Source organism: Cervus elaphus, chromosome X, assembly GCF_910594005.1.
Source record: "Cervus elaphus chromosome X, mCerEla1.1, whole genome shotgun sequence".
Classification (NCBI taxonomy): domain Eukaryota; kingdom Metazoa; phylum Chordata; class Mammalia; order Artiodactyla; family Cervidae; genus Cervus; species Cervus elaphus.
In genome coordinates, this window is record NC_057848.1 from 40,886,397 (window position 1) to 41,174,754 (window position 288,358).

The 288,358-nt window shown below is 39.0% G+C and overlaps 2 protein-coding genes and 4 pseudogenes across 9 annotated transcripts; 4 read left to right on the forward strand and 2 right to left on the reverse strand.

Moving 5' to 3' along the window:
• The first annotated feature begins 3,216 nt into the window (after window positions 1-3,216).
• LOC122689179 lies at window positions 3,217-3,718 on the forward strand (annotated as a pseudogene).
• Window positions 3,719-9,615: 5,897 nt separating this feature from the next.
• Window positions 9,616-10,715, reverse strand: LOC122689177 (annotated as a pseudogene).
• Window positions 10,716-29,171: 18,456 nt separating this feature from the next.
• Window positions 29,172-225,056, reverse strand: KLHL13 (kelch like family member 13). 8 transcript variants are annotated; one of them, XM_043895375.1, is made up of 9 exons: window positions 224,765-225,056; window positions 143,870-143,943; window positions 97,706-97,771; window positions 65,225-65,366; window positions 52,130-52,262; window positions 51,239-51,435; window positions 43,093-43,888; window positions 33,821-33,934; window positions 29,172-30,762 (listed from the first exon to the last, which is right to left on the reverse strand). In XM_043895375.1, exons 2-9 carry the CDS (start codon window positions 143,917-143,919, stop codon window positions 30,275-30,277), a joined length of 1,986 nt encoding a protein of 661 aa, XP_043751310.1. In that variant the 5' UTR covers window positions 143,920-143,943; window positions 224,765-225,056; the 3' UTR covers window positions 29,172-30,274. The 8 variants fall into 8 exon arrangements, with proteins under 8 accessions (XP_043751310.1, XP_043751314.1, XP_043751311.1 ...); XM_043895379.1 differs by lacking the exon at window positions 97,706-97,771 and having other exon boundaries at window positions 224,765-225,055; XM_043895376.1 differs by lacking the exons at window positions 143,870-143,943; window positions 224,765-225,056 and adding an exon at window positions 99,451-99,540.
• LOC122689180 lies at window positions 123,296-124,925 on the forward strand (annotated as a pseudogene).
• Window positions 163,712-164,578, forward strand: LOC122689178 (annotated as a pseudogene).
• Window positions 225,057-232,804: 7,748 nt separating the features above from the next.
• On the forward strand, window positions 232,805-233,325 carry LOC122690025 (40S ribosomal protein S20). The gene has a single exon (XM_043896954.1). The coding sequence runs from the start codon at window positions 232,927-232,929 to the stop codon at window positions 233,284-233,286; it is 360 nt and encodes a 119-aa protein (XP_043752889.1). The 5' UTR covers window positions 232,805-232,926; the 3' UTR covers window positions 233,287-233,325.
• Window positions 233,326-288,358: the final 55,033 nt, after the last annotated feature.

Here is a 288,358-nt window from a genome sequence, read left to right on the forward strand (position 1 = left end):
CTTATAAACAATCACTCTGAGGGTGTTCACTTCATGTTCACGCTGTTCAGTCATCATGTTGCATGGAAGAGGGCTCTTGTTTAACACTCGGAAATGAGTTGTCCGGGAGACACACGTGCTGACAAAGCAAGAGACTTTATTGGGAAGGGTGCCTGGGGCAGAGAGCAGGAGGGTAAAGGAACCGAGGAGGACTGCTCTGCCACGTGGCTCACAGTCTCAGGTTTTATGGTGATGGGATTAGTTTCCAGGTTGTCTCTGGCCAATCATTCTACTCATTCTAACTCTGGGTCCTTCCTAGTGGTGCATGCATTGCTCAGCCAAGATGGATGCCAGAGAGAAGGATTCTGGGAGGACATATGGACTGGTGTCTTATGTCTCCTTCTGACTTTTTCCAAATTCTTCTGGTTGGTGGTGGCTTGTTATTTCTGTTTCTTATCAGGATCTCCTGGTAAACTCACACAAAATGGTTACTACGGTGCCCGGCTGTGGTGGGCAGTTTCAGTCAGTGTTTTTCCTAACAGTCAGAGTCCCTGCATGTCCAGCTGTTGGGTGTGCTTGAATTTAAAGAGAATCCTGTGCCTCTTATAACATTTTGGAGCCAGAATGATCTCTGTCACTCTCTTGAGTACAGAGATGGTGGAAGGTCTGATGTGAGAGTACACTGTGTCGCTGTAGCCCCTAAGTGGGCTTCCTTCAGGGGCGTGTGTGAGGATGTCCTTCCTTCAGGGCTTTGAAGGAGCACCCAGATCACTTGATCTGTGGAAGAAGTCCAAGCAGGAGTGGTTGTGTGGGGTGATCTGAGGAAAATACCAGGGGCTCAGAATATGACTGAAGGAGAACTGAGTAGAACTCCTCTCTCTAGAAATTTCTGCAAGAGCAGGGGCAGAACATTCTGGAAGAAGCAAAATGGAGTAGGTAGAGAGAAGACAGGGTCAGAATATGACTGGTTAAAGGAGAACTCAGCTAAGCATTACCTCCCCTAGGTGCTTCTCTGAAGGCAGAAGAATGAGGACAGAACTTTTTGGAAAAGAGCCATTTCACAGAAGGCAGAGCCTAGCAGAGGCTGTCGCTGGAAGGAAAGAGACTGATTATCATGTATGATCATGAGCCTCAAGGTTCTAAATATATGGTGGACCAACTGCTTTTATATGTTAATTTTCTTTCTCTCTTCTTTCAAAGCTGAGGCACTTTCAGCTCATTCTAATTTTTAAGCCACATTTTGAGACCAACTCCACTGTGTTATCTTATTCCCTTTCTGCCTCTCCTTTCTCCCTTTCCATATTTTTAAAAGTATGAACTCCGTATGTCCAGCCCACAGAGAATAGTTTTCAAGGCTCAGACATTCCCTAAACCAGATAGTTATGTGATTTATGGACACCAAATAAAAAAGAACCTAGTCTTGTGGGAAGGGGGATGGGAAAATGGAGGCATAAAGGGGAAGAAGGGACAGAGACTAGAAAAAGGGCAAGGCTGAAGGTTGGGATTCAGCAAAGAAACTGACAGGAGAGAGCTCAGGGGAAATCAAAGGCTCTCAGTCACCATCAAAATGAATTCCAATGATACTTAATCCTTGAAGAAGTATTGATGGGGTCTGATCAATATAAATAAATGCTGATCTCAAGGCAGAAGGGAAATTCATTCCCTAATTATATCCAGTAATGGTTATTTCTCAAATAATTATTGTATTGTCTAATCTATATAAGTAAATGCTTATCCGAAACAGAAAGAGAAAACTACAAAAAAAGAAAACTGCTACCATCAAAACTAATGCCAGTAAAGAGTTTGACAGTATCTCAAAAAGGTAAACATAGAGGTACCATATTACAGTCATTCCACCCCTAGGGGTATGCTCAAGAGAAATGAAAACAAACATCCACACAAAAACCCATGCATGAATGTTCATAGCAGCATTATTCATAGTAGTCAAGAGGTAGAAATAACCCAAATGTTCATCAATTAATGAATGGATAAACAAAATCTGGTTTATGCCCACAAAATGAAATATTCTTCTGTAATGAAAAGGAATGAAATACCAATACGTGGTACAACATGGATAATCTACAAAAACATTATCGAAGTGATAGAAGGCAGACACAAAGGGCCACATGTTTTTTTATTTCATTTATATGAAAGATCTAAAATAGGCAAATGGATAGAAACAGAAAACATATTACTGGTTGTCAGGGGCTGGAGTGGAGGGGAAGGGGAGGTTTAGCAGCTCCAATGGCAAGAGTCAAAGTCAAGTTAACCATAAGCTCAGATTTTAAAATTTATGGTTTCAAAATATGCAACCATCAGTGAGGAAATTGAAAAGTCTTTAATTCATGACAAGTGTGGGCTTTAGCTAAACACACAACATTATTCTTAGTTAAAGACAGAATTCCCCCTATCTCCCCACCATAGAAGGAAGAAACAGAAAAAGTGGGTTACCACATTGAGATTTTCCTTTCATGTATACCTTCATGTGACTGACATTTTATTTAGTCCTCTGAGACAATGAGGGCCTTCCCAGGTGATGCTAGTGGTAAAGAATGCACCTGCAAATGCAGGAGATGTCAGAATCATGGGTTCGATCCCTGGGTTGGGAAGATCCCCTGGAGGACGGCACAGCAACCCACTCCAGCATTCTTGACTGGAGAATCCCATGGACAGAGGCACTAAGGGCTATGGTCCATAGCATCACAAAGAGTCGGACATGACTTAAGTGACTTAGCACGCATGCACTGAGACAATGATTTTTTTCCCCCTTGAAGCAGAGTACTTGTAATTACAAAGCCCAAAGTGGGAATTGGACCCACCAGGAGACACTCACAGGGCAGATGGGATTTTGTGAATTCCTTCTCTCTGTAAAGTAGCATTTGTGGACCACCCACACTTCACCTGGGAAGCCCGGCAAACACAATCTGACTCCAGTAGGTAGGATACGGCATATAGATCGTGTTGCCATTGGGAAACCGAACAGTGAGACTGAGTTCGTTCGGATCCAGCACCAGGGCTGATAATTCTAGCAAGAGAGACAGGCCTTTAAAAGGAGAACTATAGTAACTTCCCTGGTGGCCCAGTGGCTAAGACTACCCGCTCCCAATGCAGGGACCCTGAGTTCAATTTCTGGTCAGGGAACTAAATCCCACATGCTGCAACTAAGACCTGGTACAGCCAAATAAAATAAAATTTAAAAGTAAAAGTTTTACCTTTTGCTACCACACCGCCGCCATCATGGGTCGCATGCACGCTCCCGGAAAGGGCCTATCTCCCAGTCGGCTCTGCCCTACCGCCGCAGCGTCCCCACCTGGCTGAAGCTCACTTCTGACGACGTGAAGGAGCAGATCTACAAACTGGCCGAGAAGGGCCTGACTCCCTCACAGATCGATGTGACCCTGAGAGACTCTCATGGTGTTGCGCAAGTACGTTTTGTGACAGGCAACAAAATCTTGAGAATTCTTAAGTTCAAAGGACTTGCTCCTGACCTCCCCAAGGATCTCTATCATTTAATTAAGAAAGTTGTTGCTGTTTGAAAGCATCTTGAGAGGAACAGAAAGGATAAAGATGCTAAATTCCGTCTGATTCTGATTGAGAGCCGTATTCACCAATTGGCTCAATATTACAAGACCGAACAAGTCCTGCCCCCCAATTGGAAATAGGAGTCATCCACAGCTTCTGCCCTGGTTGCATAAATTTGTCTATTGTACTAAAGCAATAAAATCATTGTTTAACAGAACAAAAAAAAAAAAAGTAAAAGTTTTAAAAATAAATAAATAAAAGGAGAAATATAGGACATAGGCCTGATAAGACAGCCCATCCTCGATGTATTTGTGGCTTTTCTTCACGTCCAACATCACTGCCCCCTCCACAGACATGGAGCACGCAGGGCCCCCTAGCCTGGTGTGTGATTATTTGTCCCATCTCAGATGTGTTTTACCCCTGAGGACCGTCCTTTTCTAGAGCTCTTGCAGATCAGTTCCTTTCCTATTCCTCCAGCAGACTCTGCCAAGTCCCGGGACAGGCGGGCCTCCTTGGTCGAAGAGGTAGGGCTCGTAGGTGCTTAAGGGACACCTCCAGCGCTGCACCTGGGTGCCCTTGGCTGCCCATTCTGTGGAAATCAGTCCTATTAACAAATGCATGCTTGTACCAGACTTTGCTGCGCTCTTGGGATCGTGTGAACTAGTAGTTAGGGGTCACTCACCTTCTATGTTGCTCTCCAAACAAGATGGGTTTGCTTTTTTTAAAAAAAAAAAAAAAAGAAGATGGTATGGAAGTCTTGCTGCCTCCTGAATGACAACTTCTTCCCGCCTAGGCATACATCTCAGATCTGATTCTAGGAAGAGTCTGATCTGCTCGTCCTCAGTGAGTTACTACAGATTTGGGCAATGGGAGGAGGAACAGGCAGGCAATGGGAAAGGTTCAGAGAGGCTCCAGTTCTGTCTCAGTTCACAAAGGCACCTGAAGCTTTGCTCTTGACCATTAGGGTATGGGTGGCACCTGGAGACAGGCCTTGGTGTGGGTCTTCCAAATCAAATGGTGCCCAAAAGTCTCCCTTGAGCCCCTGGAATTTTCTGCAGGCCTTGCTTTATTTATTTATTTTTAATTTTTATTTATTTGACTGCACTGGTCTTAGTTGCAACACGTGGTATCTAGTTCCCTGACCAGGGATCGAACCCAGCCCCCTGCATTGAGAGTGCAAAGTCTTAACCACTGGACAACCAGAGAAATCCCTGCAAGTCCTGCTTTAAAAGCTGAGGAAGTGGGAATTCCCTAGTGACTCAATGGTTAAGATTGTGCTTCCACTGTAGGGAGCGCAGGTTCTATCCCCAGTTGGGGAACTAAGATTCTGCATGCTGTGTGGTTCAGCCAAAAACTAAAAATAAAATAATTAATTAAAAAATGTTTTAAAGTAAAAGCTGAGGAAGTTATCCAGATGGTATCAGCTGGGTCCCAGGGCTGGGGGGGCATGGTCATGAAAAGATTGCACCAGAGGGAGACACTGGTCTGAGAGTCTCCACCCCAGGTGACCACATGACTCCAGGTGGAGCTAGCGAAAGGGAAGATTTGCCAAGAAAAATAAATCAAGTAAATTAGTTTGTAAATGTTCTGAAGCAGGGCACAGGCAGCCTCCAGTCATTTATAATCGTGATAGGCTTCGTTTCCTGGGCCTTTATGGTTGTTATTTGGTCCTAAAGGCAGATTCACAGAAGGAGGTCAGTGCAGGTCTGGGGCACCCATCAGTGGACAGAGAAATGAGGCACACATTTAAGTAGAAGGATTGGTTGGACAGGGTTTGAGAAAAGGAGCCAGTCAAGATGCTGATTTCCAATAAAGGGAAAGCTGACAAGCAGGAGGCCTCTTGGAAGGCAGCTCCCTGCCCAGAGGGCGGTGGGCTAGACACAAGGTCAAGGGAGCAGGCCCTTATTACAAAAGCTAAGGCTACTGAACGGGCAGCCGTCAGTGAGGAAAGATCTAAAATTGTGTAATGCAAGTCAGGTGTTAACGACAAAGAATTATGCAGCATTATAAATTTCAAATTATTTTCTCTCACCAAAAAATACATCATGTGGGGGCAGGGGGCAGGCTACCACATAAGCCTTTATACTCTCATGCCAAAGAATTTGTATTTACTTTGCAGAGGAATCGTTTCTATCATGCGGTCAGATCCACATAACTAGGTAGCCCACGAGTATGAAGCCTGCCCAGAGGCAGGTCGGTTGGCCCGACCTAGGGGCCAGTCGTGGCCAGTTATTTAAAGATTGCCAAATAACTAGATATTGCTGAGGGAATTGTTCTGCTCAAGGGACACACGGGGCATCATCGGAACTGTGGTTGAAATTGAAGATGTAGATAAAACATCCTCTTCAAAACCACATACAAAAGGGGGAGATTATTTTAAAAATTCCTTTGAAGGGATGATAACATAGGATGGCATATGTTCCTATATGTGGATCCAGGACATATAATGCAAGACCTCACATTTTAAGGGGCTCACAATCTGCCTCGAGGAGGGTGAGTGGGCCAGACCCAGAAGGTGACAGAAGAAATCTCTGACCTTTCAGGACCCATGGGGGATGACCTTGGCGGATCTGATGAACTGTGCTATTGTCCCAACTGAAGAAACAAACCAATAAAATACAAATAATAATAACAATGATAAAAATAAATAAGGAGGGTGGGAGAAAATTTGCAGAGTTTGACAGATATGTTTATGGCAAAGGTTGTGGTGATGGTTTCATGGGTACATACTTATCTCCAAACTCATCAGGTTTTATCCATTAAATATGTACAGCTTTTGTACACTGGTCAGACCTCAACAAAGTAGATTTTAAAAATAACTGTAAAAACTAGGAAACAGGGACCTCCCAGGTGGTCCAGTGGTTAAGAATCCACTTTTGAATGCAGGGGATTCAGGTTCAATCCCTGGTGGGGGAACTAAGAGCCTACATGCCATGGGAAAACTAAGTCTGTGCACCACAGCTATTGAGCCTGTGCTCTAGAGCCCAAGAGCCACAACTACTGAGCCTGCATGCCACAACTAGAGACGCCTGTACAGTGCAAGAAAGATCCCACATGCCACAACTAGGTTGGATGCAGCCAAACAAACAAATGTTTTTGTTTTAAAAAAAAAGAGTAACTTTTAAAAAAGAAAGAAAAACTAGGGAACAACAGAAGATATGGCTTAAAAGTGGGTTGGCCAGTGTGGCAGCTGTGGGCGACACATGGCTATTGAGCATCTGACGTTTGCCGTAAGTGTAGAAGGTATGTGCTCAGTCGCTCAGTAATGTCTGACTCTTTGCGACCCCAGGGACTGTAGCCCGCCAGGCTCCTCTGTCCATGGGATTCCTCAGGCAAGAATATTGGAGTGGGTTGTCATTTCCTTCCTCCAGGAGTCTTCCCAACCCAGGGATCGAACCCGCATTTCTTGAGTTTCCTGCATTGACAGGGTTCTTTACCACTAGTGTCACCTGGGAAGATGTAGAATGCATCACAGATCTCAAATAATGTATAACTATCTCATTAGTAATGTGAAATGTTGATCATGTGTGGAAATGATATTATTTTGGACATGGTTTAAACAAGTATATTTTTAAAAATAATTTCACCTTTTATTTTCTTTTTTTTAAATAATTTCACCTTTTAAATGTGATTGCTGGAAAATTAAAAATGACACATATGACTTGGCTGGCATTTGTGGCTCACACTGTGTTTCTACCGGACAGCGGTGCATTTGAACGCCACCTCTACCAGGATCCGTGCAGCCCAGGCTGCAGGCACTGCTCCCCTCTGCTTCTCCACTGGGGTCTGGGGCCCTGGCTCCTTAGGATTTCTCCCACAGCTCACTTGACCTGCATGGATGTTGACTGTGATGGCTTTGAATCTAGAATTCAATTTGGAGAGAACGGCTATCTTGACAATTCTGAGCCTTCAATCTGTGAACATGGCATGTCTTTCCAATTATTTCCGTCTCATCTAATTTAATTTCTCTCAGCAATGTTTTATAGTTTTCATCAGAGTGGTGTTGATAGTTTTTTGTTAAACTGATTACTAGTTATTTTATGTTTCTTGGTATTGCCATAAATGGGATTTGTAAAAATTTCATTTTCCAATTGTTTCCTGCTAGTATATAATACATGAGATTTTTCTATATTAACCTTGGATCCTATGACATTGCTAAGATCATTTATTAGTTCTAGTATTGCACTGTAGAGTCCCTGGAATTTTCAACATAAACAATCAGATGATCTACAGACAGGGACAGTTTTCCTTGTAAAGAAAAACTTGAACAGAAATATTTTAAAAACAGAAAGAAAACCATTTGAAAATGTACTTATCAGGGGGAGGTGGGAGGGGGGGATCGGGATGGGGAATACATGTAACTCCATGGCTGATTCATGTCAATGTATGACAAAACCCACTGCAATGTTGTGAAGTAATTAGCCTCCAACTAATAAAAATAATTGAAAAAAAAAAAAAAGAAAGAAAATGTACTTATCAAAGTTCTGTAAAAGCACTAGAAACCCACAGGAAACACTTAGATTCTCATGACATTATCTGAGGTCTGCTATTGTATTCTTTTGGAGGGGTGATGCCACAAGAAACCCACCATTCCGTTTTGTGGCATCAAAATACTGAACAGATTTTTCTGACTTAAGTGATGAGGAAGTGATGGTGGTGAAGAAGAAGGGGTCAGTGGAGATGGCTGATGTCTTAGTAAAAAATACCACTGGCTGGGTGGCTTATAAACAACAGAACTTTGGGGGGAGGGATACATCAGAAGTTTAGGATTAGCATATACAAGCTACTATATATAATGGGCTTCTCTGATGGCTCAGATGGTAAAGAATCTGCCTGCAATGTGGGAGATCTGGTTCCATCCCCAGGTCAGAAAGATTCCCTGGAGAAGCGAATGGCAACCCACTATAGTATTCTTGCCTGGAGAACTCCATGGAGGCTATAGTCCATGAGGTCACAGTCAGACACGATTGAGTGACTAACACTTTCCCTGTATATAAAATAAACAAAAATAAATAAACAATAAGGACCTACTGTATAGCACAGGAAACTATTCAGTATCTTGCAATAAACTATAATGGAAAAGAATCTTAAAAAGAATAAATACATATAAAACTAAATCACTTCACTGTACACCAGAAATTACCACAACACTGTAAATCAACTATACTTCAATAAAAATAAAATAAACCAAACAAACAACAGAAATTAATTACTCACAGTTCTGGGGCCTGGGAGGTCCAAGTCCAGGGTGCTGGCAGATTTGGGGAGAGCTTGCTTCCTGGTTCCTGTCTTCCTTCTTTGCTGTCTTTTCTCTGTGTCTTCACATAACAGAAGGAACAAGCTAGGTCTCTGGGACTTCTTTTTACAAGGATACTAATCCCATTCGTGAGGGCTCTTTCTTTTTTTTTTTTTTGTACTTTATTGTTAATTATGTTTTCTCCATCAGAATGAAAGCTCCTTGAAGGCAGTAACTTTTTTTTTTTTTTTTGAAGGCAGTAACTTTTGTCTGTATTCCCTAATACCTAGAATTGTGCCAGTACACAGCAGGTGTTCCATACAGACTTCTGCTGGAGACTGGATGTAATGAGTTAATCAGAACTCAGGTGGGAGGCGGGGTGGCTTCTGCAGAGTCTGGGACAGGAAAGGGGGAGCTGGAGGGACCCTGCCCCTTGCAACCTCCCCATTTTAACCTTAAGTGTTAAGAAGTGTGGTGGAGCCGGATTCAGTCTGCTGGGTGACAGGGTCAGTGGGGTGCAGAGGGACCCAAAGCAGCCTTTGGGAAGGTGGGGGTGGGGGGAGCTTGACACCTAACTCCAGCCTCCTGGCCTGGGTTGGATCCAGGACCCTGAGACAGAGCAGACACATTCTGGGGAGTCACCCCTCCAGTCATCAGTTCCCTGAGGAACCAGAAATTACTCTTCTTGGTTTGAAGGCACTTGGACGGGAGGGGGCATGGCAGGGGGCAGGAGGAGGCTGACCCTCTTCCCGCCTCCAGTCTCTGCGAGGTTCCAGGCTCCCCCTGCTCCACGGAGACTTGCCCACCAACCCTTGAAGGCTCAGAGCCCCGACTCCGGTGGTGCCGCTGTCTGGGAGCCGTGGAGCCCGAGTGCCGGGTCAGCAGAGGAGTGTGGCCAGTGACCCAAGAGCTGCTGTGCAGACACGGTGGTTGGCCACAGAAGGCCTCGGCCGTCCTGAGCTCAGACTTTGGCTGCCGGCCGCTGAGGCGGTGGCTTCTGTAGCTGGGTCAGCGTGTCTGGCTTCTCGATGGACCGCAGCTGCTGCTTCTTCGCCCGCTTGAGCTTGGCAGGGTTTCAGATCACTTGGACGATCTCTGCCTCCCGCTCCTCCTCCAGGCGGTGTTTCAAGTTCTCCCTGCAGCGACGCTCCTTCTCCTCCTCCAGGTGCCGGGAGAAGTCCTTGGCCAGCTTCCTCTCCTGCCGATCTTTCATCTTCTGCTGCCCGGAATGTGCGCAGGGGCTTGTCTTGAACCGTCTGGGAGAACCTCTTCTTTGAGCGGTCCTTCCACCCGCCCAGACTTGCGCTTCCCCTTTGGGATTATAGGAATCTCCTCCTCCTTCGGCTTCTTGGACGCAGGGGCCTGGGCCCGACAACTTTTTCACTTCTTTGGCGCGAGGCCTTCTCTCGCCGGCTGCCTGGCTGGAGCTAGCTTACTCTACTCATGCTGATCCCGTGGGGAGCCGGGCGACTGGGGTGTCAGCTCCTGTAGTGGCTTCGAGGGCTTGGGACCCAGAGATGCTGACCAGGGTAAGGCTCTAGTGATCCTGAGCCCGGCTGCAACTGATATTAGGGGACCTCGGGGTCGGCTCCTCCTTACTCTTGCACAATTCTGAGTCCGCTTTGCCTTGGCCCTGGGAGAACTTGGGTGACTCCTCACTTGGCTTTGACTGAAGTCGGTGGAATTCAGGACTCGACTTCTGCTGGCTTTGGGGTGATTCCAGGCCTGGATCTCGCTGACCCTGGGGGGAACCTGAGTCCGGTTCCAGCTGCTTTCGAGGGGACCCCAAGCCTGGCCCCTCCTGTAGACTGGGTGATCCCGGTCTTGTCTCTGACTGAGGACTGGGCTCACTCATTTCTTCTGGGTTCGACTGGAACTCCACAAGGGCCCATCTGGCCTGCAGAACTGAGGTGGGGTTCTCGGGAGATTCAGTCTTTACGTCTTCCAGCCATAGGCTGCGCCTCAGCAGCGTAGCCATTATTTTCAAATCCGAGCCCACCTGCGTGTGAGGCCTCTTATGGCCAGATCATCTCCCAAAGGTTCTACCACCAAATACCATCATCACCTTGGAGATTAGGATCTCAACATATGAATTTGTGGGGACACATCTATTCAGAACCATAGCAACTGGCTTCCAGTGAATCAAAGAGTTGATGTCGTCCCCAGACCACCCCAGTTTAGAAGGAGAGCCTTCGTGTACAACTTTAACATTAAATGAGGTGGAAAACCTGGGCGAGAATCCTGAAGGACACAGGCATTCTGAGACCTTGGCCAGGAGACTCGAAATTCCCTCATTCTTGTACCAAGGCGTGGCCCCAGCCTCCCTGAGGTCTGTTTCTCAGGTCAAGAAGCAGCAGCTGCTGAAGGTGGACTGGACATGAATTTCTATGTATGTCTATGTGTTCCCTGCATTCCAGAAGGACTAGGACCAGGATCCTTCTCAGCGCTTTCAGGCATCCTTACTAAGCCTTTCTGCAAGTTCCTGGCCTCCCGCCAGTCCAGCTCCAAGCTGCCTATCTCCCTCTGGGTACATCTTCCACTTCAGCTCTGCCATGGCCTACATCCACCACATCCTTGATCTTTCTTAAACACTGAGGGTCAGACAGCTCCCCCTGTTATGTGTTGGCACCTTGACAGGTTTCAGGCAACTCACTCAACTCTTTTGCCTTTGATCAGAGACTACACACCTTTCATCTTAGATTCACAGAAAGCAACAGTAGACTCAGATGAATTTGACTGTTTTCCTGCCTCTGTACAGATTGATGGGACCATGTGTATTTTACCTTGGACAAGCCTGAAAACAGTAATAACAGAAATACATTTTTCACTGTCTCTTTGCCTCTCTTTGAAAGTAGAGGACAGATCAACAACAAGGTCCTACTGTGTAGCACAGGGAACTATATTCAATATCCTGTGATAAACCATCATGGAAAAGAATATGAAAAAAAGAATGTGTATATATACATATAACTGAATCACTTTACTGCACAGCAGAGATTAACACAACATTGTAAATCAACTATATCTTCCCAGGTGGCTCTTGAGGTAAAGAGCCTGCCTGCCAATGCATGAGACATGAGAGATGCAGGTTTGATCCCTGGTTTGGGAAGATTTCCCTGGAGAAGGGAATGGCAATCCACCAATCCACTACAGTATTCTTGCACGGAGAATCCCATGGACAGAGGAGCCAGGCAGGCTACAGTCCATAGAGTCATAAAAAGTGACTTAGTATGTACGAAAATAAACTATGCTTCAATTAAAAATATCAGTTAAAATGAAATAAAGATTAAAATTGAGGACATCAAGCAAAATAGACTAAGATAAAAATATCACACATATAAATAATATTGGAAATAAGAACAAGTGATTTGTTAAATGAAAGTGATGAGACATCTATGACCACCTTTTTTGCCAATAAATTAAAAAATAAAAGAAATTGAAAAAAAGTGGAGGGGAGCCCAGTTTTCACTGAGTCGTCATTCCCAACAAAGACTCTATCCTCTGTGCTATGTCAGCAATTGAGAGACTTTCTACCTGTGAGAAGATTCTTGAGAGTCCCTTGGACGGCAAGGAGATCAAACCAGTCAATCCTAAAGGAAATAAACCCTGAATAGTCATTGAAAGGACTGATGCTGAAGCTGAAGCTCCAATACTTTGGCCATCTGATGCAAAGAGCTGACTTGTTAGAGAAGACCCTGATTCTGGGGAAGATTGAAGGCAGGAGGAGAAGGGGATGACAGAGGATAAGATGGTTGGATGGCATCACTGACTCCATGGACTTGAGTTTGAGCAAGCTCCAGGAGATGGTGAAGGACAGGGAAGCCTGGCGTGCTGCCGTCCATGGGGTGGCAAAGAGTTGAACACAACTGAGCGACTGAACAACAGCACCAACTGCCTGTGACAATAGTGTCGCCTCTCTTCCCTCCAGTGGCTGGCCTTTCCTCAGGCTCTTATTACTGAGCTAGATCCCTCCAAGGCCCAAGCACTTTCACATGGGCCTCCCTAGTTCTAGTCATGGTCACTATCACCCAGAGGGCAAGTGTTAGGTAAAAAATTCCTCAAGGGATGGTTTCCCCCCTTACGTTGTTGCTGCTTCCCCAAGAACTCTGACTCAGGCTCTTCTCAACCGTTGTGAATGACTGTGGGTCCGTGGCCAAAACCTCTGCCAATATGGGGCTGACTTTCCTTTCCCCTTCTGCTCTCAAGAACCAGGAATAAGGACTTCCTTGGTGGTACAGTGGATACGAATCTGCCTGCCAGTGTAGCGGACACGGATTGATCCCTGGTCTGGGAAGATCCCACATGCCTCAGAGCAACTCAGCCAGTGAGCCACAACTACTGAGTCCACCCTCGAGAGCCCAGAAACCTCGACTACTGAGCCCATGTGCCACAACCACTGAAGTCCAGGCACCCTAGAGCCCCGCTCTGCAACAAGAGAAGCCACTGCAGTGAGAAGCCCGTGCACCGAAACTAAAGAGTAGCCCCTGCTTGCTGCAACTAGAGAAATCCTGCGCACAGCAACAAAGACCCAGTGCAACCAAAAATAAATAAAAAAAAGTTGAGTAAAGACTCTGTAATCTTTAAAAAAAAAAAAAAACCTGGAATAAACTTGGGTCCACTCTTAACCAAAGAGCCATTTTTCAGAGACATTCGGATAGTGGAAGGGCTCATTGTTCTACAACCCACTGTGGTCTTCTGTCTGTGGGGGCAGTCCACCCTGACCCCACAACACCCCCCCAGCCCCCCAGGCCAAGCAACTGTTGGTTTCCTACATATACTTAGAGTCTGAGCACATTAGGTAAGTGGCTCTCTGGGCTCTTGGGTCTCTGTGAGCCTGGATGCTTGCTACATAAAGGAAAAGAGCAGATCGAAAACTTCATGCCAGGTGAGTGAATGAAATGCTTAGTGTGTAGCTTCACTGGAAGACACCCATTGCCCCCTCCTTTAGAGTCTGTTGGGACATTTTAATTTTCTATGGTGCCTTCCTGGACTTTTGATGACCACAAGAGAACCCCTGGCCATCCACACAGTGGTGTGAGTGGTGTGGCTAGGATATCCATGACAGATGGGTGCCCAGATCTTATCATGGCCACCCTCGAAAATATCCAAGAACATGGGATATGCAGGACCTGGTCTGTGAGCTGCTCTCTGCTTCACCCCACAAAGAGGTAACTGGCTGATGTGGGGGCACCCTGCCCAACGTGTTCACCATGCAGTTCTCTCTCCTCCCTCACAGCCTTCAGAGTCCTAAGCCCAACCCCCACAATGGGCTCAGCTCTCCCATATGCACATAGAAACCCTACCATCTCATTTCCCTGGTGGTCCAGCGGTTAAGACTTCACCTTCCAATGCAGGGGGTGAGGGTTCGATCCCTGGTCAGGGAGCTAAGATCCCACATACCTCTTGGCCAGAAAACTAAAACATGAAACAGAAGCAACACAGAAATAACAAATTCAATGAAGACTAAAAATGGTCCACTTCAAAAAATCTTTAAAAATAAAAAACAAAAAAACTCTGACTCCTTAACCAGTGACCATACAAGTGTTTCCCTAGGATACAAAGTTGGGAACGCCTCTCGGATGGATGATTGGATGTTCGTTCACCTTCCAAAGAACCCCACCCTTTCCGTGGACCCCCTCTCAGATCTCTCTCACTCAGATATGCTCCTGGAAAAGAACCAGATCTGCCCACTTCTATGAAGTCACATAGAGAGAGGGTCAAGTAGGAAATGTATCAAAGGGGAGAAAGAGCAGCCACCAGATGTGACAATGGGCAGTGCTATGGATGCCAGCCATGTCCCAGGTGCCCCCAACACAATATTCCTTGTGTGGTCTCTCAGGATGGAGCTCCATTCATGAGATTTCTTCTCAGATGATAGTAATGGGCATCCTTTGAGTCACTGGCCTCAATGGTCTCAGAATCTCCTTCAGCCTCCAGGCTCAGGACTCAAAATGGTTGGATTCCTACTATAGAATTTAAAGACTCTTTCATTCAATAATAAATAAATAAATATCTGTCGAGCCCTGTGAAACTTACATACGTGACCTGACCAGACCACAATGGCCATCTCTGCCCCTTGCCATCTGTACACTGAAGGGCCACGTGTCTAATTCCCTAGACTTCTTGATAAAGAATCTGCTTGCCAATGTAGGAGATACCAGAGATGCAGGTTTAATCCCCGGGTTGGGAAGATCTGCTGGAGGAGGAAATGGCAACCCACTCCAATATTCTTGCCTAGAGAATCCTATGGACAGAGGAGCCTGGCAGGCTACAGTCCATGGGATCACGAGAGTCAGTCACAATTGAGCACACACATACCGCACCAGGGACCTTGCCTTCCCAGGCACTCCCAGCTCCTGCCCCACAGAACCATCAGTATCATCAGCCAAGTTTCCCCAGTTCATTAAGATTTATCAGCCCAGTGCTAAGTGGAAATGAATGTGAGCTTAAACACGAGGAACCTTAGAAAGCAGAGGGACAGAAAGCAGTCAGAAAATACGATCCTATGACAGAATCCTAAGAGTCTCACAGAAGTAGCTCACTGGGCCTAGCTCTTGAGCCTGTTCCTGTGTTCCCCTAGCCCATGGTGGAGACTGGGGTTTCCTCTTTGGGAGCCTCCTATTGGAAACCCTGGTCCACAGGGTCTGGGCCCTGTTTCAATCATTTTTAAGCAATTTCTCGCTACTAACCCTTGTGCATAACTTTGGGTTCAAAGTTGTTCTCTCACACATAAAAAGAAGCAAATCATGCTTCAGAGCTCATGACTCAGTTTCCCCCTGTATTTTGACAAGAGGAAATTATTATCTACTTGACAAGAGAGTTTCACACTGAATGGACAGAGGTTCTGACTCTGGCACTGGGCTTTAGGAACTCCCCCAGGACTGAGCAGTAGGAGTAAAATTCATGAGTTTCTCCTGCACCTGCTACCCTGATCTTGCAGTCTGAGGTTGTAGCAGATGGGGCTCCCTCATTGATACCTGAAAAAGCAATCTATTCTCGTCCCTTCCCTGACTTCACAGTCTCAAGCCCCGTGAGATCTTTATGACTGACAGACCCTGCATGAGATCCTGCCAGTTCCCTGGCAACAAGCTGCCTCTTAAATCAAGGAGATGGGACTCTTGCGCTGTGGCAGCATCTGCTAGTGCTTCACCACAGTTGTCTCTTTCTTCTGAATCCAACCTTAGATTTTGTTTCCTAACCTCTTTGAAAGTCGTATGGGAATTTCTATACCACAACCAGATCTGGCCCCAAAACCCTCTCACTTGGTCCTCAGTTATTCCCTCCCCCCGCCCCGATTCACCCTCACCGAGCTGTAGATGATCGTGGCTAATTGCGAAGTCATAGATGGGAGAGCTGGCTCCTGAGTGATCGCATAGAGCAGAGCCACCCTTGGGCCAGAACACGACTTGCCTGGTATGTGGGTACAAAGTAAACATCTTGACTCTGAGCCATTCTCATCTGGCGGTCTGTTTGTTACAGCAGTTTAGCTTACCTTAAGAAATTTTTTTAAAAAGCTCTCTTTTTCTCAGTTTTGTACCCAGAGGTGGCCCAGGCCCACTTCTCAGGCTTCTGGCCTCTCTCCTGAGAGCTCTGAAAAAAATGTCAGCCTTCTGAACCTCTGATGAAAAATCCTATTGTTGGAGATATATTCACTGATGATGATCATTAGCCCTTTTGGGCCATTAGTCTATGGCAACTGCTCCCTTTGCTAGAGATCTAGAATATTCAGGGACTGGGCTGGTGGCCCCCTTCCTTCCTGTCTCACTGGCATGTGTTCTAGAATTGTTCTCTTCTATCCAGTCTTCAACAAAGGAGTAAGAGATAGTTGGGGAACAAGGGGACATTTAAATATTTAGTGGACATTTTCATGGATACTGGAGTAAGAAATTATGAATTTTGTTAGCCAGGATAATAGGATTGGTGCTAAGAAGGAAAAAAAATCTCTTAGGTTTAAATATATGTAATGAAGTATTTGGGGCTTCCCAGATGGCTCAGTGGTAAAGAATCCACCTGCCAATGCAGGAGACAGATGTGGGTTCAATCTCTGTGTTGGGAAGATTCCCCTGGAAAAGCGAATGGCACCCCATTCCAGTAGAATACTGGAGAATTCCATGGACAGAGGAGCCTGGCAGGCTACAGTTCATGGGGTCACTAAGAGTCAGACACAACTGAGCACTCACAGCACCACACCAAGGTACTTAGGGAAGAAACATCCTAATGTCCAGAATTTCCTTTAAAATACTTTAACAGAAAATCAGATGCAACAAATGTGACAGAATGTAACTGTTATACGTAAGGAATGGATCTGCAGGTGTTCATCATACAATTTTCCCTACATGTCAGTATGTTTGAAAATTTTACTAATAAAAATGAAACGTGAAATCAAAAGTTTTCATTTCTGGGAAACAGTCCTCAAATTGAAGACTTCCTGGCACAACTGAGGACACAGCAAACTAGTGTGTCTCTCTCACACCTCCCCCTGATGACCTTGCCCTTCCCAAGCTCATTCAGGCACAGGGAACTATAGTCAATATTTTTTAATAACTTATAATGAAAAATAATTTCAAAAATAATGTACGTGTATATGTATAACTGAATCACCTTGCTGTGCACCTGAAACATTGCAAGTCAACTATACTTGAATAAAAAAATATATATATTAGGAAAAAAAGTTCACACAAGGAAAAAGGCAGCACGTGGGCCCCCCCTCAAAACCTATGCACCTGACTCAGCTCTTCCTGCCAACTCCCTGACTTCAAATACCTGACTTTGGAAGCACACACTCCTGGCAGTGATCACCCCTGCCCTCGGCACTGGATCAGTTGGACAGGCCACCCACCCCCATGCCACCTGACATTGCCATGACTTTGGAAACCTCTCACTCCTGAATCAGCTGTCCCACACATTTTATTCTGGACCCCGAGTTGGTGGAGAAATGCAGAGTGTTAGTGGCTCAGTCGTGTCCGACTCTTTGTGACTCCATGGACTAGGGCCCGCTAGGCTCCTCTGTCCATTCAATTTCCCAGGTAAGAATACTGGAGTGGGTAGCCATTCTCTTCTCCAGGGGATATTCCTGACCCAGGGATTGAGCTCAGATCTCTTGCAATGCAAGCAGATATCTTTACCATCTGAGCCATCAGGGAAGCCTGAATTGGTGGAGTTGTATGGCCTAAGCACACACTTCCTAGAAGCCTCCCAAATGCATGCACACCATCCCTGTAAGCTTCACAATTCCTCTAGCAGGATAGAGTCTTATCATCCCTTTTACCAAGGGTATCAAAGACTGAATGGGGAAAATGTGGGAGAGCTTCTAGCAGAGACAGAAAGGGGACACCAGATATGAGGTCAAGGATATCCAAACCTTTACCAGCTCTTGTGGTCACTACGGAGCCTACTCTTCCCGAGCGTGCTGACCACCAGTCACTATAATTGGTCCCAAGGACACAACTCTAGGCCTCCTGACTTTTGCATGCTGTGCCTCAGCTTCTTCTTTCTTGCCTGAGAGCAGGATCTGTCCCTGGCTCAGACGTGCTGACCGCTTTTGGGTGCCCTGCTGCTACGTTCCCAGTCTTAGTTCCAAAAGTCTGCTACAGCAACTTCATCACACATTGTTGGTGTTTAACAGCTTGGAGGTTGCCTTTTTTTTTAAAAAAAAAAAAAAAAAATAGAGTCCAAAACACTCACTTGGAGATCCTTGCTCAGATCCTGCCAGGTTTTGTCATTGTGCATTTGTGTCTCTACCTGCACCAAGATGCTGTACAGTGAAGGTGATGGGCAATGAGAGGCAGCAGCCTGAGTTCTGCCTCCCTGACCACCTCCTGTGAGATCTTTCTGAAGCAGGCAGGGCTGCTGAAGCCTCAGTGAGGTGGAAGATAGCAGATGGAGAGGTACTTCCTGAGACCTCAGGAGGGCTCAGTCCTTCTGACAAACTCTGTTAGCTTTTGAGAAATATTTGACCTCTTGACTGGCAAACACACACACTCATTTTTCTCTGGACCTGAATGGGGTTACTCTGTGTAGCTTGAACTTTATTATTATTTTTTAAATATTTATATATTTACCTGCACTGGGTCTTAGTTGCAGCATGTGAGATCTAGTTCCCTGATCAAGGATTGAACCTGCGTCTCCTGCACTGGGAGCACAGAGTTTTAATTATTGAACCACTAGGGAAGTCCCTGAACTTGTTTTTGTTGACATCAATTTGGGGGACATCTCAACTCAGATTAATTTCCCCATTTACTGGGAGTGTTCCCCTTTCTAGGGATTGAGTCCCTGCCCTCAAATTGGTGTCCTGAGGCCCTCGTGTATTCATCCAAAGGTAAGTGATCTAAACCTGTCCTGTCTCTGTGCTTCCCAAGGAGTTTTCAACTGATGATGGCAAGAGGGAAGGATTTTCTCCATTGTGGGGGAAAGGCAGGTGTTCTCAGGTCACTGCCATGTCAGAGAGGCTGCTCCATGGGAGGAAGCAATGAACCCAGCCCTCAGAGAAAAGCAGAGTCAGAGTGCTGACAGCCTTCGAGTCCTTCTGGTTTTCTCTGTGTTCCAGTGGCAGCTAGGGTCTTCCTATGGTTGTATAGGATGCCCCAATAACTGGTCTAATATTTTTATTTGAGAATGAGCTGGTTGGAGTTTGGTTTCTATGGCTTGCAGTGAGGACCTTTTTGCTTTCCCTATTTATTAATGTCTATTATAGAAAGGCATTCAGGAAATGATTTATGTGACAAATCAAAATCATGGGTTGCTGCCATGATTGTGTACCACTTATGATATAGGGTTGGCCACAAACTTCCTTCTGGTTTTTATATGGAAAAACCCAGAAGAACTTTTTGGCCAACCCAATCCATTCAGAGTATGTGCTCTATTCTAATGTGATTTTGCTGCGAATTCCAAAGAAAGTGAAAGAGGAGAGTGAAAAAGTTGGCTTAAAGCTCAACATTCAGAAAACTAACATCATGGTATCCGGTCCCATCACTTCATGGCAAATAGCCGGGGAAACAGTGGCTGACTTTATTTTTCTGGCTCCAAAATCACTGCAGATGATGATTGCAGCCATGAAATTAAAAGATGCTTATTCCTTGGAAGGAAAGTTATAACCAACCTAGATAGCATATTAAAAAGAAGAGACATTACTTTGTCAACAAAGGTCTGTCTAGTCAAGGCTATGGTTTTTCCAGTGGTCATGTATGGATGTGAGAGTTGGACTGTGAAGAACGCTGGGCGCCAAAGATTGATGCTCTTGAACTGTGGTGTTGGAGAAGACTCTTGAGAGTCCCCTGGACTGCAAGGAGATGCAACCAGTCCATCCTAAAGGAGATCAGTCCTGGGTGTTCATTGGTAGGACTGATGTTGAAGCTGAAACTCCAATACTTTGGCCCCCTGATGCGAAGAGCTGACTCATTTGAAAAGACCCTGATGCTGGGAAAGATTGAGGGCAGGAGTAGAAAGGGACAACAGAAGTTGAGATGGCTGGATGGCATCACCCATTCAATGGACATGGGTTTGGGTGGACTCCGGGAGTTTGTGATGGGCAGGGAGGCTTGGTGTGCTGCGGTTTATGGGGTCCCAAAGAGTCGGACACGACTGAGCAACTGAACTGAACCTACAAGGCTAGGAGAGAACTTATACATTGTTGTGGCTGCCTGGGTTTAATCACTGAGGGAGTAGGTAGGTTTTCAGATAAGACCTTAAGTGATGTATCTTTTGGAACTTCGCTTTTTGGTGTCAAGACATCAAATAATGCAGGAGTCCACATTAGAACATTCTGTTTATATTGTAACCACACACACACATACAAGTAGTGTTTGGTGAATTTTTTCTTTTGATTAAATACATGTATAGTTCAGTTCAGTTCAGTTCAGCTGAGTCACTCAGTCGTGTCTGACTCTTTGTGACCTCATGAATCGCAGCACGCCAGGCCTCCCTGTCCATCACAAACTCCTGGAGTTTACTCAAACTTATGTCCATTGAGTCGGTGATGCCATCCAGCCATCTCATCCTCTGTCTTCCCCTTCTCCTCCTTCCCCCAATCTCTCCCAGCATCAGGGTCTTTTCCAATGAGTCAACTCTTCGCATCAGGTGGCCAAAGTATTGGAGTGTCAGCTTCAGCATCAGTCCTTCCAATGAACACCCAGGACTGATCTCCTTTAGGATGGACTGGTTGGATCTCCTTGCAGTCCAAGGGACTCTCAAGAGTCTTCTCCAATACCACAGGTTAAAAGCATCAATTCTTCGGCGCTCAGCTTTCTTCACAGTCCAACTCTCACATCCATACGTGACCACTGGAAAAACCATAGCCTTGACTAGATGGACCTTTGTTGGCAAAGTAATGTCTCTGCTTTTTAATATGCTATCTAGGTTGGTCATACCTTTCCTTCCAAGGAGCAAGTGTCTTTTAATTTCATGGCTGCAGTCACCATCTGCAGTGATTTTGGAGCCCCCAAAAATAAAGTCTGCCACTGTTTCCACTGTTTCCCCATCTATTTGCCATAAAGTGATGGGACCAGATGCCATGATCTTAGTTTTCTGAATGTTGAGCTTTAAGCCAACTTTTTCACTCTCTTCTTTCACTTTCATCAAGAGGCTTTTTAGTTCCTCTTCACTTTCTGCCATAAGGGTGGTGTCATCTGCATATCTGAGGTTATTGATATTTCTCCCGGCAATCTTGATTCCAGCTTGTGCTTCTTCCAGCCCAGCGTTTCTCATGATGTACTCTGCATATAAGTTAAATAAGCAGGGTGACAATATACAGCCTTGACGTACTCCTTTTCCTATTTGGAACCAGTCTGTTGTTCCATGTCCAGTTCTAAGTGTTGCTTCCTGACCTGCATACAGGTTTCTCAAGAGGCAGGTCAGGTGGTCTGGTATTCCCATCTCCTTCAGAATTTTCCACGGTTTATTGTGATCCACACAGTCAAAGGCTTTGGCGTAGTCACTAAAGCAGAAATAAATTTTTTTTGGAACTCTCTTGCTTTTTCGATGATCCAGCCGATACTGGCAATTTGATCTCTGGTTCCTCTGCCTTTTCTAAAACCAGCTTCAACATCTGGAAGTTCTCGGTTCATGTATTGCTAAAGCCTGGCTTGGAGAATTTTGAGCATTACTTTACTAGTGTGTAGTGCAATTGTGCGGTAGTTTGAGCATTCTTTGGGATTGCCTTTCTTAGGGATTGGAATGAAAACGGACCTTTTCCAGTCCTGTGGCCACTTCTGAGTTTTCAAATTTGCTGGCATATTGAGTGCAGCACTTTCACAGCATCATCTTTCAGGAGTTGAAATAGCTCAACTGGAATTCCATCACATCCACTAGCTTTGTTCGTAGTGATGCTTTCTAAGGCCCACTTGACTTCACATTCCAGGATGTCTGGCTCTAGGTGAGTGATCATACCATTGTGATTATCTGGGTAGTGAAGATCTTTTTTGTACAGTTCTTCTGTGTATTCTTGCCACCTGTTCTTAATATCTTCTGCTTCTGTTAGGTCCATACCATTTCTGTCCTTTATGGAGCCCATCTTTGCATGAAATGTTCCCTTGCTATCTCTAATTTTCTTGAAGAGATCTCTAGTCTTTCCCATTCTGTTGTTTTCCTCTATTTCTACTGGAGATCAGTGGAGAAATAACTCCAGAAAGAATGAAGGGATGGAGCCAAAGCAAAAATACCCAGTTGTGGATGGGACTGGTGATAGAAGCAAGGTCTAGTGCTTTAAAGAGCAATATTGCATAGGAACCTGGAATGTTAGGTCCATGAATCAAGGCAAATTGGAAGTGGTCAAACAGGAGATGGCAAGAGTGAATGTCGACATTCTAGGAATCAGTGAACTAAAATGGACAGGAATGGGTGAATTTGACTCAGATAACCATTATATCTACTACTGTGGGCAGGAATCCATTAGAAGAAATGGAGTAGCCATCATGGTCAACAAAAGTTCCAAAATGCAGTACTTTGATGCAATCTCAAAAACGACAGAATGATCTCTGTTCGTTTCCAAGGCAAACCATTCAATATCATGGTAATCCAAGCCTATGCCCCAACCAGTAATGCTGAAGAAGCCGAAGTTGAATGGTTCTATGAAGATCTACAAGACCTTTTAGAACCAACACCCAAAAAAGATGTCCTTTTCATTATAGGGGCCTGGAATGCAAAAGTAGGAAGTCAAGAAACACCTGGAGTAACAGGCAAATTTGGCCTTGGAGTATGGAATGAAGCAGGACAAAGGCTAATAGCATTTTGCTAAGAGAACGCACTGGTCATAGCAAACACCCTCTCCCAACAACACAAGAGAAGACTCTACAGGTGGACATCACCGGATGGTCAACACCGAAATCAGACTGATTATATTCTTTGCAGCCAAAGATGGAGAAGCTCTATACAGTGAGCAAAAATAAGACCTGGAGCTGACTGTGGCTCAGATCATGAACTCCTTATTGCCAAATTCAGACTTAAACTGAAGAGAGTAGGGATAACCACTAGACCATTCAGGTATGACCTAAATCAAATCCCTTATGACTATACAGTGGAAGTGAGAAATAGATTTAAGGGACTAGATCTGATAGACAGAGAGCCTGATGAACTATGAACGGAGGTTCGTGACATTGTACAGGAGACAGGGATCAAGACCATCCCCATGGAAAAGAAATGCAAAAAAGGCAAAATGGCTGTCTGAGGAGGCCTTACAAATAGCTGTGAAAAGAAGAGAAGCAAAAAGCAAAGGAGAGAAGAAAAGATATTCCCATTTGAATGCAGAGTTCCAAAGAATAGCCAGGAGAGAGAAGAAAGCCTTCCTCAGCGATCAATGCAAAGAAATACATGTATATGTGTATATTTAAATATACATATATACATAGTCAAAAGAAAAATTCACAAAACAATACTTAAATGTGTGATCTAGGGTGTACTCTATTTTTTATTCCATTTCTGTACAAAATGTTTCTAAAATTGATCTTAGACCTCAGCAGTTCTCAAACTTTTGGGTCTCAGAACTTCTTTATATTTTTAAATTTTGAGGACACCAGAGATTGTGTTTATGTGCATTACAGCTATTAATGTTTATTGTATTAGAAACGAAGGATGAGAGGTTTTTAAATACAAGAATATACAAGTTCATATCCAATTACCTGACAGAGCAATGGCATCACTGTTTGGCCTTCAATCTCTGGAAAAGGTCACCATATACTTGCAAATGAGATCTTAGTATTATGATGAGAATGGTTTTGACTTCTAGAATTCCATGAAGAAGTCTCAGGAACACCAGGTTGCCTGGACCACACTTTGAAAATTTCTGTACTCAGACTTGAAAAATATGAATCTAGAAAAAGCCCAGGCTGATTATGAACAAATGGAACCAAAAAAATCAAATTAGCTACATTTCCTTCTCCATGTTTCCCTCTTGTTCTTCTCAAGTGAGGAAAGTATTATTTATGGTTAATTCCTCAACAATGATTTTGCATCAGATAGTTAATCTAAGCCGATCCATGCACACAGCACTACCCTAGCAACAGGTCCACGGGCAATCGTATGTCCTAAGTTGGCTCCAATAGACTAAAGAGAATTTAAATTCCATGACTGAGAGAGAGGTTTTCTCTCTCTCTGGATGTGAACAAGGAATGCTGCTGGCAAAATACAGTGCTTACAAATGTTACTGCAAATAGAGTGGGGATATGAGAGAGAAAAAAAAAACAACCTGGGAGTTTGACAACACTGAGCTAATTACATTGTGCCTGGGGCCTCCTTTACCTCCAGTGGGCTTTGCAGCTCTGAGAAAACACATTTCCTTATTGTTAGAGTTGGGGATTTCAGTTACTTGCAGCAGAAAAGATATTGACACACTGAGATTTTCCGGACATGTTGTTAAATATCCCGTCCTGCACTTTGCTGGTTACAGAGTATTTTAAAGGGCATGTTGTGTGTGACTCTACCTAGCACAGAACCAGCAAATTGGTAGTTTGGATAATTAGATCCAGTTGACCAGGGGACAGGAGCTAGGGTTTCAAGGACTGACTGCCCCTTCCTTATGCATATTCTTTTATTTATAGCTTTGTAGCAAGAAAAGTTGCATTTTATTAATGCAGACACTTTTCTTTGTTGATTTCCAGGCATTCATTTTATAAACATCTATTTATGTGATTTGCTCAGATGTGGCTTCTTCACACACCCATCCTAGCCTCCGGCACACCACATTGTAAGCATGATCTACCCAACTAGACTGAGCTCCTTGAGGGTAGGGATTCAGTTTTACTCATCTTTATAGACCCTAGGACTCTTCATTGACTAATATGAAATAGGTTCACAATGAATGTCTGTTGAAAGAATAAATGAATGATAATGAAACATGCTCTTCTAAAACAGAGGTCAGCAAACACCTGACCATGGACCAAGTCTGGAATGTGGCCTATTATTCTATGGTCCAATAGTTCAGGATATTCTTTATTTTTTTAAATGGCTAAAAATTCAAAAAGAGAGGAATATTTTGTAATTATTACATGATATTCAAATTTCAGTGTCCTAAACTAAAGTTTTATTGGAACACATTGACAGTCATTCATTGACACATTCTTTACATTTTCCAACTATAACAGCAGAGATGAGTCGTCATGACAAAGACCAATGGTCCAACAGAGATTAAAATATTACTGATTTTTATAGAAAAAGTTTGCCAACCTGTAATATTGTAATAATTCCTGCTTTCTTTTTTTTGACAGAGCTGTGGCCTCTATTCTCATTTCTTAAAGTTCAATCTTCATTTATCATAGTCCCATTACCAAATAACATGCAAGGTGAAGAAGCATTGGGCTGATTAGTAAAGACAGCAAGGAATACTAAATTTAAATAGAGAATGAATACATCCCTAAAACTACCATTTAATAGAAAAACCTGTAATCACTTTAAAAATACTAATAAAAAATAGAGAATGAAATATCTACTCTGAGATTTGAATTATACAAATTACTTAGATTCACTGATGAAATAAATATTTTCATTATCTAGTATCACCGTTGTTAGGGGAAGCACACTTACTGAAACTGCCCACCCTGGCCCAGCACCACAGTAACTATTTGCATGAGTTGTTTTATGACAGGAGGTCCTGGTTAGGAAAACGGAACTAATAAGCCACCACCAACCAGAAGAGTTCAGGAAAGGTCAAAAGGAGACACCACATGTCCGACCACCTCCCAGAATCCTTCTCACTGGCATCCATCTTGGCTGAACAAGGCATGCACCACCAAGAAGTACTCTGAGTCAGAATGTTTGGCTAAAGATGACCTGGAAACTAATCTGATCACTGTAAAACCCAAGCCATGGCAGAGTAGTCCTCCTGGGTTCCCTTACCCTCCTGCTCTCCGCCCGGGTGCCCCTTTCCCAATAAAATCTCTTGCTTTGTCAGCACATGTGTCTCCTTGGACAATTCATTTCTGAGTGTTAGACAAGAGCCCAGTTTCGGGCCCTGGGAGGGGTCCCCCTTCCTGCAACATTTTTACTTAATTCAATGGACATCTGATTTGACCACATTAATATTTTAATATTTTTACACTTATATAAGCCCAATATATTGCTGAGTAGTTAAGGCTCACTTAATACAGGGGTTAGAAGTCTTACTCTAAATACTGTATTGACATATTTTGTATCAGTAATTAAAATACACAGATGTTCTAGAATGTATTTCATATCAGGAAATGATATATTAATATATCAAAAAATATATTGTGTTATGCAAAATTATTTATACTGATTTGAAATAATAATAGTGTAAAAGCAAAATACATTTAGCTATAGTTACTGATATGGGGGAGATGAATGACTTTTTTCTTCCCTGTATTTACCAATTTCCTCTATTTTGCCTATTTATAATTACCAAGAGTTTTAAAATACTGCATGATTTGACCCATTTAAAATAAAATTCCTGGAATCCTTGTGAACTTATTTCACATTTACTTTGCTGCCCACATATTCCAAGAGCTCTCTGATATGGAAAGGACTAAACCTGAGGTCTGATGCCTTGAAAATAAAACACACAATAGCCAAGAATAAAATTAGAGGCAGAGCCAACTTTTCCATAGTAAGGTAAAGGAAGTCTGCTTACCATTCTTGGGCAGGGGGATACACAAAGGCGCTTGAAATGGAAAAAAATGTCATAGGCTAATTAAATAAAACACCACTTAATTGCCTTGTGGGGCACTCAGCTCAGGGGCTCATGAAAGGGAGTTATTTTAGCAACTTCCGAAGAGACAATACATACTTACATATTGTTAAGTCCCTAAAGTAACATGAGAGAGGAAACAGGTTAGGGTCATCATCTTTCTTTTCAGGACAAAACTTGATTATGAGATGAATTTTTTAAAATTCTTGAAATAGGCAAAGTAGCTTTTTTCTTTCATCTTCCACACTTTACCAGCCTTGACCAGGAAGGGAAATGACGACCCTTTTGAGATTTAACACATTAAACATTTAATACATTATATTAACATAACATTAAACATTTAATACATTATAACTCAATAACTCCTTTTTCAAGTAAAACAAGAACCTAAGAAAGGCAAATGTGAGAAATGTTTGTAAAGTCAACCGAGACTGGAAGATATTTTTTATAAAGAAAAATAGTTAATTTGCTATGACGGAAAATGTGTAGTAATTTACCAGCTGTTGGAATTGTTTAATAACAGCACTTGTGTGACATGCATTGCTGTTCTAAGTAACATATGGCATGGATGCAGAAAAGGTAAGCTGTCAAACAGAATCTGTGTGCTTTGTTATTACCTGTGGCAAACTGGGAACAAATCACTGACCCTATTTCCTCTTCTTTCTGGGTATATGGCTGTCTGATATTTTCCAGTCCCCTTTGGGCTTCTGTGTGGACACAGGACTGATTTCTGACCAGCAGAATGCGGGTAGACGTGATGTAAGCCTCCTTCAACCCAACACCCCTCATGCCTTCAATGCTCCATTCTTCTTCTGCTGACTGGATGGAGAGGATTCTGAGGACCCTTAGAGGAGAGTTGCCTGACCAGGAAAACTCACACTGGACTCTGGTGGGACCTCAGTCTGTCTTGTAAATGCTCCCACATTTGGGCAGTTGTTAACTCTGTGCTAATGGTTGAATCCATTCTGCCTATAAACAGAGAACTGAAAATATGTGACCAGTTACTGCGACTTAATAGAGACATAGACGTAGAGAACAAATGTATGAATACAAAGGGGGAAAGGGGTAGGGTTGGAGGAATTGGGAGATTGAGATTAACACATACACTATTGATACTATGTATAAAATAGATAACTGATGAGAACCTATTGTATAGCACAGGGAACTCTACTTAATGCACTGTGGTGACCTGAATGCAAAGGCAGTCCAAAAAACAGGAGATATATGTATACATATAGCTGATTCACTTTGCTATACAGTAGAAACTAACACATTATGAAGCAACTATACCCTAATGAAAACTAATTAGAAAAAAGAATAATCCTGCCAAAGAGGGTCTTCACATTCAAACCAGGCCTCTCCTAACATTCAAAAGTACCACTGATGGGAAAACGGTTTTCTTTGTTATGATTAACTCAAGACAAAGGTAGTGACAGGGTACTGCCAATTACCCACTGGTTAAGAACTTTGGTGATACTCGTTGGTCTGAAATAGCTCGAAATTTTTGGCTCAGATTTAACCTGGTCATTTGAAGATGAAGTAGGAAAGATCATACACATGGCCCTACCATAATGATCAAACAATAACCTACAAAAAGTTTTTCTTTATACTCCTTGGTTGAGAACAAATATCTTAGGTTATTTCACATGATCTCTTCTTGTTAAACAAGATGGATCTTCTCGAAGAGCAGGGAAATTGACCTCAGAAATTCCATTGCTTTTGTGATTTAGACATATTACTCTGTGGGGATGGAGAGAGGCCAATGAGCATCTTCTACAAACTATTTCAAGTGAAAGTTGCTCAGTCATGTCTGACTCTTTGTGACCCCTTACACAGTCCATGGAACTCTTCAGGCCAGAATACTGGAGTGGGTAGCTTTTCCCTTCTCCAGGGGATCTTCTCAACCCAAGAACTGAACCCAGGTCTGGAGTGGGTAGCTTTTCCCTTCTCCAGGGGATCTTCTCAACCCAAGAACTGAACCCAGGTCTCCTGCATTACAGACTATTTTGGGTTGGCCAAAAACTTCATTTGGGCTTTTCTGTAAGATGGTATGAAAAAACTGAATGAACTTTTTGGCTAACCCAATAACTCCTCAAAAACAACCAACAAGGAGTTTTCACCAATGAAGCTGGACCTGGTCAAATTCTTTCTTCCTTGAATGAAAGATATTAGTATTCAGTAATCCAAGCTGTTCAGTACTCTTAAGTTCTGATCATTTAGATCTTGGCACACTAAAAAGAAAAAAAAAGATATTTAATATAAGGAAGTCAAATCAGACAATAATAGAATATCTCACACCAAAACGACATCAAATGTTTTTTATTGAACAAAAAGATAGAACATGGAAGTTGAATTCACTGAGCAAAAGCAGCTCATCAGGTGAAGCTGCTATATTGTGTGCTAAATAATCTTATGAACTGAGTATACAGAATACATATAATATGTAAGTTATCTCAACAGCAAAGGAGAAGGTGTAGATTACAGTTTTGGGGGGAAAAATCTGGTCAAATGACAAATTTAGTTGCTCAAAATTTCTAGCCCTTGTCCACCTAAATTCAGTATGATTCTACATATGTGCATTCAGTATGTGTATACTGAATTCCCATTTTAACCGAAGCTGCTTTTTGGATGAAATTTAAAAGTATTTATTTTTTTCACATTAATTTGACATTCTAGCCAATTTTTAAAAATTTCCTTTTTGACATATATGTGTGTATGTATTTATACACACTTAAAAACCCCCAAACCCTTGTTTACAAGTTGAGGGGTCATGCTGTTTTTTTTAAATTAAGATTGGTGAATTTCAACGATTATTTCTCCTGTGCGTCTAAGAAATTTGATGTGTTTTCAATGCACCCCCACAGACAGGAGGGCTGACAGATATGTCAAAAATACTTTATGGAAAGAGGCAGGTAGCTCATGCGAGTTGGCAACCTTTTGTCTGGTGTCTCCTGTTGGAACTGGCTGCCTCCCTTTAACATCTCACAGTCAAAGATGAAAGGAAAACTTTTTACTTTGAAGCCTAGTTAGCACAGTTGCACATTTACTATAATCCACCTTTTAACTTGGTTTATTGGGCTTTTCTAATGTAAGATGACAAATACCTTACACCCAGTACACAGCATCAAGAAGTACTGAAGAAACATCTTATAGACAATACTTTTTTTTTTCTTGTATGTTAAATATCAGCTTCTATGGGATACATTTCCAGAATGGTTTATTACCACTTTATAAACACTCGAAGCCAAACAAACAGCACAAAGAACATCAATGTCTTTTTTCCAATATTTGTATCAATTACTGGAGGATAATCCTAACATACACTACTTAAGGGGAGGGGGCAAAAGAAGAGAATTCATGGCACACTGCAAAGATAGGACTACAGCATCTTAGTTGCAGGGACGATCTTACGGTGCAGAAAGAGGGGACTCTCTAGAAGGTGATGGTGTGGTTTCTTCAGGTGGAAAAACCGTGAGTGTGCAAGCTCGGATGCCACCCAGGGACTCTGGGAGATCAAACACCTTATGCCATTCATCTTTATCTGGATCATATTTCTGCACGATCTCTACCATACAACGATTATTCCATGAATACCCACCAACCACGTAGATTTTATTTTCAAAGACAGCAACCCCAACATCACTCTGCCCTCTTAACATAGCAGCAATTGGGGTCCACTGGTCAAGGATCGGTGAGTAGTATTCACAGCTTAGGACGTCATCATAATCACTGGTTCCTCTGAAGTGATTGCCGCCGATGACGTAGAGCCTTTCTCCCACGGTGCACATGCAATGCAGACCTCTGACAGTGGTCATTGGCGCCTTCTGGATCCATTTGTCAGTATCAGGGTCAAAGCACATGAGCTCCTTTTGGAAAGTGTCATGAGTAATTCCTCCTAAAGAATGGAAATTACAGGTAGGAGGAAAACAGAGTAATATAAAAATGCAAAAGTTAATAGAAGGCTCTCTGTCACAGATAATTAACTTCTAGCCACAGATTATGACATTTTAGAGTTTATCAAGTGTGTTCTTATACATGTCTGCCCGCTATAACTACTTTCTCTGGATTAAAAATAAAGAAAATAATATTTTCATCTCCTTAAAGAACAAAAGTGTAGCTTATATTATTGTAATGACTTTCTCAAACAGAGACCCAAAGGATTTTAGAGGCTTTACAGAACGAAAATATATTTTGGCCACTTTTTGAGTTGGTTTACAGTAAATCCCAACTACAAAGCATCATTCATTCCTGTTGCTCTTTAAATGCTAGGTGTTCCCTTCCTCATTTGTCAAATAAGAATGGCCACTCTAGTTCTCGCATTAGGATTTTGATTATGAATTGAAATAAATCACAATGCTTTGGAAAAGTCAAAAGTGTTATGCAACTATACAGGCTTATACGAATATTCAGAACTGTTTTTGTAGACTTTAGGGTGAGGATGGGTAATGTCCTCTCTTAAAAAGTTTAAGAATTAGTTTTCTGGCCTCGGCTCTCGGCGGGGATGTTCCTTTGCTGGAGCTTCGCGTGACTCAGGTAGTCCCGCAGCCAGGCCTCTGAGGGCCGGGGCGCTGGGCAGGACCATGCGGCTTCCCTGAGTCTGGGGAGGCTGCTGCTGAGACCGGACCGGGTAAGATGCTCCCGGGACCTGAACGCGTAGAGGGCAGCGGCCTGCTTTGGCCTCCGCCACGTTGTTGAGACCTCAGGAGGCTCCAAGCGGCCCCGAGTCTGCTTTTCCATGCTAGGAGACGGGGCGATGGGGGTGGGGGCTTTTGAGTTTATCGACTGTGTGTCAGGGAATTTCTAATGCGGGGATTTTGTGCGTGTGAAAGGGAAAGGCTTCACCGTGTACAGCACGCATGCCGACCATGTCGTGGTGTGAAATCAGGTCAACGCGAGAGGTGCCATTTCAGGTGCAGATCTTGATAACTATGTCATGGTGCAGAATTTGGCGGAAATGAGTATCACCATCCTTGCAGCTGAAAGATGGACGCTGGAAGCACAGACTGCTGCCAACCGAATACTTAACTATCTGGAAGTGCAAAGATGACCTAAGGCTGTCCTTGCTGAGGAATTTGACAACTTGATCTTCAGGAGCTGCTTAGAGTATTTAAAATTTCCAGGATTGCTTTTAAAAAATAGTGCTTTTGGATAGCCCATAAATGTACATATAAAGCAGTGGGACTGTAAATAAAATAATGAGCTTCTTGGGGAAAAAAAAAAGTTTTAGAATGCTGAATATACCTGGAATTTTGTATGTACAGTGATTTGTTGCTGATCTATTGAGTCCATATCATCTACAAAACATTTTTAGATCATATTTCAATCAGTCTGTACAATGAAAATATCAAACTATGTGTTCTGCAGATTAGGGAGAAAACTAAACTAAGCTACAGCCACATCATTCAAAGCTCTACTATCTGGGGGCCAGATGGCCATCACTAGGTTGTTGGTTTGTTTTTTTTTTCTGCTTTTCTGTACTTAACTGAGTTCCCAGCAAGCAAAACAGTGCTCTTTGGTTTGAAAATCAGCTGTGGTTTCCAGCCTACTCTTGACTCGGAAGGTCATTTGTGCAATGTATACTAGTTATGCCAAAGCACCACTAGAACAATTTGAATGTCATTTTTTCCCACCAGAGGACTTGCAGCTCTCATTATAATAGCATAGCAGCCACACACATAAAATAGGTAGATGGTGTAAATCATTGATTAGCGGAACATATGATTTCCTGGAAAGCTCTTTCAATATAAGATGTCCCATAGTTTGCTCATAAATTTCACACCAGAAACCTGCCAATCACACACTAAAGGCCTTTCACTGATCCTTCTTGATTACAGATTTCATTAAGGCAGCGTTCAGAGACTCAGACCACAAACATCACCTTAATGCCTTTGTTCTCTAATTATGTAGCTGCTGGCTTGGCACTGGCTGACCTTCAAAAGAGGGAAAATTGTCAGAGGTAAACTCTGTCAGGGCCAAATGGTAAGAACCTAACAGAGCCAAATTTAAATACTGGAAGTGAACATTACATTAAAATAGGACGCGTTTCTACATTCTACATAAGGATGATTTGAACACTAACAGTTTGTGTTACTGTGTCACAGTAACTGAGTCACAGTGTCACTGTAACAGTAACACAGTGTCACTGAGCCAACTGTAGTCTTTTCAGAATTTTTTATTAGAAAAATATATGTGAATGTGGCCAAAATACAGGTAATCAGCACAGAATTATTTATGCAATGACACCACAGTAGAACCCAATATAATACTTGGACAAGAGGAACATGTTATAGGTTGCACTAAATTAGGTCTTCCCTCATGGCTCAGTCAGTAAAGAGTGTGCCCGCAATGCGGGAGACCTGGGTTCAGTTCCTGGGTCAGGAAGATCCCCTGGAGAAGGAAATGGCAACCCACTCCAGTATTCTTGCCTGGAGAATACCATGGACAGAGGAGCCTAGTGGGCTACAGCCTATAGGGTCACAGAGTCAGACACGACTGAGCGACTAACACAAATGAGAAAATGAACATTATTATGCATTATATGTATACTGAAAGCAAGTTTTATGCACAGTAGAGCTTATATGTTATATAATGATGTGTTTCCTCATGGAGTTTAGCTGAATTCTAAATAGAAATGAATAAATGGTTGTTATAGAGACTATGAATGGTGGTTATTAGAGTATTAAGACTATGGACTAACGGGGCTGAAAGGCAAGTTGGAGAAGCTGAAAGCTTTCCAATTTCTTCTAAGTATTACAGTAGAATTGGTTGGCTGCTAGTCTTATAAACTTATAAAATACCAAAGGCATTTACATACAAATGTACATAAAAATACATTCTAAAACCTACAAATTATATTTTGATTATCCATTTCCTGGATTATTAACACTATATGGAAAGATGGCAACATAGCTAAAAATCTATGTATTATATGAATTGCATTTGCAATTATTTACCTGATATATACATTACACCTCCATACACAGTTCCAGCATGGCCATAGTGGGGCTCACTCATTTTGGCAACGTAGGTCCATTCATTTGTTCTTGGATTGTAACATTCTACTGTAGCTGTTGTTTAAAAAATAACAAGGAAGAATGAATGGATTTTAAAATATGATTTATAATTTCAAATTTAGCAATAAATTATTTTTCCCTTAGGTGGAACAATAATAATATCCCCATAACTGAAATATTTCTATTTAGGTATGAGATACTCTTGGGGGTCAAATATTAATTATTGAGATTTTGCAATTAATATGAATCGTTAATATATTGAGACGTGTTACATCAGACTAGCTGTTTAATGTAATAATATAACACACTTCTGTCACTGCAGAAATCACTAGACTTTCTTTTCTTCTAGGATCTTGTTACATCTTTATAATTTGACACTTCTCCCATTTCTTTGCTCTAAATATGTGGGAAGAAAAGATGAAAAAAATTACAAGGATGAAAAACACTTTGATTCTATATGACACACCATATAGGAAACAAAGATTAACAGATATGAAGCAAAAGTTTAAGTTGATAATGAAATTATGCACATTGCCTGGTATATATTTTGATGCCTATTGCTTTATTTCATATCAAGACTACAAAATGGACACTGACAATAATTTTTCAGTAGTTATACATTAAAGCCAATAGTTTACCACTGCGGCCAGTACTGCTCTTAACTTGAAGATGACTGGCAGCATAATACAATTTTTATTAGGGGTACTTCCTCTCAGCAATAAATTTTCATCCTTAACACAGAGTATTTGAGAAGTGACCTCAACTTTTTAACTATCAATCTGTTATAACATCAAGACTAGAACCAATGACAGTCCAGACAGATAGAAAATGTAATCTTTTTTAAAAGGTAGAATAGGGATGTTAGGAGGTCTCTGGTCAACAGCACAAAATTAGGATTGACTTGAAAAGTTTATACTATTTATTGCAGATGCTGCCACTTGTTAACCCAACTGCTTGTCTCCACTAACCCTGCTTTTTTCTTACTAACAGAACCACAACACTGCTCAGGAAAGCTTTGTGCCAAACTCAAAATAAAATTCAAATCTGCAGGTTCCTGCAGGTCCTGTGAAGCTAGAATCGATGGCATGACATATTTGTAGGCAATGGAATGCAAGCAGGAGGATACAGAGTGGGGCTATTTGATCAAGTCACTGGACTAAAACTTGGCTACTTGCAGCCAAATGCAATCCTAATTGATAAGGCATCCTTTGAACAAGTTTTCCTATTTAAAAAATAATAGTACTGTGAGAACAGGCAAAACTATAGACAGATTGAAGAGATTAATTTTCTCTTTTCAATAATTTCATCAAATTCACTACACAAACTATTTACTTCTCCTCTAACAAAACCTATATTATACCACTTCTTATATCCCATTACTGATTTCCTTTTCTACTTTAGTCTTGAATTTTCAGTCTTATTTCAAAGGTTTTTACTATTCTTCTTCTTTTTTTTTAATCTCTTGTTAGTTTTGTTCATTGCTTTGGGCTTGGACCCTTACCAACTCTATTTTTTTTTTTTTCTTTCCATCAGGTAGCAACATCCTACAAAATCTTTCCCCAAAATGAGGACTATTGCCACAATGAATGACAAGCTAAAACTGCTCTAATACTGTTTGTGATTATTTTCAATCACTGGATGTCTTCTTGAATGTTCAGTTCCATTTGCCTTCAGCATGGCTTTTACCTAACTGACAAACAAAATCCTACTGAATATATATCATCAGCACCCTCTTTACACTTATAGTGGATCTACTATATTGACTGGCATCAGCAAAGTAGTTAATAGTAGCGTTTTATTTGATAAAGGAATACAGTCTAATCATACATCCTATCAGTAAAAGGGTTTTAGTGACTTCTGGACATCATCTTTTCCATCTATTTGATGTCAAAGGATGGGTTTTATTATAGTTTCATGCTTTTCTTAATGAAGAATTCTGTGTTGAACTTTGAAATTTCTAGACTGTTACAGTCTTTCCTTATGTCTAATTCAATCTATTTTGAAGTAGTTTCCATTAGTTTCCTCTTATTTTTAAAGGGGAGCTAGAAGTTGAATAGCTATTCACTCTTCGTGGTTATTAAAATCTTCCTATGTAGAAAGATAATGCTATTCTTCTACCAGTGAGTTAATTGCATTTTTTTTTTTTTTTTTGGTAATCGGGGTTATAAGAATCCATCCATACTTTCTCATACAGGAGCCCTTTAAGGGTAAGATGGTTATTAAGCACCAATAACACAACAAGTATATAATAGTTCATCATCCCTAAATTGTCTCAGTCTCTGTGGGGTCTCTGGGTCCTGGTGTGCACAAGGTATGTTTGAGCCCTCTGAGCATCTCTGGCGGGTGTGGGGTTTGATTCTAAACACGATTGTGCCCCTCCTACTGTCTTGCTAGGGCTTCTCCTTTATTCAGACTTAAATTGAAGAAAGTAGGGAAAACCACTAGACCATTCAGGTATGACCTAAATCAAATCCCTTATGATTATACAGTGGAAGTGACAAATAGATTCAAGGGATTAGATCTGATAGACAGAATGCCTGAAGAATGACGGGCGGAGGTTCGTGACATTGTACAGGAAGCAGTGATCAAGACCATTCCCAAGAAAAAGAAATGCAAAAAGGCAAAATGGTTGTCTGAGGAGGCCTTATAAATAGCTATGAAAAGAAGAGAAGCAAAAGATAAAGGAGAAAAGGAAAGATATACCCATCTGAATGCAGAGTTTCAAACAATAGAAAGGAGAGATAAGAAAGCCTGCCTCAGCGATCAGTGCAAAGAAACAGAGGGAAACAATAGAATGGGAAAGACTAGAGATCTCTTCAAGAAAATCAGAGATAGCAAGGGAACATTTCATGCAAACATGGGCTTGATAAAGGACAGAAATGGTATGGACCTAACAGAAGCAGAAGATATTAAGAAGAGGTGGCAAGAATACACAGAAGAACTGTACAAAAAAGATCTTCACGACCCAGATAATCATGATGGTGTGATCACTCACCTAGAACCATACATCCTGGAATGTGAAGTCAAGTGGGCCTTAGGAAGCATCACTACGAACAAAGCTAGTGGAGGTGATGGAATTCCAGTTAAGCTATTTCAAATCCTGAAAGATGATGCTGTGAAAGTGCTGCACTCAATATGCCAGCAAATTTGGAGAACTCAGCAGTGGCCACAGGACTGGAAAAGCTCAGTTTTCATTCCAACCACAAAGAAAGGCAATGCCAAAAAATGCTCAAACTACGGCACAATTGCACTCATCTCACACGCTAGTAAAATAATGCTCAAAATTCTCCAAGCCAGCCTTCAGCAATACGTGAACCTTGAACTTCCAGATGTTCAAGCTGGTTTTAGAAAAGGCAGAGGAACCAGAGATCAAATTGACAACATCCGTTGGATCAAAAAAGCAAAAGAGTTCCAGAAAAACATCCATTTCTGCTTTATTGACTATTCCAAAGCCTTTGACTGTGTGGATTACAACAAACTGGAAAATTCTTCAAGAGATGGGAATACCAGACCACCTGACCTGCTTCCTGAGAAATCTGTATGCAGGTCAAGAAGCACCAGTTAGAACTGGACATGGAACAACAGACTGGTTCCAAATCAGGAAAGGAGTACGTCAAGGCTGTATATTGTCACCCTGCTTATTTAACTTATATGAAGAGTACATCATGAGAAATGCTGGGCTGGAGGAAGCACAAGCTGGAATCAAGATTGCCAGGAGAAATATCAGTAACCTCGGATATGCAGATGACACCACCCTTATGGCAGAAAGCGAAGAAGAACTAAAGAGCCTCTTGGTGAAAGTGAAAGAAGAGAGTGAAAAAGTTGGCTTAAAGCTCAGCATTCAGAAAACTAAGATCACGGCATCTGGTCCCATCACTTTATGGCAAATAGATGGGGAAACAGTGGAAACAGTGGCAGACTTTTTGGGGGGGGCTCCAAAATCACTGCAGATGGTGACTGCAGCCATGAAATTAAAAGATGCTTGCTCTTTGGAAGAAAACTTATGACCAACCTAGACAGCATATTAAAAGGCAGAGACATTACTTTGCCAACAAAGGTCCGTCTAGTCAAAGCTACGGTTTTTCCAGTAGTCATGTATAGATGTGAGAGTTGGACTATAAAGAAAGCTGAGCCCTGAAGAATTGATGCTTTTGAACTGAGGTGTTGGAGAAGACTCTTGAGAGTCCCTTGGACAGCAAGGAGATCCAACCAGTCCATCCTAAAGGAAATCAGTCCTGAATATTCATTGGAAGGACTGATGCTGAAGCTGACACTCCAATACTTTGGCCACCTGATGTGAAGAACTGACTCGTTTGGAAAGACCCTGATGCTGGGAAAGACTGAAGGCGGGAGGAGAAGAGGACGACAAAGGATGAAATAGTCGGATGGCATCACCAACTCAATGGACATGAGTTTGAGTAAACTCCAGGAGTTGGTGATGGACAGGGAGGCCTGGCGTGCTGCAGTCCATGCGGTCGCAAAGAGTCGGACATGACTGAGCGACTGAACTGAACTGATCCCTAAGTTTGTCTTCTTCCAGCTAGATAACCCATCTCCTTTAGCTTTTCCTATCTTTTAATCCTTATTGTCAACCTTTGGCTTTCTCCAGGTAGGACTGTTATTGTCATTAGTAAAATCAATATATTGTTTTAAAATAAAATACATCTAATTAACAAGTGTATATGCATATCCTTATTTCTATTTTCCATATTTACAAAGCAACAATATGTTAGTGCCAACCACATTGATGGGGGAGGGGACAAGGGATGAGAAAGCAAGGAGCTGGAGCCACAAAGCAGCGAGTCCATCACAGTCTATAACACGTGGGAACGGTAATAAGGTAATTGGGAAAATGTAGAACAGGGAAGGTCAGGCAAACTACAGCCTGTAAGCCAAATCCAATATGTCATCTGCTTTTGTATGGCCCACAAGATAAAAATATGAATTGCTTTCACAATTTTAAATAGCTGGAAAAAAATCAAAGAAAAATATTTTGTGAAATATGAAAATTATATGGGATTCAAATTTGTGTTCATATATAAAGCTTTATTGGAACACAACTTCACTCATTTGTTTATAAACAAACTGTCTATAGTTGCTTTCACAATACAATGGCAGAGCTGATTAGTTGTGACAGAGATCCTATAGCCTGGAAAGTCAAAAAGATTTCCTTCTTGGCACTGTATTGTCTATTCTAGAGAATCATCTTCAGTAGTCTGGTGGCCTGTTATGTAAATTAGAGATCCTCTCTAATATAAGAAATTCAGTTAGGTTGGTTGTTTCATGTATCTCATTAAGGATTCTGATTTTCTCAGGTGATTCCACTGGAGTTCAGAATTTACTTGTTCTTTGAGATTAGGAAAGAGATTAGTCCTGAAGAAAATTATTTGCATAAATGAGGTCTCTCAGAAAGCGGGGATGGTCTCTAGAATCCTAGAGTGCCAGTTAGTAATATATCATTTAATAAAGAAACTGCAAATCTATTAAGGGATATGGAGGTATCTGATAAATTTCAGTAATTTTATTGTATATTTATTTGGAAAAATTTAACACAGGGTTACTTCATTATTTGGAACTGTGACTTATTAATATTTAACTGCAGTGAAAGATACCTGAGCTGTCAGATTTCTCCTCAATACAGAAAACTTCAATGGAAGATTGATTTCTTATATGACACAATTTTGAAAGATACCAGAAATAACTGACTGCTTTTTCTCTTAAGTGACAGGTTCTCTAAGCTTTCCCCAGTTTCCCATTGTACCTGATGTCAAAAGAAAGTAGCATTTCCAAGGAATTATATTTTAGCAATAAATCAGGCTCATACACACACACACTAATATTATTGTTTGATGTACTATGGGCTTGGGTCCATACACTCCATGGCAAGATTTTAAAAGGCCAAATCCACTTAAATGATCTAAAATGTCTTGTAGATGCTGCCACTGTCTTCTTTTCATCATTATATAGAGGCAGTGGTTATTGTGTGTATAAAGAATAAATGATGTACTGATACTAATGAACCGGTTAAACTGTGAAATGATTTTCCTATCAATCTGTTTTTCCTGACACCCATTCCTATCCCCTTCTCTATTTACACTGACATATGAATATGTCAACATAATCAGTTAAGGTGGGAATATTAAGTTATTACAACAGATGTTAGAGTGGAGTGGAGGGAGGGGGTTTCCATTAAAAACCGCTTACAGAGCAGGATTGAAAGCAAAAGGAGAAGGGGGTGGCAGAGGATGAGATGGTTGGATGGCATCACTGACTCAATGGACATGAGTTTGAGGAAGCTCCGGGAGATGGTGAAGGACAGGGAAGCCTGGTGTGCTGCAGTCCATGGGGTTGCAGAGTTGGACATGACTGAGCAACTGAACAACAGAGCAGGAAAACACATTGATAATGTTTCTCTGGATGGGTTACACTGGGTTTGCTCACCTCAACAATACAGAATGTGACGAGATGCGTCTGTCTACTTCTTACTTCCACGTAGGTATAAAATAGGGGGAACTCAAAGGTGTGGGGTGAGTCAGTAAAAAAAACATGAAGCTTCTTGCTACTTGGTTTTATGGCTCTTGGTAATGGCTCTTTTGGGCCTGAAGATTCTCCTGGAATCAAGACTCTCAACTGAAGTGTACTTAATAAGTCAATCACATGATTTTTTTAAAAAAAAACTTCCCATATATTTTAACTTAAAATATGTTCCATAGGGACTTCCCTGGTGATCCAGAGGTTAAGCCTCTGTGTTCCCAATGCAGGAGTCATGGATTTGATTCCTGGTCAGGGAACTAAGATTTTATATGCTGTGTGGCGCAGCCAAAAACAATTAAAACAATATATAACACAGAATGGATTTGCTGGGTATGCTAATTTTAAGGGAAGCAATCCTTTTCTACAAAAGTTTAGTCACTTCTAGATTCTAGGAGACAATTTCTTCAAAGGAAAAGAAATAACAAGTAGTTGGCTTCAATGGAATTATAGCTGTCTTTTGATAATGAGGGTTTGTATCCATAGTACAATCATATGTCCCTTTATGAAAATGCAGTTGATGAATTAAGATAAAAGTGGACCTATATTTATCATCTAGAGTGGAGAGTATTCTTTTTAGAACATGTAAATCATTATCCTTAGGTTTAAGCTCTGGGTGATTGTGTTTTAAGTCTAACTATAATCCAAGAGTTATAAATTTAGGACTCGCACATGAAAAGCATGATTCTCTTGTATCCTGTAACTGTCAAACTGAAACACAGAATACTGTTTTTAATAAGAGATGATGGAGGTGATTTCTGAAAGGCAAGGAAGCCAGTCACTTGCCCAACAAGGTAGTCTATCTGTTGTTACCAATTGAGTATAATGTGGGAAGAACTCAAATAGGGTGAGGCTTAAGTCAGAAGAAGGAAGCCTCTAGCACCTTAGTCTTATGTAATGACTCTCCTTGGCCTGAAGATGATAAATTCTCAGAAGAATAAGGCCTCTAATTAATATTAGGAAAAATATATTGAAGACTTAATAGCTGCATATTAACAGGGGTGTGAAAACATCACCAAGCAAGCAGTGACTGAAAACTAGAGCTATTTCCTTAGAGAAAAGAAGTTTCAAAATGGCCACTGATTGAGGGGTTTGATGACCTATAAATTGGAAACTTGTAAAGATTATTTTATATAAGTGGTTTCTCTAAAAAAGTGCCAAGTCACCACTTGCCTCTTCTGCTTATTTTAAGATACCATAAATTTAAAAGAGTATAATAACATGTAAATAACATGTGTGGGTTAACTGAGGAAAGGACAGTTCTACACAAAGGGTATTCATGTGTCAAGTGCTTTTAGAAGTCTGATTATTGAAATACACTGGAAAACCTGTCTGCTTCATGATTCTGAAAGCTAGTCCAACAATCTGGGAAGTCTGGCCTTAGAAGAAATATCATTATGACAACAAAGGGAAAAAAAACATGGGTAGAAAACATCAGTAACATTAAGACCATGTCACTAACAAGAAAGAACTTGATAAGCTGAAAAGGATAAGAGCTGAGAGCAGATCTTTTTATCTCCAACAAATAGCTTATTTTCAGATCCACTAGACCACAGAGGATGAGATGGTTGGATGGCATCACCGACTCAACAGACATGAGTTTGGGTAAACTCTGGGAGTTGGTGATGGATAGGGAGGCCTGGCGTGCTTGCAGTTCATGGGGTTGCAAAGAGTCGGACATGACTGAGTGACTGAACTGAACTGAGACCACCTTTTACTTTTTAGAATACTGAAGAAAAAGATTCTGATAATTACTCTGAATTTACCCAGAGCCAATGCCAATATCTTAAACTTTCACAGGCTTATGGAGCCTGGAATACTGGTCAACTCCAAGGACTCTACTTAGAACAGAAAATAAAGGAAGATGGGTGAAAAAAGGACCAAACAATGATGGTAATGACACATATGTAAAACCTGATATAAAATGAGATCTTCCTGACTTCTTTTTGGACAGCTACCTTATTCCAATTTTATCTAAAATAACAAAATTAGTGTTAATTTACATAGCCAAAGTATTGGTCTCTGTTATTGATCTAAGATCAGTGACTGACTTTAGATTAGGAAGACCAAGAAGGGACTGTCAAATAATCAAGTTTACCAGCTCAGTTTACAGTGAAAAAAACTGTTTGGTATTTCACCAAGACAGAATGAGTTTTGAGACTAATAGCTATATATAATACTCATGGTAAAGTCTGGATAATATTGAACTTTGAACATTTAGTAGATAAATAAAATCATCTTACTGTGTGGCCTAGGATAGGTAACAGATTACATAAAAGGACCAACTATAGAAGTCAGTGCTCTGTAAGGAAGGATTTTAACCTGTTCACTGAAATATTCCGTGGGCTTTTAAAAATGGAAAATGAGGAAACATGTCAAAGTTCTGTCCAAGATTCCATTAGAATTTAAATTAGCAGAACATGCTTTTCAGTTAAACCTTTACGATGAAAACCATAGATATTGCACCAGTAAAATATTCTGCCACATATTGAAATATTTGTAGCGTGGCCAACAATATAGGCTCAGATAGTCTCTGACATTTTCTAAGAAAAACAGTTTAAAATAAAATTCTGGCTACATTTGTTGGTCTTTGATGTTATAAAACTGCTTATTTTATGATCTGACTAAATCTTGGGGTAAAGAAATTAGTCTTTGTGCTTAATAGACATACACCCACTTACGCAGTTCACCAGCTGCATTTCGTCCACCAACTGCATACAGGTATCCTTTGAGGGCACTGAGGTGGAAGAAGGTGCGCTTTTCATTTAGAGATGCAACTTGCATCCACTTATTGTATCGTGGATCAAATCTGAAGACTGTATCAACTGCCGTTTTTCCTTTTGTGTCATAATTGCTCTGCCCTCCAACGACGTAGAGGAAATTTCCAATGACGGCAATGCCATGCTGGTACCTCGGGGCATCCATGGGGGCTAAGGACTTCCACTCATGGGCCTTTTCATCATACATGCGCAATTCCTTGCTGACAACCAGCTGCTGCCTCAGCACTCCTCCTAGTGTAACCAAATGAGTGGTGTCAGACCGAATGGCAGTCCTGTCTGACTGCATCACTGGCTGCATATATGGCATCATTTGGTAATTGCTGGCTTCCAAAAGGAGATTCACACACGTATTGTCAGTTCTCATGAAATCCACGGTTTGCACATAATTAATGAGCTCCTGCGGTGTCATCAGTGGAAATCGTATGTTCTTCATTAACTTTGCAGCAAAGTCCATCCGAGGCTCTTCCAGGCGTAGCCAGCGACAGGTAGCCTTAAAGAGCTCAAGTTCAGTGCAATGCTTAAGGCTATTACTGGAAAGCACAAAGGCAAGACGTTCAAAAGGGAGTTTCAAGAACTCCCCGGTGCTCAGCAACGCAGGAAAATTCTTCAAGACGAAACTGTTAACATATTTATCCACTTCTGTCAGATTGTAGGTGTTGGCAATCCGCCCAACTTCGACACAATTGTCTAAAGTGACCTATTAAGCCGATCCAAAAAAAAAAAAAATTAAAACCCAAATACTTTCATGGCACTCATACCTGGATATATAAATACTTGCTCTAGAATAAGAGTAAATATGCTTTTTACTGTCCATATAGATGAAAATTAAGATTCTTTTTTTCCATATATTAACTATCTAGAGAGAATTCACAAACCACCCTTACCTAATCCAATAGAAAGGAGACTAAAAAGAAAATGCTTGTTCAGAGTCAGTAGATGGAAAGTTACTCTGAGAAACAATGGTATAACTTGACTGTGGCCAATATAATTATTTTCTTTCCTCAAAAATGTGTCCTCACCACTACCCTGCAAATACTAAGAAAGTTCTGGCCAGATGGAAGTTCTGCAAAAATAGAAAGCTATTCTATAATGAATCATCTCAATTCACTTTTCAGTCATGATTCTTAAAAGCAACTCAGCTAGCAGATCCACAAACAGAAAAGCTCTAGTACCTGATCCCTAAATTTCTCTTTCATGTCAACAGGCATCATTCATCACTATCATTCATTTTGATTCCTTCAAAAGTTATTGCTTATAGTGAAGATGATTTAATAGGGCCATTATTCCTAGGGTGAATTTATTTTCCATATTATTTATGTAGAAATAGAAACAAGGGAATCACTTTCTTGAGGAATGGAATGGGTGTTTTTGCCTCAAATTATTCATGTAGTTTAGTTTCCAGTAAGTATGCTGATGGCTGGCACCACAGTTTTCCTTAGCTACTTGCTTACTCTCAGCATACTCCAGCACTGCCTGGAGTCCACATTAGCTCCCCAAATCTCCCCAGCACAGAGTAAAATACACCAAAAGCAGAAGTCATGAAAAGGAGAGAAGCTACAGAGAGGCCCATCTTTGGCAGGAAGTCTTTTCAATGTTCTAAGGGCTAATTAGTCAAAAGTGAAAATTAGGAAAGTCATATCAGCAAATATGTAAAGCATAAATCACAAAAACAAGCCTGCCATACAAATCTCTTTGTGATTGTATGTGTGTGTGTGTATGTACAAACATAGAGACAAGTCACAGGCAAAGGACTCATAGGTTTTTTTTGCTTAATTTTGTCAGGGTGTGTGTTCACAAATGTCACATAAAGCTCACTGATGCCACTGTATTGTTAACCGACTGGCAGATGGTTAAGAGAAAATTGGCTAATCCTTCTATCATCTTGTTATTGAAAAGCTGAAATGAGATGAAAATCATGACTCCTCTGCATAAAGTCACAGCCCAGTTATGACATAATACCACTGAAAGTTTGAAGGCCAACACATACACACACATGTTGCTATTTTCATAAATTATTTACTCAAGAAGAATTTGAACTCTTTTAGGCACTGATTTGCTGCACAAAAATCATCAACAATTTAAAGTAGTTGCTATACTTAATACCTATGTATTTAAAAATACTTAAAATAAATTGTAACACAGGAGGACTAGGAAAAATAAATAAACAACTTATGGGCCTTTTCAAACACACAGTTTAATACTATTTGATAACTTCATTAATAAAAAGTACACTTTAATCCACTTTTAGGAGTGGCAGGTTGGTGTCTGACACAATTTTAAAGTTGCGTAAATAAAGTTACAATTAATACCTCATTGCCCAAATCACCCCAGGTGGAAGGGATTCCTGTTTGGGGTAATAGACCTACTTTATAGGGTAAGACATAGTCCTTCCCCAAAGCAAGAGTAACTTTCATCTTTGAAGATGTTTGCTAATAGGGATAAGCAAACACTGATGAAAGCACAAATATATTTCCTGAGTATGCAGATTCTTATCATCACTGATATGATTGATTACAAATAAAAAAATTAAAACATCAAAGACTATATTTTAAATGGGCAAAATAATAGCATTGGCTGTTAGTCACCAAAATTAATTATAAATTTATAGTATATTAATATAAACCGAGATTAAAGATTAGAAACCAATCTGTGTAATTCAGAACTGGGATCAAGATATTCAGTTCCTTCCTCTTTTCCTTCTTCAGTATTATTCAATAAGGAAACAGTTTTTAAAACAACAGGATAAAAAAAAAAACTACCTTGTATTTAAGGGCATTTGGAAAATCCCTTCTATATATCAGATATACAGATTCTCAGGACTGGGAAAACCTTGACAGATTGCCTATCTAATATAGCTAGCTGCCTACTCTTTCCTTTAAAAAAAGATCACCAGAGAATGGTATTTCATAACCTTCTGAATAGTCATCTTCTTGATAGAAGGACTAAGTATTTTCTACAGCTCATGTACCATAGCTACCACACTGTGGGTATATAACAAAGGTTAAATGCTATGATTATCAGCAATTTAAAAATTAAAGATGTGATGATAGATACAAGTAAAAATAGAATATCTGCTGAATTAACACAGCAGATTACTAGAGTCTTATTAATTTTAAAATGAGACTCAGATAAGAAAATATGTAACAGGAAATTAATTTTTATGAAGTGCATGCAATCAAAGCTAAAAAATTAATTGTAGACTATAGGGACTGTAGAAGCACAGTGTAGAATAACAGTTAATATAAGCAGATCAAAAATGATGGAATAACGGTAAACAAGTTTTGGAAAAATACAGGATTATTCAATTATAGCTCATTGTAATCCATTCTCAGTCATGATTTTTAAAAGTGCTTTAGCTAGCATAGTCCCAAACATTTAACCTTAGACATTACAAAATAATGAATATGTGCAGTAACATAATATATAATGCAATTCAGGTACAGAATACATTTGAAAAATGTAAAATATGAATTTAAAGCTTATTAAAGAAAACCTCATAAGCAGAAAGAACTCTAATTTCATCTGAATATATACCCTGGCCAATATTCCAAAGAAGAGTCGTTACAGAAGTTAAGCCAGGTAATTATATTAAAGGATAGAGAAGCAAAAAAGGACAAAATTTCTCAACTTCTTATGAGAACCAACAGTGTTATTTTAAAAAACAATCAAGTACACATTTAAGTTTCCTTTATATAATTTATAAATTATTCTATTGTAATCGAACAACCTTCATGGTCATCCTAAAGGCAATTCTAAACATCATGATTTTCAATTGTCATTAACATACTGGTACTCATTGCTGCAATATTAAGTTGTTCAAATCACATCTGATGTACCTAATGCTGTGATTAACATAATTTGATATTTTAATGACAGGTTTCATCAGTAATCTGTGATGTTACATTGTTGAAGTTGAGTGTCTTATACAAATAAATTTCCATTTAGGAAAAAAAAAGTAAATGACTATCTGCTTTTGTCCTCTCAAGGGGAGAGCAAACACTAAGAAATTCACTGGTAAATCGGGGGTGGGGGGGCACTCTTCAGACATTCAATGTACCAAATTCTCTTTGGTGCTATCTAGCTTATTAAAATGACACCCTGACCTCAAGTACAACCAACGCAAAGAGAGAAAGCAGGTTCACAGAAAAAGACTGGGAAGTAGTCAAACAAGCTACTTTGAGGGATACAGGACATAACAGGTATCTTCTCCCAAGCTTCCTTCCACAGGTGAGAATACCACAGGACACAAGGAAGGGGCCTTTTGGTAAGAAGAACAAAGAGATGATAAGAAAACTAAAACCTTTCTCTCCCGGTCTTGTTTCTCTTCAGATGACTGACACCATTTGAGGTGAACTGTGAGGGCGTGTCCAGCTTGGGGAATCCCATTTTCTTATGCCTTTGCACTTTGAATGCACTTGCCCTGGTGGATGCAATATTAGTTATCATAATGGTCTTTGGGGGGATGAGTTGGTTTAGGCCCAGGCTGAGACTCTTCTTTCCCTACAGAATCCCAGATGGGCAAGAATGGGCTGATGAGTTATATGCAGGGATGATATTCAGAATATTTGAGTACCAACTAATCAGAACAGATGCTCAACCATAAACAACTGGTATCTGGGTACTACTTGCTGAGTGTCAGCCTTGACAAGAAGAAAAACAAGACTGGTTTAATGGGGAGAGAAACAGTTTTGATTCATTTTAAAATTACCCACAAAATTTTTTCTCTAATTTGCATTGAGCCTCCCCCAAAGCAAAAACATTACCTGGAAAGACATGTTAATTAAGCTTAATGGGTAAATCCAGTCTTTATGAAAGAAAGAATGTCAAATGCATGGACTATACAGAAAATCCTTACATCAAAAAGAACATTCTTTCCCAAAAAGAACATTCCTTAGAAAAGCATCCTTGCTGCTGCTATGGTCACATAATAGCAGAAGAAGCTGTCTTTTCCAATAACTTCCTCTGATTCCCTTCATTGTTCCCTTAGAGAATTCCTCTGGTCTCCAACAAATGTGCCTCTCTTGTTTTCCACTGTCTCCCGCTCTTCATGACCCCAGTCACCTCAATAAATTTCTGAAATAAATTTCATCGTGAGCTCCCCAACCCAATCAGTGACAATAAATGTACAGGTGGAACCAGTGATAGACCTGTATCAAGAAAAAAAAAAAAAAAAACTTAAAAAATAATGAGTTTAAAGAAAGTACACTGAGTCTAAAGCACAGAGCAGTTTCATTCTCTGATCAGATATGCTTTTATGTAAAAAGAAAATGATTTCTTGCTCACCTTCCTCCTGCTCTGTTTACTCTGTATAACTGTAAACTTAAATTTCAATTTTTTCCAGTTCAATTACAAATTGTTCTATTTCAGTAACCAGACATTAAATTGGGTTTTACAGGCTAGCCTGTAATCCTCCATAATAGTAATACTGTGGGGAAAATGCTAGATGGTACAATTTCCAAACAGCAAACACATGATAAAAAATTTGACTGCAACTTGTTTGTAAATCAGGGGATGGCCACATGGAATTTAGCATGCTGTAGTTATGCAATGTCATAAGGACAAAAGCTAATGTAATTTTTGTAGATATGTAATGAAGAAACAAGGGTAATTTTCTATTATGTCCATGATAAATGATAATATTTTTAGTTTTACAGGAAATTTTACAACTCTGCGTTATATCCTTCACTGTCATCCTTCTGTTTTCTTTTCACAGTCCTCTTATAACTACCAAGAAAATAGCATAGCAAGAACAAAATTAAGGTCTATAGGTCTTATAGGCCCTACTACTAGTTACAACCCTAAGAGAAAAGTATTGCTGCAAAAGAAGGCAAAGGTCAGAGCGGAGGGTTCTTGTTCTACTGGGTATGATGCTCCCTTACAGAGAAGGGATGTCTAACCCACCAAAGGCAAATGGGGCTTTATCACTGTATTTGGGGTCTGGGGGGCATTTTTAGCAATACAGAGTGGTTCATTTTATTTTTTTAATTTTATCAGAGTATAGTTGATTTATAATGTTGTGTTACTTTCTGCTGTACAGCCAATGTATAACAGTGAATCAGTTATACATATACATATACCCACTGTTTTAGATTCTATTTCCATATCAGTTATTACAAAGTATTGAGTAGAATTCCCTGTGCCAGACAGTAGGTTCTTATTATTTATTTATTTTATGTGTAGTAGTGTGTATATGCCAATTATTATCATATTTAACATTATCATTCAAAATTAACATATTAAGGTTTTGTGGATGATATGCTGACTCATCTTCTATATACCACTGCTCCTCTTCATCCACACAAGTGGTTAAGAACGGATAGAAAAGAATTGTGTTCAAAGCTAATTTTTCTTTCCAGAAATTCAGACCCAAGAAGTGTTTTGGTTATACGAACTATAATTATACTATATCATTAAGAACACAAATCTATTTCCTCAATACAGTTGGGTTAAGTACACGATTGCGAGACTGTTATATTTTTAAATTATAATTAAACTATAATAACTGAGTCTGTGGGGAAATGGAAAACATATTTACCTTTGAAAAATACTTATATTATCTTGAAACTTTCAGTTCTTATAAATAGGAAAGGTACCCACGGCTACTGTTTTTCCTGATTTACTTGATTGCTGAGAAGATAATAGAGTAAAGCCTAAATATTTAACTAAGATATGGAACGCATGAAAGAAGGATAGAGGAAAAGTTAGATTTTATATAATCCGTAAACTAATAATCCACCAACTTTTCTCAAAAATTACCATGGATTCTGAGAGGGAAGATTTCCAATGTAAAATCACATAGACATATCCTAAGCAAACAAGATGAAAGATAAGAAATAGCATGGTACTAAGAAAAAACTCATAGGCAAGAATGTTTTAAAATGGGTGTAAACTATACTACAAGTAAGCTTTGTCAGGGACATGTCTCTTCTCCTTTAGAAATGGGCTTTAGGATCTCTGCAGAGATACTCAAAATGAAGATTATAATCTTTAAGACAATATTAAGTGTTTATAAAAATAAAGATATTTTCAAAAGGGTAAAAACATACAGTTATAATAAATGCTTCAAGGAAGTTAAGGAACCAACATTCTAATTACAGGAAATTTGTCAAGTATTGCAAATTTGCTATGATATCATCTTGAAATAAATGTGCTTTAAATAGACTCATCCAGAACAAACTTATTTTCTAATTCTGTTATTTTGAGAAATGCAGATTTTTATAACTTCATAAATCATGCTTTACCCAGTTTGGTTCTTTTCATTTAGACTAAGGAACTGATCACAAGTATCTCAAGTGATAAGTACTGAACTTGAATATTAGACAATTGGTACTAGGTCAACAGTGTCTGTAGTTACTGATTAGTTTCAAGGAAATCATGACACTGTACCTAATTTGCCTCAGGACAACCACATGTTGCTAAGATCAGTGTAAATAAATGTTAAGAGTTTATAAATGTAAGTATTAAGTGCTATTAATTTAAGGGTCTCAACTAAAATGAGGCACTGTCCAAAGGAAGTGGGTGACTATAAGTAGCTCAGTGACTGGTTGTTGTATGTGTCCTCTGTTATCTATTAAAATATGCTGTAAACGACTCAGTAGGGGATGTGTTGCCATGGAATCAAGAAAATTTACACATAGGTGTTAGTTCTTCTCAAGATCTAGGTCCAATATTTAAAGGAAGAAAAATAAAATGACTTGAGTGTATCTTAAAAGACTTCTAGAACCTCAGATGACTTTCCCACAGAACTCCATTTAAAAAACCTGCTTGTATAAAATCATTAAGCGGAATAAAACTGGATTAAAATATATAATATTATCAAACATGTTAAGGATTTTATTGCTATCAAACCCTTTTACTGTCTAATGTCATTGGATGACACAGAAGGCTTTTCTTAAATGGTTCTATTTTATAAAAATGCACCTGCACTGTTTTCTCCTGAACCTGCTTCCAAACCATACACTAACTAGATGACACCTCTCTCTAAAGGCCAGTTTCAGGCCACAATACTATCCATTGCAGGAAAAGATTTGATTTGAAAATGTCTTACCCCAGATATGAGAAATACTTTGCAGAAGTCCAAAACCGGCAGAATCTGTAGAAAACTGGCAGCTTCCAGTGTGTCTTGAAGGTTGTCCATATTAAGAGAAAGCTTTGCAGTGTAAATGAAGTCAATAATTTTCCTTAAACCGACTTTGCTCACACCATGAAGCTTAATGCACATTAAATCTTGTTCTTTCATTCCACCTTAAATAAAAAGACAGTCAATTAAATGAAGGTGGATAATTTAATTAAGGTCAAACTCACTTCTGCTGCTAATTAGATGCAATAAAATCAGGGAAAATTTTATTCTGTGTAAGCATTTGTGTCAGAGTCAAGCTTCTGCATATTTTACAGTTAAAAGAGAGTACTTAAAAAGGAATATCTCTATACTAATGGAGGTGGTATACGATGCAAGTGCCTCCAAAATGTTCTCCTGGCACTTCAGATCTTTTGATGGATTAGAGATTGTACTAGTGACATTGTATTAGTCTCTGATGGCCCATTCAGATATGTGTCTGGAAAAGCAAAGCTATGAAATAAAGGTAGACAGAGGTATAAAAAAGGTATATCCATTTTCCAAGTTAAAAAAGCACCACCCACAAACACACATCAGTTCACTTCAGTTCAGTTCAGTCGCTCAGTCGTGTCCGACTCTTTGCGACCCCATGAACCGCAGCACACCAGGCCTCCCTGTCCATCACCAACTCCCGGAGTCTACTCAAACTCATGTCCATCGAGTCAGTGATGCCATACACGTATATTGGTGTCTATTCCTTTTAAACTCTTCTTGTAAAGACACAGAACAAAAGTGCTGAATCTTCCTCTAGCAATGAAAAGATTTAAACACGTATTTTTCTTATTGTTTTAATATGGAGGCAGAGTTTAGAAGGCAAGCTACCTGTGAACATAGCCTTGAAGTAATCACTAGCAGAGGCCATCATGACTCTGTGCACAGGGAAGGCATCATCTGTGTCCCCTGGCATCAGGGTCACGTCACAGAGCAATCCTTCAAGTCGGAGCTGGTCAAATCCCTACAAGAAGAACATGAGATGAGCCACTCATCAAGGTAAAATGGGAACACAAGTTTCTGTGTGCTAAAATTCTCTTGACATATTAATGTCTGCGGAATATATCTGGAACATAAAGCCAGTAGAATAATGACTCAGAAGAAAAAAAAACTCAACAGCTTACTTGATGTGTGACAATAAAGAACAAATAAGGAAAAGAGCATATATGTTCACTTATTTATACAACCATTGGCTTTTATTATTCTGAAAAAAACTACCATGAAATGTAGTTTTTGAAACTACACTTTCATTTTCCCATGTGCAGAATTAGGGTGTTACACTACCATTCCTTTCCATAATAATATGTTCTATAATATATAGTTCTTTTATTCTTGGTTTTCACTTGCTTATGTTTGTTTGAGAAAGAAAGGTCCAGAGCATCTGTGCTAACTGCAAAATAGGAGTTGCTTTCTGTCAACTAGATTGTTCCACCTCTTACAAAACAAGGAACTGTGTTAGACATCCTTATATTCAGTATTTGATATTAGTATTTGATATACTTGCTCCTGCCTGATCAATTATCTTTCAAGTTTTAAATTTAATTATTTCTGGAAAAAAGTGCCCAGGGAGCTCCAACATGAGACATAATTGTCCCCAAATGCTTAAAGTTTAGTGGAGAATTAATAGGCTGACACCCACAGTTCAGATGAGGGACAGGACTCTGCTGATAAGAATGCCTGTTGATTAGCTCCACCACCCACTCCCTTGAAGAGCCCAACCAATGATAAGCAGGCAGCTGTTCCCTTGGTCTACTCTGGGAAGAATGAAACACTGTAAGATTATAATAGGCTGGTGAAATGCATAAAAAGAAGATAATATACAATTTAACAATGAAGCTCAAAATGAATATTTTTCAAGATATAGTTTGTAGTTTCAAAAATGGAAATGTACTCTTATAAAAAATCATGAAGATACTCATACAAATTACTTTCAAATAATATAATATAATATAACAAAAACTAACAGCAGGATTAGTCTATCCCCTTCATATTTTAATGACCATACATAAAACTTGTATTTAAAGTTGTGTTTCACGGATTTAAGAAGTAGAAGTCACGACATACTGAAGAATGCAGTTTCAAAAATATTGATCCTGCACATATGTATAATATAAATCTTAGTCTAAACATCTTCTCATCATAATTTTTAAATGGCTTTCTAAAGAAAATGCTTGAATCTACAGAACCAGAACTTCAAAGAGATAATATGATCCAGCCACTTTCTCTCTGGAGAAAGATATAAATATTTTAATTCTAAAAATATTTATACATTATACATATACTTTAGAACAGGATTATGTATCATATTTTTCGCTCTCCAACAGTGATTGACATATGTTTTTGCTCACAAATATCAACTCTTTCACAAATACCCCTTTTCCATTGTAAATGCAAACATTCTCCCCCAATGCTTCCTCAATATTTTTCACTGCTAAGTCATCTCCCATCCCTGTTATTTAGAAAAATAGAGGTTAAAAAGAGATGTCCATTTTAGGGAAATATTTACATGCAGAAGGTAAAAAGTGGCTCTTTGAAAATTCACATATAGTGTGTAAATTGCAATTAAGTTTAAGTGGAATCGCCTTTTAAACATAAGTGAGCATATGAGCACTGGGAAGTCCTGAACGCAACCACTGGGGCTGCAACTGAAGAGGAGAGAACCATCAGGTAGAAGATTAGGATGGCTGAATTCCCCAGTGCTTGGCACACCGTTGGCACTTCACAAATGTTCAGTGAATGCTTGAACAAACAAGCCAGACTTTACCCAGATGCCATCACTTGGTATTAAAAAAAAAAAATCAACATGTAGAACCTGAATTTTGTAACAAGCTAACTAGAAACCAAGAACTTTATTTGTGAACCTACTCTCAATAATAAAATGAATTGTACCTATAGTACTCACTTGTGGTAAACTGTAAATGTTAAGATGAGAGAAGAGGAACTAAATCAGGGTTTAGGCTGAAAAGTTTGGCTTCCAAGGGCTTGGCTTTTTTCTCCTTCAGATAAATTTCAGATTTCAAAAATTTAAATATATGCTTGTGATAAAAATACAGAAGGACATAAACTGAAAACTAAGAGTCCACCTCTTCTACTTACTAAGAGTAACTACTGATAACAGTTTAATATATATACTTCCAGGTCTCTTTCTACAGGTATACATAATCTACCTTTTGCTTGTATACACACAGGATTTTTAAGAGTGGGATACTCTATGTACTGTTATGCATTTTAAAAATTCACCTGAGCACATGACATGGACAGCTCTGTGTCTCAGTACACACAAATCTACTTTATTCTTTTCAGTGGATGCACAGAATTTCATGGCGTGTGGGGCCAACCACAATTACTCATCCATTCCTTACTTGAGAGACTCAAATGTCTCTCAACTTTTGCTATTACAAGCAATACTGCAATAAACTTCCTTGTACCTATACTTACTTATGAGTAGATCTGTGGGAGATATTTTTAGAAATGGAATTGCTGGTTTGAAGAATATATACTTTTAAACTTTTAATAACTACTGGCAAGTTAAAGCATATGGTTTTATCTTGGGAGATTTACCATACCTTGGGCAATGTCAAAAAAGAGAGATGTCAAGATATCCATTAGATGAGACTACATACAGTATGTCACCTTTATTTTTATTCAGGAAATAACTTTTGAATTTTCTTCTCTAAGATGTATGTAGATAATATCTTTGAAAGGCAAAAGCTTATTCAGTCAAAAGCAATGATTGTATCTAATCAGTTATTTTCTTCCCCACCTCAAAATCCAAAAACCTTCTTGGCTCATTTGCTGGCCCTCCTGCCTTTAAAATATTCCTACAAATATTTTATACTGGGAACTGAGTAACGTCAGTAGGTTTTTTTCCTACTATTGTAAAAAATATATTTTTTTATTTGACTGTGCCAGGTACTTCATTGCAGCATACAGGATCTTCAGTCTTGGGGCATGGGAACTCTTCATTGCGCCATGTGGGATCTTAGTTCCCCAACCTAGGATTGAACCCAGGTCCCCTGCATTGGGAGCTCGGAGTCTTTGCCACTGGATCACCAGGAAAGTCCCTTTCCTGCTATTTATTGTTCTTTTCTTTTTTCCCCTTTGAAAAAAGGCATGGCTAATGTTTCCTTTACCATTACCTGCGTCGTTTCTCATTTGGTCCAAATTCCATTAAAACTGCTTGCTGAGATTTGCACTCAATCCTCAAAATCTGGACAGTTTAGCTAAGACCCCAGGAGCTTTTACCCTCTTCACAAATGTGATCATTTTGCTTCCCTTTGCACTCTTAAAAAAGATCCTCTAACTATTCTTAGTACAATCTGGCAGCCCCAAAGAAAGGAAGCTGAGGCTCCTAGACTACTTTTATCAGATTCCGAGTATTTTCTATTCTGTTTAACTTATCTACCTTTGGGAAATTGCTTTTGAGAGGTTTTTGCATTTGTTTTCACTGCATGTAGTTTCCCATTCTACATATTCCATAACCTTTATTTTCAGACACACAAATAGTCCCCCCATCCAATTCCATATTTGCTAACTTTATTCCGGATTATTGCTATCCTCATCCAGATAAGATCTGTCCATTCAGATTGTTTTCATACAGATCTAAACATCTTGTTTGCAAGTTGTTATCTGTATTATCCCAGCTTCATCTAAAGGGAAAAAGACTAAAGTTCCTCTACAACATACTTTGTTGTATAGAAGTACACAGTCATTTCTCTAAACAACCTTTATACTCTAATCTTGTGAAGAATGTACACTTAAAAGAAGGGGGGGTCATTCTCTTTCACAATTCTCATCTGCCTTCTATATATCTACTTTTACTTTCACTCATGTAGATTCATGAAGATACCCTTCATGAAGATACTTAAAATCTGTCCTTTTATTATAAAACCATTTTCTCCCACAAAATCTGTACTTATTCCTCTAGCCAGAATTCTATCAACATTTTTGCCTATTTTCACATGCTAGTAGTCCATGATACACAGATACAGGTCTGTTTTATACAAAATTGCTCAAAATTTCCAATTTGTCTTTCAGTGTCTTTAAACTATTTCTACTGCTTTAAACTATTTCTACTGCTTTAAACTCAACTTCTTTCTAGCTTAATCCTTTAGTTCTATATTTTCCTATTTTTTCTGGGCCTTGGGTTCTATTTATGAGGGCATTGTGGCCTGTTCTCTATTTATTCCCCTTTCCCTCTTCTATAAACGTCCTCATATCTTCTTTTTAAAAATCTCTTCTTCACATTCTTTTGGGGAAAAAATAGGCATTAAAAAAAGGTCCTTTTTAAAAAAAGGTTTCTTTCTGGACTTTTGGACATGGTGTGGGTGGAGAGGAAAGGGTGGGATGAACTGAGATAGTCGCACCGACATATATGCGCTACCGTGTGTAAAGCAGATAGCTAGTGGGAAGCTACTATATAGCACAGGGAGCTCAACTTCGGGCTCTGTGATGACTCAGAGAGGTGGGATGATGGGAGGGAGGCTCAAGGTGGGAGGATATCTGTTTACATATAACTGATTCACTTCGCTGTACAGTAGAAACTAACATAACATTGTAAAGCAATTATAGTCCAAGTAAAAAAGAAATTTAAACAATCAGAATGTAAATATATAAACACAATGAATATACATTAAAAAGGGTTCTTTTTTTCTCTGCAGTAAATTTACCTAACGTATCAAAACTTCAAATACTATTAAACAGAGGGAGGTACATACCCTAAAGGACTGAAATTTTTAAATGAGTTTGATAAATTTTTATTTTTTATTTTTTTTCCATTTATTTTTATTAGTTGGAGGCTAATTACTTTACAATATTGTAGTGGTTTTTGCCATACATTGACATGAATCAGTCATGGATTTACATGTGTTCCCCATCCCGATCCCCCTCCCGCCTCCCTCCCCATCCCATCCCTCTGGGTTTTTCCAGTGCACCAGCCCTGAGCACTTGTCTCATGCCTCCAACCTGGGCTGGTGATCCATTTCACCCTTGATAGTATACTTGTTTCAATGCTGTTCTCTCTGAACATCCCACCCTCGCCTTCTCCCACAGAGTCTAAAAGTCTGTTCTGTACATCTGTGTCTTTTTTTCTGTTTTGCATATAGGGTTATCGTTACCATCTTTCTAAATTCCATATATATGCATTAGTATACTGCATTGGTCTTTATCTTTCTGGCTTACTTCACTCTGTATAATGGGCTCCAGTTTCATCCATCTCATTAGAACTGATTCAAATGAATTCTTTTTAATGGCTGGGTAATATTCCATAGTGTATATGTACCACAGCTTCTTTATCCATTTGTCTGCTGATGGGCATCTAGGTTGCTTCCATGTCCTGGCTATTATAAATGGTGCTGCGATGAACACTGGGGTGTTTTTAAATGGTCACATTAAAACAGAGGAGGATATGTGTTGACATTATACAGCTATACTATAGAAACCTGATGAGTTACAAATAATGTATACCAAAAGTTGCTTGAATGTCAACAGCTTTCAAATTAAATATAATGCTACTATGGGAAAAAAGCTAGATTGATACTCTCAGGTATTAAAAAAAATAATCTGATAACCAAATCTCTACAGTAAATTCTGCATTGGAAATAACTTACCAGCATAGTCTATCTAGCTTTGATCAGTATAATTTGGAAAAGGAAGGGGAATAAAAAGGAAATGCATCCTGAGAAGAGCAATAAAAATTATTAACATTAAATATGTTTTATGAACAAAGATTAAGGAACTAAAAGAAGAGAAGGTTGAGGAATACGTTTACTCCACTCTTTAAGTAAATGCAATATATTTGATCAAAGCAACACCATAGTCATGTTTTTATGAGATGTTACTCATTTCATTCAGAGGACAGAAAAGGAACAGATTATTTAAACTTTGTTCTCATTATATAACACTGCTTGGAGTTTAAAAATTGCTAATGGCTTTCTATCACTGCACTATATCATTATATAAGACTTTAAAGATTAATCTGGCCCCAACTCAACTGTTCAGCCTTATTTTTCATTATTTCTCTAAGTACTCAGATAAACTGAGTAGCCATATATATATATATGTACATATATATAATTTTCACTGGTAAATTATACTTTACACTTAAGGAAGAAGTTAACACCAATTTTACAAAAACAGATCCAGAAAATTAAGAAGGAACATGTCCTGATTCATTCTACAAGGCCAGCATTACCCTACCAAAACCAAAGACAACCAAAGAAAACCACGACAAAAATTTCTCATGACCACAGATGCAAAAATTCCCAAAATTCTGGCAAATCAAATTTAATAATATATATAAAAGGATAATACATTATGACCACTGGGGTTTATTCCTATAAGGCATGGTTGCTTTAGCATGCAAAAATCAATTAATTTAATTCATATTATTAGTAGACTAAAAAAGAAAAATGATAAGACCATCTCAGTAGGTGCAAAAAAGCATTTGACAAAATCCAATATCAATTTATGATTTGAAAAAAAAAACAAAACTCTCAACAGACTAAGAACAGAAAGAAACTTCCTCAAACCTATACCTAACAACACTTAATGGTGAAAGAATGCATGCCTCCCTACTATTAGGACAAAGCAAGAACATACACTCTAACCACTTCTATTCAACATTTTTCTGGAGTTTCTACCCAATACAATAAGGCAAGTAAAAGAAATAAGAGGCATTAGACTGAAAAGGAAGAAAAAAACTATATTTACAGGCAAAATGGTTATCTATGTAGAAAATTCTACAGAATCCACAAAAAAAGCTTCTAGAACTATTAAGTCAGTTTTTCAAGGTCTCAAGATAGAAGATGAATAATCAGTAACAAACAGTATTTTTATATACCAGCAACAAACAATCAGAAATTGAAATTATGTACTTGAGCATATTTAATTCTCAGTTGGTATGTGCTAGTCCTCTCTATCACTTAAAACATGCTAAATAACAAACAACAAAGAAACTCATTTGAAAACTCAAGGTAATAATATACTAAACTGGTCTGAAAAGAAAGGTGGTAGACTCTCATCCAACTTAGGTACTAAAGATACACACTTAATTGGAAGTATCAAGATAACCTATTGTACCCTAACCTGAGTACCTGAAAAACTATCCCTAAGAAAAATATATACTCATTTTTCTATATTCTAGGTGACATTCAGGAAACTTAAATAAAAAAATAAAAAGCATAATTTTAATAAAAACTTCAACAATCTGAATTATTTAAGTGCTCCTTTTATAAAATATAACTTATTCTAAAATCATTATGTCTCTCTATCTTATGTTAATAATATATTTTAAAGATTATCTTATGATCATAAAACTTTTAAATAAGGTACAGTTCATTAACATGACATGACCAGCAACCCAAGCTTTTATTTAGGGTAAGTATTTCATGAAGTTAGCCCACTGGAAAACAGCACAAGTTAATTTAAGTTCTTGAGAAAACCCATTTCTTCAGCATTCTATCACACAGATAATAACTTGAGATGATACAATCAAATCTTTCAGTGACTTTACAACTAAAGTTGGATGAGAAAATAAATAGATAAAATGGAGGAGAGCAATCTGATAGGCACCAATCTTATTATGAGAAAATATTAATTAGCAGCCTAGACATCTGGAGGACAGAGGCATTTTCAAGCTTTTGATAGGCTTGAGTAAGCATAGTCAACAATCAAGAAATGATTTGTTTCCACCTAGATAACTATTCTACAATTAGTATACACTGCCACTCCACTAGCTGAAACATGGTACTTTAGTTATGGCCTCCTTGTCCTAACAGGGGTGTTTCCAAAATGATACTGACTTTTTTCTCTCCGGTCCCACCCCCCATCCCTAGTTTGACAGAGACGAAGAAGGGCAGGTAGGCATGAAGATACTCTGTGTAATTCTGTGATTTCTACTAAGAGCAAAATCTTTACAGTATCATTCATGCCAAATTATCTTCTAACCTCTAATACATGTTTTTATACTTATATTCAATGAAAACAATATTTAAAGACATTATATTTAAAAACAGAACAGAGCTTAGAGTAAGATTAGAAAAAACACAAGTTTACGTTTAGAAAACCCATGTTCAAGTCCTAGTTTTTGTCTCTTAGTGGGTAAGTGAATTTGGGCAAGCTTCCTAACCTCCCTGAGCTTCAGTTTCCCAATCTATAAAATAGGGATAATAATTCTTGCCTTTTCTACCTGACAAAACTGCTTCAAGTATTAATGAGGCAAGTATATATGAAAGTGATTTATAAGTGTTATCCAAATTCATTTATTCCATAGCAATATCAATAAGAGCAATAAAAAGCATTGCGTACTTCCTCTGTGTCAGGTACTGGGCTAGGGCCTTTATATGTATTCTCTTCCAGTGATGATAATAATATTAATAATAAACAACAATACTTATAATTTATTGACATTTATTAAGCATTTACCCTGTGCCCTGTACTAGATCATAGGCAGACAGAAAAAACAAACTAGATTCTAGATCTTGTGGATCTCACTGGTAGGTGATACTGATGGGCTAAGAGGGTAAAAGAAGGAGCTACTAACTCTGCCTAGGTTACACAAATTCCAGCTTTAAACAGCACTGAAATTAGCTGTCAAAAGGACAGATCCATGGGGAGAAACTTTTCAGATGGTTCACTCTGCAGGATTACCCACTGCATAACTGTAGTGGGCAGAATGTGAGTTCAGCCCAAAACTGGAATTCCAGTTTTACAATTTACCATTTAAGATGGATTATTATGAATAAATAAGGGTTTACCAGACCAAAAAATGTTAAGTACTTAAGGCATTCCAGGGAGAAGGGATGAGTGCAAAGACACTTAAGTGTGAAAGAATAACATATGTTTAGAGAATAATGAAAAATCAGAAGTCTTCCAGCAATTTGCCTTGTCTATCTGTCCCATTAACTCTACTAAGGTAAAGCAGTAGCAAAGATTACATAGTCGAATGGATAAAGAACTGAAGATTGGCAGAGTAGTTAATGGAAGACCAACAAGGAACCACAAAACTGAAGGTGCTGGGAGAAAATACTTGCAAATCATATATCTGCTAGGAGATTTGTATCTAGAATATATAAAGAACTCCTACCACTGAATAATGAAAAGATAAATAACTCAACTAGCAAATGGAGAACTGATCTGAAGAGACAGTTCTCCATAGGTGATATACAAATGGCCAGTGCAAAAGTGAAAAGATGCTCAATATCATTAGCACTCAGGAAAATACAAATCAAAACCATAAGATACCACTTCACACCTTCTAGTACGGCTATAATCAAAAAGACAGCTAACACATGTTGGCAAAAACATGAGAAAATTGGGATCCTCATACTATGCCAAAAGGAATTTAAAACACAGCCACTTGAGAAAATACTCTGGCAGTTGTTCAAAAGATTAATCATAGAATGATGTATCACCCAGCAATTCCACTCTTAGGTATAAACAAAAGATAAATGAAAACATGTTCATGCAGACACTTGTACATGAATGTTCATAGCATAATTATTCACAATAGCCCCAAAGTGGAGACAACCCTAATGTCCATAAATGGATGAGTGAATTTTTATAAAGGTGGTATATTCATGGAATGGAATATTATTTAGTTGTAAAAAGGAAAGAAGTACTGGTACATGCTACAGTGTGGGGGAACCTTGAAAACACCATGCTGAGTAAAAGAAACCAGTCACAAAAGACTACATAGTGTATAATTCCATTTACGTGAAATATTCTGAACAGGCAAAACTATAGAGGTAGATAGTAGACTAATGATTGTCACAGGTTAAGAAAGAGATTATGAGTAGATGGGGAATGACAGCTAATGGATACAAGGTGATAATACAGATAATAATGTTCTACAAGGGACTGTGGTAAATATTTGCAAAACCTTGCGAATATGCTAAAACCCAGTCGAATCGTACACTTAAAAGGGATGAATTTTATGATAGGTGAATGATATCTCCTTAAAGCTGTTATTTTTAAAAGTGAAGGTGTTAGGAAGGGTATGATTTGATGAATCACCATAGGATGGGGTTTAAAAGATGTTAACAACCTAAGATAATAGCATGAAGCCAAAGGATGCAAGTTTTCCATGAGAAATCACCACAGTTGTAGCAGTAGTAAAGGAGTGAGGGAAGTGAAATAATCCTTGAGTTCATCAATTATTACTTAAGCAAACCCTGGTTCCTACTTGAGTACAAGTATTTTGCACTGTTAACACAAATGAGAATCATGAATTCTCCTGGGATTTATTCAAGATTCTAGGAATCCAAGTGTATTAGGTATCAAAATTATTTCCAGGCACTTTCTTCAACAGCCTTGTTTCCTGGAGCCTATATACTGGAGACAAATAATCTGCTAGAGCAGATCAAGCCAACCAGATGGGCACCTTATTTGGCACACTCATTACTTCTGATTAATGACATTTCCTCTGACATCTTCCCTGTTTGGTTCAAATGGAAGGAAAATAAATGGATATTTATTATGCACCTTACTGTTCCATAAATTGTTGCATTTAATCTTCACATCTACTATCCACATTACAGATAAGGAAACTGGCCCAGAAAGGACAAAGACTTTCCCAAAGTCACACAACTAGCTGTAAGTGGTAAAACTTAGATTCTACTTTTAGCCTAAACTCATGTCCTTGCCACTACAGTTGTGCACTGGGGTATCCTTCAGAGTGAGACTTCTTTAAATAGTTTCTCCCCATGGACCTATTCCCCCGACAGCTACTTTCAATGCCTTTTGAAGCTGGAGCTTGTGTGATTACTAATTTTAAAACAATGATAACATTTACCCATTAAACACTTCTCTAGCTTGTTCCCTTGACAACCACACACCTAAGATTAGATACAAAAAAAAAAAAAAAAGTCCCTGCTAGTACTTGGACTTAAAAATCTCAGTTAGTGAGAACACAATTTTTAATAGACTTTTAAAGAGAGCGTACAAAAAATTAACAAAAAAAAAAAAAAAAGGGAGCGTACAGTGTTTTTCAATAGCAATACAGAATAGTACCACTACACTACCACAGAAAATATAACATGAAAAAATCAGCTGAAGAAAGAACAAACTCTCGGGTTACTCTCACATTTCCATTCCCACCACCAGCCTAGACCAACAAAGGCCGAGCTAAAACGTGACACAGCCAAGTGTCAGCATTCTTATGATTCTAATGTTTCAGCATTCTCTTCTTTCAGCTTACTTAAAACATCACCTAGGAACTTGTTAGAAATGCGCATTTCTGGGTCCCACCTCGAGAGTTTAACTCTGGGGTGGGGCACAATACTCAGTTTAACAAGCCCTCCTCCTTGTGATTCTGATATGGAATAAGATCTGAGGATTACTGTTCTAAATCTTTTTGACTATACTAGAGTGGCTTTCATTATTTGATTTAAAGTAAATTTTAAAAATTAGCAGGACCACAAAAATGGGCTTTAATCCATGACTATGGTCATGGATAGGGCAGGAGTATAGTGGAGGGGGTGAGTCTCTTTTTCTTTAGAGAAAGTACTTTAATGTAACAAAAAACCTCTTCCTTTCATGTTTTTCCTGTTTGACCCCTCATTTTCCTCCCCCCATACTCTTGTAAAACCAACAGTTAAACCATTTAGGTAGAACTTAAGATTCTGGGAGATGGGAAGCTTTTTTCCTTCCTGGCCCTCTCATTTCTGTTGATGAATGAGGAACCATAAAATCCAGCTCCCATTAGAAACTGAAACACAGGGAAAATGAGATTTCAATGAATCACAGATGGGAACTTGAAGAAAATTTAGAAATCTGCTTCCCAAGAGTCATATTTTAGAGATAAGAGAAATGAATCCCAGAGAAGTTAATTGGCCACATAGCAAGTACAAGCCTCTTTCTCTCATTAAGCTATATACTATACTATATACTGCTCGACCATAATGGTTCTTGACCAACGATATGCATGAAATTGATCTGGGGAGATTTCTTTTACCAATATATTTAGAAGGATTTATTTTCCTTACCTTAGTAAGCTGAGAAGATTGATATAACTATATCTAAAAGAAATTTATGGACTTCGAGCATTATACTATATTCCCTAAGTCAGCAACACCCACAGAGGTCAAGGAGTGTCCACAGTACTCAGAAGTATTTGGACTGCTTATCCCTATGTTAAACAGCTCCATATCACACTTTTTGGTGTTCTTTTGGCCTTCTATTGTTTCTATGTTCTTTCCTTTGATGTCAGTTATTACTTCTTGCATGTATCAGTGTGTTTGCCTCCAGAAGCCCTCAACCCTTCTCCCATATCCACAATTGTCAATGTGAGCTGAGACACCAAATAAATACAATCTCAAGAACTATGATAAAGGTGATGGGAAAATAGGTTGCGAGTGAGGAACTAGAAAATTTAATGTGGGGACTTTGTGATATTTACCCTTCCTAAGACAAAATGAAAAGCCAACGTTGCCAGATACAACATTCTGTAAGAAAGTAGCACAAGAGCAAAATCTCCCTTACACAAACGAAATAAACAATGGATTCAGAATATCTTTTAACATCAGGAAGGCATGCAATTTCCCCCCTCAAGGTTTCTCCTCTGTTTGTTTACTTTTTTTTAATTAGTAAACTTTATTTTTTAAGAGCAGTTTTAGACTTCCCTGGTGGTCCAGCGGTCAAAATTCCACGCTTCCAATGTGGGAGTGGTGCAGGTTTGATCTCTGGTCAGGGAACTAAGATCCCACATGCCAATAAATATATCCCAGCACAGCCAATAAATAAAATAAAATAATTTTTACAAATTAAAAAATTTTAAGTTTTAAGGTCACAGCAAAGGTATACAGGGTTCCCATAAACCCCTTGTCCACACACAGGCACAACGTCTCCCACTAGTGACATCCCACACCATAAAAACCCTGGGTGGTTTCTGAAGCTATGTAAATAATGTAAAAGGGACAGTGAACTTACCTGTAACACCACAGAACTGTGGGTATTGCTGGTAAAGATGCGTGTGGTTCCTGCCTTGGAAGACTGCAAATGGGAGGAGAGGCCCATTTCGCTGCTTCCAAGGGACAATTTCATGTGCTGGTCTTCCTCTTCCACTAGAGATCTGAAAAGGTTTTTAAATCAGAAGGAAAACCAAATGAAAACATGCCATATAATTCACAATAATGAGATGATTTACAGAAACACTTATCTGATTATGTGCCAATCATCTGACTATGGAACACACGTGAAGGCTGTTGCATTGTATTTTAGGCTTATATCATTCTATATCACAGAAGAAATAGATATATATTCGTAAAAAGCATTCTGAGATCAGAAGAGATAAATGAGAACTGAGAAATCAACCTAACAGCTGACTCAAAACTATAATTACAAAGGGTTTGCTTTTTCAGTGCCAGAGTAATTGCTCTGGGATTGTTTTGTTTAGGTAGCAATACCATCAAATTGTATTATTTGCAGTTAAAATTAATTTGGAATATCTACTTTTAGAAATAAAAATAATATCTGTCATTTATTGAACAGTCACTGTATATCAGATACTTGTCAAGAAATTTACACACATGATCTCATATAATCCTCAAAGCAATCCACTGCAATAATATTACTATCATCTCCTTTTCATTAAGGAGAGGGAAAATGAGCTACAGAAGGGTTAAAAATTACTTACCTAAGGTCAGTCACAAAATTAGTAAAGTGACTGGGCCAGGATCTGAATCTAAACATAGTTTCCAAATTTCAAAGATCCCATAAATAAAAAACAAAGACTAACTGTGATATACTATACATTACTTCCTCTCGTGTTACTGTGGTTCTAATCAACCCCAACTGAACAGTTTTACACATGAGGGAATTCCCTGGTGGCCCAGTGGTTAAGACTCTGTGCTTTCACTACTGAGAGACCAGGTTCGATCCCTGATTGGGAACTAAGATCCCACAAGCTGCAGGGTACTGCCAAATTTTTACACATGAAATAATTTCTTTTTCTTAGAGTATCTCTCACCAAATAATCACTTGGGATTATTTAGCTAAATACCTTCAGCGTGGGCTTCCCTAATAGCTCAGTTGGTAAAGAATACACCTGCAGTGCAAGAGACCTGGGTTTGATCCCTGGGTTTGGAAGATCCCCTGGAGAAGGGAAAGGCTACCCGCTCCAATATTCTGGCCTGGAGAATTCCATAGACTGTATAGTCCATGGGGTCGCAAAGATGGACCTGACTGAGCAACTTTCACTTTCCTTCAGCTTTGTGGTTTTCCATCTTTCCAAACAAACAAATAATGAAAATAATAAGTGTATACATCACATTGGCAATTTTTCAGGGGCCATAAAAAGCATTAGAGATCCTGTAGTCAACAGGTCATTTAGTTTCACAGAGAAAATGGCAAAACAATAGTTATAAGGCCTCAGGTTACACTAAAAATTGACCATCATGTACCACCTTTCATTATTCCTTAGACTAGGCAACTTCTGTTTACTTAGGTATGTATTGCTTTAATTGTTTCTGAACCACCTGCCTAAGAGTGGGGAGCCTGTGACTCTGAACGGGTTTGTGCATTCATGATACAGACTACTAAATGGACATTAGGAAGGGAAGAAGGAAGAATGGACTTTCAAGTGCCAGAATTCTGTCTTTTTCCTATTTCTTTCTAACTTTCTGAAGGTTGAAGCATTGGTTTCTCTAACTCAGGTCTATCCAATACCATAAAGATTTCACCTTTCCCCCTACCATACCTATAGTCTACGTTGATCAGTTTTAACAGGAAAAAAAGTTTTAAGACTATGCTTTTAATAAAGTTTGTGCTTTCTGAATTCCAACACCAACCAAATGGCTTTAAATCCTGCAATAATTAGCAAAAATCCTGGCCTTCAGGGTGAGGTCATTTCTTCTTAACTATATTAGAGCCATAGTATAACCAAAAAATGAATTAATAACATATAACCATGTTTTATTCAACTCTCATGGATATTTAATAAAGAAGAGGAAAATCTGAACAATATTTTAATAAGCATAAAAAATGAATATAGCTTTCCACTAGTTTCGGAAATAGCTTTTTAAAAGAATTAAATTATATACATGATATATAGCCTACACATACTCACAGATACTTTTAACCAGTTTTTGCAGACAGACATTTATAATTACAGAATCAAATGGAAAAGTGGCAAATAGATTGATGGTAACCAATATCCCTAACCAGAAAAAATCCATTCATCCAGGATTATTTTAATGGGATATTCAAGCAGAATGTTTCATTAGTTTCTGTATTCTCGACACAGAACCTGGCACATGAGAGGTTTAATATATCATCATTTCTGTGGGTCAGTCCAGAGACACTTATTTATCATGCAATGCTTTAAAGGACCATCAATTATCATTTTATAGAACCACAGATATAAACAGGACAGTAGTAAAGCTGAAACCACATTGCCCCTATGACATATCCTGGAAATTGCTTTTTTTGAATAAACTGCAGACAACCACTTGCTTCACGTCAGTGGTCTCTTGCTCCTAAAATTGAAAGGCAGAATATGAAAATACAGCCCTTTCTTGGCAAGATAATTTGTCTGGCTTTCTAACTAATTACTTCAAAAGCTAAAGAAGGCTTTACTAAAATCATCTTCTTCACGACTTTTTATCAACATCTTTTGACTTTTTAACATTCACAACACTCCCTATTATTTCTGCATCAGTAACACCACATGTCATGTCAACCTCAGCAGATTCAATACTCTCTTCTATCTCCTTTTCATTAAGTTTATTGACTGGATGTGAAGCGCATTGTTCTTCAACATTGCAAGGAGGTGAAACCTCTGCAAACCCCAAGCCACAATTACATCAAACTATCCTTAAAGGAATGATTATCTGAGTAATTCCAAGGACAAATAACATTTTTTAATCTTATTTTTTTTCAAGTTATATTGGTTAGAAGCAAAACAAGGACTAGTGGCCCTCAGTGGAGGGAGGGGAATCAAGGGGATTTTTGCCTCCCACCACCCCACGCCCATGCTTGGCCATGTCTGGGCACATTTTACATGGTCGCTAGGTGGAGGCGGGGGTTGCTCCTCTCATCTAGTGGGACACATGAAACATCCTACATCACACAAGAAAGGTCTCCACATCAAAGTTGTACTCAGGCAAAAATTTCAAGAATGCCAAGGTTGAGAAACCCTGATAGAGAGACATAACCTCCTCAGGACAATTTTTCTAAAGAAATTTCATGTTCTAAATAACTTCTCAGTCTGAGAGTTAACTCCATGAGGTAATGCTAGCAGTCAGAAACACAGTAGAATTATTAATTACCACTATCTCTTCTAAGACTACCTCATAACAGAATATCTCTGCTCTCCTCCAGTCTATCAATCTGAAAAATCAACTGTTTATGGGAGATAAGTAGATAACAGTTTTAAAGTTAATAAGACAATTATGCTTCCTAGGTGGCACTAGTGGTAAAGAACCTTCCTGCCAATGCAGGAGACATAAGAGACATAAGGAGACATAAGAGACGCTGGCTTGATCCCTGGGTCCAGAAGATCCCCTGGAGGACGGTGTAGCAACCCATCCTGTATTCTTGCCTCTTCCCATGGATAGAGGAGCCTAGAGGGCTATAGTCCATAGGGTCACAAAGAGTCGGACACAACTGGAGCGACTTAGCATGCACACAGGATTTTGTTCTTTGCAAACTCATATAAGAATCATTCCTAACTCTGCTTAAAACAAATGTTATTTGGGGGAGAAAGAAAACAATTGGTATTTGGATTCACTTTTACATGCCAATTTAGAATTAAGCTAACTCAGTCCAAATAGTCCCATTTCATCAAAATTGTTCAATTATTCATGGGTAAGATTGTGTTCATCAATTTTCTTTTGAAAAGTTCAATCTTTTTCTTATAACATCTATACATTACTACCACACCTTTCCCATCCACCCCACCACCACTGGACACATCTTATTTCCTAAACAATGACCAACCACAGAGCACAAAAGCAATCTTCCACAAAGTGTGCTTAAATCAGTCAACTGTACTTGCTCAAAGGGAACAATTACTTTTTTGAAGAGCTTTAGGTAGAGAAAGAAGCACTGTTTGATCATCTTATTAAAAGTATTACAAAGGTGGTCAAACCAAACATACACAGACTATGGCACTTTTTATACTGCTTTTTTGAAGACAAAGGAAATAGACAATCTAAGCAATTGTCACACGTTGGCAGGGTGACACTAACATTGCAATGCTGTCTCAAAGCCGTCCATATTTTAAAAAATGACCCCAAGGGAAACAGGTGTAAATGATATAAGGACACAATTCATAAATATATAAGTACAAATAATTAACAGATAGAAAATGCTCAACTCCAACCTCATTAGTATTCCAGAATATGCAAATTAAAGCAAACCCCTACACTTAAAGAGTAGAGAAGATATATTCTCAAAACTGCTAGTGCAAACATGTATTAAGCCCTTGCCATCTGCGTGGCACTATTTATTCAATGGATTTTTTAATGAAAATTTAAAAATCATCAAATGTACAAATTCTTTTTCTTTTTACACTGAACACCATGTCAGTGAAGGACTGTGTATTACTAGTAGGTGGGCTAGAGAAAGAGTGGTCTGTCAATCTGGTTCAAATATGTTTCAACAATGAATAGCTCTGTAGAGCTAATAGTCTGGTAGATGTTCTGTGAAGAACCGTGTACTTAGAATTCTAAGCAGTCAGGTTTGTTGGTATGCCATATGGGGATGGGAAGAGTATCTCATAATTGCATCATTTGACTCCAAAGCCTCAAATAGTCTTAGAACACTCATCAATTTCAATAAAACATGCTGATAGGATATATGTAAGACCATCAGAACAGGTGTCAAGTTGTTCCTTTACTTGTTTTTATTTCTGAGGGAAAAAAATACGTGAACCAGAAAAAAAACTAGAAAAGTAGAAGCATATCAGTGCTTTTCTCTCTTTAGTTCCCAATCAGTTTAAAAAATAAGTGAATCAGAAAAAAAACTAGAAAAGTAGAAGTATATCAATGCTTTTCTCTCTTTAGTTCCCAATCGGTTTCACAGCACTTCTTATTGCTTGTGACTATTACATTACAAAGCGATTAAGCCTAACAATGTATGTAATTCTAATAATGTAATAGCACTATAACAAAAGAACAGGGGTTTCTGAGTTGGTGTCAAAAGTATTATTCAAATACTGGAATTTCCCAGAGTAATAATATCATTATAATTGACAGTCAGTGCCATTGGGTTGGTGTGCAAGTCCAGCAACAATAACAAAACAAAAATAAAAGTCATGAATGGTATAACAACACAACAAGTCAGGTTGGTTAGTCAAGGCACTGACTCATGCTTTCCACCACCCGTCCCCCAGAAAAATAAAATACATATTTCTCACACTCACAATTTAAAAAGAAAATCAAGAAAAAGGCTTTCTTCAAAGAAGAACTCCCCCGCCATTTGTTTTTCTGCTCTGAAACAGAGAAGTGTCTGCTAGCAGCAGCATTTGCTAAATGAAACATTTCTTGTGATAAAGTTGCATTGGCAGGTGGGGGAAAAATTCAGCCACCTGTTCTCACACTCATTTGAATTTGAGTGCTAAATCCGTCAAGGTATTTCCTTCCCCCATGAGAAATAAATTAAAAACTTAAGATGGTATTAGTCATTTCCCATTGATTTTTCTATATATTCAAAATATGCATTCTGCATTGAATTCTAAAGATATTAATAAGCTTCCTACCTCAAAAATTTAGAACTCTCCTTCACCACCCCATCAAAACCTGAATCATATGCATGCACACACACACACGCACTCAACTTAATGACATTAAGAAAAAAAAGTACTTTTAAAAATCAGAAAGAAATTTTCCAATTCATGAAGTAAGTTAATATATATATAATAAACCTGGTATTTTCTCTAAAAGAAAAATCCTTTAAAACCTAAAATATTTAAATATATGTCCCAACTAAAATGATCATTTACGGTTCCACTGCACAAGGAAGTTATAAACATCATAGCAATTCCTCTCAAGAAAGTTTAAATTACTCACTATTTCAGAAACTATGGAGAATGTATCTTCTTAAGAAGGTGCCTGCCTCAAAGAAGCCAAGAAAGATGAAGCTTTTGTTATTTGTATCTTTTAATGACATAAGTACATTATTGTCAGATTGCAATAAATCTGCTAACGGAAATCCTTAGCATAGATGATATAAAATAGCTGCTAAACTTTCCAAGGCTTTCTTTTCTGCTGTAGCAATACCAGAGCCCACAAAAGAAGAGAAAAAGTTCAAGTTGATAGTGTCAGACTCTAAAGTGATTTTCCAAAGTAAAGAAGCTTCTTTATATGCAAATGTATGTCACATTTAAAATAAAATCACATTAATAAATAACTGATGTCAGTTTTAACATAGGAATAAGATCATCTACTCAGCACCTGCTGTGTACTAGGCAGAGTGCCAGACATGTTCTCTGTGCTGCTTAATCCTCGTAACAATCCCATTTTAAAGACAGGAAACTGAAGCTCAGTGAGTTTAAGGCCTCATGATGAATCTGGTAACTATGATTTGAACTTGAATCTGATTCCACAGCCCACATTGTTCCCACCACACCAAGCCTAAAAAACAAAGAGCAGAGAGTATAGGCCATGAAGCCTCAAGATGGACATTCCAATGTTTAATTTATAGACATGAGGATCGTTCTGTTACAGGGAACCAATTTGTTGGCTGAATTAGTTCAGGCTAAAATTACCCACTTTTACCACTACTTCCATAACAACCATACCAATGTTAAAAACCTCTCCATGCCATTCTCCCAACACATCTGGGGTTGGGAGGGAGCATATCCTAGGATATAACTCAGATCAAATTTAGGGAGAACTCGACATTACTGATACAAACATCTAAAAGAACAGATTCTGAATTCCAAAGCCATCCAATAGCCATCACAGAAATAGCACTATGACACAGATGAGGGAATTGCGCTAAACACATGGGATGACAAATGATATTCCACTCTAACTGGATGAAAGTTAATTATCCAAACCATAAAGCATTTGCATTGAATATCTCAATCCTGTCCTTGAAACACTTTCAATTTAATGTTTGCTCCCTCTATCTATATTTCAAAACTTTAGTCTTCCTTCATCTTTTAAAATCCATATATTAATTAAACTACATCAAGTCTTGTGCACCTAGGCTAGAAAATTCTACTGTTTGGAAGCTTGGTTTATATAAATTTCTCATCATATTTGGATGAAAGATATAGATAGAAAGTGAAAGTCGCTAAGTCGTGTCCGACTCTTTGCAACCCCATGGACTATACAATCCATGGAACTCTCCAGGCCAGAATACTGGAGTGGGTAGCCGTTCCCTCCTCCAGGGGATCTTCCCAACCCAGGGATCGAACCCAGGTCTCCCACATTGCAGGCAGATTCTTTACCAGTTGAGCCATCAGGGAAGCCCCAATGGGTAGTTAAATAGATAGATGGTAGATAGATGGATAGATAGACAGATACCTGAAGTAGAAACAAAAAGAATAAGCAAAAGAATGAGTTCTACTTGAAACTAATATAACATTGTAAATCAACCACACTACTTTTTAATAAATGAATTCTAAATGCTGATTCTGTATTTACTACCTAAAAAAGTTAAGTCTCAGTCAAAACTCCCTTGCCTTAAGAAGCCCTATAAGGTGAGAGAGTACACAAGTGGTGCTGGTGGGAGGCAGACAGCAACATGGGCAGACAGTTTGGGTGAAGAGCACAGACTCCCATCACAGTCAATAGTTTCCTTCCCAGAACCCAGAAGAAAGAGTTATAACCCTCTGAAAGGATGCTCCCTACCCCACTACAGCCAGCACCAGCCCAGCTATGAAGAAAAGTTGAGCTATACCTGAGGCCAGGAGCATGCCTTCTCCTTCTTCAATCCCCAAGTGAAGAAACTGGAATGGGAACTCTGACATCCCGGCTACCTCTCTATAAAGGAGCTTTTTGCTCCCAGAGGATTTATTAACCAAGGTGTCATTTTACTCCTATTATCTGTAGCTCACTAACATTGAACTTTGACGATGGTGCTATGGTGCGTTTCAAGGGAAAACTGTATTATTAAAGACTTATGCTTTCACCTGCCTAAATTTTCAGTTTATGAAATATTCAAACATCCAAGTTATCCAATTTTAGAGTTTATTATAAAGGCAGATTCCACAAGCTCAAAACCAATTAGAAATCACTGAGACAAATCTCTCTGGGATCAGGAGGAATCATTAATCAAGTGGTAAAAATCCAATCTGTTTCTGTCTTTTCTGAATTTCCTAGTTATATTCAACTTTGTGAAGTCAATAATTCATGACCATGTCTTAAGGGAGTGTTTATTTCTCTTTTAAAAGGAAACATGATAATAAAAACAAGGAGTAAGACTTTCCAACTTAAAAGTAATAGCCAATTGCACTTCATGTTTTAAGAATTACAATTGGCAGCTCTATGAGTCCCACTGATTCTATCTTCATAGACTATAATAAACGTAACAAATCTTATTCTTGATTTTGCAGTGACCTAGAGGCATCCCTAATTATTTCAATGAATATATCAAATCAATCATTTAAATATGTTTAATATGATTTCATCAAATCGATGTTTTATTATGACAGCCAATGTTTTTAAGAGAAAAGAAGGTAATACAACAAGAGAAATCAGAAGATAAAGTCATAACCCCAAGAGTCTGGGAATCACACTAAGGATAGTTCTCCCAAGCCTGTCTCAGATATGAAGCTTGGAGAAGCAAAGAGTCTAATTTTAGTACAATTTTTCATATTGGAATTATTTTCCATTTTGTACATATTTGCCTCACCATTAAAGTTTTTCTTTTGTTTTGTTCTTGTTTCTTTTTATGATATTTATTTATTTGGCTGCCCCAGGTCTTAGTTGTGGCATGTGGGAGGGATCTAGTTCTCTGACCAGGCATCAGACCCGGGTCCTCTGCATTGGGAGTGCAGTCCTAGCCACTGGACACCAGGGGAGTCCCCTGTTTTGTTTGTTTTTTGGTCGAGCCCTGAAGCATGTGGGAATCATATTTCCTCAAACAGGGATGGAATCCATCCCCTTTGTATTGGAAGCAAAATCTTAACTACTGGACTACCAGGGAAGTCTCATCATTAAGGCTTTTTAAAAGAAACTTTGCTATAAGACTTTGTTATCCATCTTGTACAATGCTTACCATAAAGAAACACAACTGATTACTCGACCTTAAGTTCTTAGGTTGTTAGAAGATGAAAAAAACCTTGACTGTCACAGTCCACTCACCTATCTATACATTCAAGTGTATTCTAAGAGGAGAAATGCAGAAATGGCTTCTGATTTTTCTCCTGAAATGCCATCCAGAACCTCCACTTGACTACAGTCCTAGAAAACTATTTTAACTAAGATCACTGTATTGGTCAGTTGCATTTAACATCACAATACAATTTCATGATCTAGCTACAGATAGCTCTATTATTGTTAGTAACAAAAATTGCTCTATAAAAATACTTTCATAAGATTTTGTCCACTGTGCAGGAAGGAGTCTTTTGAATAAAGTATTTAAGTACCTTTGTTTACCCCAAATATTAAGTATTCTTGATAAAACTGGTAATGACTTCCTGGAAGGCAGACTGGTTATTTTTTTTAAGAGAGTAGATGCAAATTATAATTCATTGAGGAGTTTGCCACTTTGGGGGTAAGGTGCTTCTTTTTAGGAACATAATGGTCTCTGGCTTAAAAAGTTTGTATTCTTGGGTAGAACTCAAAAAGGGTCAAAGCAGACCATATCATTTAAACAGAATGACCATAGGCATCCAATACTCACATTTCCCAGTCAACTAAGTGGGAATTCTGAATAGAAGCTAACTGGAGCATTTTCAGACTGTGTGTGCATGTGTCTTGCTGAAGCAATCTATGAATTGTGAAGCTGTAATGAAGTACTGCCTCAAACTGTTTGTGACATATATAACTGAAGGATATTAAGCAAGAGAGAAGCATTCCCTTCCTTTCCTTCCTTCCATACTGTCCTTTAAACTAGCGTTTCATACCCCAATTTATAATTTCTGACTCTCATGTTGCAGGTGAGAAAGAGGCAAAGAAGCGTCACCAAGTAGATGAGGAGAACAGGGTCAAGGTGTCAAGTTTGCTCAGTTAGTTGGAAAATGCTAGCCTAAATGCTATTTCCCCTCAAATCACCCCATCTATAACAAGCTATTTCTTGAAGCAATAAGTCATTTTTAAATGTCCAAAATCCAATAATTTTATAGATCATGCTTTAAGGAGAAAATTGGCTTATTTAAAGATACTCTCAATGGAAAAATCTGACTACATAGTTCTTAATGATCATTCCTGGAAGCTTAGTCAGTCAGAAGAAAGTTTAGGAATCTCAAATGTATCTAGATGTCATGCATTCAAGAGAGACATAGATAGGATATTCTGGATTCTAAAAGAAAAGTGTTATCATCAAAATATTTCAGTCATCTTTGACTCCTGGTTCTCTCCCATCTCTGATGTCCAGGCAACTGACAAAGTACTACTAAGTGTCTCTCTAGTACGCATCTATCTTTCACCACCTCTCCACCCTCACTGTCCCTGTCACACTTTGGGTATCTATTACTTCTTCCTTGGATTTGGTTATTAACATAAATCACATATTTGTTACAGTACAGCTTCTTCACATACTGCGGCTGTATTTATAGCTCTGAAAGTCACTTCCTTGCTCAAAAGTATTCAGTGACTCCTCTCTGCTTGCTGAACAAAAGTCAAATCTTACACTCTGGGATTCCAGGCTTTTTAGACTAGCCCTCTTTAACTAGTTGTACATTCTGGCAAATAATTCAAAGCAAAAATATATTTAATGATTGAGAATAAAAATCTAAATTTATTCACAAACTATCAGTTGTTTTGCTTAGAATATGTTGTTTTCATATGTTAGTAACTGCTATGCTTTTTTTTCTACTGTTAACCAAGAAATGTATAAAAGCATTTATTTAAAATATTTCTGATAAAAATAAAATAAAATAAAATAAAATATTTCTGATAGAAGGGAAAGCTAGTTAATTTAAATTTAATATCTGCTGGGAGTTCCCAGATTGCCCAGTGGTTAGGACTCAGTGCCATGGCCCCGGGTTGAATCTCCAGCAGAGGAACTAAGACCCTGCAAGCCGAGGAACACAGCCAAAAAAAAAAAAAAAAAATTTATCATCTGTTAAACCTTTGCATTTGGTCTAGCCTCTTTAAGTATAAAACAATTCAGAACATAAGTAAATGTGCATGAATTTTTGAGTATTGATCTTAAATTTACTTCTCCTAAAACCTAGTCAGATTTCTTTTTATCTTAGTCAGCCCTTTCTGTTTTCAAACTATACACAGAAAACACATTATCATTTAGGTGCAACCATACTAGTTTTAAAACATAAATTTGTCTAAAATACTTTTCCCCATCATGGTAACGGACATGTGAAAATAAGCCAAATAACTCTTAACTTTAAGAGTAGTTGCTGCCTTGGAAGAGATTATAATCTTACTTTCTTTATCAGATTACAATTTGATGAACCATGACTAAAATATTCTGGTCACTGGTAAATTGCTTCTGCTAAAATTACTTTCAGTCTGAGCCAGCATCATGGTATTTATCAGTAAGCAAGGAACAGAATCAGGATTTTGGATTAGCTCTTTTCATAGGAAAGATAGCTGTAACTTACTCTCTAATAAGACTGTAATATATTAGATTCCTCTATATATGAAATGAAGATATGCAACACACTTTTAAGTGAAATAATTTGCACAAGGCTACAGATCTAAAAATTACTCTCTCTGAATTCGTTGACCAACTCAACATTTGAACACCTGCTATGTGCCAGGCCCTGCACTAGGAGATAGGTATACAACAGCAGGTGAGATACTTGCTTGCAAAGAGATTACAGTAAAAGAGATAATCACTTTGCAAAGGACTAAATTTTTTTTTTAGGACTAAATGTTATAAAAATAATAATAAATTATCAACATTATCTACTAACAAATTCCACATTTCATAATTTATATAAGCTACAGTAACAAAACTAATTACATAGTTGTTCCCTGGTACAGAAGCGTATCAGTTCATATTTAGCATATAAGTGCCAAATTAAAAAAAAGTAAAGAACATTGAATTTCCTTACTGTTATTTAATTTGAAAGGATTATCCATCCCAGATCAGGCTGTCTGCAAGGCTAGATCAGCAACCAAATAATATCCACTATGCAAAAATATAATCTGTAATTATAATTACAGGAAAGAAAGCCAAACGTATGATTGATGGTACATCACATCATTTGAAATAAAGTCTCTAATTGTATCTATATACTTCAGCAATATGCCTATGAAAGATATGCTAATGAGCCAGGTCACTGGTCTACTTAAGATGAAAATTTTGGTTCCAGTTCCATGAACCTTTGTTTAGCTGGGAATCATTCAGAAATGATCACACATGCACATCCTTTGAGGGAAAAATAATGAATAAAATGACTTCAATTTGGTGATGCTAAGGAATTGTCTATTGGATAATCTATTTACAACCCAGAATATCCATATACTTTTCAAAACTGTATTTCAAATTTTTTAAAGAATGTTATTATTTTTTTAAATATTTATTTACATGCCTGTGTGAGGACTTAGTTGCAGCATTCAGGATCTTTGATCTTCGTTGGGATCTCTAATCTTTGTTGCAGCACGCGGGATCTTTAATTGCAGCATGTGGGATCTAGTTCCCTGAACAGGGATCAAACCTGCTCCCCTGCATTGGGAGCATCGAGTTTTAGCCACTGGACCACCAGGGGAGTCCCTCAAATATTCTGTAGGTCCACCCAAACTAAAGCTAGGTCAAACTGAGTTAAGCAGGAAAATGGTTCAATGCAATACAAGAGAAAAATCTCTAGTATAATTACACCTATAAAGAGAAATCTAGTTGAGGTTTTTGTAGTAAACTGCTTTTTAACATTAATTTGTAATACAATTGATGAAACAGGATGAAATAATAAAAAGGAAATATAAACTAAGACTGGGTTAAATCATCAAATACAAATGTATACAAATGGCAGAAAACTGACCAGACTTAAATATCACATCCTCTTTCTAGGTACAATGGTATGACAAAGAATGATTTCTAAGGTTCCTCCCAGCTCTTGGATTCAAAGAATCCTGAATAAGATACTTAGGCTCTTTCTAAGATGCCATGTTCTGATCTCACGGATCAGTGACAAGCACTATATTTTTAAAACCAAACAAACAAAAAAAAACCCAAAGAGTGAAAATAGATGTTACAGGGCAAGTTGTAAATGAACAAAGGTAATTTAGAATTTGTAGAAATATCCTCAGTGAGAGACTTTCAAGTGGGGAAGAAGGAGGGGGAGGGAGAAAGGAAGGACAGAGTGATGGCCAAGGCACTAGTTTAGCCCAGTCGCCACCAACAGATGAGCTCGCCACTTTTAATACATCATTCGTGTAATGTTTCATTTTCAAAATTTTATTGTTCTAAAATACCATATTCATGGGACTTGGTAGTCTGGTGGTTAAGACTCCATTCTTCTAGGGCAGGGGGCATGGGTTTGATTCCCTGGTTGGGGAACTAAGAGCTCACCTGCCGAGCTAGCTGCCTGGTCAAAACAAACAAAAAAATCCCCTGCAGTATTTAAAGTTTTTAAATAAAAATCTCAATCAAGTCCCTGCATCTTCCAATCTAATCACACGTGCCCTTAAAAGTGGAAGAGGAAAAAAAAAAAAAAAAGAGGAAAAAAAAAAAGTGGAAGAGAAAGGCAGAGGAGGAGGGGTCAGAGAGAGAGAGATGTGAAAAAGATTCTTGCCATTGCTGGCAGTGAAGACGGAGGAAGGGAGCCAGAAGCCAAGGAATGCTGACGGCCCCTAGAAGCTGAGATCAACTATTGGATTACAGCCAGCAAGAAGATGGGGACCTTGGTGGTCCTACAGCTGCAAAGAACTGAATTCTGTCGGTGATCCAAATGAGCAGGAAATGCGTGCTCCCCTAGAGCCTCAGAAGCAAACACAGCGCTGCCATCACCTTGATTTTAGCCCAGTGTGCAATAGCTACAGCGCTGTCAATGGCAGCTAATTACCAGGGGGAAAAAGGTGCGTGGCCAATGAAAGTAGAATAATACTTCAAAAGAAATAGGAAATAGAGGTTAATCCCGGTATCATATCAGTTAAGTAAAAATTATTGCCCCAGTATTTTCCTGTAATTTCACCCCTTGACTGTACCACAAAGGAGAGCTATCTTGTTCCTATACCACCATCCAATTCAAAAAAGTCTATCTCATCTGTCATACCTCTTTGTTCTTCGAATCATAGTGAGATATTTCTTAATTAGGAGGTGGCATGAAAGTAGCAAAACTCTACGAAAACAAAAAGGCATTAGAGAAGCCAAGATCATTGAAATCAAGACCTGTATTTGAATTCTCACTTCACCTCTTACTTGAAGTGTGACATTGAGCAAGTTAATTAACTTCTTGGAACCACCGTGCCGGTAGTGTAAAACAGGGAGAAGCCTTACCTTTCTGGAGTGTTTGGGAGGCAGCTGACAAAGTGCTTGGCTTTTTTTGTTGTTGTTGTTTTTTTCTGGAAAAGGAAGGACTTACTACTTGCAACAAGTAAGGAGAACACCTGGAACCTTGCCCAAAGGAGTGTCTTCCCGGACAGCAAACTTCGGGAAGTTTTAACAAAATGCTTGTACTCTAATATTAGAACTCAATAAACTGTATTACATTTATCTATGCTAAACCAGCACATTTTAAAAATTGGAAATAAATACATTTCGTATGAACTTTATAACATCTGTTATAGAGGTAGATCAAGAGTTCTGAAAGTTGTTTTTATTTACACTGTTCTCATGGAAAGATATTTCATTTCTCCACTGAACCATATAAAAAGTATTGTACAACAAGTTGGCCATGCTCCTGTCTTACCATACCATAAATGTGATAAAATTGGGTAAAAACAACACATACCCTAAGCATAGTAAGTCATGCCAGTGAAAATATTTTACTATAGTAGGAAACATAATATAATTTTATGTTTCACTAAGATTATATCACATAGTCTGGGATCAAATTGCTGATGCTTTGTAAGGTAAAGATAGATACACTTGTGTGCACCTAAGCCCTGTCCAACTTAAAGGATGGTACTTCGTTCTTGTTTAAAAAGGTGACTCTCAAGTTTAAACATAAATTACATCATTTTCCACCTTATGGAATATGCACTTCCTTTTTTGTTTAAAAACTGGGGTATATGGGAATTCCCTGGTGGTGCAGTGGCTAAGACTCTGCGCTCCTGATACAGGGGGGCTGGGTTCAATCCATGGTCAGGGAACTAGATCCCACATGCCACAACTAAGACTCTATGCAGCCAAATAAATAAAAAAATAAATGTTTAAAAAATAAAAATAAAAAAAAATAAAAACTGGGGTATAACTGACATACATTATATTAGTTCCAGGTATACTACATAATGATTCAATACTTGTATATATTGTGAAATGATCACAATAGGAATATGCACTTTAAAATCTGTTATCTATATCCAATTCATATCTTCTCTGTTAGCCCAGACACATTTCTCCTCTGTAGTATTTTTACCGTCATTAAATTATTATCATTACTGAAAGTATAGTAAACAAAAATGTTATTTAAACTTGTTTTGGTTTAGAATTTTCACAGCAGTAAAATAAACTAAGCAATTTAACTGTTTATAAATATAGGATGGAAGATAAAGAACAGTCATTTTGAATAACTGCAAGGACTATATCCATAATATCCAGCAGAGTTATGCCTGACACATACCAGGCAGTGAATAATTTCTGAATATCATAAACTCAATATACAGGTGATTGAAAAAGAACTGAGCTCTTTCAAAAGTAGATTGCTCAGTAACTTCTTTATGTAGTTATGCCCAAGAATCTCACATTTATACCACCTCATTCTCAGCCTTGAGGAAATAAAAGCAATACACTGTGGTTGCTTTTTCAATTTAAAATATCAGCATGTACAGTGCTTGTAATTCTTGACTTTTCACCAGAAGTAATAAAGCCATTAATACAAATAAAATACTTGCCTATCAGTTCTTTTTTTTTCCTTCCCCCTAACTTGGCCCTATTTAGGTCTCATCTAAATATTCTAAATTTCAAGCAGAATGTCTAGAATTCTTAGTAACTTCAGACTTCCCATGATTATAAAAGATCTGCATTTCCACCTCTCTTCCCTCTGGGGAAATGTTTTGAGCAGTACTTGGAGGTAACGCTCATTTATTTAGACATAAAATACAAGGAATCTAGATAAATTATTGACAAGTAAAATTCTTGGAAATTTCTGAAAGCATCAGAAATACTAGCTTTCTGTCTTGCAAGTTTCTTGTGTCTAATAGTCTTCAGTTACATTAAATAACTTTTAAGAGATCCTTTTAAAGACACATACATGCTCAGCACTCAGTCATGTCAGACTCTTTAGGACCCCATGGAGTGTAGCCCACTAGGCTCTTCTGTCCATGGGAGTTTTCAGGCAAGATTACTGGAATGGGCTGCCATTCCCTCCTCCATGGGATCTTCCTGACCCAGGGATCAAACCTGAGTCTCTCACAGCTCCTGCATTTGAGGCAGATTTTTTTACCAATGAGCAACAGGGGAAGCCCCCAAAAGACACATACAATGGGCTTAAAAACAAAATTTAAAAAAATTTTTTAAAGATACAAACAGTGGGCTTTAGAACTAAATTTTAATTTCATTTGCGCATGCCAGACTTTCTCGAAGTAGCCAAGAGAATAATTGCTGACCCATTGTAAACTCTGAAAAGAAGTTTGCAAACTCTGATTAATAACTATGGTTCAGGGTGAATGCTATGATTAAAAAATAATATAATCCCAGGCTCTTTAAGATAAGCATCAAGCCAGTATGAAAGGCGACAGGTGTCTTCCTTTAGTCAGACCACACGGGGAGCATCTCATTCGGATGGAGTAATCAATATCTTGTATAAAGACTAACATAAAAAAACTATTGGGTGAGGGACAACCAGCAGAGCGAAGAGTCTGGAAAACCTGTCACATGAGTAATGGTTAAAGAAAGAACATTTCCAGGCTTATATGTTATGGAAAAAATAATATTTTTCTCCATAGCTCTAAAAGGCCACACTAGGAAGAGGAGATAAAAGAGGAGGAATTGATTTTGCTCAATGCAAGGAAGAGCTGTTCACGAATGAAAGGTGCTACCTGGATGAGGTAGTGGGCTCTCTGTCACTGACAGCGATCAAGGAGAATGTGTATCAGCATCTCTCAGAGGTGTCACAGGAAGGATTCTTGCTTTAAAGGGGGTTTAGATTCTCTAAATGACATCTGAGGTCACTTTTATCTCAATGATTTGCCATTGGCAAGTGTTAAGCTACCCCTTCTGCTAGCTCAGACAATGGAAATTCTCAAGAAACATGCTACTAATACAAAAGTTACACATGAGCATTACATTCCTCTGAGGTGTTGTTTGTTATTTCTCCACATAATTTTATTAGATGGAGCATATGCAGTAAAAAACAAACTAAGCAGACACAAACAAAAGTTTATGTATATGGTAATTGTGAAAATACTTATTTTCTTTTCTAATTTGAGAATAGCAATTTGGGAAGTATGTGGCTAGATAAAAAAGATTTCTATGGTTTGTTTTATTTTATTTTTGAGGTTGTATTTTATTCACTAGAATGAAAAAAAGAGACAATCTTAGGGGATAAAAAACATGTCAAATTTAGAAAATGCATATTTTAATTTTCCCTGTCCTGTGAGTCATCCACAAACAAAGAATATTCATATAGTATGAAAGAATCTAGACAAATTATTGTCAAGTAAAGTACCATCTTTTCTAGGGAAATCTGGATACTGAATTTTAAAGATAAAATGATAGAAAATGATTGCTATGAAAGTCAGTGTTACTGATATTTTACTCTAAAATATATTTTATATAGTAAACAAAATAATCGTAAACAGAACACTAACTGAATACAAGTGCATTGGCTAAGAGAGGAAAAGTCTCATTCACTAACACTCATTCTACACCCATTGTTTGGCTTGCTAGGATTCACTGTTACATTGTGCTGGTTAATTCTTACCCATTGTCTTCCTCCTTACTGCCACACCATTATTAGCAAGACTTAGTGCTGCTAAAGAAAAGATAAAAAGATAGCTAATGCTAATTTTGTTCTATTTCTGTGTGTCCTTGGAATCTAATAATACATTAACCCTATAACATCAGCCTGAAGGAACCATTTGCTATTTGAAAACAGTGAATACCAAATACCAGAAAACCACTTAGAACTGACTGCCCTTTCAGCTTTATTAATTTAGGCAAAATGACAGGTTAATTTATATGGTTCACACCTGTCAGGAGCAGAGTCTTTACTAATTCAGTTTACACTGACCAGGAGATCCTCCTTCAGGCTAAGGTTGAACTTCAACCTTCTGTTAAACAGAGTGGAACACAAACACATCACTCAGATTTCGAGCAAGACAGTCCCTTCAGAATTCCACCTGGATAGCACACCGCCCTTGCAAGTGTTCAAAACGGAAGCTGAAAGAAGACTATCTATCCAATAAAGACTAAGTAAAATCAAGCTATCTGGAGGCCAAAGGATTATTTTCCGGATAATTTCCCCAAATCTTTCATCTTTAAGGTACTCCACTTTACCGGAGTCATATTGTAACACAATTTGAAAAGCACTTTGTACTATATAAAAAACTATTTCCTTCATATTATCATAAACATTGTCTTTATCGTCAATAAGTCTTGAAAATATGGAAAGGTTTTAATTCTCATTCAGGTTCTAAACAAGCAGCAAGCAAGCCAACTTGGACTTTAAATCCACAAGGGGAAGAAGGGAGCTTTTCTATTCAACGTTTGCAGTAAGTAAAACATTCTCTATTGTAGCTTTTACTAGTGGCTAACAGCATTGGCCTATCAATAACACCAATGCAAGAGTTCAAGTCAGCAGCACCTACGCTGAGTTGAGAAAGAGACCATGAGGAGTCTTTATATTTTCTCCATATTTGCTCCATTACTACAACACACTTTTACTACAAGCAAAAATATTTTATATTGAAATTTCAGTCTTTGAAAAAGTACCCAAGTCATCAATGAAAATCATGTAATATGTATTTGACAAATCACAGTAAATAATGATAAAGGTTTAAAAACCAATACTGATGCTACACAAGCAAATACACCAAAAGATGCTTATACTAACTGTGAAGAATTCTATATTCAAGATAGTAGTTTTAATGTTTATACATAATTTTACAGGTAAATTCTGAACATCACTGTCTATTAAAGAGTCAGAATTTAGCTACTTCAAATCAATGCAAAGACTTTAGACCTAAAAGACACAACTAACCATCTAATCTATAATCTGTGTTTGCCAGCCCAACCAATTCTGGAAGCAAGCACAATGTTACTTGACCTAGTATTCTAAATTAGTCTTTATAATTTCTGAGTGAAAACTATGCTCAATTTAAATATCATTTATGTGTAGAAGTGTTATGGAATATAAGGAAACCCCGATGAGAACAACATGTTAAACATGGTATCTTTATTTCTGATCCAACAAGGAAATGAACAATTTATTTAAAACACTGATTTAAACTCCCCAAGCTAGTCTTCTTTTCCTATATTTAACATATTTTCTCTGTATATTTATATAATATTGTAACCTATTAATTTATTTATAAAAATAAGTTAAGGCCAATTTAATAATACAGACTGTCACAATACCAAAACAGTCCAGGCTAGCACTAGCTCCTCAAATACCCTTTTCCATTCTACATATGTATACTACCAACAATCAGAGCCAACATGCAAGATCTATATTTTCTGGCTTCTATCATCTAAATCAACTCACTCATATCATCAGGTCAAAGAGGTGAGGACTTAAAAGGAAGAAAGTGATTCATTAAAGATGCTGTATTAAGCTGTATCTGAGCTTGTGGCTAGTATGGATTGATAAAATATAAGTATATTTTAACCATCTCTAAAAACTCACAATTCAGCTGCAATAGGGGCTGCATATTGGATCTTTTGGACAGTAAAATGCAGTAAGAATACTTAGAATCATTAGTGACCATTATTAATTATAACCTACTGACTTTACTTTCCTTGGGTGTGTATGTTTTGTTGTGTTTTATTTTGATGATAAAGTTGCTTTTGGTAAATCTTTGGTCATTTCTCACCAGCTAAGATACATAAAGTCAATAGGCACATCTCATTTTCTCAAATTATTTGAAGGAGCACCATTAACCTGTCACCTCCATTAATTTGCACTTTTAACCAATACAGCTTTTGAGAGACAAATAGAGCTGATTTTTTCCTTTTTTCTTTTAGAAACATAATTTAAAATTTTAACTTTATAGGAAACAGAATTTAACACCCAGATAGAATAACCTGAAGCATCTCTAAGAAGGAATATACAAAATCATCTGAAAAATGAGAACAGGATTTAACTGAAATGTCATTTTCCCTCACGTTCCTGGGAATTGCTTCTTTCGGACTGAGCACAAGCACACCTCTTCAGCAGTTGCAAGCCTTTCAAAGAAGCAGACAGATACCCCTGTGCATCCGCTCCTCATGTAAAGCAAAAACTAAGTAGTAAAATGGCAACTCACCAGATTTCTAACACACAATAAACGTCAAAGTGGGAGGAATTTTCCACATCTGTCCTACTGAAAAATATTTTAAAGGGAACACTTACAGTTACAACAGGCTTTCATTCAAAAGCTTTTCTCATACAATTAATTTTTTTTTAAAAAGTCCAGCTTTCCCTCACTCCTTCTCCATAAAAAAAAGACCACAGGCAATATTCTAATTTACTATATCTCCTAGAATTTGTTTTTAAAGCAACCCTGTGCGAGTTTAAAAAGATTTTCAAAAATTCTAGAAAGATTTCCCCCAAATATTTCAGTGTATATTTACTTAAATTTCTAAAATAGACATTTGTATAATATAATTTTCAACTCCATGTATATAAATAGCTACTCACAGAACTATAATTTTGCACAAATTCAAAACTTACACTTCAGAACTCAAATTATAAAACTGAAGAAGACAAAATATCAAACTTGTTAATATTCATACACAACTCAAGTATAAAAGTCCTGATTAAAAGTCTCATTTTTCTGATCAATGTGTTAATTCTGAAAGTTACCAATTCATCAAAAAATTATAGAAAGCATTTCCATATTTAATAAACACAATCAATCATCAGTAGTTTTTGTGCCATTACAAAAAAGAAGTCATCTTGAGTATGACAGATAAACCAAAATTCAAAAAATCCAACCAATGCAAAAGTTTATCCTTATGCATTTTCTTAGCTATACCTTTAGACTCTCATCTTAGTAATTACATTACCATGAAGCACTTTAAATGAAAATAAACATAAACTCCCAGAAAAACAAAACAATGGTAAAATGTGGACATGCCAATATAGTTAAATGTCAGCAAGGTCGAGACTTCTCATCTTGTGGGGTTTTGGATGTTGCTGTTTGGGATGTTTACCCCCTTTTGCCACAAGGCTGATTCATGAATGAAATCCCACTTTAATATCCTATTTTCTCTCACTTACATGTATGCTGGAGAAAGTGGAGTTGACCTGGATGTTTTAAGCACAGGAACTGGGAATTTCCAGATAGCAGGAGAGCTCGTTTTCCATTTCAATGGCATGTTGTCACCACGGTACTACAATAACAGTAAACAGCGTTTCCATAACAGACTACCAACTAGGACTTCCATTCCACACTGTACTGACACAGCAGTGGCTGCCTCGGAGAACAAGCCAACGATCCTGCCAGTGCCCTGAAACCGATGCTTCCAATCTGTAAAATAGGGCTGCAAGGCACCTCCTTTAAATCCTCCTGTCCCCTAAAGCCATATGATGATTCTACCGTTCAAACTCCACAATAGTGCCACCTCGTTAGGAAAGCGTTGACTGCAGTATATATATATATATATATATATATATATATATTTTTTTGTGAAAAGACTGCACTGTGCATACCACACAATGCAGCTTTATTTAATAAAAGCGGCTAGGGTTTGGCTTTTTTCTTTTTTTGGTTTTATTTTCAGCTTGCATGACCATTGTTCCACCTTAACAGGGATACTGCAGCACGGCACTATATTCTGCACCTATTAACCTAATTTCTGACCAATAGTAGCAGGAAAAAGAAAATAGACGGGTTTCATACGAAAATGAAACAACATACCTACTCAGAATACACTTGTCATCCTCTGAACATTCTTCTTTTGAGCTGCAACAATACAAATGGGATATAAACCTCAGCATAGCCTTAGGCCACAGCTAACAGAGATCAGTGACTAAATTCGGTAGCCTGCTTTCCTCCTCTGCAAGCTCTAGCCACACAATACAAGAATGCCATTATGGGAAGAGCCCGTTTAAAAAATGCCAGTCTCTCAGTTTTCCAGTTAGAAGAAGGAAAAAATGTAAGAACAAATATCAACTGCTGCAAAACTCTGCACGCTCTTCCAGTAGCTTCTCATGCAAGTTGCTCTCTTTTCCCTATTCTGAATTCCACGCCGGGATGAGCAAAAATCTCATACATTTACAACATGCTGTGTGCTAACACGAATACCACTCTGTCTTCTGCAGCAGAGAAGTACAGAATAGCGTGCTCTTAATAGCAGTCCTCTGGAGGGACGCTATCAACAATCTAATTCAGTGCTGCCCTCCCCTTCTTCTCTCCCCCTTTCCCTCCCCTTCACCCCCCTTCACGACTCCCCCGCCCCCAAACAGCTCACAAATTGCCTAGAGGAGAGACACCAAGCAGGTGTCCAGCAGGGACTATTCCAAAGCTCAGCGGCGGGGTCCGGTAACCTCGAGGGGTTAGTGATTGACAAGGAGGTTAAAAAATTAAAGCTGCTGTCAAAGGCAGCTTGACGTATTTCACGAAAGTAACAGCAGAGGCTTCATCTATATTGTTTTAAAATACTGCCAGAAAATAGCATTGTAAATGCCCAGAGAGCGACTGGGTGTTTCAAGTTTCTGTTTAAAGCACCAAACTCACATTCTCTACAGAGTTCAAAGAAGTGAAAATAGGATAAAGAGGTATTATGCCGAACTCTTTATTTTCAGGATGAAGATTTTTACTTCTGATGTAGGCAAGTCGCCATCACTAAATATCTAACCTCAGAGCACCCTCCCATTTCTACCTAAAAACCAAATTATCCATCTTCATCAATGCAACCTTAATAAAGGCACACTGCCATTGACATGAAAGCCATTACCTTTTTAAAAAACTCACTGCAGTGACAAAAAGCTCACATCTACTTTCAAGTTAACATTCAAACAATAAGCTTGTACTTCCAATTTAAGTAGCTGGCTTTTATACGGTCTTTCCAAATTATTCCTAGTTTTGGAAAGATTGAGATTCAGTCCCCTAAGAATCTTTCTCATTTGTATTCAAAAAGCACAGATTTATACAAGAAAGACACTACTTTCAAGAATTTCAAAATATGTAATTTAATATACCAGAAATAGAGCATGAAATCACCTAAGGTAATCACAAGTACCTTTAAGATACACATTAATATTCAAAAGTGTATTTTCTGATGAAATCCAACATATATGTATATGCAGTATATACATTCACAGATATACAGCTTTGGAGAGGAAGCTTATTTTGAAACATTGACCAGTATTGCATACACTTTATTAAATACTAAATAGGTCTCAGCTATCACTAGCTCACAAATAATTTTTATTCAATCTACCAAACACAAACATTGAGCAAAAACTCAGTCAAGCAACTTAAAGGGTTAAATGATATTTCCAGTTCTTTAGTACCCCCACACAAAACTGTCTCACAGAAATCTTCAAAAAAAATCAGAGAAAGGAGTATTTATCAATATCTTAGTGACCAAAATATATTTTAAAAGTTTTCAAAAAGTGCCACTACTACTAAAAACTATAGTCAATATATTAGGATTTGTGTAATAATTCTTAACAGTTAAGAAGCAAAAAGGTTCCAGGTACAACTGGCAGTGGTAATTTGTTGGAAACACCAAGAAGAAAATCACACAACACATGTGCACGCGTGCACGCACACACACACACACACGTACTCATCAAGCAAGTTTGGAATGTCTCATTCCAAAATCCTGGAGCATTTTCAAACATTAAAAAATATAAAACATAAAACAATTACAAATTAGCTGTATGGAGACGATTTAGATTTTAGAGAGGAAATGCAATCACTTTCCAGCTTATTAAAATATTACAAAGTTGTAATTGCAAATGTAACTTCTCCTTCTGAGAACAAAGACCCCCAAATGTCTGTAAAACCAGGATAGGTTTTGAGTCTTTATCTGTAAAGACTACTTAAATATTTATAAGGGGGAAATAGGGTGAATATAGAGTTTTCCAAATTTCCAAGAGGGTAACCTCCCCACACAGGTGAAGATCACTTTATTGCAAAGGTTCTCAAGTTACTATTGTGCTATGAACAATCAGCTGATTCAAAAACCAATATATTGGTCTAATCTCATTCAGCTTCAAAGAAATCAACCAATACCACCAAATCATCTATGTCAATTTTCAGTCTAGATTTCTCTTATACTTAATGTTTAAAACCTGTTTTTACAGCACTCCAACACTTGTAATATTTGTTCAAGGTGAAAACAAAGTAAGACTGCTTTCCTCCACCTACCCTCAGCACTCTTAAAGATCCCAAACCCTAAAAGCATTGTATCTGATGATGAGAATTTATTTATACTCAGTTTTTTTTTGCTTTAATAAATTGCTGGAAGTCATTTATAATTATCTCTCATGAACAAACAACTAATATGCCAAAGGCTTAAAAATAATTCCTTTAAGTAGAAATATAGTCCCTGAAATATACTTCACCCTATTAAAATGCTTAATAACACCATTTCTCATACGTCATTTAGAAATAAACTTCAGCCAGGTAAAATCACCTCAATTACAAATTAGCAGAGTCCAAATTAATCAGATTTTACTACCCTGACAACGAGTCTAGTAGCAGCTATGGAGTGTAATTACCTTTACATTCCAGAACTAAAAATGTTTTCACCTACAGAATGAAAGGAAGAAAATGATTAAACATATATTTGAAATATAATTTTATGCAGGCTCAGTGGTACCACTACTTTAATATTTACACTGGGAAATGTCAAAAGCCCTAGTTCACATCACAGGAAACACTGATTTCATTTATAGAACACTTGGTTTCTATTATGGACAACTGCATAAACGGGATAGAAAGACAGCATGCATAAAGGCTCTTCAAAGCATTGTATGAACATTAATCATTTAAAAATACCTGTGAAATGCATATTTCAGAGATGTAACAAACAAAGGACAATGCTGGGACTTGGCCAAGGCCACAAAACGAGTCATTCTTGGCCAGATCTCACAACATGGAATTCCCTGGTTCCCAAAGTAGAAAGAGATTTGTAGAATTTTTACAAATCATCTTGCTCAGGACCCTCATTGTATAGACGAAAAAAACTGAAACTCAGAGAAGTTAACTAGTCACACTACCGGCTAATAGCAGAACTGGAACCAGAAACCAAATTCCAACTCCTAGTCTAGGACTCCTGCTCTAGAATCCCGACTGTCTTTCCTTCTCAGTGAGGCTGTTCCAGAAGATGTTTGCTTCCATATGAAGTGAATCACATTCTACAAATGTCTCAATGTATTCAAAAGAAATAAGAACTACAAAATAATCATTCATTCCTCCAATTATATGTATACTCAAAAGACAGGCATGGGAAAGGAACACCCAAAATACAGAAGTGTGCAGAAAGATCACTTCCAAAATCTTAATTCCAGACATCATTTAAGAATGATGAGAGAGGCATTTCCCTGGTAGTCCAGTGGTTAAGACTCTGCACTTTCAAAGCAAGGGGACGGACGTAGGTTTGATTTCTGGTCAGGGAACTAAGATCCCACATGCCATGTGGTCAAAAAAAGAAAAAGAATGATCAAGAAGAAAAAGGTAAGTAAAAATTAAGCCAGTCGTAGTGTGAGAGAAAAGTGAAATATACAGCCAAGAGTCTAATTTTTTCTCACTGTCAATGTTTCTAAATAACTTCATATGAAAGTTTAATTTGCTTATTGACTGCAACAGTTTGTCTCTAGTACCACCACTTTGCGAAATGAATTGACTAATATGTCACGTATCTGACCTCTTTCTCCATATTCTCCCAATATTCCCTAAGAATTAACCTACCTTTTTCTTGCAAGTTTTAGTTAGTCCTGTGATAGTTACAACTAAAGAATAATAGCACTAACCATCATTTGTGTGAGCAGGCACTGTGTAATCTTGACAATGTCCCTTCAGACTAATCTGGGACATCCATGTTACCCCTGTTGCACAGACAAGACTGTAGATCATGCCCAATTGTGTGCTTTGCTTATGTTCTATCAATCAGTAAAGGTACTTGGATGGCAACCAAGCAAGACTGTTAAACCCTTTAAATACACAAAAAGTTTTGTGTTGTTCTGGACAACAGAACAAAATTCTTAATACATTCAGGGCTTCTCATAGGAAATAGAGCTGTTCACATGAATAGCTATACATACTTATGTGTATGTTTCCTCTTTGTTTCAGGAAATTGAATATCAAATATGTTAAACATTTCTTATGAGATACTCACATATGTAACCTTGCTAAGATCAAAATGGAAAATCCCAGACATTTCTCAAAGATAGTTACTTTTGAAAGTCATTGTTTCATCTTTTATAAGCACGTTCTCACAGATTAATTTCCTTAACAGAACTGTGTGGACCCTTAATTCCCACAAAGAATTTACATGGATTATTGTAACTATGACTATGCCTTGGATTACTATAATACCTATCTCCTTCACAATACGAACAAGTAGAAAAACACTTGGTGTGCAGGCACACACTCACACACAGGTGTGTATATATGCACAGAGAATTCCTCAGGCCATGATGGCATAAATAATGTGAAGGGAAGTACTCTTCCAATCTTGAACATTTTCAAAGGAAAACAAGGGTACTAAATGCTTGTTTGTTCCTTTGTTTGTTTTGGGTGAGTCAGCAACAAGAGGATATGGTAAGCTGATAAGACAGGAAACAATAGATAAGGAAACAAAGGAGAAAAAAGTAGAGCAAGGAAGGTAGTGGACTGGCTGGAAGGAGAATGGAAAGCCAGAATGGTAGTGGTTCCTCATGTTTATGTAGTACCTTTTATAACCGGGGAGTCAGATGAAAGAGGTTGTGAGGCTAAGATGGGAGCTGGAGTAGAAGGGACTGAGCAGGCATCAAGAAAGATCCAGTTGTTGGGGACCCAATAACCCACAGATTCTGACTACCCTTAATCTCACTATAGCTGAGAAAAGGATTAACACTGAATGGGAAATTCATAAGTTCTTGCCCTTCCTTTTTCCTTTTGTTTTCTGCAGTATCTCTATTTTTATGGCTTTTTTTTTGGGGGGGGCTACCCCTGAATTCTTCATTCATATGATTCCCAAATTCATATGCTTAAGTAAGTCTTTATCTATCTTTGACATGCATGTGTGTTTATGTTAGTCACTCTGTCGGGTCTGACTCTCTGCAACCCCACGGACTGCAGCCCACCAGGTTTCTGTCCATGGAATTCTCCAGGCAAGAATACTGGAGTGGATTGACATGCACACACTAAAGTGATTCTTAAGTATTCCCATCTATTTAAAAAAATGCCTTAAAACCCAAATCAAAGTGTTTGGGGGTATTATGAGGGGTAATGGTGGAAATCAACGATTTTTACATACATACTATTTATATACCTGATTTTGCATTACCATTTTTAAATTGTTTGAAAACTGTCATTTAGAAAGATGGTTTATAATCATCAAATAGGGATAATCTATCCAGTGCTCCAGTAAGAGGCCACACTGTTACCATACCTGTACTCCAGCCTTGCCACTTTGCCTGCCTGAGATGCCCTCCCCAAATTCCTGCTCCCCCTTCAAGAAGGAATCCCAATTGATCACTATTCCTGGCACGTGGGAAAGCACTCAATAAGTATTTGTTAACTAAATTGAAAGAGCAGTTTTCATAAGCAGAGGAGTGATTAAATAAGAATTGTGTACCAAAGCCAGGATATATCCTGAAAGGTTTTTAAAATGGTGTTATTGATTCTACTATTACTAAAAGCAGAGTTCAAGTAACAGGAATATTCATCTGCTAATTTGATAATTTTAGGCTATAAAGTCCTTAAAATGAAAAAAACTAAATATACACATTAACTTGTTTAAAATAAGCATACACTGAAGAAAGTCACCCAGAACACATACTTTCTTAAATAAAATAAAGGTGTCACTTATAGTGATGATGGACTGCTCTAAGGAAAAATCTCTGCTCCCACCTCAAGTAATAATTAAGTGTTTAGTTGTCTCTTAACAACTTCCTAAGTATCTACTTAAATTACATTTGGTAAATAAAATAGCCAAACTATTGTTTCTGATGTGTTTGTACATTAAGCCTCAAACTTATCAAAATAAAAAGCCATTTAAAATGTAGTGTTACTGAAAGAAAAGTTAAGAACATGGCTTTACTGACTGAAAGTTCTATGCACAGAAAGCTTTTCAAATAGTTTCATTGCTTTGTGACATCAATGATAGAAGCAAAACTATAAGGTTTCCATGAAAACAATATAATAAACAATATTAAAATCTTAATGTTTATAAATCCTGAACTATGTTGATAAGAGTAAATAATTTCTAATAATGTTTATTTACAATGGTTGAAAAACTTTTTAAAATAAGCACATCACATACCCAGTCTCAAAAGGCATGCCAGTTAAAGAAAGTCAACATTTGCTGTTATGCATGCTTTTAATAAAACCTATATTTTTACAAAAATTTAAGTTGCTGAAAGACCATTAGAATAAAACAGTAAAACATTTTCTTCAATATCCCAATTAGAATTAATGAAATAATACTTTTATCTTGAAAAAATTATATTTCTATATTTTTATCCAAAGAATTACAATATTCACATGTGCAGAGATCTAGATGATTACTTACTTGTTCCATCTCTTCTCTCTGAGTATTTGTAAATCTTGGTTACAAATACTTGAGTAATCACAATAATATTTTGCTAGCCACAAGCAAACACTTTCATGAAAAGCTAATCCTAATGACTCATTAAGATTATACAACACTGCTTAAATGTTCCATGATAAAGGGCCCTTTAAACGCAAATGACTTAATTTTGTTTTTACCACTTCCCAGGCCTAATCATTAAAACTTTAAATTTCCTATACATATATCTATATAAACTATTATTATTTAAAAATAAAAGGTATTAGCTATATAATGAATGAGAATATCTTAAACTCCAAAAAAGGCTCAACTTTCAACTTGAACCTTGTGACCCACTGCCATCACATGGGGCCCAACAGTTTTCTTAAAGGTATAAAGTAGAGCTATAGTATTTGCCTACTATGGTGGTATCAAAGAGACTTAGCAATCAGTTCAATACCTCTATTTTCACGACAATTTTGAGATCCTTCTCATTTTCTAATTTAGAATTCTTCACATGGATAATCTTGAATTCTAAAGAATTTTTGGCCATGTCACATGGCATGTGGGATCTCAGTTTCCTGTTCAGGGATTGAATCAGGGCCCAGCAGTGAAAGCACAGAGTCCTAACCACTAGTCATCAGGGAACTCCCTAAAGAAATTTTCCAAAAAAAAAAAAGGAAAGGAGGGGAGGCATAGAAACATTTATACTGCAAGATTTCAAATACATGGTAGTAAGTCTAAATTACAGAAGCTAGTCTGCAACTAAAATTTGCTATGCCTCAAAAACATATTTAGCAATTCAATGAAAATCCTATGATGGAATACATCATTAACTCATGTTATATAAAGTATTCCTGTGTTACGAACTAATGACAGCATTATTTTAGAATTACGTCTAGCTTCATTACTTGGATACAATGGTTGTCCACTGGGGGAAAATCTTTTCTTTTATCTCACATTCTATGACTAACTAAAGTAAATGCAATTCTGATATGAGGGAATGAAAAACAGAATTCCTCTCCTAGGCTGACCCTAGGTTTTGACTAGAGGCAATTTAAATTGGGGGTTCATGACTGCCTTTCCAAGTCCATCTACTTCATCTAGTAGTTGAGAACAACTTCATGTCTTCAAAATCAAATATGTGTTTTAAATAATCAGTTACTTTTCATGGAATTCTGAAGCTACATAACACTTAAGTAAAATACATCTTCCCTTTAGCTAGCATATATTTATTCATTCATTCCTTATTCAGCTTGATCTAAGTCGGAGACACTGTGGAGCATTTTTATGAATCTTTCCCTACAGGATCTGGTCATTTTGTTTAAATTCATATGATACTGTCTAGCCAGTAAACAAAAATATTTATCTTTAGAGATTTCCAGAATTGCCAGTTCTTTGAGACTCAGACTTTTACAGCATAGAACATAACTGTATTCCAAAAAGGGTGAAGAGGCAGCAAGATCGGGCTTAAACTGATCCTCTAAACAGGGAACAAGAATTAAACCAATCGATTAATTAGGATCATGTTTTTGCATTTATCAACTAAAATGCATTTGTTTGGACGGAGGCCCCTATAGTATATTAGTCATTCTTGCCAGTGTCAGATAGACCCTTTGAACTTCACAAACACGAAAATCAATCAACTCACTATGCCAAGCCCAAAATCTGTACAGAAGAGGTACATGCTGAATTCGCTCAATCATCAGTGAGTACTGAGAAGTTATGACTTTGCTAGGTGTTACAAGTATGCAAAAGAACACATGTTCCCCGGCCACAAACCCCACAAAATCTAATTGGACTGACTGCATATTCACATATGAAACGTGAGTTAGCATAAATATATTGCATCCACTAAGCCTTAACTATCCAGAATCCTAGACAGCCTAGTGTTCTAGCCAGTTTTAAAAAATTAAGTTTACAACAACTGGGATAGGTTCTCTTAAAAATATCAAAAGTCACTGATTTTTCACCTTTTGAGGGCAATGTTTCTGCCTTACTTTCTTTTTTTCTGCTTTACCTTCTTTGAGTCTAAAATGAACAGAAGCTTACTTAAAATGCCTCAGTCAACATGATGCACAATAGCTACTGTAATATGCTTCTAATAACGATACAGCAAGGTGTGCAAGCAACCGCTGTCATGCTTCACCCCTGCCTGACTCCCACCCCCTTGGGCCTTGACACAGAATTTGGATGCTTCCAAGAAAAAAGGGGCTCTTTTCTTTACCTTCCAATACACATACCAAGAGAAAAACCCTATATCTTTGCAGGCTGAATATTGAAAATGTATAAGTCTAGGGACTTTCCTGGTGGTCCAGTGGTTAAGACTTCACTTCCCAATGCAAGGTGTACAGGTTCGATCCCTGGGTGGGGAACTAAGATCCCACATGCCTTATGGCCAAAAAAAAATCAAAACATAAAACAGAAGCAATATTGTAACAAATTCAATAAAGACTTCAAAAAAAAAAAAAAAAAGAAAGAAAATGTACAAGTCTAGAAGTGAAAAGCAGTACTCTTGCATTTTAAACAAGTACTCTAGCTGATTTTCAGAGTCTAAAGGGCTAACCATTACACCACAGAACCCCACTCCGGCTGATTTTCAGGCCTCATCTATTAAACTTGGAAAAATCCTGCTTTTAAGATCAAAGTAGCCCACCCCCAGGCAAGATGATCCCAGTCAGAGTGGGATTCTCTTTTTTGTCTCAGTGCGGGCCATCCTCAGCATATCAGCTTTGGCTGCTCACCACTAGTTGTCCATCCTTACTGTCCATGGCCATTATCTTGCCCTCCCACACTCCAGATACTTCCAGGTCTGGGAGAGTCTGAAAAGCAAGGTCTCCAGCTGGCTGACAGATATGGAGGCAGACAAACAGACACATGCAAAGTGGGAGACTGTACAGGAATTAGGAAACAGGGTGGTATAATTGATACTGATTGTACAATACAGAGTAGGAGTTAAGGACTTGTGTTAAAACTTTTTCGATGAGGAAGGGTGCAGAAGAGGACAGAGCTGGGCACCTGTGATCTGGTTGTTGCCACAAACTTGGAATTGCTCGTGTTATTTTCCTCATCTGTAAAATAGGGAAGATGCCAACTTTCCTTGCCAGACTCACAGCAGTGTTAGGAAAACCAACTGTACTTGTGTTTATGAAAGCACACTGGACAATATAAAGCACAATACAATGATGCGTGGTATTTCTTTAACAAAATAATTTATTTTTTGTCTTAATAAACACAGTACCCTAGATGTTACTGAAAGTTTCCTGGATGACTGAATGGCTTCTAGTACCTCAGGGTCTTTTTTATGAGGATAAGTTCTCATTGACAAAAAACATAGAAGAAAATGCAGACCCTTACACATACCCTGAAGTTGACTTTTTGAATATATCCTTGAAATCGGCTTGTTTTAAAGATAATTGCCTCCGTCTCCTGAAAGTGGAGTGCAAAAAAAAAATTTGGTTAATTGTGGCTTTATTGGATGTATTTTAAATTTTTCAAAGCATACTCTGCAAATATTTTAGCTGTAAATTAATAAATCATATATAAATTCTGAACAGTTAAGACCACACAGAGCAACTTTAAAATATGTACATTATCTTCAAAAAAAAAAAAAAAACCTTAACTAGGAAACCATAGGATTCTATTTGTTTTTAGAAGCTCTCTTAATGTTTCAGAAAGTCTGGAATAGAGATTGACATTAAATACAACATTTATTGGCAGCTGATCTAAAAGACTAAACTAGACAAACTTGGACACAAGGAAACACTTTTCCAATAAATATATACTCAGCCTTGGAATGCTTTGTCATTTTCTAGCTTTTTAAGCCTAAAGTTCAATTCTTTGCTGATATACTGTTTTGCCATTAAAACCCAAAAGCAAATGACAAACATTACAAGCTTTCAGAGAACAGATGGCTAATGTGCTTCTAGGTTCATTTACTACATTTTCTTATTTTCATACTGCTTGTAATTAATAAAATCATATAAATAGATGTATTGCCTCCTAACCGGGTGATTCTGTTTTGGTGAAGTTCTGTCATATACCTAGCTCCTTTGGGTTAATACAAAGGCAACGATGAGCAGACATACTTCTGGTGCTGCCTCAGGAATGCAGTTTTAAAAATAGAGACTACTACAGAAGCACTGCAGTATATGCTGTCAACAGTCAACTCGCTTAAAAAATTAAAGTATGCTCGCAGGTGTTTAAGGAGCTCTAACACAAAATTCAATTTATTTACCTTTAACTCATTTATATGGCTATTACCTTATAGAAAGTAAACATGCTAAGCATCACCTTTGTTTTAACTTTTTAATCAAAATGAACAGATTTGGTATTTTTCTGGGTCATCTCACAAGCACTATTGCATTATTAAAGTCACAACTAAATCAAAGTCACAGTCTCATAGTACCTTTAAAAAGAGCTTGGCAGAAATCTTCTCCAGAATGCTATTCTACATCTAATCATTTGTTATGCAAAAGGTAGGTAGCAACTATTTTATTTTTTTAAATGATAAATTCAAGACAGTATTTCAAAGTCTACTTTTACTATACACATAAAAATTATTTTGAATCATAAAAAGCTACAATGGGTTAAATTCATATTTGTCATATTTCAGCAATAAACCTCACTAAGCAAATAACAATTATATAACTTTTTTGCTTAAAAAATACATTAAAGGATCTTTAAATACAGCTTATTTTATATTCCTATTAATATTATTCCTTTCCTTTGTGTATTTAAGAAGAATCTGGTGTGCCACCTTCTGGTAACTGAGTGAAATTATGTATCTTCACACAAGTCACTATTCTTTATTTTAACTTTTAAAAAATATAGATATTTCTTAACCTGTATTACATTTAAGCTATACAAATAAATCTACACCACAGTCTGCAATAAAGTAAAATTTCCCTAGTGGTTTTTTTCCCCAAAATCAAGGTTTATACATGCTTCCTATGATTTTTCCATGGTTACCAATATGTCTCCTGAATTCTACAATACATATAAAATTGATTTCTGTACACCGTTTCCCAGCCACATATGAAAACAACAGGCTTGCTATTTTAATGAATAAGGAACAGCAGTAAATAAAGAAAAAGAAGGTCTCTTACCAATAAGCCCATTTTTCTCTTAAGGTTTGAACTCTCATCATTTGTCATGTTCTGTGGATCCCTCTCTCATCAAATTCTCTGGAGTTTTAAAGTTGAGAGCTGTGATGCACAGCTAGGCTCGGCTACATTGTAGCGCACCCCAGTGCATCTGCCTGGTATAACACTTCACAGTTGTAGCTCCCAAAAGCAGAAACAAGCTTTCTATATTCAAAACCTATGCACCGCACACCTTCCCTTGATAGGAAACTGTAGTCAGGGTGGCTGAACTGTTTTTATTTCTTAACTCCTGATCAGATATGAAGATCAGAACCACATGCATCTCGAGCCTAGTTATAGTTAACTGAATAGGAACAGTGTGTTCTTCTTCAGAGCAGAGGTGGGCTGAGGCAAATACTAACACCAGGAGATCTGATTGAGGGAAAAAAAAATGTTTATCTTATTTTTCCAAGGGTCACTGTCCTGATATTTGTTGTATTACCTCAAATATTTATTATCTTTAACTCTTCCCTCTCCCAGCCCCTAGTAGCCACTCATTAACTCCTATCCTTTATTCTTTATAAATTTTCCAGGAATCTACCCCCCACTGTTTTTTTTCTTTTTGAACAAATGAGCTATTTCAAAAAATGCGTATAACTGGTCTCTCTGCATTTACCATATTTAATCTAGGAATCACACTGCTTCTAGACGATTCTCTTAAAAAACAACTGCATATGGTATAAATTAAATGTTCAGCAAATATTTTCTTCAACAAATTTTTGTCAAGAACTTGCTGCATGTTAGGTAGAGACTCAGATAGGTGATATGGGTGACATGGTGAGTAAGACACAAATCCATGCTTTCAGGAAGCTTCTAGTTGAGTGAAGAAAGCAAACATGTACTCTGATAGCATAAAATATGGTGTTTCTATACCTGCTTTAGCAGGATTAGCCCAGGATTCTATAGCAGCAGAGGAACCATGAAATTAATGCTGCAAATGAGGCTGAAGAATGAGGCATTCACCAGGTGGACTCTACAAGAAATAGCCTGTGCAGACACACAGAGGTTTGAGGATTACAACATGCTGGGAGAATCGGAAAAGTCTTCAGTACAAATGGAAGGAGCTTCAGGTACATGGTGTTGAGGGAGTGGATTTTAAGATATACAGAACCACATCGCAGAAGACCTTATATGCCAGCAAAGAGGTCTGGATTTTATCCCATGAGCTATGACAAGCCATTTCTTGAATGAATGGATCACTCAAGGAATTAATCAAACCACTATGCCCAGCACACAGAACTCAAGCTGGTCACTCTATTCTTCCAGTTCACTGTCTAGTATCTCCTGACACCAACTTCTCATTCTGTGCCTCACAAGCTTGCTTTGTTCTTTTTCTCCTTTCCTCCAGAGGTCCCCCTGCAAGAAATCCTTTCCCCACTCTGCTTTTCTAAACTCAATTCATCCTTCTAGACTAAACTCAAACTGCATTCTTTTCTGTGATGCTTTCCATGGTAATCTGAGTCTACAGTTTATAAATGTTCCTCCATCACATGGACCATGCCATGCATTCTTCCTAAGGCACACAATGCAGACAATGTTCAAGAGATTTTTTTTGACCCTTTACCTCTAAAGTGAAGCAAGATGGCAGGAGATGACAGTAAGGCAAAAGTCAAAGCATGAGGGTAAGTGGCCTAAGAAAGTAAACCTCCCCCGACTTCACAGTACACACTAATCTCAGTAACTTTCTTCACCACTCTCAAGCCTAAAAGAAAAGAACATGGATTTAAGAGAGCTAGATCTGGACTGGGCAGCAAATCTGCAGTACTGTGCAACATTTTTGGCTGTATGCATCATAGCTCTGGTTCAAAATATCCAGAGACTTGATAAGAAATAGATACCAACAGAAGAGCTGAATGATGGATCTGTGATCTCTGGAAAAAAGAATGGGTGGGGGGGGGGGCTGTGACTGTGTTTTACTATTGATACTTGGAGTAGAAAAAGAAAATTCACCTGAGGGTCCATACCATAAACAGAAAGAATTCATGAAGACCACAGAGATAGATGGGAGAGTGAGGACAAGGGAACTGGATCCAGAAGATTTAGAATCTCATGAAGTATTAGGGAGAAAATCCAAGTATAAAAAGGGAGTGTGTTAAAAAAAAAAAGGGCTATTGGTGTGTAGCTGGGAAAGTCATCTAGGACAAGAAGCTTCGCCAGAGAAACGTGTCCTGGGATGTAAATATTTAGTGTTTTCTCCGTGTGGAACCAAACCCCATTATGCTAAGTGTCAAATACAGAACCTCTCATTGAAGTTGGCATTTAGCATTCAGCTTTGTCTTGTCCTTCTTACATATGCATAATCTCTTAGATTTATGCAATAATGCAAAAACCATGGTGCTTTCTTTTATGTAGCCAATAAAAAATCTTTTCATCTTCAACCATTTTATGTTAAAGTGGGTTAAGAGAATTCTGCCAATAATTTCAAAAAGCAGCTAATACTTGAAAATATTCTCTCAATGACTTAAAAATGCCCTAGATAAAAGCTGTCTACACCTTCTTTCTTATTTATTGAGTGTGAAAACAGACCACTTTTCCTTTCCACTAACTTGTAAGGAAAAAATTTAAATATGGGAAAAAAGAATGTGATTTTGGATATATGCCACACTTTTCTCAAGAAATCTTCAAAAAAGGACAGTATTTAGGGGACATAAAAATGATTTAATCTACTGGGTCTTTGGAAGAATGTTTTAAAACCATGTATCAATGGTACCATGGATTTTAAAACAGAGAGAAAATGGGCCAGACCATTTCGTCATTTAATTTTGTGGAAAACAGAACTATTGCTGAAGTATTTTCCTTAGGCCTGGCAGAAAAAAGTAATAATCATTTTATATTATGCTTTGAACTAGAATAGGTGTTTTATCCAAATTCACATGAACTAGTTCATCTAGAATTTGTAAAGGAAAAAAAAAGAGGGTAATAACTACCTCCTGGTAGTGTACAGTAGGTCTCTTATATTATTTTTGATGATAGAGTCTACATTAATCAAATATAAATAATTCACTTAACTTTCAAGTTAAAATAGCATCATCGTGTCATCTCTTCCATTAGGAGTACTCTTCTCCTTTCTTCTGGCTTATGTAAAGTGGCTCAGAGCAGGATGAGTCGGGTGGTTTATAGAGTTTTCTGTCATGTGGAAATATTCTTAGATGCTATATTTTGAGAAACACTGAAGGGATGGTCAGGGATATTTATTGGGTAGGCCAAAATGTTTGTTTGGGTTTTCAATACAATGGTACACTAAACCCAAATGAACTTTTTGGCCAACCCAATGTATTGAGTGCAATTGCTTGTATTTGTAGAGCCCAGAAGTGCTTATTTCAGGTGAATTATCAGATTCCAGTAGTATCACCACTCAATCTAATGGGAAAGGCAGAGTCTCAAAAGGAAAAAAATGAATGGAAGTGTCTTTTCCTGTTACTAATAACTCTGCCTGTACTGTCATTGGCTTAGGAAAAACAGCAAAGGAAGTAGAAGGTCACAGTTTCATAACCTCCCATTCCTAGCTGAATGAGTCATAACCCTCTTACATATCCCTTAAACGTAACAAAACTCAGGTCACACCACTATACAGTAGCATGAATGACTGAGGCTAAGTCATGAGTAATTCAAACTACCTAAGAGATGTCAGTTATTCAAGGCTAACTATTAAATAGAACAAATCATATCTCACCAACCTAAGTCTTAAATTCATTACTATGTAATAGCTATAGTGGAAATTGTCAAGAAGCTAAGTTACATATGACAGACCATTGAGAAGAAAGACCATGTTAAGTTCAGAAACATAGACATACCATACTGTCTTGATGACTGTGGCTTTGTAGTAGAGTCTGAAGTCAGGCAGGTTGATTCCTCCAGTTCCATTCTTCTTTCTCAAGATTATTTTGGCTATTCGAGGTTTTTTGTATTTCCATACAAATTGTGAAATTCTTTGGTCTAGTTCTGTGAAAAATACCGTTGGTAGCTTGATAGGGATTGCATTGAATCTATAGACTGCTTTGGGTAGAATAGCCATTTTGACAATATTGATTCTTCCAATCCATGAACACGGTATGTTTCTCCATCTGTTTGTGTCCTCTTTGATTTCTTTCATCAGTGTTTTATAGTTTTCTATGTATAGGTCCTTTGTTTCTTTAGGTAGATATACTCCTAAGTATTTTATTCTTTTTGTTGCAATGGTGAATGGTATTGTTTCCTTAATTTCTCTTTCTGTTTTTTCATTGTTAGTATATAGGAATGCAAGGGATTTCTGTGTGTTAATTTTATATCCTGCAACTTTACTATATTCATTGATTAGCTCTAGTAATTTTCTGGTAGAGTCTTTAGGGTTTTCTATATAGAGGATCATGTCATCTGCAAACAGTGAGAGTTTTACTTCTTCTTTTCCTATCTGGATTCCTTTTACTTCTTTTTCTGCTCTGATTGCTGTGGCCAGAACTTCCAACACTATGTTGAATAGTAGTGGTGAGAGTGGGCACCCTTGTCTTGTTCCTGATTTCAGGGGAAATGCCTTCAATTTTTCACCATTGAGGGTGATGCTTGCTGTGGGTTTGTCATATATAGCTTTTATTATGTTGAGGTATGTTCCTTCTATTCCTGCTTTTTGGAGAGTTTTAATCATAAATGAGTGTTGAATTTTGTCAAAGGCTTTCTCTGCATCTATTGAGATAATCATCAAGACAGTATGGTACTGGCACAAAGACAGAAATATAGATCAATGGAACAGAATAGAAAGCCCAGAGATAAATCCACGAACCTATGGACACCTTATCTTTGACAAAGGAGGCAAGGATATACAATGGAAAAAAGACAACCTCTTTAACAAGTGGTGCTGGGAAAACTGGTCAACCACTTGTAAAAGAATGAAACTAGAACACTTTCTAACACCATACACAAAAATAAACTCAAAATGGATTAAAGATCTAAATGTAAGACCAGAAACTATAAAACTCCTAGAGGAGAACATAGGCAAAACACTCTCCGACATAAATCACAGCAAGATCCTCTATGACCCACCTCCCAGAATATTGGAAATAAAAGCAAAAATAAACAAATGGGACCTAATGAAACTTAAAAGCTTTTGCACTACAAAGGAAACTATAAGCAAGGTGAAAAGACAGCCCTCAGACTGGGAGAAAATAATAGCAAATGAAGAAACAGACAAAGGATTAATCTCAAAAATATACAAGCAACTCCTGAAGCTCAATTCCAGAAAAATAAATGACCCAATCAAAAAATGGGCCAAAGAACTAAACAGACATTTCTCCAAAGAAGACATACAGATGGCTAACAAACACATGAAAAGATGCTCAACATCACTCATTATTAGAGAAATGCAAATCAAAACCACAATGAGGTACCATTACACGCCAGTCAGGATGGCTGCTATCCAAAAGTCTACAAGCAATAAATGCTGGAGAGGGTGTGGAGAAAAGGGAACCCTCTTACACTGTTGGTGGGAATGCAAACTACTACAGCCACTGTGGAGAACAGTGTGGAGATTTCTTAAAAAACTGGAAATAGACCTGCCATATGACCCAGCAATCCCACTTCTGGGCATACACACTGAGGAAACCAGATCTGAAAGAGACACGTGTACCCCAATGTTCATCGCAGCACTGTTTATAATAGCCAGGACATGGAAGCAACCTAGATGCCCATCAGCAGATGAATGGATAAGGAAGCTGTGGTACATATACACCATGGAATATTACTCAGCCATTAAAAAGAATTCATTTGAACCAGTCCTAATGAGATGGATGAAGCTGGAGCCCATTATACAGAGTGAAGTAAGCCAGAAAGATAAAGAACATTACAGCATACTAACACATATATATGGAATTTAGAAAGGTGATAACGATAACCCTATATGCAAAACAGAAAAAGAGACACAGAAGTACAGAACAGACTTTTGAACTTTGTGGGAGAATGTGAGGGTGGGATATTTCAAAAGAACAGCATGTATACTATCTATGGTGAAACAGATCACCAGCCCAGGTGGGATGCATGAGACAAGTGCTCCGGCCTGGTGCACTGGGAAGACCCAGAGGAATCGGGTGGAGAGGGAGGTGGGAGGGGGTATCGGGATTGGGAATACATGTAAATCCATGGCTGATTCATATCAATGTATGACAAAACCCACTGGAAAAAAAATAATAATAATAAAAAAAAAAGAAACATAGACATAAGGTAAATGACATTCCATAGTCAGAAGGGCAGACATATGGAGTTAATAAGAAAGTAAGAATATTTCCACCTGTCAATTACTTTTCAAGTTAACTTTCCCATCTAGATAACCCACGAAGTATTTTACTTGTCTTAAACGTTCAGTTATAGCTTCATCCAACAGCATTCCAAGTAAAAAAAGTTTATTATACCTCTTAAGTTTAAACTTTATATTTATTTTTATTTTTTTGGAGATGCTGCACAGCATACAGGAATCCATTTCACCTGCTGTGAAAGTCCTAACCAGTGGACCACCAAAGAATTCCCAATACCTCTTAATTTTTAAGAGTCTCATTTTCATTTCACCCTGACCTTGAAGCAGGCAATGTAAACATTAACATCTCCATTTTGCTAGTGAGAGGCAGTTATTAAATGACTTGGCTCAAGTCACATAGCTGCTAAGAGAACTGGAAAACACGAATTGAGGTCCCCTGACATCTACTCCAATGTTCATTAGTCACCTCTGTATGATATTAATACTTATTGTAGAGGGAAAAGAGACAAACATGACTCTTAAACATCACCACAAAGGGGAAAGAGCAGTCTTTTCACCCTGATCATGGGGAAATAAATGGCTAGAAGACAGAATATGTCATGAAGATAGAGGATGCTATATGATTAAGGTGGCAGAATGGTCCATATACACCTATGCCAGAAATCCCTTCCCAAGGCTAATTTGCAGAGCACCCTTGTGTACCTCAATTAGCAGTTTCACGACCCAGACTTCAAGCGTGTCATACTCTCTCATGCTCCAGTGGTCTTGTGTATGATATTCTCTTCACTTGGAACTCCCTACCCTCCTTGTCTACCAAAGCCAATCTTTATTCATACTTAAGTGTCCAAGCACACCTCCTTCCATGAAACCTTCCCTCACATCCCTTAGCAGACTTTGATGTTAGGTTTTCTAAACTCCCATAGCACTTTGAATATGATAGCTCCTGTCACCTTGGATTATAACTTTCTACTAACAACGCACTAGACTACAAACCCCTGACAGTGGTGGTTGGGTCTCTCTTATGTTTTTATTACACCTAACTCAATGCCTGTCACATAGTAACCCAATTAGAGGAGGCAATTTTAATGAAATCAAGTCAGCAGAGATAAGTTCTTCTCTCCTCTAAAACTATGCATTGTTTTCAGATGATTAAGCAAGACATTATGAAAGAGGCTTTATCCTTCTAAAGGGGTTCAGAACAAGCCTCCCCAAAATGTACCACTTTTGTGTAGGATTATTTTGAGCAAAAGGCAATCAAGATTCTGTGGGCTCAAAAGAAACTTCTACCACTCCCTTATGTATCTAGAGGAATTAAAATTGGAGGTCTTTTCCAAAATAAGTGACTACCAGAGAGAAATGTTACCTGAGTGGCCTACTGTATGTCAGGGTAAACACCTAATTACTCAAAATCTGGGCTTCCCAGGTGGCGTTAGTGGTAAACAACCCACCTGCCAATGTAGGAGACACACGAGATGCAGGTTTGATCCCTGGGTTGGGAAGATCCCTGGAGGAGGGCATGGCAACCCACTCCAGTATTCTTGCCTGAAGAATCCCACGGACAGAGGAGCCTGGTGGACTATAGACTGCACACATACCTAAATGAGGTCTTTCGGTATCTGCGTGACAGACGTCATATGTGCCTACCATGGTGCCTAGAATGGTAGGTACTCTCTCTGATGGAAGGGAGGACAAAAAATGTTGCCTGCCATTTCAGTAAGCACAGAATGCTGCCCTCCATCAAGCCATCAACTGCTGCGCTGCCCTGACAGTACACCCTGAGGGGAATTCAGGATGGAGAAAAACAGGATACCTATCTAAGGAATAAGTCAATGAGCCCAGACTCCTACATCTTCTTTTGCACAGAAAAGCACTAAAATAATTAACTTGAGATGTCTGGGTTTTTTTTTTTTTTTTTTTTTTTAGTAGTAGTAATCTTTTGACCTTCGGTTATATGCTCATTTTTTTCAGCAAAAACTATATATCCTGACTCGTCCCTTACCTCAAGGGAACAGTTCCTCAGAGCTCTCTGAGAGACTGTCCCCTGGGCTATAGTCCTCAGTAAGGTCCCCCAATAAAACATAAATCACAACTTTTCTTCAGTCAACAGATGCTTGGAGGAGTGAGTGACTGAATAACTCAACTGAGCAAAGGAAATAGCTACTACAAATAAGGGAAATGCCAATTATCATCTGTCTAAGTCAGGATAGTATGGGTAAAGCTAGAAACTGAGGAAATGCATTTTATTGGTTAATCACCAGTGAACACTGGTGATAGTTTAGACCAGTGAACACTGAAAAATGAAAGAGTGTCTCCTAAAACCAGTCATTTCTACAGACTAACTGAAAAGGATAAAAGTATAGTCTTTGGACAGTTACATCCTATTAAATTATTATAACCAGTGATGATGAAATAGTAAATCACAAAATCCAATGTTGACAATAACTGCTCCACTAAATCAAACAACAATAAAAAATAAAACAGTGTATTCAACCAAGCAAGCCATGGCACATCACCAATACCTAGTAACTCAAAAGTTATGCTGAGAAGTCACGAGTAAAATACACAAGTGAAGCACAAGAGGGCCCAATGCTAACAAGCCCCTCCAACTTTAGAAATAGAGAAAAGTACACATATTTGATTAAAGACCTATGAAGCTTCTGTTTCAATATGAAAATGATAATTTAGGCCTAAGAAAATGTTTCAAATCCCTGTCTCACCCCATTGCCTGGCCTTTCCCCTATGCAATGGGCAGGGTAGGAATGGCAAAGATATTAACATAATGAACAAAATAAAGAATAAAAGACAAAGCAGTTCCCCATAGGAAAGAGCTGATTCACAATACAGTTTAACACATGCATAGGGTTAGGGAGAGGGGGTGATGGCTTCTGCAGTTGTGAGGGCTCACTGATGGAGGATTAACCACTATCTTCCGTGTGTTCTGGGCCATTGTTAGAAAGGCTGGAGGTTTCTTTTTAAACAAAAGTAATGTGGTCTTATAAAAGGGAGTTAGTGTTTTGCTAACACTGGAGTTGAATTTTGCCACTGGGACATAGAAATACAATGTATAACTCCCTATGGACTAGTTGGAAATACAAGAGTCATAAAAGCTTCTAGGATCCTGAATCCTAAAGGAAAGACTGGCTCAGAAGCCACAGAGAACAGTCAGCAGCCAAGGAAACAGACAATAACAATTAAAGGAATAAGTCCCAGAACAATGAAAAATTGGTAGCAAAAAACAGAATTGTGTATTAAGTAATCACACAACAGCCAAGAGTAAATCTGACCTGCCATCTTTTCTAATCTGAAATTTAGACTTATGTCTTCTCTATTGCTTTCATCATCTCAACCTTCCATGACTCCTTGTGTCGATATAGACTCCACTTTCAAGGTCCCTTCAACCCCAGCCCTTTTATCAGTAAATTTAAGGTTCTGGCTTTGTTGCAAAAGAATTTGGAGATGAGGTGATAGGTAAGAATTGGATTTCTTCAGAGAGAAACACACTCCACAAGCAGAGTGTAGGCCACCTCAGAAGGTGAGAGAGAGCCTCAAAATATGGCATGGCTAGTTTTTCTGGGCTGGCTAATTTCACAGGTTAATGAGTGGGAGGAGTATTCCAATTATTTGGGAGAAAGGGCAGGGATTTCCAGGAATTGGGCCATGACCCACTTTTTGACATTTTATGGTTGGCCTCAGAAGTGTCATGGCATTGGTGGGTGTATCATTTAGCATGCTGATATATTACAATGAGCACATAATGAGGCTCAAGGTCTACTGGAAATCGAATCTTCCGCCATCTTGGACCCAGCTGGTTCTAACCAGTCTCTGTCATGTCTTATGGCCATATCATTCTTTTAAATGCTGTGCCCTGCTCCCTTCCCTCCTGTTTCAGCCCCACCTTATTTATTCAACCTTATTTCCCACTATAAGCCATCCCAGAGTTTCACACAACCAGGAAACACAGAACCCTTTACTCAGAACTGCCATGGGAGTTATAAATTTTTTTTAAAAATTACAACTTAAAATTTCTGTGGATTCAAGAGAAGTCACACAGACATGTTACACAGAAACAATTCAGGGAACGGAGGTCCAGGGGAAAGGGAAATGAGCAGAGGTTTTCCTTGTCCCCAGATATCGTCTCCTACAGGGCCAACTCTTCCTCCAATAAACTTTCTTCCAACTCTTCTGCCTACCTCACCTCTCCTCACTGTTTGCTCTGTACCACTGCCAGCAATTCCAGCAATTACAGGTTCATTTTAGCTAAATAGAAGTTTGTTGAAATTGTACCAAGTACAACTGCTGGGATGAGGTAGCAATCAGTTTTTCACACCTTGGTGTGAATGCATTTAGTTAAATTTCTTCAAATAGCATAGAGCTGCTGACCTCAGGGAATGGGGAAGGCTGGTAGTGAGAGGGAGCCTTCTGGAATCATGGCAACCTTGGGCGGGGTGCTATTTGAGGGAAGTTGGCAAGGGGCCTTGCTGGATAGAGAAATTTGACTAGAGATAGAGAAAGAAAAACTGAGATAGAGAAAATTGCAAAAAGTGTCACAGGAGAACAACACAGCTCAACTTCCAGCACCACGGTGTCTTCAAGTCCAGAATCTACCACGCCTTTCCGGACCCCCTGCTGCCAGACCCTGGAGCCCGAACTAGCACTGCCTATGGACTAGTACTCAAGCAGGTTAAATACAGTGTCTGTGGCAGGGCCAGAAACCTCACCACCATGTATATGATGTATCCTGTCCAGACAAATGATCTGTAAATAAACCTTTAGAATTCATGTCATTGATAGGTTGGGAAATACACGTACTTTTTTTTTTTGCTGCACTGCAAGCATGTGGGACCTAAGTTCCCTGGCCAGGGATCAAACCCGCTGCCCCTGCAGTGCAAGTAGTCTTAACTACTGAACCACCAGGGAAGTACCCATACTTCTCAACATTTATCTCCTCTCCTCCAATACACACACCCTTGGCAGGTAGTCTCTTCTATTTTAGAGATGCTGTTTTTTCCTGTCACCATCCATTCAAGAAACTTGACTGAACTCAAGTGAACACTGCCCTTGCCTGGGTTGTGGCTGTTCCTCTGCTCTTAAGTTCCAAATCAAGCTCTACCTAATTTTGATTCTCCAACACTCACCCAATGCCCTTTTTTTAAACTCTTGCAGCACTCACTTCAGCCTCTGAAATAAAGACTGAAAGCTAACTTTCTACAGGCAGAGGCTATTCATTCATCCTCCCAAACAATTAATAAGCATCTACTTCTGTTGTGTTTAGGCTGGAAGTTCAAACCAGAGTAAGTCCAGCTTCCTACAACCCTAAAGGTGGCAGAGCGCAGGGAACATCAAGTAGAGTCACAATACAACGTGAGATACACTACAGTGGAGGTGACATGAACGCACATGAAGAGTCCTAACTGAGCAGGGAATCAGGCAAGTTTCATGGAGGTGACACCTGAGCTGAGTTTTTAAGAATAAGCAGGGATAGGTCAGGCAGTCAAGAGACAAAGAGGGACTGGTGAGGAGAGAGGCAAATTCGTTAAGGCTAAACTGCAATTATGACAGCATAAAGTCTTAAACTAAACTAGTAGTGGGGGACATTCAAAAAAATGTTAGGAGATAAATAGACAGGACTTACTGATTGGAGATGATGACAGTGGCTAAAGCGTGGATCAATTACCATGTGCTAAACAGTGTTATAAATGCCTTACTAAACAATGTAACTTGTCTTTACTATGATCTTATAATGTAGGTACTGTTTATATCCCCATTTTACAGAAAAGTAAGGAATAGAAAAATCAAGTGACATGAGGCAGACAATGAGTAAACACTGGAACTGAAATTTGACTTCAAGCAGTGTAGCTCCAAAGACCACCACTTAAGCCGTACGCTATCTTTCAATGTGAGGTTGTGAAGGAGAGGGGAGCCCAGGACAGAGAGAGAAAATGGTCAAATCAGAAAAGGCCACAATCTATGGAACTTGAATACATTATCTGTTGCATTTATTATTTTTGTTCCTTTTTCTTAATGTCAAAAGCAAATTTCTCTGTTCGTTTTCTTTCTATATGTTCTGGTATTTTCTTCGATAGACTGGTAATCCAAAGGTACCTAGTCTTGACCTCTGCCTGTTCTCTCTCTCTTTTTTTTTTTTTTTTTGCACTTGGCATATTCAGCCTCTTCCTAAAATGATTTACCTTTCTGGCTTATCTCCATTATGAGGCTGACAGTATCCAAAAACACATCTTACTCATCTTTGATGAACAGCATCCAGTACCTAATATGTATTCAGTAAATATTAATTGGCTTGAACATAGAATAGCAATGATTCTTGAAGTTCCCTATTCCTCAGTCATCTGTAAATGGACTTTGTCATCTCATTCCTACCTTTATTAGTTTTTTTTCTTTAAATCAACTCTTTAAAAATTTATGTTTATCTTAAAGGGAAAATGCTATACTTATTACTGCAAATGGAAAACTGCTATAATGTACCACAATGAAAAGGCAACTGTAAAAACAGACACAACTCCTAAAACAAGAAATGCTTGCTTGTACACAAATCAACACCATACTATTCCCCACGTAATGCCTCACACATGCTATGGAGTAGAGTGAGGTTTTTTCCTATTGAAGTGAAATTCACATACCATAATTAACAATTTTATATTGAACAACTCAATGGCAACTAGCACATTCTGAATGGGGGGCAACTACGACTTCTATCTTGTCCTCAAATGTTTTCATCACCCCCAAATAAAAACCCATATCCATTAAGCAGCTGCTCCTTATCCTCCCATGCCTGAAGCCACTGGCAACTACCAATATGCATTCTGTCTCAATGGATTTATCTATTTTGATATTTCACATAAATGAGAGTCATAAATTATGTGATCCTTTGTGCCAAGCTTCTTTCACTGAGCATAATGTTTTGGAGGTTCATCCACAATGTACAGAGTATCAGTACTTCATTTCTGTTTATGGTGAAATATTGCATTGTACATATATACCACAATTCATTTAGCCATTCATTCATCAATGGACATTTGAGCTGTTTCCATCTTTGGCTCTTGTGACTAGCTATGAACATGCATGTACATGCATTTGTTTGCCTACCTGTTTTCCTTTCTTCTCGGTGTATAGCTAGGAGTGGAATTTCTGGGTCATATGTTTAATGTTAAGAGGAAACTTTGGGGTAGATTTGGTATAGCATACTCTTTTTGTGTTTCAAAATAACACGTGGAATTAGAAGATTTCACACCAGGATGTGTGTGTCCAAACAAATGACATGTAAGGAAACAGGCACATTCTTATCAAACTTATGAAAATACAAATTTTAGATACTTTTCATCATATTTATACGCTAGTTGTTTTCTTGGCAGTTAGTCCCTTTACATCAGTAGCAGATGGTTCAGGCAATTACTAAATTAGGTCTTCCTATCTGAAAATATATGACTGATTTCATCAAAATCATGCCCTAGTATGAGCATTTCCTTCACAGTCTAGCACCTTGACATTTTAGAAATTCCATTTTATCCCCTGATCGGTGCTAGTTCAACAACAAAATAGGTGTGGGGGGGGGGGGCGGGGAGGAAAGCAACCAAATGTAGAGCACAGGCTTAATTACAATTCACAATGACACTTCTGACAAATACTCTGTAGATTTAAAGATCACCATTTCCTGGATATAAAGTTTTGCTCTCTCCTTGAAGTAACTGCAGCCACGCACTGTCAGGCATGCCTGAGCACCGCACTGGTGATGCAGGTGGTGTGGAAGAGATGTTGTTACCTGCTCTGATCTTGACTTCAGCAATAATATCCATGAAATCACAAGTGTAATACCCCAGGCTTTTCTTTACCCTAATAAACATTAAAATGAACAACAAAACTATTGAAATTGAAAGTGTAAGCCTGCGTACTGCCTGGAGTCTTTATACTGCCAGTAGCACACACACCATACTTCAGAAAACACTGTTCTGACAGGAGCTATTGTTTAAAACTGCACGTGCTATACTCACACATTTTGTTTGCCAACAAACAGGAAGTTACTCTCTTGTCTGCAAACTGACAAAGAACAAATGTCCAACTCAACACAAAGAGTTATCAACAAACACAGCTCAACAAAGGAGTTCTTAAGAAATCTGAAGACTTAGACCTCTTGAGTTCCTAAGAGAAAGGTGAAGGATGTTAGGTGAGCATCTCCTAGAATCCAAGCTGTGAGGAGACATGCTTCCAGGACTCACGGTCACTTGCACTTTGCAACATCTTCCACTGGGAGATGCACTCATCCTGTGATTTGAAAGAATCCTTTGTATTCAAAGAGCACCCACCTCTAATTTAAATAGCATGCTACCTTGCTTCCTGTAGTCAACTGCGTCACCCAAGTCCCATATGTGCTGTCATGTCCTACTCTTTGTGACTCTATGGACTGTAGTCCTCTGTCCATGGGATTCTTCAGGCAAGAGTACTGGAGTGGGTTGCCATGCCCTCCTTGGGGGAATCTTCCTGACCCAGGGATCGAACCCACATTTCCTGCACCTTCTGCACTGCAGACAGATTCTTCACCACTGAGCCACTGTGGAAGCCCCACTGACACACCATCTACTGTCCAGAAACAGAGAAGAATTTTTAAACAAATCATTTCCTTTTTTCAATATAAAGATTATCATAGAGAATCTTTATTCTTATTCTAAAGTGAAAGCATTTAACCAACTTTTCAAAAGAAGGTATCCATGGCTATATACAAAAACAGAATATACCTTAAAAGCTGCATAAAAAGTAGAATTTTCCAGTTTGAAGACTTTCACTGCTGAAAGTCTACTCACATATAACTGGGTAGAGGGTTAACGAAAAACAAAACCAACAAACAAAAATCTATCTGTAGGTCAAATATTTTGAAAATTGGTCTAAGATTTAATAGAATAACTTAAGAATATAAGAATAAATATAAAGATTAAATAGGATAATATATGTAAAGTGCCTAGTACATGGCTCCTTTGTGTCACAGCAATTTAACAATTGGCAGTTTAGATCATCCAAGATCAGGTAGCTCTCCCTGCTCCTTGGAACTAAACCACAAATCCTCTGGCCACAATTAAATTACAACTGTCAGGGCTCCCATAATTCTATTTGTTCCCCTATTTTAGCACCCACCATATTCTACCTCATCTAATAATTATATGTATTTATATATCTATTTTATTAGGCAGTAAGCACCTCTGAAGTCTCCTTAAATCTTAAAAGAAAATGCAACTAAAACCACTTAATAAATGTGACTAATATTACTTTACTTTTGTATGATGCCCTACTAATTACAAAGTACTTTCATGTCCTTGATTTCATTAATTAATGATCTTTTACTATCTCTGCTTCACCAAGAAGGAAACTGAAACCTAGGGAGGTCAAGTGATAGCTTATTAAAAGCAAAGCTTGGCTTAGAAATAGAGTTTACAAAAGCAAATAGGGAGAGAAAGGGAAAAGAGTGACTAAGACATTTCCCAAAAGGATATGTGGAATGTGTGGTCTTGATTTTTTCAACTATAGACACAATAGATAATCTCTTAAGAATCACCTTGCAATTGATACATGGTGGTTCAAGGGACCTTAAACTGGTTGCATCTGCCTAGGCCTAATCAGGAAAGAAACCAAACAATAATTTGAACTGAGAGTTTCACAAAAAGAATTATTAGCTGTGACAGGGGATTTGAATAACAGGGAACTGGAGTGATGAGCAATTGACTAGTGTTAGGTAAAGCCAATTCTAAAAAATACAGGAATGTCAGATGTCAGGAACAACTATTACCCCTAAGGCTGAGATAAAGCATGCAAGTAAGAGATCCCTCCCTCAAGGCTAAGTGTCCAAGGAAGTACCCAACCCAGGGCCAAGATCCAGACCTTATGTGGAGAGGACACAGCTCGCGGAAGGGCAGAGAAGTTGCTATGGTACTCATTTTTGGAATTTCTGGAAAAATGAGGCAGCTTTGGACATTTTCAGAAATTTCAAAGATGAGCCTATTATTTGGAACATACCCAAGATGCACCCTCTAGAAAGTGTCTGACCAGAAGCCCTCTGAAACAACACTAAGGGGGCACCGGGAAAAACTACTGCCGATTGAGTGAAGAAACTAAGCACTAGAGAAGACACCCAATTTGCCTGAACAGTACTGAGCAAGCCCACAGGAACCAGGAAGCAAAACCCTCTCCTCCTGCTATGTCTTTCCAGCACCCTAAACTAACAAAACTTCAATGTCAAGCGGTAAAGAAAGCAAACAGATAAAAGCCTCAGATCTATGTCCACAGAGCAGGCAAAAAGGGTGAATCTTAACCTGAGGGTCAATTAATCAATAACTAGCACACTGGTTAACTGAGAAATACTGTTTGTAAGTAAGAGTCAAATTACAGCACAGCTAGCTACAATAATTGCTTTACAAAGTCTGCATTCTGAACAAATTTGCTAGAATGAGAATTATGTAGCTGTGTTGTTTTGATTCTATTACTTCATGCTATATAAAAGACAAGCTGATGTATACCAACTCATATCCACTTATGAGGTTATAATTAGGTAAAAATGCCTTCACAAAATTTTGAAGGCAGAGTATTAGACTTTGACCTATGTAATCTAACCAGCCAGGATACTGAAGAAGAGAACCTTAAAAGACTATGTAGAATAAAAAGGTAAAAATCACCTCTCCATCCAGAAACCAGAATGGATAATGATACACAATGAATGTATGGTATGAGAGACAATATACTGTAACTATGGAATTATTCCTAAAATAATGATTTTACCTGTTTAGAGTGGTCTTTACTGTCAAAGTGCTTTCACAGCCGCTAACTCATTTTAAACTTGTAAGATGGAAAACTGTGAGCACATTTGATGGACAGGAACATAAACCACAAATACTAAAAATTAATCAGTTAACCTAAGCTTACATAGTAATTTGCCATTGCCCTTCCACAAGAGATCCACTTACAGGGTCTAAAGTCCACTTAGCTTTTTGACCAAACAGATGTATCCAAGAGGTTCTTTAAGGCTAAAACCAATCCCTATTAGAGAATCTCAACCTATCACTGGTAATTACAGGGGGTTTTCTATTGCAACTTTCTCTCTTCTTCTCATCTCCTAAAAATGCTATAGAATAAACTTAATTTCAATTTACTTTGATCAAAAGTATATTTGAGGGGGACTTCCCTGGTAGTCCAGTGGTTAAGGCTTCACATTCCAATGCAGGGGGTGCGGGTTTGAGCCCTGGTCAGAGAACTAAGATCCCACATGCTTTGCGGGTAGCCAAAAGACCGAAACATAAAACAGAAGCAATATTGTAACAAAGTCAATAGACTTTATTAAAAAAAAAGTATATTTGACGAATCTTGCAACCTGCAGAAATTACATTATCATTGACTAGAGATGAGTATAAAAGTAAAGTTATGTTCACTTCAATGGTGTTCAGGGGAGTGTTTTCCCATGCTTTTTGAGTTTTGTGGACCAGCGAAACATCAAAAACATTTTGGGGTCCTACAAAGGGTAGCCAACTTAATTTTGCAAAGCAGGAATACTTTCAAAGGCAACTATTAATCCATGACCACTTATCCACAGTTTCAAAATCCAAACAATTGGAAATCAAATGGTTCTTTTTTTGTTCTTGCCTATAACTCAACTCATTTGACAGCAAAATCTGAGCCAACCTGAACTCATCTGGCAGTAAAACCTGACGTGAACAAACCAGAGGCTATCCACAGGTTTTTCTATCTCACTTAGTATAAATATTCTTGCATTTCACTGCAGAAATATTACTCTGATTATGGGTGTCAACTCAGCTCTTACCAGGGCTGTTATGTAATATAGGAGACTTGTACTCTATTACCTGTCTGAAAAAAGAACCTAAATTCTGAAACACACCTTGCCTTAAGGTTTTCAGGTAATAAGGATACACAAACTCTCATCACCATCATTTCATCATTTCATCTTATCACCATCATTGCATCAAAGAAAAGGCAGATATTTTAACAACCCAAAAGAAAAAAGATAATCTCAGAATAAAGGATGGTTCTTTACAAACAATAAATTCAGCTTTCTGGGAGAAAAAAAAAAAAACCATGAAATGGTTGTCTTTTTATTTTACTTCAGACCTGTGACAATACCCATAACAACCAGCTTTCATGTGCTAACAAGCATCTGGGACCTACCACCAGAAGACTTTCTGCTCAGGTGGCTCCATGCTCACTGCAAGTAGAGAAAAAAGCCCACACAGCTGTGAAGACCCAGCATCGACAAAAATAAACAAAATTATTAAAAAGAGATGGTCTTTGGAATCTTTTTGTAGTCTGGGACAGGACAGTCATTTCAGGATGGGACCACGTTAAGCCATTCTATGACAGCTGTTGGCCACAGCAAAAGATCCAGTGGTCGTGCGGAACTTTAAATGTTTTTAAAATTTAAAATTTAAATTTAGTGGAATTTTAAAATGTTTTTCCCCCTTAAACTGCCTTTAGGGAACAGATCAGAAGGTTCTGGCATCTCTGGACCAAATCGAACTGAAAAGGTTCTTTGATTTTTAAAGAATTAATGTAACTGAATGAATATGTTCATACAAAAATAAATCTAAAAAAATCTAAACATACATCCTGATTGTGAGAACACTGCACAAGCTGGGAGGAAAACCCACCAGTAAATCATCTTGTTGCTTAAGAATCTTACAGCTTTTGTAGATTGCTTCTTTCTGAGTACCACCTCTTCCTGGAACAGTTTGATGTATTAAAAAAAACTAGAGTACTCAGACATGTCAAATTCAATCCCAGTAGATGCTACTGAATCAAGTGTCCTACAGTTTAAGAGAGATCATTTACTCTCTCCTACAAGGGCCACCATCTGCATCTATAAACAAGGCAATAAATTGTTCAGTTCAACAACATTTAATGAGCCTCTACTTTGCATAAGTCACTGGTTTAGATGCAGGCAATGGAAGGCTAGATAGGAGCATGTCCTTTTCATCATGGACTCCACAGTCTAGTCCAGACAGACTATTAAAAAAGTAATTATTATGCCATGTGCTAAGTGATCTGATTGATGCACAATCAAACACAGTGCAATCGAATATCATGTAGTTCAGCTGGAGGTAGGGAGCAGAGTTCACAGATCCAGCAAATACAAAGGCACAGAGGGTCTGAATAAACGGAGGGAGGCCTTAATCACAGAAGACTATGGCCTTTCCTCTTGTGTACCATATTGCCTCTTTACATTCATCCTTATATGTATTTCAAAATATAAATAACTCCATAAGTCAGAGGGAAGGAAATCAAAGATAAAGATGAGAATAAATTCTTTATGAGAATAAATCTGACGCTCATGAAATATTAGTAATCTTTTTGCCCCCCCATCACTTGGTACCTGTGCCTACCTGATGCTCTGAGCACATGCTTTATTACCTATTAGGTAATCAACATCATCACTGCAATATGAAAGAATGTGGCACATTTTGCAAAGGAAAAATAGACGGTACAGCAATAGCATAGGTTATAAGAATGAGAAGTAGCAGAAAACGGGGTTAGAAAGACAGCTTGGGAGCTGTCTTTGAAGGGCTTTCTATGCCATGCTGAGGAAATCCAAATTTTTGAACTCATGTCTTTAACCTTCAATAACCAGGAAGAGGTTACTATGTAATATGTTTTAAAAAATTACCCCCATTCAAAAACAGTTATTATGATGAAGAAGTCATGATTCTATATGTTATCTGAAAAGTCATCTTATTCCCAACTGCGTCATTCTCTGACACTGTATTTCTACAGTATCATCAAATAATAATCCAATCAGAAATGATCACTAACTAGTAAGCTAATGAATATTAATCTGAAGAAAACAACTCAAGTTGACAAGCAAAAATACCATAAAATATAATGAAGAAAATGTGGCTGTTGATTGCATAAAAACACTATTTATAATAACAACAACAGGGGCTTCCCTGGCAGCTCAGTGGTAAAGAATCCACTGGCCCATTGCAAGAGACATGGGTTCGATCCCCGATCCAGGAAGATCCCACATGCTGTGGAGCAACTAAACCTGTGTGCCACAACTACTGAAGCCTGAGCGCTCTAGAGCCCATTCTCCACAAAGAGAGAAGCCACTACAAGGAGAAGCCCACACATTCCAACTAGAGAGTAGCCCCTGCTCACCACAACTAGAGAATAGCCCGTGCAGCAACGAAGACTCAACACAGCCAAAAATAAAAAGTTTTTAAAAAGCATTTAAAATTTGCGCAAAACAACAACAACAACAAAAGGTGTGTGAGATAACTAAACATCCAATAGAAAGGGAGTAATAATTGACAATTTAGTTTGTGAGAAAAAAAAAGTGACAACTGAACAGTCAAAATAAAGTTCATGTCCTTCCGCCTCCTGAACAGTCTGGTCAGAAAGCTCGAAGCAGGGCCAAGCAAAGTAGGTGTCTGTCCTCTGGTGAGGGCAGGGGGGCAGGGTATGAAGAAGGCCCTTTATGGGGCCTCAGAGGATAAAGAAGGTGTTACTGCAAGGAAGCAATATCAAGGGGTGGCCTGACATGGCAAGTTGAATTCCAAACAAAATGAGGACAGTATTCATGCAGGCGGAGAGCAGCCCCAGTCAGACCTTAAGGCTGGAGGCCGACTTCTGGGGAGGGGAGAGGGCAGGGTGCATCGACAGGACACGGGCTGCATATGGCACTGGCCAAAGAACAGAAGACACATTTCTTTTTGGCCTTGCCACACCGCTTGTAGGATCTCAGTTCCCCAACAAAGGATCAAACTCAGGTCCTCAGCAGTGAAATCACCAAGTCTTAACAGCTGGTCTGAATTCCCCGAGGAGACACAGTTCCTACTATTAGAGATTCAGGGGTGAACACATGGGAAGGGAGGAAGCTAGAATGAACTCTGGTGGTGTATCAGAATTTGAGGTATTGAAAGGAACTCATGGTTTTCCACATAATGAAATAAAGATGTAAAGTTTTACACGTGTGTTATACACACACACATATATTTTCTAGCTCTGCTCACTGACAGGGCCCAGGAACAGCAATACTCTGATAGCAATGAACACACACAGCACACAGATTTTGGCTCTAGAAACAATTGTCCACTAAAAGGAACCAGGATGACTGGCAGAGAAAGTATAATATTTTGGTTCTAGAAATAATTCTAGATGATTTCAAAATGTAAGGAAGAATGACGGAGACATGTCAAAACACTTAGAAACCAACATGGATGGGCTCCTACTGCCAAAATCTGGGAACATTTGGCATCAAAATATATAACAGATTATAACCCTTTGGACAACACTAGAACCTATGACTCCATACCAACACAAATAAATAAAATATTTAAAAATGTGATGAGTCCTAATTAGAAATGCAAATGAAAATCACAAAAAGGCATCATTTCACACTGGTCAGAATGGCTAGCCTAAAAAAAAAATCTACAAATAATAAATGCTGGAGAGGGTATGGAGAGAAGGGAACACTCCTACACTGTTGGTGGGAATATAAATTGGTACAGTGACTTTGGAGAACAATATGGAGGTTCCTTAAAAAACTAAAAATAGAGCAATGATATGAATATTCACTGGAAGGACTGATGCTGAAGCTGAAGCTCCAATACTTAAACCACCTGATGCAAAGAGCAGACTCTTTAGAAAAGACCCTGATACTGGGAAACATTGAAGGCAGGAGAAGAGGACGACAGAGGATGAGATGTTTGGATGGCATCACTGACTTGATGGACATGAGTTTGAGCAAACTCTGGGAGATAGTGAAGGACAGGGAAGCCTGGCGTGCTGCAGTCCACAAGGCCACAAAGAGTCAGACATGACTTAGCGAATGAACAAAAATGATCCAGCAATCCCACTCCAGGGCATATAACCAGAAAAAATGAAAACTGTAATTTGAAAAGATACATGCAACCCACTGTCCTTAGCAGCACTATCTACAATAGCCAAGACATGGGAACAATCCAAGTGCCCACCAACAGACGATTGGCTTAAAGAAGATGTGGCATATATATACAATGGAATCTTACTTTGCCATAAAAAATACAATAGTGCCATTTGCAGCAACATGGATGGACCTAGAGATGGTCATACTAAGCGAAGGGAGTCAAACAGAGAAAGACAGATATTATATCACTTATATGTGGAATCTAAAAATAATACAGAATTAGACTAACAGACACAGAAAGCAAACTTATGATTACCAAAGAGGAAATAAAGGGGAGGAGGGATAAATTAGGAATATGGGATTAACAGATACAAACCACATAAGATAGACAAGCAACAAAGATTTACTTCACAGTACAGGAAACTACTTTCAATATCTTAAAATAACATATAATGGAAAATAATTTGAAAAAATATATTTATAACTGAATCACCTTACTGCACACCTGAAACTAACACAATACTGCAAATTAAAATTGTACTATACTTCAAGTTAAAAAAAAAAAGGTTGATGAGGAACAAGATATTTTTAGAGTCTCAAAGTACTCCTACTACCTGCCCAGAAATACCATTAATTAGAAAGGAGAGAAAAAGCAATTTTACCATGGAGAAGCCTGACAGACAGCAGCTTAATCAAGTTAACATCACCAATATGGGACAAATTAAAATCACGTTTTACCTAACAGGATACAATGAGAATACAGTATCATTTCTGTGCAATTCTTGCTGATGAAGGAAGATCCGAATATAATCATGACAAACCATTAGGACTAACTCAAACTGAAGGACATTCTACAAAATAATTGGTCTTCAGTCTTCAAAAGTGCCAAGGCCATGAAAGTCAAGGAAAGACTGAGGAAGTGTTGCATATGAAGGAAACTGAAGTGACATTACATTTAAATGCAATACATGATGGTGAACTGAAACTTTTTGCTATCAAGAATGTTTTGGGGATAATTGGAAATATCTGAATGGGTTTTGATTAGAATATGGTAATGTATTAATGTCAATTTCCTCATTTTGATGGTTGAATTAAGTTACATGGGAGAATGGTCCCATTTATAGGAATTATACACTCGAGAATTTGGGGTTAATGGGCATCGTGTTATCAAGTTACTCTAAAATGAGTCAAGAAAAAGAAAAGTTCTGTGTACTTGTTTTATCGTTTTTCTATAATTTTGAGATTGTTTCAAAATAAAAAGTATTAGAAATTGGAAAATGCTAATATAAATTTTGGTACATGTATACAATAAAATAGTATTAGGTTGGTGTAAAAGTAGTTGCGGTTTTGCATTGTTGAAATTTGTTGTTTGATATTGGAAAGCGTTAGTCGCTCAGTTGTGTCCAACTCTTTGAGACCTCATAGACTGTAGCCCACCAGGCTCCTCTGTCCGTGGAATTCTCCAGGACAAGAATACTGGAGTGGGTTGCCATTTCCTTCTCCCGGGGTTCTTCCCAACTCCCAACCCAGGGATCGAACCTGGGCCTCCTGCATTGCAGGCAGATTCTTTACAGTCTGAGCCAGAGTACATTCTTAAATAAATGTGGTAGTGTTATACATCATTTTAATGTGCATTTTCCACTTTATTTTTTTTGCTAATGACTTTTTACTTGCTACTTATTTTATATGCATTTTAGACAATAGAAATGATGTTAGACAAAAAGCAAAGTCAAGCAATTTTTTTTTTAATTCAAGTTCAAAATGGGTCATAAAGCAGGGGAGACAACTTTCAACATCAACAATGCATACGGCCCAGGAACTGCTAACAAACGCATAGTGCAGTGGCAGTTCAAGAAATTTTGCAAATGAGATGAGAGCCTTGAAGATGAGGAGCATAGTGACCAGCCTTTGGAAGTTGACAATGATGAGTTGAGAGGATCATCAAAGCTGATCCTCTTACAACTACATGAGAAGCTGACCAAGAACTCAACATTGACCATTCTATGGTCACTCGGCATTTGAAGCAAATTGGAAAAGTGAAAAAGCTCAATAAGTGAGAGCCTCATGAGCTGACTGCAAATAAAAAAAAAAATCATTATTTTAAAGTGTCATCTTTTCTTATACTATACAATGACAACAAGCCATTTCTTGATCTGATTGGTTTTTTTTTTCTTGATCTGATTGTGAGGTGTGATGAAAAGTGGATTTTATACAAAAACTGGCAATGACCAGTTCAGTGGTTGGACCGAGAAGAAGCTCCAAAGTACTTCTCAAAGCCAGTTCAATTCAGTTCAGTTGCTCAGTCATGTCTGACTCTTTGTGACCCCATGGACTGCAGCACACCAGGCTTTCCTGTCCATCACCAACTCCCAGAGCTTGCTCAAACTCATGTCCATTGAGTCAGTGATGCCATCCTACCATCTCATCCTCTGTTGTCCCCTTCTCCTCCTGCCTTCAATCTTTCCCAGCATCAGGGTCTTCTCCAACGAGTCAGTTCTTGGCATCAGGTTGCCAAAGTATTGGAGCTTCAGCTTCAGCATCAGTCCTTCCAAAGAACATTCAGGACTGATTTCCTTTAGGATTGACTGGTTGGATCTCCTTGCAGTCCAAGGGACTCTCAAGAATCTTCTCTAGCACCACAGTTCAGAAGCATCAATTTTTCAGTGCTCAGCCTTCTTTATGGTCCAACTCTCACATCCATACATGACTACTGAAAAACCATAGCTTTGACTATATGGACCTTTGTCCCAAAGCCAACTTGCACCAAAGAAAGGTCATGATTACTGTTTGGTGGTCTGCTGCCATTCTGATCCACTACAGTTTTCTGAATCCCTATGAAACCAATACATCTGAGAAGCCGGCTCAGAGAATTTCGATGAGATGCACCAAAAATTGCAATGCCTGCAGCCAGCACAGGTCAACAGAAAGGGCCCAATTCTTCTCCACAACAATGACTGACTGCCCATCATACAACCAACACTTCAAAAGTTGAATGAATTGGGCTATGAAGTTTTGCCTCATCCGCCATGTTCACCTGACCTCTCGCCAACTGACTACCACTTCTTCAAGCATCTCAACAGCTTTTTGCAGGGAAAATGCTTTCACAACAGCAGGAGGCAGAAAATGCTTTCCAAGACCTCATCGAATCCTGAAGTATGGACTTTTATGCTACAGGAATAAACAAACTTATTTCTCATTGACAAAAATGTGTTGATTGTAATGGTTCCTATTTTGATTAATAAAGATGTGACTGAGCCTCTAGTTATAATGATTTACAATTCACTGTCCAAAACTGCAATTACTTTTTTACCACTAACACTTTTCATCAACCTAATACTTACAACGAGGCTGATAAGAACAATTATAAGAGGGAATATTTGAGTGTTTATTATGTTCCAGATAGCATTTTATAAGCATATGACATTGAGAAATGCTGAAGAGCTATAGGGACATAGAAAGATACACTGATATATTATATGAAAAATGCAAATACAAAATAATATCTATTATATTTTATAAAAACAATCATACATACATTTTATATAAATATAGACCAAAATATTAACCAAGTAGTAAAACAACTGAATGATATAAATTTTCTTTTCATGAAAGTACTAAGTTCTAAAAATAATGAGATATATTAATTTTGCAATATGACTTATTTCAAAATGAACCATTTAAAATATTTAATAGTAATGTTAAAATGAAAGTGTTAGTTGCTCAGTCGTGTCTCTTTGTGATCCCATGAACTGTAGCCCACCAAGCTCCTCTGCCCATGGAATTCTCCTGGCAAGAATACTGGAGTGGGTTGTCATTTCCTTCTCCAGGGGATCTTTCCAACCCAGGGATCAAACCTGGGTCTCCTACATTGCAGGCAGATTCTTTACCATCTGAGCCACAGGGAAGCCCATATGGGGAAACATTAACACTGCATTATTAGAGAAACACATGACATAAAAATATGTGTAAGGTAGGAGTCTAATTTTGCTTTAAGAAAGAAAGGGAAAAAAATGAGTGAAATATATCTAAATGTTAAAAGAGTAGTTGAATTTAAATAATGAAATTATTTTTTGTTTATACTTTTCTGCATTTTCTCAATTTTATACTATACATAGATCAATTTTATTTTAAAAAAGTTATTTTTTTCATTAGGTGATTATTAAGTAGATGGTTAACGATATGGAAAGTGTTAATGGCATCACTTTGTATAACTGAAAACTGTACACACATGATGATCATGTAAAATATATGCATGGAAAAACAGTTGAAAGGATATATGCCAACACAATAACTGGTTTACCTTAGATAAGGTGGGGTAATGTGAGATTTATTTTCTTTTCTACATTTTTCAAAATTTCTGTAATTTTCATATACATAAATATACATGTATTTCATCTATTATGTGTAAAAATCATCTTAACAAGGTAAGGAAAGTACATGAAGGGCACTGGAATAAGAATTAGGGATAAATGTTTTAGAAAATAATTATTAAAACTGAAAAAGATCCATTATCTTAACACTCTCAAACACACAGCATGGTATTGACAGAGTAGACATGGATACTGAGAGTGGTGAACAAGACAATGGCCTAATCCTTAGGACACTGCCTAATCCCCAGTTTGTGAATATGTTACTTGACATGGTAAAATGGACTACAGATGTGATTAAATTGAGGGCTAGGAAACGCGGAGGGAGGTGTTACACTGGATTATTCAAGTAGGCTCAATGTAACCATAAGCATTCTTAAAACGGAAGAAGGAAGCAGAAGAGGTCCAAGTGATGAGATCTGAGACCAACTCAACCCACTGTTGCTGGCTTTGAAGATGGAGGAAGAGAGCAAAGTAGTGTAGGCAGCCTCTGGAAGATTAGAAAGGCAAGGAAACAGAATTTCCCTTAAAGACTCCAAAAGGAACGCAGTCCTGTCTATACCTTGACTTTAGCCCCATGACCTCCAGAACTGCAAGATAATAAGTCTGTGTTGTTTTAAGCACTGAGATTGTGGTTATTCATTACAGCAAGAGGAAACTAATATATAGGGCTATATTGTTGTTTAGTCACTAAGTCGTGTCTGACTCTTTGTGATCCCATGGACTGTAGCCCACACCAGGCTCCTCTGTCCATGGGATTTCCCAGGCAAGATACTGAAGTGGGTTGCCATTTTCTTCCCCAGGGGATCTTCCCAACCCAGGGGTCGAACCCATGTCTCCTGCACTACAGGCAGATTCTTTACCACTGAGCCGCCAGGAAAGCCCATGTGGGGCTATAGACAGCTGTAAAGAAATTGATGATTTTAGCAATCTGTTTTAGAGAAAACAAAATGACTGAGGCAGGGGAATGAGCTGAAATTGAACTAACAATGTTTTTAACAGCAAGAGTTGTGCCTGGATGTGGATATGTCATTAAGTATATGCTTATGTCCAACTAATATGCTAGAATAGCACTCAGTAATGTTCAGGACACAGACGGGGTTAAGATTCCATCTAGTAATATTTTTATCTACCTCCCTGCTTGCCTCTGATTATTAGATGAAGACTTATTCCCTTATTATAATTGATGTAAGTGTTAATTCCCTTATTAATACTTATCCGTCCCACAGAAAAGAAACTACTTGAACTATTTAGCCAAAAGTATTTTATACATGTAATTATAGACTACATACCAAATTAACTATAAATATAAAATTTATGTACCAAACAATACTGAAAATCTGACAAAAAACATTTTATTATAGAAACTACTTTTTTTTTGCTTTAAATATGCAAAATATAAGTATCTGAAATAAAAATGATACTTTACATCAGAAAACCTGGGTATTGATGTTCTGGATCTTTCCCTTGCTATGTGAACTTGGAAAAGGTCTCTCATCTTTGCAAATCACATTCCTTGCCTTTTTACATTTAAGAGGGTTGAACAACATCTCTATAATCTTTTTCTATCTTTAAAGAAATGCAGTCTCTTTTTTTGTGGAGCCACAACTATTCTTAGAAAAACAAGTAGTCTTAACTCTGTTCTCAAGTCCTTTCAAAAATCAACTTGAATTGCTGTAGGGTCGGCCTTCCAGGGAGAAGAAAGTAATTCAAGCATATCATCTCATTAATTTTCAAGACAGGAGAAAGAAAGTATTTCTGTTTGGGAAAAAAAAAAAAAAAGAGAAAGAAAAAGAAATGGGTAGCATGCTAAATAAATAGCCACTGTTGGCAGAGGCAGGACTAGAAAACAGGGTTTTTCAAACTCAGGATTGCATTCTGCCTTTTCAGCAGAAGGGTCTCTCAGGTAAATGAACTGTCCTTAAAGGGAATGGATAGGAGTATGGGATTAAGAGCTAATAGTTATGTACTTTGCCCTACATGTCACATGGTCAAAGAATAAATGTAACATGAAGAGGCAGACTCTAGGGTCCAGAGATCAAATAGCTCTTCTCTCCCTAGAGGCCTTACTGGTTTTAGCCCTGCCTCAGGGAACCTAGAGAGAAGAGTATGTTCTAAGTGGCCTCCCACTGACCCAAACAGCCACCCAAACTTGAGAAGACAAAATTGGGAGCTAAGCCAAGCCTGAGGGACCTGCCAACTCTGGACAATGGCTGATCTCAGACAAGTTCAGACGAAGTTACATAATACTATTTTCAATAATGTGCCAGGAAAAATAAATGACACTGTCTATATCTATGCACAGCTCCTGTCGAAAACAACAAGTTTAATTCAAATTAACTCTGCTGTCTCTGTTATTTTGTTTCCCGGAAAACAGATTGCTAAAATCACCAGAGAATTTTTTTTCTAGCTATTGGGAGCTCGTATCTGTGTCAGCTATGTCATGCTGTGCTGATAAAGGAAAATGTCTCCACCTTCAGAAGAATTTACTTCATAATATACCCAGGGAGGGAGAAGGACATATTCCTTTTCCCTCAATGGCAGATTAAGGCCTTGGATTCTAAGAGGAGACCCAAAATAGGGCTGCCTGAGGGTTACAAAGCTTGAAACTGCCATAGCTAAAACCCAAAGGCAGGCACAGAAACTATAATCCAAAGTAAGAGTAGAGCTTCCTTCCAGGAAAAAGAAAAGGTATGACTCTTTTTCTGTTCATTTTAATTTAAAATAAAGCAATGGTTGGGCAGGGGGATCTTCCCTGGTGGCTCAGTGGTAAAGACTCCATCTGCCAATGCAGGAGATATGGTTTGATCCTTTATCTGGGAAGATCCCACATGCCGAGGAGCAACTAAGCCCATGCTCCACAAGCACCGAGCCTGTGCTCTAGAGCCTGGGAGCCACAACTATTGGGCCCATGCACGCTAGAGCTCCTGCAACTTCTCTGCAACTAGAGAAACCACTGCAATGAGAAGCCTGTGCACTGATTGCAACTAGAGAGTAGTCCCCACTCACCACAACTAGAGAAAAGCCAATGCAGCAATGAAGACCCAGCGCAGCCAAAATAAAGAAATAAATAAAATTGTTTGTAAAACTAAAACACAGCAATGATAGAAAAGTGTTAGGAGATAGGAAGTCAACATGTCACACGACAGTGATGACCAGAAGATAAAAGAAAGCTTTGTTGCCTGACTGTATATTTTCAAAAAGCATCCACATCATGTAAGGCTCTGAACTATTTCATGGGTCCCACATAACCCATGACCCAATTGTGATTCAGGAGGCTTTGGAAATTTTATATAATCTTTCAACACTCTCCACGCAACTGCATTTGTTGGGAAGATGAAAAGGGGGAAAAACTGAAAGACAGGAAATGGAGAGAAGTGAAAACTTTTTAAAGAAAAGCTTACTTTTGTCAACTTCCAGGTTCCCAATTCATTTATAGCACTTAACCTATTAATTAATATACACGCACTTTCAAAATACAGCAGAAATGCCTTGACCTTGGGATTTCCCTGGTGGTCCAGGGGCTAAGACTCCACACTCCCAATGCAGGGGGCCCAGGTTCAATTCCCAATCAGGGAACTAGATCTCACACGCCGCAATTAAAGATCCCACCCTATCACCACCATTGAAATGAGTTGTTACTACTATGGGAGTCATAAGAAAAGAAGACCTCATTCTGTTTGGAAGAGGAATGGAGTTGATGTTACTGAAGATATTACGGAGGAGTTAAGACCTTTGCTGGGTCTTGAAGGATAAACGGGAGTTGGTTAGGCCAACAACCAGGGAGAAGGCATACCAGAAAGAAGGATGGAAATACGAGGTAACATGTCACCTCCCAATGTCGAGGGAAGCTGCAATATGTGCTGTGGGCAGGAGATGAGGCTGGGAAGGCAGAGAGGAGCTGCACGACAGGCCTTGCCACACTGTAAGGCAGTGAAGAAATCTAAACAAGGAGATGATATGAACACACATATTCACATTCTAGAAGGATCATTACAGCTGCCCCTGTACCTCTCTTGTGCCCATGCCAAGTCAGAAATTACAACTATTGGAATATACTGGGAAGCCTGTGTGCCAGACTCTGGATACATTCATTTCTTATTACTGCTGTGACAAATGACTACAATCTTAACAGCTTTAAACAACACAAATTGACTCTTGTAGTTTTGGAGGTCAGAAGTCTAAAATCAAGGTATTGGCGAGGCTAGGGAGGAGAATGTGTCCGTCTTTTCCAGCTTCTAGAGGGCACCTGCATTCTATGGCTCACGATACCTTCCTCCATCTTCAAAAAACATGGCTCCAAACTCTACTTCCTTGATTACATCTCCTTTTCCTGACTCTGAATCCACTTGCATCCCTTTTATGAGGACCCTTGTGATTGCAGTGGGCTCTCCTAGATAATCCAGGATAACTTCCCCATCTCGAGATCCTCAGCTGAGCCATATATGCAAAGTCCATTTTTGCCACATACAATCAGTCCCAGGTTCTGCAGATTAACATGTAGACATCTTTGGAGGGCCACTATTAAGTCTACCACAGGGAGTATTTGCCAGATTTCTTCGCCATAAAGGTACTATGTTTTCCTTTCCACTCTCTTTCCTTTGGAGAGTAAATCATTAAGTCCACACTCAAGAAGGGAGACAGATGAAATTTTATCTGCTGGCTGCTGCTGCTAAGTCGCTTCAGTCGTGCCTGACTCTGTGCGACCCCATAGATGGCAGCGCACCAGGCTCCCCTGTCCCTGGGATTCTCCAGGCAAGAACACTGGAGTGGGTTGCCATTTCCTTCTCCAATGCATGAAAGTGAAAATTGAAAATGAAGTTGCTCAGTCGTGTCTGACTCGTAGCGACCCCATGGACTGCAGCCTACCAGGCTCCTCCATCCATGGGATTCTCCAGGCAAGAGTACTGGAGTGGGGTGCCATTGCCTTCTCCCTATCTGCTGGAGGGGGAAATATATATTGAGTTGGCCAAAAAGTCTGTTTGGGTTTTTCTGTAACATCTTATGGACCCAAACGGACTTTTTGGCCAACTCAATACATACAAACACATACACTCATAACATATATATAATTTGGAATTGTCCTTCAAGGAAGAACTGTCTTTCCTCCCTCATTTATTTATTTCATTTATTTCTATCTGGGTAAAACTCTGAGGAAGGGGTTGGATTAGTACCCAAGAGCACATAGAGGGGCAATGGTTAATTCATTATTATTAATATCTACTGTACAACTAAAATGTACAAGACATGGTGGTAGGTGATAAAATTAATCAACAAGACAGATAATATCCCTGCCCTCCTACAGCTTCTATTTTAGCAAAAGCGAATAGATAATAAACAAAGAAGGAAAATATCTAATAGTGATAGTGATGAGTCATGAAGAGAATGGAACTAGGTGAGTGTGACACTAAACAAGTGGCCTCTTCAGAGTGGGTGGTCAAAGAAGAGCTTTAAGTGGATATTTCAGTGGAGACCTGAAAAGAAGAAGAACCAGCCACACAAAGACCATGAGGAAGAACGTTCCAGACAAAGGGAACAGCCATTACAAACGCCATTCAAAGAATCTTTCTTCCTCTGAGAATAAACAAATAGAAAAACAATTAGCATGAGGGTAATGAAAATGTACTGAAAAGCAAGGAAAAGGAGATTTGTCATCATAAAGGCACAGAGAAAGAGCAGAACTCTGCAAATGTTTTCATACAGGAGTCAGAAAACAATGCTGAAAGCTTTTGGCACTTTCAAGAGAACAAGAAAACATTCAGGAGAACAAGAATCAATAAAGCAGGAAGAGGAAGCCAAATAAGATAACATGATCAGATGAGGAAAGCAATAAATTATACTGGCCAACTACCAGGAAACTAAACCAGAGTAACAACAAAAATGTATATCAGAGAAAGTAAAGAGAGAGTCTGATACAGTTTAAAATAAATTCATTAAGTAACGGAAAAAAGATAACAAATATTAAAGTGAGGAGAGAAAATATGATAGATATGGCAGACACTAAAACAAGTAATACCCCCAAAGTGGATCCAACCTAAATATTTAGTGTTAAGAAATCATTTGTACCATGAAAGAGTTTATACTTTGCAGCTATTATAGCTACTACAAATTTTTATTGACATGTGAAAATGTTCATGATACAACTAAGGAAAACAGATGTGATATAAAGTATAATAAAACAGTAAGTTCTTCCATTTATTGAGAATTTACCATGTACCAGAAATGTGACTGACTTACTAAATTTTATTTTATTCTTAGAACAATCCAAAACAATGACACTCTTTTATTTTATAGATGAGGAAACACATTCAGAGAAGTTAAGAAACTTTCCAAAGTTCACACAGCTTGTAAGTAGTAGAGTTTGATTTGAACCTGTATTTGGAAGATTTCAAAGCTTCTCCTCTAAGCACATATACCATATCACGTTCAATAATCACAACTTCAGTTACATTTTAAAATACATCAAAAAACTAGAGTGAAAATGTATGAAGGGGGTTTAAGAGAGTTACTTATGGTGATTATTTTCTCTGCATACATGTATATAATTTGCTATTTTAAGTGTTCCATAATAAATATGAATTATTTGTAAAGTCAAAACAAATGAACAACTAGTAGAGAGAGGAATACAGAACTTTTTAGTTGAGGACTCATGAAAAAGATTTAAATGTTAAACAGAAATGTTAAGGTCTTCACATACAGTTTGGAATTGAAATAATGGCTGTAGATGAGATGGCCCAGAAAGAATGTGTAGACTATGCATAGAATCATGAACAGGAATAGTCAAGACATAGAGAGAGGAATCAGGGTAGTAATTCCTCTCCCCAGAAACAGAGACACTTCCTATGGCCTAGAAAATTCTCTAGAAAGATCAAACAGGCAAACATTACTAACAATTCCATGCCCTTTGTATAAAGATATGTAACTCTTCGGTGAAAGGAACAAATATGCTGATAAACACGCATATACTGTAATATATTACAACAATAAGAATAGGTAACCCAAGATCTATAGAATTTCTGAGCCAAAATAAAAGTCCATACTATAAAATGTAACTGGCCTCAGAAATTTGTGCATTACCCTCATATTATAATGCTTATAGACAACTTCCAGCCAAAGAGTTAACCTTATTATAATCATTGACTCAATTTAGCAAAGGTAAAGCTAGATTCTCATAAATTTTTAATCTTTAGAAAGCACAGAAAATCATATCTTCATAGAAGTTTAAAAAGTTGAATTGTGAAAAGAGTAATAAAAGGATATCTTCAATGAATGACCATTTTCAAGGTTAATCAAAGACGTGTTGTTTATCAACTACTATGTGCTTAGGTTTAAAGATATAATTCCAGACTTTTAAAACTAAAAGGAAGGTCAGGATCTTCCAATCCTTAAATGTTACAGATGAGACCAGTGCTTGATAAATAGTAAAGGCTCAATATTTTAAACTATCAAACGACCAGATTTAAAGCCCTGTATTCCCTTTACATCATATAGTAAGAAATGATTATAGCTGTTTCTATAGTTTTAAAAACAATTAAGGCTCTATAGAATGCACATACTTTTATATGCTAGCTTTGAGAAGAAAACATAAAATTAACTTTTCTTCAGTGTGTATGCCCAGAAGTGGGATTGCTGGGTCATATGGCAGTTCTATTTCCAGTTTTTTAAGGAATCTCCACACTGTTTTCCATAGTGGCTGTACTAGTTTGCATTCCCACCAACAGTGTAAGAGGGTTCCCTTTTCTCCACAGCCTCTCCAGCATTTACTGCTTGTAGACTTTTGGATAGCAGCCATCCTGACTGGTGTGTAATGGTACCTCATTGTGGTTTTGATTTGCATTTCTCTAATAATGAGTGATGTTGAGCATCGTTTCATGTGTTTGTTAGCCATCTGTATGTCTTCTTTGGAGAAATGTCTGTTTAGTTCTCTGGCCCATTTTTTGATTGGGTCATTTATTTTTCTGGAATTGAGCTGCAGGAGTTGCTTGTATATTTTTGAGATTAATCCTTTGTCTGTTTCTTCATTTGCTATTATTTTCTCCCAATCTGACGGCTGTCTTTTCACCTTACTTATAGTTTCTTTTGTAGTGCAAAAGCTTTTAAGTTTCATTAGATCCCATTTGTTTAGTTTTGCTTTTATTTCCAATATTCTGGGAGGTGGGTCATCTGAAAGAGACACATGCACCCCAATGTTCATCGCAGCACTGTTTATAATAGCCAGGACATGGAAGCAACCTAGATGCCCATCAGCAGATGAATGGATAAGGAAGCTGTGGTACATATACACCATGGAATTTTACTCAGCCGTCAAAAAGAATTCATTTGAACCAGTCCTAATGAGATGGATGAAACTGGAGCCCCTTATACAGAGTGAAGTAAGCCAGAAAGATAAAGAACATTACAGCATACTAACACATATATATGGAATTTAGAAAGATGGTAACGATAACCCTATATGCAAAACAGAAAAAGAGACACAGAAATACAGAACAGACTTTTGAACTCTGTGGGAGAAGGTGAGGGTGGGATGTTTCAAAAGAACAGCATGTATACTATCTATGGTGAAACAGATCACCAGCCCAGGTGGGATGCATGAGACAAGTGCTCCGGCCTGGTGCACTGGGAAGACCCAGAGGAATCGGGTGGAGAGGGAGATGGGAGGGGGGATCGGGATGGGGAATAAGTGTAAATCTATGGCTGATTCATATCAATGTATGACAAAACCCACTGAAATGTTGTGAAGTAATTAGCCTCCAACTAATAAAAAAATTAAAAAAAAAAAAAAAGAAAGAAAGAAACTAAATAAAAAAAAAATTAACTTTTCTTAATTATGAGTCATATTTTGTTGCAGTAAATTTTCAACATAAAAAAGAAATGATTATACATTAAGCCAGTTTAAAAAGTATGAGCTTATTCCTAGAAATCTGTAATAAATTTCATTAGCCTATTTTACAATTTAATGATTAGTTTAATATCCAATTATTTAACTCTTAGTAAGAGTTGACTGTGGAAAACAAAACTATCCTAAACAAATTAAGCAAATAAAATCATAAGCAACAAATAATTGTTGATACATGTTATAATGTCTGTAAATATTTGATGAATGCCTATTATGCACAAAACTCTGCATTATATACAATGTGATGTAAATAGGTATTAGATGCAGGCAGTCACACTCTGAAAGAGCTCTCTTAATGATGCTGTAAGCAAAGACAGGCTCAAATTACTTCAGTGCAGAACCAAATATGAGAAAATTCATTACAGGGAATAAATGGTTCACAGACAAAAGAGAGAGACCCTCCTGATCATCTGCCTGGAAAATCCCATGGACAGAGGAGACTGGCGGGCTACAATCCATAGGAGCACAAAGAGTTGGACACGACTAAGGACTACACTTTCTTTCTTTCTTTTGATCATCTGCTTGGATTGATAGGGAAGGCTGATAGACAGGGCATACAATTTGATGAGGGTCTTGGAGAACAGGTAGGATTTCAATCGCTGGAGACAGGAAAGGGCAGTCAGGACCACATTATCAGATAAGCAATTTCTTTTTTTTTTTTTTAATTTTTTTATTAGTTGGAGGCTAATTACTTCACAACATTTCAGTGGGTTTTGTCATACATTGATATGGATCAGCCATAGATTTACACTTATTCCCCATCCCGATCCCCCCTCCCACCTCCCTCTCCACCCGAAATCAAAGAGGACACAAATAGATGGAGAAACATACCGTGTTCATGGATCAGATAAGCAATTTCAAAAGATCATATTGATTGGAATGTGAAGAATCTAGTTGAATACCAAGTATTGTTAAAGTTACCCCAAATAGTTCACAACTTCCTGCCCACTCTTCATCATTTCCTCTGCCACCACCTTTGTACAGACTCTCCTCATTTCTTATTTTCCCTACTAGTAGTCACCTAACTGACAGGGAACCATGTATCATCATTCACTGCCATATCCCTAACACCTTGCACAGTAAGTGGTGCATAATATTTGTTAAAGGGATGAAAGTCCGATTATACAGTGTCTGGCACTCTTTTTTCCTGTGTTGCAAATACCAGACAATATTATATGCTCTGTTTTATTTACCAAAGAATACTTTTTAGAAAATTGGAACACTGTCAGAGCTTTCTACATCATTGCAGAAATCCTTACTATAGCTAGGAACCCCAACAGAACACACCACCATACAACACCAACTGGGTGACTCTTACCAAGTGTGCCCTCCCTGACAGTGCCGTAATGTGTACGGTCAATGTGAGGACAAGGCTCACACTGAGATGATGTTTGCAGTAAAGCAAGTCATATATGGCTGACCTCTCTCTATACCAGTAAATCACTGGAATAAAGCTTTTAACATGGTAAAACATATGATGAATGGTAGACTGCAAGACTAAAAACATCTAAGACTAATAAAAGATTAATGCTATTCTGCACTGCAAACCTCCACCCTTAATTCTTTATCTACCTTGTTTATTCATGTTCTGCATTAACTTTCTCAAATATATATTTGGCTTTTGTCTGACCCCACCCCAATCTCCATCAAAATATAAGTTCAATAAGAACAAAGATTCATCATTTTTACTATAGTCATCATCGAGGCTCCCCTGGTGGCCCAGTGGTTGAGAGTCTGCCTTGCAATGCAGAGTACATGGGTTCAATCCCTGGTCCAGGAAGATCCCACATGCTATGGAGCAACTAAGCCTGTGTGTTGCAACTACTGAGCCCACATGCCCTACAGCTTTTGCTCTACAACAAGAGAAATTACTGCAATGGGAAGCCCAAGCATCATAACTAGAGAGTAGCCACTGCTCGTTTTAACTAGAGAAAGTCCGCACACAGCAACGAAGAGCCAGCACAGCCAAAAATAACTAATGAAAACGTTTAGCGCTTAGTAATTACACAATAAATGTTTGCTGAATTATAAGCAGAAAAAATCATTAGAATTTTTTGACCAGTAATTACTACTACACATGCCAGACATTATATTAAACAAGGGGAATACATTTCTTCCATACATTTATTATCTTATTGAAAAGTCACTTTGACATTTTATATTTCCTATTAAGTTTGTATTAAATCTATAAAACAATTTGGGAAGAGCTTGTCTCTTCCCAAAATTTAGTCTTTTAATCAAGGACCATACAGTGTCTCTCCATTAAAAAAAAAAAAAAAAAACTTCTTATCTCTCAGTTGAATTTTTAAAGTTTCTTCATACAGGTCTTAGAAGCTTTTATTGGGTTTATTACTAAAGGGCTTTCCTAGTGGCTCAGTCAGTAAAGAGTCTGCCTGCAATGCGGGAAAGCTGGGTTTGATCCATGGGTCAGGAAGATCCCCTGAAGAAGGAAATGGCAACCCATTCCAGTAGTCTTACCTGGAGAATTCCATAGACAGAGGAGCCTGGTGGGCTATAGTCCATGGGGTCACAAAGAGTCGGACACGACTGAGTGACTAACGCTGAACAATTTAATTTTATGGCTTTTGTAAATGGAATGTTTTCCCTTATATATTCGATTTATTTATCTATCTATTTTTGGCTGTGCTGGGTCTTCATTGCTTTGCCCAGGCTTGCTCTAGTTGCAGTGAGTGGAGGCTACTCTTCCTTGCAGCGTGCGGGCTTCTCATTGCGGTGGCAGCTCTACTGCGGAGCGCGTGCTCTAGCACACAGGCTTCAGAAGTCGCAGCACTTAAGCTCAGTACTTGCACCTTCGTGGGCTTTAGCGTGCAGGCTCAGGAGCTGTGGCGCACAGGCTCAATTGCTCCATGGCATGTGGGATCTTCCCGGATAAGGGACTGAATCCGTGTCCCCTGCATGGGCAGTAAGATTCTTATCCACTGCACTACCAGTAAAGTCCCCATTATATATTCTAAATTGCTATGTCTGATACAGATAAAAGGTATTGTTTTGCAATTTTTACCTTATATCCAACTACATTTTAGAACTTATATTAAAATTCTGTGAACAAAGAAGTTGTTTTTAAGTCTTCGCTTTCGTAGGTACATGACCCTATCTTCTAAAACTTGATCATTTTTGTTTCCTCCTTCCAGTGAACTATGCCTCTTTATTGACACTGGCCATAGTTTACAGACACATATTTTAAAATGGTGATAGAGGGCATCTTTGTTATGTTGCTGCTTATCTTACATCTATCATTAAGTGCGATGCTTGTTTGCTGGTTTCAGACAGATAATTATTTTTCTTGTTAAGAGTACAACTTTCTATCACTCACTAACTCTAAATCTTAAAACAGGCAATGAATTTTCTCAAACACCTTCAGCATTTACTCTATCTTTTATTTCTTATGAAATCTACTGACAGACGGCATCATATGAGTAGCTTTCATGGTATTAAAGAATTCACACTCTGGAATAAAACATTCCTAGTCACAAAGGAACTCTCTTGCTTTTTCTATGATCCAGCAGATGTTGGCAATTTGATCTCTGGTTCCTCTGCCTCTCCTAAAACCAGCTTCAACATCTGGAAGTTCACGGTTCATGTACTTCTGAAGCCTGGCTTGGAGAAGTTTGAGCATTACTTTACTAGCGTGTGAGATGAGTGAAACTGTGCGGTAGTTTGAGCATTCTTTGGCATTGCCTCTCTTAGGGATTGGAATGAAAATGGACCTTTTCCAGTCCTGTGGCCACTGCTGAGTTTTCCAAATTTGCTGGCATATTGAGTGCAGCACTTTCACAGCATCATCTTTCAGGATTTGAAATAGCTCAACTGGAATTCCATCACCTCCACTACCTTTGTTCGTAGTGATGCTTTCTAAGGCCCACTTGACTTCACATTCCAGGATGTCAGGCTCTAGGTGAGTGATCACACCATCGTGATCAACTGGGTCGTGAAGATCTTTTTTGTACAGTTCTTCTGTGTATTCTTGTCACCTCTTCTTAATATCTTCTGCTTCTGTTAGGTCCATACCATTTCTGTCCTTTATCAAGCCCATCTTTGCATAAAATGTTCCCTTGCTATCTCTAATTTTCTTGAAGAGATCTCTAGTCTTTCCCATTCTGTTGTTTTCCTCTATTTCTTTGCATTGATCACTGAGGAAGGCTTTTTTATCTCTCCTTGCTATTCTTTGGAACTCTGCATTCAGATGGGAATATCTTTCCTTTTCTCCTTTTCTTTTTGCTTCTCTTCTTTTCACAGCTATTTGTAAGGCCTCCTCAGACAGCCATTTTGCTTTTTTGCATTTCTTTTTCTTGGGGATGGTCTTGATCCCTGTCTCCTGTACAATGTCACGAACCTCCATCCATAGTTCATCAGGCACTCTATCAGATCTACTCCCTTAAATCTATTTCTCACTTCCACTGTATAATCATAAGGGATTTGATTTAGGTCATACCTGAATGGTCTAGTGGTTTTCCCTACTTTCTTCAATTTAAGTCTGAATTTGGCAATAAGGAGTTCATGATCTGAGCCATAGTCAGCTCCCAGTCTTGTTTTTCTGCTGGATCACAGAAAAAGCAAGAGAGTTCCAGGAAAACATCTATTTCTGCTTTATTGACTATGCCAAAGCCTTTGACTGTATGGATCACAACAAACTGTGGAAAATTCTGAAAGAGATGGAAATACCAGACCATCTGACCTGCCTGTTGAGAAACCTGTATGCAGGTCAGGAAGCAACAGTTAGAACTGGACATGGAACAACAGACTGGTTCCAAATAGGAAAAGGAGTACATCAAGGCTGTATATTGTCACCCTGCTTATTTAACTTATATGCAGAGTACATCATGAGAAACGCGGGGCTGGGAGAAGCACAAGCTGGAATCAAGATTGCCGGGAGAAATATCAGTAACCTCAGATATGCAGATGACACCACCCTCATGGCAGAAAGTTAAGAGGAACTAAAAAGCCTCTTGATGAAAGTGAAGGAGGAGAGTAAAAAAGTTGGCTTAAAGCTCAACATTCAGAAAACTAAGATCATGGCATCTGGTCCCATCACTTCATGGCAAATAGATGGGGAAACAGTGGAAACAGTTGCAGACTTTCTGGGCTCCAAAATCACTGCAGATGGTGATTGCAGCCATGAAATTAAAAGACGTTTACTTCTTGGAAGCAAAGTTATGACCAATCTGGATAGCATATTAAAAAGCAGAGACATTACTTTGCCAACAAAGGTCCATCTAGTCAAGGCTACGGTTTTTCCAGTAGTCATGTATAGATGTGAGAGTTGGACAGTGAAGAAAGCTGAGCGCCGAAGAATTGATGCTTTTGAACTGTGGTGTTGGAGAAGACTCTTGAGAGTCCCTTGGACTGCAAGAAGATCCAACCAGTCCATCCTAAAGGAGATCAGTCCTGGGTGTTCATTGGGAGGACTGATGTTGAAGCTGAAACTCCAATACTTTGACCACTTCATGTGAAAAGTTGACTCATTGGAAAAGACCCTGATTCTGGGAGGGATTGGGGGCAGGAGGAGAAGGGGACGACAGAGGATGAGATGGCTGGATGGCATCACCAACTCGATGGACATGGGTTTGGGTAGACTCCAGGAGCTGGTGATGGACAGGGAGGCCTGGTGTGCTGCGATTCATGAGGTCACAAAGAGTCGGACACGACTGAGTGACTGAACTGAACTGAGTCACAAAGGGTTAATACTTCTCATACATTCCTAAATGTGTCTGGTTTCTTTTTTATTTAGAATATGAAACTGGTCTACAATTTGTGTACACAAACATGTCATAAGTTCATTTATTTAAGTTTCTGGTCAAGAATGCACTTACAATGCAGGGGCTAAAACATCAGGGAGAAAGCCTGAAATTTGGGAGGGTAAAAATTTTTAGAAAGATGCAAAAATTGGAGAAGGCAATGGCAGCCCACTCCAGTACTCTTGCCTGGAAAAATCCCCTTGACGGAGAAGCCTGGTAGGCTTCAGTCCATAGGGTCAGAAAGAATTGGACATGACTGAGCGACTTCACTCTCTTTAAAAAAAAAAAAAAAAAAGAAAGATGCAAAAATTACTGAGCATAAAGAAAAAGTGACAAATTGAACTTCATAAAAATGAAACAAAAATAAAACTGCTCAGCAAAAGACACAAACAAGAAATGGGATGGAAGCTACAGATTGGAAGAAAATATTCATAATACATCTATCTAAATATCAAGAAAAAACTTAAAAACTCTTAAAACTCAAAGAGAAAAAAATCAATTTTTAAATGGGCAAAAGATTTGGATACTTCTAAAAGATAGACAAATAGCTAACAAACATACAAAAACAAACTCACATCATTCCACATGAGGAAAATGCAAAGTGAACACCACAGTGGGAAACAACTATACACCCAAGAGAATAACTAAAACTAAACACCAAGAGTTTGTAAAGATTCTCACTTTTTATTGGTCTGAGAAGAAACTGGTATAACTTCTTTAAAGGTGTTTGGCAGTTTCTAATAATGTCAAATAAATTAAATAAATATATATACACATATGACCCACCAATTCTATTTCTAGGTATATAGCCAAAGGAAATGAGTATATACGGCCACAAAAAGATTTGCTAAAAATGTTAACAACAGCTTAATTCATAATAGCCAAATAATGAGTATAACTTAAATGACTCTCAACAAGAAATGGATAAATTGTGGTATATTTAAACAAGGGACTACTACAGAGCAATAAAAAGAAGGAATCATTGATACCTGCAATAATGATGGATTTCAAAAACATTATTTTGAACAACAGAAGCCATACACAAAATAATACACAGTGTTAGACTACATTTTCATGAAGTTCAAGAACAAGTAACATGAACCCAAGATACACAAGTCTGTAGGAGGGGAGGAGACACGAACTGGAGAGGGGAACAAGGGAGTTCTCTGAAACGATGGAACTGTTTTATATCTTGACCTCGGTTGTGGTTACCTGGATGCTTACATGTATAAAAATAAATACAGATGTATATTTAAATGTATACAATATATTTAATATATTTAAATGTTTATATATAATATATTTAAATGTATTTAATATATTTATATGTTTGTGCAATGTATTTATGTGTTTGTGTATTTTACGATATGTAGTTATATCTCGATAATAATAATGGAAACAAATTCAATTGTGCTATAACTACCTCAGTTATCCACTTGAGCTTAGGAAATACTGCCCTCCTACTAGTTCCTCTTCCAAATGTGTGATACAGACCCCCGGCTTAAGCAGCACATGAACTCTGCAGTCTCAATTCCCCACTAGAAATCTACCCCTGCAATCTACTCTTCTCTTCTATGTGGCCATGCAATATTCCTGCAATGACTTCCTTGTGTCCAGTATCTCTGAATAAGTCTACCTTACAGCCCCTTGCCCACATTCCAACAAGCATGTACTCTTCATATGATTTTCCTCTGGTGGGAATACTATGCAAAATTCCTAACATGGTATCTTTCAAATAACAATGACTTTATATATGTCTCCTTCATACGTCAACCTTTCCCCTCCTTCCATAGTCTTTTAATGAGTGAGTGAGTGAGTGAAGTCGCTCAGTCGTGTCCGTGACCCCATGGACTGTAGACTACCAGGCTTCTCTGTCCATGGGATTCTCCAGGCAAGAATACTGGAGTGGGTTGCCATTTCCTTCTCCAGGAGAACTTCCCAACCCAGGGATCAAACCCAGGTCTCCTGCATTGCAGGCAGACGCTTTACCCTCTGAGCCACCAGGGAAGCTATTTTTAAAGTACCTCGGAACTGAGTAACAAAAATATTGTATTTTTGAAATAGTTAAAATCCTACATTTGTATTTCAATACAAGCACTGTTATACTTCGAATTATTTGCCAAGCTCCTGCTCTCCACACACACACACGCGCGCACACACACACGCACACAGTAGACATTTATTTAATCCTCAAAATTACTTTGAGATATAGGTATTATTATTACACTCAATTCATAGATGAGGAAGTTAAGGTACAGAGCAACTAAAAAACTTAACCAAGGCTACACGAGTAACTGTCAGAACCATGATATAGACAACTTCAGCATATTACTTCAAATATTTCACCAGAGCTGTACAATTAAAATACTGAGAATAAGAGATACTCTTTCACACCGACAAAGTAAAGGCCATATTTCTTTCTTTCTTTCTTTTTTTGCCATATTTCTTTAAACCACAAGTTTAAAATCCTAAATTGACAGAAGCAGCTCTGAATTTCTCATAAATCCCTGAAAAAGTTTTAACTGGAATTTCAAATAACAGCAATGTACACACAATCACAGGCAATACTATTTTTAAAAAATACTTTGCTGAGACATCTATTTGTAAGCAATGGATACCAGTGTTTTATTCACTTATATACTTTAAAACAAAAAATTCATATCAACAGCTCCACTGACTGAATTCCATTCTCCAGGCCATAATACTGGAGTGGGTTGCCACGCCCTCCTCCAGGGGATCTTCCCAACCCAGGGATCGAACCCAGGTCTCCCACATTGCAGGAGGATTCTTTACCATCTGAGTCACCAGGGAAGGCCAGGAATACTGGAGTGGGTAGCCTATCCCTTCCCCAGTGAACCTTCCCAACTCGGGAATAGAACCAGGGTCTCCTGCATTGCAGGAGAATTCTTTACCAGCTGAGCTACCAGGGAAGCCCTATTTATTCATCGATATGCTTTAAAACCAAAAATTCACATCAATAGCTCCACTGACTGAATTCCAGGTGTTCACAATGTCCACCAATTTTGATTTCTAGTTATATTTTCTATTTTTTCATTAGCTCAGAATACAGTCATTAACATTCTCTTCATTCCGTTTCTTTGTCACTCAGGCATTCTTCTATTTACTCATATAGCAAATATTTTAATTTTATAACAGGTATTCAACAAATATTTACTGAGTACCGACTTATGTTAGGTAAATAAATAAATGGAAGAGACATTATATAACTTATAAGGTAAACTGCTTCCATAAATATACCGGTTACGGAGTATTGCAGCAATTGATTCCCCTCTATGCAGATGATCCATCACCTCTAAAAGTTGGATAATGACCTGTGCAGGAGGAAAAGAAGTCAATATTTACTATGAAAATCAATACTCGAATTTTCACATTATGCTACCTTTGTAATATTTTACATACTTTGTGATAGGCAAAATGTATATCTATGTACCTAGTGTCCATATTACAGCTTATGAAAATTAAGAAACTGAATCTGCAATAGTCAAAATACCTACAAAATTCAGTACGGAATCATTAAAAGAGTACTGGGTAATTTCATTTGAAATCATTAGCCAACAATTAACTATAGAAAAACCGCCATGTAAATAGGAAGTTGGATTAAATGAGAGTCAGAAGACCTGGGGGAGTCTGTGTGACGCTGGGTGAGACACAGAATCTAGAAGCAAAGAGCTGAGGCAAACATTTGACAAGCAGATTCAGAGACGGCGTTGAATCCCAAGTTACCAGGGGGCCTTGAGGCCTGTGGGGACCACGTGGAGGGCCCATAATTTTCCAAGTGATTGCTTAAATAAGGATAGAGAGATGCTTTTAAAGACTTTTAAATCTTAAAGATATAAAATAGGTAATGGAGGTAGGAATGTTGCTTTTATGGGAAAGAGCAGGTGGGGCGGTAGTAACTATATGTTTTTAGTAGTGTGGATGCTTTGCATTGGCGATAAAGAATGCATTTAATGCATTCGATTAATTTCAAATATATTCGGAAGCAAAAGTGTATATTTTACATAAATGTTTCTTGTTAATAAAATCAATTTATTGCATTGGGAAGATAAAAATGTACAGTACCCAATTTAGTTTGTTCATATAATTATGCTTGTTACAAAACTACGTGAAAACCTAAAATAATGAAGCTAGAGGGGAAAATTGTTCCCTGCCTTCTTCCTGTCCCTTAATTTAGGGACAAAAGCAAAAACAGCGGAAGAGAAAAAAGTATAGTTGACCCCTGAACAACACAGGTTTGAAATATGCAGGTCCACTTACATGTGGACTTTTTTTTTTTTTTTTAATTTTTTTATTAGTTGGAGGCTAATTGCTTCACAACATTTCAGTGGGTTTTGTCATACATTGATATGAATCAGCCATAGATTTACTCTTATTCAATAAATATAGTACACACATTTTTATTGTATAGATCTTTAAATAAACTAAGTGTGGGGAAATGTTTGTGTTTGATTACAGATCACAACATGGAATCAAAAGAACTAGGGTTTGAGTCCTGATTCTACCCAAACTGTTTCAACTTCCCATCATGGGTGCACAATTTATCAATTCTTTTGTCTTTTTGAGACAGAGATAGCAATACGAGAATTTTCAACTGCTTGGGGGCTGGTGCTCCTAACTGCTGTGTTGTATAAGGGTCAACTATACTCTGTTTCTTGGGTCTTCAAAACTAAAAAAGAAACAAATCAAATGAAAACACAGCATTTACACTTATTTGCACAATCACATGTTTTCTGCTTATAATCCTGTTATTACAAGTAAAGAAACTGAGTAGCCTAAACAAAATAAAATATTTTAAGCATCTCAAAATCAACTGACTTTTGACTTACCTTTTCTGAAAATGTTTAACCAGTTAGTTTTGAGACATTGAGAAATTTTTCATTTTGCTTATTAGGCTACTTGATTCTTTACAGGATGTGCCAAGAGAAAACCTATTATATCTAGATCACCATTAGGAATCTGGGAATGTGAAAATAACTCATGAAACATCTTACCAATTACATCTAGAGTAGAACACAGAGGTCCCCAAATGAGGTATGCGAACTTTCATGTAATCCCATTGTTTTTTTTTTTTTAGCTTTCTGCTTGAGATTTATTTTTTTATTTTTTATTTATTTTTATTTTATTTTATTTTTTTCCATTTATTTTTATTAGTTGGAGGCTAATTACTTTACAATATTGTAGTGGTTTTTGCCATACATTGACATGAATCAGCCATGGATTTACATGTATTCCCCATCCCGATCCCCCCTCCCACCTCCTTCTCCATCCTATCCCTCTGGGTCTTCCTAGTGCACCAGCCCCGAGCCCTTGTCTTATGCATCCAACCTGGGCTGGTGATCTGTTTCACCCTTGATAATATACATGTTTCGATGCTGTTCTCTCAAAACATCCCACCCTCGCCTTCTCCCACAGAGTCCAAAAGTTTGTTTTAAGCAATCCACTTGCTGCACCTGGATCTCTGAGATTGGGGCTCTCCCGTCAAATTCTCCAGATAATAACCCTCTGGTCTCCAGAGGAGCAGAAAGGGGGTACAGGGGACTTTAGCCACTTATTTTAAAGACTTTCAAGGAACAGCCTGTGTTTTCAATCTCATGACTCATTCCTGCCTTCTGCAGACCAGGCGCCTCCAAGTCTTGAAATACTAGGAATTCTATGGGAAGAATGAGTTGGTTTCTCTCAAAAGTTCATGTAGGGGAAGATATTGGAGTTGTAACTTTCTTTGCTAAAAGTAAAAAAAAAATAAAATAAAATAGTTCCAACTTCACATCTGTCAATGTTTCCAATCCTGTTCTCTTTGTCCTTTTGAATTTTTCCATCTCTTTACTCTCATTTTAATGGAGTTAGGAAGAAAGAGTAAGTAAGTGCATGTGAACAACTTATGCAGGATATAAACGAAACCAAGTGTTTTTAACCATGGTCAAATATATGTAGTAGAAAATTAACACTGCCTGTAATGTGGGGCTGGATCAGAGACAGAGGGACCAGAAATATGGAGACTGATAAGAAACTACTTCCAAAATCAAGGCATGAAATGAAAGCACAGACAAGGACTATGAGAATAGGCAGGAAGAACTAGGACCTGTGACAGATTACTGACAGATTTTAAAGGGATAAAGAGACATATCAAAGACAAAATCTAAGTAACAGGAAGAAATGGTGAAGACATCAAGTGAGGTAGGGTATAGAAAGAAAGAAAAACATAAAAAACAAGGTCAACAATGGTTTGTATAGACATACTGAAATAACCCAGAGCACATCATATAGTATCTAACAGAGAATTGGAAATATAGTTCTAGATTTAGGTTGGAAGTAGAAATGAAAACACAGGAATATTTAGCTAGTTAAGTAACAGCTCAAGGGATGAGACAGGGAAATATCACTCAAGCTAAGAGAAAAGTGCAAATCCAACGAACACTTTTATGCAAGAAACAGAGGAAGACAAGCTAGCAAAGAAATGAGACAATAGGTAGGAGGGAAACTAAGAGAAATGTGAAAAGAAGGATAGTTTAGAAGAAGAGTGGTCGGAGAGTATTCAACTGTTTTACTTTCTGCCCAAAGTAATATACAGCTAAATGATTTGACAGCTATAAAGTCCATGATGATCTCTTTTCAAGAGTAGTTCCATATGAGTGTCACACTGCAGTGGTTTGAAAAATAAAACAGAAATAAATCCATTTTTAATAACTTGGGAGTAATTAAAATACACCAGGGAATTACTCTACAGTGAAGGTGGTCTTCAAACAAGTAAGAGAAATAGAGATGATTAAATGATTGGGGGACAATCAGGAAGTCAGTTAGAAAAATGAATAGGATGTACACCTCTTCATTTCATACACTGAATAAATTCCAGAAGGATCAAAGATTTAACAGTAAAAAAAGGAAGCTTTGAAGCAGGACCAAAGAAAACTCAAGTGAAATTATTTATGATTCAGTGGAGAAGGTAAGCAGCACCTAGAGGCCAGGAACCATAAAGGAAAAAAACTATTAAAGCTGATTATAGCAAAAAATTAGAACTCTGTACTTCAAAAATGCCGCAAAGTCAAATGGCATCTGATAAAGTAGGAAAAAAATTCACAATACATAACAGTTAATGATTTTAACTTATACACTTAATCAGTAAAACCAGTAAAACACTATAGAAAAAGTGAGCAAATAATATGAACAGAAGGTGCACAGAAAATATGAATCATTAATAAGCAAACAACTGTAATTTAAAATGAGGCACTGTTCCCACCATAGAATTTACACAAACATGCACACACAAATGAAGTCTGTTTATATTTTTTATTAGTGAGAAGGGATATGGGTTTTGAAGGTGGCAGGGAGAGATGGTCACTTTTCATCCTAAACTTTTGTATTCAATTTATTTCCAAACAAAGCTAGCAAGAATGCAGCAAAAGGCATGAGAGGGAGTAGCCATGAGGGAGGAGGAAAACCAAAGAGGTGTAGTAATTTAGAAGGTAAACAAAAGTGTTATATGAAATAATTTAGAAGGTAACCAAATGTGTCCAATGTTGCTGATAGGTTAAGTGATAAATGGAGAATAACAACTTGGTGTGGTAACTGGGAGGTCACTGGTCACCTGGATAAGAACTGTTTACATGGAATGGTGGCAAAAAGGCTCATTATTGTGAGTTTGAGAGAGCATGAAGACAGGAAATAAGCACACACAACACTTAGCAAGAGATATAAATAGGTAGTAGCCTGGAAAATCCCATGGACAGAGGAGCCTGGCAGGCTACAGTTCACAGGATCGCAAAGATTCAGACGCAACTGAGCGACCAAGCACAACAACAACAGATGGAATGAGATATAGGATGGAAGTAGATAATGTTTTGTTTTACTTTGTTTTAGTAACAGAGATACTAGAGCAGGTATATCTGAAAAGCATTACATTAAAAAAAAACTCCCACAAGAAAACATAGGCAGAACACTCTTTGACATAAACCGATGTTTTTGGATCTGTCTCTTAGAGTAATGGAAATAAAAACAAAAATAAACAAATGGTACCTAATTAAACTCAAAAGCTTTTATACAGTAAAGGAAACCATAAACAAAACAAAAAGACAATCTACAGAATGGAAGAAAATATTTGCAAATGATGTGACTAACAAGGGATTAATCTCCGAAATATACAAATAGCTTGTACAGCTCGATATTAAAAAAAAAATGAACAATTCAATTACAAAAATGGGCAAAAGATGAAAAGCCATTTTCACACCATGTAAGGAAAGCCCTGCTTATGAACTAAGCCAATGTTATATAAAAGAAATTTTAAGAGTTTCTATAATCATAGGTCTTCAACTAAAATTTTGATTAAGTACAGTGAGACAAGAAAGCTGACAGAAGATGTAAACAGACATTTCTCTAAAGAAGATATACAGATGGCCAAAGGCACACAAAAAGATGCTCAACACCACTACTTAGAGGAATGCAAATCAAAACTACAATGAAGTATCACCTCACACTGGTCAGAATGGCCATCATCAAAGTCTATAAATAATAAACGCTGGAGAGGGTATGGAGAAAAGGGAACCCTTGTAAACTGTTGGTGGGACTATAAACTGGTGTAGCCTCTATGGAGAGCAATGGGGAGGTTCCTCTAAAAACTAAAAATAGAGCCACCATATGATCCTGGAATCCCACTCCATATATCTGCAAAAAGCTGTACTTTGAAAAGATACACATTGCACCCCAATGTTTACTGCAGCACTGTTTACAACAGCCAAGACATGGAAGCAATTTAAACATTCACTGACAGATGAATAGATAAAGAAGATGTGGTACATATACACAATGGAATACTACTCAGTCATAAAAAAGAATGAAATAATGCCATTTGGAGCAACATGAATGGACCTAGAGATAGCATACTAAGTGAAGTAAGCCAGGGAAAGAAAAACAAACATTATGATATTGCTTACGTGTAGAACCTAAAAAAAATTATACAAATGAACTTATTAACAAAACAGAAATAGGCCCACTGATACAGAAAACAAACTATGATTACCAAAGGGGAAAGGGGGGAGGAGGGATACATTAGGAATTCTAGATTAACATATAGACACTACTATAAATAAAATATAAGGTCCTACTGTATAACACAGGAAACTATACTTGGTATTTTATAATAAGGGGTAAGAATCTGAAAAAGAATATGTGTGTGTTTGTGTGTGTATAACTGAATCATTGTGCTGTACACTTGAAACTAACACAACATTGTGAATCAACTATACTTCAATTAAAAATTAAGTAAAAATGCAAACTAAAAGAAGTACAATACTATGAAATAAGTTTCAAAAGCACATAAGATAATACCAGATGACATATAGACACACACATATACATACATAGAAAAAGCATAAAAATATTCATAGGAATGATAAGAAAATTTGGCACAGTCATTACCTCAAGAGAAGAAGGGTAAGGAATGCAATTGGGGAGGGATACACTGGGAGTTCTGCCTGTATCTAACATCTTGCTAAGCATCTGAAACAAAAATGGCAAAACATTAAGATACTGCACAGTTGCTTCCCTTGTGGCTCACCTGGTAAAGAATCTGCCTGCAATGCAGGAGACCAGGGTTCGATCTCTGGGATGGGAAGGTCCCCTGGAGAAGAGAAAGGCTACCCACTCCAGTATTCTGGCCTGGAGAACTCCATGGACTGTATAATCCATGGGGTTGCAAAGAGTAAGACCGACTGAGCAACTTTCACTATGTGAGCATTTGTTATACTGGCCTCTGTACTTTTCCCTGCAGGGCTTCCTTGGTGGCTAGTTGTAAAGAATCCACCTGCTAATGCAGGAGATGTGGGTGCAATCCCTGGGTTAGGAAGATCCTTTGGAGAAGGAAATGGCAACTCACTCCATTCTTGTCTGGGAAATCCCATGGACAAGAGGAGCCTAGTGGACTACAGTCCGGTTGCAGAGTCAGAAACGACTTAGCAACTAAATAACAACTTTTCCCTATGCTTGAAAAGTTTTAATAAAAAGAAACAAAAAAAGTATCATATATTATCTCTGCCCTAAAGTAGGGACTGTGTAGACAAGCAGACAAGACATGACATATAAAGGCCAACATTTAAGGGGGGAAAAAAAAAGGACAGGACAAATATATACCCAGACACATACTGTAATTAAAAAGACACAATTCTCCATGGCCATAAATACTCTGATAAATAAAAGGGAGACTAGTTGTTACTCAGAGCACACACCTGACAAAAACCTAATTGTGGTTTTGTCTTTAAAATATTCTACTTGGATCACAAGAAATAAAACTGACAAGACTGTTTCTGATAGTTGGGATATCTTGCATAAGCTCAACTAATTTTACTCTCAAGCATTTATTTTAAGTAATTCACAAATCTAATAATTCTTAATCACCTGTCATATACTTAGATAATATTTCAAATAGAGACTCTAGTTTATGACTTAGTATTTAATTAAACCCCACAGTCTCACTTTCCTACCCTAAGAACCAACAGCTTTAAAAATAATGAGATTTGAGATATGCCTAGCCAATTTCACACCATGTAAGGAAAGCCCTGCTTATGAACTAAGCTGATGTTATATAAAAGAAATTTTAAGAGTTTCTATAATCATATGTCTTCAACTAAAATTTTGATAAGTACAGTGAGAAAAGAAAGCTGACAGAAAAGATCAGTGAAAAGTGCTAAACATTACAAAATCAAAACATGGCAACCTGTAGAAAAGTTGTACATAATTGCTCTTCTCTCTAAATCAAGTTATATGTAGCAGTGTCATGAAAAATTCAAAATCATTTTGAAATCCCAAACTTTGGAATTTAAGGAACAGAAATAGTTTGTTACTTAAAGGTTAATTTTTAACATGTCACAGACTATTGAATCCTCCAGCTTTCACACATGACAGACACCACACTCCCCTCCCACCCATGGCACTAAGAGGTCCTACCCTAAAACAAAAGAGCAAGAGATTTGAGCTGGGTGATGATTTTTCCCTAGAGAAATTCTGAAACCAACTAGAACCATGTAGAATGTTCCCACATAAGCACCCCTAACAAAATGTGCAAAGGATATCAACAAAGGATAACAGTTGCACTGTACGAACGTCTGCAGTGACAGCTGATTTCAGAATATACCTTTTATGTAAGAGATCAGCCTGCCTGGCTTTCTCCAACCAAATACACTGGATCCCCACGTTCCATAACCCATAGGTTTCTTCCTTCCCCTGGCTCTACGCCAAGGTGACTGACACACTCAATAATTTCACTTTTCTTGCTGCAGTCATGGGGGCAACCTGCCCCACGTGGTCACTACCATCTTGCTCTTTATTGATATACCTACACCATGCAGTTACACTGCTTTCTGCAATAATACCACTCCTTCCTTCTTCAGTGTGATCCAATGGAAGTCCCTTTTCATGTTGACACTTATAAAAGGCTTTATGGGTGCCTTTGGGATATATTATTGGTTAATGGAATCATTTGTCTTTTACCAATGTTGAAGGAAGTTATTGTCCTTGTATTAATGCAATTCTATTTGATTTTCTAATAGTTACTGTTTTCATATAATAAGGGCTAAAATTCATCCTAATATACTTAATTTCTCTGACCCAATCAACCTCAGTCTGAGGTTAAGTACACCCCCCCACCCATTCACCTGGTTAAGAAAGTTCATTTCCCATCATTCCCCTCTCCAGTGTTTCTCTGGAAAGTTACTAATTAGTCTCAAGCTCTTCAAAGTCCATTCTATATAATCCATTCTATGTAACAGACTGTGAACTGTTACATACACATCTTGCAAGAAAATAGAGGTGAGAAGTGAAAATATGGTTAAGAAAAAAACTATCAATTACATCAGTGGTCCTCAAACTTGACTACAGTATTAGAGTTCTCTGGAGAGCAAGATGAACACAGACCGCTGGGCTCTACCTCCGAGTTTCTCAGTTAGTTGATGAGGGATGGATCTAGAGAATTTGCTTTTCTAAGAGGTTCAAAAAGAATGCTGCTGCTGCTAGACCATGGATGACACTTTTAAGATCTAAGATTTACAGATAACATGAAAGTTTTTATGAAAAGTCCAGAAGAATTTTTTAGTTCACTGATTCCTAAAATGTCGACATTCACTCTTGCCATCTCCTGTTTGACCACTTCCAATTTGCCTTCCATTCATGGACCTTACATTCCAGGTTCCTATACAATATTGCTCTTTACAGCATCGGACCTTGCTTCCATCACCAGTCATATCCACAACTGGGTGTTGTTTGTGCTTTGGCTCTGTCTCTTCATTCTTTCTGGAGTTATTTCTCCACTGATCTCCAGTAGCATATTGGGTACCTACCGACCTGGGGAGTTCATCTTTCAGTGTCCTATCTTTTTGCCTTTTCCTATCTTTTTGCCTTTTCATACTGTTCATGGGGTTCTCAAGGCAAGAATACTGAAGTGGTTTGTCATTCCCTTCTCCAGTGGACCACATTTTGTCAATGCCAAAGAATGCTCAAACTACCACACAACTGCACTCATCTCACACACTAGTAGAGTAATGCTCAAAATTCTCCAAGCAAGGCTTCAACAATACGTGAACTGTGAACTTCCAGATGTTCAAGCTGGTTTTAGAAAAGGCAGAGAAACCAGAGATCAAATTGCTAACATCCATCCGCTGGATCATTGAAAAAGAAGACAGTTCCAGAAAAACATTTATTTCTGCTTTATGGACTATGCCAAAGCCTTTGACTGTGTGGATCACAATAAACTGTGGAAAACTCTGAAAGAGATGGGAATACCAGACCATCTGACTTGTCTCCTGAGAAACCTGTATGCAGGTCAAGAAGCAACAGTTAGAACTGTACATAGAACAACAGACTGGTTCCAAATTGGGAAAGGAGTACATCAAGGCTGTATATTGTCACCCTGCTTATTTAACTTATATGCAGAGTACATCATGAGAAACACTGGGCTGGAGGAAGCACAAGCTGGAGTCAAGATTGTCAGGAGAAATATCAATAACCTCAGATATGCAGATGACACCACCCTTACAGCAGAAAGCAAAGAAGAACTAAAGAGCCTTTTGATGAAAGTGAAAGAGGAGAGTGAAAAAGTTGGCTTAAAGCTCAACATTTAGAAAACTAAGATCATGGCATCCAGTCCCATCACTTCATGGCAAAAAGATGGGTAAACAGTGGAAACAGTTGCAGACTTTATTTTTGAGGGCTCCAAAATCACTGCAGATGGTGATTGCAGCCATGAAATTAAAAGACGCTTATTCCTTGGAAGGAAAGTTATGACCAACCTAGACAGCATTTTAAAAAGCAGACATTACTTTGCCAACAAAGGTCCATCTAGTCAAGGCCATGATTTTTCCAGTAGTCGTGTATGGATGTGAGAGTTGGACTATAAAGACAGCTGAGCACTGAAGAATTGATGCTTTTGAACTGTGGTGTTGGAGAAGACTCTTGAGAGTCCCTTGGACTGCAAGGAGATCCAACCAGTCCATCCTAAAGGAGATCAGTCCTGGGTGTTCATTGGAGGGACTGATGTTGAAGCTGAAACTCCAATACTTTGGCCACCTGATGTGAAGAGCTGACTCATTTGAAAAGACCCTGATGCTGGGAAAGATTGAGGGCAGGAGGAGAAGGGGACGACAGAGGATGAAGACAATTGGATGGCATCACCGACTCAAAGGTCATGAGTTTGAATAAACTCTGGGAGTTGGTGATGGACAGAGAGGCCTGGAGTGTTGCAGTCCATGGGGTCGCAAAGAGTCAGACATGATTGAGCAACTGAACTGAACTGAATGGAAGAATTAACTGGAAAACTAACACAGTAAATTGACCACTACAAGAATATCAGTTCCACAAAGACATAGATTTGTAAGATAACTAAGAATAAGCCTAAAAAGAAATGTGAAAGACTTGTAAAAATAAAATTTCACAAAATAATTTTTAAGAAAGTGAGTCACTTAGTCATGTCCAACTCTTTGTGACCCTATGGACTGTAGCCCGCCAAGCTCCTCTGTCCATGGGCCTCTCCAGGCAAGAATACTGAAGTGGCTGCCATGCCCTCCTCCAGGGCATCTTCCCAACCTAGGGATCAAACCCAGGTATTCCGCATTGCAGGCAAATTCTTTACCATCTGAGCCCCCAGGGAAGGACCTGAATAAATGAATACATGGACACAGATACCCCCCACACAAAGAATATTGAAAAATAGACATTTTACCCAAAATTCATATAGAAATGCAATGCAATCTAAATCAAATTAGCAAAGGGTCAGATTTTTCTTGTGGAGGAGGATGGATATTTTACATGTTGAAACTATAGTTCAATGGGAGATGTAACACATAAAAATTGCCCAAATATTTTTTTAAATAAGGGGGGAAGCAACTTCCACTTGATGTACTATTAAGGTACAGTAACTATTAAAACAGCGTGGTACTAGCATGGGAACAGACAGAAGGAGCAACAGAACAGAATCTAAAAATAGATCAAAATAAATATGGTTATTAGCTATGGTGAATGTGGTAGTCACAATTAGCAAAAAAAAGATGAAATTCTCATAAATATTTGTGAGGAAACTGGATACACTAGTGGGAAAAAATAGAAGTTTTATCTATACCATATATATACACCTCAGAGGAATTAAATCTCTAAATATGAAAAAAATATATAAAAGTAGTAGAATAATATAAAGGAGATTTTTTTCCTGTTTAATGTTCACATTTTCAAATTACAAAAAATGCAGTTTATTTTCTTCTTTAATTGCAGTTAACATACATTATATTAGTTTCAGGTATACAAAATAGTAAATTAATATTTTATAGAATACACTCCATACAAAAAGGATATTCCCTGTGCTGTAAATTACGTCCTTGTAACTATTTTATACTTAGTAGTCTGTACCTCTTAAGGGGTTCACCTAGTTTGCTCCTCCTGCCACTTCCTATCCTTGGGTAACAACTAGTTTGTTCTCCATATCTGAGTCTGTTTCTATTTTGTTATAACTGTTCATCTGTTTCATTTTTTAGATTCCACAGATAAGTGAAAACACTGTATTGGACCTTCTCTGTCTGGCTTATTTCACTAGGTACAAAACCATCCAGGTCTATCCATGTTGACACAATTGCAAAATTTCGTTTTTTTTTTTTTTTATTTAATAAAGTTTTATTTTTCAAAATGACTGCATAATATTCCATTGCATATATATACCAAGTCTTCTTTATTAACCCATCTGTTGATGGATAACTGAGTAGTATTCCATTGTATATATATTCCAAATCTTTATTAATTCATCTATTGATGGATATTTAGGGTGTTTCCACATCTTGGCTATTATGAATAATGCTATGAACACTGGGGTGCATATATTTTTTCTAATTAGTATTTTTGTTTTCTTTTGATAAATACCCAGGAATCAAGTTGCTGGATCACATGGTAGTTTTATTTATTTTTTTAAGAACATCCATAATATTTTCCACTGTGGCTGCACCAATTTAATTTCCACTGATAGAACACAAAGGTTCCCTTACCTCCACATTCTTGCCAACACTTATCATTTCCTGCTGTTTTGATGACAGCCATCCTGACAGGTGTAAGGTGCTATCTCACTGTGGTTTTGATTTGCATTTTCCTGATGATTGGTGATGTTGAGCATCTTCTCATGTGTCTGTTGGCCATCTGTATGTCTTCTATGCAAAAATGCCTATTCAGGTCTTCTGTCCATTTTTTAATCATTGTTTTTTAGATATTGAGGGGTATAGGTTTTTTATACATTTTGGATATTAAACTATAAAACTCCTAGAAGAAAGCAAAGGCAAGAGACTCTTTGACCTTGGTCTGAGCAACATGTTTTTGGATCTGTCTCCACAGAAAGGGGAAACAAAAGCAAAAATAAATGGGACCTAATTAAACTTAAAAGCTTTTGCACACAAAGGAAACTTATCAAGAAAAGAAAAAGGCAACCTACTGAATAGGAGAGAGCATCTTTTTAATAGAATATAAAAAAAAGCTAAGGGCCAACAAAAAACACAGAAGCCATAAAGAAAATAAAAGTGGTCTATATGGTTGTTAGTTTAAAAAGAAGTTACAAGTTTATATGGTGCAACACACTTAAAAGACAAGGGGAAGTGGAGAGGGACTGTAACAACTACTACAGGCAAAAGGTTTTCTTTTTAAATTTTTATTTATGTACTTATTTTTGACTGTGCTCGGTCTTCACTGCTGCTAGGGCTTTTCTCTAGTTGCGGACAGTGGGGGCCACTCTCTAGTTGCTGTGCGCAGGCTTCTCATTGCAGTGGCTTCTCCTGTTGTGGAGCATAGGCTCTAGGGCATGCAGGCTCAGTAGTTGTGGCTTCAGGACTCTAGAGCACAGGCTCAGAAGTTGTGGCAGACGGGCGTAGTTGCTCCACGGCATGTGGGATCTTCCCGGATCAGGGATCAAACCTGTGTCTCCTGCACTGGCAGGCAGATTCTTTACCACTGAGTCACCAAGGAAGTCCCAGGCAAAAGTTTAATGCTCATCATACATAAAGTAGTCCGCCCAAAATCATTTATAAAGATGAGGAACCCAATGGGCAAGTATTTGAACAGGCCTTTCCGAGAACAACAACAACAACAAAGAAGCATAAGAAGAGATGTTCAACCTCAATTTGTGTGTGTGCGTGTGTCAGAAACCAAGAGAAACTCAGCATGTTAAAGACACATTATTATCCTTTGCCACATTTAAAAAAAATTTACTGAGTTATAGTCAATATTAGATAAGTTTCAGGTATACAAACAAGTGATTCACAATTTTTTAAGGTTATGCTCCATCTATAGTTATTATAAAATATTGGTTATATTCCTTGTACTGTATAATATATCCTTGTATTTTCTTTATTTTATACATAGGAGTCTGTATCTCTTAATCCTTCACTCATATCTTTCCCCTACTTACTTCCCTCTCCCCACTGATAACCACTATTTTGCTCTTTATATCTACAAGTATGTCTCATTTTTTTTATATTCACTAGCTTCTTTCATTTTTTAGATTCTACATATAAGTGATAACAAACAGTAATTGTCTTTCTGTCTGACTTATTTCACTAAACATAATACACTCCAAGTCCTTTCATGTTGCTGTAAATGGCAAAACCTTCATTTTAATGCCTATATAGCATTCCTGTGTGTTTGTGTGTGTGTGTGTGTGTGTGTGTATCACATCTTTTTATCAGTTAATCTGTTGATGGACACTTCGGTTGTTTCTGTATCTTGGCTATTACAAATAATGCTGTTATGAACACTGGGGTACATGTATCTTTTCAAATTAGTGTTTTCTACTTTTTTCAGATATATACCTAGGAGTGGAACTGCTAGGTATATGGCAGTTCTATTTTTATTTTTTGAGAAACCTCCATACTATTTTCCACATTTTTACATTCAAAAGATAGTAAGACACTGCTCAGATGCTACTAAAACCATGAAGAATCCTGTATCTTTACTTATACAAACAAGAAAATGACAAAGTAACAGAAACCATAAACAAAATGAAAAGACAACATACAGAATGGGAGAAAGTACTTGCAAATGATGTGACTGACAAGAGATTAATTTCCAAAATATATAAACAGCTCATTTATAGCTCAATATAAAAAAACAAACAACCCAATCAAAACATGGGAAGAAGATCGAAATAGATATTTCTCTAAAGAAGACATACAGATGGCCAAAGGGTACATGAAAAAATGCGCAACATCGCTATTTATTAGAGAAACGCAAGTCAAAACTATAATGAGGTATCACCACACGCCAGTCAGAATGGCCATCATCAAAAAGTCTACAAATAATAAATGCTGGGGAGAGTGTGGCAAAAAGGGGACCCTCGCATACTGTAGGTGGGAATGTAAACTGGTGCAACCACCATGGAGAATAGTATGGAAGTTACTTAAGAATCTAAAAATAGAATTACCATAGCACCCAGCTACCCTACACGTGGGCATATATCCAGACAAAACTATAATTTGAAAAGGAACATGCACCCCAATGTTCACTGCAGCACTATTTACAACAGCCAAGACACAGAAGCAACTAAAATGTCCATCAACAGATGAATGGATAAAGAAGATGTGGTACATATATACAATGGAATATTACTTAATCATTAAAAAGAATGAAATAATGCAGCAACATGGATGGACCTAGAGATTATCATATTAAGTGAAGTATGACAGAGAAAGTCAAACAGAATTATGATATTGCTTATACATCTAAAAAATGATACAAATGATACAAAAAAAATGAAAAAAAAATGACACAAAACAGAAATAGACTCATAGACACAGAAAACAAACATGGCTATCAAAGGGGAAAAGTTGGCAGAGGGATTAAATTAGGAGTTTGGTATTAAAATATACATATTACTATATATAAAATAGATAATCATCAAGGATCTACTGCAGAGCATAGGGAACTCTACTCAGTATCTTGTAGTAATGTGCAACAAAAAGAATTTTCAAAAGAATATATGTATATGTGAATCACCTTGCTGTACATCTGAAACCAACAGATTATAAATCAACTATATTTCTATAAAAATTTATAAAAACCCTTGGTACAATAAAAATATTATACTTCAAAAGAAAGTGACAAAGTAATGTACAACATGGTGACTATAGTTAATGATACTGTACTGCATTTGAAATTTGCTAAGAGTAAATCTTAAAAGTTCCCATCACAAGAATAAAGAGCTGTAATGATGTACAGTGACAGATGCTAACTAGACTTCCTCAAGTGATCATTTCAAACTATATACAAATATCGATTCATTAACTGAATCGATTAATTCATTAACTGAATTAATTTCAGTAACTGAAATTAATAATGTAATATGTCGATTATAACTCAACTTTAAAGAGAAGAGAGGGAGCAAGACAATGAAGAAGAAAAAAGTTTACAGAAAACCTTTTAAATGAAATCTTTACAGAAAATCAGAGAAGATAAACAAAAATTTATTGTACATTTTACTGGAGAAGGCAATTAAGTGGGTTCATTATTAAAGCTTCCAGTTTGGGGTTAGTTTAAGAAAGCAGGTGAAGGTTGTTGCTTTTTCCCATCCCCATGCTAGCTGGCCAAAATTGAATTTGTCCTCCATGTTCCAAAGGGTAAAATTCTTAAGTGCTTTTATATTACAGTAATCACCTTACCAGAAAGCTGTTTATCCAAGCATAATGAGATTCATAAGCTATCTTAAAACAAAAATGCTTTTGTCTCCAATATAATGGAATAATCAAGCTCCAAGTGACTTGAAAAACCCAGATGCAATGCAGTGTTTTTATTACATTATATTTTTCTCATATTATAAAAGTAAAGAATGAATCATTTTATTGTCTTTTCACTGGAGGCCTTAAAGCTTAAAGATACTAGTTTTCAAAAAAAAAAAAAAAAGATACTAGTTTTCAAATAAATTTATAGCTGAAATCTGAAGTCCATGCTCTAAACACTAAGCAAAACCTAAACAATAGCAAAAGAAATGAAAGTATTTCTTTCCTAGCGGTAAAATCAGCATTTTACCACTGATTTCTTTAAAAAGTGTCAATTATTCCCCCAATGATTTAGGTCAATATGAATAGAAGATGCTTATCCTTTGACTATATTTTGGACAAAATATTTATGTGAAAAATGTAAACAGGTTTTTAAAAGTCCACTCATATATTACATAATATTTATGTTATATAATATTTGTTATTCTGACCAAGAAGAATGTATTGAATTCTACCCACATGATCAGCTAATTATATTAGGAACTCTAACTAAGACCCACTGTAAGTTATATACCATAATCTAATCAATCTTAGCAAAAAATATATTTAATTGCAATCTGTGTTCTAAAAGTTTATTATATTCTTCAACATTAAATTAAAAAAACAAAGAATTTCCTTTTAAAAAGATAGAATACTGTTAACACACCATTCAGTCACAATCAGCATGAGTCAATTCAATGAAAACAACAAACATCTGGCCCGATCACAATTAGTACAGTCCATTTACTAGAGTTTTATCTCTTTTTAGTGAGTGAGTTTCAAATATGGTAAAAACCTTTAAATGATAATTCACTAATCAGAGCTCCACAGAAAGCCAACATTCCTGACAAAAACTTTTCCAAAATAAATCTCCACTTTATTAATTAGGTCACTCAACTTACACTGTGCAAGGGATTCAAGGGAGTACACAGAGCATGCAGGTCTGGAGAAAGATAATAGTTTTCCTGGGCCCCTAACAATAAGTTTAGCAAACTTAACAAAACTAAAGAAGACAGTAAGGGAAGTGTAGGTAGATCTATACTTTATACAATCTTTCATATCCATAGTATAAGTCATATTATGGGATATATACAGGCCTGAGGTTTGTTGATTAATCAAAAAAGTTAAAATAGGAATCATTTGTGACTTGCCTTATCATTTGATCTAGAGACAAGGCTTTTTCTTTGTATATAAGCCTGCTAACTGGATCTTTTTCCACAAGTTAAACTCACTCAAAGCAATGAATGCATGAACTGTGATTTATAGATGTTTTCTTCAAAACAGGAAGAGAAGAAAAAGCCACTTGTACAGTAGAATCCTTAGGAGTTTTTACAATTTCCTTCAAATCTTTTTAAAGTGCAGGTCCAGGACTGAAGTGAATTGAGTGACATCACAGGCTGAAATCTTTCAGGGGTTCCCCAAAACTCAGTAATCAAGATAAATGTTAATTTAATGCAATACTTAATGACAAAAGATTGGATGCCTGTCCTGCACAATCAAGAATAAAACAAGGGTAACAGCTCTCACTATTTCTATTCAATAATGTGCTCAAAGTAGTAGCCAGGGCAAATAGTCAAGAAAAAAATAATAAAAGGCATCAGATTGGAAAGGAGGCAATGAAACTTTCTCTATTAGCAGATGACATGAACTTACACATAGCAAATCCTAAGGAACTGGGTAAAAAGACTGTTAGAATTAATAAATGAGTCCATCAAGGTTACAGGATACAATTTCAATATGTAGAAATCAGTTGTACTTCTATAGTTGAGATAAAAAATATAAAATGGAATTAAGAAAAAATTTCATTAATAATGGTACGCAAAAGGAAAGAACACTTTGGAATAAATTTAACAAAAGAAGCACAAAAGTTGTACTCTGAAAACTACAAAACATTGCTGAAAAATAAGATCTAAATAAATGGGTAAATATCCTATGTTCATGGATTGAATTAATAATGTTAAGATGGCAATGCTCCCCAAACTGATCTGAAGATTTAACATAGAGCATATCAGAATCTCAACGGACTTCCTTGTAGAAACTGTCTAGCTGATTCTAAAGTTCATATATAACTGCAAGGGACTTAGCATAGTCAAAACAATATTGAAAAACAAGAACAAAATAGAAAGACTCAAATTTCCTAATTTCAAAACTTACTAATAAGCAACGGTAATCAAAACAGTTTGGTACTGGCATAAGAACTGACATAGGGATCAACAGAATAGAACTGATAGTCCAGAAATAAAGCCATGTATCTGAGTTTGAGTAAACCCCAGGAGTTGATAATGGACAGGGAGGCCTGGCGTGCTGCAATCCATGGGGACACAAAGAGTTGGACACGACTGAGCGACTGAACTGAACTGATCTTTGGTAAACTGCTTTTCAATCAGAGTGCTAAGATTATTCAATAGGCAGAGGACAGTCTCTTTAACAAATGGTACTACGCACAATTGGATAGCCACATGCAAAAGAATGAAATTGGACCCTTACTTCATACCATATACAAATACAACTAAAATCAAAAAGCTAAATGTTAGGGCTGAATGATGAAATAGAAGAAAACATAGAGGTAAATCCCTATGTTCTCAGTTTTGGCAAACAATTCCTAACTATGATACCAAAACCATAAACAACAAAACAAAATATAATTTGAACTTCATCAAAATTAAAAACTTTTATGTACTGAAGTACATTATCAAGAAAAGTGAAAAGACAACCTATAGGATGGGGGGAATACTTGCAAATATATGTCTGACAAGGGATTAATACATAGAATTCCAACTCATCAACAATAAACAATTCAATTAGGAATTGAACAAAGATCATGAATAGATATTTCTGCAGAGAAGATACACAAATGACCAACAAAACATGAAAAGATGCTCAACATCACTAATCACAGGCAAAATGCAAATCAAATTCATATTGAGATACTACTTCTCACCCATTAGGATGGCTATTATGAAAAACAAAACAAAACCAGGTAATAATGAATGTTGGCTAGGGGATGGAGAAATTAGAACCCTTGTATAGTATTAGTGGGAATTTTTGCAAAATGGTGCAATTTCTGTGGAATAGTTTTGCAGTTCCAAAATAAGCTGAACACAGAATTACCATATGACTTGCACATCCACTCCTAGGAATCCACCCGAAAGATTTGAAAAAATTTACCAAACAAAAAAACATTTACATATACGTTCATAGCAGCATTATTCAAAATAGCTGAAAGTAGGAAACAATGCCAATGACTATCAGTTTGTGAGTGAATAAACAAAATGTGTTATATTTTTATAATGGAATATCATTTAGCCATAAAAAGGAAGGAAGCTCTGATTCATGCTACAACATGGATGACCACTGAATATATTACACTAACTTAAAGAAGCCAGTCAAATAAGGTAACATATTGCATGACTCCATTCATATAAAATGTCCAAAATAAGGCTAACTATAGAGATAGGAAGTAGATTTGTCGCTGCTTATAGCTGAAGAAGATAGTGGGTGGTAGAACTGTTATCTAAAGAGCAGGTGTTTATTTTTCTGGTGATAAAAATATATCAAAATTGACTGGTAATATTTGCACGTATCTGTGAATTTACTAAAAATTATGGAATTGTACATCTTTTTTTTATTGAAGTACAGCTGAATCACAATGTCGTGTTAGAGACCACTTCCTCCCTTCACCCCCACCACATGAGGCTGTGGCGCATGGTGTAGAAGTGCCTTTGAGCCCCAACTCTTTGCTTCCCGAGTGGGAGGAAATCTTGTAATGGAGTGGTTCCTATCTCACACTAACAAGTGCCTGATTGCCTCAGGATCGAGGGATTGAAGAATGTCCGAAGTTTCCATGGAGTAAGTTCTCTTAAGGAATGTCATCCGGCACATGGATGCTCACAATAAGATACAGGAGGAATTAGAGAACTGGAGAAACAGATGGAAGATGCTTACTGGGGGACCAAAAGGAAAATGTGACCCAGCAGTTCAAGCCAGATACCTAATGATGGTTTTGATGAAGAAAGTCAAGAGACTATTAGAAGCCAAAGAATGAAATTTCTGGAGCAGTGGATGATGATTTTCTTAAGGCTAAATCCTGGAACAAGTAGTTATATGATTATGAAGCTAACATGCCAGACAGATGGGGTCACAGTGGCTATAAAGAGTTATACCCTCAAGAATCTGAAACAGACAGTGATCAACAAGATAGTACATGCTGTCTAATGGGGAAAAAACATTTCCCCAGGTAAAATCATCTACCCATGAATCCCACAAACACAAAAAGTCAAAGAAATCCCACAAAAAAATAAGAAAAAAAAAGTCACACAAAAACCAGAAGAAAAGCAAAAAGGAAGCCACAGATAGAACAGCAGATTCCTCAAGTGAGATCTCAGAAGAAACTGGGGCTTCTAGTACTAGGAAAAAGAGACAACCACAAAAGCGCAAGAAAAAATCCAGGAAAAAGTCTCTCAAGAAATCTGCTTTATTCCTAGAGGCAGAAAGTGACACTTTCCAGTCAGATGATTCTGCATCCAGCAGTTCAGAGGAAAGAGACAGTAAGAAAAGCAAAAGGAAAAAGAGAAAAAAGCCCACATCCCTACAATTCACTCTATTCATTGTACAATGAAATACAAGAGAGGACAAAGGCACAAATTGGAAAGTGGCTACAGATGAAAGGTCTGTTGAAGGTTCAGGGGATGACTAAATGAGAAAGAAACATTCTTGTTTCCTGCATGACTGGATATTTATAGTTCTCATATCTTGGAGTTTGCCAGTGACGCTATTGCTCGGCACAGGGGGCCTGAGGTCAGAGACCTCCTGTGCCATCTACATGAGTTCTGTCAGACTTCCTGTCTTCTATTTTGGCCTATTAAACTTGATCCTCTTACTGTTAATAGGGAATCTGTTATTTTGCTATGAAGGTTTCTTGAAGAGATTATTTTTGTGATTAATCACATTTAGAATAGAGTGCATATGCAGCAAATTAAAGGACCCAGATATGCAGATGATAGCACTCTCATGGCAGAAAGTGAAGAGGAACTAAAGAGCCTCTTGATGAGGGTGAAAGAGGAGAGTGAAAAACTTGGCTTAAAACTCCCATTCAAAAAACGAAGATCATGGCATCCAGTCCCATCACTTCATGGCAAACAAGTGGGGAAACAATGGAAACAGTGACAGATTTTATTTTCTTGGGCTCCAAAAACACTGCAGACGGTGACTGCAGCCATGAAATTAAAAGACGCTTGTTCCTTGGAAGGAAAGCTATGACAAACCTAGACAGTGTATTAAAAAGCAGAGGCACCAATTTGCTGACAAAGGTCCATATGGTTTTCAAAGCTATGGTTTTTCCAGTAGTCGTGTATGGATGTGAGAGCTGGACCATAAAGAAGGCTGGGTGCCAAAGAATTGATGCTTTCAAATTGTGATGCTGGAGAAGACTCTTGAGAGTCCCTTGGACTGCAAGGAAATCAAATTAGTCAATCCTAAAGGAAATCAACCTTGAATATTTACTGGAAGGACTGATACAGAAGTTGAAACTCCAATACTCTGGCCACCTGATGTGAAGAGCCAACTCATTAGAAAATACTCTGATGCTGGGAAAGATTGAGGCAAAAGGAGAAGGGGGCAGCAAAGGATGAGATGGTTTGACAGCATCACCAATTCAATGGACAGGAATTTGAACAAACTCAGGAAGATAGTAGAGGGGAAGGGAGCCTAGCATGCTACAGTCCATGGGGTAACAAAGAGTTGGACACAATTTAGCAACTGAACAGCAACAAAGGACCCAGAAAGCTAAATCCAGTAATGACCTGGGTATACCAATTGCAATGTCAAATTTGGGAAAAGTAAGGGCTGGAGTCAAGAGATGGATTGGTGCTCGCGCCGTATAGAATGGTATGATAAAGGAATACAGTGTTGCTCTGTCTGTCTATACAGTAGGTCCCACAACTTGACTTTTTTTGTCTTTAGCCTTGGTGCTTTGATCTTTCTGGATATTGGCCCCACAGGCATGGTCCAGTTTACTTAACAAGGAACTGAACATAAGAACAAACACCTTCCACTCAGGGTAACATCCACAGACAGCTGTTATAGGTAGAGACAGGGGTTTTTGTCAAATTTCTCTGCTGGACGGGGTCTGTGGTTACACTTTGTATATACCTAAACATGGTAATTGGATAGGAAAAGGTTTTCTAGTTCCATTGCTTAATGCCTAAATGTACTTGTGTTTAAAATTATTTATTTAGTTGTCATAGGTTAAGTCCTAAACCAAATGAGGAAGAATTAGGCATCAGTCATGCTGTCTAGTCATGCTGTCTAGTGGTGTGCTGAATAGGATTCAGAGCAAGCAACAGTCATTTAAATGTTGTCTTCCTTGCTCATTTCTTAATCTGTTAATGAACTTTAGATTTTCCCTGAAACTAGGTTGAATCAGTTCTAAAATGAAATGGGTTTCTCAGGGACATATCCAATCCTTCCAAGTCTGCCTTTGGATTAAAGGACCAAGCAGAGATCTTGTTATTTCCTTTTGCTATCTACTGTGATCCTACTACGCTAAGTCTTAAGAAACCAAGATATCACTGGAAGGCTGGTAGAACACAAATGAATTTTTTTCATTATGGCAGATCAAGTGACTTTGTTTTTTCCTGGCTGTCACTTCATGCACTGAGTAAAAAGCTTGAAAACTCAGGAAAAAAGAAAAATCCCCAGTGTGCTAGTTTCAGGTATAACGCAAAGTGATTCAATTATACATATATGTATATTCTTTTTCAGATTATTTTCCATTGTAGCTTATTATAAGATATTGAATATAGTTCCCTGTGTTATACAGTAGGACCTCACTGGTTATCTATTTTCTATATAACAGTTTGTATCTGCTAATCCCAAACTACTAATTCCCTCTCCCACCTTTCCCTTTTGGTAGCCACAAGTTTGTTTTCTACATCTGTGAGCCTGTTTCTGTTCTGTAAATAAGTTCATTTGTATCATTTTTTCAGATTCCACATATGATATTTGTCTTTATCTACCTTACTTCACTTAATATGATAAGCTCTAGGTCCATTCAGTTCAGTTTAGTTCAGTTGCTCAGTCATGTCTGACTCTTTGCGACCCCATGGACTGCAGCACGCCAGGCCTCCCTGTCCATCACCAACTCCTGGAGTTTACTCAAACTCATGTCCATTGAGTCAGTGATGCCATCCAGCCATCTCATCCTCTGTCATCCCCTAGATCCAGTCATGTTGCTGTAAATGGCATTATTTTATTCTTCTTCATGGCTGAGTAATATTCCACTGTATAAATGTACCACATCTTCTTTATCCATTCATCTATCAATGGACAATTACATTGTTTCCATGCTTTGTCTATTATAAATTGGAACTGTACATTTTAAATGAATGGATTCTATGGTATGTGAATTAAAGCTCAATAAACCTGCTTTTTTTAAAAAAAAAAATCTAAATTAATACAGAAAACCCATGGTGAACATTACACCAGCACTTTAAATAAAGACAGCCTCGGTATTACTGATAGTATTACTGATTTTTTTAATTTCCTCAAGCTCCAGTATGGCTCAGCATGGCACTGCATACTCAATGACAACTTTTTCAATCTTAAGCATTTCAATGGACCCCTGAAATTTCAGGAGTCACCCAATACATTCAACTCTCTTTTCTTAGAAATAGCTTCCTTTTCATAGTTACATTTGAATAGTGGTTGTGATATTTAAATAATGTAACCATCGTAATTAGCACAAATGGCATAAAGAGGTTTTTTCATGTCAAACCACTGACTCATGATGACATGGGCAGTGCAAGCAAAATCAAAAGGACAACTAGCAAAGAGATCCGTAGTCAAGAGAATTCAATGCATGGTGGCATCAATTAATATCACTTAAAGGCTTTTGACTTGTTAAATGAGGCTCCTAATATACTTGGTTTGGTGGAGGGTTGCTGGGTAAAACATAGGACCATCCAGTTGAACTCAAATTTTAGATAAACAGTGGGTACATTTTTAGTGTATGAATGTCAACAATACTGCATGAAACTTCCTTATACCAAAAAAAAAAAGCTGTTTACCTGAAATTCAAATTATCTGAACATCCTATATTTTTGTTTGCTAAATATGGCAGCCCTAATTTGAGGAAATAATTGCTAGTAGAGCAAACCATGAAACTGAAAATAGCCAGTGAGGGTGGCTGTGGATTTTGAATCTGACCTATGAACTACAGTTTTCTGAATTCCTTAATAAGAGTGAAGAAAAATCACTGGAAAAAACAAGAATTCACTCTGAAATATTTTGATTACTTAACATTTCCAACCACTACTCCATCTATCCCAACAGGCTAGAAAACAAAACTTTTACAATTGTTTACATATTTGCTTACAGAAACACACAATGTTTTCTAATATTTTCAACTAAAATATTTCTCCCTTCTTTCCTGAATTTCGTATTACTAATGATAAAAGACAGGTGTAAGGTTTTGGTTTGGGTTAGTATTTAAAAGAGAAAAGAATAAAGTTCAGTTGCAAGTGTCCAGAATGCCAAGGCTTATATTTAGAGCTTCCGTCTCCTTTCAAAGTTCAGGACCCACGCTTAAAAGCCTCCTTTCCTCTAGACTTCATACAGAAAGATGGCCAGCAGTCCAGCTGAGAGACCTACAGCCACCCCCAGCACAGAGGCCCAACCTCCCCTTCCTCACCTGGGCAAGAGCTCAGAGGCACTTGAATTTCAACCTCTATCTGCTTTCTCAAGGACATAAAACAGTTCACTTAAAAGCACTTTAACCAAAGTGCTCAGAAATTATGAGAGGGAAAAAAAGATGAGACAAAGAAAAAGGGGAAAAAATGTATTTTAAAAAATGTTTCTTCTCACAATGTGTATGAGAAGGGGGAAATATAGCAAGGGACCATATAAGTATGTTGCTTTTAGTAAGTTCATGTCCGTCTCAGAGTGCTGATTGCTCCGTTAAGCCTGTGTAATCTTTACAACATCTCAATGAAGCAGAGAGGTGTAAGTTATAGCCAATTACAAGTGAGGGGATTGAATAAAACCTTGAGCAAATCATCTGCTATTACAATAACCTATATCATCACGAAAAGGCCAATCATATAGACATTAACTAACTACCAGGTATTTCACATTTTCATTACTGCGCTGGATGTCTTTAAGTTTCATTAAGGTAGAAACTGTCTTAGAGATCCAACTTAATATCTTATTATTATATACATGCTTATATATATATAGAGGGCTTCCCTGGTAGCTCAGATGGTAAAGCGTCTGTCTACAATGCAGGAGACCTGGGTTTGATCCCTGGGTTGGGAAGATCCCCCGGAGAAGGAAATGGCAACCCACTCCAGTATTCTTGCCTGGAAAATCCCATGGACTGAGGATCCTGGCAGGCTACAGTCCGTGGGGTCACAAAGAGCCGGACACGACTAAGCGACTTCACTTCACTTCACTTCATATATATATATAAATATATATATATACTTATATATATATTTTTATATATAAATATATATAATATATATATTATATATGTCACTGTTCAGTCACTAAGTTGTATCTGACTCTTTGTTACCCCACGGACTGTAGCCTGCCAGGCTCCTCTGTCCATGGGATTTTCCAGGCAAGAATACTGGAGTGGGTTGCCATGCCCTCCTCCGGGGGATCTTCCCAACCCAGGGATCAAACCCGGGTCTCCTTAGTCTCCTGCATTGGCAGGTGGCTTCTTTACTACTGAGCCACCTGGGAAGCCCAAAATACTGTATGTATACACAACAGAGTACTAAGCAGCTATAAAAGAGAATGAGGAATATCTCCATATACTACTGCAAAGTTATCTTCAGAATACATTTCTAAGCAAAGCAAAACAAAAACAAAAAATCCTCAGTGTGTACAGTATGCTCTTGTTTATCTAAGAAAGGAATTGGGATGGCTACCTATATGAGAAAGAGAGAAAGGTAATAGTTGGACTTCTTTGAATATGTCTTCTTTTGTAGACTAGACTTTTGAATTGTGTAAATATCATATACCTAAATCAAAATTGCATTTAAAAGCCAATATTAAAATCACAAGTAAAATTAAATAAATGGCCCAAACTGTGTATCCTTGTTAGTTGTATAATTGTATAAACAGAAATTACAATTCAAGTGACTTTAAAACACAACTTAAATGTAGATTTCTAGTGGGATATACTTTAAAGACCAAAAAAAAAAAAACAAAAAAAACAAAAAAAACCCTGCCCCAAAGCACAACTGTGCAGACACGCACACACATACACACACATATTGTAAATGGCGTCCAGTAATCACATTGCTGATGGCCGTGTTGGTATTGTTATTCTGAGGCTGTTGTGTATATATGGTGGGATAAACAAAATGATAATTATGTAGGTATCACTGAACCTCTGTATTTGTCAAAAGGGAAAACATATATAGTTATCATTGAGGTTAATTAAATTTGAATGGTCATTATCAATAAGAACTCATGATACAGTTTATCCTAAAGAAAAATTATAGTTGTATTAATATATTCAAGAAAGGCTTTAAAACAATGATCCATCTAGTAGCAATAATACTCCTAATAATTATATTGTGATATCTAAATAACATTCCCCTCCAAATAAAGAAACAAGGGCTCCATTTTCTAAATGGCTGATAATGGGCTCTAGAGCAGAAATGTACAAGAGGACCCTGGAGCATCTTACACTGAAAAGTAAGGAAGCCATCAAAGACTCCTAGGGCCATGTCAAAAGGACTCCGAAGCCAATATAAATAAGCTTCCATTGTTCGAATATGGGATCATTTGAGGATCAATAAGGGTAACAACTATGAGGACTGAAGCACATCATATACGTCCAAAGGCAAGAGTTCATAATCATGCTAAAAATGATCACTGAGCATTTCTGGAAGGTGGTAAAGAACCAGCGAATTATTTTGGCAGCTGGAAAATAAAGGGGAAGCATCGATCACTCATCTTGTCTTTTCCATGTGATTTCTCCATCAGGATAAATGTACCATAAAAGAGCTAAGTGCAAACACTTGGGAAATTGTGACGACGGTGTCAGCATCAGGTGAGAGGAATTGTGGAGCACCAACCACAACGTGGAAAACCAGCGGGGAAGCGGAGAGAGTAACAGCGAGACCAGCTTGCAGACTGTCATGACGGTGTAAAGAGAATGACAAGGAGGTCTGGAAAAGAAATAGTGGTAATGAGGAAGGAGAAGAGTGGACAGATTTAATCAACTAATTGGATGAATGAGAGGAGTGCAAATTATCAGTAAAGTTTTATACCTTGGGTGATTGATGGATGGTAGTGCCATTAACCAAATTGATGATTCTAAGCGGCAGTGCAAAAATATAATTGACAATTCTAAAGAAAAGCAACATTCTTATCAAATTCCAACAAAATTCAAAATTATCCTTAGAAGAAAATGCACACTGGCCAATTAGGGAATAAGGAAAAAGAGGAAAAGAAGTAAGTTCTGGTATTCCCCTTCTTCCTAGAATCTTTACTTTTCCCATAAGATCCATTTTTACTCCCAATGTATACATATACATTTTTGAATGCTGACTATGTTCATTTTTGGCTTTTGTTTATCAGAAGACACTTCCAATAAGTGATCTATACTCGTTGCTTCCAGGACGAGTCCAAAGTCCTCACTCAACCAATTTCTAGCTCTGTGACTAGAAAAAAACCAAGTAATTGTCAAGTATTCTCCTAGGCAACTAGTACGTACATTTCCAGCAATTCTCAATACCTGGGAAGGCAGATATAATTATCTGAAATTCATCAATGAGGACACTGAGACCCAGAGATCTTAAATAACTTGTCCAATGTCAAAACTGGAATTTAAAATCCAGGAATCTCTTCTGGATCAAGAACTGCAAGGTGCCTAAATGAATGCTGGTCACAGAACGACCACTGAAAATATTTGGGGACTTCTCCCACTTTTCCACAGGATAAATTACAGCACCATTTCTGTCAGTAAAGCAGAAAGAATCTTACTTTCCAATAATATCTGATCATAAAATGTCACGTTTCTATAGCAAATGTCACAATCTATAGCAAAATTACCTGAATACAAAGCCAAACAATCCTTTTTAACACATAAAATGAAAATTTACAGTATCTTACAATACAATGCCTAGAATGAACCAGTTTGGAAGGAACTTCATCTGTTCAAAGTGCAGCAAAGAAATCAGTAAATAAGAGGTCTCAGAGACAAAACACATGTCACGAAGTTCAAGCACAAATGCACATTTATATTAGTAACTAACATGCTCCTTAGTCCTTCTAGTACAATTCCTAAGAAGCTTGGCAGACTGGTTTTAAGCCTGCAACAAATCACTAGGGGGCAAGAAGGGAGCCACACGAAGGCACACTGACAACTGCAATGTATAATATTTGACAGCAATAGAAAGGGGAAAATCATAGAAACCAGCTCAAGGAAGGTAAGGAGAGCACACACTTGAGAATCATGTATTATAGAAGCAAACAGTACTACAAGTCTCAACAGATCCTAAGGGTGTCTCTAAGAGACTGTTAGTAATAGGTGTAAAGATGCCGCATATCAGCAAGAACAATATTCAAATGAAGTATTTAAAATGAAAAATATATTGACGTTAAAGGGGTAAATTGTTATTTAAAAAGAAAAAATTCTAGAATGTTTCATTTGCCAAGGAATCAAGAAATCTGAGGTTTTAACTGTCATGAGCAGCATCTTCACTTTTTATCACCTTATTTTTTTTTTCATTTATTTTTATTAGTTGGAGGCTAATTACTTTACAATATTGTAGTGGTTTTTGTCATACATTGACAAGAATCAGCTATGGATTTACATGTACTCCCCATCCCGATCCCCCCTCCCACCTCCCTCTCCACCTTATTTTTAATAAACATATAGCAAATTTACCTTAAGTTACATCAACCATTTTAACCCTGCTATTAAAATAAATCTTAGAATGTATAATGAAGTAGTGGGTAATGATAACATGCATATTAAGAGATCTGGGAGATTATAGCAAGAAAAATTCACTCCTCATCACTATACATTTATTAATGAAGAAAATGCATATGAGAGATGCAGTTTACTATCTGTACCTTCATTACTAGTAGAAATAATACAGAAAAGTGTCCATTAGGATATAACTTCGTTTCCAAGCCTCAGGACACATACACACCCCAGTCTGCCTCCGTATTAGGTGTTCTTCAGGCTCTTGACCCTCACAATGCAATGCTCTACAGTATCTGAGCAACACTACCACACAATCAGTTCAGTTGCTCAGTCGTGTCCTACTCTTTGCGACCCCATGGACTGCAGCATGCCCGACTTCCCTGTCCATCACCAACTCCCAGAGTTTTCTGAAACTCATGTCCATCAAGTCACTGATGCCATCCAACCATCTCTTCCTCTATCGTCCCCTTCTCCTCCTGCCTTCAATCTTTCCCAGCATCAGAGTCTTTTCCAATGAGTCAGCTCTTCACATCAGGTGGCCAAAATATTGGAGCTTCAACTTCACCATCAGTCCTTCCAATGAATATTCAGGATTGATTTCCTTTAGGGTTGACTGGTTTGATCTCCTTGCAGTCCAAGGGACTCTCAAGAGTCTTCTCCAGCACCACAGTACAAAAGTATCAATATCCCAGATACAACAGCCCTTCCATCCTTTTGAACTCTGGGTTCAAATTCTAGCTCTGACCACTGAATTGTATGATCTGGGCACTGTACAGATTCTCATCTGTAACATGGACAGTAAGGGACTTTGCTGGTGGTCTGGTGATTAAGAACCTGCCTTCCAATGGGGGGATGTGTGTTGGATCCCTGACCAGGGAACTAAGATTGCCACATGCCCTGGGACAACTAAGCACTGCAACCAGAGAGAAGCCTGGGCACAGTAAGATCCCACATGCCACAGCAAAGGTCCCATGTGCCACAACTAAGACCTGATGCAGCCAAAAATAAATAAATAAATATTTTTAAAAAGGAATGATCATAACTTATAAAAACTAGACAAAAAATGTACTTGGCCACTTAACATCACTGAAAAAAAGTTAGTGATATGTAATTTAGAGTACGCCTACAAAGAACCAGGCACTGCGCAGGGCATTAGGGATACTGAGATGAAAAAGGAACAGTCAACACCTTCAAAGAACTCAATCTCTTGGGGAAAACAGACTATTAAAACAGAGCATATATGTGCTGTGAATTAAGGTATGTGTGCTATGGGGCTATGGAACATCAAAAAGGAAGACAACCCAACAGATTCCCAGAGGACATGTCTCCTGTGTCTTAAAGGAAGTTAGACAAGCAAAACAAAGGCTACCACAATGTCTCCTGAGGCACAGTTAGGTTTAATAACTGCACATCATGTATAAGTGAATGTGAGGTACTTTCTGTTTGTAAACTGCAAAACATTATATGCACATTATTGACTACAGCTACTGAAAATACCTAACTGCCCCCAAACCTCTCTGCCATCCACCAATCAGGCAGCCTGAAATTTCACAATAGAGGCTCATCTGCCAAGCATGCCTTACATTCTTTTAGAAAATGCAAAACACACCTAAAAGTGGAGGCAGATGAAAAGAGAACTAATCGTTAGGAAGTCCTCTAGGTATCATGTACTTTACATTATTTATTTCACCTAATCCTCACAACAACCTGGTGAGGAAGGTATCCTGATCCTCATTTTACAGATTAAAAAAAAAAACAAGCAGTTTCGCATGGTTAATTAATGTGCCCAAGGTCACACAACTAAGTGGATGAGCTGGGATTGTAATACTGAAAACTTGAACTGCAATCACTAAATTACACTGCTCTTCTAGTATACTGACCTGAAGGTAACACACATTAAGGGGTCACTGTGTTAGTTTGCTGGAGCTGCCATAATGAAGTACCATAGACAGGGTGGCTCCAATAACGGAAATGTGTGTCTCACAATTCTGGAGGCTAGAAGTCTGACTTCAGCGTGTTGTCAAGGTTGATTTCTTCTGAGGCCTCTCTCCTTGAGAGAGACGGCAGATGGCCTGTGTCTTCATACAGTCCTCTCTCTGTGTCTTAATCTCCTCTTCTTATGAGGACATCAGTCATGCTGGATTAGGGCCCACCCTAAAATATCCTATCTCCAAATGTAGTCAAACTCTGAAATACTGGGGGAATTAGGACTTCCACGTCTGGATTTAGCAGGAATCACAAACAATTCAGCTCCTGGCAGTCACACAGTGAAAAAGATCCTTCTTTGAAAAGTACATGGGGAAGGACCTTAAATGTTCTTAAATCATAAATGAAATCTGTGAAGGTTTTTTTGAGAAATACAGGTATGTACTTACAGCAAGAAAGAGCCAAATGGTCAGTGATTACCGCTCCCTAGGGAGTAGTTTGGAAATGTGTTGGGGTGCTTTTACAACCCTTAATTATTGACGGGAACCACTCTGGCAGAGGCCAGAGGCATGGAATGTGGAGCAGTTCCACATAACAAAGAATCATCCCATATCCCAGAGGAGAAAAATGCTCTGTCAGACTAAACCCAACACAGGTATCAAGAGCACTTGTGCATATACTAATACGAAGTAGAGCTTATTAAAAGTTAAGAGAGAATGCCAAGAATTTAGGAAAAAGACTTTATGGAGCTATAAGTTTCAATCAAATAAAGACATTATCTCAAAATTAAATGATGTACTCACTCCATGCTCTATATATTACAGCATTTTTAACCTCCCACTTCTTGAAAAGGATTTCAATGCAATAATGGCATTACAGCAAAAGCAATGAAACCTCTGCAAAAAATGTCATGGAGGATATGAGAATCCTTTTATTAAATTTCGAGCAAAACGTTATTAAATTAGTAGCCACAAAAACCATGTCGATCTCAATAAAAGCTACTTTTAATATTTCAGATGACTGTCACACTATGTATTTTTGAGATTTTTTTATAACTCTAAAAGAGCTCTGCTGCGAAAGATGATATTTGAAAGTTGCTTGGGGACTGCCTGTTGTTTTTCAATCTTCTCTGAGTTAGAGACATCTACTGCACAACTTCTGCATAGCTTCTTGTTTTACTGTTTCTCTTTTTAAACCATCCTCTATTCCTCATCACCTAGAGAAGGACATGGTCTTGGAGGACTTCTGAAGTACTGCTGCTGCTGCTAAGTCACTTCAGTCGTGTCCGACTCTGTGCGACCCCATAGACAGAAGCCCACCAGGCTCCTCCGTCCCCGGGATTCTCCAGGCAAGAACACTGGAGTGGGTTGCCATTTCCTTCTCCAATGCATGAAAGTGAAAAGTGAAACGGAAGTCGCTCAGTTGTGTCCGACTCTTAGCGACCCCATGGACTGCAGCCTACCAGGCTCCTCCGTCCATGGGCGAAGACTAGGAACCTAAAATATGCCTCAACAGGTGACAATATATTTCAAAATGCAGGATATGCTTTCTGTGATAGCTCAACAGTATCCCGTCCCATATCACAACATAAGAAATTGTTTCATCACTAAACTCATAAATATGGCCCAGGTCATTTATGAGAATACCATACTTCCTCATTTTCTCCATGCTGACAGTCTATAATTTGTCCTGGCATGTTTTCTCTACTTCAAGTGTTTTCTTCTTTCGCTTATCATACACAACAAACAAGTCTGGTTGGTTATCGCTTATTCTAACATTTTTACAGTCCACGTGCATCACTGATTTTCTATTTTCCTGAACTTCTTAGAATTATCTTCCTTCTCACAAACACACTTTCTCCACAGAAGTAGGCACAAGCATCAATGCCTTCATTCTATCCTCTAGGACAATGTGCCCTCATAATTACATCCCCAAACACAGACTGTGTTATGAGTTATACTCATTTAGCCTTTATATTATTATCCTGGTGTCATGTTTTTTAATAACATGTACAGGCAGGTTATATTACCTATGAACTTTATTTCTTACACAACCAAAAATTTATTTAAAAGGGGGAGCTTGAGGAAGACAGGGTTGAGAGCCACAGAGAGTGAGGAAAACTCAGAAACTGTCCCTGAATCTAGTCAAGGCGAAAAGGAAAATGTTCTTTATTACTAGTACTCTTATAGTTCATCAAACAGAACTAAGAAACAGTAGCCCAGAAATTGGAAGCAACAAAGTTGAAGAAAAAGTGAAGTGCTTTATAAAAACCCAACAATTAAGTGTGACTATGCAAAACTGACTGCTGGTAAAGGTCTTAGACCAAATCCAGCAGCAAACAGAGTCATCAGGGTTGAATAAGAAAGCTAAGATAGAAGATGTGAAGAGAAACTAGAATTTCAATCCTGAAAGAGCAGCAAGGAGCTGAATTTCTCCAAATAGATCTGTCCTTTAAATAAATTCTATGGCCCACATAACATGCTCACCATGAAAGCAAAAGCTTAGTTGTACCACAACTGGCCTGTTGTGTGGTCTTATGGTCTGGACATCAGAAGAATAAGAAAATGGGGTCAAGAAGTGAGAAAGAATAAAAGGTCAAAGTGGCCACAATACCGAGGGTTTAGCTTCCTAAGAAGAAAATTCTGTTACTAATAAGCTCCCATCCCTGCTTCTAGGCATGGCAATGAGAAAAAACATTAGTGGCATTTAAAAGAACTGTGGAGGACAATAGGTTCAATCAATTAACACTAAGTGGGCTTCATTTTCCCTAAACCTGGGCCAACAACAGAGTCAGTAATTCAGGGTTACTTTCAATTAGGTACTTTTAGAAGAGAAATGCTGAAATCAGTTGGTCAAGATTCTGATGGCTAAAGCATGTCATGCTTGATTAGTTTGTCCCTTAACTAGAAAAGACAGCTTCTAAAGGAACAAACAAGTAATAAAACAATGATTTGAATTCCTCTTTTCCTGTCCTGAAAGATAGCAACAATATAAATTGTAAAACATCAAACTCATCTGCATCTCTTGTCTATTTTAAAAAGGTCACTGTGAATTCTTAACAAATAAAGTATTAGGCTAGATTTAATTTATATCAACCTAGTCTTAAGTGGTAAGCCTGGGAGACCACATTTCATCTCCTGTAGAGAGACCACATTCTTATCTTTTGCTAGAACTTTAATGAATATTCTTCACCATCCAAACACAAAGTCTACTTATTTTAGGAATCATACCCTAGTCATTGTTTTAAATTTTTTTCAGACTAAGTCTGAAATTACAATAAACCAAATGATTATTCCTTTTCATTTTATCGCCAAAGCCACTTAGGCTGATAAATCAGAAGGTAAACTATCATTAACTCACTGGTAAAAATCACGACTATTTGCCTCTTCAGTCAACATCACAAAGAACTAATGATTTAAATTTGTTTCATCTAACTAAAATGTAAGGAAGCATTTATGTTATAAATACGTCTTCAACAAAAATATATAAAATAAGTATTTCTTCTGATTTTTCACATTAAAAGGGGAAAGCTTAATACTGTCTTATGCAGCTTAGCCAGTCTTTGCTTTCCTCTTCCTATTTATTCAGACTAAGAAAGGTCAGCTTTCCCTTTTTCACTCTCAATTCTCAATTTAGCATGCATTAATCTTTAGAATATAAGGTTAAAAAAACATATATATATTTTTTCACAAACTGAAGAAGCCACTGCTATTTTTAAACATTGATTTATCAGTTGAATGACCTCTGAAAAATCCAGGTGCTTAAATGACTAAACATTACATAACTAATGTCTTCACTCCAGACATTGGAGAAATGGTTGCCACACGTTTGATGCTGAGACTAAGACTTCAGTATACAGACAAGAGAATGAGCTGGGTGACTCCTATACATTCCTACTTACAGTTTTCTCTAGAAAGGTTATGTAAATAAATGTTTCATGTTCCTGAAGGCTAGGGTTTGGGAGAGAAGAGACTTGCAACTCATGCAGACCAGAGCTTAAATCCCAGGTCAGCCACATATCAGCAAGCTAAATTTCCCCTGGGTTTGCATTTTGTCATTGGCCATGGGATAAGGATACCTACTTCTCAAAGGGCAGTTATAAGGGCTGAATGGAATAGCATAATGTTAACTACCTAACTAAGCGGAGTCATAATAAACGTTATTTTCCTATCTTCCCTTCGCCATTTGAGGATAATTGTGAATTTTAACATATCTAAACAAAAACTCTTCAAATAAAGTGCTTTCATTCAAACCTTAAGTATCTATTTTCTTTAATCTGGGACTCTCATTTGCTGGATCCACAGATATTCTGTATATAAACACCTGACACCTTTTAAAATAAGGAGCACTTTGGGACTGATACATTTGACTAAATATCTACGGGTTATGTAAGTGTAATTATATAAGACATGAAGAAAATAAAAAGAAAAGTCACTCTTGTATGACAGTGTGACTTTTTCTGGTTCTGCAATCCCTAACTTTATTTTCAATATCCTATAAACATTTTATGGACCTCTATATTCTGAAAACTAAATTATTTTAAATACATTTGAAGAGATAAATGTATGCCAACCAGCACGTACTGAACCTGCAAGAGACACAACACTCTTGTCGGTTTGTCAGAACTGTGAATCTCTGATGCACAACAATAGACAGGGGTTCTATTTTCTGGTCCCACCCGCTTTGGGCAAAGCTGACTGCAGCCAGGGTGGAACTTGTCTGAAGTCAAACTAATTATACTGTCTCTCCTGGGAATTGGAGCAGAGCAATCCTAGTCTAGCTAAAATTAAACTCAAGGTCTTGGGGCAGTCGTGTGCAAAGAGAATCAGAGAAAGTCTTCAGAGAGAGAGAGAGAGAAAAGGAGAGAAATGAACAACTCACACAAAAAGAAGCAACAACGAAGCCAGTTCAGTACAGTCACTCAGTCCGGTCCAACTCTTTATGACACCATGGACTGCAGCACGCCAGGCCTCCCTGTTCATCACCAACTCCCAGAGTTTACCAAAACCCATGTCCATTGAGTCGGTGATGCCATCCAACCATCTCACCCTCTGTCGTCCCCTTCTCCTCCTGCCCTCAAGCTTTCCCAGCATCAGGGTCTTTACAAATGAGTCAGCTCTTCACATCAGGTGGCCACAGTCTTCGAGTTTCAGCTTCAGCATCAGTCCTCCCAATGAACACTCAGGACTGATTTCCTTTTAGGATGGACTGGTTGGATCTCCCTGCTGTCCAAGGGACTCTCAAGAGTCTTCTTCAACACCACAGTTCAAAGGCATCAATTCTTCAGTGCTCAGCTTTCTTTATAGTCCAAATCTCACATCCATACATGACCACCGGAAAAACCATAGCCTTGATTAGACGGACCTTTGTTGGCAAAGTATTGTCTCTGCTCTGCAATATGCTGTCTAGGCTGGTCATAACTTTCCTGCCAAGGAGTAAGCATCTTTTAATTTCACGGCTGCAGACACCATCTGCAGTGATTTTGGAGCCCAGAAAAATTAAGTCTGTCACTGTTTCCACTATTTGCCATGAAGTGATGGGACCAGATGCCATGATCTTAGTTTTCTGAATGTTGAGCTTTAAGTCAACTTTTTCACTCTCCTCTTTCACTTTCATCAAGAGGCTCTTTAGTTCTTCTTCACTTTCTGCCATAAGGGTGGTGTCACCTGCATATCTGAGGTTATTGATATTTCTCCTGACAATCTTGATTCCAGCCTGTGCTTCCTCCAGCTCAGCGTTGCTCATGATGTACTCTGCGTATAAGTTAAAAAAGCAGGGTGACAATATACGGTCTTGAGGTACTCCTTTTCCTATTTGGAACCAGTCTGTTGTCCCATGTCCAGTTCTAACTGTTGCTTCCTGACCTGCATACAGGTTTCTCAAGAGGCAGGTCAGGTGGTCTGGTATTCTCATCTCCTTCAGAATTTTCCACAGTTTATTGTGATCCACACAGTCAAAGGCTTTGGCATAGTCAATAAAGCAGAAGTAGATGTTTTTCTGGAACTCTCTTGCTTTTTCGATGATCCAGAGGATGTTGGCAGTTTTATCTCTGGTTCCTCTGCCTTTTCTAAAACCAGCTTGAACATCTGGAAGTTTATGGTTTATGTATTGCTGAAGCCTGGCTTGGAGAATTTTGAGTGTTACTTTCCTAGCGTGTGACATGAGTATAATTGTGTGATAGTTTGAACATTCTTTGGCATTGCCTTACTTTGGAATTGGAATGAAAGCTGACCTTTTCCAGCCCTGTGGCCACTGCTGAGTTTTCCAAACTTGCTGCCATATTGAGTGCAACACTTTCACAGCATCATCTTTTAGGATCTGAAATACCCCACTGGAATTCCATCTCCTCCACTAACTTTGTTCGTAGTGGTGCTTCCTAAGGCCCACTTGACTTCACATTCCAGGATGTCTGGTTCTAGGTGAGTGATCACACCATCATGATAATCTAGGTCGTGAAGATCCCTTTTTTTTTTTTTTTTGTGAAGATCCCTTTTGTACAGTTCCTCTGTGTATTCTTGCCACCTCTTCTTAATATCTTCTGCTTCTGTTAGGTCCATACCATTTCTGTCCTTCATCGAGCCCATCTTTGCATGAAATGTTCCCTTGGTATCTCTAATTTTCTTGAAGAGATCTCTAGTCTTTCCATTCTGTTGTTTTCCTCTATTTCTTTGCACTGATCACTGAGGAAGGCTTTCTTATCTCTCCTTGCTATTCTTTGGAACTCTGCATTCAAATGGGTATATCCTTCCTTTTCTCCTTCGCCTTTTGCTTCTCTTCTTTTCACAGCTATTTGTAAGGCCTCCTCAGACAACCATTTGGCCTTTCTGCATTTCTTTTTCCTGGGGATGGTCTTGATCCCTGTCTCCTGTACAATGTCACAAATCTCTGTCCATAGTTCATCAGGCACTCTATCAGATCTAGTCCCTTAAATCTATTTCTAACTTCCACTGTATAATCGTAAGGGATTTGATTTAGGTCATACCTGAATGGTCTAGTGGTTTTCCCTACTCTCTTCAATTTAAGTCTGAATTTGGCAATAAGGAGTTCATGATTTGAGCCACAGTCAGCTCCTGGTCTTGTTTTTGCTGACTGTATAGAGCTTCTCCATCTTTGGCTGCAAAGAATATAATAGAGTTTCTCCATCTTTGACTTTAAAGAATATAACCAATCTGATTTCAGTGTTAACCATCTGGTGATGTCCATGTGTAGAGTCTTCTCTTGTGTTGCTGGAAGAGGGTGTTTGCTATAACCAGTGCATTCTCTTGGCAAAACTGTATTAGCCTTTGCCCTGCTTCATTCACAATGAAGCCAATGCAGCCCAAAACACAAATGCTAGCAGTATCTGAGAATAGCTGCCAAGGTTCCTGGGCCCTTGCCCCTTCCCCTCACACTCATCCCTCTCCAGTCCTGTGCTTCTGTTACTTACAATTAAAAGAAACTTGGGGGGTCATGGAAATGGGAAGATGTTGGTCAAAGGGTTATAAGATAAATAAGGTCTGGGAATCTAATATACAGCACTGTGATTATAATTAACGATACTGACTGTATATTTACGGGCTGGATGAAGCACAAGCCAGAATCAAGATTGCTGGGAGAAATATCAATCACCTCAGATATGCAGATGACACCACCCTTATGGCAGAAAGCGAAGAGGCACTAAAGAGCCTCTTGATGAGGGTGAAAGAGAGTGAAAAGGCTGGCTTAAAACACAACATTCAAAAAACAAAGATCATGGCATCAGGTCCCATCACTTCATGGCAAATAAATGGGGAAACAATGGAAAAGGTGACAGACTTTTATTTTCTTGGGCTTCAAAATCACTGCAGATGGTGACTGCAGCCATGAAATTAAAAGACGCTTGCTCCTTGGAAGAAAAGCTATGACAAATCTAGACAGCGTATTAAAAAGCAGAGACATTACTTTGCTGACAAAGGTCTGTCTAGTCAAAGCTACGGTTTTTCCAGTAGTCATGTATGGATGTGAGAGCTGAACCTTAAAGAAGGCTGAGTGCTGAAGAATTGATGGTTTTGAACTGTAGTGTTGGAGAAGACGCTTGAGAGTCCCTTTGACTGCAAGGAGATCAGACCAGTCAATCCTAAAGGAGTTCGGTCCTGAATATTCATTGGAAGGACTGATGCTGAAGCTGAAGCTGAAGCTCCAATACTTTGGCCACCTGATGCGAAGAGCAAACTCATTGGAAAACACCCTGATGTTGGGAAAGAATGAAGACAGGAGGAGAAGGGGACGACAGAGGAAGAGATGGTTAGATGGCATCACTGACTCAATGGACATGAGTTTAAGCAAGCTCCGGGAGATGGTTAAAGACAGGGAAGCCTGGCATGCTGCAGTCCATGGGGTCACAAAGAGTCAGACATGACTGAATGACTGGACAACAGCAACAACACTGTATACTTGAAAGTATAGAAAGAGAGTAGATCTTAAATGTTCTCACCATAAAAAGAAATGGTAATTATTTAACATGATGGAGGTGTTAACTAACTCTATGGTGGTAATCACTGTGCAATATGTAAGTGTATCAAGATAACATATCAAACTTACACAATATTATGTGTCACTCATATCTCCATCAGAGAAGGCAATAAGCACCCCACTCCAGTACTCTTGCCTGGAAAATCCCTTGGACGGAGAAGCCTGGTGGGCTGCAGTCCATGGGGTCGCTAAGAGTCGGACACGACTGAGCGACTTCACTTTCACGCATTGGAGAAGGAAATGGCAACCCACTCCAGTGTTCTTCCTGGAGAATCCCACGGACGGGGGAGCCTGGTGGGCTGCCGTCTATGGGGTCGCACAGAGTCGGACACGACTGACGTGACTTAGCAGCAGCAGCAGCAGTAGCATATCTCAATAAAGCTGGAAAAAATGCTCTACTTACTGTATTTTGTGACAACATGGCTAGCAGTATCATGTAAAAAATGTTTAAGTCATACCAACAATTAAATTGTGATTAGAGAAACAATAAAGAGGATTATTACTTAACAGAAGGAAAAGGGCAATAATTTATGTTTGTAAGTGGAGGTGGTGATGGTTGTGAGTTCCAACTAAGGTAGTTAAGTCAATGTTTTTCAACTGACCTGCTCCCATTAGTGGGATACAAAATCTGTTTAATGGGTCAGGACAAGCATTTGTTTTTAATGAAACAGAATTGCTGGGGGAAAAGTAGTAAGGGCGAACACTGGTATTTAGGGTAAATATTTTGTCATGAAACTTTTGTTTTAGGTATACTCACTTTTGAGTAACTCACAAAGTCCCCTATATTTCTTGGCAAGGTCAAAGAGCTTAAAAGTCATTGACAAATCCATGCTTCCAAAATACCAACCAGAGACAATAGCTCCTACAATTGTACTCCTATAGCATATTTATTCTCTGAGTTAAAACAAATGAAATTATTCCTAGAAAATAAAATTTTAAGCTAACCCAAAATAGATCACAAAACTAAATACAAAATGCAAATCTATAAAACTTCTGAAAGAACAGATAGGAGAAAATCTTCAGTATCTTGGGTTAGGCAAAGATTTTATACCTATGCCATGAAAAGCACAATCCAAGAGAGAAAAAATTGATAAACTGGCCTTTATACCATCAAGAGAATGAAAACAAGCCATAAACTAAGGAAAAAATATTTGCAAGCCACAAATCTGATAAAGGATTTGCATCCAGAATCTATAAGGAACAATTACAATTCAACAATAAAAATAATACAATTTTATTTTAATGAGCAAACAATCTGAACACACACTTAACCAAAAGATGTAAGAATAACCAAGAAGCACATGAAAAGATGCTCAAAATCATTAGTCACTAGGTAGATGCAAGTGAAGGCAATAAAATAATTCTCTACCCATTTTCCCATTGGGACAAACTTAGGAAGTTTCCAATAGTTCCTCATTACTTGTATTATATTGTACATTATATAAACATTCTGATTCACCATGTGAAAAGGGAATGTTGCATGCTATTCCAATAAACAAAGAATGTTGCCTACCTCAAGCCATCAGCTATTGCAGCTGGTCCCCCAAAGGTGTGCCCTGAGAGGAATCCAGAAGAAGAAGAAGAAAAAAAAAGGATAACATTCTATGCTCTGGATACTGGCCCTAGATAGTTAAGATGCACATCTATGGAATAATTTCAGTGAACCCAGACTCTTGCATCTTCCCATAAAAAAGCACTAAAATCATTAACTTGAGATGTCTGTTTTTTTGTGATTAGCAGTGATCTCTTACCAAGATTAACTATATGTATTTCCCAACACCTAAACTTCACATATATCCTGGCTCCTCCCCTACCTCTTCAGAGCAGTTCCTCATAGCTATCTGAGAGGCTGTCCCAAACTATAGTCCTCAGTAAGATCCCCCAATAAAACTTAACTTTAGAGACTTCCTGGTGGTCCAGTGGTTAAGGCTTTGCCTTCCAATACAGGGGATACAGGTTTGATCCCTGGCCGGGGAGCAAAGATCCACACGGCTTGTGGCAAAAAGCCAAAACATAAAACAGAAACAATACTGTATCGAATTCAATAAAGACTTTACAAATGGTCCACATTTATAAAAAAAACAAAAACAAAAAACCTTAACTTTAGGTTGTGCATTTTTCTTCAATTGACACATACAGGTGTACACACAGGTGAAAGGCTCTATTGGATCCACTCTTCAAAGCAGAATCATTGGAATGAAGGTTGTTTGTATTGTTTATACAAATACTAGAAATTGTTCCTAAGGCCATACTAATTGATATCCCCAGGAAGAGTAAGTGAGCTTAATTATTTGCCCATCCCATGGACTTACCTGATGACACTTTTTTTAAAGCCTCACTGAATTTTTCCTGATATTTCACTAGTGAGGCTGAGTCTTATTGGCTATTCCTCCCTCTTTTTCTGTGGATTTACCATTTCAATCACTTGCGCTGTTTGTGTTTTGCTTTCTTTTTTAAAAACTGTATTTTACTGAAGTTTAATTGATTTGTGCATTTCTTTTCAATTTTTATGAATTATTTTTCTACTTTAGATATACATCCTTAGTCACTTTTATGAATAACTATCATTTTCTCCTACTTTGTTGCTGGAACTTTTTGAAAATAATCAATTATTGGGTATGATTTACATATTAAAAGTTCATTCATTAAAAAAATACAATGAGATAATACTGGGTTGGCCAAAAAGTTTGCTTGGGTTTTCCCATAAGATGCTATGAAAAAGCCCAAATGGACTTTTTGGCCAACCCAATACTACTACCTAATAGAAAGGCTAAAAGTTTAAACAAAACAAAACAAAAAAACTAGTAGTGAGGTGCTAGCAGAGAATAATTTACATAAAATAGGACTCATTTGCTTAAAAGAAATAAGCACAGTGAGATATCAACACCTACCTACTATAATGGCTAAAATTTTTTTTTATCATTTATTTTTATTAGTTGGAGGCTAATTACTTTACAATATTGTAGTGGTTTTTGCCACACATTGACATGAATCAGCCATGGATTTACATGTGTTCCCCATCCCGATCCCCCCTCCCACCGCCCTCCCCATCCCATCCCTCTGGGTCTTCCCAGTGCACCAGCCCCAAGCACTTGTCTCATGCATCCAACCTGGGCTGGTGATCTGTTTCACCCTTGATAGTATACATGTTTCGATGCTGTTCTCTCAAAACATCCCACCTTCGCCTTCTCACACATAGTCCAAAAGTCTGTTCTGTACATCTGAGTCTCTTTTGCTGTTTTGCATATAGGGTTAGCGTTACCATCTTTCTAAATTCCATATATATGCATTAGTATACTGCATTGGTCTTTAACTTTCTAGCTTACTTCACTCTGTATAATGGGCTCCAGTTTCATCCACCTCATTAGAACTGATTCAAATGTATTCTTTTTAATGGCTGAGTAATACTCCATTGTGTATATGTACCACAGCTTTCTTATCCATTCGTCTGCTGATGGGCATCTAGGTTGCTTCCATGTCCTGGCTATTATAAACAGTGCTGCGATGAACATTGGGGTACACGTGTCTCTTTCAGATCTGGTTTCCTCGGTGTGTATGCCCAGGAGAGGGATTGCTGGGTCATATGGCAGTTCTATTTCCAGTTTTTTAAGAAATCTCCACACTGTTCTCCATAGCGGCTGTACTAGTTTGCATTCCCACCAACAGTGTAAGAGGGTTCCCTTTTCTCCACACCCTCTCCAGCATTTATTGCTTCTAGACTTTTGGATAGCAGCCATCCTGACTGGCGTGTAATGGTATCTCGTTGTGGTTTTGATTTGCATTTCTCTGGTGATGAGTGATGTTGAGCATCTTTTCATGTGTTTGTTAGCCATCTGTATGTCTTCTTTGGAGAAATGTCTGTTTAGTTCTTTGGCCCATTTTTTGATTGGGTCATTTATTTTTCTGGAATTGAGCTTCAGGAGTTGCTTGTATATTTTTGAGATTAACCCTTTGTCTGTTGCTTGGTTTGCTATTATTTTCTCCCATTCTGAGGGCTGTCTTTTCACTTTGCTTATTGTTCCCTTTGTTGTGCAAAAGCTTTTAAGTTTCATTAGGTCCCATTTGTTTATTTTTGCTTTTATTTCCAATATTCTGGAAGGTGAGTCATAGAGGATCCTGCTGTGATTTATGTCGGAGAGTGTTTTGTAGAATGGCTAACATTTTTTAAAAAAGAAAAAAAAAAACACAATACCACAGTGCTGGCAAAGATGCTGAGAAACTGAAATTCTCATAAATTGCTGATAGAAGTAGAAAAATGGTACCCACCTGGAAAATAACTTTGCTTTTTCTTATAAAGTTAAATACACATATACCATATGATCAATCCTACCCCAAGATATTTACCCTAAGAAATGAAAGCTTGTGTTCAAATAAAAATCTGTAAACAAATGTTTATGGCAGCTCTTTTTATAGTCACCTCAAACTGAAAACAGCCCAAGTGTTCTTCAGCAAACAAACTGAGGTACAGTCACACCAAAAAATATTACTCAGTAATAAAAAGTAACAAATTATTGATCCATGCAACAATTCTGATGAATCTCAAAGGTATTATGCTAAGTAAAAGAGCCAGACTCGTAAGACTGAATACTGTATGATTCCATTTATATGATGTTCTGGAAAAGGCAAACAAAAACTGTTGTAAAAGCAGTTATACCAATATTCCACTGCAGAAAGTTAGAGTTAGGTCCTTGCTCAGAAACTTAAATATGACACTAAGAGCATTCACTGTTTCTAGAAAAAACAACATCACCCTTATGATAATGCCTGCACCTATTTGTTCAGTCCTTCAGAGTTTATAAAGCACTTTGACAAATACGATCCCACTTGAGTCATTACACAATACCTTCAAGCAAAGAAAAAATACTCTCAGAGAATTTCAACAGCCACGTTCACAGGAAGCTGCAGACCCTCATGACCATGAAGAGATAAGCCCTGAGCACAATTATGAAGTAGACTTTTGAATCCCAAGCTGCATTTTTTTTCCATCCCGAGTGACACTGAACCCAAAGGTAAAATGAAGTCAGTCTCAGATAGTATGACAGGCCAGACTCAATGATAAGGCTGTGATGTCCCCAGACAGAAGCACCTCCAATGGAAAAAAACCGAAGATGTGTATACCAGCATTGGTTCACATTCACTCCAACCTGCAGCCACTGAGAGGAAACAGTGGGTTGTCTCTTTTCTAAGGTCCATTTGATTCTGAAGATGTCTCCGTACAGAATGTTCTCTTATTCCCAATGTACTCCCTACTTTCTTAGTCCTGCGTCCCCTCTTTCTGGGATAAGCTCTTAAACAACCTCACTTCCTCTACAAGGCAGAAATTTTAACTCCACCCATTCTTATGGACCAGCCCAGAAGTCATCACTCCCAGCGAATTTCCTCTGCACAGTTGCTTAGCTCTCTCCTCCAGAACTGATCACGATCTGCCTTATCTCACAGATGTCTGAGCATTTCGTCTTCAACTCCTCAAGAGCAAAGAGCCTTGTTCATCTGGGAGCCACCACAAGAGCTAGCAGCGTATCTTGCTGTTCAGTTAGCCCTTGGTATCCTCTGATGCGAACCCGAAGGATCAGAGGTGAGACTGCATTCTCTGTGCTAGGCCATTTTCTATAAGGGGCTTGAGCATTGAGGATTTTGGTATCTGTGAGGGTCCCTGGAACCAATCTCCTGCAAATACTGAGGGACGACTGTATACACAGTAAGGTCTCTGCATCTGTATAAAAGTGTGTCACATGATTCCAGAAAGCACCAGATAAAAAGGTAACACAGATAGACATGAAAAGCAAAATACTCAAAATAATAAAGCACAAGTATTTCTGCCCTGTAATAGTCAAGGGTCTCCAGAGAAAAGAAGCAATGAGTAGGCATGTGTGTGTATATATATAGATATATAGATACATATATCTGTATAGTGAAAGTGAAGTCTCTCAGTCATGTCCTACTTTTTGCGACCCCATGGACTGTAGCCTACCAGGCTCCTCCCTCCATGGGATTCTCCAGGCAAGAGTACTGGAGTGGGTTGCCATTTCCTTCTCCAGGGGATCTTCCCCACTCAGGGATCGAACCCAGGTCTCCCGCATTCTAGGCAGACACTTTAACCTCTGAGACACCTAAGATATAGTATTTGTATAATACATAGTATAATACAGAGAGATGTAAAATAGCATATTATATATCTATATATTATAAAGATATGCTACATATTATAAAATATACATGTATATATTTTATATAATATATAAACATATAATTTATATTTTTATTACATATTTTATTATTTTTAAATACACACACACAGATTTTAAGGAACTGACTCACAACTGTGAAGGCTGGAAGGCTGGAGACCCAGGGAAGAGATGATACTGAAACTTGGCCTGGAAGGTAGCCTCTGGGGGACAGAATTCTCCTTTGTAAGGGGTAAATCAATCTTTTTCTATTCAAATGATTGGATGAGACCCACCTACATTATGCAGTATAATCCACTTTACTCAAGAGTCTACTGATTTATATGCTGCTGCTGCTGCTAAGTCGCTTCAGTCGTGTCCAACTCGTGCGATCCCATAGACAGCAGCCCACCAGGCTCTCCCGTCCCTGGGATTCTCCAGGCAAGAACACGAGTGGGTTGCCATTGCCTTCTCCAGATTTATATGTTAATCTTACGTAAAAAAATAACTCCAAAGGAAACATCTAGAATAATGTTTGACCAAACAATCAAACTGACACATAACATTAACCATAGCATCCCCTTTTCTCTAGACAATACTCCACACCTCTCTCCTACCAGTCCTTCTCCTCAGTACTACTACAGTGTGAGCTATGTTCTTTGAAAAGAAAGCTTTATCTAAGATAAGCTATACAAGCTCAGGCTAGGTTCTAACTAAATGATAACATTCCAGAAGCCCAAGTGATGGAGATCAGATAAACCAAATTATCCAATGATGAAAATGCCCAAAAGCTCTTTTATAGTTGAAGATAAACCCAAATCATACATAACAGTTTATACTGCAATTTTGCTACATTGCAGCACATTAAAAAAAATCACAGAAGGGCTCATTTCAAAATAACTTTACTCCAAGAACACACATTCTCTTCCTATGCTGCTCTTTCCAAATAAGGTAGAAGTGACCTCAACTGAAACTGAGATTTCAATATATCAAGAAGAAACAGAAGAGCGAAAAACAGTCTCAAAATCAAAGTGTAAGTATTAATAATCTCAAATGCTAAAATACTCTAGTGCTCAAATAAAACATAAAATTAGAAACTGTCAACTATTTCAACTAAGAATTTTATGACTTCTTCCACAAATATCTTATGACACAGAGGGAGAATCTAGCAATCACTCTGTCCACCAAATAGTGAATTGTTAGCAAAGAATACCCAGATTTCAGTTAGCATTTCTCCTAACAGTGAGTAAGAGCACATTCAAATTTATTAAGTCAACAAATATTCATTGGATGCTTACTATGTATAAAGTACTGTGGACAATACAAAGATGTCTCCAGTAGAGAAGGCTGGCAAAGCATAATTTATTTTCAAAATAGGGAAGGACATGAAACTGCTCTTATCAACCAAGGTCACTAAGAAGTTCTAGTAGCTAAAATTCATTCAGGTCAATGGGCACGTTCACTCCTTTTTGACCTGTCATCTCTGCAGCATGTCATTGAAGACCACTGTAAACAACGCTTTCACCGCTATCTAAACCCACTCACAAGAATACACAGAAGAACTGTACAAAAAAGATCTTCATGACCCAGATAATCACGATGGTGTGATCACTCACCTAGAGCCAGACATCCTGGAATGTGAAGTCAAGTGGGCCTTAGAAAGCATCACTACAAACAAAGCTAGTGGAGGTGATGGAATTCCACTTGAGCTATTTCAAATCCTGAAAGATGATGCTGTGAAAGTGCTGCACTCAATATGCCAGCAAATTTGGAAAACTCGGCAGTGGCCACAGGACTGGAAAAGGTCAGTTTTCATTCCAATCCCTAAGAATGGAAATGCCAAAGAATGCTCAAACTACCACACAATTGCACTCATCTCACACGCTAGTAAAGTAATGCTCAAAATTCTCCAAGCCAGGCTTCAGCAATACATGAACCGAGAACTTCCAGATGTTCAAGCTGGTTTTAGAAAAGGCAGAGGAACCAGAGATCAAATTGCTAACATCTGCTGGATCATCGAAAAAGCAAGAGAGTTCCAGAAAAGCATCTCTTTCTGCTTTATTGACTATGCCAAAGCCTTTGACTGTGTGGATCACAATAAACTGTGGAAAATTCTGAAGGAAATGGGAATACCAGACCACCTGACCCACCTCTTGAGAAACCTGTATGCAGGTCAGGAAGCAACAGTTAGAACTGGACATGGAATAACAGACTGGTTCCAAATAGGAAAAGGAGTACGTCAAGGCTGTATATTGTCACTCTGCTTATTTAACTTATATGCAGAGTACATCATGAGAAACGCTGGGCTGGAAGAAGCACAAGCTGGAAGCAAGATTGCCAGGAGAAATATCAATAACCTCACATATGCAGATGACACCACCCTATGGCAGACAGTGAAGAGGAACTAAAAAGCCTCTTGATGAAAGTGAAGGAGGAGAGTGAAAAAGTTGACTTAAAGCTCAACATTCAGAAAACTAAGATCACGGCATCTGGTCCCATCACTTCATGGCAAATAGATGGGGAAACAGTGGAAACAGTGGCAGACTTTATTTTTTGGGGCTCCAAAAAATGAAATTAAAAGATGCTTACTTAAAAAAAAAAAAAGACGCTTACTCCTTGGAATGAAAGTTATGACCAACCTGGACAGCATATTTAAAAGCAGAGATATTACTTTGCCAACAAAGGTCCATCTAGTCAAGGCTATGGTTTTTCCAGTGGTCATGTATGGATGCGAGAGTTGGACTGTGAAGAACGCTGAGCGCCGAAGAATTGATGCTTTTGAACTGTGGTGTTGGAGAAGACTCTTGAGAGTCCCTTGGACTGCAAGAAGATCCAACCAGTCCATCCTGAAGGAGATCAGTCCTGGGTGTTCATTGGAAAGACTGACGCTGAAGCTGACACTCCAATCCTTTGGCCACCTCATGCGAAGAGTTGACTGATTGGAAAAGACCCTGATGCTGGGAGGGATTGGGGGCAGGAGGAGAAGGGAATGACAGAGGATGAGATGGCTGGATAGCATCACTGACTCGATGGGCATGAGTTTGAGTAAGCTCCGGGAGTTGGTGATGGACAGGGAGGCCTGGCGCGCTGCGATTCATGGGGTCGCGAAGAGTCGCATACGACTGAGTGACTGAACTGAACTGAACTGAAACCCACTCACTCTTGGTCTTCTGGTTGGACTCATGCCACTGTTTTAGATCTCCATGTCCTCTGCCCAGTTCTATCTACAGTGTTGGTGGTTCCAATAATCTGGTCTTATATTTCTGTCCTTCTCACTTTATATACCCTCCTTTGGCAACCAATCTCATGCATCCCCTTGGCTTTAAGGAGTACCCGCTTGCTGACAACTTCTAAAGTAAGTTTTTTTAAAGCACTGATTTTATTTTTAAACTATTTTTCCTGTGGTAAAAAACACATAACATAAAATTATTGTATTTTTTTTTCATTCAAGACTTCTTCTGAGATCCGGAGCCACAGATCCAGCTGTCTACTAGGTAACTTGGGTGGCAGAAAAGTGCTCTGATTTTACCATGTTTCGAATTTAACTCTTCATCCTATCGACATGATTTGATTTTCCCCTCCCTTCTCCTCTTGTATTCTCTGGCACTAGGGATGGCACATGTTCCAAGCAAGTGCAAGCCAGAAATCTGGGCTTCAATCTTTACTCTTCCCCACTTTCTCACTCCTTCATGCACTCAAGTTGTGAAGCCTTCAACTGGCTTTTAAATCCATCCTTGGGCTTCCCTCCTGGTGACTCAGTGGTGAAGAAACCACTTACCAGCGCAAGAGACCTGGGTTTGATCCCTGATCTGGCTAGATCCCACATGCCACAGAGCAACTAAGCCGATGCACCAGAACTATTGAGCCTGTGCTCTAGAACCCAGGAGCCACAACGCAAGCCCACGTGCCCTAGAGCCCGTGCTCTGCAACAAGAGAAGCCACCACAATGAGAAGTCTATGCACTGCAACTAGACAGCAGACCCCACTCGGTGCAACTAGAGAAAGCCCACGACACAACAAAGACCCAATGCAGCCTAAAATAAATAAAATTATTTTGAAAATCCACCCTCTTCCTCCATCTAGCCTCTCTTAGATCTTAGATTTGACACTTACCTGTAGCTTAGATTACTGTGTCAACTTTCCAACTAATTTAATTAATCTCTGGACTTTCCTTCCTTCAATTCTTTTCACAAATGGTAGCCTGAGGAGTATTGCTAAAAGGCCATTCTGAAAGGTACCTCTCCGCTTAATGACATTACAGTGGTTCTCTGGTATCTTCAGTATAAAATCTAAACTCTTTAGAGTTATATATAAAGCTTTCAGTGAGGACCTGGTCTCTTGCTAATTCTCACCACTCTTCACCCCCAGCACACAAACTGAGTTTCTGGCCCTAGTTCATGCTTTATCTCCCTTATAAGGCTCCCTCAGCCCACAGTGACCCCCACCTCCCCCCATTTTGCCTAGTTAATGCCTATACATTGTCTACTGAAGACTACGATCAGTTTTTATCACATCTGAGAAGTTTTAAGGACACAAGAAGTAACTGGAGAATACTGCACTTGGGAAAAGAGCAAGGATCTGAGACACTGAAACAAACTGCCTCCACCATCTGAACACTTCTCTAATCCCAGGGGCGGGACCAGTAGTTCGCCAAGCATTATCTTCTCTCACACTGTCTGCATGTGTAGCGCATTCCATCACCAACTCTCAGCATGCAGAGAGGCTCTCGAGAGGAGAAGGGGAAGATTAGAGAGAATTACAAGTATACATGGTAGGGGAGGAGAGCAGAAACGAAAGGAAGAGAACCATCCACACAAGCCGAAGTATACCCTATCAAACTTTCATGCTGAGAGTTGGCAGGGGAAGGGGGTGAATAAAAATGAATTTACTAGAACTCAGTTTTCATATGTACATAATAATTATGGGCACAGAGCCTTCACATGGAATTTACAAACTGATGATAAGTTCTTACGAAATCACCAGTGGAAAATGTCTGTCATGGTCATAAGTTCAATGGCCTGCCTGAAGGATACACAGGACTTACCCTAATGGTAAGGCCATCAGCCCCAGTGAGTTCATATACCAAGCACTACCATAATCCAAAGGAGTGGAACATCCACAGAAAATATCCTGGCAGTTTGCATGATAAGTGAAGAAAAAGCAATTTATTAAGAGCAATACAGTGAAATAGCTATAGCAGAATGAAACCTGACAAATTTATTTCACTAGATAAAATACGTGTGGATGCCTGCTGCCAGGTGAGACTTAATAAATATGCATTTGAAGAAGTTCTGGATTCTTTGAGAACAAGCTTTGTCTCAAGCTACAAGAGTGGCTAAACTGAAAAAAGCTGACAGATTTATGGTTGAGGTTTCACTTCACAAACAAACCCTTAGCTAGAACCAACATTTCAGCTGAGGTCATAGTGTCCTTTCCTGTCAAAGACAGTCCGAAGACAAAATAGCTTGTAGCAGTTTATATAGGTAGAAGATTTTAGTAATTCAGCAGACTGCCAAGTCTGTGACTTTAATGAGAACCTCAAGTGGAAAAAATCTGGAAATATGGGATGGCGGGGACAGAGAGGGACCTTTGATTCTAATCTCCACTCTGCTAAAAGTTGTAACTCTGAAAAAGTTAATTAACCTATCAGAAACTGCATTTCCTTATTTATAAAGTACACTGGGGGTGGGAAGGGACAACTCAAAACATCTGCAAAAGTCCCCTGAAGCTTTGAAACTATATGAATTGATCTACAGTGACCTCCTTGACAGATACACAAGGGAGTGGCATAGGAACAGATGAACAAAAAAACTATCAGCAAGGATGGAAGAGGTAGTGATGGCTGCTAGAAGTGAGTAAAAATTATACAGGGGAGGTGGACATACAATGGGAGCAGCCAACTTAATACTGTTAGTTAGGAAGCCTTAATCATTGTTTTCCAAACATCCCTCCCCCAACCTTCAGAATTACTTCCCTCAGTCTTTTAAGACTTTCTTCTGGTGAAAGTCCACATTTGGGGAATTACAAATACTGTGGTTACTACATCCAATAGATGGGGTTGAACTTTCACTCAATCAACTGTCATTTCCACAGCCAGGTGTGTGAAGTGAGGATGCTACTGAAGAAGAAAAGAGAAAGGAGAAGCAGAGTAGATGAGGTTTCTTCTTTAAACCACATCATGATGAAAGTTTCAATTCACCAGGAAGGTAAAACAATCCTCAGCTTTTATGCACTTAATACACAGCCTGAAAACTGAAAGCAAAACTAACTGAACGAGAGTAGGAAACTGAAAAATTCACCTATAAGAATGGAATATTTTAAACCATCTTTCTCAGTAACTGACAAAACAAATAGACAAAAATAACCGAGTAACATTATACATACTTTGAATACAATTATCAAGAGAACTTCCAGGTATACAAAGTGGGTTTAGAAAAGGCAAAGGAACCAAAGATCAAATTGCCATCATTCATTGGATCATACAGAAAGCAAGGGAATTCCAGAAAAACATCTACTTCTGCTTCATTGACCATTTGAAAGCCTTTGTATGGATCACAACAAACTGTGGAAAATTCTTAGAGATGGGACTACCAGACCACCTTACCTGTCTCCTGAGAAACCTGTATGTGGGTCAAGAAGCAACAGCTAGAACCTTACATGGAACAACTGACTGGTTCCAAATTGAGAAAAAAGGAAGACAAAGCTCGGACAGCAAGGAGATCAAACCAGTCGATCTTAAATGAAATCAACCCTGAATATTCATTGGAAGACTGATGCTGAAGTTGAAGCTCCAGTACTTTGGCCACCTGATGCGAAGAGCACTGGAAAAGACCCTGATGCTGGGAAAGACTGAAGGCAAAAGGAGAAGGGGGCAGCAGAGGATGAGGTGGTTAGAGAGCATCACTGACTCAATGGACATGAATTTGAGCAAACTATGAGAGATAGTGAAGGACAGGGAAGCCTGGCGTGCTGCAGTCCACAGGGTTGCAAAGAGTCAGACAGGACTTAGCAACTGAATGACAAATCAAGTTTAATCTACTGGGTATTCATAGAACATTATTTCAGCAAATGGCAAGAACACATTCTTTTCACAAGCACAGACACAACATTTGCAAAAATGGACCATTTACTGGGCTCTAAAGTCTCAACAAATATCAAAAGGACTGAAATCAGAGGATATTCTCTAATCAATATGCAATTGTGCTAAAAATGTATAAGTTATAACTAAAAATATATGTGTTTGAATATTAAGAAAAACTTCTAAACACATAAAGTAGAAATCATAATGGAAATCAGAAAATGCTTAAAATTGAACAAAAAACAAAAGCACTACATGGCAAAACCTGTGAGGTGCAGCTAAGCTGAAGCTTAAAAGGAAATTTATAGCTTTAAACATTTACATTATTTTTTTAAAAGGCTAAAAATATATGTACTGGGCACAGTTTAATAAGCTAGAAAAATCCAATATAATAAAATCAAAGAGAGTACCAGTGTAGAAATCATAAAGAACAAAAATAAATGAAATGGAAAACAAAACAATACAAGATCAAGAAAAGCTGATTGGTTGGGTTTTGGCGTTTGGGGGCCAAATAATAGCAACAAACATCTGGCATAAAGAGTAGGATAACATGAACAGTTTTAGGAATAAAAGTGAACATTACAAATGTCACAGAGGTTAAAAAGATAAAAAAGGTTATGAAAAGACAGATTCTCTGAAGCATAAACTGATGAAATCTCTTCGGAGAGTAATGACGCAACATATAACTCAAAATGAAAAATTGCACATACTTTTTGATGTAGCAATTCCACCTCTTAGAATATTATCCCACAAATGTGCACAGAAATGTATATGCAAGGCAGCTTGCAATTTCAGAGTCTCGGCCTAACCTAAATGTTCCTAGGTAGAGGACTATTTAAACTATAGAATATGCACATGGTGGAATATTATGAAGTTATTAAAAATAATAAGGTAAAATGCCACATAAAAACTTATACATGTATGTTCATGGCAGCATTGTTCATAATAGTTAAAAAATGAAAATAACCCAAATGCCTATCAATGAATGACTATATAAACAAAATGTGATATATCCATCAGCTCAGTTCAGTTCAGTCATGTCCGACTCTTAGTGACCCCATGGACTGTAGCACGCCAGGCCTCCCTGTCCATCACCAACTCCTGGAGTTCACTCAAACTCATGTCCATTGAGTCAGTGATGCCATCCAACCACCTCATCCTCTGTCGTCCCCTTCTCCTCCTGCCCTCAATCTTTCCCAGCATCAGGGTCTTTTCAAATGAGTCAGCTTTTCATATCAGGTGGCCAAAGTATTGGAGTTTCAGCTTCAACATCAGTCTTTCCAATGAACACCCAGGACTGATCTCCTTTAGGATGCACTGGTTGGATCTCCTTGCAGTCCAAGGGACTCTCAAGAGTCTTCTCCAACACCACAGTTCAAAAGCAACAATTCCATACATTGACATGTAATAAAAATAAATGAAAAAAAAAAGGCATCAATTCTTCGGCACTCAGCTTTCTTTATAGTCCAACTCTCACATCCATACAAGACTACTGGAAAAACCATAGCCTTGACTAGACGGACCATTGTTGGCAAAGTAACATCTCTGCTTTTTAATATGCTGTCTAGGTTGGTCATAACTTTTTCCCCAAGGAGTTGTAAGAGTCTTTTAATTTCATGGCTGCAGTCACCATCTGCAGTGATTTTGGAGTCCAAAAAAGTAAAGTGTGCCACTGTTTCCACTGTTTCTCCATCTATGTGCCATGAAGTGATGGGACTGGATGCCATGATCTTTGTTTTCTGAATACATATATCCGTACAATGGACTATTAGTCAGAGAAGAAGTTAAGTCCATTATATAACAGAAAGGAACCTTGAAAAAACTTGTGCTAAGTGAGAGAAGTCAGACACAACAGGCCACCTACGTTATGATACCATTTAAAGGAAATGTCCAAAATAAGCAAATCCAGAGACAGAAAGCAGATTAGTGATTGTCAGGAAGAGAGGGAGATGAAAATGTTATGGAATTAGTGATAATAGTTGCATAACTTTGGGAGCATACAACAAAAATCACTTGAAAAGGCTGAATTTCATGGTATGTGAATTTTATCTCAATTTTTAAGTTATATGAGGTAGGTATTTATATCCTGATACAGAAAGATCTACAAATATGCATGAAGTCTAAAAAAAAAGCAGGATAGAGTGGTTTGTATCATTTGCTCCCTTTTGTATTTAAAAGAGGGTATACACATTTTTACTTGCATAGAAAACATTTATAAACTTACAGCCCAAATGAAAAAAAACTAACATTGACTTCATTGAGGAAAGAAGATTCATTTCCCAAAGATATCTTTTGGGTTTGGATTTTTTTCTAATTGAAGTACAGCTGATTTATAGTGTTAATTTCTGCTGTCGAGCCAAGTAATTCAGTTATACATATATATACATTCTTTTTTTTATTCTTTTCCATTATAGCTTATCACAGGATATTGTATATAGTTTCCTGTGCTATACAGTGTGTGTGTTACTTGCTCAATCGTGTCAGACTCTTTGAGACCCCATGGTCTATCCATGGAATTCTCTAGACAAGAATACTGGAGTGGGTTGCCATTTCTTTCTCCAGGGGGGTCCAGGGATTGAAACTGGGTCTCCTGCATTGCAGGCAGATTCTTTACTGTCTGTGCTACTAGGGCTTTGTTGTTTATCAGGGATATCTTTTGTTTTTTAAGTGTTTTGCCATATATATGCATTACTCTAATAATAAAGAGTTGGAAGCACCCAAAACATTTACATTGAGAAGGAACATGGAATAATACTGTACTGACCACTACTAGAAAGTAAATGATGGAGAAGGCAATGGCACCCCACTCCAGTACTCTTGCCTGGAAAATCCCATGGATGGAGGAGCCTGGTAGGCTGCGGTCCATGGGGTCTCTAAGAGTCGGACACGACTGAGCGACTTCACTTTCACTTTTCACTTTCATGCATTGGAGAAGGAAATGGCAACCCACTCCAGTGTTCTTGCCTGGAGAATCCCAGAGACAGGGGAGCCTGGTGGGCTGCCGTCTATGGGGTCGTACAGAGTCGGACGCGACTGAAGTGACTTAGCAGCAGCAGAAAGTAAATGAAAACACATTCATGTGATAGTGGTAAATCTCCAGCCCTAATCTGGGCTAAATCTGGCCTTCTGTTTCAATTCCTCCACTCTATGAGGCATGTACTAAAATGTGCTAGTTCCATATGTACCTGTGATGATATACAGATTAGGTGAAATCCCAGTGTACTACAGTATAATCCCAACATAATGAGAATGTTACTCCACAATGATAGACCTCATTTTTCTTTTCACTGTAAGACATGACACTTAATGGGATTTCCCAGGTGGCTCAGTGGTAAAGAATCTGCCTCCCAAGCAGAATACAGGGTTTGACCCCTGGGTTGGGAAGATCCCCTGGAGAAGGAAATGGCAACCAACTCCAATATTCTTGCCTGGGAAATACCATGGACAAAGGAGCCTGGCAGGCTGCAGTCTTTAGGGTCTCAAAAGAGTCAAACACAACTTAGCATTTAAACAACAACAACAACAGCTCTGAATATTTTACTCTCCAAAGTAACATTTTATCTGTGTGGCCCCCAGTGGACCTTTCTATACCTTTATCAGTGGTATCAGTGGACTTCAACTGAGGAGGAAGAGAAGCTTTGCTCCTGCTATTATTTTGAAGGCATGCTCTCTAGCTGCCTTCAGAGGAATACCACAGAAAAGATAAAGTACCATCACTGTAAGACACTAAAGAACTGAAGAAATTTATTGTTAAAGCAGAAAGTCTTTGAATCAATCCAATCTATATTTATTGTTTCAAGGCATGTAAAACAATAATGTGTGCCAATATTATATGTCTCCAAAGGATTTTAACGAGAGTTATGTGCTTGCAAGTTAACTGATGCTGTAATAACATGCAAGTTTAGTCATTACTTAAGCATTAGAATCACATTACTTAATTCAATGTAATACTGAGTCCCACATCCTGACTCTAAGATTTTATTCTCTGTGAAATCTGTGTTATTTATACATCCTTCCACTTTTATTGTCCTTATCTCAAACAAGTTGTTTGTTTTAACATAAATTCTTAAAAGGGAAAACAGACTCTTGTCTGTGTGGTACACATTCCTTAGACTTAACATTTTCCCTTGTAAACTAAACAGATGTTGCCTATATAAAGATACCTTTATATAATATTACTGCCAAAGTAGCTAGGTGGTATTAAAAAATCCTCCAAATTCTATGTTGTATTAAGTCTCCAGTTTCAAGTTTTGAGATGTAATTAAACCTTAATAACTAACAAGAATTTAGAAAGGCCAAAATAAGTCAAACATCTGCTGCTGTTATGATAAAGTACATGTGCTTTTCCCTATTATTTCTACAAAGTATAGCTAAAAACCATGGACATCATATTAATACATAAAGCAAGTATAAGAAAACTCTGAAAAGTTGAAGAAAGAGGCAAACTGGCCAGGGATCTCATGACCAAAATAACAACACAGTGGTAAATTCCCTGGATTTTCTTTGGGCCTCATATATTCCAGATGTGAAGCTGAAGAGGCTGGCAACCTAGATATGACAGTAAGCTCAGAGAATAAAAAAATATCCTAAAAAAGGCCTGCTCTCTCTAGGCAAGGGATCAGGAAGGGGGCAGCTCCGTAGGACAGAACACGTTTAGACAATAACCACATTATTTCACCTAAATGCCACAGAAAACATATCCATGTCACCAAAGGCTTAAGAGAGGCTAAACTTGCACCCTCATGAGGATGTAAGGAGGCATACTCCTCCCTCCCAGTTAGGGTGGTATCAGAGAAGGACTTTCACCACTGCCTGGTGGTGATGTGGCCATCCCCCTTCATGGTATCAGTGGAGGCCATGTAGGAAGCAGTACCAAGGCACTCCTATCCTCTCAGTCAGCAAGGTATCACTGGAGGCCTAATGGGGAACCGGTACTCCCACCCTTACCTATCAGTAATGAGGAAACACCCCCTCAAGTGTCAACAGAGATCAATTGGGCAATGTGGCCGACTAGACCCATCAGGAAGTAACGAGGCAGAGAGTGGAGTCAGAAGACAGCTAAAATGATAAGTTTCAGTAAGATGGACAATCTCATTACATAATGCCCAAAATGTCAGGGTCTCCATCAAAAAAATCACTTGTCATAGCAACAATCAGAAAAAGTTCAAGGTATATGACAAAGGAATCAAAAGAAGTCATAATCAAGATGACAGAGATGTTAAACTTATCTGACAAAGACTTTAAAATAGGCATCATAAAAATCCTGAAAGAAGCAATTATGAACATGCTTGAAACAAATGAAAAAATATAGACAGCCCAGTAAAGAAACATACAGACTCAGTAAAGAAATAGAAGATATAAAGAAACAAGTGGAACTTTTATTTTTTTTATTATTTTTTTTTCCAGTGGGTTTTGTCATACACTGATATGAATCAGCCATGGATTTACACGTATTCCCAATCCCGATCCCCCCTCCCACTTCCCTCTCCACCCGATTCCTCTGGGTCTTCCCAGTGCACCAGGCCCGAGCACTTGTCTCATGCATCCCACCTGGGCTGGTGATCTGTTTCACCATAGATAGTATACATGCTGTTCTTTTGAAATATCCCACCCTCACATTCTCCCACAGAGTTCAAAAGTCTGTTCTGTATTTCTGTGTCTCTTTTTCTGTTTTGCATATAGGGTTATCGTTATCACCTTTCTAAATTCCATATATATGTGTTAGTATGCTGTAATGTTCTTTGTCTTTCTGGCTTACTTCACTCTGTATAATGGGCTCCAGCTTCATCCATCTCATTAGGACTGGTTCAAATGAATTCTTTTTAATGGCTGAGTAATATTCCATGGTGTATATGTACCACAGCTTCCTTATCCATTCATCTGCTGATGGGCATCTAGGTTGCTTCCATGTCCTGGCTATTATAAACAGTGCTGCGATGAACATTGGGGTGCACGTGTCTCTTTCAGATCTGGTTTCCTCAGTGTGTATGCCCAGAAGTGGGATTGCTGGGTCATAGGGCAGTTCTATTTCCAGTTTTTTAAGAAATCTCCACACTGTTCTCCATAGCGGCTGTACTAGTTTGCATTCCCACCAACAGTGTAAGAAGGTTCCCTTTTCTCCACACCCTCTCCAGCATTTATTGCTTGTAGACTTTTGGATAGCAGCCATCCTGACTGCCGTGTAATAGTACCTCATTGTGGTTTTGATTTGCATTTCTCTAATAATGAGTGATGTTGAGCATCGTTTCATGTGTTTGTTAGCCATCTGTATGTCTTCTTTGGAGAAATGTCTGTTTAGTTCTTTGGCCCATTTTTTGATTGGGTCATTTATTTTTCTGGAATTGAGCTGCAGGAGTTGCTTGTATATTTTTGAGATTAATCCTTTGTCTGTTTCTTCATTTGCTATTATTTTCTCCCAGTCTGAGGGCTGTCTTTTCACCTTACTTATAGTTTCCTTTGTAGTGCAAAAGCTTTTAAGTTTCATTAGGTCCCATTTGTTTAGTTTTGCTTTTATTTCCAATATTCTGGGAGGTGGGTCATAGAGGATCTTGCTGTGATTTATGTCGGAGAGTGTTTTGCCTATGTTCTCCTCTAGGAGTTTTATAGTTTCTGGTCTTACATTTAGATCTTTAATCCATTTTGAGTTTATTTTTGTGTATGGTGTTAGAAAGTGTTCTAGTTTCATTCTTTTACAAGTGGTTGACCAGTTTTCCCAGCACCACTTGTTAAAGAGATTGTCTTTTTTCCATTGTATATCCTTGCCTCCTTTGTCAAAGATAAGGTGTCCATAGGTTCGTGGATTTATCTCTGGGCTTTCTATTCTATTCCATTGATCTATATTTCTGTCTTTGTGCCAGTACCATACTGTCTTGATGACTGTGGCTTTGTAGTAGAGTCTGAAGTCAGGCAGGTTGATTCCTCCAGTTCCATTCTTCTTTCTCAAGATTATTTTGGCTATTCGAGGTTTTTTGTATTTCCATACAAATTGTGAAATTCTTTGGTCTAGTTCTGTGAAAAATACCGTTGGTAGCTTGATAGGGATTGCATTGAATCTATAGACTGCTTTGGGTAGAATAGCCATTTTGACAATATTGATTCTTCCAATCCAAGTGGAACTTTTAAAACTGAAAAATACAATAACTGAAAAAAAAAGTACTCAACATATAGGCTCAGATAGCAGAATAGAAAGGACAGAGGAAACAGAGAAGTCAAAGACGGAACAATACCCAACCTGAACAATAGGGAAAGAAACTAAAAAATGCACCAGGGACTTTAGGGATGATAACAAAAGATCTAACATTCATGCCCTCAGGGTCCCAGAAGGAGAGAGAAAAAGGGTGTGACTAAAAACATACTCAAAGAAATAAGTATGGCCAAGAACTTCCCAAATTTGGCAAAAGAAATAAACCTATAGCTTCAAGAAACTGTGTGAATCCGAAAGAGGAAATCTGAAGGAATTTAATCTAACATACATGATAGTCAAACTTTTGACAAAGGAAGAAATCAGAGAGAAAGAGAGAGAAATGACACCTTACTGACAGGGGAAAACAACTCATACGACAGCAGATTTTTCATCAGAAACAATGGCGGCCATAAGGAAGAGACACACAAGATTTTTCAAGTACTGAAAGAAGGAACTGTCGACCCAGACTCCTATGTCCAGTGAAAATATCCTCCAGGAATGAAGGGGAAATCAAGACATTCTCAGATGAGGAAAACTAAGAATTGGTTGCCAGCAGACCTACTTTAAAAGAATGGCAAAAGAAAGGCCTCTAAACTGAAAGGAAATGATAAAAGAAGGAATTTTACATGAGAAAGGAAAAATAACGTGGTAAGAAAAATATGGATTAAATACAACAGATTTTCTTTCCGTCCTTCACTTGAGTTGTCCAGTTTATGTTTGTGGTAATGGAATAGTTCTATATCTTGATATGGAGGTGGTTACATGACTCTATGTGATAAATGGTGTAGAACTATCAATGTTGATAAATGGTACAGTCGTATCAATGTCACTTTCTGGGCTTTGATAATGTTCTATAGTTACACTGGGGAAAACTGAGTGAAGGGTACATGATGCCTCTCCGTACTATATTTACAAGTTCCTTCAAATATGCAATTATTTCAAAGTTTTTTAAAAGTCTTATCAAAACCAAGCTATTTCCTAAAACTGAGGTAATTGAAAACAAATTCTATCAATGAGAGTCAAAGGCAAAGTCATTCATAGTCTGATGGGTTTTTTTTTTTTGTCATTTTCTTTATTTGTCCAAATAATTGACAACAATAACAAGTAATTTACCTGCTGAAAACATCCCCTATTACTTGAAGATAATTGAAAGTGTTACTAGCTCTGTTGTGTCTGACTCTTTGTGACCCCATGGACTACAGACCACCAGGCTCCTCTGTCCATGGGATTTTCTGGGCAAAAATCCTGGAGTGGGTTGCCATTCCCTTCTCCAGGGTATCTTCCTATCCCAGGGATCAAACCTGAGTCTCCTGCTTTGCAGGCAGACTCTTTACCATCTGAGCCACCAGGGAAGCCCTTTTAAATTATTGATATTGTCATCTACCTCACTCTTTTGCTATTTCTTTTTCTAGAGAGGTTTGTTTTAAATAAAATAGCTGGAAAAATTTATTGAAACTAACAGCCAAAGTTGTTCTGAAAATCAAATGAAACTATATAAAATAACAACACTCAGCATTCATTGAATCTTACGATATACTAAGGTATGGTGCTAAATACTCACATATGTTATTTTATTTAATTCCTATAAAATCCCTTGTTTCTCCATTTGAGATGAGGCAACCATGACCCAATGAAATTAAGTAACTTGCTCAATTACACACAAACAGCAAGTGGCAGAGTCTGACTTTAAGCCAGGCTTAGAGCCTTAACAGTCTTAACCAGTACCATACTATAACTCTCTAAGTCCACAATGTTCAAGTACTATGTTATGCAATAGATTTTACACAGGTATAAGAAGTTTATGATAGGCTAAAAATCACCAGTGTTTCTAAGACAGTAAAAAAAAAATTCATAGAAAAATTATACTTTTTTTGTTGAAATGTCTTGAATTTTCAAAAGCCAACATAACATTAACTTTTAATTATGCTGAAGTACAAAAATATTACAGAAAAGACATTGACACCTTTAATTGTACACCATCTGAAACAATGTTTTTGGGGTAAGCATCCTAAAATGTTTCACAAATATACCAGGCTCCAATCAATACAATTTAAGTGAAACTTCATTTAACTGGAAATGTCCCTGCAATTCTTAAGAGAAAGATAAATGATAATAATATAAGCTAATAATATAAATGATAATAATAATAATAATCATATAGGTCCTTAAAAAACAAGTATTCAATATATGTTTCTGAAGCTGTAAACTTAAGAGACTTTCAAAACCCTAACTTAAAGGCTTCCATATCCCTCCATATTCTTTATTGCCCTTAAAGAAATATTGAGTTAGCCAAAATGTTCGTTTGTTTTTTTCCATAAGATGGTATGAAAAACCCAAATAAACTTTTGGCCAACCCAATATATTCATCCTTGATGATATAAATGCTTCTTATGTTTAGATAATGTTTTATTTAGTGTAGATCTCTGCTTACTGTTCTCTCTTTGCCCATGTTTTATATCAAAATACAACATTCCATTTTAGCTTCATAAAAAACTGTTTTTGAACAAAATGGCTCCCAAATGCATTGAGAGGGTTCATGTCAACTCATGCTTCTGTTTTGTTTTGTTTTTTGCCTGACTGGCAAAATAGCGAGGTCCAAAGCAGCAGCTGCTACCATGTTCTCAGTTACTTCAGGAATTTTTACAGTGTATTGGCGTAACGTGAGAGTTTATACAATTATCTACAGTATGTCATGACTAATACATGCACATTACTAATATTACAGTCTTGTTGCTTGGGCTTACTTTTTCCATTAAGAAAAATGCTGACATTGTTACGTTAATTATCACTGGAATCTATGGTGTATCATGTTTTCACCTTTGAGCTAAAACTTCAGAATCCATCAAGTTTGTATTTTTTAGTTGGCATATTAGACAACATGCCAGTTTCATGACCCATTTTGACCTGCAAACCAGTCCATCTATCAGTGAAATAAAACATGCAAAAATCTTTTTCATAATACCACTCACCTACTCGAAAACTGCTAGTGGTTTCCCTCTGCAGCCTGGTGTTCAAGTCTATTTTTCTAGTTCTATTTTTCTGCCGTCTCTTACTACTAAACATCATTCAACTGAACAGATCCCAACAGTCATGTGTACATCCTTACTTTTTGAACTGTTACTTGTATATTCCCTTCACCTGGAATGTCTTCTCATAGCAAAACCATCAAGGCTCATGTCAAAGCTTAAGTCCTTGATTGAGTCTACCTTTTCTTTTTTTCTAGGTGGGGGGGCTTTGCTGGGACATCTCTCTAGTTACAGCGAGTGGGGGCTACTCTTAATTGCAGTGTGTGGGCTTCTCATTGTGGTGGCTTCTCGTGTTGTGAGGCATGGGCTCTAGAGTGCAGGCTTCAGTAATTGGTTCCCGGACTCTAGAGCACAGGCTCAATAGTTGTGGCACATGGGCTTAGCTGCTCTAAGGTATGTGGGATCTTCCTGGACTAGGGATTGAACCCGTGTCTCCTGTATTGGCAGGTGGATTCTTGGCAGGCGGATTCTTGGCAGGCAGATTCTTTACCATTGAGCTACCAGAGAAGCCCTGAACCTATCTTGATTAGCCCCATCATGTCTACTTCTTTGTCAGCACTTGTTTCTCAATTCCCTTTTATATGTCTATAATATCACCTATCCAATGACACTGCAAGCTCCTTGAAGACAGAGGCTCTTGATCAAGTAATTTAACATCAACTTCTCCATTAGATTATATATCTTTTTAAAATTAAAAGGGTTGGATTAAATGATCTCCAGGGGTCATTCTGGGTTTAAAATTTTATACATCTTTTTCTTGCTCTTCTTATACTGTGTATATTGTAGTCATGTGCTAAATATTTTGAGGTGTTTGACTTTATTGATCCTTATTATAAAATTACCCAGTTACAGCTACTGGAAAATATTCTAAATATTGCAATTTCCAGATGGTAATTAGGAAGAGCTTCCAGCTTAATCAAGTAGCCATAATTAGTAAGCTAAATATTTGAGTCATTTTCTCATTCAACCAACATTAATTAAACATCAGGGCCAGGTATCATGCCCTGACATGGAGATGACAGACCTGGCCCCTGCCCTCAAGGAACTTGCAATCCAGTGAGAGACACAGAGACACAGCACTATTTATAAGAAAGATTGCTAAAGGGAGACACAACTAATACTACAGAAATTATAGAAAAACAGCTAGCAGTGGCTATTAGGTAGAGGAGGCTCAAGGAAATGTTCCCAGGACAGGCAACAACTAAAATGAATCCTGATAGAAACAAGCAGTCAGCATTTCAGGGAGAACACCAAGTACAAAAGTGTGGGGATAAGAGAACATGGCAAGTTGGAGGGTGTGCAATTTAAAATGCAACTTTAGGTTAGGAAGGGTGAAAGTGTAGCTAGAGGGACTAGCAAAAGTCAAAATCAAGATGGGCTTGTATGTCACACTGACAAGTTTGGATTTTTATCCTTAAGAAAATGAATATCCAATGTTACAGAAATAATATCCCCAGATAAGTCATGAAATTGACCAAAGATTCAAGTTTGAAATAGTGTACAGCAGACTGTTGGTTATCCCCTAATATCTATGCTTCTCTTCTTATACAGTAATAATAATTTTAGCTGGACACATGGCCACATAGCTAAGGACCACATTTTCCAGACTCCTTTGCAGCTAGGTGACACCACATGACTAAGGGCTAGCCAATGCGATATTTGTGGAAGTGCTGTAGGAAACTGCTATGTTATATCCTTACATGTAAGGAGTCTCCTTTCTCCTGCCCCTTTTCCCAGCCCATCAGTTGGAATGAGGATGTAATAGTGAGTTACAGTAGCCATCTAGGATCACAAGATGGAAGCTGCTTACTAAGGTGGCAGAGCAAGAAAACAGAAGGAGCCTGAGTACATGGTAATTGAGCAACCACCATCTGACCCTGAACTGCCTACCTGGACTGATATGTGAGAAAGAAATATTTCGTTAAAGGCACTGTATGGGGGGGGGGGGGCGGGGGGGTCTCTGTTACAGCAGCTTAACTTGTATCCACATGAATACACAGTGGAATTCAAAATTGGGTCTAATGACATATATATATAGTGGTGGTGGTGGTTTAGTCACTAAGTCACGTCCAACTCTTGTGACTCCATGGACTGAAGCCCGCCAGACTCCTCTGTCTATGGGATTTTCCAGGCAAGAATACTGGAATGGGTTGCCATTTCCTTCTTCAGGGGATCTTCCCAACCCAGGAATCAAACCCCAGTGTCCTGCATTGCAAGCAGATTCTTTACTGACTGAGCTACCAGAGAAGTCCATATATATCTGTGTCTATATATCTGAATCACTTAGCTCTATACCAGGAACTAACAAAATATTGTTTTGTCAACTATACTTCAATAAAAAAATAAATTTAAAAATTGGATCTAATAGACTTAAGAACTGTACATACATACCAGTAACACCAGACTGAATTTAAAAAGGAGTTCTGTAATTCACATCTTTCAAGTTTAAGTGAGAGTGTATAGGTTATCAGAATGTAACTGTGCTAAAACAACTTAAAGTAGTACATGTGAATAGAAGGCAAAATGAGTTATCAACATAAATCACCTAAATAGCGTGGTTACAATAGTGGAGCCATAGGCTCATGGTAACCCAGGGACCGAACCTGCATCTCTTAATGTCTCCTGCATTGGCAGGCAGGATCTTTAGCACTAGCACCACCTGGGAAGCCCTTAGAAGCCATAGATCTAACCAAATAGTGGAAATCTCAGTTACTTTTGCAAGGAAGTCACATTTTAAAAACAACCACTAGGTGCCCTTCAAATCATGTCATGGAAGCTATCTATTCCTATACAAGTCCTTTGGCAGCTCGTATTTCCACTAAACATATTTCTCCAATTGAATGCTAAATGATTATGATCACAACTGTAATTTTATAATTTTCATTTGAGTCACTGGAAAGGGATACAGGTAACAACCTAGAAGCTACTTTGGGCACACAAAGAAAGAACAAGGATTTATAACTAAAAGCAGCACTTCAGCCTGATGGAGCTGGAGGCTAGTTTTCCTTTTCCTCATTGTAGTTATGACTGACTCCCATCAAAGAGTATCAAGAGGGCTTTCCAGGTGGCTCAGTGGTAAAGAATCTGCCTGCCAATGTTGGAGGCACAAGAGACGCAAGTTCAATCCCTGAGTCGGGAAGATATCCTGGAGAAGGAAATGGCAACCCACTCCAGTATTCTTGCCCGAGAATCCCATGGACAGAGGAGCCTGGTAGGCTACAGTCCATGGGGTTGCAAAGAGTCGGACATGACTAAGCGCATGCACACACTCACCCCAGGCGTTTCCACAGCTCTTGAGGAGAACAAAGACAGCAAATAGGATACTGTGATTGCCTCTGAGAATGAAGACAGAACTTGGCCTTGTTCACCACTGCATCCCCAAGATGTGGGTCAGAAGGTACTTCACTAATTTTTCTTGAATGAATTGATATGAAATGTCTCATTTCTTCTCATCAGACATGATGCTGCCCTACATACTAAGGCTAATTAGAGTCATTGAGTCTCCCCTATTTGCAAATAAAGAAGATTCATCTTCAAAACAGGTAGATGGAAATAACTTGTATTTAGAGCCATTCTAAATCGTTTAAGAGTCTAAATCATTTTTGGCACTAAGTTAAGCAGAAAATCACACTATTGTCAAGTAATAGTTTTTGCATACACTGTAATGGGTTCATTTCTTAAAATCAATGAATGATATCTCCTGTTAAAGAAAACTCAATTTGGACATTACTCTAGATCCTCTTTTCTAAACGGTGTGATACTTTCTCATTCAAACTGACCCTCAAAGCAGACCAATCTGGCTTGCCTTAAACAATCAGGTTTCTAACCCCTTTCCACACAGCTCAGTATCCTAACAGCATAATAATAAAATTAGTAATGAAAAAGATAACAAGTTTCCTAAATCAAAATTCCTAAACTGAACATTTTAATTTCACAGTACCTGATTCCTTGATCCCTATTAATCTCTGTGATGAAGATATGCTTCTACCTAGTTATCATAAAGGTGCACTTAGGTGTTCTTCCAGGGACAGCAGTGTCATCCTGTCTGATTCTCTCCTACGCACTAGCAATAAGATCACCCACTGCTGCCATGCATAAAGAGCAGAGACCCATGTACAGCAATGAAAAATATACTTCAGGTTCACAGTAAGCCATTTTGAGTGAACCAAGGCACTTTAGCCTCAAGTGAAGCTACTTGGAGCCCTGAATAGAAATTCAACTCGGGACTTCCCTGGTGGTCCAGTGGCTGGGAATCCATGCTCCCAATTCAGGGAGCCTGGGTTCAATCCCTGGTCAGAGATCTAGATCCCACATGCAGCAACTAAGGGTTCACATGCCACAACTAAGACCCAGTGCAGCTGAATAAAAAATCAACATTAAAAAAAAATTCAACTCAGATACATAATAAGCATAGAAAAATATGAAAGAAGTTTTAAAAGACATTTCAAAACTGTTCTGAAAGAAAAAGTAGCAAAGATGAATCCAAGATTAACTCATTTTAAAAGACACCTATGCTCTTCAAGACATCTGATTATGTCCACAGATTATTTTTAATAATAAAAAATATACAGCTATTCTTTAGCCTGAAAGGTAACACTGACTCTACCCTATTACTATAATGAAGAACTGGGAGCAGCCCTTCCCTCCCACACTATGCTCACAGATATTTGGTTTAATAACTCCCACTAGAAAGGAGCTTCCCCAATGGCTCAGCTGGTAAAGAATCCACCTGCAATACAGGAGACACAGGAGACTCGGGTTCGATCCCTGGGTCAGGCAGATCCCCTGGAGCAGGAAATAGCAACCCACTCCAATATTCTTGCCTGGAGAATCCTACGGATTAAGGAGCCTGGTGGGCTACATGTAGTCCATAGGGTCACAAAGAGTTGGACAAGACTGAAGTGGCTGAGCATGCACTAGAGAGAAACATAGTACTTGACTATAACAACTGACTATATTTTGGTGAAGTCTGAGTGGCTGAAAAATCATTTTAGATTTTTTCAAAATATTCCAACTATTTCACAATATCTATATATAATATGCAATGTATTTTATTATTTTTTATTTTTTTGGCTGTTTTGCACAGCTTGCAGGACCTTAGTTCCCTGACCAGGGATCAAACCCTGGCCCAAGGCAGTGGAAGTGCAGTCCTACCCACTGGATCACCAGGGAATTCCCATGCAATACATTTTATAAGAACTTTTATATAACACGTCACCCCAGTACTATACTCCAGCAAAAACCAACAAACCCTGTTGCTTTTATCTCCACCATCTATGTCAGGCGTGATTTTTGGAAATATTTTTTAAAATGCCAGTGTATACACATAAAATTTCTTAGGCATCCCTGGCTCCGGCCCATTATAAAAGCACACACAGATAGGGTGGGAGGGAGGTTCAGGATGGGGGACACATGTACACCCATGGCTGATTCATGTCAATGTATGGCAAAAACCACTACAATACTATAAAGTAATTAGCCTCCAATTAAAATAAATTAAATTTTTTTTAAAAAGCACACAGGCAAGGGAGGAGTTATTCACATGAGCGAGTTTAGCAGCTTTATTTGTAAATAAAAATCTGGCTTAGTTATGTAGTACTAATACCAAGTACATTTGTGATAAATACATAATGAGCAGATTTATATCATCAATTTGGGCTGAGAATGCCAAATCAGATAAATACAGAATCCTTTGACAGATCAGTCACTGATCAAAATTAAATTAAAACAAGGCATCCTCTAGCAATTTGGAGCTAGACAACATGAAACAGCAGCAGATCTGTGTTACGCTGAGCACAGCTCTAGACCATTTTGATGGGAAAGCAGAAGTGCCAACAGGCACACTACCTCCAGCCCCTTCGTGGCCACATTTGTTTCAAAGCACAGATTTCTCTTTTGGGGGTGATGAAAGTATTCTAAAACTGACTGTGGTGATGGTTGCATAACCCTGTGCCTATACTAAAAACCACTGAATTGTACATTTTTAATGGGTGAACTGTATGGTAGTTGAATTAGAGCTCAATAAAGTTGTTCCCTATTTTTAAAAACATGTTTGTGGTGCAAAATGTTGCACATAAAAACATAAAAAGGGCTGCCAATATAAAGGATTCTGAATTAGATTTACCCTCAAATTTTTTCCCACTTCAAAATAAACATGTATATAAACTCACATACACCTGCACACACATACACACACGCACATGCAATATGCAGGTACAAAGCTTTGGGTATTAAAATGTCAGAACACTTTCCTTATTTTTCAGTAAAATCCTCTTCAAAAGTATCTTACTTAAAATGCTTGGAACTTTAATACCCAACTCTGATCACAACTCTAGATTTCTGCAGAATGTCTTCTAATATGCCTTATTTAGCTATCATACTCTCATATAATGTTCCTGTCAGAGAAAGAGAATAAAACAAAAGGCTGTGGTTCAAAAGCATAGACTCTAAAACTAGACTGCATGGATTTTAATGCTACTGGTTTTACTGATTAGGTATGTAACCCTGGGATTGCTATCTAACTTCTCTCTGCCTCAGTTTTCTCGACTGTAAAATGGGGATAATAATAGCCCCTCCTTCATAGCATCATTCTGTGGTTTCAATGTGTCAGTGTATATACTGCACTTATAATGGTGCCATCCTCACAGTATTGTAATACTACTATAAATTATTATCGACTGGCATTAGTATTATTAATAGTATTGGCTGGTATCAGGTTGCTGCATGTTGTCTGTTGCCTTTGCTAGGGTAAAGTAGTAAAGTCGATCAAGTCATGTCCGACTCTTTGCGACCCCACAGACTGTAGCCTACCAGGCTCCTCTGTCCATGGTATTTTCCAGGCAAGAGTACTGGAGTGGGGTGCCATTTCCTTCTCCAGGGGATCTTCCCAACCCAGGGATCGAACCCGGGTCTCCAGCATTGCAGACAGACGCTTTACAGTCTGAGCCACCAGGGAAGCTCAATTGCTAGGGTAGTGGATACATTTTCTCCCTCCTAACAGAATGCTTTACATATAATTACTCCACGATTGCTTCCTCAGAATGTTTAAACATCACGCCTATATGACACCAAACGCACTTAGAAAATTTCATAATAAATCCAAAACTCATTTTGATAAATGTCAGATTGTGCCAGTACATGTGCAGACCTAGAATAATGGTTGGCATCTGGAGACACTGCTGAAGTTTTGGTTCACCCTGTCAACTGAAAGACTAGAGATATGAAAGGATCCTTTAGTTTTCTATATCATTACTGGAAAAGCACTAAGTTACAACCAAGGGCCCTACATTCTGCTCCTAGATCCCTCTTAGACAACGTGACCTTCTGCCGAGTCACTTAGCAGAGTAAATACGTCCACTGGAGTAAATAAAATAAGGAAAACTACCCATGCTTCAAAAGAAAGATGTTCTAAATGAAGGAAGGCATTATCTTTAATACTGAGCTCACTCCCTGAGGGTAGAGTAAGTCTAATTTTTGAAATGAACTTTTGAACATCTTCATGTTCAAATCTGATGCTGCTGCTGCTGGTAATAAATGCAGGTAAAACTGGTAATAAATAATATACCTCATTAGTGTGGTGAGCTACACTTTTCAGCACTTAAATGTACATTATTGTGATTATCAACACAAAACCCTGTGAATAGACAGCAATGAGTTTCCTGGTTCTTTCCCATCTCTGCACTTACGGCATTCCATAAGCAAGTCCACTACCCAAGGGACATCTGTCTCCTCACGTGTCTGACATGGCAACCAAAGGAGAATGCTGGAAGGTGGAAGAGCAGGCACCTTGCCTTCAGGTACTTCCAACTCCAAAGGTGAGAGCCACTCTGCAACACCTGAAGCTGCTCTCAATAATTTAAACTGAGACATTCACTTATCAAAACTGCTATTGAACTGTTATCATTTTTAAGGTAAAAGTTATTTGAGGTAATAAGTTATTACTTAAAAACTTTAAGTAATACTTAATTACTTAAAAACTTAAGTTTAAAAACTGAATTACTTAAAAACTTTAAAAGTTGAAGGTAATAAGTTATTACTTGATTTGTTGCTAGAGTAACTATTATAAAAGCTTAGGATAACCATAACAACTCCAAATTAATAGAACACATTATTCAAAAATACCCTCTTCCCAGTAGTTGAACTACTATGAGTCTTTAAATATTTTCTACTTTGAGGACTTGAAATCTGGAACAGAGATACATCAGGGAAATATATCACCTCTCAGATTATCAGAACAAAAGTTCACATGTTTAAAAGACAACATTGCTTGCTGTGCACATTTTCCTGTATCTCTGTTTCCCTTCAAAATGGAGATTAAAATTTAAATCCTATTAAGTTCAACAGTATTGTATTTATGTATGTGCTGTGCTTAGTCACTCAGTCATGTCTGACTCATTGCGACCCCATGGACTGTAGCCCGCCAGGCTCCTCCATCCATAGAGATTCTCCAGGCAAGAATATTGGAGTGGGTAGTCATGTCCTCCTACTACAGGCGATCTTCCCAACCCAGGAATCAAACCCAGGTCTCCCACACTGCAGGCAGATTCTTTACTGTCTGACCCACGAGGGAAGCCCATATTTATGCATATATGGGGTCAATCATATTTTAAAACTGACATTTTCCTCACATTCAAAGTGTTGCCATTTTTGAATAAATAATAAGCCAAGCATTTACCACAAACTCTCTTATCTGCCAGAAAACTAGTGCTACCTCTAAATGGTCTCAGTTCAGTTCAGTTCAGTTGCTCAGTCGTGTCCGACTCTTTGTGACCCCATGGACTGCAGCATGCCGGGCTTCCCTGTCCATCACCAACTCCAGGAACCTACTCAAACATATCCATTGAGTCAGTGAGCCATCCAACCATCTCATCCTCTGTTGTCCCCTTCTCCTCCTGTATTCAATCTTTCCCAGCATCAGGGTCTTTTCCAAAGAGTCAGTTCTTCGCATCAGGTGGCCAAAGTATTGGAGCTTCAGCATCAGTCCTTCCAATGAATATTCAGGACTGATTTCCTTTAGGATGGACTGGTTGGATCTCCTTGCAGTCCAAGGGACTCTCAAGAGTCTTCTCCAACACCACCATTCAAAAGCATCATGTTCAGAAAATAGCATTCTCGCTGGGATGAAGGCAGTATCAAGGAAAGATGCAATTTTCCCTCAGATTTCTGGTTCATATAGAATGTCAAAGCTCCAAGAGTTTTAACCAGTTAGGCCATCAACCTACTAAAAGAGACAATCATAACTATATCTACTATGTGGCTTGAACTGGGCTCAGCACTTTATATGCACTGTTTCACTTAATCCTTACAACCAACAGATGAATTTGCTTATAGAGGAGGCAAACAAGGCTCAGAGAGGTAAACGGAGCTGCCCCAGACTACACTGCCAACAAAAGGCAGAGTTGGGATTTGAATCCCAGCCTGAGATTCCCAGGCCAAAGATCTTAACCACTGAATTCTACAGCCTTCCCACTGAGAGACAGACAAGAGCGGGACAGAAAACTTGGTTGAAATGAAGCATTCTTTAGAAATAAGTGAGACTACAAAGCAAAGCACTACAACTCTCTCTCTTCTCCTGAAAAGACTATAAATGCATGTCATGCAGAGACTATAAAGACCATTCCTTTAATCACCCCTCTATACCCAGGTCCTTATGATCTTCTGGCAGTAACACATTACAAGTTCAGGCCACGGGAATTGTCACGCAATAGCACTAAGAAGGGTGGGACAGCAATAATAAAAACGAGCTGAAAGATATTACTCTTAGACTTACTCATTCACGTTCACCCCCTTTCTTCACTTGCTTTTCTCTCCATCTTTCTCATCTGGAGGAAAGCAAATCACTGCTTTGTAACAGGCACACCTCTGATGCACTGCCTGCCCCTTTTCAAAACCACCTCAAACTCCAGGAACATTTTATCAACCTCAAAAGCACATAAGCCGTGCTAATTTCCCTCTACTATTAAATATTTCAGTAGCCAGCAACCGGCAATATCATTTGTACAGTGAATGTATTACAAACGAAAGCAGCTTTAAAAAAAAAATTTAGTTGCACTGGGTACCTGCAGCACGTGGGTTCAGTAGCTGCAGAGTGCAAGCTCTAGAGCACAGGCTCAGTAGCTGTGCTTAGTTGCTCTGTGACATGTGGAAACTTCCCAGACCTGGGATTGAACCCATGTTCCCTGCATTAGCAGGCAGATTCTTATCCACTGCACCACCAGGGAAGCACTGAAAGCAGATGGGGAATAAGTGTAAATCTATGGCTGATTCATATCAATGTATGACAAAACCCACTGAAATGTTGTGAAGTAATTAGCCTCCAACTAATAAAAAAAATTAAAAAAAAAAAAAAATAAAAAAATAAAGTTAGCAAAACTGAACTTCTGTCAGTGACACAGGCGAGTGTGCATAGAATGGGGCAAAGCTTCAATCCCATCAATTCTAACACCTTTCTTCTGAAAACAGGAGTCCCTTGGCAGGCCCTTCACTATCAATCAACCCTACTACTACCCCTCAACATTAGGACCTCAGTTAGCACCTGACACGTTTTAAGATTTAGGTCATTTTCAAACAACCAGAGTGCTTCCTTGAACTAATAGAAATTATACAATATGGGGGGTGGGGGTGGGGGTGGGGAGGGAGAGAAATGGATGTTTATTGCCTTTTCTGATGTACCCTGGTGGCTCATTGGTAAAGAATCCACCTGCCAATGCAGGAGATGCGGGTTTGATTCCTGGCTTGGGAAGATTCCCCTGGAGAAGGCAATGGCAATTCACTCCAATATTCTTGCCTGGGAAATCACATGGACAGAGGAGCCTGGTGGGTTACAATCCATGGGATCACAAAAGAGTCGGACACAACTGATCAACTAAACAACAATTACCTTTTCTGTAGGTTATTACAGGATTTTAAGGCTATGAAAATGTATGGGTATTTGACTAAAGGAACAGACTCAAAGGGCACAGTGTGGCCTCAGTGATTTTCAAAGGGTCACCCCAGGGTTATCACAGCTACCCTTTCAGGCAGCCTTTCTCTGAAGTATTCGGTTTTACCTCAAAATTTTTATCATGAATACTGCATTCTAAAGCACAATGTATTTGAATTTCTTCTAAATCTTTGTGTATAATAAATGCTCCAATGGGACTTCCCTGGTGGTCCAGTGGTTAAGACACCACACTCTCAACGCAGGGGACCTGGGTTTGATCCCTGATCAGGGAACTAGATCCTACATGCCCCAAGGAAGACCTGGCAGAACCAAATAAGTAAATAAAAAATATATTTTAAATAAATAAATAAATGCTCCAAGAAAACACCAGCTGCTTTATTTTGTAGCTCCTACTACATACACACTATCATGTCACCACCCTGCTCATCCAGTATACCCAGTGTGCTCCAGATAGATGGAAAGAGCACTGGACAGAGATTCCATGTGTGTGAACAAGTGCAATGCCAGGAATATAATAAGTTACTTCCTAAGTATTGATAGTTGTTGAATGAATAGGCATAATGGCTTTGAGGACTAGTTTTCAACTTTAAGAACATTCCAGAAAAAACCTTTTGAGACACTTTATACTCTGAAATCCACAAAAGAAAAAGGACAAAGGAAATATACTAATTATGATTTACAAATATTGATAAAGGAGAACAATAAAAAACATATTTTGCTTAGTTTAGGTGGAAGGAAAAGGCTGCCAGGATGTCATATAGAGATCATATTGTAGGGAGTAGGGAGTAGTTAGGGCAACTAAAAACCAGTTCCATTTAGGGAATACTAAAACGAGTTTTCCACTGACTCTTGTGTTTTCCTTTGTACATTTTAATGATTTCCAACTTACAGAGGAAAATAAGGGATTGTAATGGACACCTGTGTTCCTGTGTAACCATGCATGATGCTGAAACTACTGAAGACCAGGAACCATGCCTCATTTGTTTCATACCTTTCTCTGGCTTTTAATACAGACTTCTATATACATGAAGAGTTCAAGAAATGTTTAACAACTGCACGGAATAAGTGTCTAATCATATTAGATTCTTAACTGCATCCTTTCCACTAACCCCCCCTCAAAAGACTCGCCCTAAAGAAGCATGCGTTGTTTTAAATAACAAAAGAATAACAAAAAAATAAATACTTGTACTGGTACTAGATGAAAGACTATTGAAAGACTGGGGTCTTGGCTCCCTTCAATCATGTGACCCAGCCATATCTGTTTTCCTATGATAAAATGAGGCTGATACAGCCGGCCTTCTCTCCAGAGTTGTTGCATGAATAAATCAGCATATATTTACATGGTAACCATTGTGAGAGAGGTATTGGGAAGGATAAAACAGCATATTTACCTCCCTAATCCCAACCAACAGCAATGACTTACTTCGTGCAAGGCCTTGATTTAAGCACTTTTGTGTAAGGTATACAATCCCTTATCTGAAAACCTTGGTGCCAGATGTGTTTCCAAATTCAAAAATGTCCAGACTTTTAGGTAGGCAGTAACCTGCATATCCCTGGAGAAGGAAAAGGCTACCCACTCCAGTATTCTGGCCTGCAGAATTCCATGGACCGTATAGTCCATGGGGTCGCAAAGAGTCGGACACAACTGAGCGACTTTCACTTTCACTTCAACCTGCATATATGATATATTATGTAATACCTCAGCAAGGTCTGAGGCACTGCCCCATAAACACATTACTAGTGCTACAACAAAACCAAATAAATATTAACATTAAATAGAATAAAAGCTATCAAATACCCTCACATCGGTTTAAGTCAAATTTTGTCACCACCTGAGTTTTGGCACCTAACTTACCAAATTAAATTTTCATCACACCCTTTTAATTAAAAATTGCAAGTAACAAACTTTAGATGTAACTAACTCATTTAATCCTTCTAAGTACTCTAAGAAGGAAGTTTTCTTATTCCTATTTTACAGATGAAAACTATTAGGTATAGAGAGGTTAACTCACACAGTATCCCCCAGGAAGTAAGACTCCTAGCCTGCACTGGAACCCAGACAACCAAGCTCCACAGTTGTGCTCTTAACAACTATGATCTATGGCCTCTCTCAGAAACTGCTTGATGGCACCGGACAAACATGTGATAAGTTAAACAGTGATAAACAATTAAAGTATCCAAAACAATAATAGGTAAAACGGCACAAAGCAGCATTTATTCCTTATTCAACAACTATTTATAAAGGATATACCACATGCCAGGTGCTCCGGAGATGACGACACATGAACCAGACAAGGTTCATGCAGGTTGCCTTCATGCAGCCAGAGCCCAGTGGGGAAATAGCCCAGCATCAAATAAAGACGATTATGACATGCATGATGGTAAGTGTGTAGGACTGCTGTTCACATCCAGAGGAGGAGAGCAGGTCGGGGTCAGGGGTAATAGGATATAAAATTTGAACTGTTCCTTGACTAGCATTGGGATTTGCAAGGACAGAAAGGAAAAGAGAGGGCTTTTGAAATGGATGATGGCATGGCATCCATTCAAAAGGCCGCTACCGTGCACCTACTCCATGCCAAGAATAATGCTAAGCACAAAAGTTACAAACTAGGTAAAATCCATTTAAACCAACAGAGAATTTCTTGTTAAGAGAATAAGAAGGACAATTGGGATAGTAGGCCTATGTCCTATCATGTGGAGAAGGCAATGGCAACCCACTCCAGTGTTCTTGCCTGGAGAATCCCAGGGACGGCGGAGCCTGGTGGGCTGCCGTCTATGGGGTCGCACAGAGTCGGACACGACTGAAGCGACTTAGCAGCAGCAGCAGCAGTCCCATCATGGCGAATCCTTGAGTGTTAAGTTGAGGAGTTGGAATTTGACCCTGCAGGAGTCACTGAAGGTTATTTGGCAGGTTTCTGCTTCACAATATTCAGATTTATCCCTATGGAATGTCAATGACTATCTGCATTCTTATTTGGGGCCAATTAGACCTCCAAGCTGGATTGCTTTCAAGCAAGAGCTCAGGGCAACAAAATAAATGCCAAGTGTAAATTCACTTAATCCTCAAGGAATAGAGAAAACTCTAATCTCTCAAAGAATAAAGGTATGGCAATTTGAAAACATTGGAGAAGGCAACAGCTAAAGGAAAGTGGCAAGCTCCTCTTAAAATCCCAAAGGCCATTTCTAAAACCTAAGTTATTTCTTCACATGCAAATAAAATTTCCAACCTTCCAAAGTATATTTCCATGAGAAAAAAAAATTTTACAATTCTTTATTTTACCATATTTCTTTATTTGGCTGTGTCCCAGGTGGCACAGTGGTGAAGAATCCGCCTGCCAATGTAGAGGATGCAAGGGTTCAATTCCTGGGTTGGGAAGATCTCTTGGAGTAGGAAATGGCAACCCACTCTAGTATCCTTGCCCAGAAAATTCTATGGACAGAGGAGCCTGGCAGGCTACAGTCCATGGGGTCACAAAGAGTAGGACATGACTAAGCGTGGGTGCGCGCGTGCACACACACAAACGCTGGGTCTTAGTTGCAGCATATGGGGTCTAGTTCCCTAACCAGAGATCAAACCCAGGCCTCCAGCACTGGGAGCACAGGGTCTTAGCCACTGAATCATCAGGGAAGTCCCAAACAAATTCTTAAGTTGAACGATGATCTGATCTTTAATGAGGCTGGTGACAACTTACCGCAGGGCTCTGGTGGACAATGTGACAGTACAAACTCAACTGCTTCATAACTTACTCACCTTGGAGTTCTCATCCCCTTACTCCTTTATCTAAGCAGAGGGAAAGAAGTCAATTACCTATTTTATACATATCAAAGATTTTCATTCTCTTAAACAATTGAGTAGCTAGATATTCTATTTACCCTCTGCAAAACAAATTTTATTTACATCCACTAATTTTTTTTTTCAGTCATTGACCTTCCACAGAAAAGTAGGTAACAAAAACTCTCCAATGGTTTCCCGCTATTTTTGAGAATCAAATTATTTCTCAGACTCTGTAGGCCCTGCATTACCTATTACTGATTCCTTCCAGGCTCCCTAACTCCTTTAAAGCTCACTAGGTTCCATCCATCCTGGCTTGTTTTCTGTTCTTCAAATATCTCAAGTTTGTTTTTCTGCCTCAAGGTCTTGGCTCTTACTCTTCTCTCAGCTCTTGATGAGGTAAGCTGACAAGGTAAGAGTGATCTCTCTTCTTTCACATCTCTGTCCAAAGGTCAACTTTGGAAAGGGTGGCCTTTCCAAACCACCCTTGCTAAAAAGGCCCTTTCCAGTCCTCCATCTCATAGTATTTCCACCACTGTTCTCACAGTATTTCCACCATTGTTCTCACTACCATCTATAAGGATCTTCATTTGTTTCCTTACCTACTGTCCATATTCTCTGGTGGAATATAGCCTCTGTGAGACTTCAGAAGATCAAGGATTACACCTCTTATAATTTACCATTGTGGCTAGCACAGGGCCTGGCAAATAGAAGGTGCCCAACAGATTTTGTAAAATAAATTATTAAATGAATGAAGAATATATTTAAGAACTGACTGCTATGCATGTCAGTAACTTGAAAAAACCTTTTCATCTAATTTTGAGATGTTTTCTCTAGAGCTGTTCATTTTTCAAAATTCTTTCTACATTTTTTTTTCTGAGCTCTGAGGATACCTGACAAGTTGTTGTGCTAGTTCACGGCAAGAAAAATATACCAGTTCCAACCAATGGATTTAAGAGAAGATACTTCAAGGAGATTGTAGCAGTTTATTAAACATCAATAAAATCAAACAATTAAAAAAATTGGTTAGTCTCATTTCACTCATGTAAGTCAAATTACATGAAGAAAAGTAATTTAAAATGTAAAGAAATGAAAAAGAGAATTCAGCAGCAAAGTGCAATTATGTTCAATTATGTTTACTAACATCGGAAATATCCAGTTTGATAACTCCTGGATGTAGCAGGTGGATTATCAAACACATTTTGAGTAAGAGTCTAAAGATTCAGAGCAAAATGCCTAAGACAAACTCATATCCACCTTTATTTTTTTCTGGCAAACATAAATAGTTCATATTAGGGCAATCTTAGCTTAGACTTAGTAATAATTACAAAAGGAAAAAAAAAATGACATAGTAACAAACTCTTTTCTTTGAAACAGTTGGCAAGTTTGTATATCTTTCCAGAAAGGGTTGCCAAGAAAATTAGATTTAGAAGGGTAGGCCTATTGGTATAAATGTCCTTTCCCAAGTATATCCATTTTTCAAAAGAACTAAAGAGAAGTCAGAAATTTAGCAAATGAATGAGGGAAATTACAGATCAACTGAAAGCCATATAACTAAACTAATGATCTGTTAATATTTATATTAACTTTAATATAAATATTCTTTAATATTCTTGTGAAAACCACTTTCCTCAGAGCATCACCATAAACTCGATACTGTCACACCACCCTTTCTTAAAAGGTGCTTATAAAAATGGCAGATTAAAAGCATTGGGAATTTGAGGCTCTTATTTATCTGTTTTAAAAATACATCATTTGATATTGCAGCAGAAACAACATGCATTGTCTCATGGCCAAAAAAAATGCTCCCAGGACAGTGAAATTTAGCTGTCACCTTCATTCACAACTTGTTTTTTTCTGAGATGATTGCCAATTAGTGCACACTGTGTCAATGACAACACCTAGTCACACACCAAGTAAACAATTCTATCACTGTTAAATGTAAGGAGATTAATTTTAAAAATGCAGACAAGGAAGCTAATATTTTTAAATGTAAAATGATGTCATAACTATAACTACTTAATGAATTATTTCATTTTTCTCAGTTTTCAAACTTCAACACTGGATACAGCCCATTTCCAGGAACACAGCCGCCAAGGTCGGCCTGTACTAGTTCACTGTATCTGCCTCCACATCCAGCTTCTTCATTCAATTTTCTTCACGAGCTAATTAGAGCATGGAAGTGAGTAAACGAACCTCAGTATGGGAGCACGGGGAGAAGGCGGTAGGCTGGTGCTGTGTGAAACTGACTTCAGCAAACAGAAAAGTCGTCCCTTTGACATGGTTTTTAAATTTTGCTTCTTGAGGGTACATACAAATATGTGATCTGCAGTAAGAAATTTTGGCTTCTTAAAAAAAAAAAAAGGCAGGGACCCTCCCAACAGAGTCAGTTTTTAAACCCTAGAGTCTGTCAGTTCCAATTCAGTGGGTTTGGTAGCTAGCTTAGGCTAACTTGAGTGACTTTATCCCAAACTACTAGTCCTCTGACAACACCGAAACGCTGAACACGCCAGTTTGCAGGAGAAATGGAGCCAAGCATCAAGGTCCCTCCCACTGTCTCTCTCTACGGCCTGCTTGGCAGCGTGGGAAGAATCAGACGGAGGACCATGTGCTAGCATTAAAGACAAACATACATACATCCATTCTCAGTGCTTGTGGTTCTTGGACTAAGTTACTGAACACTAGGGAAAAAACAAACTTGCAAGTTCTTTAGATGATGTTTACTAAGGGCTCGTTCCCATCACTCTCAGTACACCGTACAGTAGACTGGAAGCTTCCAAGAAAATCATTAGCGAACTGTGATTAATCCAAAGCAGCCGAGACTTTTTAGAGATGAAGATGCTCAAAGCAGAGTTAAAAGCTTCGAGGAAGAGAGGAGGGTGCTCCTGACTCGGGAGCCAGCAGCGAAGCCTCCCAAGTTAGAAGATTCGGAGGGAGGGATGGATTAGGAGCCACAAAGCAGAAACTGTAGGAAGGCAAGAGACAGCGGGGCCCGCGGGGGGGCAGAGAGACCCCAGAGCGTCAAGGGCAGCGACAGCCCCGGAGGAGGAGATCTTAGAGGGGTAACAAAGAAGGAAAGGAAAACTAGGCGCAGTGGTCCTCCAAGAACCCAGGCGACGGGCGGAGCCAGCGAGTCGGGAAGGGAGCGATGAGAGGTGCGGGCAGGAGGGCGGACACCCGCAAGTGAGAGAAAACGGGCTGTGGGGACGGAGGGAGGGCGTGCAAGGAGCGGAGGTAACCCCCTGTCCGCCTGCAGGTCGCAACTCCGGACCGCGCGCCGCCTGGCCTCGCCGGGTCCCCGGGGCGCGAAGGCGGCCGAGGGAGCCCCTGCCACGCCAGGACCCTGCCTCACCTTGTTTGCCGCGTCCCGGCGTCCCGCCGCCCGTCCGCCTGCCGCTGCGCTCCGAGGGCCGACCAGCGAGTCGCGCGCGGCGCAGCCGGGGCTCCGTCCTGCGGCGAGGCAGCGGCCCCCAGTCCTCCGTACCCCCTCGCTCGCCCGGGTCACTTCGCCTCGCTCTCCGGTAGGCGGAGAGCACGGACCCTACCCCGAACGCCGCTCCGCTGATTTGAAACGCTCCGTCCCCAGGGTTCCCCGGAATAGGAGCGGCGCTGCTGCGGCCGCAGCGGCGGAGCCTCCGCCTGACCTCACCGGGGGCGGGGGGGCGGGCGGTTGGGGGAGGGGGGAAGGGGGAGGGGGCGGGAGCCCAGCTGAGGAGGGGAGGGGGAGGGAGCGCGCGGGCGGGGGCAACATGGCGGCGGGGGCGGCCCCGGCGGCGCCTGCGCGGGAGGCGGGGGAGCTGGGGTAGGACCCAGTGTAGGGTCCGAGCGCGACTCCGCGGCCTCCCGCTGCGTGGCGAGGAGGGGCGGCAGGCGGGCGGGCCGCGCAGTGGCCCCCACGCCTCGGAAACCAGGACACTCGGCTTAGAGCACACACGGCCCCTGGGACCCAAGACAGAAGAGGTGAAAACTGTCAAATATCCGGGGACACGGCGCGCCCGCCAGGAGGAGCGCCCCCGCCCCGAGCCTCCTGCCCGCGCTTGTCGCGGCCCCTCGTGGTCGCTGAGGGCCCGGGCGCAAGGTGTCCGCTCCCGCCGCTTCACCTCGGTGGGGCGCGCACCTCAGAAGGAGCCTGACCCGGGATGTCACGCAACTACTGTTCATCCCTCTTCAGTTGCGCTTCATCTTTTCCCCCCGCCGGAGGTACAGACAATTAAGAAAGAAGAACATATACGACACTTTACCCAGCGTCTGCTAAGCACCCAGTGCTGAATTACGAACGCACTGAACTCTCACACCTACTCCGTAAGGTCCACAGGTAGTGTTATCTCCATTTCACAACTGCCCAGACTGAGGTGTCAAAGACAAATTATTACTTGCCCAAGGTTACATAATTGGTAAGGGGCAGAACAGGGCCCAGGATCCCAAGCAGCGTGATTCCAGCGCCCAAGTTCTTAACCGCTGTGCCACGCTCTTTCCAAACTGGTAGAGCTGCTATTCTGAGTCACAGTCTTGACTCTCTCCCCCCAGTTCTGCCAGCCAAGCCCCCAACAAAAACCCCAGTCAAGCCTGTTTTTCCCCCTTGCAGGTCTTCTATTCATTCTTTGCCTTCTTGACGGTTATAGCCTGGGGCCACCTTCTTACACTTCTTCCTTTGCCTTTTCTTATAATTCCAGACTTCTCAGAAAAATAATGGGAGCGTGCTGTTAGCAACCAGTTCACTCACTGTTTGTTTTTTAAGGAAAGGGATGGGGTGGGTGTGGGACGGTAGTTCTTTATGTTTTCTAATATTTCTCTTTGCCTACCAGTAAACTGGTCAGGTGTCTGAGAGCTTAACGTTGCTGACTTGGTATTTCAAATTCCCTCCACTGAAATTCTAGTAGTGCCTTTTAAGTAACTTTGAAATAATCAGTTACTCAAAAACTGACAAGAACTATAGCTATCACCACATTGTTATACTTTACCACACTGGTAAAAAGAAAGAGAGAACTCCAAATGCACGTGGAATTTATATTATCTTTTACCTGCCTGTCAGTGGATTCAACACAGTGCATCTTTGTTAACAGGCGTGCATGCATTCATTGGCTTCTCCACCATGCTTATTTAATAATTATCACCGTATACCTATGTTACACACAAAATGCCTCTTAGGTAGAAAGCACCTGTTAGGAGAGTTTACAGTCTCAATGATGAGATGTGTTTAAAGCAATTGATTTCAGTGTGTGTGAAAAATCTGGCACATTAAGTTAAAAATGAACAAGTAAATACAACAGAGTGAAATACATCCAAGATACTGCTTCATCCCGGCCATAAAAAGGTTTAAGTGGGGTAGTTTTACAATACGTTTTCAAACAGAAATAATGGGAAAATAGGGTAATCACGTGTGGCCATAGCCTCCCCAATTCACACTATGAGAAAACCCTCCAGATACATAGCAAGGATGGGGGCAGTTATAGAATCTGCATTTGAACAATCAGATAGGAATGAAATAGATTACAAATAGACTTATCTGATAGGAATTAGTTGCTGTTTGGGTTAGAATGCTTTGAATAGTTAATCTAGCAGACAGAGCACCCTGACTTGGAGTCAGAAGACATGAGCTATGTTACGTTAGCACCACCATTTCTCTTGAGTGCGTCTTCCTGAATTTAGAGTGGGGTGATGAAGATATTGGACTGATCTGCCTCATAGCATTGTTCCAGGTTTCAAAAAGAAAAAAAACAGTCATGTGAAAGTACCTTGTAAACTTGTAAAAATTATATATAAAATGTAAAATAATGTTTTTCTTAGACTGATTGGCCACTAAAAGCTAGGGATGTAATTATGAAAGATGTCACAAGTTACCCTGTAGCCAAAACTGTCAAGAATTAGACAAAGAGCTGGAATAAAATAGGACAAACTCTGAAGAATGGGGAGATGTAACCGAATGGGGAGATGTAACTGAGGTTCAAGAAATAAGAAAACAAGTGAAAACAAAATAATAATGGTGAAAAGAATGCTGAAAATGGTGATGGCTATTGTGTGCTGAGGGCTTCCCCTGTGGCTCAGCGGTAATGAACCTGCCTGCAATGCAGGGGACGAGGCTTCGATCCCTGGGTTGGGAAGATCCCCTAGAGGAGGGAATGGCAACCCACTCCAGTATTCTTACCTGGAGAATCTCTGGACAGAGGAGACTGGCAGGCTACCGTCCTTGGGGTTGCAAAGAGTCAGAGCACACACACACACACCTTATGGGCTGAACTGTACCCCAGCCCCCAAATTCATATGTTGAATCTTAAGTATCTCAGAATGTAATGTTTTTTGGAGATAAACTATTTAAATAGGTAATCAAATTAAGATGAGATCTTTAGGGTGGGCCCTAATCACTCATGACTATTGTCCTTATGAGAGGAAATTAGGATACACACAGGCATACACACTGACCATGTAAGGACACAGTGGGAAGGCAGCCATCTGCAAGGCAAGGAAAGAAGCCTCAGAGGAAACCAAACCTGTTGACACCTCAGTCTCAGACACACAGGCTCTATGAGAACTGTGAGAAAATAAATTTCTCCTTATTGTTGTTTAAGCCATCCAGTCTGTGCTACTTTGTTGTGTCTACTGTAACAAAAAAGCCCAATATAACAGTGAAAAATTGAAATGGCAGCTGAATATCCTCTGTATTAGTTAACTGTTAATTGCTGCATAACAAATTGCCACAAACCTGGTACTGGTCTCAAACTACACACATGTATTATCTCGGTTTCTGGGGGTCAGAAGTCTAAGCAGAGCAGAGCTGGGTGTGATGCTCAGAGTCTCACAAAGTTGAAATCAAGGTGTCAGCCATGCTGCATTAACCTGTGGAGCTCAGAGTCTTCTTTACAGCTCATTCAGGTGATTGGATTCAGTTCCTCAGGGTGGTAGGGTTGACACCCTGGACATCTCCAGGTTCTAGAGACTGCCCCTCTCCATAGTCAGCTTACAACAGGGCTGTTCATTTCATCATGCTCAGCAGGAGAACTTCTCTCTCCTCCAGAAGGGACTTTAATTATGTCTTCAAAATCTCTTCACTGTTTTCATATAAAGTAACCTAATCCTCACAGTGGGACTTCCCTGGTGGCCCTGCCAATGCAGGAGGCACAGGAGACGTGAGTTCAATCCCTGGGTTGGGAAGATCCCCTGGAGAAAGGCACAGCAACCCACTCTAGTATTCTTGCCTGGAGAATCGCATGGACAGAGGAGCCTCTGTGGCGGACTACAATCCATGGGGTCACAAAGAGTTGGACACAACTTATCAACTAAACAGCAACAGTTATCAGAGTGGTCACCAAGCATATCCATAGATCTCAACTACACTCAGGGGAAAGGAATATACAGGGTGTGTAAACCTGAGGGGAAGAATCTTAGAGGTTATCTTAGAATTCTGCCACCAAGTCCCCTAGTGGTTTGACAAGATGAATTTAATTATATATTTATAGAAATTCAAGAAGACAGAGACCATGCAGGCAGATATGGACACGCACATACACACGCGCACACATGCCACAGAGCACCCAGCCACAGCTGAGGCCTAGTCCCTCAGGAAGCATTGGCCAGCTTGCTGTGTGCCTAATAGATGTGAAACTAAGGGGATTCTATTGCATTAACTCTGATTAGAGAACAAACTGAAAAGTATCAGGACACCTTTTTTAGCCTCTCTGCTCAATTTGCGTTTCTTTAAAACACTCTTCTGGTCCATTATTGAATGGAACTGTTGTTTAAGGAGAGCCCACAGGGGGCCTGCTTAAGCCCCTGACTTACTCCAAACAGTGAATTAAGAAACAGAATAAGGAAGAAGGTTTCTATTCCCCTGTGGCTCACAAAATAACCTAGACAAGTAGCCTAGTTGGGTGGGGTGTGTGTTTAAATATAGAAATAAATATGGACTTTCTAAGTGAAACAAACATGTTTCATCCCCTTAGAGCAGTGAGCTCTTCACTGGGCTTCAAGGAGAGATCAAGATTGAGCTCAAAGCCAGGAAAGGACCTAAAGAAGCTGTACAGATTTTCTAATATCAAGGATGACATTAGCCATAAACGACATGAACTGTATCTTGCATGCAGGACTCTGGGAAGACTCTAACCCTGCCCTCTTCTGTCAAAACTTTTCAGAGCTGGCTTCTCAACACAGCTTCTATGCATTTCATTCTTACAGGAGCTCAAATTGGGAGGGTCAGAAGTAAAAAATGTCCTGGGCACTTTGGGATCAAAGGGTTCTAAAAATAGAACTATAGGATGAGTGCAAAGGATACCACTGAGTGTTCTGAAGCGTGAGAGTGATAAGAAGCAATGTCTGAGAATCAGCATGACTTCTCTGAGTCGGACAGGGGCAAAGGCAAAAGCAGTGAGACTGGTAGGAAGAGCTGCAGTAGGCAGACAAGTGACGATGCAGCTTAGAATAGGGTGGTAGCAGAAGAGACTAAAAAAAAAAAGGCGGAGAGAACAGAAATATATTTAAGAGGATGACCCAGCAACTAGGAAGACCCATTCAACTAGATGAAAGATGATGTCATTCACAATGCTGAGAAAGACTGAAGAAACCAGATTTTTGAGGGTTTTTTTTTGGGGGGGGGTGTGGGGGACTGTATTGCGTAAGGAAGTCCATTTGAGACATGTTACCTTTGTTACTGAGATACTCAAGAGGAGAGATCAAGCAGGCAGTGACATATGCACCAAAGGCTCAGAATAAATTCTGTGTGATGGAGAGGCTTCATTGGCACGCTTCTATAGAAAGTGGTGCTCAAGTGTTGTCTGTCTCCCCAGAGTGCTACAACACGATATACATAACAACCTGGATGGATCTCAAAATAATTATTCTAAGTGAAAGATGCCACACAAAAAGGGGCACATACCATATGATTCAATTCATATAAAATTCTAGAAAATGAAAACAAACCTGGAGTGGTAGAAAGCAGGTAAGTGATTGCCTGGGGATGTGCACCTCATTTGTCCATTCATTCAGTAACTATTTATTGAACGTTTCCCATATGAAAGGCCAACGCTAAATTCTATGAGAGACACAAAGAAATATAAGATCTGGTCTCAAAATTAATAAACTCATTTTGAGGAGACATGTCAAAGTTCAAGTAACCACTATACCAAGCACGTGTGATGTGTCGTATGTGTGACACAAGCAATGGAAATTCATACAATCACACTTTGTCATATCAGTAAATTGGAAATAAAATCCTAACATCAGATATTTGGTTAAATATATGAATATATAACTGAATACTCCACACTCTTTCAAAAATAATACATGATTTTATCTGTTGAAATGGAAAGATACTCATGATAGATTACAAAATGGTACTATGATACCCCTCCCACAATAAACACACACACACACACGTATACACATACAGAGAAATAGTTAAGAAAACTATACAATAAGATACTAACAGTGATTATTCTTTCAGGTATGAGATTATGTGGGTTCTATTCTTTTTTTCAATTTTATTTTACTTTTATTTATTTATTTTGGCCGCACCATGCAGCTTATGGGAATCTTAGTTCCCTCACCAGGGATCTAACACGGGCCCTCAGCACTGGAATCCCAGAGTCCTAACCACTAGACTGCCAGGGAATTTCTGGGGATTATTATATTCTTTTACTTTTATGTACTTTCTGATTTTTCTATATTGAGACTAAAAGAAGGAAATAATGTGACTTTTTTTTTCTAATAAATAGGAAAGGCTTTAGAGAAATTTTGATGCAGAGTCATGTTTTAGCCAAGTCATTTTTAAATTTTTTTACTGAGATTTGACACATAGCATTACATTAGTTTCAAGTGTGCAAGAAATGATTTGATATTTGCATACATTGTGAAATAATGACCACAATACATCTAGTTAACATCCATCACCATACATAGTTACAAAAAATTTTTTCTTGTGATGAGGACTTTAAGATCTACTCTCTTAGCAACTTTCAAATGTGCAATACAGTGTTATTAACTATAGTCACCATGCTGTACATTATATCTCTGTGACTTATTTATTTTATAACTGAAATTTTGTACCTTTTGACCCCCTTCACCCACTTTGCCCCCCTAAACCCCTCCAGGCATGTCATTTCTAAATGAGACTATATCTACTGGAGATACACGACTAGAGCAGTTAATTAGAATATATTTCTCGAGAGATGGTAGTTAAAACAATGGAAACAGTTAAGAAAACTCAGAGGAAACTAGACTCATGAAAGACTTAGTTATCACTTAAGACTTAGTTACATTTCTTTAGGTAGATATACTCCTAAGTATTTTATTCTTTTTGTTGCAATGGTGAATGGTATTGTTTCCTTAATTTCTCTTTCTGTTTTTTCATTGTTAGTATATAGGAATGCAAGGGATTTCTGTGTGTTAATTTTATATCCTGCAACTTTACTATATTCATTGATTAGCTCTAGTAATTTTCTGGTAGAGTCTTTAGGGTTTTCTATGTAGAGGATCATGTCATCTGCAAACAGTGAGAGTTTCACTTCTTCTTTTCCTATCTGGATTGAAACTGGAGCCCATTATACAGAGTGAAGTAAGCCAGAAAGATAAAGAACATTACAGCATACTAACACATATATATGGAATTTAGAAAGATGGTAATGATAACCCTATATGCAAAACAGAAAAAGAGACACAGAAATACAGAACAGACTTTTGAACTCTGTGGGAGAATGTGAGGGTGGGATATTTCAAAAGAACAGCATGTATACTATCTATGGTGAAACAGATCACCAGCCCAGGTGGGATGCATGAGACAAGTGCTCGGGCCTGGTGCACTGGGAAGACCCAGAGGAGTCGGGTGAAGAGGGAGGTGGGAGGGGGGATCGGGATGGGGAATAAGTGTAAATCTATGGCTGATTCATATCAATGTATGACAAAACCCCCCCCAAAAAAAAAAAAAAAAAGACTTAGTTACAATCGGTGCATGCTCAGGTGTGTCTGACTCTTTGTGACCTCATGGACTGTAGCCCACCAGGCTCCTCTGTCCATGGGATTCTCCAGGCAAGAATACTGGAGTGGGTAGCCATTCCCTTCTCCAGGAGATCTTCCTGACCCAGGGATTGAACCATCTCCTGCATCTCCTGCATTGCAGGAAGATTTTTAACCCACTGAGCCACCTGGGAAGCCCTTAGTTACTAGAGGAGACACCAAAAGAACAATGGGGAAAAAAAGAGGTCACTTCCAAGTGAGAAACAAGAAAACATTAGAACGAACAGAGAGGTAGGTGTGCTAAGCATAAGAGAGTGGGAGGTACTTACTCCAAGTGCCTGTAGGACTTACAGTGACACTCTTTAAGTAGAAGTGTCCAAAGCAAGTATAGAATTTTAAAACTGAAAAAAAAAAATAAAACTGAAGACGCCTTTTTAAAAAAATGTACCATGGCTCTTTGAGGAAGACGCGGTCGCCGCTGCAGCGGAGCTCAGTGCCGCCCGCTCTTGTTCCTGACTCACCGCTGTTCGCTCACGCCGAGGAACAAGTCGGTCAGGAAGCCGCGCCGCAGCCATGGCCTTTAAAGACACCGGCAAGACTCCCGTGGAGCCAGAGGTGGCCATTCACCGGATTAGGATCACCCTCACCAGCCGCAACGTGAAGTCTCTGGAGAAGGTGTGTGCTGACTTGATCAGAGGCGCGAAGGAAAAGAATCTCAAAGTGAAAGGACCAGTTCGGATGCCTACCAAGACTCTGAGAATAACTACAAGGAAAACTCCTTGTGGTGAAGGTTCTAAGACTTGGGATCGATTCCAAATGAGGATCCACAAGCGACTCATTGACCTGCACAGCCCCTCTGAAATTGTCAAGCAGATCACTTCCATCAGTATTGAGCCAGGAGTCGAGGTGGAAGTCACCATTGCCGATGCCTAAATCAATCTTTTTAATAAATTGATAATCAGTTGTTAAAAATAAATAAATAAATAAATAAATGTACCATGATATTACCTTATAAAATGTGTCATCTTTCTCAAATGCAAATCTAAATATGTCATTTAATGTCAAATTGCTTCTTCTTTGCACGTTAGAACTCATAGAAATCAGGAGACTGGAGCTAGAAAGGAATGCAAAGACCATTTCATCTTGGCCTTTGATTTCACAGATGAGAAAATTGAGGCCCAGAGAATCTGCCCAGGGTTACACAACTGATTTGCCCAGGGTTACACAACCAGTGACTTAAATACAGTTACGATTTTTCAGCTGTCTGTGCTAAAAGGGAATGCAGGAGCCTTGGTAAATGAATCCTTAGATATTGCACTAATCTCACTTTGTCAACAGTTTTAAGGTTCCTCCTTTCACAATCATTTCCTTTTCCTGTAACTCGGCTTGGGCCTAATCTATGCCCCTTCTTTCCACCTTCCCCTCTCCTTTTCCCTAAACTTGTCTCTTGTGGGGACTGCTTTATTTTGCCAGGACTCTGCTCCTACAATCATCATCATAAGAATGCCCCCTTCTTTGCATCCTAGCAAACAGCTTCTCCTTTTATCAGACTCAGAGCTAATGTCACTTTCCCTAGGAAGTATTTTCTGTCCACCCAGGGGACAGTGCACACACCTCAGTGCAGTAGTGAAGAGCTAAGTTTGTCTGGGTTTGTCCAAGTTCTGCTACTCACTGTGACCTTGGGCAAATGACTGAATCTCTTTTTGCCCACCTGTATTTTGTAACCTGGGGATCCTAATAATTCCTTATCTATTGGATTCTAAGTTACTGTACATGAAAGCACTTAGAACTATACCTGGTACACAGGAAGTGCTACAGAAGTCCTAGAAACTATAGGGACCTCCCTGGTGGTCCAGTGGTTAAGACTTCACCTTCCAACGTGGGGAGTACAGGTTCGATCCCTGGTTGAGGAGCTAGGATCCCACATGCCTCATGGCCACCAAAAAAACAAAACATAAGACAGAAACAATATTATAACATACTCAATAAAGACTTTTTTAAAATGGTCCACAGGAAAAAAAAGAAGTCTTAGATACTGTCATTATCTCAAACCCACTCCTCTCACCAGAGCACCTGAAATACTCTCTGGTATTCTGTCCATACCTGCCTCCCCCTACTGGACTATAAGCAGTTACTTAGCACGCATGCACAGCCATAAGCAGTTAAGGGGTACACAAAATAATTAGCTGCGAAATATGATGTCAAACTACTTTTGAAAAGACTTCCATATCACTTCTTCCATGTGAACAGGTGAGCTCCCTTAAATACTATGTCATTTGGGCAAGTCTTTTACATTCTCTGACTCTTCTCCAACATGTAAATAGGATAGTAACACACTATTCAACATTTCACAAACTGTAATGAATAGCAAATTAATATTACTGAGGTACTTCAAGATGAAAAGCACTACAGAACTGCACAGTATTTTTTAACAGGGTTTGCCTTCTTCATTCTTGAAGATAGTAAATGGGACTATAGGAACTTGTTTATAGGGAGGCTCACCTTCTATTTTTTCAGGTTAGCTTTCTTTTACATTAGAAGATTTCAACGGCAAAGTAAGTAGCAGGAGCTTCTTGGCAACAATGGTCCCAGTTTCATAAACATGCTATTGTTGGGGGTCTCTGCCTCTTATCATTAGGTGAGACCTGCACAGCATCTGATCAAGTTTCTTTCTCCAGTCTTTCAGCCCAACAAAGTCTCCATTGCATCCGCAGTTGTTGATCAGTTTCGGTAACTGATTCTATCCAAAAGTCAAACCTTCTCTAATCAGCAGTGATGATGCCTCATGCCTACTAATAGCCACAGAACAACTTCAGACTAGCCTCAGCCTCCGCTAACACCCACAAAATAAAAAAGTCTAAAGCAGCACCAGCCAACAGAAATATCATGTGAGCCAAAAACATTAGCCACACATGCAATTTTAAATTTCCAAATAGCTACATTTTAAAAAGTAAAAGGAAACAGGTGAAATTAATAACATTTTATCTAAGTCAATGAAATCAAAATATTTTCAACAAGTGATCATTACAAAAAAGAATTAATGAGATATTTTATATTACTCTTTTTTTGTCCTAAGCCTTTGAAATCCAGTGTGTATTTTATACTTACAGCACATCTTAGCTTGGACTAGCTACATTCTAACTACTCAATAGTCACATGTGGCTAGTGGCTACTGTATTGGACATGGTAAGTTTAGAGATCTGGTTTACTGACCTGAAATAACCTAAAATTATATACTTACATATACCAGAGAATTGTCTCCAGCAGCACTCTCCTTGCACAATACCCTACGAGTGTAAGAAAGGACATAGAAGATGTAGTTTTTATTATCTACACATTAAAGGTTTTGCTAAGTACTACTAATTAACTACAAAGGCATTATGTAGTAATATGATAGCATGGCAAATGTGATAGTACAGAAAAATATGAAAATTCTAAAGGATTAATTGCATATGGAAGACCGTTACATTTCTGACCAATCAGAAGAGAAATAGGGAGCAGGAATTACCCATTGAGTGTATCAAGTTTAGAACAGAAGACATTTTAAAAATAAAAGCAATGCTTTGTCTGAATTTGAGAGGATTTGGAATCACATGAATATTTTTAAAGAAAAACAATTTTATTACTTTCAAGTATATAGAGAAGTGCAAATTAGACTGGCAAAGAGTTCGTAGAAACCCTTGATAGACCCGCTCTATTAATCAGGCAGACAGTCAGCCAACTAAGGGCATCTAATACTTCCTACATGCTATTTCCTCTGTCTAAGCATGCCATGCCCCAAGTCCTTTTTTCCCAAGCAACTTCTGCTAATCTCCAGATTTCAGATTAATGTTTTTCTCCAGATGACTTTTTCTCATATCTTAGACTAGAATGGATATTTCTGTAATATTCCCACAGCACCCTGTACTCAAATAGTATCACCTCATTAATGTAAGCCATCATTTGCCTTTGTGCTAGAATGTAAACCTCATGGAGGAATGAACTAGGCGTGTCTTGCTTGTTGGTGAACCCCAGTGTCTCAAATGAAGCCTGGCACATTGGGAGCACACAAATATTGTTAAGTCATTAACTCAAGTCACTAATAATTATGTTTTGTTATGGACAACTGTTGGGTTGGCGAAAAAGTTCATTCGGGGTTTTCTTGGACAACTTTTTAGACAGCTCAATGTATTAGCATACCAGTTGCACGTAGAAGAGGGCATCGACAGTGTTTATTACTTTAAGCACTTTATACTCTTCTAATACAGTCATATTTATAATACTGATGTTCTTGACAATGTTTTTATTTTTCCATGAAAAGTGAAAGTCACTCAGTCGTGTCTGACTCTTTGAGACCCCATGGATTGTAGCCTGCCAGGCTCCCCTGTCCGTGGAATTCTCCTGGCAAGAATCCTGGAGTGGGTAGTCGTTGCCTTCTCCAGGGGATCTTCCCGACCCAGGGATCAAACTGGGGTCTCCTGCATTGAAGGCAGATTCTTTACTAACTGAGCTTCCAGGGAAAGCCCTATTTTTTTTTTTTCCATGAAGAGGGCAAAATCTCAGTTTTGGTCTGCATATTCTCAGATTCTCAATCAGTAAAGTGCATATTAATGAAGCTATCCTGTATTATGATTAAATGATCCTTGGATCTTCACACCACCCACTTCATCTCAGGGATTAAAGTTTTAGAATGTGATTTATCTACCTGACATAAATGGTTTTAAGGTTGCCTCTCTTTTTAATGCAGGCCCTAAGGACTGGAACTACCTAATACAGTGAGTGAAACTCGCTTAGTCGTGTCCGACTCTTTGTGACCCCATGGACTATACAGTCCATGGAATTCTCTAGGCCAGAATACTGGAGTGGGCAGCCTTTTCCTTCTCCAACCTAATACAGAGTTTGGATATAAACCCCACATTATATCCATATATATGTAGGGTTTATATCCAAACTCCACATATATATGTGGGGTTTATATCCAAACTCCATGTATAACATTCATGATATGGGAAACTGTATTTCACTTGAATTTTAACTTTCCTGACGTTCTTGGAAAAACTGATTTTTTAGCAACTATTTCCCCACACATGAAATATGTACAGCCAGGAGCTACCCCATTAAGTAGCCACACCCATCTTGCCCAACTCTAACACTTTGCTAGTAATTAGCAGTGCAGCCTCAGGAATGTTACAAAGGTTCTAAACTCTCTTAAGTTTCCCATCTCACTCTAGGACATTTTTGCTTGTCATTCTTTGATGTGACACACACTACTGTTTCCCTTATTACTCTCAAAGACTAGAGTTAATATTTGTTGAGTGCTATGGTGGACCAGGTACTGTGCTAAGCCCTTTAGAAACATTATCTCATTTAATCCTCACAGCAATCCTATGAGGTAGGTGTCATGAGTGTCCTCATTTCAGAGAGGTGCAGTGTGAAGCACCGAAGGTTAAATAACTTCCATAAGGATTCACAGGTATTAAGAGGCAGAGCTGAACACTGATCCTGAGCAGAGTGGCTCCAGAATTTAGGCTTCATCATTTTGATTAAAATTTTAGTATTCTAGTGCCTCTGCCTTGCTCTGGCCTTCTCAGTGGAAAATGAAAAAGCTATTATATGTAATTTTTACTCAAGATACTTGAGTATATATCAGATCATCACATTTATACACTTTAAACTTACGTAATGTTTTATGTCAATTAAATCTTAATAAAACTAAAAAAATGTTTTAAGATACTTTGGGTAATGATATAGTAAAAAGAATGTCTATTAGTTTTTTTCAACTTAAGTTACACTATCATTCCTCTTCCTAAACTCTATCTACCTTTTTTATATATTTGAAATCACTACAACAAATTTTTTTCCAACAGGAAACAGTTTCGAAATAGTATATATATTTAATAAATGCATATTTATTACCATGAATCCTTGTTATAGACAGCTTTTCCCCCTCTGCTCAAAATTCATCTAAAACTTGAATTATATGAATGGGAAGTATAAAATTTCTGAGTTGGAAATAATCTTAGAGACCCAACCTCCTCATCTTAAAGGCAAGGATTCCTGGGTCAAGACTGAATATGTTAGGCCTTTAGTTCATTTATTCATTAATTCTGCAAATATTTATTGAGTATTGAGTATCTGCTATGTGTTCTACCAGCTTTCCAAGTGGCGCTAGTGTTAAAGAACCTCCTGCCAATGCAGAAGACACAGAGTTTGATCCCTGGGCCGGGAAGACCCCCTGGAGGAGGGCATGGCATTGCTCTCTAGTATTCTTGCCGGAGAAATCCCATGGACAGAGGAGCTGGGCGGGATACAACCCATGGAGTCGCGAAAGAGTCATGCACGACTTAGCAACTAAACAGCAACAACAAATACAACTGAATAAGCAAGATAATTTCGTGCAATAAGAAGTGTCACGAAGGAAAAATGAAGAAATAAGGACTTCCCTGGTGCGCGGTGGATAAGAATCTGCTTGCCAATGCAGGGGACACTAGTTTGATCCTTGGAAGATGCCACCTGCCACAGAGCAAGTAAGTCCGTGCGCCAAAAGAGCAGAGCCTACTGTGCTGCAACTACTGAAGCCCATGTGCCTAGAGCTTGTGCTCCACAACGAAGAGTAGCACCCACTCACTGCAACTAGAGAAAGCCTGAGCAAAGCAACCAAAAGCCAGTGCAGCCAAAAATAAATAAATAAATTTTAAAAAATTCTTTAAAAACAAAACAAAAAACCTGAAAACAAGAGAAATGAGATAGTGATTTGAGATGGGAGGAGCTATTTCTAAAGAAATGGTCAGGAAATAATGCTCTTAGGAAGCAAAATTTGCACTGAGCCCTGAATGAAGAGAAGAAGCCACCCAATCTAAGATCTGAGGGAAAGCCATTCCAGGGAGGAAATGGCAAGTGAAAAACCCTGAGGTGGGGATGAATTGGATGGATTAAAGTAATAGAAGAATAGCCATTATAGCTGAAGGACAATAAGCTAAGGGCTGAGTGGTATAGAGCATGATACTGTGAAAACGTGGATAAAAACAAAACTGCTGACAGCCTGGGGTCTGTGTCAAGAAATTTTAATATTATTCTAACTGTAATAAGAAGCAGTGATAAGATGTCTTAGTTTTTTCCATAATAATATTAAGTGGTGTTAAAGCTTTAAATCAGAGTGCAATGTGTGTGTGTTAGCCGCTCAGTCATGTCTGACTCTTTGGTGACCCCATGGACTGTAGCCCACCAGGCTTCTCTGTCCATGGAATTCTCCAGGCAAGAATACTGGAGTATGTTGCCATTTCCTTCTGCAGGGGATATTCCTGACCCAGAGATTGAACCTGGGTCTCTTGCATTGCTGATAGATGCTTTACCATCTGAGCTACTAGGGAAGCCCAAATCAGAGTACAACAGCTATAACTTACCATTAGTTCTCAGTTGTATACAGAATTGCTAGACCATGAGTTGAGTTTGTTTAATATCAATGCTTTGAGAAAATAATGGAAATTTTTTAGAAATGGTAGCAATTACTGTTATAGTAATGTCCCCCATTGAATCACACCTCCCTGGACCCATGGTCTTCCTGTAGTCCTTTAACACAGTAACTCTGAGCTTGGCCTCTCACATTGTCTCTGTGACTTGCTTTGGCTAGTGGGACATAAGCAAGCATGTCACCAGCAGAGGCTTGCAAAGCACGTACGCATTGGAGCCTGCTCTCCCTTGCTACTGGTAGAACCCATCAACCATATGAAGAAGTTCAGGGTAGCCTGCTGGAGTGTGAGTGACACTTGGCCCAGATTCTTCCACCACTCCAGCTGACAGTCAGCCAGCCACCACCAGACAAATGAATAAACCCAACCACAGAAATAAACCCTACTAACACTCCATCCAGATAAACCCAACCCAGACCTAACCCAGATCACAATGGGTGCATGCTCATTCGTGTCCAACTCGTTGCGGTCCCATGAACTGTAGCCCACCAGGCTCCTCTGTCCATGGGACTCTTCAGGCAAGAATACTGGAGTGGGTTGCCATGTCCTCCTCTAGGGGATCTTCACAACCCAGGGATCGAACCCTCAATTTCTGTGTCTCCTGTACTGCAGGCAAATTCTTTACCACAGACCACTGGGGAAGCCTGCCAGATCACAGGCTAGCGAGCAAATCAAACATTTTAAGCCTCTAAATTTGGGGGTAATTTGTTGTGCAGAAATGAGTAATTGAGGCAGCTATATAAATAGAATCCCATTTCATAAGCTTAAAGGCAACCAAAATTTGTGCATTACTGTATTTAAACTACTTTGTTTTAGTGCTTCTTTTTTTCTGAGCCACAGTGCACTCCATATGGAATCTTAGTTCCCCAACCAGGGATCAAACCTGGGCCTCCTGCAGTGGAAGTGTGGAGTCTTAACCACTGGACCACCAGGGAAGTCCCCAATCTAAACTATTTTTAAGTGACACTTTGTAAAGTGATTCTATTGGTTTCAAGGTACTTAAGGTAGTTTAAAATAATACATTCACAAAATATCAATGATACATATTTTAAAAACCATCCCAAACCTATTAATATTATAGTTACTCCTGTACAGATATTCAAATACAGTTATTATATATAAATATCATTCCAAAAGGATACGTTTTTATTCGTTTAGTGGCTATTTCTTGAGAAGGGACTTATCCACCTTATTCATGCAATTAGTCTTTTCTTCTTTTTTTATAATTATATTTATTTATTTTTAATTAATTGATGATTGCTTTACAATATTGGTTTGATTTCTGTCATACATCAACATGAGTTAGCCATAGGTATACATATGTCCCCTCCCTCTTAGTTTCTTTCTTTAAGTTTTGAATAACAATTTCACAAGGTTCAAAACCAAAAAAGTCATAAACTGATATCCAGTTAAAATTCTTCCCATTTCTGTCATATCCATCTACTATCCCCATCCCACACAACCATTATTATTCATTTCTTATATATGCTTCCAGGGTTTATGATATTTTTATTCAAGAACTAAAACAGCAAAGCTATATTTGTGTGTATTTTAAAGTAGCAAATGGGAGAAAAGGGGAGGATATAATGGTATTTGTTAAAACAGAACTCTTTCTGCACAGGATGGTTGCCATTCTCTTTATCATCAATTTTTGCTTGGGTTTTATCAACTAAATTAATTGAGGAAGTATTTGTTGAGTCTCCTCTCAAACGCAATTCTAGGTTCTGGCTCTGTATGTAGCCCAGATAAGAACATCATCAGTACACTCTAGTGAAACCAAAAGTAGCTTTTAATGGATGACTCTAATGTCACAATAAAACAATAGTTTTTATAAATGTAGTAGTCTCTAACCAAGAAATCCAGTTTTTTTTTTTACTGAACGTGTTAAAGGAAATTGAATATTTAGAAAACAACTGATCAAAACAAATAGCTGGAAACAGCGAACATGAAGCCAAAGAAAAGAAAAATACAAGAAACTTGAGAAAACAGCTTTAGGAATGTCCACAGTTATTAGCTTTCAACCACCAGGAAGATGTCCAACCAAAACTAAGATTTAAATGCCTTCAGGGAAAAAGGAGTTTCAACACTTAGCAACTTCATTACTAAGAAAGTATCTGACCTAAATTCACAGGGGAACCACTCATATTTTAAGTTACCTCATACTAATCTATTTCTCAAGCTTATAAATATATTGGTGATGTGATGGGCTCAAAAGCATCTTAAAGACCACACATGAACTTTAATATTAACTTGTACTTAGATAACAAACTAACTAAAAACTAAATAATGTATGTCCCGTGAGAAGTCACAACTCTAAGCAACAACACAGCATTCTGCTGCGTAGAAAGCCAGAAGGCAGGCTTGGTCAACCATGAGATCACCACTTGCATTTTTATGTATCCCCCTCCCAGTATTTGAAAGAACTTGCACAACTGAAATCAGTTCAAACAAGTCTGTCCACAACATCCTTTAATAGCCTTCAGTGTTTAACATTTTATTCTCAAATGACTACTTTTCCACACATCGTTATGATGATGGTCAGTTTTGATGTTGAAAACAAACAGGTCTTGAAAGCAGATGTGTTTCAAAATGTGTTAATATATAAAGTTTCTCAGCTCTGCAACTTTTTTTCTATTACCCTTATCATAGAACCAGGTGAGGGAAAAGGCTAGAGATGCTCTTAATAGAATAGTTCGGAAGAAAATATAACATAAGCAAATGATGCCCTTCATTGACGTGAAATTCATGTAACTTCATAATGGAAAACTATGTTAGTCAGTGTTGTCCAGAAAGACAGAACTAGTAAGGTATAAATATTATATATATATATATATATATATACAGGCACACATACATACAAGATATGTTTATATATACATATCATATGAGCTTCCCAGGTGGCACTAGTGGTAAAGAACCTGCCTGCCAAAGCAGGAGATGTAAGAAACCGTGGTTCAATCCCTGGGTCAGGAATATCCCCTGAAGGAGGGCATGGCGACCCACTCCTGTATTCTTGCCTGGAGAATCCCATGGACAGAGGAGTCTGGTCGGCTATAGTCCACAAGGTTGCAAAGAGTTGGACACAACTGAAGTGACTTAGCATGCACCCATATGTATCATATATATATAAGGTTATATATTAATATACATTGGGTTGACTAAAAAGTTTGTTTGGCTTTTTCCATCAGTCAGTATGGAAAAACCTGAAGGAACATTATTGCCAGCCTAATATATAAGAGCTATCTAGAGACTGGTTGATTAATTTAAGGAATTGTTTCACACAATTGTGGAGACCCACAGGCTAGAGAGCCAAGGAAGGGTTGATGTTGAAGTTCAGGTCAATCTCCTGGCAGAATTCCTTCTTCCTGGAAGGAGGTCAATATTTGTCTTATTAAGGCCTTCAACTGATTGGATGAGGTCCACCCACTGGGCCTGTTACTGAGTAACATGCTTTATTCAAAGTCTACTGATTCAAATGTTAATCTCACCTCCAAAATACCTTGTGAGCAATATCTAGAATAATACTTGAATAAATATCTGGATACCTAGGCCTAGCCAAGATGGGACATAAAACTATCACACCAATGAACCCTCAACAAATACTTCTTGAGCAATACAGATGGTCCTAGGAAATGGTACATAAAATGGATGTTTATATATAGAAGCCCCAGAACTTCTCAAACTGATGCTACTTTTAACTTGTGGTTTGGCTCTGCTAGTCCCTGTGGCATTCCAAAGAGAGGCAAACAATAACCCAATAGATAGTCAGGTTCAGCCTATGAAGACTTGAGACCTAGAGGATTCATAGTTGAAAGAACTGTTGATCTTCTTAAACTGGCAGACCTGAAGGGAAGCCTGAACATGCTCACATGAGTTCTCCTGCTAATCCCCAGTGGGGTTGCTCAGTATAGAAAAGTGACCTCCTGCCCTGGATTCTTGCTTTATCCTCCAGTTCCTCAATGAGCCTCAATGCCTGCCCTGACCTCAACTTACTTGACCAGAGCCCAAACACTCTGTGCACCATGAACTGGGGCTGCTTCCACATACCAAGAGCAACTATCTGTCTGATTCCAAACATCAGCACATGGATGGTCTTCAGCGCTGGGGCTTGTTGTGTCCCTTTGAACACTTAATCTGGGTTCTGAACCCAATTCCAATGTGTGTTTCAGTGTGTGTGTGTGTGTTTGTGTGTGTGTGTGTGTGTGTGGTGGTGGGGGCAGGTCTTATCCCTCAAAGCAGCAAACAATTCTCCACACACCAGCTGGCTGCCCTACAATTCAGCTCAATGTTGACACTATCCACCCAGAGCTAGCATCAGATTCTACAGGGTAAGGGCTCAGTCCCACAAAACTGTCCCGTCCCCCAACTTCAGGTTATCACCTGTGCTTCTGAGCAACCAGTTATAGAGTATAGGTTCCAGCAATCTTCTCCTGGGGGTCAGTTAATTTAATAGAGTGGCTCACAGAATTTGAGAGAAACTGTTACTAGATTTTATTAGATTAGCAGCTTATGATAAAAGAATAGAACTCAGAAACAGCCAGAGGGAAGAGATGCACATGAAAAGGTATGGGCAAAGGATGAGGAGCTTCCTATGCTCTCTCAGGCTGCCACTGTCCCCAAAACTCCCAAATTTACCAACCCAGCAGCTTTCTAAATTCTGGCTTTTCAGGTTTCTCTGGAAGCCTCATTACATGGGCATGAATGATCAAATCATTAGCCAATGACCACTGAATCAACCTCCAGGTCCTCTCCTTTCCCTGGACGCCAAGAGGTGGGACTGAAAATTACAACCCTTTAATCACATGGTTGGTTCTCCTGGCAACCTACCCCCATCCTCAAACAGGATCCAAAAGTCACTTCATTGACATAACAAAAGACACCTTTATTGCTCTCCTCCCAGGAACTTCCAAGGTTTTTAGCAGCAATGAGAGTGAAAAACAAATATATATTTCTCCTTAGAAATCACAGTGCGTGCGTGTTCAGTCCCTTCAGTCGTGTCGACTCATTGCAACTCCATGGACTATAGCCCACCAGGCTCCTCCATCCATGGGATTCTCCAGGCAAGAATACTGGAGTGGGTTGCCATGCCCTCCTTCAGGGGATATTCCTGACCCAGGGATTGAACTCGCATCTGCCTGCGTCTCCTGCATTGCAGGTGGATTCCTTACCCACTGAGTCATGTGGGAAGCCCAGAAATCACAGTATCACAACATTTTGAGGATGCTTTCTCCACCAGCACTCATTCTATTTCAATTTCCTTCTTCTTGGGAGCCATTATACAGACTGCTAAATTCTCCTAGTTCTTCTCGTCCTTCCTCAGGTTCTACTGCTTCCCCACTAAACTGTGCCTGCTTGAACAATTTATGGCAGTAGATGAAAAGGAAGAAAAGTAAAAGTGAATGATCCTCCTATCCATTCTGCAAGATCAGATTCCTGAGTATCATATTTTCATAGGACTGAATGTATCAGGTTTGAGTATGGCTTCAGCTGCATCTTGTAGAACAAAAGTATGAAAAGTATACACTATAATAACAATACAATCATGATATTTCTGCTATAAGTCTCAGTTATTTTGGCCCTACTGCAAACAGAATTTCTTTGTATGAGAATCACATATTCTAAAATTATGATCTTAATAGCAGAATGAGCAATGAAAAATATTTTTAAGTGGTTAAAATAAGAAAAACTGATCTTGAAATTATTTTTTAAATATCTATAAAGCATGAAACCACACAGCTCAGACTGGGACTTGAATCTGTGAACTGGAACTTGAACCCACTATCTTTTTTTTTTTTGGCTGTGCTATGCAGCATGTGGGATCTTAGTTCCCTGACCAAGGATCAAACCTGCGCCCTTTGCATTGGGAGCATGGAGACTTAAGCACTGGACCACCAGGGAAGTCCAAACCCACTGTCTTTTAATTGAGATCATACATCTGGTCTCAGGACTTAATGAAGCTCAGGTTTTTTATGTTTCATCACAGAAAGAATTCAGTGAAAGACAAAGTCACAAGTAAGAAGTGGATTTATTTAGAGAGATACACATTCCATAGACAGAATGAGGTCCATCTCAAAGGCAAGAATGACCTTGGGAGAAACACTCCACAGACAGTATGTGGGCCATCTCAGAAGGTAAGAGGCCCCCAAATATGGGGTGGTTAGTTTGTATGGGATGGTTAATTTCATAGGCTAATGAGTGGGAGGATTATTCTAAATATTTGGGGGAAGGGGCAGAAATTTCCAAGAATTGGGCCACTGCCCACTTTTGACCTTCTATGGTTAGCCTCAGGACTGCCATGGCACCTTATAGGTATATCATTTAGATGCTAATATATTACAGTGAGCTATAATGAGGCTCAAGGACAACTGGAAGTCGAATCTTCCTCCATTTTGGTCCTAGTTGGTTCTAAACAGTTTATGTCATATCCTCAAGAGCTATATCATTCTTTTAGAGGTTGTGCCCTGCTCCCTTTCCTCCTGTTTCAAAACCAGGTCTTCTAAGAGTGTCTTCCTTGCCTATAAATCAGGCACCTCTGTAAGATATACTTGTTTCAACTGATGTATATTTTTAAAAATACCAGAAGACAATTTTACTGCTCCAGGCCAACTTGGCCCAGCAGGCCGGGCCGCCAGATTCACCGTTCTCTGGCATCGGGATTTTCGTTTTCAGATGCACTGAGTTTGTTGGTTGGTATGTGTATAACGAGTGCACGCTAGATACCTACCAGTCATTCCTTGCTCTGTGTGTGTGTGTGTGTGTGTGTGTGTGTGTGTGTGTGTGTTCCTTGTGGGCAGCAAGACAAGTCACGTAATTTGTATTGGTTAGCACTCCCCTGCTCACACCCTATCCTCACCCTGGGCCACCATGATTGACTTATCTAGACATAATTCAGATTTGAGCAAGCATTAGGAGCCCACTGGACAGGAAAACTGGATCAAGAAGGAAGTACTGTCACCGGAGGCAACAGGGAACCCCAGGACCAAAATGAGGGGCTGAGTCAGAAAGGATGTCAGTCAGCCAAAGTCCAAATGCCAAAGGGAAAGTCAGGAAAAAGATCAAGTCCTGGAAGGAACAGAGATGGGAATGATCACAATCAGAGTACACAGTCAAGGAAAGAAACAGGAAGACAAGATAAAGTAAAATCAAATCAAGACTAATTAGGGACAAGTGAAGGCACATCAATTGATTAGAATGCCTGCTAACTACTGGGGGTGGCTTCAGAGAGGTCCATAGGGACATGTTGAAAAGAAGGGCAGGTAAGTCAGCCCAATGTAAAGAGTCAGGAAGGAGGTGGATTAATATTTCCTATGGTACCTTTCACAAAGTAAATTCTCAGTTAATATTAACTGAGCTAGTCAAGCAGTAATTAGGTACACACAATCCTGGTGGTCTGAATGTGTCATATTAGCAAGCACAAGAATAAACCAGACCAAAGTTTAGGGCATGCCATTGAAAAGATCATGGGGCATTTTTATTAATAACAGTTAAACAAGGGCTGCTTCACAGTCTGACAGCCCAAGACCAGACTGGACCAGTTTTGAAGAGGTACATGGAAGAAGGAAGGAAAGAAAGAAAGAGAAGCTCATGCTTACTGAATACCAATGCCCTTATGTACTTTGCTTAATTCAATTGCCAAGGAGTATGAGGTATTTATGATTTCACAGATGATGAAATTGGAGAATGGTTAAGTATCTTTCCTAAGGTCACGCAGTCAGAATTCAAATGCAGAAAGGATTCCAAAATCTAGGCTCTTTTTGAATATTCCACCTTCCACCTTATGAACCAGGTTGGGAAGACGCACAGACTAGTCAGTGGAAAATCAGAGAGAGCAGCACACTGTCAGGAGCAGGACAAGAAGGCTCTCTGAAGGAGAGGGTCTGTCACTTCTTGAAAAGATACTGCAGTTGAACTCTGCTCCTTATGACTTTGCTTGGTTGACTTGCAATAACCAAGCCATGATCCAGGTAGCAGTAGCTACTATTTACTGAAAATCTACTGTGTACTCACACCCTATGCTAGGTACATATATTAAGCACTATCATTTCCAAAACATTTTCATAGCCATTGTTTCACTTGGCCAAGACAAGGACTCAGATACATGGCAGAAAGCCAAAAAGCCCAGATTTCAGAAATGGGAAGCAAGTTAAGGCAACATTGATATTTTAATACTGAAAACTAGATGGCTAGGCTGGAACTGCCTGGCTTGTTCAATCGCTCAGTTGTGTCTGACTCTGCAACCCCATGGATTGCAGCCCACCAGATTGCAGTCCATGGGATTCTCCAGGCAAGAATACTGGAGTGGCCTGGCTTATTCTTGTCTGAAATCAGGATTGGTCTGGGGACTCAGGTGGGACTGAGTTTGCAGGTGGAAGGCCAAGTAACCCAGGACTTGGAGGAAGAAAAGCAACAAGTTTATGAAATAGGCAACTTCTGATGGCAATTTCATTCAAAACTATCAGGCGGCTCTACCTGAAGGAAGCAAAAGCACTAATTAGAAAAGATACATACACCCCTATGTTCATAGCAGCATTATTTACAATTGCTAAGATATGGAAGTGCCCATCAATAGATGGGTGGATAAAGAATATGTGGTATATATGCAATGGAATATTACTCAGCCATAAAAATGAAATCTTGCTATTTGCAACAACATGGAAGGACCCAGAGGGTATTATGCTAAGTGAAATGTCAGACAAAGACAAATACCATATGATTTCACTTAAATGTGGAATCCAAAAAACAAATGAACAAACATAACAAAACAGGAACAGAGTCATAGATACAGAGAATAAGTGGTGGCTGCCAGAAGGGAGGGGCTGGGAGGAGGAAAGAAATAGGTGAGGGAGCTTAATAGCCTCATGGATAGAATCCCAGCTCTGCCACATCCCAGCTATGCCATCTTGGGCAAGTCTCTTCACTGTGAGCTTCAGTTTTTTTTCACAGGTTAAGTGGGGATAATAACTGTAGCCACCCCATTCATATAGGGTTGTGAAGATTCAATGACAAAGTGTAGAAAAACCCTTTATAGCAGTGCTTAACACACAGTAAGTGCAACATGATAGCTTTTAAATATTATCTGTAGTCACACTTAGCCAGACACCAATTCATTCTCCATGCTGTAGCCAAAGTGGCATTTTCTGAAATAAATATGCTCACATCCTCCCCACCACCACCACACACAAGGACCCAAAGAACAGTCTAATGGATTGCCATTGCCCTTAGGATAACGTCAAAATTCCCTAACACAGACTAGAGAAAGTAGTGTGTGAATTACCACAGCATGAAACCAGAACCGTTTCCCACTATGCCTTTCTAGAAACTTCCTGCTACCCCGCTGCCCTTCTCTTAGTCCCTTTCACTCAACTTGCTCCCTCTCACCTCAAGGCCATGTTCTATCTGCCTGGATGCTCCCGATCCTTTTTCCTAATTGTTCCCCATTCTGCAGTTCTCAGCTCAAACCTTACTTCCCCAAAGAACTTTTCCTTGACTGGTCATTTCTGAATGCTCTCAAATTGTCGCATACCTATCCTGTACTGCATATATCACAGTGACTGTTTTTATTTCTTTGTGTGATTATAGGATTAGTGTCTACATCCCCTACCTGACTATGAGCTCTGTAACAGTAAGGAACTTGTTTTTGATCATGGCTACCTGAGCAGCAGGTAGTATGTGTCTGGCACGTAATAAATGTTCAACAAATTGCTAGACTCAATGAATGAAAGAATGACTAAATCTCACTTGCTGTGCAGAGGATCAAATAGAAGAAAAAATAAATTGAAACCATAAGACTGCAGATAACACTGTAAAATGGTCTGGGCCTTGAAACAGTTATGAGGCTGTGGAAGCAAAAGTTCTTAGACCAAAATCATGTTTAAAGGAAAATAAGACAGAAAAAAAATATGGAGTTTAAGATAATGGAAAAGGCAGGAAGGAAGGGGGAGAATTACTGAATCCACTGAGTCAAGACAAGGCAATTAAACAGGATTTTTTAAAGTTAGGGTACACACATACACTTCATAGTCTTTAAACTTAAAAACACACCCAAGTTATTTTTGATAGGAAAAGAAAAATCTGGAAAAAAGGAGAGTTCCTGGAATAGGAGAGATACCAACGCCCACCCGGCCTTCTGTACTGCCAGTCTCATTTCCAGGCAGTTGATCCCTGTTTCTATTTTTCCCCTTTCTTTGTTTTTCATTAAGACTGCTAGAATGACCCAGCTCTGAACTTGATGCTATTACCTTCAGAACTCAGTATTTCTGAATCAAGGCCCTCTCCTCCCCATCCCTTGTGCTCTTGATATGCCTCATCTCTGCTATTTAGTGTCCTGAAAGTAGCTGCCATTTGGCCATTGCCCAGCTTTTCTGTTTACTCCTCACTGACCACACCACCGCCCTTGGTGGGGAAGGTTCAGGGCTGCTTTGTGGTCTAGCCCAGTGATTTTCAAGCCATAGGACAGACCCAGCAGTGAATTTAGTGAGTCAAGATGAGACTAGTTTTTAGTGGAATTAAATAGAATGGAAAAATAAATATCAGAGTGCATTGTACATAGTAAGGTGTGTCTTATTAAACTTTCTAAATTCAATCATGTCTGTATGTATTAAAAATGTTTGATAGCTACTGTGATTTAGTGCTGCTTCAGCATGCTAGACTCTATAGTGTTTGGTGTATGAATCAGACAACCAATTTTCCCCCAAGAAGTTTTGTTCAGTAGTTTAGCCTTAATGTAAATAACTCTGATATCAGACAGACAGTAATAAGTATCACAAGGCAGCCATAAATAAAGCTTACAGATAATGATAATAACTTAGTGTCTATAATAATAAAATGCTATTTATAATGTTTATTGAGCACATTTGTGCCAGGCCTTAGCTCATTTGGTCCTCTTAACAACACTATGAAATAGGCCCTATTCTCACTCTCATGTTATAGAAGTAAAAATGGAGGCTCAGAGACATTATGCAACTTGTCCTGGTTCCCACAGTTGGTTACATGGCTGAACCATGACTGAACAGCAGGGTCACTCGAGTTCAACACCTGTATTTTTATGCCACTAAATGCTACCATCTTTGTAATCCAATAAATTGCCCTTCCCCCATTATTCTAATAATACCCATTAATAATATTTCTATTTCTGCCACCTCTAATAATACCAATAAAATATTCATGGTAGCCCCTTCCTATTATTGAATGAAGTGAAGTGAAGTGAAGTCGCTCAGTCGTGTCCGACTCTTTGCAACCCTATGGACTGTAGCCTACCAGGTTCCTCTGTCCATGGGATTTTCCAGGCAAGAATAGTGGAGTGGGTTGCCATTTCCTTCTCCAGGAGATCTTCCCGACCCAGGGATTGAACCCGGGTCTCCCACATTGTAGGCAGACGCTTTACCGGCTGAGCCACCAGGGAAGTCTCCTATTATTGAATGGTTATAGCTAAATTCTTGGACCACAGCAAAGTCTCAAAAAAAGTCCCACTTCTACTTATCAGTTGCAAAATAATTGATCTCCCACTAAAAGAGAGCTTCTCTTATCATAACCCCCTAATTACAAAACAAAAACAATGAAAGAGGGAGAGGACCATTATGTGGTATGCCCTTGGTTGCCTCACAGAATTGACTTTTACTGTCTCTGGGTCCATAAACATGAGCAGGTATACATTAATACTTTTCCTAAAGGCAATCAACTAATTCCTGCATAAATATTCTTTTACCTCCAGGGAGTTCACAGTAAATGTAAATGGTGCTTAAGCTATTAAATGTTAACACACTTAGCTCATTAAATCTTCTCAGGAATAATTTGTACTGAGGGAGGGTCTGTTAACATCCACATGCCTACCTGAATGTGTGCCAGGGGTGTATATGGTACCCAAAGAAACACTGGCAAGCCTTCGCCAAAGCATAACCTGAGTGTGAATGCTGCTACGTGGGGCACCTGCTGCCAGGGCTAGACATCCAGTCATAGGGGCACTCAAGTGCTAAATTCAAGAGGTCATAGTGGATGGGGCTCTTGAAAAACAAACTGGCTGAGACATATGAAGAAGAAAAGGGAAAAGGAGGCAAGGATTACAACTTGAATTATCCTTATATGATACTCTTTTTTTTCAAAATGCTTCCAGATCATTGTAATTTTTAATTATTAAATATTGGATACCTTTAAAGAAATCTCTTTAATGTAGATGTAAATTAGAAAGCATCCTCACAACACCTGGGAACCCACTCTCTAGCAGAGATGCTGGAAGTCTGGTTTTGGAGTCTGTATTTGGGGAAAATCTGTTATTTGGTTTTGGTTTTGATCTAGATCCTTGGAAGGCTGAATAGACCATGCTCACATCAACACCATTTTTGTTTTTCTGCACTTGCACATGACCAAGGCTCAGCATTTGGAAGTATTATGAGTATCAAAACATTGTTTCAAATATAGGTAGGCATTCTAGATGATACATGCACTGAAAATTCCCTTACTATTGTAAGAACAAAATGCTGCACTATAAATGATAGTTATATAAATGAGCTGCTAAGTTTATGTACAGTAATTATGAACATCAAATAATTAAACTGGGGAATAGATAAAGAATATGAATATTTAAAAAGTATGTTGACTAAATTAGTCTATGAAGAAAATTATATACTTATATATAATATAATAACTAATGAATGTTATAAAAATATAATAATTCAAGGTCAGTCAGTATAGGTTAGATCATATAATTCTAATATTTTTGAACTGTTTGGTGTACTTCTATTTCTAACATGAAACAAAATAATCTTCAAGGACTAAATTTTATTTTCAGGTATCTAACTCCATTCAGGCCATAAGCCTTTCAAGAAAAAGTTCTGTTTGAGAATGCTTTACATTTTCTGAGTTTGAATTAACAATGGCATATCAACATTATCACCTCAAAATTTCATAAGAAAAAACTCCCAAATCATCTGCGACAAAGCATCTTCAATCCTGTAGGTAAAAGTGAATATAAAGAGTATGTGCTCAGTCACTCAGTCGTGTCTGACTCTTTGTGACCCCGTGGACTATAGCCCACCAGGTTCCTCTGACCCTGGGATTTTCCAGGCAAGAATACTGGAGTGGGTTGCCATTTCCTTCTCCAGGGGATCTTCCTGACCCAGGGATTGAACTCGCATCTCTTGCATCTCCTCCATTGGCAGGCAGGTTCTTTACCACTAGTGAAACCTGGGAAGCCAAAAAAGAGTATAGTAAAGAAGAAAATACTAAACAAAGTTGAGTTACCTTAAAAATATCTTGTCTTTGCACTGACCTCGGTGGACAATGATATCTATTTAGTTTCACAAATGTGCAGCTCAGTGTTCACAGAAGTTGACAGTGTTTTAAAAAAATTGTTCTGATTCTGAATGTAAAAAAATATTTTTAAATCTAAAATGATAACTAATGGACAAATAGCAAGAATTGATTTTTAAAATGAAGTTGCAGGTTTGTTCTTATATCTCACAAGTTCATTCTAAAATGGTGATATTTGGTTTGGGCTAAATATTGATATTACACTAGGCCCTTCAGCATTTTGTAATTGTCAATCTCATTTTTATTAATTGCTTCACCACATATTGGTTCAATGGTAAAGAAACCTCCTGAAATACAATACAATGTACAAGATGCAGGTTCGATCCCTGGGTTGGGAATATCATCTGGGGAGGAAAAGGCAACCCACTCCATATTCTTGCCTGGAGAATCCCATGGACAGAGGAGCCTGGTGAGCTATAGTCCATGGGGTCGCAAAGAGCTGGACATGACGTAGTGACTAAACAACAAAACCATATATTGCTTAGCTTTGCTTATAAACAAACTTTCTGTAGATGATATTAATTAGTCCTTTTGCTTTTTTGCTCAACATTATCTTAATGGGATTTGTTTTCTTTGCTGTAGCATACTCTAGTTTGTACAAATGTTTCAATTTATTGATCCATCTTTTCAATGGATATTGAGGTTGTTTCTCTCTCTCCTTTTTTTATTACTATATTGGCAAAGCTTCTCTGAATATTCCAGTGCATGCCTCTTTATGTACATGTGTAATAATTGTAGAATATATGACTAAGAGTTGAACTGCTGGGTCAAAAGTAATGTGGTTTTTTTTTTGACCACACCTCCTGGCTTGCAGGATCCTAGTTCCCTGACCAGGGATCTAGCATGGGCCCCTGCAGTGGAAGCAGAGTCCTAACCACTGGAACACAGGGAATTCCCAGAGGATGTGCATCTTTAGTAGACAATGGCAATGTTTTTTCCAAAGTGGTAGCACTTGTGCTTCAACCACAGCGTCCATCTCTATTCTTTCCCTGTGATTTTACAGCAATCTGTGTACAGCAGTAGTACACAGACTACTAAGGCTCACAGACAGAAAGAAGAAGGGAATTGTGAAAAGAGAATTATTACAAATGCCAGCAAATCCTCTACTAATTTCCTTGTAGATAAGTTGCTTAACCTTTGGAAGGCTTCCCAGGTGGCACGGTAGTAAAGTATCCACCTGCCAATGCAGGAGACTTAGGAGGCCCAGGTTTGATCCCTGGGTCAGAAAGATCCCCTGCAGAAGGAAATGGCAACCCACTCCAGTATTCTTATTGTGATATTGAATGGTTTGCCTTGGAAACGAACAGAGATCGTTCTGTCGTTTTTGAGATTGCACCCAAGTACTGCATTTCAGACTCTTTTGTTCGCTATGATGGCTACTCCATTTCTTCTAAGGGATTCCTGCCCACAGTAGTAGATATAATGGTCATCTGAGTTAAATTCACCCATTCCAGTCCATTTTAGTTCACTGATTCCTAAAACGTGTATGTTCACTCTTGCCATCTCCTGTTTGACCACTTCCAATTTGCCTTGATTCGTGGAAGTAACATTCCAGGTTCCTGTGCAATATTGTTCTTTACTGCATCAGACTTTACTTTCACCACCAGACACATCCACAACTGAGCATTGTTTCCACTTTGGCTCAGCTTCTTCATTCCTTCTGGAGCTATTTCTCCACTAGTCTCTAGTGCATATTGGACAACTACCAACCTGGGGTGTCATCTTTCAGTGTCATTTCTCTTTGCCTTTTCATATTGTTTATGGGGTTCTCAAGGAAAGAATACTGAAGTCTATGCCCCGACCAGTAATCAATGCAAAGAAACAGAGGAAGACAATAGAATGGGAAAGACAAGAGATCTCTTCAAGAAAATCAGAGATACTAAGGGAACATTTCATGCAAAGATGGGCACAATAAAGGACAAAAATGGTATGGACATAACAGAAGCAGGAGACATTAATAAGAGGTGGCAAGAATACCCAGAAGAACTATACAAAAAAGATCTTCATGACCCAGATAATCACGATGGTGTGATCACTCACCTAGAGCCAGATATCCTGGAAAGTGAAGTCAAGTGGGCCTTAGGAAGAATCACTACAAACAAAGTTAGTGGAGGTGATGGAATTTCAGTTGAGTTATTTCAAATCCTAAAAGATGATGCTGTGAAAGTGCTGCACTCAATATGCCAGCAAATTTGGAAAACTCAGCAGTGGCCACAGGACTAGAAAAGGTCAGTTTTCACTCCAATCCCTAAGAAAGGCAATGACAAAGAATGCTCAAACTACTGCACAATTGCACTCATCTCACACGCTAGTAAAGTAATGCTCAAAATTCTCAAAGCCAGGCTTCAATAGTATGTGAACCATGAACTTCCAGATGTTCAAGCTGGTTTTAGAAAAGGCAGAAAAACCAGAGATCAAATTGCCAACATCCACATCCTCTGGATCATCAAAAAAGCAAGAGAGTTCCAGAAAAACATCTACTTCTGCTTTATTGACTATACCAAAGCCTTTGACTGCATGGATCACAATAAACTGTGGAAAGTTCTGAAACAGATGGGAATACCAGACCACCTGACCTGACTCTTGAGAAACCTGTATGCAGGTCAGGAAGCAACAGTTAGAACTGGACATGGAACAACAGACTGGTTCCAAGTAGGAAAAGGAGTATGTCAAGGCTGTATATTGTCACCCTGCTTATTTAACTTATATGCAGAGTACATCATGAGAAATGCTGGACTGGAGGAAGCACAAGCTGGAATCAAGATTGCTGGGAGAAATATCAATAACCTCAGATGTGCAGATGACACCACCCTCGTGGCAGAAAGTGAAGAACTAAGAGCCTCTTGATGAAAGTGAAAGAGGAGAGTGAAAAAGTTGGCTTAAAGCTCAACATTCAGAAAACTAAGATCATGGCATCTGGTCCCATCACTTCATGGCAAATAGATGGAGAAACAATGGAAACAGTGTCAGACTTTACTTTTTTGGGCTCCAAAATCATTGTAGATGGTGACTGCAGCCATGAAATGAAAAGATGCTTGCTCCTTGGAAGGAAAGCTATGACCAACCTAGACAGCATATTAAAAAGCAGAGACATTACTTTGCCAACAAAGGTCCATCTAGTCAAGGCTATGGTTTTTCCAGTAGTCATGTATAGATGTGAGAGTTGGACTATAAAGAAAGCTGAGCGCTGAAGAATTGATGCTTTTGAACTGTGGTGTTGGAGAAGACTCTTCAGAGTCCCTTGGACAGCAAGGAGATCCAACCAGTCTCTCCTAAAGGAAATCAGTCCTGAATATTCATTGGAAGGACTGATGCTGAAGCTGAAACTCCAATGCTTTGGCCACCTGATGCGAAGAACTGACTCACTAGAAAAGACCTTGATGCTGGGAAAGATTGAAGGCGGGAGTAAAAGGGGACAACAGAGGATGAGATGGTTGGATGGCATCACTGACTCAATGGACATGAGTTTGAGTAAGCTCCCGGAGCTGGACAGGGAAGCCTGCAGTCCATGGGGTCTCAAAGAGTTGGACACAACTGAGCAACTGGACTGACTGACTGATCCAGTATCCTTGTCTGGAAAATTCCATGGATGGAGGAGCCTGGTGGGCTATTGTCCATGGAGTCACAAAGAGTCAGACACTACTGAGGGATTTCACTTTCACTTTCAGTATCTAGCACAGAAGCTGTCACAGGATAGTCCCTGGATAAATATTTATGAACTGAATGAAGATTAACAGTACCTTATCATCCTGAAACATGTTTACAGTTCACAAAATGTTGCTGTATACATTATCTTCATTGATCTTATCAGGTCCTTTTGGTACAATCAAAACAGATGGGGTTGAGAAACAGTCCCTCCATTGGCAAGTATCAGAAAAGATTAAGGAAAACCTGATATCATTGTTATTTCAATGATATGAATTGGATCCTCTTAGCAGGCAGTTCCTACACAAGAAATACCTGTTAAGTAGGGAAGGTTAGATTTGCAATGGAAAAAAAAAAAAATCCCTCTCAAATGCAGTGTCCTTCATCACACCTTCCTGCGAAGAAAACAACTGTCTCCCATCAAATGCATGAGGCATTCTCTTCCATATTACTGTCCTGCCTGTTTGGCCTGTATATGCTCAAGAAATCAGAAAACAGACATAGGGCGAATTGCTGTGAAAAATCAATGCCTGTCATTTTCTATTTTTATCATAACAATGAATGCTGGATTGTTGCATCTGAGCACAAGAATGGGAATTGTTCATGTAGAAGAAATCAAACATGAAACAAAGGGCCACTCTGTGAGAAGGACGGGCTTGAGCATTTCTGAACTAGAACCACTGCCTGAGACAGCCCCTCAGTTTTCCATTCCTACCTTCTTTTTCGGCAAAGTTGAACTGCTGCCTGGGAGCTATATTTCTTTTTATACTTGTTCTTGATCTTCGTATTGACCCAAACAGTGTCTCTGGGAAATCGTGGAAGCAGTGTCTGCTGCTTTCCCAATCTAAATAGTTCTTGGGTTACCTCTTAGCACCTTGTGGGCTGCCCTCCTGATCCTTATCACAGACCAGCTCACCTGGGGTGAGGGTCTAAAATCAGCATATGAAGTGAAAAGAGTAGAATCAAAATTTCCATTATCAACCACTTCAATCTCCCAGAAAGTGCCATATGGGTGGTTTGCATATACTACCCTGTCCCCGGGTTGGGAAGATCCCCTGAAGGAGGAAATGGCAACCCACCCCAGTATTCTTTCTTGCCGGGGGAATCCCATGGACAGAGGAGCCTGGCGGGCTACAGTCCACAGGGTCGCAAAGAGTCAGACACGACTTAGCAACTAAACAACAATATATATGAATAAATGTATTATGTGCATAGGAATATCCTGTATGTGACATTATGTAGGCAAAATATATCTCTCGGTATTTTAATTACATACAAAGGAGAATGTTCAGAACAGAAACCACAGAAGTGCACAATGCCACAGCTCTGTTTCTTGGCAGAATTATGTAATGCTTATCATTCCCAGTAGTCTCTAATCTCCATTAAGCCATGGAACCTGCCCTATTTTGTTGGCTTCTCTTATCCTCTCTATGAATGCCTAGCTCAGTTCAGCCTAATAAATAGATGTCAACTGACTAACTTAAAGGTGAGCTGGGAGGACAGAGGCAGGATGAGATCTGGTCTAGAACCAGTCTGCTCTGCTACCATGATGACCTCAACAATGACAATGTGTCCTACCAGCTGGCAGGCCCTCCAGGTCACCCTGCTGATAAGCAACTCCTGCGGAGCACTGAGCCACTCTGCTCCCTTCTTATCTGTCTGGGAGAGATGACATTTGAACTCCTAAAAGCCAAGTGATATCAATCTGTCCCACAGTTTTACTTCGTGAACTTCAATGTTTAATGTTTTTTAAACTAATTATATGTGCATTTCATTAAAAACAGGCACCACAAAAGGGGCTGGGATAGGGAATGAGTTTTGTTTTCTTTCTCACACTTTCCTGTATTTCTTTTCTCTTGGTCGAGCATGTAGGATCTGGGTTCCCAGACCAAGAATCGAATCTGCACCCACCCTGCATTGGAAGTGCAGAGTCTTAACCATTGGATTCCCAGGGAAGTCCCTTTCCCATACTTTTTTATTTTTTATTTTATTTTATTTTAGTAATACTCCATCTTTTATTTTTTTAATTTTTTATTATTTTTATTTTTTTTCCATTTATTTTTATTAGTTGGAGGCTAATTACTTCCCATACTTTTTTAAAAATATTAAGTATCACATAATCTAGCACCTGTTTTAAGCTACTTTAACCTCTTCTGGACTACGAAGACTCAGTATTACACAGTTGAGGCTTGTGATAAAAATTGAGACACACTATTTAAAAAAGTAACTGTGAACTTTCCAAATACTTTAATTGTGAAAGTGTATTATTTGATGGCTTCTAACTTAGTGCCACTCTTATTAAAAGCCAATCTCTTTCAGTTGGACAAAATTGCATTCTCATTGCTTTAATAAAAAGATCGATCATCTCTTGACTTAAGTTTGTCTTAAGTTGTCTTCACCCCTCTGAGGTAAGTACCATCTCTAGGATGTTATAAATAGGGTTGAGTAAATGTCAGGGGAAAAAAAGAGGGAGATGAGCTACTCTGCTTAGTTTCCACACATTTCATGTGGCCACCACTGTTCCATCATAGACCCCTTAATTTTGAGTACTTTGACATTTTAACAGAGATAATTTCCTTGCAGATTTAGCTATCACTTGTATAATCTACACTCTCCAACTGTCCTATATACAAATGCATACAAGAAGAAATAATAAAGAAGCTGATCCACAAAGGTAAAAGGCTATAGAATGATTGCATCTCCCATCAGGAGAGATATCACTGCTTGATATGTATACATCCTTTTACAGATAAGGTTAATTGCCCCTAGTGCTGGCTATCTGGATCACTGAATTAGAGGACTACTGTCCGTGCATGTGTGCGTGGATGCTCACTCATCGTGTCCGACTCTTTGGTGACCCCATGGACTGCAGCCCTCCAGGCTTCTCTGTCCGTGGAATTGTTCAGGCAAGAATATTGGAGTGGGTTGCCATTTTGTTACAAAATAAAGGAATGGAATTAGATCAAACACAATATCTTGGGAAGCACAGTGGACTAACCTGAATACTGAGCTCTGCTACCAAGTATAATTTTGGGCTAATTGTTAAATTAGAAACTAGAGCTGGAATAACATGCCATTTGAGTTCCAAAGTTCCATTATTTATCAGATTGCTGCTTGTAAGCATATCACAGTAATAACTCTGTTCAGAAAATAATTAGTTTTCTTTAGCAGCACTGGGATTTTTGTCTGATGCTTGTAATTCACATCATTCTGGCACTAGATAAATATTCCTACTACTGAAACATAAGCCTCTTGTAGTCAGTGGCAGATTTGGGATATAGTTGTATTATCTTCAGCTGTGATCCTCTTAGGGCTTCCCAGCTCTCCAAGGTCAAGGCTCTGACATGGGTCTTGCAAGGTCTACCTAGGTTCTGCCATAATCACTCTATAATTTAAGCTGGAAAACCACTACTTCAAGTAATAAGTCACTATTTGGCACAGACTGCAAGAAACTGTTTCATTTTAAATGAAACAAAAAAAATTTAATTGGTATCCTATGCCTTTTGACTTGTATTGACCAAAATAGTAACACATAATCTAATTATGGGGCTTCCCAGGTGGCTCTCGGAGAAGGCAATGGCAACCCACTCCAGCACTCTTGCCTAGAAAATCCCATGGACGGAGGAGCCTGGTGGGCTGCAGTCCATGGGGTCGCTAAGAGTCGGACACAAGCGACTTCACTTTCACTTTCCACTTGCCTGCATTGGAAAAGGAAATGGCAACCCACTCCAGGGTTCTTGCCTGGAGAATCCCAGGGACGGGGGAGCCTGGTGGGCTGCTGTCTATGGGGTCGCACAGAGTCGGACACAACTGAAGCGACTTAGCAGCGGCAGCAGCCAGGTGACTCTAGCAGTAAAGAATCTGCCTGCCAATACAGGAGACATAAGAGATGCTGGTTCAATCCCTGAGTAGGAAAGATCCCCTGGAGAAGGAAATGGCAACCCACTCCAGTATTATTGCCTGGAAAATTCCATGGACAGAGAAACCTGGTGGGCTATAGTCCACGGAGTCACAGAATCAGACACAATTGAGCGACTGAGCAGAGAGCAGAGAATCTAATTATACTACTATTTACAGTTTGCAGTAGGAATTTTGGAGCTTCATGGATTCTCACTGGATCCATCCCAAATCTCTAGCTCCATGTCCAGCCCAGAACAATCTCCTGAGCTCTAGACCCATATAATCCAGCTGTTGATTAGATATCTCTCCCGCTTTTTTTACGCACAAACACTTGAAATCAGTGTATCCCAAACTGAACTCATCACCTCCCGAATCTGCCGCTCTCTCTTTGTCTAAGATCTAGAAAACAGGACTGCCATTGTCTTGGGAGCTTCTGTTTGAAACCTCAGCATTCCTCTTTGACTCTCCTCTCTCAGTCCTAATCAGCCTGTCAAGTGAATCCCACATTCAGCGTTTCTCCCATCCATCTTCTCCACCCCATGTCTACTGTCTTATCCCCTAGTTTAGACCCTATTCACTCTCAGCTATACTTCTGAAGTGATCTTTTTTTTTTAAAAAAATTGTATTGATTGATTTTATTTTAGGCTGTGCTGATCTTCATTGCTGCACATGCTTTCTCTAGTTGTTGCAAGTAGGGGCTACTCTCTAGTTACAGCGCACAGGCTTCTCACTGCGGCGGGTTCTCTTGTTGAAAAGCACAGGCTCTAGAGTGCTTGGGCTTCCATGTTTAATTGGGGCACACAGACTCAGTAGTTGTGGCAGACAGGCCTAGGTGCTCCGAGGCATGTGGTATCTTCCCAAACCAGAGATTGAACCCATGTCCCCTGCGTTGGCAGGCAGACTCCTAACCACTGGACCACCAGCAAAGTCCCCCTGAAGTGATCTTCTAACTGGGCTCCCTGATTTTGGCCTGCACCCTTTCCCTTTCAATCCATCACTCACACAGCTGCCAGATAGACTGCAAAGATTTAAGATTTATACTCTTCTACCCTAAAGCTTTCAGAGGCTCCCTTATTCCTATTGATTATTGGCTTTCAGACTTAAAAAAAAAAACACTGATTATCGATTTATTTAAAAGGTTGATTTAAGTATCTGCAGTGGTGACTTCAACCTTGACTCCTGGCCCAATACTGATGGAAGCTTAAAAATCTCAGAATGGCTATGCAAGACAACAAGTCACTTGTGGATCCTCATCTGAAACTGATCCCAAGTCTTAAAACCTCTCACCACGAAGACTTTTCCTTGTAGTTATTCTTAGAGTCTCAGTAGGCATCCCACCTGGTCCTTTTACTTTGAGGTTCTTTTTCTTCATGCCTCTGATCAAGTCAGCATACAGCTTCTACAAAGATTTTGTGTTGTGACTGGTTAAGATCATTCAAATTCGATGAGTCGCTACTTTTGGTTTCAGGGGAGTCTTTAAAAGCCAAGACTGCAGCATGGTTTCCTGGTCTGGTGAACCAGGGCTCGGAGGCAGCAATGACTGCATCTTTCTCAAAGAACCAGCCTTTACAATTTTCCAAGTCAGATGAATGCTTTCATAGACAAAAATCTGACACAGATCTCAATGCATAAAACAAATAAAAAGGATATTTTATTAATATGAATTTATTTTCCAAGTTAAAAATCATTGCATTTATGTATCACAAAATCAACCAATGAGGAAAAATGAGGCTCTTTGGATAAACACAAAAGTCTGAAATCAAGGGTAAGGGAACTACATTCTTATACTAACATTGCACTTATTTTATTTATTTTTTATTTTGGTTTTACTGTATTGAGACAATTTATACACAGTCATGCATGCATGCATGCTAAGTCACTTCAGTTGTATCTGACTCTTTGCAACCCTAAGGACTGTAGCCCACCAGGCTCCTCTGTCCATGGTATTTTCTAGGCAGGAATACTGGAGTGGGTTGCCATTTCCTACTCCAGGGGATCTTCCTGACCCAGGGATCAAACCTGGGTCTCCTGAGTCTCCTGCATTGGCAGGAGAATTCTTTACCAGTAACAAAACCTGGAAAGAATACTGGAGTGAGTAGCCATTCCCTTCTTCAGGGGATCTTCCCGACCCAGGGATCGAACCTGGGTCTCCTGCATTGCAGGTGGATTCTTTACCATCTGAATCACCAGGGAAGCCATACACAGTCAAGTAGAGGCAAATGCTAACAGCTTTAATAGTTCATCTTCTAACAGATCTTATTTGCACAAGAATGTAAAAGTAGCTTTCCTCTAAAGTCTGCACCAAAATAAGTGGTAACATATAAGTAATTTTAATGCTTCTGATATATTAATATTTGTGTATTATATGTTTAAACATGTATATAGTTTCAATTATATATTTCAACAAATATTTTTAATGTAGAAAATTAAATCAAATATCTATGGAACTCTTAAAACGTGTGTATAGAATCTTTGAGTTCATGAGACAAGTTGAAACTCTTGCCATAAAAAAGGTGCTTGGTGATCTAGCTTCAATCTATTCTTCTGAACTTGGTCTCTACTGCCTTTTACACAGTCTTAAAAAGAATGAAAACTTGTTATGTTCTGTACACCAGATTACTAGTATTAGAATACATGTAGAAGAAAACACACTAAATACAGAAAGAACGAAATGGAGAAAAATCACCCCACATTCCTCCATCCAAGGCTGACTACTACAAATGTTTTATTATAATTTCCTTTGCTCTTTTACCTTTCATAGTAAGATGGATAGTTATACAGGCCTGTGCCAAGCACTTAAATAGATGATCTCATTTAATACTTGCAAACACCCTCTTAGGCAATTAATGTTATTCATTACATTGAACACGCAGGAAACAGAGGATCAAATAGGTCACACAGTAAAGTGCAAGGCTAACTCTTAATTCACTCTCTCCCTGACTCCAGACTAAACCACAATAGCATCACTTCTCTTCCCATGGCCTCTTTCTCTCACTCTAGTTCTACCCACTTTGTTTATTTATTTAGCTGTACTGGGTCTTAGTTGCAGCATGCGGGATCTAGTTCCCTGACCAGGGATCGAAACTGCATTGGGAGCTAACCACTGGACCACCGGGGAAGTCCCTCTGCCCACAGTTACTTACTGTTCCTTGAAGACATTTTCCTTGGTGTGTGCTATTTCCTTTGCTAAGATCGTTCCTTTTCCCTTTCCGCTTAGCCAAATCCTGCTGACCATTCAAATGCCAACTACTCCTCAAAGCTTCCTGAATCCACCCTCAGCTCACTTCCTAGAACTCCTGATACTTTTTCCTGTACCCCATCTACTTTTCCTCCCATCTCAACCTCCTTGCCTTCCCCTGCCTTCCACACTAACACAGGCAGCAGGACTTTCCTCTGTCAGTACTGAGTGACCAATGGCCCTATTCCAGTTCCCATGCCTTGGACCCAGGACTGAGCAGTTCCTCCAGGATGTAGCCACACTGGGCTGGAAGCCTGGCCCTCTGTCACTAAGCAGAGTGCAAGCTCCTGTGCACACGAGTCACAAAAATCATTTCTTCTGTGATCTAGGCAGAACCATCTGCTGCCCCTCCTCTCAGGGCTACCTGTTGCATTTTTTATTTCTTTTCCTCTCAAGGTTGCCCTAGACGTTACTTTGAAGGGGATTTCCTCTTGAAAAAGTCATTCATGATGTGAGATAAAGCCAGCTTTGTGATCTGCCCCAGGTTCTTCGAAGGCAGCCTGGGTAGCTAAACAAGTTTTCTTTGCTTTATTCCAAAGTTTTTTTGTGGCCCCCTAAGGAGGCCATTGGCATTGAAAAGCAACTCTCTGGATCGGAGATTATGAGACCTAGTTCCATGGAACTGTGGTTCCGAGCTTCACAAGTTATCCCTTGGGGTCCTTGAGAGAAAGTGTGGACGTGTTTATCTAACCCACTTGGTTAAGGGTGAGAGCAAAAGATTGTCTGTAAACACGCCAAATGGAATGTTGCCTCAAGTGACCGGGACTGGAAACCATGAACTCTCTGGATGCGTGCCATTTGTAGAAAGATGATTTGCCAATGTATTTCTGATACACCACATCCTTACTACAGGGGTGTGGGAAAATGTGAACTATCCAGCCTGAACTGTGTCCTAAATTCAAGATTCACACGTCCAACTGCCTACCAGACATCCTTACCTAGGTGTATGACAAAAGTATTCAATTCCACAAGTCAAAATGAGCTCCTAATAGTCCCTCTAACCTGCAGAACCCTAATCTTCCAGTTGCTCAGATCATTCTTAGCTCTTTTGTTTTTTCTCACATTCCGCCTCTGGCCCAGAGTAAATCCTGTTGGCCCCATGGGCAGAGGTTCACCATCCCATTGCCACCATTCTGTCCCAGGTCACCCCCTTTTCTCTTCTGGATTATCACAGGGCCTGCTAGTAGGTTTCTCCACTGTCTCCTCCCCCACGTTCAGTCTAGTCTCCAAACAGCAGCCAGGGTGACATCGTTGAAACTTAGAATCAACTCAAAACCCTCCAGGGACTTCTTATTTCACTCACAGTGAAAGCCTCACTCTTCCTTGAAGCTGCCAAGCACACTCTCACCTCAGGGCTCCGCACTTGCTCTTTCCTCCACCTGGAAGGCTTTTTCACCAAATCTCTGCAGGACTACCTTCTCCATCTCCTTTAAGTCTTTACTCAAAATTCATTTTCTCATCTCTTTCTCAATACCTTCCCCGGCCACACTTTATAAAAGTGCAAGACAAATATCCTGACATCTCCAATCTCCCTTCCCTGTTTTACGCTCTTCTTAGGATTGTCATTAGCTAGGAAATCATGCATTTTACATCATTTATCATGCTAGTTGCTTGAGCACTAGAATGTTAGCTCCATGCGGGCAGGAAATTTGATCTGTTTTATTCAGCGCTGTATCAGTAGCATCAGAACACTGCCTGCACCTAGTAGTCATTCAACAAATGCTTGTTGAGTGAATGGATGTTTAATGAATGAACGATAGCTGATCTGGATGAAGAATGGATTCACCCTAGTTTAATGATTTTCAAACCACGTACAGAGCCCCCAGTGACCCATTACAAGGAGAAGGGAAGGGACCCAAGGGAGTAAAACTCTGGACCCTCAGTCCCATGCTTTAACCAGAGCAAACCCAAATCTTACATATTAGCTTTTGTGACAGCCTTGTTTTTGTTTTGTTTTTTTAAAAATTGGAGTATAACTGCTCAACAATGTTGTGTTAGTTCCCGCTGTACAGCAAAGGGAATCAGCTATACATATTCAGTGTATCCATATGTCCCCTCTTTCTGTATTTCCTATTTAGGTCACCACAGAACATTCAGTAGAGTTCCCTAAGCTATACAGTCGGTTCTTGTTAGTTACCTATTCTATACATAGTAGGGTATGTATGTCAATCCAAATCTCCCAATTCATCCCACCTCTCCTTTCCCCTCTTAATGCCCATAAATTTGTTCTCTATGTCGGTGTGTCTATTTCTGCTTTGTAAGTAGGTTCATCTGTGCCATTTTTCTAGATTCCACATATATGCATTATTAACAATATTTGTTATTCAGCAGCCTTATTTTTGAAGAAACCATTACTTGAATGGGTTTTTAAGAGTTATCTGAAAATGACTGCCCTAAATCTAAAGAAAGCAGATAACCTCTTCAGGCTAAGAATGATGAGGTGCTTCAGGGGATGGATACATCGTTCCATCATCTTCTATCTGGGCCCTGACAATGTGGCCCAAGTGTCCCCAAAGAATGCCACATGAGCTAAACATGGCACATTTTCCTGAGAAGCAACTTTACCCCCAAATTTTGGAGCAAATACTGATATTCTATTGAAACAATGGATGGAGCAGAATAAAAACTTTTCATGAATTTAAAAAATTGAGCACAAACTTAAACAGAAATTGGGTATCTGCATGAAGCCACTTTACTCATTGACTTGCTAGAGGATCCACATTTTACTTTTACTTTGTTTGAGAAGCACTATATCTAGGGATGTGGGTGGGAGGAAGAAGTAGCTGAGAAATAAAGGGTATATCAAGATGGCCAAAAAGTACAACACAAACTTACCTAGGTAGGCTCTTTACAGTAATGCTTTAATTTAACATTGGCCTGGAACTTTGTGCTGATCAGGAAGAACATTCAAAGCCCTCTCTATATGCTATACAGATACCATTAGAAAATACATCATAGAGCCTTTATTTTTCTTGCAGCACTAGGAAACATCATCAGATTTCCTGCAGCTCAGAGCATATGGATAGAATAGCTTCTCCTGGGAGGCCTGGGCCAATGGATAGAACAGCAAAACCTAGAATTGTGGTGAAGCATTTATTTCATTCTATACATATATATTAAGCATCTACTCCATACACAATACTGAAATTAAAAAGAAAAAAGTACAACATAGGTTTTTAAACATGAGTTTTTTTTAACAGTTACCATGAGTATAGCTATCTAAGCAACTAAAACTGTACTAATAGTAATTAGGGATGCTGATAGTTGCAAAATATATGTACATCTTAAGTGTTTCCTCTTATTAGTAAGTCTGAGCCTCCACTGGATATGACGATAATCCTGTAGCTAGGAGCATCGTTTTCACTAGCAACATTTTCCACAGTAGCTATCATTCATGCTAGATTGATTGATTGATTTTGGTTGCACTGGGTCATCATTGCAGTGAGTGAGTGAGTGAAAGTTGCTTCGTTGTGTCCAACTCTTTGTGACCCCATGGACTATACAGTCCATGGAATTCTCCAGGCTAGAATAGTGGAGTGGGTAGCCTCTCCCTTCTCCAGGGGATCTTCCCAACCCAGGGATCGAACCCAGGTTTCCCGCATTGCAGGCAGATTCTTTATGAGCTGAGCCACCAGGGAAGCCCAATCATTGCAGTGCACAAGCTTTTTCCTCTAGTTGTGGTGCTCGGGAGCTTTTCCAGTTGCAGCACAAGGGCTTCTCCTTGCAGTGCACTGGCTTCTCTCGTTGCACAGCACAGGTGCTACAGCATGGGCTCAGTAGCTGGGGCTTGCAGGCTTAGTTGCTCCGCGGCATGTGGAATCTTCGTTCCTCAACCAGGGATAGAACCTGTGTCCCCTATATTGGAAGGCTGATTCTTAACCACTGGACAACCAGGGAAGTCCCCATGCTGAATTTATAATATTTATCAGAGTCTTAGAAAGGAAAGTACCAGAGTCATGAATGAGGAGATGGTTGATCTTCACAATTGATCTAGGTGGCTAGCACATATTAGGAAATAATAAAGATGGAGAGCTTTAGATTGAAAAAATATATAACAGGAGCTCTGAGCTCTTCTACTAGCTCTGCTATGAAATCACTGTGTCACTTCACATCTCTGGGCCTCAGTTTCCTCACCTATAAATGAGGGCTTTGGTGGATGAGATTCCCTCCAATGCTCCTTTCTCTCTGACATTTCCTGAGTCTATAAAACCCACATTCACAGCCAAACCACTCAGTGCATGTACATATTCTACAATAGTCAACAAACACCAGCAACATGTAAGGACTAGAACTGAGTGAATGAGTAGTCAGGGAGAAACCCATTAAACAAACGGACCTTGCTCGTCGGTCTTACTTTCAACAGACAGGAGCCAGAACTCAAAGTCCAAGAAAGAGCTCTGCCTCGCCCCTTCTCACACCCCATTCAGAGGTAAGATTACTCTTCAGCACTTCAGAAGTCAAATAAGGGACTGTCAACAAATCCAAATCTAAACCCATGAGCCCAACACTGGCAGGCAGAGGAGGGGAAAGCACTGAACAGAACATGAACAGTTACACTTACTGATTTAGATATGTTTGGATTTAAGGCTACTGTGGCTAATATGGATCTAAACAAAAAGTCAAGAAGACCATGGGGTCTAGGCAGGAGGGCAAGAAAACATGCATGGCAAAAGATGTGAATGGCTGCCCAGTCTTTGGTTCCAATTCCATCTTCTCTGAGAACAACAGCATTTTTAGATGTGGTCTGGCCACACATCCACTTGACCTCCTTTCAGTTTGGCCTTTTTTTTAAGGACGGTACTAGCAAATGATACAGGGCCAGAGCTGGAGGGCTCCTAGAGAGGATCTAGGCCCAGGCTCCAACAGGTAGCAGGTGGACTTAATTCAGTACACGTCTTGTTGACTCAGAGACCAGAGTGTTCCATGACACCAAGGTGGCCTTTCAGTCTCCCTCCCTTTATAGCCACTCTCTCAAGTCTCAGCCTTGGCTTGGTTCTAGCAGCTTTCCAAAACTAAACCACCCCAACGTCAAATCAGTCCTAACTTTTGCTGAGAAGGGACTTAATGAGAAGGCACTTGACTTGGACCTGACAGCGCTCCCTCTGCGCTTCCACTCCAGCCAATACTGGAAGCAGTTTGAAGTGAGCCTGCACCCTAAGCACAGGCAACAGGGGACTACTGCAGGCCGGGGTGGGGTCAGCTAGGTTCTTCAGTGCTCTGAACAAGAGCCAGAGCACCAGAGCCTCTGTGCATCTGCAATTTACTAGAAGGTGGGTCCATACAAGGGGTTTTACTTACTGAGGTGTTAGGAAAACGAAACCACAGGGGATTTCCCTGGTGGTTCAATGGCTAAGACTCCACGTTCTCAATGCAGGGGGTCTGGGTTTGAACCCGAGTCAGGGAATTAGATTCCACATGCTGCAACTAAGACCCAGAGCAGCTAAATAAATAAATATTAAAAACAAAAACCGAAAAAACACAGAAGACCCTGGGGCAGGAGGCTACACCCGGAAAGAAGGCCAGATAGTGAATCCCTAAGAGGCACTTTTATTTGCATTTTTTCAGGACTCTTGTCATGTTTCCCTAATTGTCCTGGAAATGCCCACATTCAAACATTATGTTCCACTGTCAGATCATCTGTACTAATTTGTTGTTCATAAAATGCAATTACTCTCCTTAGACATATATCTATACATGAGAAAGAGACAGCCCAGGCAATATTGAGTTGGCAAGGAGACAGACAATAGTATCTTTTTTTCTCTTTTCCTCTCTAATTTCCTTTTCTTCAAATTCATTCTTTATCTCTAACAAGGGGCTGGCTTATGTTCTCACCCTCATTTCAAACTAAGACATTGGCAACTATGCCTGGCATTGATGGAGGCTGGAGTAGAGAAGATAAAGTTGATAACATTATGTAAATCAAAAGATGAAAACTGGAGGCCTTCAGCTATGTTCTGTGTGGCCCACACAGTGACTTGCATCACTTTTAAAAAGTTAACATTTGAAATGTGGGAGATTTTTAGGGCCAACCCTCTAGTGGCTTAGATGGTAAAGAATCTGCCTGCAGTGTAGTAGACCCAGGTTTGATCCCTGGGTCGGGAAGATCCCCTGGTGAAGGTATTGGCTACCCACTACAGTATTCCTGCCTGAGAAATCCCATGGACAGAGGAGCCTGGTAGGCTACTAGTCCATAGAGTTACAAAGAGTCAGACACAACTGAAATGTGGGAGATTTTACCTAAAAATTCATAGTTCTTTACAATATCGGTTCCTTCAATTAAAAATAAATAAAAAATTTAAAAATCCATATTTCTATTTTTCCTATTGTAGAAATGATCAATGAAACTAAGAGCTGATGATTTGAAAAGATAAACAGAAATGGATAAACCTTTAGCTAGACTATAAAAAAAGAGAGGGCCCAAATCAAAAAATCATAAATGAAAAAGGGTAAGTTACAACCTACACCACAGAAATACAAAAGATCATAAGAGACTACTACAAACAACTATGTGCCAATAAGATGTGCAACCTAGAGGAAATGGACAAATTCCCAGAAATGTACCATCTCCCAAGATTGAACCAGGAAGAAAAAAATATGAAAAGACCCTGATGCTGGAAAAGATTGAAGGCAAAAGGAGAAGAGGGCAACAGAGGATAAGATGGTTAGATAACATCACCAACTCAATGGACATGAAGTTGAGCAAACTCCGGGAGATAGTGAACAACAGGGGAGCCTGGCAAGCTACAGTCCATGGGGTCACAAAGAGTTGGACATGAGTTAGCGACTCAGCAACAACAATAAGTGAATAGACCAACTACCAGTAATGAAATTGAATCAGTAATTTAAAAAAATATTTGACATAAATCATTATTTTTTAGATCTGTCGCTTAAAACAAAGGAAATAAAAGCAAAAATAAATAAATGGAACCTAATTAAACTTAAAAGTTTTTGCACAACAAAGAAAACCATTGACAAAAATGATAAGGCAATCTATTCAATGAAAATAGTTGCAAATAATATGACCATTAAGGAATTAATATCCAAAATAGATAAACAGCTCATACAACTCAACATCAAAAAAAAAACTTGATTAAAAAATGGGCATAAGACCTGAATAGACTTTTTCCAGAGATGGCTAACAGGCACAGAAAAGATGCTCAGCATCACTAGTTACTTGAGAAATGCAAATTAAAACTACAATGAGATAGTACTTCACACTTGTCAGAATGACCATCATCAAAAAGAACATAAGTAACTAATGCTGGTGAGAATATGAAGAAAAGGAAACCCTTATACACTGTTGGTAGGAATGCAAATTGGAGCAAACACTGTGGAAAACAGTATGGAGGTTTCTCCAAAAACTGAAAATAGAACTACCATATGGCCCAGCAGTTCCACCCCTGGGTATAAATCTCCCCAAAATAAAAACACTAATTTGAAAAGACAGATCGCCTGGAGAAGGAAATGCCAACCCATTCCAGTATTCTTGCCTGGGAAATCCCATGAACAGAGGAGCCTGGAGAGTTAAAGTCCATGGGTCGCAGAGTTGGAGCAACTAAACAACAACAACACATACCGTAATGTCCATAGCAAGATATAGAGGCAACCTAAATGTCCAACAACAGATGAATGGATAAAGAAGATATAATACATATATTATAAATATATATACTATATATTATAAAATGTTGGCTATATTCCCTGTGCTGCACAATATATCCTTGTAAGCTATCTATTTTATACATAGCAGTTTGTACCTCTTAATCCCCAACCCCTATTTTGCCCCTCACCCCTTCTCTCTCCCCACTGATAACCACTAGTTTGTTTTCTATATCTGTGAGTGTGGGTTTTTTTTTTTTTTTGCTATATTCACTAGCTTGTTTTATTTTTTATATTCCACATATAAGTGATATCATACAATATTTGTCTTTCTCTGACTTATTTCACTAAGCATAATACCCTTCAAGTCCTTCCATGTTACTTCAAATGACTAATTTTCATTCTTTTTTATAGCTGAGTAGTATTTCATTGTGTGTGTGTGTATACATATGTATGTGTGTAGATATATATGTAACATCTTCCTTATTCATTCACCACCATAAAACTACTAGAGCTGCTTATTAGTCCCTGGTTGGGGAACTAAGATCACACACACACACGCACAAAATTTTAAAAAAGATTCTTAACCTAGTCACATCTGCAAAGTCCCCTTTGCCATATAAGGTAACATTCCCAGCTTGCAGCATGGACATATTGGGGAGGGTAGCATTATTCAGCCTAATGCAACAAATGAGGAGTTTGGGGCCCAGAAAGGGGTAGTGACCTATTCCAGGTCACTGACCATTTTAGCACAGGGCAGAGCCTAAGCCCCTATATCTCTTGACTTCCCAACCACTATTCACTACACAAACAATCTTTTCAGGGTTAAGATTTGTGTCTTTCAAGATAACAATGAACTAATCTGATAAACCATCTTGAAACAGAGCATGGTGATCAAGTCTGAATATTTTGGCATGGCCTTTCAGAGTTACTTTAAGGGTGGAAACTTAAGAACAGATCAAGAAGAGAGGGTCAATAGGAGCAACCAAAAGAAGAGGTGGGCCCAAATGGAGTTCTTAAGATACTCCATAGTAACCAAGGCTGAGTTGATCAACAGGATTGTATAATCTTGTTGAAAATTCTGAAGATTGCTTTATACAAGTAAGATATAGGCTGCATTACAATCAATACGTGATCAAACTAATAGTTAGCATCCAATTAGCAACCATTACAGATCTAAGAAAATAGATGTGTTCCTGTAGGAAATGTATGCAAAATAAAACACACAGCAGTATTAACTTATAATCATGGACAGTGATTTGAATTAAATTCTTATCAAGACAGATATAATTTTCTCTTACTGATATTTAATAAAAGATTTTAAAAATATCTTTTGAAACACAATAGCATGGTGAGTACTATATTCATAAATCATTTCCATCATACTTAAGTAGAAACCATGAATCTCATATTTATGACAATTTGAATTCTATGCCTCCTAACCTGACTGTGAATGAGTGTGACTGTGACTTGTTTGAGAGCATAGTAGGAATACAGAAAACTCTCATTTTTCATTTATTCTGATTACCACCCAAAAAGCATAAATTATGTTTACAATAAAGAGCCATGACAAAAAAGCACTCCATCTTTTGGTTACAGTTAAATTCTTACCAAGTACAAAATTATTGATTGCTGCCCTCATATAGGCTACAAAGCTCTAGAGATCAATGAATTTAAATGGTGCCAACCGAAGTGAACATGAAATCAGCCCATAAATTTAGTACAGTGCCTCCCTAAAGGCACTTATCATCAGACGCGACACTTTATCTCTGTGGGCAGACGTGTCTGTACAGAAACAGAGCATTCCTCTCTACAGGCAAGCCCTAGACATCCAGTTTATGTATTCTATTACTAACAAAGAATTCACAATGAAAACAAAAAATAATCTTTGAAGAAAATGACAGGGCCTCCAAACAAAACCAAACCAAACAAATGTGATACCTTTGTTCACATATCTGATTCAACAACATCAAATTCTTATTGTTTCTCCTCCAACTTAACTAGCTACCACTTAACCCAGTCATTGGAGACACTCAGTCCCTCCTTTGAGGGTTCCAGATTCTATCCTTTTTTTCAAACCCAAGATATACTCTCTTGAATACTCAAACCCTATCTATCATGGCTCTGGGAGCTGCCAGCAACTTAAGAAGCCTCCTTTCCCCTGCTGTGTGGGAAAAGTCTACATTCTCTCTAAGCTTCAGTTTCCTACTCTGAAAAAAAAGAGATCAGAAAACAATAATTTCTCATTGGTTTATTGTGAGAGTGAAAGATGGAACTTACACAGAGAATTTGGTTCAGTGCCTGCCACACAGTGGGTGATTATAAAATAGTGAAAAATAGATAAACAACAAGGACTTACTGTATAGCACAGGGAACTATATTCAATATCTTGTAATAACCTATAATAGAAAAGAATCTGAAAAAGAATCCATATATATATATACATACATATATATATATATATACATATAACAATCACTTTGTTATACACATCAGACTAACACAACATTTTAAATCAAATATACTTCAATAAAAAAAAATTTTAGAACTTCCCTGGTGGCCCAGTGGTTAAGAATCCACCTTGCAATGCAGGAACACAGGTTCGATCCCTGGTGCAGGAGGATCCCACATGCCACGGGAAAACTGAACCCTCGCACCCTAGAGCCCATGCTCTGCAACAACAGAAGCCACTGTATTGAGAAGCACATGCACAGCAACTAGAGAGTAGCCCTGCTCACCGCAACTAGAGAAAGTCTGCACAGCAATGAAGACCCAGCTTAGTCAAAAATAAAAAATAAAGTTTAAAAATAAAACAAAATTTTAAACTTAACAATAGTAATAATCATGATGAGTTTTCTCCCTTTATCTTTCTCCTATGGGGCAAATGAGATCCTCACACTTGCTGTGTTTCCATCAACTTGGATACAATCAACCTTCTCTCTCATTCCAGTTTTCTCTGCAGAGTCTTTTACTTGGCCAGCACTAACCCCCATATCTGGCCAGAACATATCTTCTGGCTGACTACCAATCAATCTTTACAGGATCAAATTAACGTATCCAAAGCCCACATTTACACTGCCACAAAAAAATCACAGAATTTTAGAGCTGGAAGGGACCTTAGGGTTTTCCAACTTAAGATTGTCCTGTGGGCCAGAAGAGTGTTGAAATTCTTGTCCAGAGAGCATGTGGGGGAAGGGCAAAGCAGAAGTCAGCATTCAGTTTAAAGTCCTGCTTTACTTGCATGTTTGGATTGGATGTTTGAAAAGAAAAATCAAGCCTGTTTGTTGTTTTTTTTTTTTCAGTTACAGAGGACTCTAAGACAGAGAGGTTATGTGATTTGCTCCAACTCATACAAAAAGTTAGTGGTAGAGCTTGAATTAGCATCCCAATCTTCCGGCTCCTGTGCTCCAGTGCTCTTCCCCACACACCTTGGGGGTACAATCGTTACACTTGAAGAGACTCTATTGAGCTCAAGAGTGTTAAAAAAGCTTACTATGGCTAGTCTGACAATTTGAGTTGGCTCTTTTAAGCAGCCATGCCCTCCTTAAAAGGATAAATTTTTAACTGCTTGACTCATTTATACCAGGACCATACCCTATTCAACTCTGAACTATATTGGCTTCTTTCTCCCATTCTATACCCTCCAACTCCTTTATGTCTACACAATATTATTTTCTTCTTGATAATAACCTATATTTTCTCTCTGAATGTACCAAGCACAGTATCTGGCCCTCATTAAGTATTCAGTGAATTACTGCAGACTAAGGGCAGGAGGAGAAGGGGACGAGAGAGGATGAGATGGCTGGATGGCATCACCGACTCGATGGACATAAGTTTGAGTAAACTCCGGGAGTTGGTGATGGACAGGGAGGCCTGGCACGCTGCGATTCATGGGGTCGCAAAGAATCGTGAGTGACTGAACTGAACTGAAGGGACCAAATGGGCTTCCCAGGTGGTGCTAGATGTAAAGACCCTTCTTGTCAAAACAGAAGATGTAAGAAGTGTGGGTTCGATCCCTGGTTCGGGAAGATCCCCTGGAGGAGGGAATGGGAACACACTCCAGTATTCTTGCCTGGAGAATTCCATTGTCAGAGGAGCCTGGCGGGCTACAGTCCATGGGGTCTCAAAGAGTTGGACACAACTTAGTGACTAAAGAACCACAACAACAAAGTACCAAATGAAGAGCTGTAAGTTTGTCTCTCTACAGTGGAAATGGAGCCTCATGCCTCCCTGGATAACAACCAATCGGTATGTGTTAGTCACTCAGTTGTGTCTGACTCTTTGCGACCCCATGGACTAGTGCCCTCCAGGCTCCTCTATCCACGGAATTCTCCAGGCAAGAATACTGGAGTGGGTTGCCATTCCCTTCTCCAGGGGATCTTCCTGACCCAGGGATCAAATCCTGTCTTCCTGCATTGCAGGCAGATTCTTTACTGTCTGAGCCACCAGGGAGTCCCAACCAATCTAGACTGACTCAATTCTCAGGACCTTGCTACCACTTACACAACTGTGGGGGCTGGGGAGATAAGATTAGACCAGGCAAGGCTGATTCCACAAGCTGAAGACTGGTGGCTGGTGATAGAGCTCCCAAGAGACTTGTTTTGCTCTTAAGGAGTTGACACATTTTGACTTGATGAACTCCGGACTAATGTCTTTTTACATTCTACCTTTCCCCCGCCCCCCTCCCCCCGTGGACATGTTAGCAGTGTTAGTCACTCAGTCGTGCCTGACTCTTTGCCACCCTATGGACAGTAGCCTAGCTCCTCTGTCCATGGGATTTTCCAGGCAAGTATACTGGAATGGTTTGTCATTTTCTTCTCGAGGGGATCTTCCTGACCCAGGGATCAAACCTGGGTCTCCTGCATTGCAGAAAGATTCTTTTACCGACTGAGCTACTAGAGGCGGAAGGTGATTGTTAACAGAGTGTCTGGCAAATAGCAGACATGCACTTCAGAAAGGTGTGATGAACGCAGCTTCCCCTTGCTTCTTGAAACTCCTCCCCCAAACCCAGTTCCCTGCCAACATGTGACTGGGGTCATATGGATTAGAGTTATCCCTAAATTTCAAAAAATAATAGTAAAAATGTTCCTCAGCATTACTACCTTTTCTGTTATGTCAGTGTTTTGGTTTTTTTTTTGTTTTTTTTTTTTTTGCAAAGCTGAGCTTTAATTTTTGTTTTGTTTGCTTGGGAATTTTATTTATTCTATTGTCTGTCCTCAGCAGTGTACATGCAGGGAGCCATCTGAGTTTCAGCAATCCTTGTCTCTAGCTTCTGCCCTGACTTCCACTATGTGGTTTATAAGCAGGATGCTAGTTAAGTACATGATTTCAACAGCAGCTAAGACATGGTTCAATTCCTAGGTCTCCCCTTAATTCCCAGCTCTGTGACTTTAAGCAAGTTACTTCACCTCTTTGCACCTAAGATTCCTTATCTGTAAGATATGTAACTTATATGCAGAGTACATCATGAGAAACGCTGGGCTGGAAGAAGCACAAGCTGGAATCAAGATTGCCAGGAGAAATATCAATAACTTCAGATATGCAGATGACACCACCCTTTTGGCAGAAAGTGAAGAAGAACTAAAGAGCCTTTTGATGAAAGTGAAAGAGGAGAGTGAAAAAGTTGGCTTAAAGCTCAACATTCAGAAAACAAAGATCATGGCATCCGGTCCCATCACTCTATGGCAGATAGATGGGGAAACAGTGGAAACTGTGGCAGACTTTACTTTTTGGGGATCCCAAATCACTGCAGATGGTGACTGCAACTGTGAAATTAAAAGATGCTTACTCCTTGGGAGAAAAGTTATGATCAACCTAGACAGCATATTAAAAAGCACAGACGTTACTTTGCCAACAATGGTCCGTATAGTCAAGGCTACGGTTTTTCCAGTAGTCATGTATGGATGTGAGAGTTGGACTATAAAGAAAGATAAGCACCAAAGAATTGATGCTTTTGAACTGTGGTGTTGGAGAAGACTCTTGAGAGTCCCTTGGACTGAAAGGAGATCCAATCTGTCAATCCTAAAGGAAATCAGTCCTGAATATTCATTGGAAGGACTGATGCTGAAGCTGAAGCTCCAATACTTTGGCCACCTGATGTGAAGAACTGACTCATTTGAAAAGACCCTGATGCTGGGAAAGATTGAAGGCAGGAGGAGAAGGGGACAACAGAGGATGAGATGGTTGGATGGCATCACTGACTCGATGGACATGAGTTTGAGTAAGCTCCCGGAGTTGGTGATGGACAGGGAGGCCTGGCGTGCTGCAGTCCATGAAGGTGCAAAAAGTCAGATGTGACTGAGCGACTGAACTGAACTAAACTGAAGGTAAGAATAAAAATACCTACCAGTAGTATAATAAAAAAAAAAATTGGATTTTGTCCCTGATTCTTGTTGTAAAGCTCCTAAAACCCTAGGAATTTTGTGAGGAACAGGAGTGACTTTTTTATTCCTAATGAGCTCTTTTCAATACCAGAGTTTATGCGAATGACTGACCCCCTGAATAGTTGCAGGATGGAGACTGGTCACCAGAAAAGCCAAAGTGATTAGAGGGTTGTTACTTCCAGTCCTACTGCCTGGATTCTGGGGAAGGAAGGAGGGATTGAAGGTCCAGTTCTGTAAAAAAAACTCTTGGAATAACCAACAAGGACCTGCTGTATAGCACAGGGAACTATATTCATTATCTTGCAATAACCTATAATGAAAGAGAAGGTAAATATATATATATATATATATATATATATATGTATGTATATATATAAAAAACTGAATGACTGCTGTACATCTGAAAATAACCCTGTAAATCAAGTATATTTCAATAATTTTTTTAAAAAGTGTTGGTTTTTTTCCCATAAAAAAACACCTGTTGGAAAAGGAAACTGAGAGCATCCACACTGGTGAACACATTGATGGGCTTGGAAATGGCACACCCAGAGAGGACACAGATGCTCTGTGCTCCTCAGCTCAGGCCCTTGTCCTATGCATCTCTTCCATTTGGCTGTTCCCGAGTTCTATCCCTTAGAATAAACTAGTAATCATAAGTAAAGTGCTTATGTAAAGTAAAGCGCTTAAGGTAAGGTGAGTTCTGTGAGTCATTGTTCAGTTCAGTTCAGTCGCTTAGTCACATCCGACTCTTTACGACCCCATGGACGGCAGCGCGCCAGGCCTCCCTGCCCATCACCAACTCCCGGAGCTTGCTCAAACTCATGTCCGTCGAGTCAGTGATGCCATCCAACCATCTCATTCTCTGTCGTCCCCTTCTCCTCCTGCCTTCAATCTTTCCCAGTATCAGAATCTTTTCCAATGAGTCAGTTCTTCGCATCAGGTGGCCAAAGTATTGGAGCTTCAGCTTCAGCATCAGTCCTTCCAATGAATATTCAGGACTGATTTCCTTTAGGATTGACAGGTTAGATCTCCTTGCAGTCCAAGGGACTCTCAAGAGTCTTCTCCAACACCACAGTTCAAAAGCATCAATTCTTCTATGAGCTATCAAAACCTGAAGTAGTGAACTATCAAACCTGAAGGGGGAAGTTGTGGGAACACCTGAATTGGATAGTCAGCCGGGCAGAAGTGCCAGTCACCTATGGGCTCCATTTGCGACTGGCTTCTGAAGTGAGGACAATCTTGTGGGACTGAGCCGGTAACCAGGAAAATCCGGGCTGACACTGGGTAGTGAGTGTCAGAACTGAATCCAACTGTGGGACACTCAGTTGCTGTTAAAGGATTAGAGGAATGGTTGGTGTTGGAAAAGATACCACATATTTGATGTCAAAGGAAAAAACCACATAGAATTGTGGTGAGGATTAAATAATCTGTGACATACAGTAAGTGATTAATAAAAAGCAGCTCTAAGTATTACTTGCATGACCGTGCTTCTTCAGTAGCTCCTGAATCTTACATGATGTCTTCTGTTGGACCTGGAATCCAACCTGGAACACAGACCAGCTTGGCTTGGTCTCTCAGTCCTAGTCACTCCTTTTCCTCTTGTATTAGACCCGTCCCTCTCTCCCTAGTTACTAGCTGAAGTCATCCTGAAGCTGGACAGACACTCCTTCCCACTTATCTATCACCACGTGCCTAGCTCTTAGCTCTACCTGTGCTGCTAGGCGCAAACCATCAGATGAGACTCTCTGGACATAAATAACTACCTAATTCAAGGTGAAACTGTCCCCTTCTTCTCGGATGCTGGGACTTGGATAGCTGGCTACCCTCCTTGGATGAGAGCCTTTACCCTGCTTCAGCTCAGTGCTGGCCTTCTCCCCATTCCTGCTGAGTCTCAGCAAGCCTCACAGCTGAATACTTACAGGTTTCACTCGAAAGGCAGAACAAGACAGTAAAGTAAGGATGGTCTCTTGACTTTCAGAGCTACTTACACTCCAAAAGGTCTCAATATTGACTCCAAAAAGAATCTAAGGCTATATACAAATTTTTCTGGGATGCTCAAGAAGATCAGCTTTTGTCTAAAGAATCACAGATCTTTTCCATAAGATTCACATACTACCAGAATTTTCTGACTTCTTTTGAAAGTTTACATATTCCAGCTAAAAAGTTAAAATACCACACTTTCTACTAACACCCCCCAGGGAAGAGGTGCATAGAAAGGACCATTGAGACCATTATGACTCCTCTGTAACAAGAATCTGGTTGTCTGAGACCACCACAGGAGGCAGGATGAATGGTACTTCTCTGTTGACTTTTTTTTTTTTTTCCTAAACAATCCTAATCCAATTACCTTCAGCTCCCAAAGTCAAAATAAGACTTTCCTGGACAAAGATAGAAGTGAATTCATTTGGACAAGTGAAGTCTGTTCAATTCAAAACCAAACCCCAAACCATCATGCATATGTATCTTTCTTTATATAACAGACTCATTTCTAAATGTGCTGCACGTGAAAAGGCTTTTTTTAAAAAAAATAAATTGACCCATATTTTAAGCACACCAGAGGAACTGGCTATTTAAAGGAATTTCTGAGTCATTTTGTAGAGCAAATAACTACCCATTAAAATATTTGTGAAATCTGCTGTCCACATTTTGCTTTACTTTAAGAGAAAAAAATGGTAACATATTTTCTACTGATTCCCAGAAGCACAAGATCATGACTGATAGATTATGCCAGAATGTTGCCATAATGTAGCTATAATCAGCTCAAAGATTTGTCTCAGTTTCTAGTCATGGACTTACAGTGCCAGAGAGTTTGAAAGGGCCTTGCAGATCAGAATCCCACTCTATGACGTATCAAAATAGGCTTCCATCCTGTGGTCAAGATCATGAAAATGACTGAGCTGGCCACAAAGATATTTTTAGGCCTAATTGCAAGCAGACAGATTACAAATCACGTACCAGATAAAAGTAGCTATTCTAATCCAGGAGATAAGATGTCAGGCACCTGTGCCAAAGGTGGCATTTGAAATGGCTTTGGACACTCACACGCCAGTGTAGTCAACGATGTGTGAGCAGGCAAACATACACCAGAGTCCCCAGGAAACTGTAGCCAATGTATCTGGAGGAGGTGTCCTAGAGCCAGTAGAGAGAGAGCAGCAGGCTAATTTAGGGTTGCTGAGCTGGAGGACTCCCCTTTTCCAGGGAGCCAGTACCCTGCCACATTCACAGTTTCTCTGCTGACAACTTCTTTATACTTTATGACACTTCAGAAGCCACAGGTATCCAAAAGTCCCTTATTTCCCTACAACTCTCTCCCTGCCTGCTCCCAGCCCACCCAGTAAACAAACACTGCCAGGTCTTCATCTTCATTAGCACATACTATGCAATTCAAATTATGGGGATGGTTGTGTCCACTCTAAACAGGATTTATGTATGTGTTCCCTCCTTCCATCAAGGATTTGGGATAACGTTCACTTAAAAACACAATACAGCAACAGGAAAATCAAAACACAAATTAACATTTGTGATGAAACACAATTTCATAATGGCAATTTTAAGGGGATGGGGAGGAGACCAAAGCAATATGGCTCCTTATAGAGCCTATCTACAGTTACATGCATGCTAAGTTGTGTCCAACTCTTTGCAACCCTGTGGACTGTAGCCCACCAGGCTCCTCTGTCCATGGGATTCTCCAGGCAAGAATACTTTACTGGGTTGCTATGACCTCCTCCAGGGGATCTTCCTGACCCAGGGATCGAATGCCACATTATATATCCTTAAGCAGTTGTTCAGGCTTCCCAGCTGGCACTAACGGTAAAGAATCCACCTGCCAATGCAGGAGATGCAAGAGACACAGGTTCGATCCCTGGGTTAGGAAGATCCCCTGGAGAAGGAAATGGCAATCCACTCCCATATTCTTGCCTAGGAAATCCCAGGGACAGAGGAGCCTGGTGGGCTACAGTCCATGGAGTTGCAAAGAGTCGGACATGAGTGAAGCAACTTAGCACACATGCACGCATGCAGTTATCCAGTTATGTAGCTGATCTGGTGAGCTGGGTACAGGGATGTGGCTTAGAGGATCCTGGGGAATAAATGGTTAACTTAATAGCTGGGGCTGTCTCAAATGTCACCTGTCTCCTGCTGCTTTTGTCTGGAGGACAGGGGCACTCTTGGAGTGGGCCTATAATTGGGGAGGGGAGATTTCCCCTTAGGTGGGATCTAATTAAGTGCCAAACTGAGTCAGGGCTAGCCGGTGATCAGAGGCAGAGAGAGCAGTGGGAGCTGGGCTTCGTCACACAGCCACTGAAGGGGCTGGGCTTTTGCAAGGCTCAGTTGCTCTCTGACAATGAGGGCTGAACTTCTCTTACTTATTTTCCACGTCTGTTAGTGATCACACCTACCCTACACAAGGGAGGCCCCCTCCCCCAGGAAGTGGATGAACATCTGTTGTCATGACAACTTCAGAAAATTAAATATCAATCTTTACGCATGAACGTTGCAAATATTTGGCCATTTGGGGTCCAGAGGAGCATTGCTTTATCATATCTATACAGATTATAATGACATGTTGTTCACAGGGAGGGAATCAACGGCTCCTAAAAGGAGCTACTGTTGTCTGTGGCCCAAGTAATCTGCACCTGTAATTGCTCAGGTGCACTGACTCTTGGCAGGACTGATATTCAAGAGTCCTAAGGTGAATATGGAGTCATTGTCTGGGTTTCCTGCACAGTCTATGTATCTGTCCAAAGGCATCATTTTTCACCTTGCCTGAGACCCTCCCTGAGACCATTGGCACAGGTATCCAACACAGTTCTCACCAAAAGACACGTCATATTACAATACTGTCAATAATAATAATAATAATAAAAGTGAAGAGGAACTAAAGAGCCTCTTAATGAAAGTGAAAGAGGAGAGTGAAAAGGCTGGCTTAAAACTCAACATTCAAAAAATGAAGATCATGGCATCCAATCTCATCATTTCATGGCAAATAGATGGGGAAACAATGGAAACAGTGACAGACTTTTATTTTCTTGGGCTCCAAAATCACTGCAGATGGTGACTTTAGCCATGAAATTAAGATGCTTGCTCCTTGGAAGAAAAGCTATGACCAACCTAGACAGCATATTAAAAAGCAGAGACATTATTTGCCAACAAAGGTCCATCTATCAAAGCTATGGTTTTTCCAGTAGTCATGTATGGATGTGAGAGTTGGACCATAAAGAAAGCTGAGCGCTGAAGAATTGATGCTTTTGAACTGTGGTGTTGGAGAAGACTCTTGAGAGTCCCTTGGACTGAAAGGAGATCCAACCAGTCAATCCTAAAGGAAATCAGTCCTGAATATTCATTGGAAGGACTGACGCTGAAGCTGAAGCTCCTATACTTTGGCCACCTGATGCCAAGGGCTGACTCATTGAAAAAAAAACCCTGATGCTGGGAAAGATTGAAGGCAGGAGGAGAAGGGGTGACAGAGAATGAGATGGGTGAATGGCACCACTGACTCGATGGACATGAGTTTGAGCAAGCTCTGGGAGTTGGTGATGGACAGGGAAGCCTGGCATGCTGCAGTCCATGGGGTCGCAGAGTCGGACATGATTGAGCGACTGAACTGAACTGAATGCTTCTGTAGCACTTCCTATATGCCAAGAACTGTTCTCAGCTCTTTACATACATTAAGTCATTTAATCCTCACAAGAGGTAAATGTTGCTATTATTGGGCATCTCACAGATGCGAAGAAACGAAGGCTCAGAGAAACAAACTTGCTCTGGGTTTCACAATTAGTACATGGCAAAGCTGCAATTCCAACCCAGGCTATCTGGCTCCAGAATTTTTGCTTCTAACATCTATGTTATATGGCCCAATCTGTAGAGCAAGAGGCAAAGGATTAACCTGTATCACCCATGTTGTCCCAGGTAGCATGGAATATACAGCCCAGATAGCAGGGCTATTCTCAGGAGAACACAGACTAGGACACCAGCTATGTGGTATGATTTGAAAAGAACTCAGCAGACTCTTCTGTCCCAAAGTATCTTCCACCTCCTGCAAAAATATCATAAATTTCCACCATTAAAAGTCACTTCTCTCCTTCTTAAAGAATCCCCTATGAAAAGGCAAATATCATCAGGCAAGTTATCCCTTAAATCGTTATTAGGCATCTTCAGTGTGATTTAAAAAATACACCTCATTGAGCTTGCACTCAAAAGAGTCGGGTTCTAATTTGTTTATTTTTTATTTACTTTTTAATTGAAGGATAGTTGCTTTACAGAATTTTGTTTTCTATCAAACATTATAAGAATCAGCCATAGGTACACCCATGTCCCCTCCCTCCCGAACCTCCCTCCCACCTCCCTCCCCATCCCACCCTTCTAGATTGTCACAGAGCCCCTGTTTGAGTTCCCCGAGTCATACAGAAAATTCCCATTGACTATCTGTTTTACATACGGTGTTGTAAGTTTCCATGTTACTCTCTCCATACATCTCACCATCTCCCTCCTCCCTTCCCCCCATGTCCATAGGTCTGTTCTTTATGTCTATCTCTCTATTGCTGCCTTGAAAATAAATTCATCAGTATCATTTTTCTAGATTCCATATATACGCAGGTTCTAGTTCTGACTGCCAGTTTCTACCTGTGTGACCTTGGGTAGAGCACATAACTTCTCTTGCTCTTAATTCTTTACCTGTTAAATGACAAGGCTAACATGTGATACAACTCCCTCATAGGATTGTTGCAGGAATTTAATATATGCAAAAAATATTAATGAATGCAAAAGGACAACACAACTGTAAGGTATTAATGCAATAAGCTAATCTTCTGGTGGTAGTAATAGTATTAGTTGCTCAGTCATGTCCAACTCTTTGTGACGCCATGGACTGCAGCCCGCCAGGCTCCTCTGACCATGGGATTCTCCAGGTAAGAATACAGGAGCGGATTGCCATTCCCTTCTCCAGAGGGTCTTCCTGACCCAGGGATCAAACCTGGGTCTCCTGCATTGCAGCCAGATTTTTTACCGTCTGAGCTATAGGGAAGTCCCTGTAGGATTAGATAAATTAGTTGACAACCAGAGATATGGATGCAGCCAGTTTAAGATTGACAGACAGAAAAGGCATGGCCCAAAAGAATCCTGGTGCAGGCCATTCAAAACTATCAGCCTGGGCAGATATGATTGCCACTTGACTCTCTTTCACGCATGCTCATACATTCCCATGGATCTCCACTGCCTTGGCATTGGCTCTTCTTGTCTTTGACTCCTGTAACTGGACACTCTTTGGCTTGGTATTTCAGGCCCCTGGGCCCCAGGCTGGGCTACAGACCTGGCACTGGTGCTATTTCTTGACTTTCTCTGCTTGTGTGTTGCTCCTGACAGCAGATGAACCCCACGCCATCTCCACCCGTGACCTAGCAGGCTGACTTCCTCAACTCAGTGAGACACCAGTTACATCAGGACCGTCAAACCTGTTTCTCTGCCTCAGCCAATAAGCATCTATTAAGTGTCCACTATTATAAAGGCACAGTGCCCTTTCTACTGGGCAAGTGTGTCCTATAGCTACAACAGCAGGGAGCTGGAAGTGATAGGCAGGGCAAAGGGGCACCAAGACAGAAGTCAAAACAAGGAAAAAGTATGACAGAAGGTAAAACAAGATAGTCTTTATCTGCTTTACTCTTTTGCAGAAAACACTGCAACTGTGGTAGAAATAGCAATTAATTAAACACTTAATCTGTGCTACACACTTGGAATATACAGTTGAAAGGTTTCCTGACCGTGAAAGGCTTGCAATACAATAGGGGAGGAGGGCAAGTAAAGAGACAGGAGTCTCTGCAGGGGCCTAGTGTTTCTAAGAAAATAGTATTTTTTTTTCCATTTATTTTTATTAGTTGGAGGCTAATTACTTTACAATAGTGTAGTGGTTTTTGCCATACATTGACATGAATCAGCCATGGATTTACATGTGTTCCCCATCCCGATCCCCCCTCCCACCTCCCTCTCCACCTGATCCCTCTGGGTCTTCCCAGTGCACCAGCCCCGAGCACTTGTCTCATGCATCCAACCTGGGCTGGTGATCTGTTTCACCCTTGATAGTATACATGTTTCGATGCTGTTCTCTCAAAACATCCCACCCTCGCCTTCTCCCACAGAGTCCAAAAGTCTGTTCTGTACATCTGTGTCTCTTTTGCTGTTTCGCATATAGGGTTATCGTTACCATCTTTCTAAATTCTATATATAAGCGTTAGTATACTGTATTGGTGTTTATCCTTCTGGCTTACTTCACTCTGTATAAGGGGCTCCAGTTTCATCCATCTCATTAGAACTGATTCAAATGAATTCTTTTTAATGGTTGAGTAATATTCCATGGTGTATATGTACCACAGCTTCCTTATCCATTCGTCTGCTGATGGGCATCTAGGTTGCTTCCATGTCCTGGCTATTATAAACAGTGCTGCGATGAACACTGGGGTGCACGTGTCTCTTTCAGATCTGGTTTCCTTGGTGTGTATGCCCAGAAGTGGGATTGCTGGGTCATATGGCAGTTCTATTTCCAGTTTTTAAAGAAATCTCCACACTGTTCTCCAGAGCGGCTGTACTAGTTTGCATTCCCACCAACAGTGTAAGAGGGTTCCCTTTTCTCCACACCCTCTCCAGCATTTATTGCTTGTAGACTTTTGGATAGCAGCCATCCTGACTGGCGTGTAATGGTACCTCATTGTGGTTTTGATTTGCAGGAAATACTATTTTATAAGAAATCTCTCTCACCAGTTTGTCCCATAAAGGCCTTAAGTAAAACATGATTATAATAGAGCAGTTGAAATTTACGTGTCAATACTTTGTTTGAAATATAAATTGTGGTGGGCTACTTTTTTCTGCTATGTACATTTTTCCCTCATTTTTAAAACATTTTTGGGGATATAATACACATATAGTAAAGTGCACAGATCTTAAGTGAATGGCTCAGTAAATGTTTACTTACATATACACTAAAGTGACTACCACCCAGATCAGGTTATAAAATATAATAACACACCAGAAGCTTCCATTGTACTACAAAGGTCAATCACAATTCTGTCACAATGAGGTAACCACTATTTTGATTTGCATGTAATAGGCTTTCTTTAAAGCACTGGTGGGGCTTCCCTGGTGGCTCAGTGGTAAAGAATCCACCTGCCAGTGCTGGAAACATGGGTTCGATCCCTGGTCTGGGAAGGTCCCAAATGCCACAGAGCAACTAAGCTCTTGTACCACAACTAACTAGAGCCTGTGCTCTAGAGCCTGCGAGCTGCTATGACTGAGCACATGTACCACAACTACTGAAGCTGCACCCATGCTCCACAAGAGAAGCCACCACAGTGAGACGTCCTCACTCACCGCAACTGGAGAAAAGCCCGTGCAACGTTGAAGACCCAGCACAGTCAAAAATAAATAAATAAATAAAAATAAAGCACTGGTGAGTTATATTTGTTTGGAGAGCTCTAGCCTCTAAATGCTGGATCTCCCTTGCTATACTTCAACAGCCCAGCCACTAAATGTTTTGTCACCTTTGATGTGCTTAGGTTACCCAGACCCTACTTCTCTGGCTAAGTCTTCTCCCCTATAATCATTAGGACAAAAGGAGGAAATTCATAAGCAACAAAACTTATCAGACACCCTAACATTTACACAATATGGGTTGGGAAGCTTGGTAATTAAAGCCAAGAGCTAAAAGACTCATATGGTTGGCCAATATTTATTGAGCACCTACTATGACCCAGCCATTGCTCTAGTCATTCAGTTCAGTTCAGTTCAGTCGCTGAGTCGTGTCCAACTCTTTGTGACCCCATAAACCACAGCACACCAGGCCTCCCTCTCCATCACCAACTGCTGCAGTCTACCCAAACCCATGTCCATTGAGTTGGTGATGCCATCCAACCATCTCATCCTCTGTTCTCCCCTTCTCCTTCTGCCCTCAACCTTTCCCAGCATCAGGGTCTTTTCGAACAAGTCAGCTCTTTGCATCAGGTGGCCAAAGTATTGGAGTTTCAGCTTCAACATCAGTCTTTCTAATGAACACCCAGGACTGATCTCCTTTAGGATGGACTGGTTGGATCTCCTTGCAGTCCAAGGGACTCTCAAGAGTCTTCTCCAACACCACAGTTCAAAAGCATCAATTCTTCAGTGCTCAGCCTTCTTTATAGTCCAACTCTCACATCCATACACAACTACTGGAAAAACCATAGCCTTGACTAGACTGACCTTTGTTGACAAAGTAATGTCTCTGCTTTTTAATATGCTGTCTAGGTTGGTCATAACTTTCCTTCCAAGGAGCAAGCGTCTTTTAATTTCATGACTGCAATCACCGTCTGCAGTGATTTTGGAGCCCCCCAAAATAAAGTCTGACACTGTTTCTACTGTTTCCCCATCTATTTGCCATGAAGTGATGGGACCAGATGCCATGATCTTAGTTTTCTGAATGTTGAGCTTTAAGTCAACTTTTTCACTCTCCTCTTTCACTTTCATCAAAA

Bases quoted from the DNA above. Each gene is read 5' to 3' on its own strand.
- KLHL13 (XM_043895375.1), bottom strand. From the start codon at position 143,919: ATGGATCATCTGCATAGAGGGGAATCAATTGCTGCAATACTCCGTAAC. The intron at 51,436-52,129 runs GTAGCTTGCCTT...TTTTTATTTAAG, and splicing joins CTTCAAGGCTATGTTCACAG to GTGGAATGAAAGAACAAGAT. The intron at 43,889-51,238 runs GTAAGACATTTT...TCGGCTTAATAG, and splicing joins AAGTATTTCTCATATCTGGG to GTCACTTTAGACAATTGTGT.
- LOC122690025 (XM_043896954.1), top strand. From the start codon at position 232,927: ATGGCCTTTAAAGACACCGGCAAGACTCCCGTGGAGCCAGAGGTGGCC.